Source organism: Semicossyphus pulcher, unplaced genomic scaffold, assembly GCF_022749685.1.
Source record: "Semicossyphus pulcher isolate SPU_LCO1_2020_fin unplaced genomic scaffold, fSemPul1.0.p SCAF_2, whole genome shotgun sequence".
Lineage (NCBI taxonomy): Eukaryota > Metazoa > Chordata > Actinopteri > Labriformes > Labridae > Semicossyphus > Semicossyphus pulcher.
In genome coordinates this window covers 27,611,184-27,846,263 of record NW_027211693.1, presented here as the reverse complement: position 1 = coordinate 27,846,263, position 235,080 = coordinate 27,611,184, and the positions used below count along the sequence as shown (strand labels likewise).

Genomic DNA, 235,080 nt, shown 5'->3' with positions numbered 1-235,080 from the left:
TGCAGGAGCACACAAATAAGGAGGGGATTCATGCAGTGCACGAGCCGTTGTCGTGTTAGATGAATGGCACTGTGCGTTATGGGATGCAATTAGGGCACAGTACCTGTATAGGTTACCATTCACACAACATAGGTGCATAATGTGTCCGGGGGGATGCACATATATTACAATGACAATGACACAGAGGCAGGAGATCATCTTAAAATACGTTTTTATTATTCCACAGCATAGAGAGAGTACAGGAAGAAACTGGAACGACCATTTTATTACATAAATACATAAAACATTATTGACTACCATAATGGAGTTTTATGTTACACTTCATTCCCTCAGTTTCAGTGGACAGTTATCTTACTTCCGCTGAGTTCCAAGGATTCCAATAAAATTGAAATGGTGCCACCTAGTGTTCAATCTACATATCAGAAACCAGAGACGCCAGCATTTGTTACCAGTCCTCTGATAAAACGAAGTCCTCAAAGCCACGTAATAGCACATGTACCGGAACAATTTCTCCCGGGTTTTTCACATTACAATCTAATAAAGATTTAGCTGCTCACAACATCTGGCGGATTGCAGATGGATACTGTGCAATTTCTTTCATTGAGTCAAGTATTGAAATTGTGAAGTCATCCACCTGAAAACAGCGAGACAAACAGCAAAGGGAAGGAAACTTGACGTTAAGATGCCTTAACATGAGTGCAACAGGGGAGAAAAACAACAGCTGCTCTGCTGCTCTCTTGTGCCTGCGGTGTATATGAGTTTTAGTCTTTCAAGTGTTCATCAAAGCTCGGAACAACAGAAAGCAAAAACCCTGATCTCTTCCTCTGGCTGCATGTCTGAGACACAGAGAGCTTTGCATGGATTTGCACAGCAGAAACTGGCAGAAGCTGAGAGCAAACCAACAAAACTCGCTGTGAACCCATCAGAGTTCCACCTTCAGGTGTAAACAGGCGGATGAAAGAGGGAAGGTGACCAGCAATACCTGAAGTGCACAAACTGCAGTAGATCAGTGTGTACTACCTGCACTGTGAGCACTTTGGAACTGCAGCGTCGTCATTTTCAGCTAAAGAGACAGAAAGCCACTAAAGATAAATGTGTGCATTCTTCACCTTCCTTAAAACTTAATACAGGTATTCTAATATTTAAGTCTCACCTGCAGCACCTTAACACATTGGTGTTTGAAAAAGAATGGCATGAGGCATTATCGCGGAGATAAAGTAGTTTTCTGGGCTAATGTAGCAATAAATCTTTTAGACCCTGAAAAAGACAAGCCCTCCAGCCAGAAGGAGCAACTAGGGCAGTAGATTCTGAACTACTTCACTAACTACACTAGATGCACCTTAGCTGGAGAGCCATGAGAGGCAGGGGACGTCAGGAGGGGTGATGTAAGGGAATAAATCCAAATCCACCAGGCAAGACACTTCCAGTCTGGGCCGTCTGAAACAGAACAAAATGGATCAATAGAAAGCAAATATTATCAATACAGCCATATGAAGGCGTTATTTTTATTATGCAGTGTGGGTTATTATTAAAAGCAGTACACTCAGGGATGTATTAGATAAACTAAGCTAACCTAACTACTTCCACATCTTCAAGGATGGAAAAACTTCAAAATTCAAGAGAAAAACATTTAAAGAAGCAGATGATCAAAATTGTTTCAGCAAAGTTAGACTGAATACATTAAGAAATACCTTTTTCTGGGCTGTACAGCCAAAAACAGCTGTACTGATTGTGATCAACGTACAGTGATCAACTGAAGGCTAATATTGGTGGAAGATGTTCTTTTTCATGAGTAAAAGAAGTCATACTACCAAGTAGAAATACTCCATCACAATGAGAAACCAGCACATTCAAATTGAGTCACTAAGGTATACGTACACAGGCATCATCTGCAAGGTATTTAAAATATGGAATGTTCTCATTATAAAAATTGCCCTTTAATATTGGATTATATTGTTGGATTATTATTCCAGATACTTTTAATACAATTTGTTTAAGTACAAGTACCTGATAATTTTTACTTACTTGGGTAAATTTATTTATTTACTTTCCATCATTTAAAGCTGTTGCATCTAGTATATCAGTTATATGGGCTAAAATGTTCACTTCTTATGTTGTGTTTGCGGCCTGTGGGAAATCTAAAAACAGGTTCATTTGCTGTCGAAGCAAAGCATACACGAGGGGGGAGTTAAACGTATGGGTACTATCATCAAAAGAGCACAAAAAGTTACAACAGCTACAAAATCACCTTTTCACCCATAAGACATTATTATTATTAACTTAAGACTATACAAGAGAGACATTATTCTGAGTTTAGAAATAGGCTATGCTCGGAGCACTTTCTGTGTGCAGCTCTAACAAAGTGGCGCCAACAGCGTCTTGTGAACATCACACGTCAACTCCCGTCAATTAAATAATGCATCTCAATGGAAATCACATCCGCTTTTATATAGTTACGTAATTTCTGGTATAAAAACAACAGCACCAGCTGGTGAGCAGTGGGTGGATGAATTTGTTACTCTTAGCGGATTATTAAAACAGAGCCTGGACGAACCAGAAGTGAAATACATCAAACAATGACTTCTACAAAAGGACCTTAAAGTAAACAAATAAAGTTACGGTGGCTCGTGATGCACAAAACAAGTAAGTTTGAACCCTCCAACTATCTTTAAAAAAGGGATAGCATTATAAAGATTTAGATTAGTTCACAAGACGTGTCGAATTTCCCGATTTACCTTTCACTAATCAACAGCTCTATGATGAGAAATAACCTTAATTAAAAGAGTTACCACATTATTAAAAGTTTTTGAGAAGAAAACAAAGTTCTTACGCGCTATGCCGACCACGTGCGTCACTCTGTAGTGGAATAAGGAGGAAAAGCTGCAGACAGCCTACCTTTGGATTGTGTTGAGGGTTACTCAACTGAATGAATTGCTAGCCATCATGCAGAAAACTCCAATATCTCTACGTACCTTCGCCCGCAGATGTTGTCCCCTCTGCAGTCCTCTTTGCCACCCTTTTGTACAAACAAAAAGTTCTGTCATGCATGAAATTGTGAGAGCATCTTTTTTGTTGTTTTTCTCTTTGTGGGGGTGGGGAGAGGAGTGCAGGCGACGCAGTCTTTGCGGATATGGTCCTTAAATCCTCTCACAAACACGCTGTTCCTCGCTTTGTGGAATCAGATGTAGACTTCTCTTTTGGTGATGCGTCCCAATGAAAACTTCTTCTGCAAACTCAGACTTTGCAGTCAGGAGTTGAAGATAGTTTTATTTAACCATCTCGCGCATCCATTCAGTGCTTTGCTGGTCAAAGAAACCCAGGAGGCTTGTGACCTTTAACCCCTGTAAACCCTGCCCCCACACAGTCTTCTGTTCTGTCTGCAGGAGCTCGTCACTCCGCCATCCCGCTTCGTATGCAGACAAATATCTCCTAGTAACGTTGTTGTTGCATTTGTGTAATTTACTGAGATCCTAACCAACAAAGCTGAAGCACCAGAGCCTTTCCACAGCATGGTGGTACGTTCTCCACTGTGGGAACGGGCTTCAGCGTTGCCTTACGTGCCTTATTCCCCGAGTGAACTTTAACCTACTTTCCCATACTGCGTTTTCTCTCCGCTTCTATAGGTTGTGGTTGGTGGAGTTTAAGCGACAGAACATTGCAGCTGCCCATTTTGACATGATTACTCACCCAGCATGTTTGATCTCATGAGGCCTGCCAGTGATAGAGGAGGAGAGTTAGTTATGGTCCCTAACATCTTGAACTTATTTGCAGAACATTAGCGTTACTTCATGATAGGAGGATCATTTTGCATTATGAATTTAGCTGTTAAATCAAAGCAAAAGAAAAAAGCTAGTGATGTTTTTTCTGGTTTTAATACATTTGCAGGAATTATAATTGATCTCCACACAGACAATAGACTGCCAGCCTATTGAACAGGCCTCTTGTTGGATACCTCCTGGTAGGCTGGAATGTGTCCCAGTGTTTTGAACTGGGCTGACATGACTGCTTTACTGGGAGGAGGGGCTATTTTTAGCTTTATTCATTCGCATCACCAGATAAATGAGTTTGACAAGATGTAAGCTGTTGTTGCTTTTGTCCACAACTTTATTCTCTAAATCACATAACATTTTAATTTTGGTTATAGGTTGTTTATAGTCAGATAAAAAAGGACTATATTGACAAATATGCTACGTCAATAACTATAGAACTTAATGGTTTATTGAATTCTCAACATTTTGCAGTTAAACAGGCTAGAAATGTATTTTAATTTAGTCGTTGACTTTAATTTGATTCATTTAAGTGTGTGAAATGTAAGGAAGAATTCAAGAAATGCCCAACAGAACCTCCCACTCATTATTTATTCTGTCCTCAAAGGTCAAGAATGACCATCAATATTTGGCTTCATTTAAATAACATGCTTACAAATGGAGAAAACTAAATTGCATAGGTTTGTCTATTCTGCTTGATAAATTAATATAAAAGTAAAACTTTTCCTAAACTCAACTCAACTGAGCGAAGGGAAATGTTGAGTTGAGTTGAGAATGTTGGAAATGCCAAACTATACTAGCAGTACGTACTGATTTGGCCAAAATATAGTATGCAGTATGCAGTATGCAAACGTAAGCCTACATGCGCAGTATGCCAAAAATACCCGGATGTCGTACTGATTCGGAGAAAATCTCCAATATGCATCGGACCAGTTTACCTCGCCTACTGTATCCCACAATGCCATGCGCTATAACGTCACAGCAGCAGTGGGCAGTTGTAATGACGGACAGCAGCAGCATTCCAGCAGAAGGGGGCGCTATAGCTGAAGAAGCGGCGGTTATTGTTTACTTCCGCCTGGCGTAGCATGCTGCAAAATGAATTTGAAAAGCTCCTCCATGCTACAGACTACCGCCGAACGCAGTACGCAGTATATAGCATGCAGTATATAGTACGGCGAACACAGCCTGTGCTTCCAACTATGATCTTAATTCCTCCGTTCACACCAAACACTAAACCAAAGTGGTGTTCTCTAAGAAACACAAAACAATGTTATAAATGTACAGCTATAGATACCATTTAGAATTACCAGGCTACTGAATGACCACACCCTTTTGTTGTTGATGTTTGGTGGAGACATGATTACTTGAGGACATTTAACCATCAGTGATTAAGGCGTTGTCCAGCCATAACAGAAGAACCCAAAGTAACAGGAGTATCAGGGAGTTGTCAGTCAATTTAACTACTGAAGCCACACAAAAGTACATTTCCATAAAGTTTTATTTTCATGAATGCTCTCACACTTTTATCCTTTTATAAAGTTATGTACACATAATTCGCTCCCATGGTAAATAAGGAAAATATCCATCAGTGGAAAGAGAAGGGGGGAAAAAAGGCAACAAAGTAAAAAAGTAAAGCACAACCAAGATTTAAACAGAGAACTCTAAATCATAAAATATATAGTATTGATCTTAAGGAATTTGTGTTTATGTCTACATAATATTGCCAGTGATTTATATACTCATAAGAGGTAGGGTTATAGAAACATGAAATGCTTTTGTTTGTACAACTTATACAAGGTGCCAATTGTTGCCAACAGCTCCCTCTGATGGGACGACGGTGTACAGCATGTCCTTCACAAAGTGCACGTCATGACTCGTGACTCACATTTCAAGAAAGTTTGTGTGTACATTTAGATACCAAATTGAAATATATTTTAGATTATTTATATAAAACAAACTAAAGTCATCTGTTACACAACAGTCCAGTAATCTTGGGTATTATTACAAGGGACAGCCTGTTATGTAACTTCAGTTTGTCAGCAAGCTGTACGTTTGTTTGTGGTCAGAGAGATATTGAAAATAACTTCTGTGTATGTGGGTTGAGTCCACTGCATTAGTACGGTTTTAGAAAAGTGTGTTTCACAATAAATTACCACACAGGATTTGAAATGTTAAATACCATCAGGATTTTTATAGAAAGACACTTTCAGGCAAACTTTCTTTCATAAACCGATGACATGACAGTGCACTGTGTGCAGGACTTCAGTCTATTTAAATGCATAATGTACCACATTCACAGCAGATTTTTCCTCAAATCATTTTATGGCTCGATAAAGGCCCGATGCTAACCTGTGACTACCTGGAGCAGAATACCAGGTAGTGATTTATCTAAAAGCCAATTAACCACCACTGAAAAACTACTGTTGATCTTGATTTAAAAATATATTTACACTCACAGGATCACATTGGAGCAGAATGTGGTGGATGATAGACCTACATTATACTACATGTCGACGTGAGAAATTAACTGATGATGCATTTTGGACTTGAAATGTATATTTTACCCTTTTAATATTGACTTTGGTTTAAAAACAAATTAAGAGGTCTGGAATTTTACATAATCATTACGATCCATTAAATGTCTTTAAATAAGGCAAAGTTCATTACAAGGTACCACACTGCAATTCATTATGAATTAACATTCATGTGGCACCTCCAAATGACATATTTCAGTTTAGAAATCTAGCTTTCCATTGTGAAAACCAGGTTGCAGTCCCTGTTTGAGTTTGAACTTATACATCAAGTTCAGGCATGCATACAAACCACTGTTTTGTGTTTTAAATCGTCAAATAAAATATCAAGGAAGGAAAGGAAAGAGAACACAGCTTTTGCAAACTCAAATCCCATGAGGTATATACTAGCAGACGTACAGACGACATATTCTTTGAAATCTCTAGTACGCCATTGAAGTGACAATGGCAGAAGTAAGGCAATTATTTCAATAGATTTCTTTTTAAGAAATGTAACTAATCAGTGATGCATGTGAGGAACTCAAATTCAGTGCTCATCATCCAGAACAAACTCTTAACAGTGCATGTGATTATGATCCGATAAGGTGTACTGACGCATCACAGGCATGTCACAGTGTATTCTATTACAATGGATCATTATCATTTTATCAGAAAAGAACATAAGGAAACGATGGTGGCAGATGCTTCAACACATACGCAGGAATTTCTCTTTTTTATTCTTTGCTGATAAAATAAACTGTGTAGATGGAAGTCAATGTTTACATGAGCTTCAAGTGACCCAGTTAGTCTCAGCAACAAACATCTCTAATACCTAATGCCTGGCTAATTCTTGATTCCAGTGTAACAACTGATGTTTAATATTTGTCAATGAAAAAATGAAATAAGTAAAATTCTCCCTAATGAAAGTTTGTGTAAAGTCTCTGACAGGTCAACCAATTCTATATAACACTCTTATGAATAGAGTAGATTAACAGTGTGACATACTTATGATGCATCCCCTGTGTGAACTGCAATATTATTTTTATCTTTATGAACTATCTGTTGGTTAAATCCTTGTTTTTCACAAGTCATTGCTCTTTGCTCAGTTTGTGAGGATGACATGGAGTGCTCACAGTGAGATCAATTGGTATATCCTGGCTGTCCATGTTAGCGGGGAATGGAAGGCTGGTACCCTGCAGCATTATCTGATGCCTTGTTTCTATTTCAGTCATGTAAGCCTCGCTGAGCGCAGCCTCAAAATCACAGCACAATTAATTGATTCCTCTATGGTTTTGATTTTCTCTTCCTGTGCCAGCTAATGCATCTGCAAGAACAGCACTGCAGGATCATTCCTGACCTCCGTCACCTCTCACACATGCAACCAAAGGATTCATGGCTACACATTAATCACCCAAACTTACTATGTGCTGACCTGGCCGAAATGACCCACCTGTCACTCTGCCAAAGCCGTATATCAGATCATTTAAAATCCCTGTACAACGCAACTGCTTACAATAAGGCAATAAACCAAAGCTATGCATTTAGTTAGACAAAACAATGTTAAGAGAGAAAACTGTATGTTTTAAACTGTTTATCATGAAACTGCATTAGAAAAATAATATATTTACTCAGCTCAGCTTTTCAATCACTAAAATATTGACATGTTTCTGAGAAAGGTTTTAAAGAGCACCTCAGAGCTCATGTTGGCTGTGAATGGGGGCCAGCGACAAAGTATGTGGAAGGGTAACAGGTCCGACATTTTAAGAACAGACTAAATGCATGTCATTATCACCTAAGAAGAAGTACTATTATGGTTTAATAACAGTTCTTGGCCCAATCAGGTTGCTGGATGGAAATCACCTCCATATCCACACTAAAAAAACAAAAAGTGAAGGAAGTTATCATTACTTTCTTTCCTATATTTTGTAGTTAATATTGACTCTTAATGAAGCATGTCTTTTAAGCTCTCTCTTAGCCCTCTGCAGCTCCTACCACCACCTGTACATCTACAACCTGATGAAGCGGTCCGCCCTGCCGCTTTAAGCTTCCTCCGGTGCAGTGGGCCTCTTCAGGTCCCGGATCTGCTTAATCAGATAGTTCTTCTCATCACAGAACTGCTCGTCCTCGGCTCTGTCGGTCTGGAAGTGGCTCAGGAATTCCACGAGTTTGGTCTGGTTCTTCAGCAGTATATCCAGCACGGGCTGAGTCTTCTGCGGGTTTGCAACAAATACCTGTTGAAAAGAGAGATTTTATGAGAAATTACAATTTGTTTATCCGAAAACATCCTGAAGTGTTGCACAGATTAAACATGTTTTGCGCATACCTTGAAGACATGGAACGCTTCAAACTGGATGTTTCGGCTGTTGTCTCTTAGCATGTTCATCATCAGCTTTAAGTTCTCTGCCCGACTGATGTATTTTGTCATGACAGTGAAGTTGTGTCTATCCAGGAGAAGTTCCCCAAGGAGCTAAAATGGAGAATTATTTAAAACCTAATTTACTTCACTGCACAAACAACTTGCGTAAATCTGTTGCAAAAATAAAACTGATTTTGATTTGACAGAGTAGTGGAGTTTTACCTTCAGAGACTGACGTTTGGTGACGTAGTTGTCAGAATGCAGGAGCTTCTCGTATTCTGTAAAAACCTAGTAAGACATTTGAGAAGTATATTAGACACAAAATGAGCAATATTTCAAATAAAGATCAAAATCAACACCAGAAAGCTTACCCTGTCATAATTATTTTCCAGGAAATCTGCACACATAATCTTGTGTCTTGTGAGTAGATCCTAAGATGAAGCAGAAGAAACCCAGGTATCAGACAAAAACTGTCATTTAGAAGATGCTGAAAAGGGCAGAAAATGTGGCATTGTACCTTGAATGAAGCGAAAGCATCCGAGGCGATGTCAAAGGTTGAGAGCTCCACGTAACGGAAGAAGCAGTAGAAGTCTTCAGAGAAGAGCACCGTCCGTGCCAAAGGCTCGTGCCGTAGGCACTCTCTCAGCATCATTCCACAGTTCAGAGCCACTTCTGCACTCTCGTATCTGCACAGGTTAACACATGCCAAGTCCAAGCTAAGTCATTGCCATCATCAGAATTCAACATGAACCAGTTATAAAACAAACACTGTTGATGTAATGCAAACAACAACAGCAAATAGTCAAAGCCACTTCAAGGTAAATATACCCTAAACTCTTTTTTGTTGATTAATCCGGCATTAAATTCATATTTGTAGAGAAGGACACTGGGACTTATTTTCACTGGGGAGGTATTGTTGCTGTTCCTGATGATAGCGGGCCAATTTTAGGCTAAATGTCTAAAACATCCATGTATAATGTTTCATGTTTTTTGTTATGTCTATCTCTGACAACCACACTGAATGGTCATCTTTACAGACATGAGAAGTTCAAAACTAAAGCAGGACACATCCATTCCAGAAGTGGCAGTTGGCAAAATATAACAATTGATTCACCAACTATTGACCCTCATGCAGTGCAGCCGTATATTGCTCTTTGAGTATACAGGATGACTAGTTTGTTTTTTCTGGAGCTGTGAAATCAGCATTTGACTATCACTCTCTTCATCTACATGTGTAGCCCACAGTTGAATGCAACAAGTTCATGCTCGTCCCTCTGGGAGTTGTTGAAACACATACCGTGTAATGTAGAAAATCACAAGGCATGTTGAGGGAACTGGATTTTAGCAAAAACAAAATTGTAAAAGTAACTACAAACAAGTAATTTGGACACAGTTTAAGAGATTCTTTGGATGGAATAACCGTTAACACATGGAACTATATATACACAACGCACTCAGTTCCTGTACCCTGAAAAGATTAACTTACCCTTTCAGAAGCATGAAGAGTATCTGTGGGTGCGTAGAGATGTATTCAACCGTGGGTGTACGGGTGCCAATCTGACGTCTGACGATATTGCTGAACAAATGAACCACATCCTTCTTCCCCTGTACAAAAAAAAAGACCAAAAAAAACAACCCTCAGAGATCACACAGACAACCGACAGGCTGCTTATGATATCCAAAGTAATTTTTGCTTTGTTTATAGATGTCCAAATCAGACAAGTGCAGTCCCACTAACCATTTAGTTTGGCAACAATTGATCAACACTTTTTAAATTGATAGGGTCAGTGTATGAACAAGATAATGTTCCTCACCTCAAAATCAATCTTCTGCAGGTTTGCGATGAGAGCGATTAGGAGGTTGGTGTTGTACAGCTCTTGTGCTAGCTGAGCCACTGCTTCGGTTTGAGGCTCCTTGTCACCTGTTCCACTAAGTATCTCCTTCAGTGAAGCCAGATTTTTGGACGCCTCCTCTGCAACCTAAGTTGATGAAAAATAGTCAAAGATTGAGACCATCAATCAGGGTTTAGCACAAGGACCAAATTATAAATCTCAGACATTCAGAAGGGAAACATTGCTGACCTTTTCACACTTTTTGCTGTCTGCAGCATCCAACTTTTCCATGTATGCCACATTCTCCTTCAAACTCCTGACTATTTCAGCTGGACTCTTCTGAGACTTCCCGAAAGGAAAAGGCATGGCTGCAAACTGTCAAAAATCCCAGATGAAATAAAACACTGTTTCAGTTTACTGTGGTTTGAAATAAAAGCAATTCAACTTCCTGTACCTCTTTGCATCAGGAAATGGCTGAAAAGCGTTCACCTAAGGAAATCGAGGATACGGCTAAGTCAGGTAAACTGTTTGACTCAAAATGGAGACTTTAAAGTTAAGTAATGACTTACAACTTTAAAGGCCACAATGGCACGAATAGCTAGCTACCGCTGCTAACATTAACGAACAAAAGTAAGTTTTCAAAGATAATGCGGGTGTATAAAAACCCAACGCTAAAGTAACCCTGTAGCGTTGTTTGCCCTGCTTTAATAGTTGCTCAAAGTGAACATTAGCTCAGCCGAATAAAACGCAAACTTTCAAACCAAAACGCATAAAACAAGGACTACAGCGTTACAGCAACATTCATCAGCAAAGTTGGGCTAGCTTGTGACCTAGTTAGCTGTAGCAAGAAACAAGCAAACCAGCGCCCGTACGTTGACAGCCAGTACCGGGGAAAACACACATAACAAACTGCTGAAATATTCAGTTCAGGTGTCAGGACTCACCGTGTGAACTCGAGTTTAGAGGCTGAAGGAGGCTCGGTAGCTAAAGGTTAGCTAGCAGGCTAACAAGTTGACTCCACTTTCTTTCCCCTGTAACGCTCGTTACTTTTAAATGTATGTAGCGCTCTCTGAGATCTGTGCTCGTAGCAATCTAACGTCTACCAACTGTAGCTACAAGTTGATCAAACGGACGACCTTCATAGCTGTGATATTTCATGTAAATCTCTCTACTCGTGACCGTCTGTCACCTAACTTGCTAGCTGCCTGGTTGTAAAGAGAGAGTTGCTGGGCTGGCCTGTCTGACAACTTCATTTCCCTGTTCTCGTCTGTTGAAACTCCCGTCCTCTCCTCATCCCGGGGACACTGGGCGGGTATGTTTTGCTTTACAAAATGACTGCCACTAATTTTAACCAATCACTTTGTCCAAGTAAAGCCGTGGAAACTCCTTCTCCACCGTAGGTGCGCATGTTTCAGGACTCATAGATTTAGTCTGCGGGTGGAGAGACTACACGGTAAGCCCCGCCGGCCGGTCTGCCCTACAAATGCAATCAAGTGCACCTCAATTCTAGCGAGAAGCTCCTGTGAGTAACTTTGGGTTTGTGTTGATTTTGGCGACCCCTGTGGACAAAGCTCTACTTGTTATCTCTTTGCTGATTTTGTCCTGTAAATGCTTAAGTGGTGTTTTTTAACAAAAAGTGTCATTCCCCTTTCTTTTAACATATATACATAATCATATGTATCACTCACTTTAAATTTTTGCCCTGGAAAATGTAAATGAAGGCAGCATGCAGTAAATCACTTCCTCTGACACCTACCCCCATGCTAGTGATTTCAGGTATTAAAAATAACTATAGAAATAATTAATCTCGTCGCTGATGGTCTGGCTTGCTTTTGTAGGTCATATAGAGTAACCAGAATTCATTTCAGTCTGTTTCATAACCAGCAGAAAACTCCTCACAGGAGCTTTAAGTTCAGTACATCATTCTTTCCTGTTTTACCTTTGAAAATAACAATGTTTTTATCAGTTCAATCTCCACCTAAAAAACCCTTTACACCGTCTCAGCATGGTGACTCATTTTGGTCAAGAAACTATAGAACTTTGCCAGATAATGTTATTGCTTTTGTGATCCAGCCTCTATAGTCATATATAATATGAACATAAAACATGCTAAATGGTCCTTACGGTTCCCATCGGATGCCTATATCATTACAGATGCAGCATCATTCTCCCAGCAACAGCTGATGACATACTTTGGGCTAAAAAACTCCCTTCAGTTTTTAACAAAAACGCAGTAAACTAAGCCAGATATATAAAAATAATCCTCCAAGCATCAGAAGGTCTGTGTCATTGGCAGTCTTTGTTTTGTGTTCATTGCATCACACTATGTATCTCAGGTTCCTGAATGGCAACCTTGCTCATAAATGCTATCTGTTTTTTGGAGCTCATCTTACAAGTTTTAAATGAAACTGTGGCAATCGGTGTTTAGATACTACCCTGCAGGTAGTTCCACACACACTGTTCCTTCCTGACCGTTGATCCTTTCTGTCTAAAATCCTCTACTGGCCAACTCCCAACTACCAGCCTTTCTGGAGGATAATAATCCTCACCTAGAGCAATCAAGCTGTAGACAGGGTCATGGCAAGATAAACTGTCACTGACATTCTCAATAGTTGTTGACTTGCTTGATACAAATAAAGGAAAAAAAACACTTGTTATAGTCATTGTTCATATTTTGACAACAGGAGGCATTTGATTGTAATCTATCTCAATATTTTATTTAATAACCTGTTTTTTATTGTTCTTTTAGAAATCTTAAAGCCGGTTCAAATCCTATCTTTCTGGCAGATTTCATTGTTGTTACCAAGAACTTGAACTTTAGTTTAACTTGAACCCACCATTTTAATGCGGGTGTTCCACAGGAAATATATTCTTTGATCAACTGCTAATAACTCTGTAAAACTACAATGATAAAACAAGATTTATTTTCCAACTTAGTACTGCAGGGTCTATTTTAATGATCCATATTTAACCCAATGACCTAAAGTTTGCTTCAACCCCTATTGATCACAAAGCATTGTCCATGTGCTTTCTAAGTACACAAGGAAGTGTAATTATACACCCCACAAAGACTACTTTTTTGTCAGAATGAGCATCATCTGATCGCGACAGAAATAAATAAGAGTCCCTCCTACACAGGGCCTCAAAACTACCTGATCTCGGAGCCCTTCATGACTTCATGTCTGATCAGGGGCGGACATCTTATAGCCTACTTCTTTGTTTGCTTTTTGGGCTTTATTCAATAGACATAAAATTACCTGCAACAGCTCGGTCCCACCCTAAAGTTTAATTTGCTTTTTGACACTTTTAGTCGTGAGTTATTTTTGTAAAGCACATTAATTCTCTCGGTACTCTGACCTCCTGGATACTTTCATGTTTGAAACATTGCAGCATACGGTCGTCAACAAAACCTTTATTTTGAAAGCCATACCCGGAAGTGTTGCTGCATTGTATAATGTAGCTAGCTTGATGCTGGTTTGAAAAGCCTACAATCACTTCTGAAGGACGGAAAGAAACAGCCACTGCTCGGAACACCTTTCCAGCTTTTTTACAGTCTTAGCGCGGAATATCACATTAGCAGGTAAGTTGTGAGCTGTTTATCAGTGGCTGGGTTACAGCCGTTGTGTTTTATGGCCTATTGTCGTTTCAGGCCGTATTGCTGGCGTTCAAGCCGAGCTGCTCTCTTTTCACAGGGATACATCACGTATGGCGCTCTTTACTTCGAAACGGTTTGCGAAGACCCGCGCCTGTCATGATAATTTCCCACATTTAAAGGGAAATATTCGCAGTTATTCGGGTTCCAGCAGAAACATAGTGTCGAAGTGTCATATTTTCCTTCCTTCGACCTTTATTTCCTCCATGAAAAGGCCTAGGTAAAGATTTCTGGGCGTTGAGATGTTCATAGTGAAAATTATTTTCTGTTATAGCCAGTTTGTTTGAGAAAGAGGCACACACCCCCTTTAATTCAAAACTTTGTAAGGGAGATTTGAGGTACCTTTTATATTTACCTTGTTCTCGTTAAAAATCGGCTAAACAGTTTATGAAAGTACAGGATTGTTACACGAGAGCTTTTAGGTGAAGAGCAGAGGTTGAAATAAAGGATATTTGGTGTTATTTACATGGAGAGTATTGTGTGTTTGCACGCTGGCTCTGCTGCTGTAGCCGCCGCAGTGAAATCCTGGCCTTGCTATCATGGCTGTAATGGCTCTATCAAGGCGTCGCAGCACACTGCTATTGTGATATTATAAAAACACCCACTTTCCTTTGTTGACTATTAGGAGTGAATAGATGTATTTAATCCTCATATTTGATTTATAAATATATAGCGGCGAGAGCGCTCTATGGGCAACATAAAATAGACTATCTCTGTTGATGATAGCACAATTTTTTAGGTTGTATCTACTCGACTCTAAAGAAAATAGTTGTTTGCAACCACTTTCGATTTCAAGAAAACATTTATATTGATACACATATATAACGTGTAGTTTATAGCAGCTGGAATTATGCAATAACAATACCAATATGTAAACATCCCAACTTCAGGTACTATGTAAGTCTTGAGTGCTTATCACCACTGGCAGTACAGTCCAAAGAATTTAAATGTATGCTTAATAGTATATATGTGTGTTTTTTTGTAGGCTGCAAGTTGTGCATTTCAGGAGTAGTACAATAGTGCAGCTGACTGTGTGCAAAATGGGAAACATGTTGCATCATATGCAAAATACAACCAAAAAACCTTCTCACAAGGGTTTTCTGTAACTAATAGTACCCTGTGAGTGTAAGTTAAACTGGGTTGCATCAGATCTTGTCCAGACGATTGAGAGTCCTGCTGCTGATTTCTTTTTCTCTTCCTACTTAATCTGATTTAGAAAAGGGATGACTGGTAAATATTGTGTATTGCCAGCCTGTGTTGTGCAAATGATGTCCGCAACTGCCACATTTAACAATAAAACATAAGGTACATTATTGATGACCCTCCTCAAACATGAGCAGGATCTCACATAATCCTGGCACTGTAGTCCTGCAACAAATATATGGGCCCCATGTGTGATCCATCAGAAAGCAGTGTTTTTTTTTAAACATGGAAATTTTCTTTTGAGACTTTCTTTGCTCCGTTTTGGAGTTACTTGCAGCAGTAGTTACATTATGGAAGTTTTGTTTTCAGCTATTTCTGGAAGAAAGAAATAGCTTCTCATGGCTCATGTCCAAAGGGCTATATTCATTATTTCACAATACTCAATTGTGAAATATTTAGTCTGTGAAAGAATTAGATTTCCAGAACACAGTTTGCACTTAAATAACTGAATCTTTAATGTTTGGTAACAAGTATTATGGACAGTAATGCAGATTTACAAATGTTCATGCCTAGTTTGTACACATTTATAAGTGAACAACTCAAAGCTCTATTATCGTATCACTGCTAATATGTTGGACCATCCTTTTCATCATTTATGTTACACACCCCAGGACTCTGAGCATCATGACTTTATGCATAAAAAGTCTTGTGGCTTCTCCTTTGAATCAGATATGAGCTGTGATTATGAGCTGCATGTGAGACAAATGCATCAATGTTTATGAATGCTATAATAAGAAAACTGTAAATAATGCACCAAGGCAGTGTTACTGGATGATTGAGTGAACAGGACATTGTTTTTATAACTGTTTTGATATCTGTTTAAACAGATCTACCACAATGTGTAATGCAAGTTATCTTGTCGTTCTTACCTAAATAGATTCTCTTTGTTTTTTTCATTAGAAACTTGACCACAAAAAGCCTGCGGTCATGTCAGGACAGAGGAAAGGAGCAGCAGCGAAGCTGCTCAAATGTGCCTTTTGCAGGACCAACCGGGATAAGGAGTGCGGGCAGCTGCTAATGTCTGACAGCCAGAAGGTGGCAGCCCACCATAAGTGCATGGTGAGGAGAGCATATTGTTCTCAACCCTTTTAGCCTGTGAGCCTGTTCAGCTTTCTAGACCAAGTCATGGTTACTTGGAACCCTTGTTATTGATGCAGAATGGTAAACAGTTCAGACAAAATAACATGAAAATGCAGATGTTGTACATTGCATCATCATCATATGAAAAGATTGCTCAACAGTTCTCTAATCTTTTTTTGTAAATGTCCTCTGCAGCTTTTCTCGTCAGCCTTGGTCACATCACATTCAGACAGTGAAAACATTGGAGGATTTTCCATTGAGGATGTGAAAAAGGAGATCAAGAGAGGAAATAAATTGGTAAGTACCCACTGTCCCTCTCAGTGTAGCACTGATCACAGAGGAGTAAAAGTGTTATAAGGCCATGAGGTGGAGCTTTTATTATGTGGAAACATAACATAATGCAACATACATCATAAAATTTAGATGTTCACAGTGCCACACATTCAGACACCGTGCTTCAATGAGAACGTGCAGAAGCTACTTTATATCACTTATATTAACTTCAGATATGCTGCATGCATGTACATACATGTAGCATATATCATGCATCTTGGACATTTGGCACCTTACTCATAGAGACTTACTTGTAAAGTTTCCTCTATGTCTTTAAGTCAGGGTTGTGTGATCATTCCCTAGCATTACATGAGATCAGGCTTGTGTTTTACCTCCTCTTTAAATAGGGAAGATCGGCGTTTGCCATGCAATTTCTCCTTTGGATGAATAAACATGTTGTGGCTCTTTGGTAGAAAACTATTAACTATTATTTAGAAGATTGTTTTTCCATGAGTTTATCAACTGTTCTAACCCTGGCAGTGTGTATGTGTCAGACATTAAATGCACTGCAGCTGTCTGTAGGTCTGTGCTTATCGCGTGTGTATCATGGAGTATTGCATTTAAATGCAATTAAATGTAATTACCAGCACTTCTAATTTATTTGCAAAACATGTATATACGTGTGAATTAGAATATATTTCACATATTGTATTTAAAGTTAGTTTTCTTCTTGCACTAGCACATGTCATATTATGAAGCTACTTCTCTCTTAAAGGTTAACCATATATTTACTGGTACAGTGTTTATTTATAAACGTATATATTTAATCTCATCGTATCCACTTTTCTCTGTTTTTAGTCAAAAACTATATCAAAGAGGTATTTTTAAATGTTAAATTTCTAAATACTGGAAATGTAACTGGTTTCATCTCATTGTACAGCTTATTCAAATAAAGTTTTCTCTGCTTATTTCTGCTTTCTTTTTAAACCTTGTGTGCGTCTTACTTGCAAGATATAATCTGTTTTCCTCTCTTAACACCAACATTTGCCCACAGGGATGATTGTTTCATGATGATTTGCATATGGTGGCCTTTCAGACCGAAAAGTTGTGACTGCCAGTGCCCCTTGTTCTCTGTGGAGAAATTATAATGCAGACCAACATTGTGAAATTACATGATTAAATATCAAAGGTTGTGCATGTGCTTGACCGTTTGATAAAAGGTAAAGGTCTGTTTATTTCCCTGTTAGATGTGCTCTTCGTGTCACAGACCGGGTGCTACAATCGGCTGTGACGTGAAGACCTGCCGGAGGACGTATCACTATTATTGTGCTGTGAAAGACAAAGCCCAGATCAAAGAGAATCCCTCACAGGGAATTTATCTGTAAGTCACTTTGCCTTTGTGTTCTTCAAAATGATAATCAACATCAAATACAAGTGTTTAGTTTGTTAGATTAAATTAAAATGCATTTCTTTTTTGCTTCCATACAAAGTGTTTACTGCCGCAAACACCGGGATGCTTCTCAAGATGCCCTTGAAGGTAAAGCAGGTTCTTTGTAATGTATTTAACCATAATATTCCAAATGAGATAATTGTCTGCTTATATATCATTGGGAAATGTGCTTTAATGACACAATCTAAATCCATAGATGAAGAGGAAGGTGTGGCAAATGATTCGGACTCATCGCCTCCACAAAGTAGGGGCCGAGGAAGGTTTGAGAAGGGAAGAGCCAAGGTTGGATCTCGTGGCCAGTCAGAAGACACCCGCTCCACCTCCTCACAGGCTGCAGACGAGGAGAGTTCCTCCCATGTAAGGCAATACGTTCGTTTACACAATGCAGGTTGAGAATTTATTTAAACGTTCTATTTGCTGTACGTAGCCTGAATTCTCTGTGCGTTGCAGCGGGACAGGTCACCTCTTCGGGCCAGCCCAGGAGATGGCGGCCAGCGTTGTGGCTTTTGTCACGCAGGTGACGAAGAGAATGAAACGCGGGGAATGCTTCATACCGATAACTCTAAAAAAGTGGCTGCACACTACAAGTGCATGGTAAGATTGTTGTATTTGGGCACGTTTACTGTACATGTGCTTTGACTGTAGTACTCCTTACATCTTTCTGTCATGTATGATCCCATCCAGCTTTTTTCATCGGGGACAGTGCAGCTGACGACAACATCACGGGCTGAATTTGGAAACTTTGATGTGAAAACGGTCATCCAGGAAATCAAGAGAGGGAAAAGAATGGTGGGAAGATTTGTTCTTAAGTTTAATGTTTTTTTAAAAGGAGTTTAAAAGACCTTATAATTCTCCAACTGAAATACTATTTGATCTGTTGTTTTTTCAGAAATGCACACTCTGCACTCAGTTGGGTGCCACCATTGGGTGTGAAATAAAAGCATGTGTGAAGACGTACCACTATCACTGCGGCCTGCATGACAAAGCCAAGTACATTGAAAACATGGCGCGTGGCATTTACAAGTGAGTGAAACTTCCAGATATAAACACACTTTAATCACAGATAGCCTCTTGTGTCCAAACCAGATCTAGATACCATCATTTTACCACATGGAGATTTTCCTTTTATAATTATTGATTGATGCAACAACATCATTTGCAATTTTAAATGTGATTTTCCAGGAAGTCAAAATGATTCATGAAGGCTATTATAATAAAGACGTGAAAGAAAGTTTATTCCACCACAGCTGACTCACTGCCTGGAACCTCTATAGGGGACCGTTAGCTCTTTACACCTTGACTGAACCACATTAGACTTTGAGAGTGATCCATGATTTGCTTTGGAGCTGTGCAGAAACACAAGATTACAGTGCTTATACTCTATTTGCTGCTTTCAAGCCCTTTTGTGTGTGTTTTGTTCTTAGACTATACTGTAAGAACCACAGTGGCAACGAGGAGAGGGATGAGGAAGATGAGGAACGAGAGAATCGCAGTAGACAGAGAGCAGCAATCGATCACGGAGGAACACCATCAATGCAAGTGAACGGCAACTAGGTACGTTTAGTGCTTTTGGTTGTTGCATAAAAACAACATTTGATGTGAGACCTGATGTTTCAGTGGTGTCCTGCTGTCAGTTACTCATGCTGTTCTTACAGGTTGGCCTGTTGGATGTGACGTGGAGTGAAAACAGAAGAACTCAAAGACGAGGGAGCGATATTTTTTTATACTAAAACTTATCCTACTCACAAAGTCGTGACTACAAGCTCCTATAATTTGTTTGCACGGCTTCTTCCAGTAAATGGACAGGATGCCCAAATGTTCACCAGATGTCTTCTTCAAGAAACCCAGTTGGCAAGAAGAGCTTTTCACAGACTGCTGGTTCTCTGCAGAGCACTGGACTGCTGCAGGATCATGAGGAGCCATGGCTAATCTCTCCAAAGGCTCATTTATGAGGTCAATTTCAAATACTTGTATTATTGCCATCAATTAGATCTGATGGACTGATCTTTTGATTGTCACTTACCGCACATGTCCCCACAGATTACATGACCCACACTTGCTAAAACCGATACATTCTTGCTCTTCCTTAGCTCCTAAAGGACTCCCTTTTAAGAGGGGTCTGTTTTGTTACTAGTGTCTTTATGAAGTTGTGCAGTTTGATTACTTTGTTTCTGTAATCATGTCTTAAGAATACTCTTTTGATGTTAGCCTTTTTTCTTGATATGTAATATTTTGCTACTGTATTATCATCATGAGTAATTTTGAATATCTGGATTTCAGACGGTCACAATTAAAAGTTCTGCCAGCATGCACTTGGATTTTCCACTGTTAAAGGTGGCTTTTTTTATTTAGATGCTAAAGGGCAAATTAGGGCTCTTGAGAACAGTTGGCTTGACTTTGTTTGATGTACTGTTACTTGTATCTCTAAAAATGTACCCATTGATGATTGGAAATAGAAAAGACTTTATTTTACACATTTAACGAGTGATTTGAGTCTTTTATTTGAAAGTCTGTTTATAGACTACTTAAAATACAAAGCAGTAGCCATGGCTGGTTACGGGGTGTTAAAGGTGATGATTTCTGCTGAGGTTTGAAGAGTGAGGAATGTAACACTATAGCTGCGATGTCATGAAGTCAGACCCTGCAGCTAGGCAAGATTACCATGGCTGTGCACACTACATCCACAGTAAGGCTTTACATACTCATCTGGAGCATTGCCTCTGCTGTGAAAGTGCTCTGTACATTTGGGTATTTAATTTATTTAAATGTCAAATGCACTTAACAAGTCATCACCTCCATGATATAGTACCTTTTATAGTAAAGCCTTAATAAAGAACGTGTAGAAGTCGAAAAGTGATAATAGCATAGCCTATTTGTTATTCTAGATTATGCCAGAAGTTGAATAATTGCCACTGTAGCAGTAAAACCTTGGCTGAACACGTACAGTAAACATGCAGATTTACCAGTGCTAATATCCACCCTTAGAATACATCAAGATAATGAATTGCCTTGATGCATAAAAGGAAAAACATGCAGGATTCAAACTCCTCTGTACAGATTTGTTGTTTTAATGTGTCATTCAGTGTCCCCATATTCGTACAATATACTAACTATACAACTGTTGTGCGTTACTGATTTTAAACTTAGTATCCGGTGAATGTGTGCACTGTTTTACTCTAAAGGGAAACGATACAGAGTGTCTGCCAGTGCAACTCAAAGAGAAAGGTAAATGTATTTTCAAAGATTACTGCAATTTGTTTTAATGTTTTGCAGCTGTGATTACGTCCTCTGTACCCGGTCTATTAAGTCTATTGTGAGGGAAATTCTCCTCCTGAAGATAATTTGTGAAGAACAAGCAAACTCAATGTTATGAATCACGTCTCTTTACTTACATTTTACATGCAGCATGGAGAGAAGTACAGCAGTTCTCTCCCTTTCAGTCAGAGTGTCCAAGCTTATACACAGTGTCAAAACCCCCTACCTCATCCCCACATGGTACTCTAATCAGCCACCTTGCCCTCGTGAACAAGATAAGATAAGCCTTATTTGCTCTCCACGGGGGAAAAGTTGAGGGTCACGAAATAAATGTCATAAAATAAATTGCCCCCCCATATAACTTTAAATTTAAACAAGTTACCCCCTTGAAGATCCCTGGAAAATTCCCACACTATCATCAGTTAAGATGTGAACACAGTACAGACTCAAACTGTACCTAGAACTATGTGTAGTATGGACCAGGGACATAGCTTAGGACTAATAACTTCACTTAGTAGTGGTGACACTAGATACTATAACAATACTTGTGGTACTCAGACGGACACATATTTCCTTCCTCAGTTTTTTAGTTAAAACTTCTGTTTATTTTAAAATGTCTGTTAGTCCATGGGATAGGTAACAAATTCAGTTTCAATGGACAAACAGCAATGTCACTTATGACATTATCTCCAGTTTAAAGAAGCATTCCTTTCTGACTGTAGGTCGTGGTTTTCAAAATCATTGGCATAGCACAGAAGGCTTTTAGGGTGGGATTGACCTCTAATGCTAAGGTAGGTGTCAGTGACTTACATTAATACATTATATGATGTAAGTAACTTATCATGACCCATAGAGCTGTAGCCAAGTCTTCAGGAATTAGGATAACATGATTTCCTGCTGCTTGCCCACATCACATCCTCACCAGACCAAAAACAATTGCTCATTCATAAACTGCAAATACCAGAACGTCCAAACCTGAAGGTATATGGTGCTTTAAAGCATTGTCTATAATGCACGGATTAAAATTGTGGTGGGCAAATCTTTCTTCCTCCTTTTTATCCTAAGTCATCAAATGTAAAAATACTGAATCAACGATGTAATCCTTTTAAATATACACTGTATGTTACCTTTTTTTATAACTCTAAAATATAAACACAGCTGCTTCAACAAACAAGGCTACACTGCTGCTAAACCACAACCCTGCCTACAGATCATAAAAAAGAAAGTCCTTAATCAAGTGCTCTCCCGCGCGATGCTTATGTTGTCCTTAAAAGGCAACCAGTAGTTCTGTTCAAAGGGTCACCGGCCGGCATGAAGTGCAGAGTATACATCAGCAGTGAGGCATGTTATATGTTTTTATATCAATATATGAGCCGAGAAAAGGGGATGAAGACAAACTGAACTATATGTTATTGAAGCATGTATTTATTTTTTATTAGCTTTGCAAGGCTGGTGGGAGCTGGCAGCGCGTCACAGAGCCCGCGCACCTTTGCCCCTAAAGCAAGGCGGGGTCTAACCCGCTCCGTCTGATTTGCCCGCTGCGCTCCGGCGTCAGCCTATCCACAACGGCAGAACTACAGCAGAGCCGTGGCCCGGAAAAAGACAAGAGACTCTTATAGCAACGAAGCTAACAGATTCCAAGTGTGTGCTGTCACAAGGCTGAAGAGTCTGCGAAACCAATCTGAGAATACATTGTGTCTTCTCTATCTGCAGACCAGTATAGACTGCATAAAACCAAACAGCAGGGACCATGACGGACATGGCGAAACCCAGCCCCTGTGTTGTGGTAAGTTCCCTCAAACAACCGGAATGAAATCTGAGAGGAGGTGGTCGTAGGTTACCTCTTTATGACAACTGGAATATAACGCTGGAGCTTAGACGGGCAAACTGCGTTTTCCGAAACCGTTACTCATACCACTGTTAGCTAGTTGACCTTGGTAACACGTTCCGGTGTAAATAACATTAATGCAGTGTATTTCTTCTGTAGCGTGGCCTGCGACTGGAGAGGCGGTCACAGACACGCGCTTGCCACGCTTGGCGTAAGTGACGCAATGGACGCTTTTCGATTGACAAATTATAACCGTGTGTGTGTGGGGTGTAATTATCTGTATAATTACGCGATCGTACACAATACACTCAACAGATTGAAACACGCGAGCGTCAAACGAGGCGGCGTGTAAAGGCACACGCTGCTGTACGTTAGTATGTGTTACAAACGGTGCAAGGCATCATGTTTATTTTTATAAATCGCATAAAGTATAGCTGATTGTCTTTAAACATATGTCCACATACTGTATGTCCAAACATCACCTAGCCAAATGGGCTTATTTTTTAATTCCTCCAAATACAACTAGGTAAATATGCAGGTAACGTTTTCCTGAAAGAGATGTAGATTCATATTTTAAGATTAGATATAGTTAGATCAGATAAGATTATATGATATACTGTATGTATGTGTTACAAAACAAACAAAACACAGTCTAGAGCTTCATTAGGAATAGAAATAGATTTGAAATCGATAGTGCTTATCCAGAAAATAGCCTTTTGGTTTTCACAGTGGTTGTTTTGTTTCTGGAAAGAAAATCTATCAAATGTTCCTCTTTGGCAAATCACTAAGATTTGGTTAAGTTAACAATCTGAGGATACAAAACATCAACAAGACTTCCTGCAGTGAATGCTAAATTTAGATATTCATGATTAAATTGACATGCAGCAAATTGAAAAGGCCTCTTGTCTATCTTTTGGTTTCATTTAACCTTTAGTCAAAGCTGTGGTAAACATTGATAACAATAATTTTCAACAGGACTTAAACATTCTTTATATGTATGCATTATATTATTACAATAGGTACCACTTCATGACTATGATGGCTTCTACACCAAAATTAGTAAATAATTAACAAATGTGCTGTCATTTTCAGGACATTTCAAGCACTTGTTAGCTTCTGTTTGATTGTGATGAAATCTGGCCAGCAGCCTGGTAGGCACATACTGTATGCTGACACTAAGGAGGCTAAATGCACATTTTGCTTAAATGGCATTACAAACAGTCACATTTCAAATTTAATTAGCTCGAGGTACAGTGTGCCAAACATTGACTCTGTAAGAAAAAACATTCAAGGCTGCCCTGCTCTTGACCCTGAATGACCTGTTTTTTGTTTTTACCATGCAGCTTTATTTTTTAAATAAAAGGCCGCAATCCTGTGAGTAACAGTGGAGAATACTCCCTCGGATCACGTTACCATGAAGACATCTGCCCGGTATCAGTCATTATCATTTGGAATTAAAGAGTGTAGCCCAAACAGATGGACATGTTTTCCATTTTAGAAGGCATCAGGGACAATGCTTTATCGTAGGTTAACCACAGATGTTGTGAGGATGGGCACTTTTCACTTCAGTGTTTAGTAAAGTAATACGATTTAGTGTACTTTGGAGGATTTAGATTCTGTTATAAATCCTGTGGGTTTGCTTATGGTCACATATCTTTCCCACAGCACCTCAAGGTCTGCACCAGCTACCCGGCTGTCACATGATACCAGTTATGTTGTCTGGGTTCATGTGGCAGGCAGTGTGAGTTCCAGCAGGAAATTTGATTTTACAAAGTTAAGAAATATTTACAACTATTTATACAATCAGGCATCGTATGAAACTTCTGAAAAGAAGTCTCAGTTGACAGCACTTTGCTATTTAGACAGATTTCCTTTAAAACTAACATGGTTAGATACTGTAAAATTATAAAAAAAGTTGTTGTTTACCACCATTGACAACTGCCTGATAAAGTGTAGAGAATTAGACATTGCCCCCGAGTTTGTGTGTTCTGACCTCCTCCCCTTCCCCTCGTACTGACCCTCTATCAGACGAGTGCACAGTGCCCCGTGTTGGGTAACACCCATGAGACTTTTCTCTGAGATTTTTAACCTCTCTTTGACGCTTTATTTCAGATCAGTGATGATGAGCAGGGGTATGAGCTGGACCTTTTCTGCATACCAAAGCACTATGCTGCTGATCTGGAGAAGGTCTACATCCCACATGGACTCATCTTGGACAGGTGGGTTACTTTAGTAAGAATATGAAAAAGTGATGAATTATCAGGGTCATATGAAAGGTGGTCGTAGATATTGTTAAGTAGTTTAAGTTTTCATGTGGACAACACTTATTAAATGTCTGTTGTGTATTTTATTCCTGCTTTTTTAAATCTCTTGTCATTTACAGATTCAGGAATGAATAATTAATAAGGATAACCGTTGGTTCTTTGGTAGTTTCTGTTAACTGTATCTCTGGGGTTATACTTTTGTGTGCTTTAGAAATGACAGCTGTGCCCACTGAACAAACAAAAAGGAAATGGAAACTAGTGCTGACTGCAGCAGAAAACTGAGCTGACCATCCTCTCCCTCTCTCTCTCTCTCTCTCTCTCTCTCTCTGTGTCTCCCACATGACCCCAGGACAGAGAGGCTGGCCAGAGAGATCATGAAGGAAATGGGGGGGCACCACATTGTGGCCCTCTGTGTGCTCAAAGGCGGTTATAAGTTCTTTGCAGACCTGCTGGACTACATTAAGGCCCTGAACAGAAACAGTGACCGTTCAATCCCCATGACAGTGGACTTCATTCGCCTCAAGAGCTACTGTGTAATTAATCCGTTTTTTCTTTGTGTTGTTTTTAGGGATAAATGGTACATGGACTGCACTTAGTCAGCGCTTTTCTCGTCACATGCACACATTCACACATCCATGGCAGATGCTGCTACATTAAGTGCCCAACTAGTACTAATCCCATTCACAAACCGATGGCTATGCCACCGGGATTTGGGGAATTTGTGGTTCAGTGTCTTGCCCAAGGACACTTCCACATGTAGACTGGATCAAACCACCAGCCATCTGATGACAGACACCCACTCTACCACTGAGCCACAGCCGGATGGGTTTGTTTCATCAGTATTCGTATACTCGCATTAGATTATAATTTTTTATTTGCTAAAAGCAGCAAGGTTTGCCGCTACAGTATTAGTAGCGTTGCCATGGACACAAACACTAACTGTCACCAACATGTGCCACTCCTCAGCATCTGCTCTGAGGTGGGCTGCTATTCAAACTGCGGTGTGCTGGTCATGAGAACTGCATGTCTGTAGGATAGCTGCTTTGCATGAAATGTCAGGTTACAGTCACATAACTCTATTAAGCACTCTCCATGTGTCTGTAGTAATAGCTACCTTTTCGGCAGATCAACCGTGAATGTCCCATGCTTTGTTCATCTTCTCCATTCTCGTAGTTGGTAGCTTGTGTCTGCCTGGTTTAACGGCCATAAATGTCATTGGTTCATGGAAGCCTTGTCCTTCAACTAAACTATTGAGAGCATATCTCACATTGCCATTTTCATGATGAGCTGGCTCATCTTATCTGACCTGCAGGCATAAGAGGAGAAGAAAACTTTTAAAATGCTCGTTTGTTGAACGGAGATCACATCGATCTGATGCATTGGAGGAAGTTGGGAAATCTGAACACTGAACGGCATTCGTGACACAGCGTCCTCTCAAGAACAGATTGTTAGCTGTTAGCTGTTAGCATGCAGATGTCTGTATATAGAGATTAATAAGAAGCGAATTACGTTCCGCCTGCTTCTCTCTTCACGGACTGTTTGTCTTGCATACGCTGCAGCCTGCTGATACGTGATTGGTCAATATAACTTAGACTAAAAGCGTAGCTCAAACGGAAACCAGAACACTTGTATTCCCAGAAATCCACGTCCCTGTCTACAGATTCTAATATGTAGACTATTCTACTATGTAGAATCGGTAAATAGAGATTACCTTCTGCTTAATGTGCGTCTGTCCTATTCCTGTGAGGGCACAATCTCAGGTAATTTGGGATTAATGTCCACAGAAAAAAATACAAGGTAGAGCAGGCAGAGGCTGAAGGAAAACTCATATACTTCCTGTACGTAATGATTTATTCTTCTTTTAACATGCTAACTGCTCATATCAGCATCAAAAGATGTTTTTGCCATCTCAACTTTTTTTTTGTGCAAAATTCTTGTTTTACCACTCTGGTTTTTTAGTGCACAAATTAAGAACGTGCACAAATTCAGGTGGATTGAAATGCGCTCAGTGATGAACAAATTGTGTTCAGTAATTGAATCAGAATCAGAGACACCATTCGTTCACTGGAACCAGTCCCCGTGTTGTTGAGTTTCTTGCTACACTTTATGTACCTGTAACCAACATGTCCTTTTTGACCTCACAGAATGACCAGTCGACAGGTGAAATCAAAGTCATTGGTGGAGATGACCTCTCTACATTGACAGGCAAGGTAAGAAGTCTGGATGGCGCCATGATTATGACTAAAGCAATCTTTGTTGACAATGTGGTCATCATAAATAAATATATCAACTTGAAATGAGAGACTTTAGCACATCATATCTTACATTGCCACTATTTTCAGCATAACGAGACATTTCAAATGAACCGAAGCATTCACTGATGAATCATTTTGGAAACGAGTTAGTTGGTTGAGACTATTTAAAGTTAGTGTTGTTAAATAATGATGCTGATCAAGCTACACTTTAGGAATGTTTGCAATGATTGTTTACCTGTTTAGCCGAGCGTTACTGTTGAGTCACATGTATTCCTTTTCATTTTAAATGCACACAAACAAAACCAGTTAGCTGTTTTTCACTAATACAATTGTTGTTTTCTTTTCACACAGAATGTCTTGATTGTGGAGGTATGTACTGTTTTCTTCTACATTAAGGCAGGTAAATTTTATTCTAACACATTTTATATGAGCTTCTCTATCTCTCTATTTCAAGGATATTATCGACACAGGGAAGACGATGAAGACATTACTGCAACTGCTCAAACAGTACAATCCCAAAATGGTTAAAGTAGCAAGGTAATGTCGACCCTTCACAGCTGTTTGAGTATTATCTATTCTAGCTTATAGAATCAAGTGATTATGTCTCCCTACAACATTGCTCTCTAAACGGCCGTCTCAAACGGCACTAAGTAGATTTCATTCGGCTTTAAAGGATTATGATTGATGATGAGCTTTTATTCTGTCTTCAGTTTGTTGGTGAAGAGAACACCAAGGAGTGTTGGCTACCGACCAGACTGTGAGTTCAACATAATGTTACAGTGCACAGTTTGTATAGTTTGTATTATACTGTATATAGTTATCATTATGTACTGTATGTTTATTACAACAAAGTTTGCTTTTAAAAGAAGCTTTTCATACCTTCATTTCAGTTGTGTTAGTTTACTTCTACAAACACGAGTGACTGATTTACGCAACCTTTCTTACAGTTGTAGGATTCGAGGTCCCTGACAAATTTGTGGTGGGATACGCACTAGACTACAATGAGTACTTCAGAGATCTAAATGTAAGTATTTGAGATGGATGGAGAAAGAAATTGAGTGAAGTAGCTTATGTTTTATGTATTTTCTTGTGACTACGTCAGAAACCTCTAAAAAATATGTACATCAAAGGTTATGGTGCATTACTCATAATCTTTTCTTTTTTCTCAGCACATCTGCGTCATTAGTGAAACGGGGAAGGAAAAGTACAAGGCATGAAGAGCAGTTTGTAACTATTTTTAATATATGATAATATGTTTTCCTTTTGCTGTTCTATGCTGTTCCCATTCTATGTTGTGTCACTTCATATTTCTTTCACAAAAGCACTCAGCCTGCTCAGGGTCCCTGATGGAGCCTGTTTTAGCCCCCACACACACTAGATTCAACTCCTGAAAATCCCCTCACAGAGAACCACGTCTGGGTTTAAAAGCATGAAGCCCAGTGACACCTGCATCTTTTCCTCTACACTGATTATTTTTTAAGCAACAGAGTAATTTATTGAGAGCAATGCTGCTAGCTTTTAGGACATAATCACACACATCGCATTTGTTGAGCTAAAGCAACAATTGAAAATTGAATTAGGAACTGTTTTTTATTGTAATTCTGCTTTTACCTCAGACTGTAAAAAGCTCTTTTAAGACGGGTGCTCTTAAAGAGGGTATCACATTTTCTTAATAACTGCATTTATTTTTTGGGACAGAACACTTTGTCATCATCATTATTGTGTTGTGTGATGAGATTTTCATAACATGATACACAAGTGATACAAATGTTGGTTGCTGTCCCTAATTAAACACATGGATATACTGCATCCATGATGGTTAGTGAAATATTTGTCAGAACAAAGCACTCATGTATTCCATTTATTTGTGTAACGTGAGACAGAGATCCTCTTTATGCTGGATGTATGAAAACTGTGGGGTTTACAGACATTTAAAAGTTAACTTGATTGTTGAACTGAAGCTTTTCATCAAATGTTTGAAATACTTAACCCATGATTCACATGATATTCAATCAGACAAAATTTGCCTTTATTTTTCCCCCTATTTTTATTGTATAAAATGCTCTCATTCGATTGTGCCATCTCTGACACCAGCGTAGTAAGTCTACGGGCAAACAGATCTCCCAGCTTTCAGAGTATCAAATGAGCTGAGTCAAGACTATGAATTATTTCTCAGTGAACATGACGATTATGACCTGATGATGTTGTTGTCATCGGACCTAGAACTCAAAGCTGCCTTTTTGTGGGTCACTGATTTCAGCCAAAGGACATGTTCTCTGCTGTATGACCAAATAACTGAGTCTGGAAAGGGTACACAGTTATTGACTGAATAAATATCTGCTAAAGTTTGTTTAATTTCTTTGAAGAGATAGAAATTGTAAAGCAATTTTGTGTCCAATTATTATATCTGCTTATTTGAAAATGCTCCTTGTGTTTCTTGGTTATTTTATTCTGATATAGCCTGCATCATATGTTATTCAAAAAAACTTGAATATAGGATTATATTTTTCAATTTCTATGTCATGATTTTCTCAGTTATTTAATTCATTTCATGAAAACACTTGTTGGTCAAAGCTTTAAAAATGCTTACTGTTGCTTGTAAAAATCAGATTCACATTAAATTAATACTTTGGGTTTACTGCTGTATTTCCACAAAGCTCTTGGTTTATCAGTCTTGAGTAGATTTACTAGGGACTAATACACTTCGAATACTACTAGAACTGGCATGATGATAACTAAGATGAGGTTATTTGCAGCCAGTATGACAACAGGAGCAGTGGAGCGCTTGTCTACAGTAAACGACTCATAAAAATAAAGAATCAACCAGAGCAATCGAACCTCCATCCTCCAGGAGTTTTTGGATTTGGGCCTCTTGGGGCAAAGGGTTCAGGCAAAAACTCCCGGTTTAGAGGTAAAATTTGGCGTTGTACTCAAGTTTGAAAAGAGATTTTACCACTCACATCACAGGTGATGTGAAGAGTTCTTGTTTTATTTTCGGTGCATTACCACCACCTACAACAGGTTAATAAAGCTCCTGTGAGGAGTTCCTCACAGTAGCTTTAACTATTTCAAATAAATAAAGCAAACAAACAAATACATACAAATAATTATATTTTCTCTTTCAAATTTGTCATTTTTAGATACTGTAAACAAAATCTATAACATTTATCACCAGAATTCCTATGTAAAATAACATGTAATTGCAATCTCATCATAATTTCCTTCAGTTTCATTACCAATAACCTTCTCTCAGCCTCATACAGTACTTTTGCCAATGTATCATGTGAAGAGTTTGTCTGGGGACCGGGGGATGTAGTTCGCCACATTCGGCCTGAGCACGCCGGCAAATGAAGCAATCTCATTGGACAGATCTGTTAACGTTAAAAGGGGCGTGAAGATTACTGCTAGCAGCTAGCTCCTGTGTGATCATCTTGGATCTGGTTCATTCTTGGCGGCACCCTGCAGGATCGAAATACGAAAGTTTAGAACGTATAATTTTTTATAGCTTAGTGTACTTCTGCTGGCAGTCGCAGCGACCAGGCTTATGGACAGGATGGTTTAGTGAAGTGGCGACCCGGCCTCTGTGGACATGGCATTGTGGCTACTGGCGTTAATGCTAACGTAGCTAGTTAGCCTATCGGGCCAGGTAGCCGCGCTGTTGGCTGTGTTTGGATCGACTAGCTAGCATTAACTACACTAGCTTACATTAGCTAGCCACACTTTTTGCTTGAATGCGTTTTCGCGCTTTGAGTATCCCTTAACAGCAGCGTCGTGAGCTTCACGCCACCCACGTTAGACCCGAGGCGAGCTCGAAGTAAGCAGCTGATATGTTTGGCTAATAGCTAATTTAAGGCGCTAACATGCAGTTACAGTCTAGCTAGTAGCGTCTCAGTCGTCACTCACAGCTGTCTCGCACCAGCAGACTAACGGGCCGGTAGCTAACAGTTACCGGGCATTGTGCGGTATGTAGCTATGGTGTGCTAACCATTCATCAAGAAAGTTGTTCATTGGTCATAACGTTACAAGCAACGTTAGCACAGGTCAGCTCTGGCCTACTAAACATGTTATTATGATGAAAAGCCAGCGTTAACAGGAGTTAAACAGACGCTGGGGCCTTGTAGGTTGCAGTTGGTTGAGTTAACCTCTTTGCGTTAGCTAGTTTGTTTCATGTCAGCTCAGTTATCGGCCTGATGATATTAATATAACGCATGTAAACTTGCCGAGTTGAGAGAGCAACAATGTAACATCACTGAGCTGGTTAGCCATTTTAAGTTCCTGACTTGGTGGTAGGCAGCGTTTGCTAGCAAAATGAACCATTCGGTAGTCTTGCCACAGGAAAAGATGGAGCTGGATCTGGAAATCCCATCTTTAGTTCAGACCGATGGACACTTGAGAAGATCCAACAGTGCACCCATGATAAATGGCTTAAGGTTCTACAATATAACATAGTTTCAATAATTACTGCATTATCTTTAAATAATGTTTGTCATTTTCCACACCTATTGAAGTTACTACATGAAACTGATTTCATGGGTAGACTCCTGACTTATGTTTGGTCTGTAAATTTGCCATTCTAGTGATAACTCCCAAGTGTTCCAGAGGGAGGTCCTGCGTAGCCGGAGAAATAGCACTACAGTTGTTAACAGACCCAACATGGTAAAAGACTATATTAAACACATGTAAACTTAAGTATAATGTATTTGCATGATGCAGTATTAAATGTTCTCTCTACACGCATCCTTCTTTACAGGTCCCTTCATCACCTATTCGAGTGCCCAGCACCAGACTCCATCAGATTAAACAAGTAAGAAGTGGCCTGTTATTTTCAACATGGTTAGAAGTGTTTAATGTCGAAAAGGGGCATGTCAGACCACTGTCTCCCTCTCAAGCCATAGGGAGTGACGGTGTCTAAAAACCATGCTACAATAACACTTTCTGGAGTTTACAGGGCCATCGATCTTACAGAGTTGATCAATTGGTAGTATCAGACTCCAACAAAGGAAATGGATACTTTGGTTTCATGTCATGGCTGTGTTTCATTTTCAGAAGTGAAATGAAAAACGGTTCAGTTATAGCTTCTTAGATAAGCTTGAGGCTGTACAGAAACGTGAGAATTGGGCTTGATAAGGTAGTACTTTATTGATGGAAATTCAGCAATTGTAATGGCGGGAAAATAGAAAGACTTTTTGGTACATTTGAAATCTATTTGAAGAATGTATGTGTTCAAAAAAGACACTAGATTAGACTTTTTTAACCATATAACCATGTGTGCTCTTGCAGGAGGAAGGCGTAGACGTGATGAACAGAGAAACTGCTCATGAGCGGTAAGGGGTGTATTTATGAATGTAGTTGGTGTATGAAGAGATTTGCTTGAGTTATTACTTTGATTTAGGTGAAGTGCTAATAAGAATCAACCCTTGCTTCCCTTTTTTGTGCGCAGGGAAGTTCAAGCTGCCATGCAAATGAGCCAGTCCTGGGAAGAAAGCCTGAGTCTGGTAAAGAATGACTCTTCATTACAGTTTGTCCAGCACACATCAGTGTGTTGATGTGTTTTGTTTCCCTGAATCCTTGATAGTCAGCTCTGTTGTACTTTCTCACAGCATGTTTTGGCCCTGGGCCACGGTTGGCCTCTCTCAATTTTCTTTGGAGAGGACAAGAACAAACATGCTAGATTAACACTTTAGGAGTTAACAGGGCCACCAGTCTCTCAAGGTCAGACTGAGTTGGTAGTATAATACTCCGACAAACCGTCAATGACTTAACTACCTCTGTACATAGTAGTGCATTAGAAGTATAATGTTAGATGAAATGGCAGACGGTGTTTGGTTGTGTGTTCTCAGAGTGACAATGATTTGGAGAAATCAGCATCTTCGTCTCCAAAGCGCATCGACTTCGTACCCGTGTCACCTGCTCCATCCCCGACCAGGGGGATAGGAAAAAAGGTATGTCTGACCTTAATGTGTTTACATGAACATAACCTGATTATACTGTGAGTAACCATTTAAAGGTAACACTTAAAACCGTTTCATGGTTTGTTGTAACCCATTTTTTAACCACTTAAAATCAGGTTAATAAGTCCAATAATAACTCTGCATCAGCCAGCAGGAAGCAATGTATTAGTGACAGAAAAAGACAACTCTTTGGGTACATTTATTTACGATTGCTGCAACTTCAGAAATGACTTTTGTATATTGAAAGCTGCATCATATTTCTTTTTTCTACTAATGTTTTTAAAGGCTGACACAGGCCACAGGTATCTAATAACTTACTGTCCCTGTTACTTATGTTTTGCCTACTGAAATATTCTTACCCAACAGGAGCAACAATATTATTGCCTTTATCCAGCACCAGTTAAATATTGAACATTTAATTCATTCACATTTTGATGTCTTCATGCTGATGTATCTTTGACCTCAATCCTACCCTCTGTGTCTGTTTCACTTTATTGCAAGCAGCAGTGCTTCTCTCCTTCACTACAAATCCTTGTGAGCAGCAATGGCCTAACGCCCAGTCCAATTCCCAGCCCAACACGCCGCTTCAGGTAGGAGTAACTGCTGTTAATGACCTATGACCTACCACTGTTACTTCTACTCTACCCCTAGTCAACAAACATCTTTGTACTAGACCGAAGTTTGCGATGAGACAAATGGCGCCAGGTGACTCCAGTTGGATTACCTTTTCTCCTTTGTGACGTAACTTTCTTTGTACTTAACCACCAAAGCATTTTAGATTTGTCTGAGTAAAGGATACTCATTTCAGTAATATGGCAAATCCTAAGGTGGAAGATTTGGTATATGTGCATATGTAAATGTAGCTGAAGGCTGCTGATTATGAATGCTCATGCTGTTTGACCACACGCGTGTTTTCTGTGCTCTTTAGCCGACGGAGTCAAAGCCCAATCAACTGCATCAGAGCCAGCATACTTGGGCCAATGAAACGCAAAGGTAAGTTAGCTAACAGGCCTGAAAGTCTGATACGCTTTTAGGGACCGCCTTCAAACATTTTAAAGTTGAGGTCAAAATGATTAGCCCCCTATGAAATTTTCCTTCCCAAGTGCTGTTAAACAGATCAATGATTTTTTTAATACAGCTTTTCCAAACATCCTGGTTTTATTTCGGATGCTTACATTAATTTGCTTTGCACACAGAAACAAAATTATTTCACAAAAACAAAAAACTACCACGGTCAAAATTATTAACCCCCTTAAGAACTGACCTTTCTATTGAGCCAAAGCACAAACCACTGTTGTGCAATCTTGTGCTTTAACTTTGTAATGCCCACAGCTTGTAATCTATCAATCAATCAAGTTGAAACTGAGGGTTGTCCTACACTTTACACAGTATAAAAACCTCATTAAGGGTTTGAGCTGTCACTTGAGAAAGCGTCATGCCAAAAACAAAAGAACTCAGCTTAGACTTGAGAAAAATAATTGTTGATGCTTACAAAGCAGGAGAAGGATATACGAAGTTATCACAGCGTTTCCGAGTGTTAAGAAGTGGAGTGAGAAGTATCATCAAGACATTCAAAGAGAGCCACACAGTACAGAACAAGTCTGGCAGAGGTAGGAAGCGAAAGATTTCAAAGACTCCGGAAAGAACTTGTGAGAGATGTGTCTAAAGACCCGAGAACAACTACCAAAACACTAGTTAATGACTGAGCCAAGTCAGGAATTATAGTGTCACTAGAGCCCTGCACAGAAATGGACTGTGAGGATGCAGGCCAAGAAAAACTCCACTTCTACAGAAGAGACAACTTCAAGCCAGACTGAAGTATGCTTAGGACAATCTGGAGAAAGATTATGCACACTGGAGGCGTGTTCTTTGGTCAGATGAGACCAAGCTAGAGCTCTTTGGCCATTGAGACGTTGCTTATGTTTGAAGAAAGAAGGGAGAGGCGTATAACCCAAAGAACACCGTCCCCACAGTTAAACACGGTGGTGGGAGTATCATGCTGTGGGGATGCTTCAGTGCATCCGGAACTGGGAAACTCGCCAAGGTCGAAAGAATCAGAAAGAAAGAAGGATATGTGAAGATTTTGAAAGAACCTCGAGCAGTCAGCAGCAAAACAGGGTCTGGGTCGTCGCTTTGTCTTCCAACATGACAACGACCAAAAACACACGTCGCTCCTGGTGAAGAACTACCTCCAGAAAACCAAAGTGAACGTGCACAAAGCCCCGACTTGAATCCCATTGAAAATCTGTGGGGTGAACTGAAGACCAGGGTCCATGCCTGAAGACCATCAAATCTGTAGGAGCTTGAAAGATTTGCCAAAGAAGAATGGGCTGGGATTCCTCAAGAGATGTGTCAGAGACCTGTTGCAAACTACAGCAAATGACTGCATGCTGTTATCCAGCAAAGAGGATACACAATTGACTATTAGCATCAGGGGGTTAATAATTTTGATCGTGGTAGTTTTTGGTTTTTGTTTTGAAATGATTTTGTTTCTGTGTGCAAAGTAAATTAATGTAAGCATCCAAAATAAAACTAGCATGTTTGGAAAAGCCGTGTTAAAAATTAATTGATCTGTTTCACAGCACTTGAAAAAAAACTTTTACTAATAATTTTGACCTCAACTGTATATGTAAACCTCCTTTACATATCTGTGGTTGAACAGATGGTACATAATGATTTTGTATTCTAATTAAGTGCCTTTTTTGTAGATTGCACTGTCCTCCTTTTGTAGTTTTTTAGACACAAATTGTGTCTTGTAAGAAATATTTCTAACGGTCCCTTTACTCTGCAGGGGAGATGGAGACTGAGAGTCAGCCTAAGAGGCTCTTCCAGGGTACAACAACCATGCTGTCCTCTGACGTCTCCAACCTGTCCGATCTCGGTTCCTGGTAAGACGCATGGATCAATACATTTCATCATTAATTTATTTGAGATCTTGTATTTGAGTCAAAATTTAACAGCTTAATCCAGTTTGTGTAAAAGCAATACTTTATGGACAGTTTATGAAAATCTGTTTAGATTACTAATGAGCATTAGGTCCTTGACTAAAATGGGAGACTGCAACTGTATCTTCACAAGCATGAGCTGGACTGTAGCCACACACTGAGATACTTCTAACTGTCGAGTATGTTAATTATTATATTCTTCTGTGCAAATTGATCTGGTGTTGAATATCAGACCACAGTGTCATATTCTACAGGCATTAATGAGTCTTGACCAAAAAAATCCCTTCATTTGAATTTATCATGGCAGGACTTTTGTCATCAGAGCTGTTGAATGTACTGTTGTTTTATTTGGTCCAACAGTTGGCTACCTGAGAATGTGTTAAGTTTTAAACATGAGCTCTCTGTCCAGGAGTGAAAGTAATGATTGATACATTAGGTGTTTGCCAAAGTCTCAATTATTACAGCCTCTAATCTTACTCAACTTGCCTTTTATCTTTCAGCCACTCTCCAGATTTGCTAGACGGCAGCCTAAGCAGCGTCGGCTCCTCCACTGACTCGCCAGGCAAAATGGAGGGAGTGTCGCCCTCCTCGTCCAGCAACTCTCCCTTTGCTTCCCTCCAGGATCTGTCCCCAAAGTGAGCGTGGGCTAACTAAAGACGCGATAAAGGGCTGGTGCCAAAAAGCCTCTTTCCATGGAACAACTGTCCTCCACCTGACCATTGCTAGATTTGGTCTAAGAGGAGTTTTCTCTGTTTGTTTCTGAGCAGATGTTTTCATGGCTGCATTCTGGAGGGTCAAGATTTTTGAATTCAGGAAATGAAAGCCATGGCTGAGTTTTTGCCTGATAGGGGTAAGCTACGTGACAGTAGGCACAACCGAAGATGCTTTGAGCACCACGAGGCTTTCATGGTGAAATTCGCTTCACTCTGGCCTACCAGTTCCTGACACTGGAGAGAGACATTGAGCACTGTACAAAAAAAAGACTATTGGATGTGTACTATCTTTTGTTTCGTGCTGGAAAACTTCTGTCCACAAGCCTCCGTGTGTACACACTGCAAATTTTGTAAGAAAAGATTTAACTTATTGTTTTCCTGCTTTGTTTGTAATTATGTACATATTAACCTCATCAAATGTCCTACATAGATTTAAGTTTATGGGCTGTGAGGTGAATGTGGGTAGAGGTCTTCCACAGCAAGAGGTTTTTTTTGTAAAGGAACATAAACTGCTTCTAGTGTACAACTATGGAGATGTCCTGTTATATTGTTTTCAGCAGATATTAATATTTTTATGATAGAGGCTGTGAACTGTGGTGACTTATTTTTTTTATTTGTAGTTTGGCTTTTATGCCCTCTTGTCCCATGACTTGCTGCGAATTTAACTGCTAAGTATGAGCAGTTAATGCACCTAGCAGTAGATTGTGGATGAAGTGAGTTGGTCATCACTGTTGGGCTTTTAACACTAAAGGTTCCTCTGTATCCTGTGTTCTTGTCAGGATGTTTGTAGATAAGCAGAGTATGGAAATGAATCTGTTTACTTTCCTGAGGCAAAATGTTATTTATAGAAAACAAATGTATATTATAAAAAAAAAGAATGGTGAGGAAAGAAAAAGTCAGCCATTAATGTGTTCATTTACACCAAATCAACTGACTGCTGGAAAGTTCTGCAAAAACAAAATGGCCATCACATTGTGAGTAAGGGATTGCTGTTCCTGCTGTGGATACATGTATTAAGAGCTTCTTGCACAGGACACTCAAACTTTGTTTCATCCACTGTGTGAGCAGAAGAAGTAAAACTTGACTTTCTCATGAAACATTCAAGAAATCCAGTATGTAGAAGTTTGGCCTGTACTGTGGTCTCTGCACCCTTTAACTGTCATGGCCCCAGTGTCCATACCTTGTGTAACATCTCGGCTCCTTCATGGTTCTGTAGCCTTTTATGAGTACGTACAAAAGGAAGTGATTGTAAATCATTTTCTGGAAGTGTGCCCTTTAATTTACATACTTGTGGTTGCAGTTCATTTACTGAATGTCTTTTCCTTTTGTACAAATAAGAGAATGGTCTCCTTGCCCGGCTGTTGACAAGATATTTTTTCAAGATTTTCTTTTTAAGTCCTCTTATGAAGTGTTCAGGGCATGATGCTAGCAAATATATTATACTATATGTCTGTGATGGAAAGCCTGTGATCTTCCAAGCTGGCTAACACCATGCCTATGCTTGTGTGGTTTGTGATTGCAATTGTAGCAGACATCAGGACTAAATAAATTATTTCTCTAATATGCGTGTGTTGCTGAATACTCCAGGAGGATTTTTACTTGTACGCAGCACTAAGATGCACAGTTGTTCGCACTGCAACCAGGGTCATGGAAGGACAGTGCCAGTTATGAACCAGCCCTGCTGTGGTACCCACTGGTAAACAAGCGTGGCAAATCGTGTTTAAAGTTGTGGAACCTCAGAACATATAGCCCTGGATGGAGACTCTGAGTATCTTCATCAGTAACCATCATAACAAAGCAGATAAAGGCCTTAATGTCGCATAAAGAGCTTTAGCACCCTCTTGACCCAAAGTGTACAAAATAACCTGATTTCATCTGTTAACATTATACCAGACATCCATTTGTAGACTTTATTAAATGTTTGATGGAGCATTGATATAATACGCCAAACAACGCATTGTTGTCAAAAGATTTGACCTTTGGTGACATGTAAAAGTTTCGTATACCTGGAAAAATAAAAACTCATTCAGATAAGGTTTCTCCAAACATGCAAATAACTGCATTTAGTCCTCAAAGCCTACACAAGAAATGCTTTAAAACATCAATATAATGATGGTTACAGGTGAATACCATAACAAAAGTTTAATGGCTTTATATACAAGTAACATGTTTGCATGTAGATTCCTTCACACTCAGGTTAACCATATTCTGTTACATAATGGCAACAAAAAAATACAGACACAGGGAATATGAGGCCAGACAGCACTTTGAATGGCCTCATGTTTCTTCACAGGCTCTGTTCAGGGACAACTCCTCTCACACTAACATTGGTATGTCCTACACCTGAGGTCTCTGCTGTTTGCATCAGGTCAGTTTTGTGTGTATGTATTAACACAAATATGAGGATTTGAAATAAAGTATACGAAAATGCAGTTTTCGGGGGATGGTGTGAATTCATAAGTACCCCGTCCCACTACTATCAGCTGTACTCTTTGAAGAGTAGTGAGAATGTTCTCTTCCTCTTTAGATCGTGACACCATCCTCCTCTTTGCTCACAGCACTTTAAGTGCGTAAGATGACCATCGTGAGAAGACCTGAAGTATAACAAGACAAGAGCAACAGGATGTTGAGAACTCCAGCACATACTCTCCCGTCTATGCGATTTCATAGATAATAGTGTATTCTGTGTGATTCTTTTTCCACTTACCGAGAACATAAGCAGCTACAAGTTTCTTGTTAACACTTAAGTGGAGGTAGACAGGCACAGTAGATTCTTGCTCCCCCAAGGTCGGGAGCATCAGGGCGGCCATACACACCAGGCCGAGCAGCACCGTCAGCAGACTGGGGCCTCCAGCAACAGGACGGCTCTCTGTCAGGCACAAAAATGCACACACAGCAATCAGATGAATGGTTTACAAGTTATTTACAGGATGTAAAAAAGTCCAAAACCAACAAAGTGTTGGTTTGTCTTTTAGTACTTTAAGATTTCCCAAGCTCATTAGTTACTATAAAACTCAACTGGTCTAGCCTCAGGACCCACCACCACCTCCTTAATGACAAATCACCACACAAATTTCTGAATTCTGAATTTTTTCAACCTGGTGCAGTTTGGACCTCAGATGGAACGAAACATCACAGCATCTCAGCGTCACAAAATACAACAGTATAATAGCCAACCAAAACGACCAGCAGGCAGCATTCTCTCTACTGTTCATTCAATTAGCCGCCTTTTTTCAACAGAAATCATCTAAAAGAGTGCAACATAAACACAACTACTGTAGGGCTCATCAAGTTTAAAGAATGTTAATCTAACTTTAGCTGGGGTTAACCAATCAGTGAATACATGGAGTGTGAATAAACTACTGCAAGCACGTCATAGGAAACCCATGTCCTTCAAAATAAAAGTGCAGCATCGACTTCTTGCCCCAACATTTTTTTTCAAACCATATGAAACCCACTGAAAACAGCTCAGCGACCCACTTTTGGGTCCCAACCCACCAGTTGAAAACCACTGCTATAAAAGACGTAAATCTGTAACAACGGCTAAGTAATATACTTTCATTAAAAAAAAAATACACAGATTCCAAAAAAGGCGAGGCACTGTTGTTTTAAGCAAATGTGTGTTGAATTTACCCTAAATAAACTACAGTGCCCATGTTCATGGTAATACAGGAAGCTGTTAACCAGTTAACCAAAGTCGTGGCTCCCAATTTTAAACAATGGAGGAGGCACCGAGGAATAATATAATCGCTTTTAATACACAGACAAAACTTTTTGATCAATACAATGTGGCCTTTTCTCACTGGATATGTTGGCATTACAAAGAATGTCTTTAAGCTACAGCTCAAAGAACGTTGTAGCTTAAAAACCCAAGATCAGACAGGGTGCGTAGTGCTGACGCTCAGGAAAAGACAACTGTGCAGTCAGAACAGAAAATGATCTCTGCAGGTGCTGACGTGAGTGAAGGGGGAATACCCAATCACTTCAGATTGGTGTATTTTTAAATGGAGTTACAGTATACACATGTACTGTATATTGTATGCAACGAGGCCTTTGCTTGTAAACCAACTTAATATGGCAGCCTGACGATGATTTACTGCACTTTTTTTCTACTGCTTTAAGTCCATTAAAATGTTATTCTGTTTTATACAAGAACATGAAAATATGTATGTGATAACCTATGGGAAGCAGGCACACATGGTATCCGCAAAATATTATACACACCTACCTATCTCGTTACAACATCAAGTCAATTACAACCTATGCATTTCATTGTAGTTATTGTCAACCTGTTTGGCAAAACATGCCTTGTTTTTTTATATTATAGCTAAGTTGTATAGGGTGATGGGTATGTTCACAGGCCACAAAAAGCAGCACAAACTACCATGTAAACAGTGGCCATAATTGAGTTTCTAAACATTTGGCTCCATCTAGTGGTAACACCACTCAATAGTCTTTAATCCTACCTGTCTGATAAGCAGTTTGTTCAAAAAACTCGCTCTCTGCAAACTGCTCTTTGATTCTGCGTTCTTCATCTTGGGGCCGAGGGCTGGGCGGCTCCTGTGAAGCAGAGGGACGGAGTGTGGCCGTCACCTCTTTGCGACCCAGAGCTTTCCTTTGACTCTGCTCCGACACCTGTAGGCGGAACTTGTCGTACACCCCATAATGGCATGCCCGCACATCTCTGTGTCTGATTACTCTGTGTGGACATATGAAAATATTATATGAATAATTTTTACTTTACCAGATAGCAAAGGAAGTCAGCTGTATAAAGAAACATCTAGCTCAAAACATACAGTCCACAATATAATATTTAGCAAAGTACACTATAAACAATGAAGACATGGATACGGACTAACAGGGAAATGGATGATACAAATGATTCCCTTAAGAGCAGCAACACTGCATGTAAAATCTGAATCTTATACAACCCAAAAAAACATAAACAAACTCACATGTCAACGCAACACTGTGGCTTGACAGCTCCGGTGGCATCAACCACGGTGTACTTGTTTGGCGCTGTGCACAGCACTGATAAAAAGAAAAGAAAGTATTATCAAGATAATCAAGCGTATAAAACAAGAGTACTATGGCATACTTGAACACCCAAAGGGGTGGTGTTTTACTCTGCCAACTGACCTTTGAACTTGAGGGCAAACTCATAGGGGTTGTAGAGGGTGAGCACCTGCTTGTGAGACGTCTGCTCATCTGCATAGAAGATGAGCTCAGTGGGGAACACAAACACGGGAAGGCTTCCTTCCACCAGCTCAGGCTGTCGATGCTGCTGCTGCATTGGCTCCAGCTGAGCTCTTCCCCTTCCCCGTCCACGGTCTGCCTGGGGCCCCCACCCCTCTCTCCACAAACTATCAGGCTGTGTAAACTCCCTTTAGGTAGAATTGGCACTTGTCCTCAATCATTGCCTCAGGGCTATGACAAGGAACTGTGAAAAGACATGTGTGATAAATAATAAAGGTTATTAATATAGAGGCACTGGTAGGGCACTTTCACTTTTCATTCCTCTACATTTAAAGAAAAGTATTGAATGAGGCTTATATGATGCACTTTCAATGTTTCAAACGACTGACAAATTATTACAGAATTTTAGAGGCTTATAAAATCGCTTTATTTATAGCTGAGAGTTTAATAAAAACTAAAAAATATTATCTTAACTAGCGATGATACCTGTAATTATCCACTATAAACTGAGTAAATCTTAGTCTAGCTCCGGTTTAAACTTTTCAGAAGCGAATTGAGCCACTACGCCTTGTGAATTGAAATAAATATAAAGGGGGTCATTCTTCGAATTGGGCACATAATTTGCTTACGTATATATAGGTTTTTGTTATTACTTTAAATGCAGTGTTGTCTTGAGGGTATTCCGTTTTAGGTTAAAGTATTTGAAAAGCTTTTCAGCCAAAAGGAGATACGCTCAAAAAGTTCTAAATTCAGAGCGGGGCAACAAGAGTAGGCCAGGGCACTTCATTTCATGCAACATCAACTTAATTTCAACAAATAGAGCAACATAAAGTGAACGCCATGTGGCTGGTCACGTGCCGCTTAATGTTTACATGGTTACGGTAGAGCTCGAGGAACCAGATTGGTGTCGCAACACTTTGTTCTCCGCGTAGAGATAAAAATCATGATAAATTCATTATATCTGCCATAATAAATCTTCATTCCAGTGATTATCAACTAACTGGCCTATATCATGCCAATGGTTTAGCAATCTAGCCACATTTTTAATCATATTTGCATTGTGTGTAAGCTTTTAATGCACATCGCCTGTAAACTGCAGTGTAATAGTAGGTAACAACGTCAACAAACTCAAGAAAATATTTCTTTGTGCTAAGTCAATTTAGCAACAGAATAGTTATATTATACATATAGTCCGCTCGAAATTAACCATACAGTTTGACAGTATGAGCTTGATTTTACACTGTAATAACACTTCGTTGTATTTAAATGCTAACGCTACATAAGGTAGACGTAGGCTAGCTTTAGCTGAGTAGGACAACCCCAGATGTTAGCAGATAGCAACCTAACGTTGATTTTACGAAGTGTCATTACAGAAAATAAAACACATAGTTGTTTCGTTTCACGAGAAAACTTGGAGTGAGACTTTACCTTGTTGACAATGCACGGGTTCGTGTAACGTTAGTGCTATCACCAGGGTTTGGGCTTCAGTTCCCACCCTGTTGTTGTTTCTCTTCTTCAGCCTTTTTTCTTTGTCAATAATATACTGCAGACCTCGCAGTGCATGCTGGGAAGGCAGAGGGCGCAAGAGAACGTGCAAGACGTCAACAAAGCAGACGTAAAGATGTCCCACACCACACAGCCAAGAAGTATTTAATACCGCTGTAACGTTTCTTCAGGAAGTATCGGAGCATATAAACGCCTAAAGCCAGGCAAATTATTTGCGGAAAACGTCGAGATATTAGCTGTACTAGATTGATAATTCCTGTTAATCATTCAATATTATATCAAATGTAGCTACTTTATATGATTAACTAGATAGGGGAAAATGTTGTATCTAACCGATAGATCCACGAGGATAACTGAAGGATATTATTTACCAGGCTATTTACCTTTGCACAGACAGAATGGAGTGAAAGCCTATCAGTGATGTTAATGTTGAATTTCTTCTTAATGATATTGATTTTCTCCTGATTCATACTGCCAAAAGGTGTTTTTCGTCCCCTCAGCTTGTGCAAGCAACCCTAAAAAACAGCACAATCGTTATACAGATTATAAAACATTCCGTAATGTGTAAAACTTGTCTCAGAAAGCGGAGGCCTTCATCCTTCTACAGGTAGGCATTCTGTCTGAAGTTGGCCACCATGACATTCCCCTGACCTTAAAACCTTTTTTTCCCCTCTAATCTCTTTTAATATAAAATCGGTTTGGTTAATTAATATAACTTGCTGTTCTATGTGATTTAATGGTGATTTAAGTGTTCGATTAACTGTGAAAAGGACAGACCAAAAATACCCAAATTTATCAACAATGATGCCTTCACGTGCTGTTGGATTTACTAATAATATGACAGTATATGCAAAACAGACAGAAACTCTAATGGTTTCAAATGCCTAGTGATACCTAAGTTTGCATTTTTCCTCGATTCGATTTTTTGTTGTCGTTGTTTTTCTAGGCTGTTATTACGCGTGTCCTTGCTGTACGTTTGAAAGTCTGAATGACGGAGCATTTTAGGTGTCTTGAACGCAGCAAGAGGGTGACAAGAGAGAGTTAAAGAAAGCGAGATAGTGTGTGTGTGTGTGTGTGTGTGTGTGTGTGTGTGTGTGTGTGTGTGTGTGTGTGTGTGAGAGAAAGAGAGAGAGAGAGATTGAGGGAGGCTAGATGTGAGTGAATTGGCAAGAAATTTCAGTTCTATGAATATTATCTATGAAACTACAAGTAGGCGATCAGTTATCTGATTTCAAGCAAGACAAATATGGTTCTTTATGGTAAAGATCATATATGTACACACGAAAGATATATTCTATATATGAATTTCCGCCCGTTGAGTATACAACTGAAACGCGCGGCGGATGTTCTACGTACACAGCCATCGCGACCTCTTTATATATTTATATATCGAGAAGGGCGTGGCCAATACAATGGGCTTAGCCAATGGCGTCGCAGTGGAGGGAGCGGGGCGTTCCATTCGGTTAGGAGCAGAAGTTGAACAGCGCGAGCTGAGACAGAGCTGTAGAAAGGCAGATAGAGAGAGAGCAAAAGCAACGGCCCTCTTCTGGAGGGGGGGCTTATTATAACAAATATATACACACATGTGTGAACTGTTTGGCCGGACGATAGGTCATATGTGGATAACAGTTATTTTAGAAAAGCATACAACCGCGGCTGTACATTTAAAATGCCTATTTTAGTTTTTCTTTTAGACACGTCCGCCTCTATGAATCAGCGCACTTATTTGGGTACGACGTATCTGGACGTTGCTAAAGGCGCGGTTGAGGTCTTTATGAAGGTAAAAAATTATTTTACCCCGAATTTTTCTGCAAGTATGCACCGTTGGAGAGCTTAGGATTCCTTGGACAAGACTGGTCGACATTAATATATGTTGTTTTGGTTTTCTTTTTTGACAGCTGCGAGCCCGAGACCCGGCTAGTAGAGGCGACAGGTACATGCTAGTTACATTCGATGATCCACCATACGGAGTGAAGGTAATTAGCAACTGATACATTTTTTTACATTTGACAAGGCGAACGTATTTTTCTGTCAGTAAGACTTTATTGTCCTTCTGGTTTGTAGTCAGTGTTGAGCGGCTTCCCGGTGGCGAAAACGGCAATTTTTTGCTCCAAATACCCGCAGACCCGGAGCTGCACTGCCTCCGACCATCCAGCGGACATTTTGCTTTTGTGTTGAGAAAAGTCTCGGGCGTTGAGATGGAGGCGGAGAGATTTATTATCGCTTATGACGTCGCTGTTTTTTTAAAAGTCGAGTGTTTAGATTGGTCAAGGAACCCGCCAGTCATACTCTACTCCCCCCCTTCTCTCATCCATGCATTACCATTGGCCGATCTGGGCTGAAAGTTGATAAACCCCTCTTCATCATGAGGTTTTTTTATATTTATGTGAGTTCGCTTGAAGAAAATTATCATTATTCATATAATAATTAATTGCCATACCGACACTATGAGCATAATGTCCTGCATTCAAACATTCTAGTTCTTATTCACAACCAAGCAAAAAAAGACAACCTGTGTATCACTGCAATAATTTCATGGTTTTCATGTCAGCAAAGCTACCCTCTACACTAACCTATTGACTTGTTTTATGACCTGGCACACATCTCTCACGGAGCTTTACATGCACAATAAAATACAATCTTTAGTACCAATATAAACCTCTGAAGTCCTTGATCTGCTTCAGTGGCTGGTCTGTATTAGAAGTCTAGGCTTGCTCAACTGTCTACAAACAACACTCTGCTACTCCCAACAAAATATGCTAGTACTTACTCTTTCTTTGGTCAGTAGTGCCTGGAGACATAGTTTGCTTTCCTTGTAGATTGTTGTTTTTTATGCCTCATGACCAAATAGAGCTGGAAACTAATTCATTAATAAATCTAAAAAAAAAAACAGCAGTTGCTGTTTGATGTTTGGAGGATAGTTATTAAGATGTGTAGAAAAGAACAGCAGAAGTCAAAGATACTTGTAAATCTTGTGTTTAGAACACTTGGTGTACTTTGCTGCACCACTTTATTCTGCTGTACAGCACCATATTAGAGGTGACTATATTTTATCTTGTGATAAGTGAATACAAACCTGAATAACTGAAACATATAGTATTTTACTTTTTTGTATGAGCAGGCATAAGAAATTGACTATAAATTAAAATACAAGCAACAAAGAAAATGGGAAATGTATGAATGATTGAACGTGCTATTGGAGAGGACATAGGACAAGAAAGCTGAAAAAATCTGGTTGTTAAATAGTCATTTAAGTTGGTTGTGTGGTTCACTATTAATTAAAATATTTGACTCAGTATGATATATGTATAAAATTATGCTTTTGACTAGTTTGTTATTAATACTCCAGAGCTTTTTATATGTAACTGACTTTATGTCGCTTAAATCAAACAACGTATATTAATATCAAGTGAGGTGAAAAAAGCTAACTACTTCCCTTTTAGGTCTAATCAAACAATATTTATCAAGATACTTTAATTTCAATCTATGTTGTGTATTTTCAGCACTCAATTCTTATAATAAGAAAGATTCATTTGAATTGTGAGTTTTTTATTTTACCAGTGAACTACTATAGTTGCATCGTGTTACTCAGGCTGTATCTGTCTCTGTTTTGAACAACAAAATTGACCACTTTGAGCTCACTGCTCCAACTCTTAAAGCATTATTGGGTGATATTTATTCTCTTCCTGTAGGACTAGGGTCATGACTAAATGTTCTGAGCGGATGCTGTCATTTTATGTGATGCAGTATTCACTGAAATAGCTCTGTGTAAAACATCATAGCCAAACAGTCATAATTCAACATGCTATTCTCCTTATATAGAAACATCAAGGTGCTGCTGTATGAAGTGCTTTTTCCCTCTTGTAAAGTCTGTCCTCACCTCCTCTTCCTCTCTTTGCCTGCTCCTTTGTTGTTTCTGCGTGCTTTGTGCATCGAGGATTATGATGAAAGGACAAGGATATACTGAATGGGGCTACTCTGATTGCACAGTTACAGACGCAATAAATTGTTGATGTAGAGGGAGAGGGAGGAGGTTGGATGAGAAGAAAATAGGAATGTTCTGAAGTCTGAATAATTGAGTACAAGCCAAGCCTTACTGGCCTACCCAAGTGTCTGGGTTATTACTATCCTGTTAGCCCTGCTAATGTGTTTCCACCTTCAGGTTTTCCTCAGCTGCTCAGTGATGTTGCTTCCGTAGAGTTATCATGATTATGTTACATAATTCATTCATAACGGTGTGCTTTTGTAGAAAATTACACCCAAATAATGACACCCCATGGTAATCTAAAAATCGACTAACTGGCCTGACTCAGAGCATACATGTTGAATCTGGCGCTGGAAGTTATTCTCTCCTTCCCTCATCTTTCTCTGTCTCTCTCGCTGTCTTTAGCCTCTCCCCTCCCTCTCCTGATAAAGGAAGTGGTAAGCTTGCAGGTCATCCTTAGATTAAGCATGAAGCTGCAGCAGTAAGGTACTTGACCCCGCTGGAGAAAAGTCCAAGAGCAGTTACGCGCCTACATCCTCTCCTGTGGGAGTATATCTCCGTCACAGAGGACATTCAGCAGTGGGAAATGTATTTTTGGATGCTTGTCATGGATGAAATTAGACTCTTTCTCAAACAGCAATATCCAGCTCAAATGTGGGCCTGCTTTTCAACAATATTATCTTCTATTTCCAGAGCTTCACATAACCTGATTTAATTCTGTGGTTACTATGATGTCGCGTTGCACAGAATCAGTGGGTTGCTAAGATTACAAACCAAAGGTGGCAGTTGTATGCCTGACATGAATCAGTATGTGGCTGTCAGAGAACAAAACAAGTTCTGTTTTTTTTACTAATTACATAGTATGGGTATCTGTGGGTGTGGATCTATTTTAGTTTGTGGCTGTTCTCAATGCACTCAATGACTTAAGGCCTCATCTGCTCCTGTGTTTTATACTGTTTGCTGTGCAATGCATTTACCACACTGTATGTGATGTATGTATTTTCAGGCAGGCTGGAAGGAGAACCATGCCACCTTCATGTGCGAGCTGAAGAACCTGCAGGCGTCGGGGCTGACTACATTAGGCCACGCTCTCCGTACAGCCTTTGACCTGCTTAACCTCAACCGCCTTGTCTCAGGCATCGACAACTATGGACAGGTATTCAATGCCTAAATCCAATTATGCATTTCTTTGGCAGCAGTCCTACCCTCATTTAAATATTTACTTTCTGCATTCACAGATCGAATACTATGTTTGTAAAAAAAAAAAAAAACACCAGATCATTTAATCATTTAAATAGTGGATAAGTTGTGTTAATACAAACTATTGATAATTACATCACACTAGTCAAATACAAACAAATCAAAATAGTCAATTAAAAATGTAATTTTGATAAGTAAAGGAATTTATTATTGCCTTGTGTTCGTCAAAGGGCTGGGTATCGATAAGGATTCCTTGATTTGATTTGATTGATTTTTGTTAGGGGTATTTCAGTTACAATATCACTGCACCTCTAACCTGGTGCATTATCAACATTTGTAATGTTTACAATAAGAATTGACCCTAAAGAAGTTACATCATGTACTTTTTATTTCACATGACAAACACACAGCAGTCAACACAATATTAACAATTTTATGAATTAGACAGCTTATGAACTCTTTCTCCAGTTTCAGATTTTCAGTCTGTACATCTGGCTCATGGTTTTGATTAAACGAACTGGGCTTCAACTTGCGCGAGATTTGGCCACGAGATCTCATAGCACGAAGAACAAAACCACACAAGAGTTATGGGGAAAGGCATACTGTATAACAACATGCCGAAAATACACTCGCGGCCAAAGCCGACGCTAACAGAGAGTAACATAAACATCAGTGCAAAACTAACTTACACATTCATGGACGCAGACATGATAAAAGGAGTCAGTCAGAGATCACTGATGTCTCTGTAGTAGGTGCAGTAAACAAGTCCGGGCATGTTTCCCTCACTACCATGTTTGGGGTGGGGGTGCGCTGAGTCGTGCTGCGCTCAGAAACGTAAGTGATCAGACACGTTTTTACGCATATTTTTACAGATTCATCTCTGGATTTATGAATCGATATCGGGTCATTGAAATGAGAATCGATTCGAATCGATTTTTTTAAACCCAGCCCTAGTTAGTCTGGTGAACTGCAACCTCAGTCTGAATGTCCTGTGACAGTCATGTTTCTCTTTAAGCAATAAGCATCTAAGGCTGTTTTTGAAATTCAATGTATTTTTAAAAATAAGTACAATAATATGTCAGTTGAACTCTAAAACTGAGAGGGGAGCTAAGAAAAAGAGAGACACTGATTGGGTTCCAAAAAGGAAGAACATGATATAAATGTCGTGCCTATGAGCAAAGCATAGTAAAGCTTTTTGCATAAGAAAAAATCGCTCTGATATACCAGCAAGTACTGCAGTGTGAAGCAAGATTTTCCTGATGTAGCCAACACACACACACAGTCTATGTGGACCTTCCCTGGATTATTAAAGGTTTTAATAAGGATTGTAACAAAGCTTTTAGCTAGCACTTCTTTATTCATTTAGCTGGAGACAAAGAGAGAATATTGACTTTTGGTCACAGCTTACTCCGGTCCGTCCTGCCTCAGTGAGCACAGTCAACCCTTTCTTGAAAGTAAAATCTACTTAGGTATTCTCTGAGTGTTTGAAAAAGACAAGGCTGACTGTGGTTCTGGTAGAGACCTCTGTCCTTAATCAGTAATGCAAGGACACTTTGATGCTGCGTAGAGCTACAAGATTACAGGTGTAGTACTAATACCATACTAATTAATGTGTTTGGACGGACCTGTTAAAAATGCTACACCTGTATTTTGCAATTACTGTAAAGTAGAGAGGGGAAACTATTGAAGACACAGAGTCTGTAACAGTGTTTTGGTCTGGAACGTCAAGAAAGAAAGCAGACCAGTGGGGGAAAAATGGGGTCACTGTTTGCCTGAACTTGGATTTAATTGCTGCGTGTTACATTTTCCCTCTCAGGGCCGCAACCCCTTCTTCCTCGAGCCATCTGTGATCATCACTATCACTGATGGGAACAAGCTAACACACAGCTCTGGGGTGCCAGATGAGGTGAGAGCAGATACACATTTAGTTGTGCTACTTTGTTCTATGTAGTGACTAACTATATGAACACTTTACACTTTGCATTAATAAAATGTTTTGTAAAACTGCAAAAGATGACATGCGACAGTTGTAACATATGAAACTCTTAACATGCTTGTGTTTTTGTGTCTGTTGTCTAGCTGCACCTGCCTCTGAACTCTCCCTTGGCAGGCAGTGAGCTGACCAAAGAGCCCTTTCGCTGGGACCAGCGTCTGTTTGCGTTGGTGCTGAGGCTGCCAGGAGCAGCCACGCCAGACACCGAGCAGCTCGGCAGTGTCCCAACGGACGAGTCCGCGATCACTCAGATGTGTGAAGTAACTGGAGGTTTGGCATTATCGTATTTTGGTGCATCACTGTTCGTCCTACACCATTCTGTCTTGGAACGTTTGTGTCCTCTTTTGCCTTGCACTCATTATTCATTCTCTGATATGTGATAGTCTGCCTCCTGTTTTCTCTCAGGGCGATCGTACTGTGTGCGGACACAAAGGATGTTGAACCAGTGTCTGGAGTCTCTAGTCCAAAAAGTTCAAAGTGGTGTTGTCCTTAATTTTGAGAAGACGGGGCCAGATCCGCCTCTTGTCGGGGAAGGTGAGTTTCTGGGTGACACTCACTGAGGCAACAACTTCACCTCTGTACAAATCGTGTCTTCAAAACGTAAAATTTATGAACAGCTGTAAAAAAAATGCAGTCGTACAATTTGGCATTGATAAAATGTTTGACTCTTCCAGGACAGACAGACATGCAATACATTTGGCTAAACAAATTATCTCATCAAATGTCTTCCAATAAGTTTGAACAAAGATACTGCTGGCTGTAGAAAAGGTAAACGCAGAGCATACATCAGACTCTAGTTCTCCTGGAGCACAACAGAGCAGTTTCAGGCTAAAAGGAGATCAAAGTCTTTTTCTAGATCTGCCAAACGTAGAGGAATTTTATAAAGAAATTAAGGGTACCAGTATGTGAGAGAGCTAAAAAACAGTTTTGTCTGACAATGGTTGCCCTCATATTCCCCTCACTGTAGCCTTTTCTACACTGTGGTTCCGCCTCAGCTCCGTAACGAAGCTTCGTCCTCAAACCACCTTTGTCATTCTACAATGGACCACGTAATGCCGGCGAAAAGCCGCCCCCAGTGTGTGCTTTTAAATAGCCTTCTGGCGTTGCGGAAGCAAAACGTGCGCGAGGTAAACAATAAAACAGTCTGTGTGTATTTGAAGCAACTCTGTAAACAAACAGCATGTGCTTCAAATACACACACTGCGCTGTTCCACTCTGCCGGCTCTGCAGTTTACACAGACGCCGTTTCACCTCTGTTACTACCTCCGATGCCGACTCAGAGACGGAACGACTTCGCCCCAACATTCAGCCTCTGTGTGTTTTACATAGAAGATGGAACATAACAGAGGCGTGATAATCCCGCCTTGAACTGGCAGTGTGAAAAGGCTAATTTTTGCCAGCATTTGGTTGAGAAAAGTTTTCTTCCCTTTATTGTAACATGTCTGTTTTACAGAGAACTCGGTGGAGTCAAGTCGTCCTGTGTCTTCCTTCAGCACACAGCCATGGCACAGTTGCCACAAACTCATCTATGTGCGACCGAACCCAAAAACAGGGGTCCCAGTCGGGCATTGGCCCATACCAGAGTCCTTCTGGCCGGACCAGAATTCTCCTACCCTGGTGAGCAGAGAGAAGCTTAAAGTTATCTCAGCAGCAGCTTCAGTCTGTCCTTCTGCAGTAGTAGGTTTTCTTGATGCCAATAAATCTGTGTACATACAAGATAAATTGACACTTTGGACTGTCTTAGACATTATAAAGTGTATTCCCTACTATGCATAGTTCCTATGTGTATATCCATATACATACATCTCAGAGACACAGCTCACCTTGTCTGTCACTTCCCTTTTATTGTTAGTCCAGTTTTTCTATGAGTCAGTAACTGACTTACAGCCAATATAATCAGGTGTCTAACTCTGCATTCAGTGATTTCCATCATCTGCCTTTTCTTCACATGTGCTAATGCAACTCATAAATATGTCTAATAACTTCTTCTTCTTCACATCTCTATTTTCTGCAGCCGCCTCGCTCAGCACATCCCGTGGTGCGTTTCTCTTGTGTGGACTGTGAACCCATGGTGATCGACAAGCTTCCCTTTGACAAGTATGAACTGGAGCCATCTCCACTCACCCAGTACATTTTGGAAAGGAAGTCCCCACACATGTGCTGGCAGGTATGGCAGACATTCACACACCCATCCGCTCTATTGGCATGTGTCCGCTGTCACTGGCTCTGCCTCAGGGACTCTGCTAGCTTTGATTTCTGGTAGTGGTAGTGAATTAGTAATGAGCCTTGCAAATGAAGCTTGATTACTAAGCACAGATCTACAAATGCTTTTTAAAATAGATGTTTGACTATAATTATTTTTTATCCTCAGGTTTTTATCAGCAGCAGCGCAAAGCAAAACGACCTTGGGCAGCCATTTGGCTACCTTAAAGCCAGCACCACTCTCACCTGTGTCAATCTGTTTGTCATGCCTTACAACTACCCAGTGCTTCTCCCACTCCTCGGTAAGACATAAAGCAGGAAACTGTTTCTTAAAAATGGCCTCAAAACTTTTGGGTCAGTAAGTCTTAACTGATATCAAATTTAAAAACCTTTGCTTTTCTGGGTCACTTCATATTCTGCAACCCCCCTTGTTGATTCTTGTACAGCAGCAGCCCCGCAGCAACATTTTTCTCCTTTCCTCCTTTCTTTGTCTCCATTCAGATGACTTGTTTAAAGTGCACAAACTAAAACCAAACCTCAAGTGGCGACAGGCTTTTGAGATGTACCTGAAGACGATGCCTCCATACTACCTCTTGGTAAACCTTGTTGCCTGTAGCACATGTTCTGTACACGGATTGATTTTGTTTTTGCATAAACTAACACCAACTGTGTTCTCTTGCTATCTTTTAACAGCCCTTAAAAAAGGCGTTGAGGATGATGGGGGCACCTAATCTTATTGCAGACACCATGGACTGTGGCCTGAGTTACAGTGTTATCTCTTATCTGAAGAAGCTCAGCCAGCAGGTAAAGACTTATTGAAAACAGGTTCAACATTTCCAAGCAATGCGTAAAAAATGACAAATGCGTTCGTCAAATACTTGCAATGACACTTGTGCTGGGCAGTGCACTATTTTCATCGGGTGTTAGATGTGCCCCTGGTGTCTCCCAATTTCTACCATAAGTAATGACTCTCCAGCCTGAGACTTATGTGTCTTATGTGTCCTCTCTCTAAAACATGCAAACATACCAACACATGCAACTAAAAGGGAAACTTATTATAGGCCTAAACCTGTGCCACTGACAGTCATGTCTTCAAATTTTCCTACTGACTGTCCAGTGGTGGAATCGCTGCAGCAGGTATAATTTAAGTGCATTACAATATTTCATACAGTGGCTTCTCTGTGTCTTGTGTGTACAGGTGTATATTGTAAGGAGCAGTTAAATGAGTTTGAGTCCAACTCCCGCCTAAGCTTTAATCTGCTGTATAAATAAGAATGCACCAGGTGTAGGCGCACCCAGCTGGGAAAAAGGGTGGGAAATGACTCTGTAGCCCTTTTTACACTGCGGTTCTGACTCAGCGCCGGAACGAAGCTCCGCCGTCATGCAGCCATTGTCATTTTACATTGGACCAAGCAATGCCGGCGTTGAGCCGCCCCAGTGTTTGTTTTTACACAGCAAAACATGCGTGAGGTGTAAACAAACACACACACACACACCGCACTTGTTACGCCCTGCCGGCTCCACTGTTTACACAGACGACGTTTTGCCTCTGTTACACCTCTGTTACTACCTCCAATGCTGGCTCAGAGGCGGAACAACTTCATCCCACCATTACGCCTCTGTGCGTTCTACATAGAAGATGGAATGTAACAGAGGCGTAATAATCCTTGAACTGGAACTGTAAAAAGCGCTAGAGATTGTTTTGATTTCAAAAAGAGTTTTAATAGAACCCTTTGCCCCTTAATTTGCACCCAGATTATCAATCAAACAATTTTATTTGTATAGTGCCAATTTATAATAAATGTTTTCTCAAGACACTTTACATAAAGATCAGGTCTAAACCATGCTCTTTGTTGTATTAATATTATTATTATTATTATAATAAATTATGCACGGTTTAACTGGCAAAAGTGGGCTGGACACACCCTGAACTCACTTGCGCAATGTACCTTACACTTTGAGCTATAGGTCATTTTATTCATGCACTGGGTCACAATGCCATAGCCAGTGTGTTCATCAGTCGTTTAAATGTCCTTTCACATGAGACACAGCCTCTATTGGTTTTCGTGCAAATACTAAGATTTGTTTCATCATACAAAATTAATTCTGTAACTCACGATTGAAACTATGTATCGAGTCGTGGTCAAGGAAACACCAAAACACGTAAGTCAACGACTCAACAATGATATGAAGAAATAACGAAACAAATTATATTCATGATAGGTAATACTTTTAAAGTTTGTTTTAATGTGTCATCTCAATCTCAACATGTCACATTCTGTTATATAAATAAGTATTCCTATAATTTAAAGGGACAATATATTGTAGATTAAGTATTGGGCTGAAACATGAATCATGTTTGCTGTATCTTTAAAGGTGATCAACGTCGACCCAGTTACTGAATGTTCATAAAACAAGAGAATCAGATGCAACTTATTTTGGACATTGTCACACACACACACGAGCATAACAAGTTCTTTCTCTTCTTATGTGGTGAAGAAGCTGTAGAATGTTTATATTTATAGTGATGTAAACAGCATTGTTTGACATTGTCTTCGAAATTGCTTTGATGTGTTTGTGCTATCGACGATGTTCTCAAGTCTCATATCTGTCTGAGCTGATGCACCTGCTCAGACAGTTATAAACGTAGTGTTTCTTTCCCTCTTTTGTTGGTACGAAGGCTAAAATGGAATCTGATCGTCTGATTGTGTCCGTGGGAAAGAAAGCTCCCCAAGAAACCGGCATCAAGGTGAAGAACCACTCCAGCTCTCTCTCTCTGGCCCACCGCCGGGACTTCAAGCAGTTGCTGCAAGGAATCACCGGGGAGGGGCCTCTTCGCCTGGTGGACATCAACTTCAAAGAGTTCGCTGGCTTTCAAATCGCATTGCTCAATAAGGTAGATTTTGGACAGAAATTCTATTTCTGAAAAATTTGACATACTTTGCGTGGTTGGCAAAGTTACAGGACATGTTTGATGAGTTTTCTCTGACTAGATGTTCTGATGTGTTCACAGGATGTCAAACCTCAAGCTTATCGAAATGCATATGACATCCCGAGACGGAATCTTCTGGATCAACTCACACGAATGCGCTCCAATTTGTTGCGGACGTCACAAAAGCTGATCCGAGGGCAAGACGAAGGTACAAACACGTCAGGGAAAATCTAAAGAAGAGTAGAATTTATTTTATTTTAGTTAGAGTTGTATAGTTAAGTTTTATGCAGAGAGGAAAAGCAGTTTTACAATTCCTTGCAGTCCTTAAGTATTGATAGGGGGCTATACTCTGAGACGTGCATGGTTGGAGGCAAGCATTTTATACTATTGTAAAAACTACTATATCATCGAATACGCCCCCAACACAAATGTTGTTTTGTTGATGCTGATAAAGTTTCCTGTGGTTGTCAGACTATCTGCACAGTATTCCAGTGGCTCAGATGGGAAATTATCAGGAGTACCTCAAAATGATGCCGTCTCCTCTGAGAGAGATTGACCCTGATCAACCTAAACGCCTGCACACATTCGGGAATCCTTTCAAGCAGGATAAGAAGGTAAAAGTATATCAACCCAAAATACTGGTGGACAACCTTTATAAATGCACAGTGTGCCTTTCTTTAACAACCTGTTTCATCTTGTTTACCTCAGGGGATGATGATTGATGAGGCTGATGAGTTTGTGGCGGGCCCTCAAAATAAGAAAAGAGGAAATTCTGGGGATTCCAACTCGGGGGTTACCATGAAGAGAAGGCGGAGTATGTCACCGTTACTACGGCGACCACAGACTCCACCAGGAAGCCCAAACAACATGGTGGGGAAGAGTCCAGTACCAGTTTCAGGGCAGCAGAACCTCCTAAAACCCACCCCACAGCACAAAGGTAGGATTATGATGTACCCAGAGCATGAGTTATACTGTGTGTGTGAAAACAGACACACAAACACAATCACTGGATATTGAACTGCATTTAAGTTTGAACTTGGTATTTGTTGGCCATAGGAGTGGATGGTAACAACAGTGTGATCATCGAGACGAATGGTGACAGAACTCTTGGGTCTGAGTCAGGGGAGATCTGGCCCTCCGAGATGGACACTGTCACAGATGACCCATCCTTGCTGAGCATAGAGGAGAAGGCTGATTTGGTTGTAGCAGAAGATGGAGAGGACAGCAAAATAATAGTGGCGAGACAAGAGGAAGATCAACTAGACGAGCAGCTGCCAGAGGAAAAACACAACTATGACAGACTGAGTCCACAGAGTCAGCAAGAGGACCCTGAAGCTGACCCTGCAGTGCTTGAGACCATATACATCGCCCCACTTGATGGCAGCCAAGCAGAGCTGAGGAGCCGGGTCATTAAAGAGGTCCGAAAACCTGGGCGAAGTGAGTATTACTGTCACATCACTTTGTTTTTATACTAACTTGTTGAATTAAGTGTCACATTAGGAACATCTGGCTGTCTATTCAATTCTGCCTGTGTTTTCCAACAGACTATGAGACAATACTCGGACTACTGCAGCAGGTGAACGGACCTGTTAATGTCCAGAAGTACTTCATCCAACATGCTATCAGAGAAGCTATCAGGTAAGAGACAGTAACTCTGTTTAGACCAAGTACGAGTTAAAGGGGCCGTATCTTTTAAATGGATATTCTTGCATGGGTTTCACATGTTTGGGTGTTTATTGTTCACAGTGAAAAAGTGAAAGCTGCATAATTCTTTTCCAGAATAAAATTTCTAAAAAGGTCGCCTCTGAAACGGGCCACTCAGAACAACTGCAGGTTTCTATGTAGAACCTTGCTTTAGCTGAAATCAACCAATCGTCATTCACCTCAGGCTGCCTTCTCGCACTAGCTTGCAGTCAAGTCGTTGTTAAGATTTCAACTTACCTTTCCGATACCTCCTGGTGATTCGGGCTCATACATATAAGGCTGAATAACCGATCCTAGAGCTGCCAACTTTGGAGTGACAGAGAAGTGCGGCCGCTCCCCCCCGTGGGACCACACAGGTGGGGGAGGAGCTATGCGGTCACTCCAAATACTGTCGGCCAATCGTGGCTAAGTTCTGACCTTTGAATGACAAAACGGCTTGCTCGCATCAGGAGGAAGGAGAGGCTCTAAAAAATAATTAAATTAAAATATGTCTACAATTTTTAAAACGAAAACAAACTTCACCAACGTGATTCAAAAACATCAGAATGATAGAAAATTGATTGCATAGCTAAAATATGTTCCCTTTAAGGGGAGGGATTTTTGATCCAGTCTCTGACACAGGCCGTGCCTCTCAAACATTTAGGCCTGTTTTTATGCAGCTACAATATATTGATTATATTTAGTGTCCTCGGAACACTGCAACTATTAACATTGAGTCATAACCAAACTGCACTTTACATCAGCCCTAAGAGGACATGCATCCATACTCTTTATTTACTCCGTTTTCTGGTTGCTTTCTGTTGTCTTGACTTATTTTTCTTGTTACCTGGAGATAATAATGCTGCACCACCGTAACTTCATTACTCATAACTCGTATCCCCAGAGGTGCAAAAGCACAAAACAAACATAGAAATAGCCTTAAGTTACCTCATTAGTGTGGCAGTGGCAGCATGGCATGTCCTGATCTGTTGTATCACAGTGACCAGCCTGTAGTTTCTAGATCGGCGCAAAGATTTTCCTGTTATCACCACAAAACAAGCTTTGTTATCTCAAAAAATGAGACAAATGAATCTATTGTAATAGGAAAACCAGCTTTGTCATCCCGAGATAACGAGAAAACTAGGTCAAGATCTCGAGAAAACAACCAGAGATCACTTGTTATCACAGGAAAACAAAGTTAATAAGATGTACTGATGTATGTCCGCTTCGGGCTTCCGTAGAAATTGTTTTTAAGCAGGTTCACTTTCAGGCTTGCCCCTTTCCCTGCTTCTTTCAAATGTCCTTTGCATCTCTTGCAGGTTCAAGAAGCGGGTACTGATCCAACAGCTCGAGAGAGCCCTGAATGAGGTGGAGGAGAAGCAAACAACACCATCACAGCTTCTCAATGACAACGGCAGTTAGTGACGAGGCCATCTGTGTTTAGTTTCTAGAAAAGCTAATGAAACTTCTCTTCTCTAAAGTTTATTTTGTTGACCGTTAGATTCACCACCGTAAAGGAGACCATTGCACTGAGAGCAGAAGCTCCCACTGTCCCTGTGCTGTTACATCACATCCTGTTAGAGGCAGAGAGTAAGGGGTTTAACTGGAGGAGGGGTCTTCAGGACAGATCCACTGAGGATTATTAAAGAGATTCTAAATCTATAATCCTCCTTATATTGACAGATGCCTTAAACATCCATAAGGCTTTTGTCTGTATCGGCACATTGTTCAGTAAACACACAAACACACACTCCGGTAGAGAGATACACAATGAGCTGTGAGATCCTCTGGTTTCACAGCAGTGGAGACCCAGTCAAGGGATGGACAGGGTCACTCCTGGTTCTTTCAAAGAAGACCTTTCTTCAGCTGGTCTGAAAAGAGTTTGTAAGACTGCAACAATTTTTTATGAGTACTAAAACGTTTGGGGTGGCAAATCTGGACAGAGTCTGGGCATAAATATAGAAGTTATTTTGCAGTAGGAAGATACTTTAATGTGATGTATCATCTGTTATCTAGAAATGTAATTGACAGACCATTGAAACTTTAAATGCATAGTTGAAATTGAGTTTTGACTAATCCGGTCAATAAATGCCCGACAAATTAAAAAACAACATCACATTAGTCTGTGAAGGTTCTCGGTCATCGAGGTCACTGTAATTCTAAGCTTAATCCAAAGGCGACTGGACTTGGTTGAAGTTCTTGAAGATGTTTCACCTCTCATCCAAAAGGCTTTTTCACTTCTAACTGACTGGTGGACGGAGTTAGAAATATAAGCGACTGTAGGTCATTAGTGTGCTAATAGATGTGTAATCAGGGGTGAGTCGTTAGCCTGAGCTGTGGTCTAGTATCACTGAGAGTCGTTAGTACCCTCCGGTGTTGATGGGTCGTTAGGCTCACATGATCCTGAGTGTGATCTCAGCTGTTTGGGCAGAGAATTCAACACTGCATTGTAAGTGGGTGATAGGTGGTGTCTTAGGCCAACACCTCTGTTAACGGATGGTTTCTCGGTCTTCTCTGGCCAGGATGTGAACCTTGCTGTCTTCAAAGGAGTGTCCTTTAGATGTAGGTGGACAGCTGAGTCCTGACCTGAGGAGCTGGCTCTGTCCACCAGTCATTTAGAACTGAAGAAGCCTTTCAGATGAGAGGCGAAGTCCAGTTGCCTTTTGGATTAAGCTTAGAACATCCCATTTATGCAAAAATCCTGTATATGCAATGTTTCCATATTATAAGACTGATGTAAACGGTGTGGCAACATCTCTAAAAGAAGATGGATTTCTGTAGCCTCATGCTATATGATTTCATATCTCCAAAACCTAATTAGAACTTTCTCAGTACAAAAAAGGCACATCTTCACAAATGTCAGTCTTAATCTAAGTGGCTATTAAATGGACTTATTGGTCCATAGTGTTTATGATTTGACAAACATAATAGTCCTTTTTGAATGACAGGCGCAAATAGTCACATACTCTATTACACTGTTAGACTGCAAATGGGGTCAAAATGCCCATGAAATACGCTCCCCAAAACAGTTGTGTTTATTGGATTCCTGACTGAGCATCAATATCCCCCTACCTGCCATTACAGCAGTACAACACAGGTTCAGTGAATGCAGCTGTTAGTTTCCAGTTAAAGTTTACTCCTCCATTGAACACACACACACACACACACACACACACACACACACGTAGGGACCTGGGAATCTCCCTCCACAGCTCGACAAACACTCCATTGATTTCCAGAATTATGACTTTATTGGGAGGAATTTCTTCATGGGCTCAGTTGACAGTCACCTGCTGGGAATCTGCCCTCTGCTGCTTTTTACATAAACCAGGTTTATGTAAAAAACATCTTTGTTGATCTTGTTTTTATGACAGATGTACACTACTTTTTAATGTTAATAAGGAATATAGAGTATTTTTGTGAATTTGTTTATTTCAGAGTATAAGACATATTTTGGATAAAACGTGTAAAGCCAATTTTGTAAAATGTGAAATACATATATAAAACGGAAGGTTTCATGAACCTCTTTGTTTTTTTTTACAAAAATAAACCTCATTTAGAATGGTTTCCCCTGTGTTGTGTTTCAGTTTGTCTATATTCCTGTAAGTGATGTTTAATTAAGCAATATCACATGGGAGGGAGTGATGTACTGAATATCATCACGGCTATGATTCGTCGCAAATAATCACAGTTATATGACAGTTTATACAACAGTTATACAAACAGCAAATAGTAGTAAAACGTCACAATCAACAACAGATCGTTTTGTTCCACCAACTCAACTAGTTCCACAACAAAACTGAAACTGGACTTTTGTTGCCGAGCAACACAAACATTCCCCTGCACTCTGTGTCTACAGGTTGCCACAGATCAGCTGCTTTTTATCATGTTCATTTATCTGTATGTCTTAATTTATCACCAAATAAGAGTCTGCTGTGTGATTCAGAGGTACCAGCTTGATTAATGTAGACATACACGCTCGGCTGTAATGTTAATTCACTGTATTCAGGACACCTGGCTGAGGCGGAGTAATACACAGTGAAAAGTTCCAGTGATGTTGTGCTGTATATCGCCAATCAAGGAATGCCTCTTGTCCAATCAGATTACTTGGTTGGAACTAACTGTTGTATAACAGACTTTAATGCCTAAGAAACTGAACATTTAGCAGTCAACAAACAGACAAACAGCCTTTTAAACAGATTGCAAAAAGAGATTCATCAATAAACAGATCTTTATGTTGTGATCCACAGATCAGTTCTCTGAAACTGAGCAGTAGTTCACAAACTGTGTTAAAGAACAGTTAGCTCGTTGACAAATCTGGGAATTAAATTATAGCTAAAGAAACCAGTTGCACCCTAACACAGTGCAGTAGGTAGAGTGTGGCATCAGCACTTACTGCAGCAGTCCCTCACCCTTATGGGCTGTCACCCCATGAAGCAAAGCAATGTTAACTTGTGACCCCTAAACTAGCGTATTGTTACTCTGGGTGTTAACAGTTCAACCTTTTACCCTCACTTTATCTGAATAATGGAGGCCAGAGGAGAGAAAACTACTCAGTCAGTCATAAGAAAAAAAGCAGCATTCTGTTGGGCAGTTTTTTTTTCCGCTTTTCAATTTTACTAATCATCTTGTGACATCAAAGATTTGTATTGCAATCTATACCGGCATCCTGGGGAACCTTGCGTTACAAAAAAAGAAAGGGTTGGGGGTTAAATGTGCTTAGCTTTGGAGCTATCTGGCACTAATTTCCTTCGTGATTAATTAAGTTTTATCTTATGTTAAATATTGTATTTTGTTTAAAACCAACCTCCTCCAAAATGTGTTACATGTAAATACAGGAACCATGTGCAGCTGAAGCTGGTAAAGAGGTGAATTAAACACTTCTTACTGAAGAAATGCTGAATGTGTTTTAACTTCTTCAGATGATACAGCTTCCTTTACATCCAGCTCACACTGCCACCTAGAGGCCTATATATGCTACTGATCAGGTGGAAATTTTTGTGATGCAGCAGCCCAGTAACAAGGTCACAGGTATACAGTATATCTGCTCTGTCATCATTTCCTTAGAAATATTCCCTCCCCCAGAGGGAGGACCTTAATTTGTTGTCACCATTTCTCTACATTGATTAAAACTGACACCTTCAACTTCTTTGTCTTCAAACGGCCTTGCAGTAGATATCTGATCCCATTTGCTGGCAAAAGCATGCACCAGCCTCTAAATAAAAGGTATGAGGCAAAAAACAGACAATGTAAAATCAGTACGCATTTTATTAAATTAAAAACATCTCTTTAATCTTAACAAAATGTAAAATGAAGGAAAAATAAACATCACCCAAATAAATGTACCAGCACTTTCTAGTTAGTCTTTGTGTTCACAGTATCATTAGAGCGGCTGCCTAATGTTTTCTGTCCTCACATCTCCCCTTGAGTTGATTTCCTGTGGCATACACCAGACCTCTTCAATGCATACAGGACGTACGGATGAGACTGTATGCTTCTAGGAAATAGTCAAAACAATAAAATGTCCTCATTCATCTTTCAAAACTCATTTTGTTTGAAAAAGTTTGCCCAGACAGTGGTTGAAGACTGATGTGTAGTTAAAATGAAACAGGAAACAGGCGTTTTTATGCCCCTCATACAAAGGATATACAAAGGACAGCAATATCCCGCTTCAGTTCAGAAGGGACCGAAAGGGTAGATGTCTCTGTATCTTAAGACTCCAAAGCGATAACATACTGTATATACAAACAAATCTGCTTGAAAAATTGAAGGGTTGGCACAGTCAGTGTTGAATATGGTGGTGACCACTTTTATGGACAGAGATGCATGTTTGGACAGAATATTAGTTTATGTACAAATACAAATTAAAGTAAGGGAAGATGAATTCTCTCTTTGCCCCTTCTGTCTAACAAAAACAAATCTTATCTGACGATGAAGTTACAGGCAGGAAAGGCCAGTCTCAGTGCAAATGCTCCAGCTTGCGTAGCCGTATGGGGTTGGGAAGGGCTTGCTGGTTGCGTACAGAGGAGGGCTCCTCCTCTGGCGTGCGGAATAGCACCCGGCCCCGGTGATTGAAAAGGTAAAAGGATGGGTGGTTCCTCAGTGTATCAAATGTTCTGAAATTTCAAAAAAAGAAAGAAAGAAATTATGTTTGAAAAGACATGTAATTCAGAGGAGAGAAGGAATGAAACCTTAATGCATGACCTTCTTTATACATGACTCATTTGTTGGAATGTTTCTTTAATGCACAACATTGATGTTTTAAGAACGTCAGGCTATTTGAAAAAAAAATAACCTTTCACCCTCTGATTACTAATGAATAATTTTCAAAATAAAAAGGTTCATCAAAGAGAGAAGACATTTTATAGAACTTCACTCATGGTGGGCCTGTGCATGTTGCAGAAGTCTAAACTAACATCACGCCATGTGGTGATGCAGTTTTCTCATATATCGCATATAAAAACAGCTTTAGGGAGCCAAAATAATTTTGTGATTTCAAATGTATTTTTCTTGAGATCATAAGGTTTCACATGGCCATTTAAAAAATGTTAATGTATGATGTCTTGGTGGACAGAAAAAGGAGAAGAAATCTGTAATCCAAATAAATTTGTCATTTAGAAGAGAACACTTAATGTGTAATTGATAGTTTCAGTATTAATGATGTACATAAACCACTCTTGTGCTACAGGTAAAGTTGCATCAGGCCATCCCAGCAAATTGGTCACAAAATAATGTATAAGCAACTCAGATGGGGTTTAATGCATTTCTGTGGGAATAGAACACAGTAATGTTACTATAACTGTGGTTGAGGTGGTGAGCATCCTTCCCCTGTGGCAGAGAACACAAACAACCACGTTATCAAGGGAGGATGATGCTCTAACTCAACTTACTTGTTTTTCAGCTCTGAGGAGGCGTCCATGTCTTTGAACTCTCCAGCAATGTGGACAATACCATAACAGGTCATCACAAACGACAATAATGTCTGTAATACAATCTGCCAGAGAAGAAGAAACGATGATGAATATAGCAGATAAAACGTTGGAGATTGTTATTTAAGGAATGAATAAGCTTGAAAGTCACTCACATCAATTGGTAGTGTCTCGTTTTCCTTCTCTGTGAGTCGCATGTATGACCGATCTGGTGGGAGAGATATTTTTAAGTTAGCAATTCAAATGGACACTGTTACATTGTCACATTGTGCCAGAGGCAGCTTAGCATCTCAGACGGATTTGTGTGCAACATTTTGTGTTCAAGTAATTCTATGCAGATGACACTATACGTTGTTGTCACCTTCAGCGATATTTTAGCATTAACATCAGATGATATTTCCACTCTTTTACATCTTAAGTGATTCTCAGCGGGTTTAAGCTGCGCTAGCATCTAATTAGCGCAGCTAGCTGTTGGACCGAAAGGCCCATCCTGCTGCGATATCACCGCACCCGGTGACTGCGGAGCCCTCAGGGGAAACACAAAGACACTGACACCCGTGATTTCATCACCTGTACTAAAACTTACGCTGTGCCGCTGAGAAAGCTGCATGAGCTAAGGCAAATAGTCCGACGCCGACGATCCCTTTCCAAAAAGACGAAGCCATCTTGAACCAGGTCTGTGAGGAACTGTGTGCAGTGTCGTAAAACGATGTCGTAAACAGCCGGAAGCATGACAGGTCAAAAACGTCACTAAATCTGGCATCCCTTTGTTTTTTCCTATAACTTATGTGTTTGTTTTATTTTGATATTCTTGTATATTTTTTTACCCGTATACTTGTGTTAAAACGATTGTCAATATATTTACAGCGTTGTGACTCACTGAAAGCAATACAACTTTAAAGAAAAAAAAAGTCACTAAATATATGAAAACGACAAAGACATATTAGATTAATAAAATATATATTTACACTATAAGACAGGTTGGTTTCATTTTTTAAATTCATTTATTGTTTATTTTTTCCATTTCGTCTGTTATGAGAACAACCCTTAAGTAACTAGGGCTCTTACTTTGAAAGGATCGGCTAACATCCCCTCGTGCCGCTGCCCTTTCCTGTTAGCTAACAGAGCTTTCATGTTAGACCACATTTAGCCATCCATACATTTGATATATTTTCAGTTTATAGAGCTTCCTCTATCAAACGTAAATATGGCAGAGGCAATTCAAAAGAAGTTAAAAGCGGAATTAGAAAAATATACGGCGATGCAAAAAGGTAGGTGCTAGCTAGCAATGCATGGTTTTTATATCGTGCCATGTTGTGGCGAGCTAGCTTACTGCCCATATTAGGACTGCTAGTCATACGTTAAATCAACTCGTTGTATATTTCCTGTACATTTAAACTATTAATTATGGTTGCAACAATACAGCCATTACATAATTAGCATTCTTTGTTTAAACCTCTTCTGAACTATAACGTTTGTCTCTCTGAAGATGTTAGCAAGAGCATGTCAGCCAGACAGAAGCTGGAGACGCAGCTGACAGATAACAATATTGTGAAAGAGGTAACTAACAGCCCGTTTTCATTTTCTCTACTGGTGTCATTGTTGTTACACTTTTTAATTTGTGTCCTGGATAGTTCTCTGTTTAAGATGTGATCTCCCTGTGTCTTTCAGGAGCTAGACCTGCTGGGCAGCACAAACACAGTATATAAACTCATTGGCCCAGTATTAGTGAAGCAAGACCTGGATGAGGCGAAAGCTACCGTCACTAAAAGGCTGGAATACATCAATGGAGAGATGTGAGTTACTAAAGCTTCCATAGTGGCCGTGCCTGTAGTCCTTCATTCTGCATAGCTATTAGCCTGAGAGAAATCCACATTGCACTGGGCTCAACTTTGGCCAGATTAATTGTATATAAATATAAGTCCATATTCCAAATATCCATCAATCCAGTGTGGTATTAAGATCTTTAGCCAGAAATCCTATCTCTGTGTATTGACAAAGTCTACCAGATATTCCCTGTAATACATTGCAGCACTATATTTGTGATCATAACTAGGGGACACATTATTTTAGTATTTAGGCATTTTAATCAGATGCTCAAACAACCTCAGCTGGCTCATTTTGATGAGCAGAGACTCTATTCTTAGCTCCCTTTAGATTTCAAGAGAAACCTTCCTTTGGCTGCTTGCACGGCCCAGGTGTAAGGCCTGCATAAGTGCTGACTCCCTCTGCACCAATCTGCCTGTGTCTTTATTTCAAGGCTGAGTCTCCCACATTTCAAGTCCACGTTTCTGGATTGAATACATCGTTTAAGGCCAACAACCCCTGTCCTCTCTTGAAGGCTCTTCAAAAATGTTTCCCATACATCCCTGAAATGGATATGTTTACCAATAACCTGATAGACCTTCTAAAAGTCATCTATCGTATCCTAAAGCATAACAAATCATTTATATCAGGTGGTATCTGCTGTGATTTTACACATATCAACATATCAGTCAAATTATTAGAATCATTTTTAGGGTTAAATTTAAAAAAATAACAATGTATTGTATATGATTTTAAGAAAAACATCCCTTCCCTTAAAAATTATATCACACAGAAACTTAAAATGGTATGTCAGGTTCTCTTCAATTTCCATTTTTTACAATAACTCCTTCAGGTAGATAACACCGTTCTGTTTTTTAACATATGTTACTTATTCCACACACGTTCAGCTTCAATCAACATCAGGGCAACAACGACACTGTGGGACATAATGTGGATATCTGGCTCAGCTGTGTAACCATGCTCACTTGCATGTAGAGGGCAGTAAAGAGTTAAGTTGCTGAACATATTCCACAGCACCCGTATCACAGTCCTCACTGTGTCCCTGTATTTACAGGATCATTGAGTATATACTGTATATATATTATATATAATTTATTTAGATTTATTTCTGTATTTATATGTATTTCCCAAAGTTGATGATATTGGAGAACATCAGACAGGAGGCTCAAAGAGGTGTAGTTTTTAGTAGTGTTGAATTGTATCATAATTTGTAAGTGTCGTATTCCCATTCGCTATACATGCATGTATATTTAATAAGAGAATATTCAAGTAGAGAATTCAATCCATTTTTATTGATACAATGCCAAATCATAACCAAACACTATGTAGACAGAATATACACAATAGACACAATCTAGACTAGCAGTTTGAGTCAAGCAGGTCCACAGCAGCAGGTGGTCTGAAGCAACGATCCCCAGAAACCTATGAGACATGTTTAAGTTTAAAAAAACTCCAGTGAAGATATATGGTTAGTAACATTAATGGGACAAGAAGATACATAGTTAATAAGATGCATTAATATAACATGAATGCATACAGATAGACAGAGAGAGGGGAAGAGAGAAAGGAGCCTGGTGTGTCAGATCCCCCGGCAGTCTGAGGCACTCAGAGCATTTCCTCAAAAACGCGAGGCGCACAGAGCGGAGAAACTCTCTTGAAAAAAAAACTACAAAAAAGCCCTATTATACATTTGCCTGGAGTGAAATTGTTTAGAAGGAAGGACAACATATCTTGTGTTAACACATCCAATGAACATAAATATGGTCAAACATTTGTAAAATTAACTTTGTGTTGTTTTTTTTTTCTCTTTTTCCTCTTGATACAGTCAAAGGTACGAGGCACTCCTGAAAGACATGGAAAAGAAATCTGAACAGCATCGAGAACTCCTGTCCAGTTTACAGCAAGAGTTTCAGAGAGCTCAGGGCCTGGCTGTTGGCAAAGTCTGACCAAGTGATTCAGCTGCATGCTCACAGACAGACACACTCACACACACTCATAGATAGAATATGGAGAGATTAAGTCATGATGTAATGTTAGCCTTAAACATCAGGCTGGGTAATTTCTCCTTGTATCCATGTCATTAATTTGCAGCTATTTCTGTGAATTTCTCTTGTTACGAATAAACATTTTTTTCATGAAGGTCCTACTTTTTATTTAAGTTTTAATTGCATGAGCAGAGTTTCTCTTCCCACGTCAGCTGTGTGCAGCACCTATATTGTGTGAACTCGTTTCAGTTGGACATTTGCCTTAATTGCTGGGGCAGGCATGCGGACACCAGAGCAGATGTTGTCCAGTCACGACCCGCCCCACACCTCGCAGCAGTGAAAAAAGGCTCAGCGGTGCAGCATTGTTCACATTAATGAATGTGTTTTCCCCCGCCGTCCACCACCAGCGGAGGATTTAGGCAACATGAATAATCTAAAACAAAGCCTTCAACGGGATTAAGAAACCAAACCTTCTTAATAACAAATGCAAAGTCAGGACAAACGGCTGACGCAGGTTATCCATGACTTTACGATTGCTGCATTTTAATATGCCTCATATATTCTGATTGACCAGGTTGTGTGGTTCTATTGTGGGGGGAAAAAGGTACAAACGGCAGTAGGCTGTAAAATATATTCGATGTAAACTACCGCATTTGAAATTTGGACAAAGTCTTCCTCAAAACATTTGGGCGTCTTTTGGATTCAAAATATGCAGACTACAACAACACCATGCTAGCAAAGAGGCTAACAACGGCCTGTAAACATGCCTGGTTAACGTTATCCAACCAATATGAAAAGTCTAAACATGGCTGCCTTGAATTTAAAGTTATTAGTTTTGGCCTACAAAACAACGAATAACTACATTTGTAGGCTTGTTGTGTTAAATCATTAAGCTCGGCGAAAGAAACTGAGCTACACAAATGCTTACACATTCTCAAATACCAGTTTTGAATTTAGTCTGCTAAAAGACCGAAAACTCACACAAGATGTGAAATACGCAGTGCGTCACAAAAAGCTGTTTTCGTGCACGAGTCTGTCACCTCCGGCGCGTGGGCAACAGCAGACCCATTAACACCCTAAGGTGTCCTGATTTTATTACTGCAGCTGTAAAGCTGTCCGACACGTGGCCACTGGCCTTCGCGTCTTCTAAAATAAATAAAAGTAACAATAATGTTTGAAGTTGCGTATAAGTTGAATAAGACCAAACTGTGTCGCTATTTGATATAGCCCGCAACACTGACGCTGTAACAAACGTAGGACGTCAACTTGGAGCTCAAGATTGATAATCTATAAAGTGACCAACTTTAAATATCTTCAAAATTTAATGGAAATAGGCTGCTATGAAAGTATTATAGTGAACTAAGTTTTTCTTATGTCAGTAGCGTTCATCAAATGGTTTGTTGATGAGGCCAAAAGGTGATTTATCACTTTGAGTTTATTGTGTTCGCGCTGACATGATAAAAACAACAGTTAGAGAAACAGCTGATTGAAATGTTAAGCAGTGTGATGGTTTCTCAGGCTACAATTTTGAGTTAAGTCCCTTTCAATAAACGTTAAATGTAATTCTACAATAAGCCTGGGAAACATGTCCGCGTGCTTTTCTTTTAAAGAGGCTAAACATCCGGGGACTAATCCCTGATACACTGACAACACATTTTATCACTGACCCCGTTTAATGTTCATTTAGGCTGCTGAAACACTAATCTGATTCCCAGCTTTAATTGATTTACTTAGTCCTGAGGGTTTTTTCTCCGGGAGGTTTAATCTTAAAGGCGCACAAAAGAGCATCCTGTCAGGGATCAGCCCAGCGGGACTAACACCTGCTTTGATGAAGGATGTTTCCAAACAGCCTTTGAAGGAATGCACGTATGTAGACCTAGAATATAGGCCTATGGTTTCGAAAGATATCCAAATGGATGTATGTAGAAGTACAATCTGTGTTTCATTTCGAGGCACTGAAAAATGTTTCATGCGTGACGCAGCCTCTTTGCTCCCTGCATGAAATAAATGCTGTCAAGGTTTTAATGCGTCCTCTGATTTGACCGATTAAGCTTTATCAACAAACTGAAGTTCCCAGTGACAAGCATCTTCCCAGCAAATCAAAGATATCACGTCGAGTTTTGGTCTTTGACTGCACTCCCTTGCCTACAGTAAAAGGACTTTTCTCTGGGATACTTAACCCAGGCGGCGTTTAAGTGTATTGATATGTTGATGAGTGGGGGCCTGTGCTCTTAGTGCAGTATTTCAAATGTAGAAAAGCGCAATTTAGTGCCCATCAACACTCTGTTCACAGTCAACATCCAGACTCTTTCATCCTATCTCATGAGCCCATGTCTTAGTTTCATGGACTGCATCCAACTCCACTCTCTGCTGATGCTGCCTCTGTCCTGCCTTTCTAACACAGACACTGTTTAACTCTTCACCTGGAAAGCACAGGTGTTAAAAACAGCGTCTCACATGGCCATCCAATCGGGAGTGTTGCCAGATGCAACTGTTGAAGTATATGCGTAAATGGAAATCTGCAAGTTATGTCTGTTATGTTTATGTGATGTAAATGGAAGTTTAATACGTCATATCTTACAACAGTTAATTGACGTGTTTCGCGCGCACCCGGCTTGGGTTGGGTTTGTAGATTGGATGCTACCCGAGACGGTCTGACGCTGCTAAGTGTGCGAATGACCTGCAGCTTACTTTTCTACATTTCTATCACTGCCCTTAAGACCTTACAAGCACCAGGCTCCCCGCCATCGGCATTTCAATAGACGGAATGTTTCATAACTGCTGTCCAGCCTGGATGAAGTATGTGTTAACTGTCCCGTGGATGTCCCACTTTCTACAGCTCCAAAGCCTCCTCAAGTACAACTATTCACACAGCAAATAGACCACTCGAATCATCTGGAGTAATCAGGAAATTGTACTTTTATTGTAAATAACAGAGAACAAGCAAGCAGAGGCATAGAATAGCCTCCAGTACAATGCCTCAATGTCTACATCACAAAGGAAAGGTATATCAAAAATAGAATCCACGTCAAAGCAGATTTATGGCGTTTTTACGCACGCGCTGCGGAAACACCAAATACACTAAGGTGTTTAAAAAAAATAACAGTAATCTGTGGACACCGCAGCCAAAAAATATATCACATATTTACAGCTGAAATCTTCAAAAAAATAAAAAATATAATGCGCGCAAAACACCACAAGGACGCGGAGAATGTAACCGTCCTTGTTTTGGATGTCAGGAAAATATCTCTACTGTACAAAAGGTTTCAGGCTGTACAACAAAAATACATATTTACACAGTCTGTCAGCATCTGTAAGACATATCTCATATAGAATCTGTGTCAAAGTGTCTGTCACTGCGGCCAGGGCCTCCACACAGGATCCGTGCTGTGAGTGCAGCCTGCTGTAGAGGAGAGCAGCTTACTGGTGCCACAGTGGAGGCCGGTCACCTCGGTGTGGTACGGATGAGAGAAGCCAGTCTCTCGGTGATGGAGGGGCAGATATTGGGGAGAAAGAGCCGCCGGGTCTCCGCATGGAGCGGGAGTGAGTGCTTTGTGGATGTGTCCGGGAGATGAAGGGTGTGTCCGGGGCTCAGGATGCGCAAAAGAGGCCTGAACTGCATCCCCGCCGGTTTCACCTGACTCCTGGCTCTTGCTGGTAATGAAGTTGCTGACCCTCAGCAGACAGGACCTCATGCCGTCCTGGTAGCTGTGCCGGCGGACACCGGTCGGTCTGTGCTCCCTGGACAGGACTCTCTTCATGACCCGGTGACCCCTGTGCACGCCCTTGTCTGTCTTCAGGAAATGGACTACACTCTCCAGAATCTCTGCCTTCTCCACCTTTGGATTCTTCAGTTTCTAAACAGGCAAAGTTACGAGTTAAAAGTATTCTCTATAAAGGTAGTTAATGGTAAATGAATTTTGAAATAGCCTAAAAACATAAACATGTTGTCATGAATCTTAAATTAGAACATGACGCGCAGCCGTGGGCCTACCTCATCGCTTGTGTTCTCCAGCATCAGCAGTCGCAGTGTCTCCAGACTGTGGTTGATCCGCTCCCGTCTGCGTTTCTCCATCACAGGTTTAGACACCTTGAGGTTGAGAAGTGAAAATATTAAAATGATAGCCTAAAACAGTAGTTTAGATGGTTTTTCTTTCGCCACAGGAGTCAGAGTGCAGCAGCTTACCCGTCTCATGGTCCTCTGAGGAGACTCTGGTGAAGATAAAGCCCTCATGATGAATTGGCTCGTGTCGGTTAGTGTGAATCTAAAATCCAGAATGACTCGCCTGTGCTGATTTTGTTGATGTCCCTGCAGGTAGCCCCGCCCCCGCGGGACACGCCTCTTATTCATTCTGCAGCACGCGCCTTGACCCAAAAATAACATTTACATTTATTTAAATCCGATCTTTTTACCCTTTAGTGCAGACCAAAAGAAAATGATTTTGCCAGGTGGTCTGTCGAGTATTAAAGCTTGGTTTCAGGCTAATCTCACACAAATTATAGATTTAAAAAAAAAAATCAGATTTCTTCAGTTCACGCAGGTACAACAGTTCAGACTTGCGCAGGTACATCATAGGCCTACATTAATCTTACTGGAACTTCTTCATGCTAAATAATACTGACAGCTGGTGATTTTACTGACTCAGTTTGTTTATATTATTTTAATTGTTTGTAGGGAGGTTCTAGAGCAGGACATATTTAAAGAGGCTCAAAATAATATCAATTGTATCATCACACTATCATTGCTTTTAAGGTAACATTTCACAGGACTCTTTCTCTCCTAACCCAACCATTGTCCTGTACAATGTCTATAATATGACAAAGAAAAATAGACAGATATAACTGGTGAATACATTTCTGCTTATTGATTTGAAATCGTCCCTGCCCCCAGACCTCACCATCCTATAACCTTTGGAGAGCCAAATTGGCCGATTCACACCTAAACGCCCGTGCTGTGTTTTTAAGGACCTGTTTGTTTTCAGAGGGTGTGGTAGGTCGTTCAGAAGGAATCTTAACTACGTGAAGACCCAGATGGTTAATGTTCATAATTTTCTGTATCTCACATGTTATCATCTCATTGATTGCTGCCTGCAGTTGGAGCTGACTGGGCTTTGACTTCTTTCCTCGCACTGCATTTCTGCTCCCCCTGATCCCCGTAATAGGCTCAAGTGTGGAGATAACACTGGGATGATCGGATCACGGGGATCCCGAAGATTAAGTAGCTTTTCAGAGGCAATGATACTTCCGTTTTCAATCAAAGAGAGGGCGATTAGTGGAGGCTCAGAGATCACTGTTGGTCACTATGGAAACTTAGGCTACTTTATATGATAGATTTTAACATAGCCTTGGATTTTCAATTATATACTTCTTCATTACGCATTGTAGTCAAAGGTCAAATATGGCCAATTAAATTCGTTTTTAAAAAATGGATAAAAGTAGCCTACTTTAATGCGTTATTCTCTCTCTCTCTCTCTGGGATCTAAGCCACGTGGACCCGCCCCATAAATAAGTCCTATAATGTGCTCGCCTGAGCCGGTGATGGAAACTAATTAGCGTAAATGTGTCCTTTGATGGCGAAGAAATGGACCGTTTACTTCCAATATCGTGACCCGTGGGGTGTATCGGCCACACGGACAAAAGAGTTCAAATGAAACGGACCTGACCGGCTGGGAACGGGCAGTGAAAGCAACACCTGGTGAGATTTTGAAATGGATCTCGTGTGAAGTCCAAACACGAGGCGGCTGACCTGATGCAGCGCACACTTTGCACTCAGGTGTAAACAAAACAACCTCGCACTTCATCACATCAACAGACACACGTGACCTGCTCGCGTTTGCTACACACGGCCTGTTTGGATCTGTTACTTTGTTTATCAGATAGCCAACTGTGTTTTTTTATTTGGACGTACTTAACTCCAAATGCATGAATGAGAGTCTTATATTCGCATTAAAGCTTCGTTTGCAGCAACACTTCTCTCATTTGGTCTTTTTATCACTTAATGCAAAGTGCTGATGTCTCACACGTCGTAAAACGTCTCGTAGCTGCTCACTTTCTCACTTCATTTCTGTTCCCACGAGAAAAAAAAAAGTTTCCCATAGTCTCACCCCACGGGTGCTTCATGTGGGAGGCGTTAGCAGTAAGCTGCTCATCATTAGGACTAATGAAATTAATAAATGTATTAAAAGACTCGTCCCACAAAGTTACAATAATTTAACTTAAACGATTTTATTACAAAATAAAGAAACAGAAATTCTGAGCTCAACCTTTCATGAGAGTAGAACTTAAACTACAAAACAAACCATAAGGCAGCCTGATGATGTCATCATTAGTAAATATATAGGCTATATTGTTAATATTATTGCCTATTAATAATAAGGCCTTAGACTTATTTTAAATAGACTCCTCACTACATGATTACTTTTTAAAGTCTCAAAGTTAGTTGAGACCAGTCTCCGTGAAGTGTCGTCACTCACACCTGTCAGCCAATCAGATGCAGCATGAGGTTACTTATAATCGCCCACAGGCAACAGGAGGCTGTTTTAACTGCTGCAGCCTCCGCTCAGGACGTCTGGACCAAACACGGCGACATGACCAGGAAACTACAGAATCCAAGCCTGGAAGATGGCAAGAGTCGGAAAAGGGTAAGGACTTAAGATTTATTTTTTAGGTGCTTTTATAAGTTGTAACTAAAGCTTTATTAATGTTGACACATAATCTAATAATTCATTTATACACCAGCCCAAATCTAATGATTGGAAAATGTTTCATCAGTGTAATTGATTTATCCAGCATTAGTCACTAGCTTTTAATCCTCTTTACAATGTGTCCAAACAGGAAGTAGAACCCTTTTTAGTGTTGTATTTTTACAGATTGATGTAGCTGGTGACACATACATTTTGGGCAGGTGGGATATTTTATTGAGTGACAATATCCTAACGCTTCTCATATAATGAATGAACCTCTTTCCAGGCTCTGAAACCAGTTGTGGAAAAGAAGAGAAGAGACCGGATAAACCAAAGTCTCGCTGACCTCAGAAGTCTGCTGCTGAATCATTCATCCGATCCAGTAAGTCATGTCGAGAAAATCACATGCAGCTGCTTGTCACATTTAAGGGAATAAAACCTCTTAATGATGAAATGTTTTTCTCCCCCTGTTTCACTGTTTTCACCCACAGCGGCTGCAGAATCCAAAAATAGAGAAAGCAGAGATTCTGGACTTGGCTGTGGAGTATCTTCAGAAGTGGACAGATGGGAGGAATCCGAGCAACGGTTAGTCAAACAAAGTTGTTCATTAAATTTTCAAGATGATCTGAAAATCTTAGAAATTGTTTCTCTGTTGCCACAAATCAATGTTTTAATCTTACACCCTGTTCTGTGCCATCCCTCACCCTGCTTCAGGTGTCACAGACTCTACTAACAGCCAGATGAAGACTCACGCTCCCGTGGCAGACCTTCATCACTCAGACTCCAAAGCTCCTGCCCTCTTTACCATAGAGAGTGCAGGTTTTCAGCAGTGTGTGGCCCAGCTCACCAGCTACATGCACAGAATCTCACCGGCGCAGAGAACCAGCCTGATCGAGGGGCTGAAGCATCACACAGAGAACCAGCAGACAAACGGCACAAGATCAGACTCTAGCAAGAGATCGACGGAGACGGCCAAAGGGCCGGATGCATCTGTTGATTCCATTTGCACATCTGAGAGGAAAGACGACTCCAAGTTGTTGTTTCCATCTCACTCCCCATTTCAGCCTCACTCATGCTCGACGCCGTGCCACGACTATCTCTCCCCTCCTCCCTCTCCCTGGCTCTCTCCGTCTTTCTCCTCGTACGCCACCTCTCCTCCGTTCCCGTCGTTTGCCTCTCACTTCTCCTTCCCCCCCAGCCTGTCACCTCTGTCCTCCAACACCTCTTTCTTTAGTTTCTCGCCCACAGTCCCTCACACTGGCCCACCTGCCATCCACTGCCCCCCTCTCATCACACTCAGACCCCCCCCACACTCGGCCCCGAGGGAGGGGTCACCACCCAGCTCTTCGTCACACATGTGGAGACCTTGGTTTTAATGAAGTGGAGCAGAGACTGAGAACAGCAGACAACACATATTGGGACTGAAATCATTGGCTGTGGAGAGGATGAAAAACCTCCACAACCAGAGTGTAAAGTGTACATATAATTTAAATCGTCTATATTTTGTATTTGTCTTAAATAAAACTTTACTTAAACCTTATGAGTCTCAGTTTGTACATTTATCTACTGTCATGCCATTATACTCTCACCATGAAAGAACTGCAGCTTGTAGGTTCACTCAAAGACCTTGAGGTCACTCACACCCAGAGCTTTAAAATATATTGAGTTTTATAAAAAAAAATGAAGGACATTAAATCAAAAAACTTTCTGTTGTCACCTCCTCATCACTTCCTGCATCCATCCTTCTTTCACCACCACCATCAGAGTCTACACTCCATCTGGGGTATTCTGCTCTCGGCCTCACTACCCCCTTTTTCATATATGAAGATGTCACCTGCCCTCCATTCAGGACTTATACTGGTCCCGGGTCAGGAAGCGGGCAGGTAACATCACTGCCGACCCCTCACACCCTGGACATGAACTGTTTAAACTTCTCCCCTTCAGTAGGCGTTACAGAACGCCAAAACAAGTTGACACAGAAACAGCTTCTTCTCCTGTCACTCTGATGAACACGTAACAGAGCGTCAGAACAAACACTGTGAAACCAACAGCCACTGTATACCTGTACGTAAGATAGTTCATCTCATTGTGCATGGACACACCTTTAATCATGTAGATATCATCCCTCTTCTGATATCTCTACGCACACTGATTTTACTCTAAATACTAAATCTCTCTAAACTCTAAATATCATGTCATCTGTGACATAATTATATAGCTATATATATTTCTCATATTATTTCAGCATCTCTTGCACTCTTCATCATTGCACTATTGTCTCTTGTAGCTTATCCATATTACTTTAATATCTAATGTTTAATGTAGGCTTGTAGTTATTTGTTTAATGTCTAATGTTTAATGTAGGCTTGTAGTTATTTGTTTAATATCTAATGTTTAATGTAGGCTTGTAGTTATTTGTTTAATATCTAATGTTTAATGTAGGCTTGTAGATTAATATCTAATGTTTAATGTAGGCTTGTAGTTATTTGTTTAATATCTAATGTTTAATGTAGGCTTGTAGATTAATATCTAATGTTTAATGTAGGCTTGTACTTTAATATCTAATGTTTAATGTAGGCTTGTAGTTATTAGTTTAATATCTAATGTTTAATGTAGGCTTGTAGTTTAATATCTAATGTTTAATGTAGGCTTGTACTTTAATATCTAATGTTTAATGTAGGCTTGTACTTTAATATCTAATGTTTAATGTAGGCTTGTAGATTAATATCTAATGTTTAATGTAGGCTTGTAGTTATTAGTTTAATATCTAATGTTTAATGTAGGCTTGTAGTTATTCGTTTAATATCTAATGTTTAATGTAGGCTTGTAGTTATTAGTTTAATATCTAATGTTTAATGTAGGCTTGTAGTTATTCGTTTAATATCTAATGTTTAATGTAGGCTTGTAGTTTAATATCTAATGTTTAATGTAGGCTTGTAGTTTAATATCTAATGTTTAATGTAGGCTTGTACTTTAATATCTAATGTTTAATGTAGGCTTGTAGTTATTAGTTTAATATCTAATGTTTAATGTAGGCTTGTAGTTATTCGTTTAATATCTAATGTTTAATGTAGGCTTGAAGTTATTCATTTAATATCTAATGTTTAATGTAGGCTTGTAGTTTGTTTAATATCTAATGTTTAACGCTAGTACATAGAGAGCGAAGTTAAACTGGAATCATGTATGTATGTTTACATACCTGGCCGATAAAGCTGATTGTGATTCTGATGATGGAGTCTGATCACCAAAGACATTACACATTTGTCATTCTTTTCTAAATTTGTAAGATAAAGATTGTTCATTAGTGAAGTCTCTCTTGATGTAAAATGTAAACAAATCAATATTTATGTAAGGAACCGGCTTCAGTCACTTCACTTACAAGATTAGACTACAATGAGTCTCGGGATGTGGAGTAAGACAGAAATATGTCTACTTCTCCTCACCTCTGCTTGAGGCTAAAGACTCAAGGTAACATTAGACTGTACTCTTTTAACTCCAATCTCCAACTGAACTGTTTTTACGTTTCATTGTGGGCAATGTAGCCTCCAGGTTTCAACAAGGAGGAAGAATATCCATGATATACAGTAAATCTGATAGAATGATAAATCTGTGGAGTGCTTTTTAAAACACCAACACAGGGTTTCTGACTGAGCTGCAGCTGCATCTGCACTGGGTACTTAATTGAGATTGAGGCCTTTATTAAAGGATATATAAGGATTTATATAAAGGATATATAGCGCTTCTCTAGTCTTCACGCTTTTACACTACATGTCACATTCACCCATTCACACACACACGTTCATACATTGATGGCAAAGGCCTGAGTGCCAGCCTCCAATCAGATCTATATGCATTGATACCTGATGGCTATGCCAGCGGGAGCAATCTGGGGTTCAGTGTCTCGCCCAAGGACACCTCGACATGTGAGCTTAGCAGTCAGGGATCGAACCCTCTACCACCGATCCACAGCCGCGGCAGCATTTCTCATGATCTCACTTCATGTGTAATGTTCGAGGGCTAACTAAAACATTAGAAACTTATGGTGCAGAGAACAGAAATGAGAATCCGTCAGTCGTGTTTTAACACAGGAAATCACCTCAGTCTGCTCACCTTAGCTGTGCAGACATGATCATGTCTGCACAGCAACATATCACCTGAAGTGTCCTTCTGCCACCCAGCAGAGGGGTATAGGGCAGCTCATCAGACTGTTTATATCTTCTGCTGTGGTGCAACAGACTCCAGAAGTGCAGCAGTGTGTTTGTAAACTTAAAATGTAACAGTCAAGTCTCATATCAGACCTTACTGAGTCCTCTGTGCACATGATTATCCTGTGTGAAGATTTACACTTCAAGCTCTGTATCAGTTGTACTAGCACATCCCAACCCCAACATATGGTAGGACCACTCATGAGCTCATTCCCACAGTGGGGGTCTGTGGTGAATAGGAGATCAATGAATGAATGAAGAGTGTCACCAATACACACGCCTTTGATATTTGGAGTTTCCTGCGTCATCATGTGCCTAACAAACATTATAAAATACATTTGTATCCTCTCAGCCTCACAGGTAGCCAGAAATAACAATCATCTTTAGCAGGCCACTGGAGAACATGATCTATGTTTCTGCTTGCACGTTGTTTCTTTGTCTTTAGCATGTTAACAAATAATTAACCCATGATGTATCTTGTACTCACAAGCGTGTTCATTGTTTATTTCAACATAATACAGCCGGACAGTGCATGCAGACTGTTCTATTATTAATCATTCTCCAGTTGCCAGTTTATACAGGGCCAGTTTACATGTCTGTTCTTTGGCCCTTTGTGTTTGATTTGCAGTCGTGGAACGTGACTGTTCTTTTACTCCAGAGCTGTGCTACATCCAGGAAGTACTTTTTATTTACTTAGCAACATTTCTGAAGGAAATATTGTATTATGTACTCTTCTCCATGTGTTTGATTACTTTACTCCAGAGCTACTTTATAGATTCAGTTCAATAACAAATAACATAATCAACAAACAAACTATGATGTTACACTATACATCACATTAAAACTTGACTGATCCAAGGGGGGATTTCACAAGCTACTCATCAGATGGTTAATATAATCAACCCCTACTTCATTTATCATCATCGCAATTTCGAACACAGGGTCTTCTTTAGGTTTTTAGAGGGCTTACGTGTCTGTGTTAAAATTATTTGATGGAAATTTAATTTTAAGTTTGTCTCTCTCTCTCTCTCTCTGTGTGTCTGTGTGTGTGTGTGTGTGTGTGTGTGGTCGAAAACAATGTGAGAAAAAAACAAAGACGTACTCACACTTCTTAGCGTCAGTATGAATTTGATGTGCACATTATGCATCAATTATTACAATACAATAATAAAACGTGTTATATTGAAATGGATGATTCTGCACAATGGGTACTTCGCTTTTAAATTGTACTTTTACTTAGGTACACGTTCTTCTTCTATGATTAATACAAATCAGTTAATGTGTGTAAGAGGTGCTAAAGTGTTCTGTATGAGTTCCAGCTGTTTTATTCTGGATTTCATTCATAAAGTCAGTGGCAAACTTTACACATTTGCAACTTTGCAAGGATCAAACAAATGAAGTGTGACGCAGCCAAAGAGGCAGGAAGTGAGTGAGAAAATATCAGAGAGGAAGTTTATCGTCTGGCCAGCAGAGGGCAGCATTGACACAGAGTAGTTGTGTATCTGATCCCCCTCCTGACCTCTCACAGCGAGGAAAAGATTTAGTCCTAAATAGAGGATGTTGTTGAACCGTCCCATCAGAGATAATCCCAAGATGCATCATCATCACTCCTCTCTTCGCTCTTCTTCTGTTTCTTTATTCACTCTTTGTCTGATCATCAAATCATTATCACAAGCTCTGAATATTTTCAGCAGGTAGGTACTGAGGGATCTGGCTCCAGAAAACAGAATTTATCACTAATAGAACACGTCTCTGGATAATGTTTATTTTTCCCCTTCTTTGCTCCTCTTCGCGCTGCAGAAGCTCTCTCTGTGTGAGCGCCATTAGTTATGAGGTGGCCATTGTTCTTTGTCAGAGAAATGAGAGGGCAGGGACATCACCGGGCGCTTGATTCTCCACACTGTCTGTCTGTGGTGTTTTGATCATTCTGCACAGACATATGAAAGCAGAGAAGGTCGCTCATGCTGGAGAGGACGGCTGCTGCTGCGGCACGGCACATAATTAATAGGGAGAGAGATCACCTCTTGGGGTGACCTGACAATGGTTGAAACCTGCTTGGCATTTTCTCAGGACATGCTGATTAGAGCTGATCCTGTTACGCTCTTTAATCACTGTTTTTGTTTGCTGTGAATGCGCCCTTGCATTCCTGATTTGGAGAAAAACTGGAGACGTTGTGTTGAAGGAGATGTCCCGGCCTGCTGAGGATCTTTGAACGCCAGCGTGTTTGTGCACTTTAAAGAATCAAATGCTGACACGGGAGTGGCCTCAAACACTTTTATCACGCATTTACAGCTTAAAGGCACGCACAAACAGCAAAAGTGCCAACTGTACTGCGCTGGCATGCAGCTCCACAGGACAGGTGCTTATCATAGTAACAGTAAATCTACAGCGCAGCTCCTCTGGTCTTTCTGATTCCCCCTGATTCCATGCATCTTTTTAGGTCAGGTTTTGCAAGTCTCACTTCCTCATTCCTCAGGTCTTGACCAGCTTGTGTTTAAGTCCAATAGCAAAGTTTTATCTAACACGGAGGTCAGAACTTACTTTGTTTTATAAGAGCAGCAATCTAAGACTGATTCAGACACTTCCAGATTAAGAAACTGTTTACAGTCAGTGTCAGCCCTTATATTTAGGGAAACATTCAGATGTATGTGCGGTGGGATGAGTTAAACTGTTTAATACCATGTTGCACATTAACCTTTATGTCTTCTCATGTGTCTCATATGAATAACCAGATGATAAACTCCTCAACAGAGTGATTTTCTAGAACTGGAGACAATAGAAAGAGCTGTTCGTCCCATGCTGTCTATTTGTATAGGAGTGACTGTGAATTCTTTTGGAGTTTAGTCAATTTGTTTAACTAAGCTGTATTTTGGAAGACAGTGCAGCACAGGAAGCTTTTATCAGTCACATTTAAGGACGGCTGCAGACTCACAGCAGCAGGAGGACTCCTCTCTCAGATCGCATGTCAATACTAAAGAATGTAGATCTGTCACTACCCACAACTAAATATCATTTTTCCTCCCTTTCATTTCTCTCTCTTTCCCTCTCTTTGCGAGGCTCTTTGAAGTAATAGTGAAAGGATCCCAGACTGTAGCAAATTACCTGCGGACTGAAACATTTTTGACATAAGTCCTGAGAGACGGGGCGAGCCACTTTTCCTGGCGGCCTCTTTGGCGTTTTTAATCTGGGGCTGAAGGAGACAGCAGCGCTGACAGAATGATGGGACAGCTGGACATGCTTCCAGGCCAGCAGCAAAGAGGAAAAGAAAAGCCAGGGGAAGGGTCGCTGCCGACGTCTCAGCGCGGGCCAACAGCTCAGGACAGCAGACCAAAGCAGGATGGAGAATGACAAGCGTCTGTGGGAGACATCCACCTCCTCCAGCCTGATCAACAGTTTGCATCTTCAGTCATATTTTCTGGCCAGGCTAGAACCATGACTGTATGGATAGTTTGTTCAGTGCACCGCTTTGTTCAAAAGTAAAATGCCTCAAATACTCTTGGATGAATTGCCATTAAATGTTGGTCTGACATTCTTGCTCCCCCGAGGATGAACCGCCTCATGTTGGTGATCCCCTGATGTTTCCTCTGGCACCAAGTCATCAAACTTTTGTTTATCCAGTACTGTGGTTACACTAATCAAAATCCCATCAGCCTCAGCTTGATCATAAAGTGCCAGTTAGCAAATGTTAGCATGCTAACATTCTAAGATAAGATGGTGGACATGGCAATCACTATACCTGTTAACATCAGCATGCTACCTGGTGACGGTGGTGATGTTAGCATTTAGCTCAAAGCACCGCTGTGCCTGAGTACATGTTACAGTGTTACAGTGTTACAGTTTCATTCTGCAGACGCTTTTGTCCAAAGAGACGTACATCTGAGAGTTAATACAACACAAGCAACGATCAAGACAGGAGGGGACGAAATCAGAAAGAGCCAACAAACCAAATCAACCTCAACAACATCCTCTAAGTCATCATCATCAATAGCATCAATATCATTAAGGTCAGAGGTGTTCATAAAGAGCTGGGTCTTTAGCTTCTTCTTAAAGGTGGAAAGGGACTCTGTGGACTGAATGGAGTTTGGTAGCTCGTGCCACCACCGGGGGACTACTGAGGAGAAGAGTCTAGTTAGCGACTTAGGGCCCTGTTGTGATGGGAGCACCCGGCGCCTTTCATTGGCAGAGTGTAGTGGGCAGGACGGAGTGAAGACCTGGATGAGGGCGTTCAGGTAGGCAGGAGACTTTTTGTTGCTGTTTTGTAAGCGAGCAACAGGGTTTGAATTTGATGTGAGAGGCAGCTGGGAGCCGGTGGAGGGATACGAACAATGGAGTGACATGTTCACAGAGTTGCTCTCATGTCTGACTCTCAGTCCTGTTTCCAAAACTTTCAATCAATCAATAAATCTACCAATCAAATCTAATTTCTTTTTTTTCTTTTTTCACAATTTTGTTTATTGAAAATTTTGACATACGATAAAGTGTAGTATGGTTGTACAGGAATATGAATGTAATGTAAGGTATAGCCTAAACTAAGGCAACAACAACATAACATATAGCTTGGCTGCCTGTCAAATGAAAAGGAAATAATACAAAGAAGTAAAATACATTTAAAAAAAGGGACAGTGTATACAGTATCCCAGTCAACAGAAATAAGTAAAAAGATATCATTCATTATGAGACATCAAGTAGATGCAGCCCCTTGACATAGTCCAAAAAGAGATGCTGTGTTTTGTAAAATCTTTTTGTTGATCCTCTTATAACACATCTTAGTTTTTCCATCTTAATAAAATACAAAATATCCCTGATCCACGTACAGTGAGAAGGAGGAGTGGGTGATTTCCAGTGCAGCAAAATCAGGCGTCTTGCCAGAAGAGTTACAAAGGCCACCAGATCTGCTTTATATTGTGATAATTGCAAGTTAGTAGGAGGAACACTCAAATCTAATTTGTACAGTGCCGAGATACAGAAGTGATCTCATGACACTTAGATAGAGCAGGTCTACATCGCATACTGTATAATATTATTTACAGAGACCAATCATAAAGTCAACATGAACAAGCCATCTGGCAACAACAAGCAGGACTTTAAACAGGCTTATAGGTGGAGAGCCATCTGCCTCGACTGGTTTTGCATTGATTGTTGCTTAGTTGAAAATATCATTTATCAAAAAAGATGAAACTACCAACCGTTTCCTGCTAGCTTAGCACAAAAACTGAAATAAGGGAAACTCAGTGAGTTGCTTAATCTGTAAAATAACCAACAATTCAGTCACTGTCACTGCTCACAGCTTGCAGCACATGGAACCCCTGGTTTCAGCTTTTTAACGCAATAATAAGATTAACAAAATAAGTTGTTAATTAATGAGCTGTGGAGATAAGACTAGGGGAATTCTGTAACCTTCACACAGAACAAGAGCTAGCTAATTCCCTAATTCCCACAGTGGTGGCTTCTTGTTTAGTGTGCAGATACGACTTTGAATTGATCTTCTCGTGTAACTTCCAGCAGGAAAGTGAAAGCTCTTCTCTAAAAATTTCAGACGATTGCTTTTAGGTTTGAAACCAACTTTAAGAATCTTTAAATAAAACATTTTACGTGGTGGACAAAGACATCAGCACATCCCAGAATCTCTGCAGGAGTTGATTGTCTCTGAACACGAGTTTAAAGCAGACAGGAAGTAACTTGAGCCAAACAGGAGGGAATCACATCAGACATGGCTAGCCTGCTTTTCAGGGCTGGACAATTATATTTGACATAAGGCACTTTTCACTCATCCATCAGTGCTCTCCACTTTCATGGGCTGCTATCACATTGGTCCAGTGGTTCGTCCCTTTTTGTTCTCTGAATTTTTACGAAGTCATTTTGCTGGAGATGATGAACAATGGCCGCCTTCTCAGAGATCCTATAACCCTCCTTCCTAAGGGACGTGGCTGTAATCAAGTAAGCAAGAATGTGTTGTCCTTCGATTTGCTTTGGATATTCAAATTGTAATCTGTCCTGCACTGATTAAAAATATCTTTAGATTTAAAGTGCAATTAATTGTCAGCAGTGATCCTGCATTGAACTGGGTATCAATTGTCTTCACGACCTTGCCACATTAGCTGCACTAATCTTCTCACCAAATAAAGCCAGTTCTTTTAACTCGGTGTAGTATCAAGAATAAAGCCTTTCTGCCTGTCTGCCAGTGCTTTCCTGTGTTTTGTGTTTGGGCTCTGGAGCTGTCTACTTTGTGTCTGGGAACATGCATCCTCCTCAGCCTTTGTGACCCTGTCTTCCCTCCCCCTTGGGTGGGCTGTGACCCTGCTAGCCCGCAGCTACTGCGGGTTGCAAACTCTCACCCTGGACCGCTTGTAATCCAGGGGATGTACTTCAGTACACTTTATGCTCTTTGCCCCTTTCTAAAATTCAGTAAGAACCTTCCAGGTCACAGGTCGCCGTACCAAACAGAGGCTGTGGATAAAAATAGCGACTGATACATAGGTCATCTAAAAATACTAGCTCCTGTCCATTCCCATTTGGAGAATACTTTGTTTTGCTGCCAATCTTTGGGGAACTTTTGACTTTTAGTCCTGATGTCACCAGACACAGGAGTGAGAGGCCGTTTTGTTCACAGAAAAGGAGGCTTAATGATGTAGATGTCTTTTTCCTCGTATGTAACCTCATACTGCTGAGAAAATGTCAGAGTGCAGGAAAGAGTGTGTGTGGACATCAGATTCTCCGGGCCCTTAAGGGGCCCCTTGCTCTGACAAATAGAGCAGTCTGTCCTTATCTCTGCCATGTAAAAATTCCACCGCTGCTGCTGCTGGGGACTGAAGCGTCTGAAGCCAAGACTATGAACAATGTAGAGCACACTTAAGAAAGATCTAAAATTAGGCCTGTTTGCAGTTTTGTTTGATTTTGTACGATTTAAGTTGCAATATATTTAACAGTGGGGTGGATAAAGGGTGTGATAAAAGATGACAAATTGTTCCAAATTTATCGCCCGAGTGAATCTATAATCAGACGTTCTTTTAGAAGACAGTGTAAACTAAGAAAGAACACAAATCAAGACAGCAGTCAAGTTATTTATTGACTTCTCACTCATACATTACCAGCATGGAAAAATTGCTTTTTTATTATGCAGTCACAAGCTGACACCTGGAAGCAGCGCTGCAGGTGAGCAGAGTGTTCCCTGTCTGTGGACGACGGGGTTTCCCGCTGCAGCTCTGTGCAGGAACAAGCAATGAACAAGAGCTACAGTAAAAGAGGAAATTACATACCGTGACTGCCAAATACCTGCAGCCTTACTGTGCTAGTAAACATTATTAGCAGCAATGTGAGGGGTTTAGTGGTATTGCACTGATCAGTGACTGACTAGTACTGATGCTAGTTAGCCACGCTAGCAGTGACAATAACATTCCCCCACAATTTTTGCTTTTGTTTTGTGCTAATTTGCAGATAGTAGCATGCTAGCAGACATCACTACACTGGTGAACATGGTGTACATTATATCTGCTTAATATTTGCATATTAGCATTGTCTTTGCTAGCTGGTTAGCCTGCTGGTATTAGTATTTAGCTCACAGTCCTACTACCTACTGTCTCACAGAGCAGCTAGCATGGCTGCAGAATCTTGTTTTCTTTCATGTCTGTCTTGGAAAATGAGCATAGCAGGTGTCTGTGGAGATTTATTTTGGACGTATAAAGATTTGCAGATTTTCTTTATCACTCTTACTGGCTCCTTGCGTTTTACACCACACTCTTAATGACTCTTGAGGCCTGTGAGATGTTAATGTCCCCCTGGCTGGGTGAGATACACACATAGTGACGTCTGCACGCATCATCAGCACATGCTGACTGGCTCTGCAGGTCAATGACACAACACAATGTCAATTTCTTCTCAGCTTGTTCCACATCGCAGTCAGAGACACAGTGGAATGGATAAGGCAACCATAGTGTATGATTGTGTCTACATTATTTTGGTGGTGGTGTTTTATTTGTTTTTGTCTTCGTCTTTTTTTAACATCAGAAGATGTTTGCAGAAGTCTTCCTGAACACTGTCGTACCTGTCCTCATATTCTCCCTCTTAAAGCCTTAGGGACATTTAAGAGATGAGCCCACTATCTCCCTCTGCGAAGTGTTGCGTGAGACGATGTGTGTGTAGTTTATCAGAGCTTTTGTCTCTCTCTTTTCATCCAGCTCCAAATTTGTAAGTTCTTTTAAAAACACAGATGCCTCCTCTTGAATAAGACTTGACTTATCTGCCATTCAGACTCCCCCTCTTTTTCACTGTGGTCTCCATGCGAGGACCACCAACCTCCCATCTCCCCCGAGGACTAAAGGCAGGGAGATATGATGAAACAGATGAGATTCTGCTCAAAGCTACGGGACCTGGTGGTACTTTGTCTGGCCCATCTAGATCGCTGTGATACGGTGTCACGATAAGTAACATGAAAGTACCCTGTCATCAGCTTTTTTCTTCCCCTCTCTTCTGTCCTACAACATCAGAGCAGGGTGGATCCTCCATGATGCAGAGAATAGACAATGCTTCTGCATGTTGTTGCTGTTCAGAGGCTCAATAGAAAGACATTGGCTTTAAATGAGCAAAAAAAAGGTCATGTGCAGTCGTCTACTCCCATGATTTATCTACCTCACCGGCTCTTCTGTTGTCATATCCATCAAAGCCATGTACGTGTGAATATCCTCCATTACACGGTCTGTAGACAGCTCAAAGCTTGAGGCTATCAGTAATGTTTTATTATTGATCTGATGCTCCGTCAGATTACAGCTGATTCCAGGAGGCCCCGAGTTGCAGTGCCAGACAGGAACTCCGGGCTTCCCAGGCTGTGATTTGTGTGTTGCAGTGAGATCCTGAGCGGCAGTGCCAGGAGAGCAGCCAGCAGAATACTCTCCACATCTTCACACATGAAACAACATTTCAAAGGTGGCTTATCACACTTTATCTGTTGAAATCAATGATGGCCTCTCTGTCAGACTGAGGGGCGCTTTTGATGTTATTTTTTAACATGAGTGCTGCTGTTGCAACTGTATATCCCTCAGAGGTTCTGTCTTGGGCAAATAAATCTATTAATAAAAAGATGTTTTCTTAATTACCTCTACCTGACAAGAGAATACCTGTCTCTGAGAATATGGAATATGTGCTTACCACATTGAAACAAATCAGTATTCGCTGAAACCACTTTGTACTACATCAGTACACAAAGGTTACTGTGGCTTTTTTTCTGGAAAGATGTTTTTTGTTACTAAATTTACCAAACAGTTTTCATAGCTGTGAGCAGCACAAATGAAACTGTGTAAACCTCCACAGTAATGTGGTGGAGATGGAAATCTCCCAACATGGGTCAGTGGTGGAAAGAGATTAACCAAGTTTAAGTGCTAAACTGAAAGCTGCATTAATCATTATTTTCATATTACCAATGGCCAGAGTGACTTTGTGTGCGTCTTTCAGCTTATTGTCTGTATTTTGATACAGCCCAAAGCAACAGTTAGCAATAATGTTGTGTCGTGTCATATCGTATCGCATCGCATCGCATCGTATGGCATCTTGTCGTATTGTATCACATCGTATCGCATCATATCGCATCGTATCGCATCGTATCGCATCATATCGCATCGTATCGAAATGCAAAAAAAATGTAAATTTTTTTTTTTTTTTTTTAAATTTTTTTTTAATAACCATTTGTCCTGAACCTAACAACACGTAAACTGCCATAATGTCGGATTCTCAAATTCAGCAATACAGAAAAATGGCCATGATTGCCCTAAATGCGTCCTCTGTCTGGAGACCCTCTCAAACGAGTGTTTAAAGCCTTCGAAACTTCAGCGTCACTTGATGCAAAACATCCGGCAGAGGCCGATAAAACAGTAGACTTCTTCAGACGTAAAGAAGAGCATTTGGTCAGGCAATCTGCTGCATTCACACAGCAAGCTACCGTGCCGAGCGGGCCCTGAAGGCATCATTTTTAGCCTCATACCACATTGCTCGTGCTAAAAAACCTCACACAATTGGAGAGGATTTGATTCTACCAGCTACCAAAGACATTGTCCGAGAATTGCTTGGTGAGGATGCTGCCAAACAAATCTACGCTGTCCCACTCTCTGTTGTCTGTGGGTTTGGGGGTCCCCGGCCAGAAGCTAATGCTGTTTGGGGGGCCTTGGCATGGAAAAGTTTGGGAACCCCTGTCGTATTGCATCGCGTCACGTCACATCGTATCGTATCGTATCGTTTCTTGTCGTATCGTATTGTATCGCATCGCATCATATTATATTGTATTAAATCGTATCATATTGCACTGTATCATATTGGACAAGACCGTGTCTGCTGGGCGTGTAAATAAGCAACTGTTTTTTAAAATGTTACAGCATAAGAGCCACATAGGGTAATGTCAGTGTCAAGCCTACCACCTGTAGCTACTTGTACCTTACTGGGGCATTTCATTTTACAGAATGCTACTTTATACTTTTACTCCATGGTATTTTAGAGAGAAATATTTCTCCACTGCATCCATCTTAGTAGATAATCATAAATGTTTTCCTTCTGCACCTTCAGTATCCTTGTCTATTATAAAATTCTGTTAAATGTCAGGATCAAGAGAATGTACTATTAAAATAAGGACAAGAACTGTAAAATCTAGCTCTATTTGTGTTTTACTTCATTATTTGCATGTGCATATGCTGCCTAAATCCAAATAACATTTCCAGTTCACAGGATGACAGGTTGCTTGTTGACACAGCAGAAGCTGAATGAATGTGTAACGTCTGCCGCTCAGCAGACATTCAAACACGCTGCTATCACTCCTGTTATGATTATACACTGCATCCCTCTGGGTCAGACCAAAGGAATGAAGCGGTCCCTCTAAAAATAAACATTAACTGTGAGATGTATTACACCTGATTGTAAAACATCCACCAATGACAACATAAACCCTCACCTTTCTTCCTTCAGGGCTGGGGATTGTAGCTGCTATTGTGATTGGTCACCACAGGTGAGGCCTGTTGAGGAAACGGCATGCCTTTCTCCTCCCAGAAAACTGTCTTTGTTTGCCTCTGACAGGGGGAATGTGTGGCTAAGCATCTATGTGGCACTTTGAGCGCTTGAAATGAGTCCCCTGTATTTTCCTAATGTGCACAGAAAAGCACTTTGATCTTCCCGAGCAGGAGGTTGTCAACCATCTATGTAAAGGAACTTGCCCTGGCTCATTCCTCTTTTTGGTGACTTCAATTAATTTTCCAACTTTCCTCTCTGCCCACATAAGTCAGGAGTAAGGCTGAAGGATCCAGCCATGCAATGTCTTTCTTTTTCCCGACAAATGTTTCTCGTTTCATTACACAGAGAGGTCGACCGGCCTACTTGGCAGCAGGTTCCTGATCACCTCTCTGATAACTTTGAATCCAATAAAAACACCTGGGCTAGTGAAGGACCGGAGCCAAACAGAGAATAATGTGAGCTTGACCAGCCTGTTAGAGTAAACAATATTGTGGGAATATAAATGGTCCTCCGCCCAAACACTGGAACATTTGAAGCACTCCCCAAACTGCTCTCCCGGGCCTCGAGGCTTTGAAGTCTATTTTCTGCCTACTGGAGCAAACAATACTGACATCTTCCAGGTTGAAGCATGGGAAATGAATTTGGGAAGCACAGGTGAAACTCTAGAAAGCTTGAATATGATATTTCCTGTTCGTTCAGCTTCTCTATTCTTGGCCAGATCTGTATGATGATTAGTTACTGAGTCGTGGAGAGGTATGCATGCCTTATGAGCAGAAGGAAGAGAAATGTCATCAAATCCGCCGTGTGTCCAACATCTGCTAAGCTATGTTTTCTTCTTGTAGCGGGTACTCGACTATGAAGGCTTCGCTTTAGTGACCACTTTAGCCTTTATATAGACTGCACTATAGTATATCCCCATTGTTATTATTATTAAAAATACATCACCCCTCAATTGACGATCTGTTCTGACATTCATGATCCCCAGAGGATCAATCCTTGTGACTTTGGTGATTCCCTGATATTTCCTCTTGCACAGCCATGCAGTGTTGAGTGTAATACCTCAATAATTTTTATTACAAAGGTTGTTTAAAGACATTCAGTCCCCCTACTATTACTCTATGAATGAACATTCATTCAGACTGAGTGTCCAAAAGTCTCCCTTGAAGGTTGACTCTTCTTCCTGTCTTGTATAACTCTTGTAGCTTATCACCAGCTGCAGCTTCTCGCTGTGTTTTTTCACGTTGCCTTTGATACTTGGGGGAAAATGCAGGCTCTGGCAAAATAAAGGCCTGTTGGAGGCGCGACTGATTAACCTCTGAATCTGTGATAAGACGGGTGAAACCATGAGTCGTAAGCAGCATGCAGGGATGGATTTGGAAGTCCTCGACAGAATCCATTAGTGAGTTTGCAGTTTTTATGTGGGCCAGGAACTAATCATGTCATTACTTGATTGTTGAGTTTTTAATTGAATTTTCACAGGTCTAGTTTTACCTTGTCTAAATATTATAGGGCAATATTGTGTCTTATTTTTCTAACTCTGTTGCTCCTGCTGATTTTCCCCCGATCAGTCTTTCTGTTCTATTTTCCTCCTCTTTTAATTTCCAAGCTTTTACTGATCTGCATTAATAAATATACACATAGATATTATTGCATTGTATTGTACACACTGTAAAGCTCCCTGAGACAAACTTAGGTCTTCTGGCTGTATAAAGAAGCTTCACCTTCCTGACTTGGATCAGGCATAATGCTCTTTTCTTCAGCAAACATGAAGGCGATTCTAACAATAAACCTTATTAACCTTAAGTCGTGGTGTTTCAATGCCTGTGGTGTCTGAGTTTACACAGACTGTTACTGTAGTACTGATTTGTGCTGCCCAGTAGTTGTGTGTTGTTATTTCAAGGTGGAGTCTGTGGATTGGCTGTGCTAAACCTCCCGGCTGGCTGCCTCTGTAGTGGAGTGATGTGTCTTTCCTGGCCAGGGGATTTCCTTCTTCCAGAAGCACTCAAGGTTATTACTGTGGAGGAGGATCTGAGCTCTGCTGCTACGCCTGTTTGAAGTTCCCCACAGCGCTTTGCCCGGCTAACACTCCCAGAGGTCACGGGCAGAACAGGCCGCAGCAGTGAGCTCACACACTGAAAAGTCAATCATATCTCATTTAATGAAAAGGCCTTTTTACATGTGATCAGAGGTTACAATCACTATGAAGGCTGTGTAAACTGTTAAACCATCCACCTTGTACTTTCCAACACATACTTCAGTATTAGTGATGTAATTACAGATGGAATGTGGAGCAAATTACAGGTCAATAGATCCACATTGATTCCTCTGGTTGTCTGTGTTGGCTCAGTTTTCTGTTCTTGAAAACAAACTGGGACTGGAGCTGCTCTTGGATCCCTTGTGCCTCTTAACTCGCCGGGGCTTGTTCATGTTTAGCCCTGTGATTAATTCAATGTTACTATGTGAGAAGTAAAGATTAATGCACTGTATGGCAAAGCCCTGTCTAAACTCTATCTGTGCAGCAATCATGTCAAAGGAGATATCCTGTTCACAGGTATTAAAGACATTCCTCTGAAACGTAAAGGAGAATTAGTTTTGTCTGTTCAATTAAAGATTGCTTGACAGGAGTTTATCTAAGCACTGTGCAAAGGAACATGAATACATAAAGCAACACTGTGACTCAGAACAGGTCGACACAGTCTGAACATAACTAAGGGAGAGTTGAACTCATTAGCAAGAAGCATATTTAACTCAACACACTCAGGGGTTTGCTACTACAGCTGCATGATTGCTAGCTATAACAGAGTTAAAATGAGCAACTACACTACACTACACTACTACATTAAACTTTATTTAACAATAGTTAGATAAGAAGTAACCTTTTTGTAGATCACTATTCAATGTTGTATTTAACGTTTGAGGCTCATTAAATGTTCTACCAGAGATGTGGACTTGAGACTTGCTGAGTCGACTCGAGTCACTGTTTTGAAGACTTGCGACTTGACTTGACAAAAAAAAATGACTTGGGACTCGACTCGAGGCATGATGACTCGGATGACTTGCGTGTGTTTGAATGTTAGCTGTTAAATATAAAATAATAAAATTCAATGTTGTCAAGTTTCTGTCTAACTATCAAGTACTTACGCAGCACAAACTGGGAGTCATATTTGGACGACTCAAAAAGCTCCCCGTATGTGATTGTCAGGATTGATGACTGGCTGTCAGTCAAACTCCTCGCTATGGCAACACGCAATATCAACGCCCCCAAAGAGAAGCTTCATCAGTCGTACTCGTTACTACTCAATACGGTCTCAGAGCAGACCATCATAATGGCTGTGTCTGTGCCAAGATAATACAGATACAATTCATTGTCACACTTTTTGAACAGGTTTTATAAATTGGCCAATAATATCATTATTAGACGAGCTGCTAACACCTTGTCTTTTCTCTTTATAAAGACCGGATACTACAGGTAAGAGTGCTGGATCTTAGGTGGAAAAAAGTGGCTTGACGCGGGACTTGACTTGCATTAACTAAGGACTCAACTTGACATTGCCTGTGACCTGACTTGACTTGACTTGACTTGCCCAAGAAAAAATGACTCGAGACTTGTTTGAGACTTGGACCAAATGACTTGAGACTTTCTTGGGACTTGAGCAAAGATGACTTGGTCACAACACTGTGTTCTACCACCTGCTGTGTCTCTTCCTTCCCGAACTGCTCTGCAGACAGGCTTTGAGATACATTACACTCATTTTTCAGTTTTTTCTCAGCTCTATGATAAAACTTCATGGTTTAAAATATTACAACACAACAATTATCTTCTTTACAAAGCATGTTGTCCTGTTTTACAGAATGGCAGTCTTTAGAGAGCTGAAGTCCTGACATCACTTTAAAATACCAAACTCAAGGCTTTAAAATCCATGAGCCAGTAGGTGACGTCTCGGAGTCTACGTCAACTTCTTTTATAGTCTATGGGTTCATCCCGCTCTCAGCCAAAATTCAAAGTGATGGTTTACCTCAGGGCCGAGGCACATCAGGCTGGCAGTCAGACATCAGACAACATCAAGAAGACAAATGGAAGTGAGGAGGGCAAACAACCAGTCCCATATAAACCTTTTATGAGACATTTGATTAGAAGTAGCTACATCACAAAAGTAAAAGTGATGTCAACATTTTAGGCAAACACTACTTTATCATATTAGCCATCTAAATATACCTTAAATATATATACGTTTCTTTTTTGACTACTGCCACCTGCTGGTATGGAGAGTTATTTCCTCTCCCACAAGAACAGAACGTGCATGCTTGCTGGCCGACAGCTGCAACAAATGGGATAAGGCAATGCATCAGTTGTCCTGTGTTGCCACCCTGTAATAACCGCATGTGGCCACAGTTCCACAAAAAGTTACAGTCTTGCTTTAAACCCCTAAAAATCATAAATTAATTGTATGATGAAATTGCGTCAGTAATCTGCTTACAGTCTTATAGAGCAGAAAAAAAAAATTTGTTTGGTGCGCTCACTGACACACACTGAGATGATCAAACTGATTTGAAAGCTGAATCAGTTTCTGTGTCTTTGATGTCCCACACGCGTCAGATCTGTGGGAAACACCGCTGCAGCCTCGGAGCCTCTCTGGATTAAGCAGTCACTCAAGCTGTGGAAAAGTTTTGTTAAGTGTTTCTGTTATTACCTCAAACCAAGCAGTTGCTGTTTTTACCCAGAGGATAACAAACAACATCCTTCAGAGCCTGTAAGAGCGCTCTGTGGTCACAGACAGGAATAATTAGTGGTATTCTCCAGGCTTGGACGTCAGCCAAAACCTGGTATCTCATCTGCCACTGTGAGCTAAATGTATATTGGGTTCAAATGAGCTGAAATGGGCAATAGACGTGCAAAGTTTCACGGTAAATTCTTCTTGCGGATCGTTTTTCTTTAAGTCGCTCGCTCTAAGCCCTCTTTTCTCCCTTTCTCCCCCTGTTTTGTTATTTTACCTGAAGGTGCAGGTGTGAAAGGGTGAGGCCGTGGAAAAACATTCGACTCCGTAAGCTTGTCATGAAGGAATCCAGTGACTGACCTCTGCATCTTGGCACACAATGACAAATGGGTTTGCAATTTTCCGCCTGACTGGGGGGCAACAAAGCACATTTCCACTTTCACCGGTAGCCAGTGAGAGTACAGTCTTCCTCTATCAGGCTGTCTAACCAGGCAGTGAGTATTACACATGGCTGGACTCCTCACTCTGTGATTGCAGCTCTTATGGTCAAAGTAGACAGTAACACTTGGGGTGATCCATCGAGAAAAAAGCCTGACTTCATACAGTGAGGTGATCTGTTAATGAACAGATGTGTTTTTCTTACAGCGTTACAAGCTGTAATGTTTTACTTTTAACTTTTACATCCTGTTTGGTGATTGTACAGATCTCAAAAGTATGTAACCTTTTTTCGAAAAGCTGTGAAATGTAAAAATGAAGCGTCGCGTTTGCTTGTTCTGTGTGATATTGGTGCTTTTACATCAATTCTTCAGTCTTCTTATTGTTGTTTTATTAGTTGTATGCACTTTTTTTTGGTTTATAAAATAGCTTTCCTCTTGATTGAAGAGACAAATAAACCATTACATATTAATAAGAGTCTTTGTGTGTGTGTTAGTGTTCACAGTAGTTGCAGTACGTCTTTCTTCTGCTGTAACAGACCTGCTCTTTTCTGTTTGTTTTTTTCCACAGGGCATGATCAGTCTCATTTTGGGGCGGCTGTGCCTCAGTGGTAGAGTCGGCCATCTTTTAACTGAAAGGTTGGCGGTTCGATCTCGGGCTGCTGCTGTCCACGAGTGGAAGTGTCCTTTGGCAAGATACTGTACCCCAAATTGCTCATGTAGACATAGCTACTGGTATGTGGCTGTGCGTGAATGGTTACATCCTGATTGGAGCCATCAGTGTGTGAATCAGTCCATTTACCATTCTTAATATTAAATAATCACGTCTAATCTAAATTGAGTCATGTTAATGTGATGCTTTGTCCGTGTAAATGTGCGTAGTGTACGAGTTTGTGACCACAGGTAGAATGTCCTCTTACCTGAAGACGCTATTTGGATTATCATCAACGGTAAAGTAAATGGTTAATGGGTATCATTTTCATAACACATCTTCTTTTTGTTTGGCACATCTATTTCTCTTTTCTGCAGCCCTTGATTGAAATAGTATGTGTGAAAAGTTCTGTCATCTATCATCACAACAAGAAACATCAAATATATAATTGTTATTCCTCATCACATCGCACATAATATTTAAATGTTCGAAACCTTTTTTCATGTATGCACAATGTGAAGTTAATCCTAAGTCTAACAGGTTTCAGCGCTCATGTTGCCGTTTCTTGCAGATCTGCTCACAGTTTATGTTGCATGTCTCTGTGGGACACATCCATCTTGTTTATGAGTGTGCTGCATCGCTAACGACGGCTGCTAATTCCACGCTGCTAACCAGTGTTTTCGCTGCTGATTGAATTGCTTCCAAAGCCTACAAGAATGTTTAAAGTAGAAGCGATGGAAATGAACCAATTGACCTTTTTTCTGACCCTAAAGATCTCCACGCCCCGTGGGAGCAGGAACTGTCAGGCGGCACCACAGTCTGGAAATCAAAGGGGACTATGCTGTTATTAGTGCAGCAGCACCCTGAGACCTACTGCCACTCCTCCAACATGGCCTATACACACACAATCACACACACACACACACACACACACACACGATAACACACAGCCATCATTTAGTGTTAAATGAGAATCTCAATCTATTTATATAACACAATGGCACATTTCACCATCTCATTTGGTTTGATGGCTACGAAAATTAAGCAGCGAACAACAAACTCTTCTCTTGTGTGTCTTTGTGTGTGTGTGTGTGTGTGTGTGTGTGTGTGTGTGTGTGTGTTTAGTTTGGCCTATCAGGGCAGTCGAGCCGAGCGGTCCAGCAGGGCGATTATGTCCTGTAGGGATAACCTGTCATGGCGCTGAGAGCCTAATTGATGCCTCATGCTTTTCGGGGGGCAATTATAGCGCCCAAATGTCAAGACCTAATTTGTGACTTTGTAATGTGGACACATGGGCCAGAGGAAGGGGTGACACGGCGTCTCCAGAGGGAGTCCCACGCTGGTTTGGTCAGCAGATGTGGGGGGCTGAGGGGGTTAACTGGATTCCCTTCATCAGTGGTTTAAGAAGGTTTCAGCTTTTATACATGTGTGTACAACATGAAAATACTTGATGAGAAGGAATATGGTCCTGTAACTATTAAAGTCACTATGCATTTTGTATTAATATTATTGTTATTTGATTATTAGAGAAGCCGGCACTAACAAACGTATCAATAATGGATCAGTTATGTGTAATATGAAAAGTTTGTGAAGCGACACATACATAAAGAATGGTCACCTGCCTCTGCAGTTCTCCTCAGCTCTCTGGGACATTTTAGCATCTTTCAGCTTGTTGTTTTAGTTTTACATTTACTGTTGTAGCTCACTCTCACCACTCTTATCATGCTTCATATCCAGCAGCAGCGGTATTAGGCTGTAAGCTACATTTCAATGGTCATATGTTTTGTATAGGTAGCTAGCAAGATCTGCTATTGTTGTTGATGTAACAAGGGCAATGGCTCAGTGTTAGAGTCGGCTCGGTTTTCTGTCGGAAGTTTGTTCTACATGTCGAAGTGTCCTCGGGCACTGAACCCCAAATTGCTGAATGTGATGACTGATAGCTGGGCACTTCATGTGTATGTTTACCTCTGCCATCAGTGTATGAATGTGTGTGTGTGAAAGGGTGAATGTGACATGTGATGTAAAATATAAGTGCAGTCCATTTACAAGAACATAAAGTGTGTTGTTGTTGCTCTCTTTGTTTGTCTCTCTCCTTCTGTCCCACTTGTCGGCCCGTCCGGTCGAGGCAGACGTCTGGTCAACATGAGGCTGGTTCTGCTCGAGGTTTCTGCCTGTTAAAAGTTTTTCCTTCTGCTGCCAAAAGTGCTGCTCGTGGTGGATTCATGTTGGGTCTCTCTCTAAATAATATAAAAAAGAGTACGGCCTTGACCTGCTCTTTTGTGTTTAATTGAGTAATTTATTGTGAGTACCTGTTCCTGATTAACTCATTGAGTCAATAAGTGTCTCTGGTGTAGGATTATGTAGCGCAAACAGAAAAAAAACTAAAATCTTCACTTTGATTTATTTCTAACTTCAAGTGCTTCATGTTTTAATACATCTAAAATTTCAAAGAGTACTAAATGTAAAGTTTTTATCCTTTCATCAACCAAGAAAGTCACAACTGGAGCATTAAACTCACACATTTTGAGCAGAGCCCTGTGAGTCTCCATATGAGTTATATAACTACAACAGTATCCCATTTACCTCCTGACAACCTGTCTCTGTACCTGCGTGCTGTAAGATGCTACACATGGCAGCTGTGTGTTTGTTCCTTCTCAGCCTCCTCCAGGTACGGTGTGTTCACATCCCTTTAGTAAAACAAAACACTGTCAGTCACTGACGGGGGCCTCCGAACGCATCACAGTGTTGTTTGCTATGTGTGCCATGTTAGAACTCAGAGATAGCCCTGACAGCACATTGGCTCCTTCTTCTTCTTCTTCTTCTTCTTCTTCTTATTCCTCCAACACCTAAACAGTGATGTTTTCTACTCGTGTCTCCACGGTGATGCAAACAGACGAGCATATTTTCCACTGCAGCTGACAGCTCAAGATGTGGGATGTCAGTAAATCAGGTATGCTGGACTAATTGCTGCTTGTGCAAGGCCGACCGCAAAATCCTCTGAGCTACAGGGCACTAAAAATGATTGAACTCAAACGCAGTTAAATTCAGCAGGTGTCCAAAAAGATTTTTTAATGCTGCAAAACATGAACAAAAGCAGGATGGAAGGATGGATTGGTGAGATTTGAGACCTGCAGATTATTTTGTTCCAGAATGCCTCTCTCTCTCTCTCTCTCTGGACTCAGATGAAAGCCCCAAAGTATCAAGTGGATAACGCTATACTTACACTTCTGCTGTAATCCCTATAAACACACATGTAGCTCATAATTTGTGCGCACGGCAATTTACTAAGGAATAAACAAACAACAAAGAGCCTGAAATCAATAGTTGCAGGATTGAAATGACACAAAGCTGCAGACACCATTCCTGCGAAAACACACTCTTAGAAGTGGCCACGGCTTTAGAGCAACAGGTGAGCTTCTCGGCACCTCCCCTGTCTTCCCCAACGCAGCCTACTAAATATAGAAATTACACTCTCTGATAATTGGGGGCAGACAACAAAGCCGGCTGTATTTCCACCCTTCTCCACCTCCTCCTCCTGCTGCTGCTGCTAAGTCATATCCCCAGCTGACAAACAGCAGGCCTGAGATCAGAGTGTGAGAGCCTGAGCGCTGAGGGAACACCTGCGCTGTCTGACTGCCCTGTGAAGATAGACACAGAAGATCACTGACTTCCACACCTGCCCGTGGACCCATGCCATACACACACACACACCCACACACACTTGATTGGGTTTCCTCAAGAGCCCTTTAAGGCCGCTGCTGAGGAGGTGATGAAAGTCAGGGAGCGTCCATTAAGCGTGTGAGACGGCCCTCCAGAGTGGCTGCGGATGAGGGGTTTAAGTGTTTTCAGCGAGGAGCCGCGGACCACCTGGAGGAGGCGGAGTAGGGGGAACAAAAGCATCTGTCTGAGGGCAGGTAGACTCCGAAAACATCGGTTAAACAAGTGCCAAAGAGCACTTCTGGGCATCAGGTATCACAAGTCAGGATTTCCAGCGTGTTCAGAGGGTTGACCTTTAATGTCACAAGGGGGGAGGAGGGGCAGTCTGCTTTTAATGGCCACAAAGGAAACTTCCCTGTAATGAGACTTTTTGTGGCGGTATTTCATCTGCAGGTCAAAGTCATGGACAAACTATTGTGGAAACACACCCCTTAGCTTGGAATGATGGGATGGCACAGGAATGAAGCACGCCCTGTCCATCATTTTCACGCTTGTTAACTTTTCTTTGGAGCTACAGAAAGACAAGCAGCGACAGTTTCTTTCCAGAAACACGCACCACAATCCTTTTTCATGTTCCAATAGGCTCGCGTGTGTTTACCCGGTGGACAGGGGATGTCCACACGCAACGCAGGTTATAATACACTCTGGGATGCTGTCATTAATCGACGACAGAAGTGTGTTGATGTTCAAGGTGTGCAGGTGGGAAAGTCCCACAATATCACGCTGTAGACAGGAGAGAGTTGGCAGCAGCAGCGTCGACTCCCTGCATCGAGACACCCCCACTGGCTCGCCATCACACACACACGCTGAGATCACAGGCGGAGCTTTCATGCTGCAACACAGATCTTCCCCCAACCAGGGAGGAAGCTGTGCACAGGTATGAGATATAATCTAGAGCATGCTCTTAGTTTGTTTGGAACAAACTTTTCAATAAACATTTTTAAGAGAAATAAAAAAAAGAAAGACATCTACCTCTCGCGTTAAATGAGACATTTCAACAAGTGTACCATCCTTAAACTCCCCGCAGAGGTTACCTGATCCTTATCGCTCTGACCTCCACTTTTATACAGCTGCTTAAGTTGGCGGGCCCGAGCAAAAGGTCAGGTTGTATTTGGCCCTGATCTTGTTGTTGCGCGGCTTCTACATTCAGGGGACTCAGGTCGGAGCCTTTGAAGTTTTATGCGTGCATCAGGTCTACGACTTGTCCCTCAGCATAATGGTGTCCATAAAGAAAGACAACATTGGTCTCGTAAGCAGGTTTATATGTTTAAACTGTGATAAACAAAACGAGCAGAGTATTCTTCCTTTAAAAATATGGCTCTGGTAAAAGTTAAAATGTGTGTTCTTTAACGTAACATTGGCTGTAAGCTGACACATCTGAAGCGTTAACAAAAGGAATTTGATCACATTATAAGCAATTTATTGTTTGTATTTAGAGTTTGCTGACTGATCCGTCTTGTAGCACAAGTAAGAGTTTGGATAACATGAATATGTCAACATTAAAGGCATCTTTATAAAAATTGGTTCACAGTTGCCACATTGTGACAAAATGAGTTTCAGATGTGGGGATGTTTTCCACATGTTGCGGATATGTTTCATATTGTTGGTCAGTTTACAGTTTATCATTAGCTGAGCTTCTTCTCATAATAAAAGACATCATGGTACAGTGTGTCAGTCTTTATATAATTGATACACGTTCTAGTGGTTTTCTCTATATTGCATGTATCTAACTGTAAAAAATATATTCTCAAATAAATAAATATAAAACATAAATATATATGTATCTAAAATGAATAAATAAATCGTTACATGTTGCTCTTCTTACACAGGTCTACACAGGTAAAGAAAAAAAACAGAATTCCTTCAAAGTCCTTCTGAAAAAACGTCTCGCTGACACAGCACCCACATCCAAAGTACGGCTTCTTGCAGACCCCAAATCAGTTGACGTCTCTGTCCCACCAGAGAAGATGCTCCCTGACCACTCTGCATGGCTTCCAATTCGTCTCCTATTCCACGCAGGTACTTCTTAGGGTCGCCCGGCCTCTGAAACAAACGAGCCCCTCATCTCACGACGAGTGTGCAGACATTCTAGCCTGTCTTCCCGGCTGCTGAGAGATGCCCCGTGCATTCCTACAAGAGGCCCCGGTGCCTTTATCCCTGCTGCTGCAGGCTGCTGTCCACCAGCCTGCACCGGCAACATCCCCACGCCTGCATCCCTCTCCTCTTCTCTGCTACCTGCCCGCCAGGGCTTTAGCAGCTATTCCTGAACTGGACCAGTCCCCCATGTCTCAGCTGTGTCCCAGGATATCCCTGTACAGCTCTGGCACACGGTCGGGGTCCACAGGCCTGGGTAAAAAGTGTGTAAATTTCTGGTGCCGCCTGGATTTAGTCCCGTCCCTTGGTGTCCCATCTTTATTCAATGCCACAAAGTAACGCGTCCCTTTGTCTCCGTGTTTATAAAGGTTGGAGGAGTACGTGTTGTACCAGTTCTCCTCAAACTGCTCCCTGAAGACACATTCAGCTGTGAGCTTCTCCTGAAAACAAAGAGTACAACATCAGAAAAGCCCTATCTTATGATGCAGACATTAAAAAAACACATAAATCAATCTTAAAATAAAACTCTACAAATATGAGAAGAGAAAAAAGGGAACTTGTGGTCATCACATGGTCCTAAATGAGGACTTTGACGAACATGAATGAGCAAATATTGTACTCACAGAGCCATACAGCTCTCCTTTGTCGTTCATCCCCAGATACAGTCCACTGTCCACTCCTCGTATGCTTATCAACCCAACTGCAAGGCTTATAAATTCCAAGATACCTGGAGAAGAATAACACAGTTGTTCTGTTCAGACTTTGAAAAAGATGAAAGAACATTATCAAAGTAACTCTGAATTTCAAATTCAACCCTGAGAGCAGCCTCCTGACACAATTAATACATGTTCATAGACCATATCATAGCACTCATTGTTTAACAGACTCACTTTTATTTTGGTTTTGAATTGTTTGAAATTAGAATTTTTAAAGATATCTTTAAACCTACACATTTGCTTTATATTTGTTGGCTGTCAAAACATATATTTATTTACCAAAGCGACTGTGATCCTTCCTCGTCCCTTGCACTGTGCCGTCCGGAAGTATTTCCAGGTGAAAGCCAGTTCTGCAGTATAACTGTCTCCTCCTGAGAATCCCTTTCAGGTGCGTTAAATCCGCCGTGGTGCTCCGGGAGAGCCTGTCCCCTGGAATAAGGTGCTCCCCCAGCAGCGTGGGACTGTCCCCAAGTGGGGTCAGGAGGAAATGGGACCCGACCTGAGCGACACCATCGATGCCGTGCAAGACGCCTCCAACTTCCCCCAGAGCAGCAGCAGCAGCCATCGCGTCAAAGCTCAGCGGGTAAAGTTCAGTGAGGAGGTCCGGTGGGAGCGCTGCGCTCTTGCGTAGTAGACTACCTGGTTGCCACTGTCACTTATTGCATGTTTACGTCCACCTCCTCCGTTAGTTAGCGCATGTAAAAAGACATGCGCGGATTTATCCCCCCTGAGATTAAACACTCACCAAATATCCGCTTCTAGCTGCACCGATTTCTCCTTCTTTTTTCTTTCTTTCTTTTTTACCGCTGCGTCTTCATCAGTTGGGGGTGGGCTGCAGTCGTTGATCAGATAGCCCTCATGTTGCATACCTGTTCGCAGCGGACGGTGATGCCTCAGCGAAGACGTAGAGGGGACCCAGCAGAAGAGGATTCAGTGGTGAAGGCTGAATAAACGCTGCAGTGCAGGTACAGGAGCTCCAGGAGGTTTTGCGCTCTAAGTGGCAGGGGTGGTGAGGCAGGTGCAAAACCACAGGACTAGTAATGGGCGGGGCTGTCACAGTTCAGACGTGCCCTGGCAGGGATTTTTTTTTCCTTCTCCCAAGGCATAACACACGAGAGACACAGGGGAAGAGAGGGTTGATAGTGGGCTGTGGGCTTAAAGTAAGCACTTAAAATCCATATTCAATTTGTAAACCCTAAATGTATTTAACTTTTAACTAACCCAGATGAGATAACACATAATTAGGTGTTTTTTTTCTATGTTTATCCACAGATTCCAACATTTCCTTTACTCTCATGAAACGGATGCCCTTTAATCCCAGAGCGCCTTGAAATACCCACGGCATGTCTCGCGAGCACGGAGCAGCAGGCGGCTCGCGCTGCTCTGCTCTGCTCTGCTCTGCTCTACGCTGTGTATTCTTGGTTACGACAGCTCAGTGTAAACAGCCATGGCGGCCCTGCGTAGACTTATCCCTTCACTCGCAAAAAGCTCCAAAACAGGGAAGTTCACGGCTTCCTCGAAGGGGACAAAAGCGCTGAAAGTTATCGCAACCGGAGCGTGCCTCACAGCCGCGGCCAGTGCCGCTTATTACTGCTGCTCGTTTGACGGTAGACGCTCCGGGTTGAAGAGCCATGTCGAGGCTCGACTCTTTCATCTTGCGTTGCCATCAGTTTCTGCCACTGATAAGGTACAGTGCAACGTTTTGGCTCTACTGACAATATTTGCAACCTCGGTCTAATAAAAACACATTAAACATGTTCGTCTCTTTCGGACGTACAGTAATGTAACAAGAGCATCTGCATGTACCGAGATAATTAGCTAACACAGTGCACTTAAACGTTAATGTGTCGTCACCATTAGGAGCTATCCCCGACCTTTGGTGCTGAAATGGCAAGATGGTCAAAGGCATTTCACGTGACCTAATTGCTGCTTGCGTTTCTTTTCTGCGTATGTTAGAATAAACAGTTCTCCAAAAACAGAAAGTCAGATACTTGTGTATACAGTATACTGTAATTAGATGTATTAGGCGATTGGCTAAATAACAAGAACAGCTAACTGTGTTATGTAATCCTGAACAATTGCCCGATAATGACTTGTAGCAATAACAAGCTAATAGGGTGTCATTTGTTTCATACTTTATCTGAGAGGTTTAATGACATCAGTTGTAATCATGTGTGGCCATACATGGTGTTGTTAATGCTGAATTCAGTACGTTGCCTTTACTGTACCTACAGAGGTGGAAGATAGCCACAAAAATTGTCATTGTTGAGTATTATAAAGCTCCAACTAAGGAGTATTTTCATACATAGTAATGTAGTGATTAATTATTTAAATAATCAATTAAATGTGTAGTCCAGAAAACATCTGAAACCAACAACATCACAACTTTCCAGAGCCAGAGTGACATCTTCTGTTAGCCTGTTTTGTTTACGCAGCAGAATCAGACCCAAAGTGATAAAGTGAAAAGCTCAATCCAGTAGACAGCAGGCTATATCCAGTTATATCAGATAATAAATCTGTCATTTTACAGAAAATTAATCAGCAACTAACTAACTAACTAACTAACTATCACATGTCAGGTTCTTTTTCTCTGTTTTGATGTCACTGTAGATACAAACTTTCTGCCTCAATGTCTCTGACTTTCAAGGAGCAGGATGAAGGAAAATAATGTTAAAAGGTGAAAACTAACTCTTGTTTTAAACAAATAACTTATTATTAAGTTATTAAAATAATAATTTGTTGCAGCCCTTGAGAATACTTTCTTAAGAAATGTGTTTAAATAAGTTTTAAAGCAAGAAATGTTGACCAACTTGACCAATCATTCCAGATCTATCTATTACACAGGTTTGTGCAGCACTGTTGTGTTTTCTATCCCGATGTTATTTTGTCCCTGCACTGTACGGCCATATTAGCCAGAATACCAGCACTTCAACAGAAAGTCTCTTTAGCTCAGACGTGTGTCAACATTGTTGACAAGATTTTCACGGATCACAGGGGATGTAAACAAACACGTAAACCATGTAAACGAGGTTTGGTTTGCCCACCTCTAGCTACAGAAGACTCCTTGTTCCTTATTCGCGGGTAGGAGAGAAGAAACCTTGACTGGTGTCCACAGGCTGCAGGAATCCAGGGACACAGGAAACTGGACACTGGGACTTGGCCGAGGGGCTGACACTTGATGAGAGGCGGGGGTGGTTAGAGGGGGTTTAATGGTTAAGCAGAGGGGGGCACGCATTCCCTGGGTGTTTGCTCTGTGCCCAGTAGACCTGGCACTTTGCCACCTGACAGAGAGATCCACTCTGTCTTCACCAATCCGGCCTTCTGATCTGGCTTGGTTTGAACAGTTGTAGGGACATTATCTGGTGCACAAGATGAAAAATAAGGCTGACATAACATGCGGCTCATTACTGAATTAAAGCACGGCCTCTTTGTTGTTCCATGTGAGTGCGGCATTTTGTGACAAGAAAATCCTCAGTGGATAAAAAGCATCTTTCAGAAAGTATTATCATGTTGATATGATAAACCAGGTTTGTCTTATTATGTGTGTGTGTGTGTGTGTGTGTGTGTGTGTGTGTGTGTGTGTGTTTACAGGCAAAGAGCTACGGTCTGGATGATGGAGATGTGTACATGTCCTCCTATGAAAACAGATTTCGCCTGTTCAGTTCGGTGGAGTACGAGGGCCAGCTCTACATGACGCCACTCAACTTTATCGAGTCCATTACGTTGAATGAACCTAAGAGTGAGTGCTCTCCTGTTACTCAGCTCCTCCTCAGAACCGTATTTCTCAACATCCTCTGCAGGAAGAAGAGAGTAGTTATTGATCACTGATGTTCCTGTAACAGAGAAAAAATAATACACACCGATTTAATCACTGATTAATTGTTTCTTTCATGTTTTAGATTGATTGTTTCTGTGATTTTGGACTGCTGACAAAAACAGCCTGAAGATATCACTGTGGACTTTTTTCTGTCATTATTTAAATCAAACAATTAATCAATTAATCATGAAAATAATTAGTGGATTAATTAAAGACGAAAATAATTACTTGTTGCAGCCCTTCTGATGTTTTTGCATCAACACAGACACATCGTATGTAGTGGCAGCTTTAAATAAAAACCTTCTTTGCCACTCTTGCAGGATGTGAGGTTTCTGACGCGTGTTCCTTAAAAGGCAAACGTCGACTTGTTCCAAAAGATGAAGGAGACCGAAGAGAATTGAAACAATTAGACGCTTTAATAAACAAAAGTCTTTTCTCTTGACTTTAAATCTTTTATATCGTATTGGCAACGGTCAGAAAAACTGGTGCTCCTCGTCCTGCTTACCTGAATGCCTCATGCATGGAGCACGTGCCCACAGGTGCCACACGCAGCACTTTGCTACACTCACTGTTCTTTACGACACCGGCAACCGTTTACGACAGCAGGATTAAACAATTAAGGGAGCACAAATATCCTCATAAATCTGCTGTTATCAATAAAAAATAAGAGAACATATATATAAGTAAATACTAAATTATATAACTTACAACTATACTCAAATGAGGCACAATGTTAATATAAACCTAATCGTCTGTATGGCTCTAACAGCGTAACTTTCTGTGTATTAACTTCTGTGTAACTGAGTTTGAATGTTACTTATTGATGAATACTGACAGAGCTAACCTGTGTTATTCCTTTATTCTGCATTGTATCAAATATCAAATGATAATTTGTTTCTCTTTTTCACTTGCTTTTTGCCTCTTTGTGTAGTTAAGAAGTCAACTATACACATTTCTTTTTAAGAATGTAATTGTCTTAGCAAGAACTTTTCCTTATTGATCATATTGATACTCACTGTACATAAGTGTTAGCAGCTTTAACAGTTTGTGTTTAACTAGTGAGCTACGGTACATTCAGCCCTGCAAACTCTGCCCAATTGTCCCCGGGCCATCAGAGAGTATTATCCGCAGAGAGAGGATTGTTTTGGTCTCAGAACCAAGAGAGGAACTATATTTTAAGCGAAGGTTTCAGCCTATTTTCCCTCATGAAGCTCGCAGTGTGCTGCACTGCAGGTGCTACACTGCCCATATAGTCTTTGCAGCCCTCTGGAGAAATCAGCTTCATTTGTCAGCAGCCATTTGCTTAATTACACTTCCATCAGCTTATCAGATAAATCCCTGCTCCTTCATCCTCCAATTACTTGAGATTGAAAAAAAGTCCCGGTGTTATTTCCTGGAACATGACTTGTTGCTGAGGGCCTGCGAAGTGTCATAGGACAATAAGCTGCAGCCTGAACAGCTTCAGTCATAACACCTGCATAAAGATAGACATCTTTACCAGCAACCCCACTTTTATGGCTCATTTATGTGGCAACAAGCTTGCAGAGACCCAGGGAGACCAAACAACCTGGCATGTTAGTCATAAATGTAATGATAAGAGCGTCTGATTATTGGTGTTGATTATGATTATGATGTGTGACCTTTTGAAATGTTTTGGACCTGGCTTCATTGGCATCTAATGAGGAGTGTAAATGAGAAGCACAACACATGACAGAGGTCTCTGGAGGATAATAGCTAATGTGTTGCAAAATGGTAATCACGGTGTTTTATGGCTTTATGGTGGCTGTAAAAAGAGGATTGTTTTTTCCATTCCTGTGGACATTTAGAGCGCCTTGGACTATTATGCATCACTGATAGTAATATTTCAGAGACAACATGGAGCTGTTGATGTCATGGCTGTTTAGATGTGGACCATTGGAGTCAAAACTTAGAGTGCTGTCATGTAAATTATTCATATCAGATCCATAAGCTTTGCTGGCTATGAAACATTCATAGCACCAAACACCAGCCTGCTTTGAGGGCGATACTTTTATCTTCACGTGCTTCGACACCTCACAAGCCATCAAATGCCAATTACAGACACGGGCTTTACAATGTGTCAGTGGAGGGTTATTGCCACTGTCATCGATGTGCTTCTCCGGCAACCTCTTTAATTTATTTCTTTACAACACCTTCACCTTATCTTCTGATTTATTGACGGATGGAATGCGTCCAGAGACGTAGCTGGTGTTTCCACATAAACACCTGTTTTCACTTTTGTTTCCTGCTTTTATATTCCTTTAAAGAACGTACCACTGAAATATAAGTCAGTCAGTAACTGTTACTCTTGTGTTGTTCAGGTAGGAGAGGATGGAAGACCCTCACGAAAAGGGTGAGTAGTTCTGTCATCAAAGTCTCTGTTTAACATGATCTCTTTATCTGTATAAAAGCTGTGTAACGACTGTAAAGCCAACAAACATTGCATTAGCTTGTGATCACAGGGTTTAGAAATGAATAAGTGATTTGGGCTTTTCTCCTGTTCTCTCAGGAGTTAGAAAAGATGCTGGCTGATACCCCGCCTGTTTGGAAAGGATCATCTAATTTGTTTAGAAATCTCCGTGAACGAGGTAAGTTACTCACCTGACAGTGTCAGAGCTCTACACGCAAAGCCCCAGAATCTAAGTCATTCCCTTTTATGCTTTTATTTTGTTAAAGGCCCTCCACGTCTCGCTCAGAGCTCGCTCTGTTGTGCATATAAACCTCCCTAACCCATATTGAGTGTGTTGTAAATGCTATCTTATCTTTCCATCAGTCTGGTAACTTTAGTAGATTTATTCTCAAGTAACCTCTGCAAGAGGGAACAGGCCATTGATAATAAACACAATGATCCTGAAGGATTTTAGGTATAGAAGGAGTTCCCCTAAAATAGAAGCACCTTTTAATCAAAGTCAAATAATAATTAATTTCTTTTTGGAAACTTTATGGTCCATATCTGTTGAAACGTTTGCTCTTGTGAAGACAAATTGAACACGTTTTCATGTTTAGCTGAGCTATTAAAAGACTTTTAGGTTACATTTTATTATTTTTGAAGCTGCAAACATAAGTTACCAATCAATAATCAATTTATTAATATTATTATGATTAATTCTCCAGCTGCTAAAGGTTGATTTGATTGGTGATTGATGATTAGAGGATGATTAGAGGATTTGTGGATGTTCTTTTTTGTACATTATAGTTAACTGAATGTTTTCTCTTGAGGAAATCATCCCTGATATGAACTACTGTTTGACATTTGATAAACAAAAATATAACTGATTAATCAAGCAAACCATCATCAGTTGTTTTGATCATTAAGATGATGGTGAGTAATCACCCTTGGCCCGTATGCTGCCCTGGAACGGACACAGTAGCACTCTGCTCGGGGACTCTACAGTCCGTCTCTATGTGAACAGACGCTCACTGCACAAACCTCTCGAGCTTGTAAACATGTCGAGCAGTATACAGGAGCAGTGCACTCCATCATCTATCTAAATGTAGCTTGTGAAATGACTTCATTCTTCACTTGAAAATTTGATGCAGAAATGAAGTCAGCGAAGACTTTTTGGAGAGATTTTCCCACCTGGGCCTGCACACTCCCGCTCAGTAGGTCATACGAGCCAGTGGAGCATCAGATCTCGCTGTTCTGCTCTCTCCTCTGTTGCTTTAGCTAAGTGCCAATGCTGGGATTTGGGGCTTTTAATCCTGCTGTTAAACGTTGCGGCTTTGTCAGGGAAAAAAGGGCTGGATTGATCTGTGAACAAAGCATTGCTTTAGAGAATGAGGGAGCTGTTTGAACCCAGCTATGTTGAGACATGTCCCACTGGCCACCCCCTGATCACCGCGGACATTATGAAGCCTAAGAATGGCATTGGATTACATCTCCGGGACTGCCACTCTGTATGAAGTGTTTCTGAGGAATTCTTTGTATTGTCTAACAACATCTACTTGAGCTCAGAGGCTCAGAGGGAGGAGGGGGAGGCTCCCTTCAGGAGTGAAGGTGTGTGGTATTGGTGAAACATGGCTGGAATCTTAAAAGTTTTTTCCCCTTCAACCCATTTAAGCTTTAAAGGCTTTGAAGCCAAAGATCTGTTGTCATTATAGGGCCGTACCTGCCAAACACAGACAGCTGGGGAGAGGAGATAGAGCTTCTTGTCGAGGGGGTTTTTACATGAATGTTGTGTGATGGCATGCATCAATAATTCTGTTTTTACACCTCAGTTTGTACATTATTCAGTTTATACCTGCATCATTTTCCATCCTCAGGAGGCAATGTCGTAGCAGAGTAAATATGGCATCTTTTTTGTAAGCTCTGTTCTGGAAATATCTCCCTGAAGCAAACCCAGTACCTGAATTCTTTTCCCATAACACCAAGAGCAGTCACCCAGAACTATCTGCGCTGGATTCTCTATCTTCCCGAACAAACAAAAGCTTGGGAATGCTTTCAGAGTCAGAGGGGAGAAGCCTCCTGAGTCGGCTGAGATGCCTCCTGACACTTACTCTTCCCTTCTCCGTGTCACACAACAAAGGGAGCTGAAGGACGCAACACAAAACCTGAATCGGCCATTCTCAATCAGTGACAGATCACTTGAGAATGTATTACACCTTGTTACCCAAACACGATCAGAAGCCGTAGGCCTTAAATTTGTTTGGGTTTGTGTCCAGATAGGTCAGCTCCGCCGTAAAGCCTTTGTTTGTGTGAGGGGAACACCAAGCATGAAGTAAAAGGCACCTTTTAAGATGTTATCAGCGAGCGCGAGAAGATTACTCTTGGCGTGCACTGTTTCTGTGGAAGGCTTCTTCATCTAGGATGCATGACTTTGAACATCTGTAAACACCTTCAGCTAACTGGTTAATGCTGTTTGATGCCATCTTGTCTGGAAGAGGGAACATTTTGGCTTTTGTTCCTCAGCGTGACAAATCTGTCTCTTTATTACAGGCGTGCTTAGTTACACAGAGTATCTCTTCCTGCTCTGCATTTTAACAAGTAAGTACACAGCTTCTCTCACTAAAGAACTGACAGTATAAATAGAAATAATAATTTAGGGATTAAAAAAGTCTGATGTGATTTACTTTGTTTTATTTCAGAGCCCCACGCAGGCTTCAGGATTGCTTTCAACATGTTTGATGCAGATGGGAACGAAATGGTGGACAAAAGAGAGTTCCTGGTGGTACGAAAGAATCTTGATAATCAGATATAAAATATAATAGATATAATAAGACGCATTTGTTCCTATTTGATACAATCTGCTTTATAACTTATCATCTTCTCCCTCAGCTGGAAGAAATTTTCCGCAAGAAAAAGGACAAAAAAGAAGTCGCTGAAGATGCGCAAAGATTTGACCAGCAGGTAGAGACGAATGCTTTGCTGTAATTGTATTTTAAGACCAATGAAATCTGGTTGCAGTCCACAAATATGAATGTTACACATACGTGGCCCCAATAAAACAGGTCATAATTACACACATGGCACACAAAATCTTAAAAATCTAATATCTTGGGGCGCTGGTTTAGCTCAGTTGGTAGCGCAGGCACCCCATGTACAGAGGCTGTAGTCCTCGTCGCACCGATCGCAGGCTCGACTCCCAGTCTGCCGATCATTTGGTGCACGTCATCCCCCACTCTCTACTCCCAACATTTCCTGGCTATCTTCAGCTGTCCTATAATTAAAGACAAAAACAAAAATCTTTAAAATCTAATATTTTAAGTCAGGGGTCTCCAACCCTGCTCCTGGAGAGCTACCGTCCTGCATGTTTTAGGTTTCTCTGTACTCTAACACACCTGATTTGAATGATCTGTTCGTTATCAACAAACTGAAGCATCTCAGGGGATTAATAATGAGCAAAACATTTGAGTCAGGTGTGTTAGAGTGCGGAGAAACCTAAAACATGCAGGAAGGTAGCTCTCCAGGAGCAGGGTTGGAGACACCTCGTCTTAAGTGGACATCAGGATTGACAGCACTAAAACCAGCAGCAGGTGGGTATTGCAGCAGGGGGACAGTCGGCACAGTCTAAGCTGCTGTTTACTGCTGTTAAAGCTGCTATAATTAACTTTTTTTTTAACCTTAATAATGGACCAAATGACGTACATGATGTAAAAGTGGTTGCTGGTCATAATGAACCCACAGAAGGTTCTCAAGTTCCCCTCAATGTTTTGTTCTTCAGCCTCTTCTGCTCACTGTGTAATTGAGGGCAAAGTATAAAGTGGCCAAGTGTCTGGCTTTGTAGCTCAATTATTTGCCATGTTCACAGAGTAGTCACCAACTTTAAGTGTAGTTAGGCGTCAGGTAATGTAGAAGCAAGAGAAGTTTCAGGACATGAACCAAAACAATGACCTAAAAGACGCTAAACAAGCAACAAGTGTTCCTCGAGAGAACCCAGGTTGCATAGAGGTGAGTGTGGCCTTACAGGGTAAGACATGTCTGAGTCTTTCATCTTTTTAGTGCTGCCCTGTGCCGCATGCAGGTGGATGTAAACAGGCAGAGCTGAATAGAGCGATAAGAGCAACTCTTTGAGGTCTTATCGCACAAACACAACATGGAGGAGCTTATTTCACTGGGACCAACGTTAGCATCAGGACGGTCTTAAATGAATCTGAGGCCCGTATAACCATCAAAAAGATCATTAGAATGAGCACTCCAGATTTGGGAATATAATGACGCTTTGCAAGAAGACGGAGTTAACGATGAAGACTGTGCGTGCGTTCACAGTGCCTATGATAATTCTTATTATAATAGACTTTCAGAGAGCTGGGAAAGTCACACCATACAAACTTAAGGCGATTAGTTATTTGAGATAACTTAAAAACTAATTTGTGACCATCTTCCTGTTCTAAAATCCTCGTGAGTTAGAAACTAATCTTTGCTCTCTTTTGTGTTTCAGAGCCTGCAGCTGTACGGCAGTCACAAATCCCAGCCGCACAGTGTATGTATTGTTCTCTCCCCTGCAGGAAAATGAACTGTTCTGCTTGCTGCATGTATTTTTGGCATGCTCTCCTCCTAACCTGACATATTTTTTCATAGTGTGTTAGAACAGAAAACACACATGTGTCTGAGGGGCCGACACCACCCATATGTGTGTCTGTTAACACAAGATAACCTCATTCACACTCTCTCAGATTGAAATACATCAGCTTGTGCTTCAGCATTATCAGATATTGTCTTTGTGTGTGTATGTGTGTGTGTGTGTGTGTGTGTGGTAGTGCAGGGGCTGCACCCCAGGTGATTTATGTACATGCCTTGTGTTAGCGTTGGGCGAGAGATTCCACTTGAAGAAGCTCTTACCTGCAGACTGACAACATTTCACCCAGACCCCCATGTTTTATTTTTACAGTTTCTTGACGAGTGGTATTTGGGCTCAGGTTACCTTTTGTGATGGGTTTGACCATGAAGACGTCCTTCAGGGAGGAGAAGCAGCGCCGTGAAAGGCTCTTAGCACACACGTAGAAGAGCCTACAGCTAACAGAGGAGCAGCAGTGCTGTTTGTGCCGTTCTTGTTTTGATTCCTCCCGCCGCACTGTCGGTGTCTCTCCTGCAAAAAGTTCAAAAGTCCAGCTTTTCAAAAACATGTAACAGGCATGTCTTCAGCGCTGCGGTCGGGCTTTCCCCAGCATATACCTAATTACAAGTGTATCAGGATGGGACAAGATGGGAGCAGCGCGGTGCATTAAAGAGTTGTTCCGTAATTAGCTGTGGGTTCATGTCGTAAATCTCTCTACGGTGAAGAGCTACGAGGCACAGAGGAAGAGCTGTCTGCCTCACATTCCCCCTCAGGCTGGAGAGATGAAACACTGAATAAGATAAATAAATATTATGAAATAGAGCAAGTCACACTTCAGACGGCATCAGGTTGGTTGTGTCCTGATGTTGCTTCTGGTGGTGTTTTTTCAGCACTCAAAAGATCTTTTTGTTGTACACGACACCAATTACAAGAACATTGTTGTTGACAGTTTCAGTGTAGCTGCAGTTATTGTCCTACATCAGCGTGTAGAGTAAAGCAAGCAGTGTAAACTGTAATAATAGTTGTGATTGGCTAACCCAAGGTCAAGAGCACGACGTCATCGGGAAAAATAGCATTGAGTGGCTTCTTTGTTCCAGAGCAGGAGATTTCTGTCTGCACCATCATGTTTTATATTTAGATCTCAGACAAAAGACCCAAATTGTTCCTAAAATGTATCTGAATCTATCTCACCACAGTAGATGAAAGGTGTCTGATAACCTGCATTTCCCGCACAGCGCAGCATCAAATGATGATGTATTGGGTGGGTTGAGTTACATAGCTAACCTGGCATGAATCACCCTCAGGTCTCACGCCCTGCATGCTTTGGACATGTGTTCGCTGCGTTGGCTCAATGTTCTGCCAACAGGCTGCATGCATCGCTGCAGAGCACGCTCGCGTCAGGGCTGATGGGCCTCTCAGATACACCGTGTTAGTCCCAGTATGTTTCTGCCTGTTAGACTGTCAGTCCATCTGTCCCTCTGTATCTGAGTCTGCAGCTATATATGCCTGAATCTTCACCTCTCTGCCCTTCTGCCTCCAATGTGCATTGTCTCTCTTATCTCACTAACATGTGCCAGATGCATTGTGTCTTCTAACTGCTGTACTTCAACTGCTGCCACAGGTTCTTAAAAAAGACAGTCAGCATGTGGAGGCCCGGGGCATGTGGGATGTTCTCAGACGGGGCTCAAGTCAAGTTCTGTTTTCTGATCTCACTGAGGTAGCCATGTCCTCATTACGATGCTTTCTTCTTTACTTCTTTACTTTGTTCATACAGTTTTATAAATGTTCTTGAAGTTTTAAACATTGTGCAACATGTTCTCAAAGAGAGCTCCTTTAATATTTCCCCTGCAGCATGTGTAATGGATCTTTTGCATTGCATGTGTTTGTATCATGCAGGGCAGAGAAATGCTGTTGGGTTTCAGGCACAGTGAAGAATTAACCATTAACTCCAAGTAATTATTCAATAGCAGAATCTGGGTATGGCTATTAACTCACATCAGCGTGGTTAAACATATGTCATTGTTAATGTTTACCCGGTGTAACCATGATACACTCCTGTGGAACAAAACAGCTCAAAGTCAGATCGTGCAGGTTTACTCTTTGGCTGAATCTTTGCTGTAAGTCGTGCAGTCTGTGTTATTTGACCGTACAGGCTGTATCACACCTGAGGTGGCTATTTAATACTGTGAGGATAATGCGGTCACTTTTCTTCCTCTGATAGCATGTGAATGAGAAAACAGAGACGACGCTGCTGGTGCATTTCTTCGGGAAAAAAGGCAAAGCCGAGTTGAAATTTGAAGATTTCTACCAGTGAGTTGATCACCGTTTGTCTGCTCTTTGACGAGTGTAAAATATCCATTAATCATTTTCATACCGCTCTGACCCTTCAACGGCTAAACCTGTAGTGGTTTTGTTTGTGACTATGCTAAGTGTTCCTTTGTGGATGTGAATTTCTGGTGGTGGCATTTCCTGTCAGCAGCTGACGCCCGTCTCGCTCCTCCAGGTTCATGGACAACCTGCAGACAGAGGTGCTTGAGATAGAGTTCCTCTCCTACTCCAAAGGCCTGCCCACCATCAGCGAGGAAGACTTCGCTCGGATCCTGCTTCGCTACACCAATGTGGACGACGTCAGCGGGTATTTGGAGAACGTGCGGCACAGCATGCCAGATGAAAAGGTGCGTTGGTGTTTCTCCTGTCTTTACATTTTACCTCCACAGCTCCCATTCCTCATCTTAAAGAACAAGGGGTGGACAATTTAACAGTGAAGCCTGCCATGATGATGTAATCCATGAAAACATCAATAACTTGAGAGTTGTAAGATTCACAAACTTTGAAGGACTATTACATTTAACATTATGATTTTGGTGTTTAGGGTAATTTGTCCAACCCCTGTCATTTAAAGTGGCAGTAAGCAACATCAACACCCCAATGTGAAAAACATTATCTGTATCACTCCGCTACACCAAACATGCACGGCATTTTGCAACTGGTGTGTGCTGCGCAGCCGTTGTGCGGTCTGTCTCTCTGCAGCACGAGGCCACGAGAGAGAGGAGAGATGCTGTTCATTCCAAAACTACGACTAAAAGTTACAATTATAGTTATAGTTGATTATTAGTGTGGACCACCTTTTTACCTGTAGGTGTTGGAGTTTAGTGCTACCGTTAGCTGTTACCGTAAGAGCTACCGTTAGCTGTCAAGGAGGAACAGAGCAACCTCTGCATCTCTCTTCAGCCCCTTACACTCGTCTGATCCCTCTTTTTATTTCGGGCTCTCTTCTGCAGCAGTATGTGTCGTTGTCGGCAAAGGAGGTACATGCCATTGCTCCTGAGTTACACAACGTCTGCATGCGCGCTGCTGACACAAGTCATCTAGAAGCCGGATGATGGTAGTTTGGACAGAGTCACTGTGATTGGCTAGTTACTTGGAGGGCTAATTCTGATTGGTTGTTTGATTCAGGACGGACAATTTTTTTAACAAACTAAATACCAAAGGGACGGGCGCTTCCAGTCACAGTCACAACATCATTTCAATTTAACACGATAAAAATGTGTTATTTTAACCAGATTCTTATGAAATATTGTCGCCTCCTGTAGCTTTAACTTCCACACGCCAGCTAACATGCTTAAACAGACATTATTTTGTTCTTCTTTATTGAACACACATTGAAAGATTAAGCGGTTCCACACCTGAAATCCCTCATTTTGAACAGACCGATTCCCGTAACTTACAGCTCTGCACTAGAGGTGCTACCTTTCAGGGTACAGCATCATATATAACACAAAGACTTGAGTGTGTCAACCTGCCTCATCACTCTCTCAGAGAGGAAGCCTTTTTCAGATGTTGAACTCTTCCTTTTGATTGTACAAAGTTTAGAAATAAGAGAAAGTTTGTTGTTTGTCTCTCATACAGACATTTAATTACATGTATTCAAGCACACATCTTCAGACAGTCTCTCCTAGTCTCAGTAATCAGTGCTAGAATGGAAGCAACCTCTGTTTCTATTGATGCTGCTCTGTGAATAAGCTGCTGAGTGAAGCATCCTCAGTTTAGCTTTACTATGTTTTTTCCTCTTTGCACGCTGACCTGCTGCTCCGCCACCTCGAGTAGCCTGTTGCTAGATCTCCATTGATTATCAAGTGGGTCTCGTCGTTAGGCGTAGAGATATTTTATGGCCCTCACCCTGTTAAAACAGCAAAGCGTCACAGATTAGTCATTACTCCATTTGTTCGGCTGTGTGTGTTGCCTGTTTTGCGGGGCCCCTGGCGAAAGACGGAGCTAGTAGCTGCGAGATGGTTGAGTGGAGATCAATAGGCTCAGTGTTTGAGTCATCAGCCAAGGCTGAGATGTTTGGGGATTCATCACTTTTGTTGTTTTTGTTTATTTAAGTATCAGGTTAATCTGCCTTAGAAAAGTCTGCAAACGGCCTGACCTCTTCCCAAAAGCTGCTGTCCTCCCCCCGCCGCTGACAGCTCAGCGTGTCCATACTGCGCAGGGAAAATCCAGCAATGTATGCTTTGTCTGTTTGGGTGTGTTATCTATCTGATGGCTTCAAGGTCCCACACACACTAAAGGATTCCCCACAGGATGAAAGGAGGCAGATTATGTGCTGTGTGAATTGTAGCACTATCCTTTGCTGGAGTGTTGACACATGTAGCCGTTTGCTTTATGTGGCACTTTATAATTTCTCATGTTGCATTTCACAAGATTTATCTTTCATACATAGAAGGCTTTACTGTTGTTATCTCTGTGCAGGGGATCACCTTTGAGGAGTTCAGGTCTTTCTTCCAGTTCCTAAACAACCTGGAGGACTTCGCCATCGCCATGCAGATGTACAACTTCGCCAACCGCTCCATTGGTCAAGGTGAAGTCACACAGACTGAAGTCACATACTGGTTTTAAAACACTTTGACTGGATAGTTTCCCATCTCAACCCCTTTTTTGTGATGTCTCTGCTTGTGGTGAAGTTAGTTAATTTCATGGTTATCTTTGTGAGTAACATAAAGGGTCTTGTTGGACCAACCAGTTAACCCTAAAGTTGCTTATTTTATAATTTCACTTAATATACACTAGCAGTCAAAAGTTTGGACACATTTTCTCAAACAAGTGAATGGGAAAGTGTGTCCAAACTTTTGACTGCTAGTGTATATTTTTATTAAGCTTTTAGAAAATGTCATTTCAACTGAATTGTATTTGATAGAATTTTGATCTTGAGAATAGAATCTCAAGCTCAGCTGATTTGTTTCGTTTCGTTTGTACGCCCGATATTTAGAGACAAAAAGTCAATTCCAACCCTTCCCCTTTGCTGCGTTTCATCCCCTCTCTCTCTCCCACTTTGCTCTTCAGCTTTGCAGCATTGTCACATTGAAACTGGACAGGCTTTACAGAAACAATCTGAAGCACATTGTTGTCCAAATTTTCATTGTATGCTGTGAAGATTTCCCATCATTGAAACTTAAAAGTTTGACTCAGAACATAAAAAAGCTCCAACATGAAAGTGCTATGTAGAGGTGTAAAGGTCTCTGCTGTCGTTTCTTCACTATTTCACACCGCTATAAGTAGTTTGTTGAACACTGTTTCTTGTCATGATATTCTACTAAAGAAACTTGTAAACAAGATTGTTTTCCAAAAAATAATTTATCACCTTTAAAGATACAGTCTCAAATATTTCAAGTTTGTGCCCTTGAGCGCCACCCACTGGCGATAAACAGCAATTATGGGAGCACACTTCCTGGTTTAACCAGACGTCTATGGCTGGCTCCCTTTGTCGTAGTTCTAACGCTTGATTTTCCTCGCTTTGTTTATTTTTCTTTGGATTTTCACTTATTGTTGAAGTTGTATCTGTAGTCATCAATCTTTTCTTTGTTTGTTCAGCCATAGTAGATTACTGTTTACTCTCAACACTCGCAGAGAGCAGAAAAGCAGCCGCTTAGCTCCGCCTACCTCTCTGGCAGACCAATCACTGCTGGGTGATGGAAAACGCGTCACTAACTGGGCGCAGCTTGTGATTTTTTCCACGAATGTCGCCACAGACAGCCAGTCTGTAATACTGCAAATGCAAAGGCTTTCATCAGTGGGCCATAGGCTCAATCACCATTGTGTTACCTGATTCAGAGATAGATAGTGACTTAACAGACATTTATTTAAATGAAAAAGTTTGAGATTATCACTTTAAACACCATTTTGTTACAAAGCTGAAGTGAAGACTCTTAATGCTCGTGTCTCTGCTCACTACACTTCTCACCTGATCACCTGTCTTTCTTCCCTCTCAGAGGAGTTTACCCGGGCGGTCTATGTGGCTACAGGCATCAAGTTAACCAAACACTTGGTCAACACAGTCTTCAAGATCTTCGACGAGGATCATGATGATAAACTGAGCCACAAAGAGTTCATCGGCGTCATGAAAGACCGGCTGCACCGCGGCGGCGGGGTGAGGCAGCAGTGATCATTCACATGCCATCTATCTGTTTTTTATGACGCTGAAGGTGACACAGGAGTCGTGCCCACTCGGCCTACTCTCCTCTCAGTGTGGGAGAACAGTGTCAGCTCTCCCCGGCTGAAGTGAATGAGCTGCTTCTTTATGTGTAGTCTGTTGTGGTGGATAAATGTCACATGGGTGTAGAGGCGAGTCAGAGAATGCAGGATGGGTTAAAGCTGAGCGCAGAGATACATGTTTATTGTCAAACTGAGAACTCATAAACAATTATCCCTCCTTCAGCAGCCAGCAGCACACTTTCCTGTTTAATTACAACTTCTTGCTAGCACTAATTGTGTCTTTTTAAATGAAGCTGTGCACTTAATTACCTCTGAACCATTATGTCTAAATTATACTTCTGCCACTTTTTATTACTGAAACACATCTCACCTCTGAGGTGGATTAGTGATTGTGCAATAATACTGCCATCTAGTGGGACATCATGAAAGTGTCTTTCTCACAGTATTCCTCCCTCTCTCTCTCTCTCTCTCTCTCTCTCCCCCACACTTACAGGGCGTCAGAGTTGAGGAGAAGTTCACCTCCTTTAAAACCTGCTTGAAGAAGGAGCTTTCATCCAAATAGGTAAAGTGTTTTCTCACACTGTCAGCATTCTCTGTTAAATGGGACAAAGATAATACATTTCTGAAAGTGTTTAATTAGATTAAGTTAGATTAACCAGATCAACATTATACCCTTAAACTGCTCCCTGACAGCCTTCCCCAGGTTCACTATCCCCGTCTACAGTCGGTCTTTTCACGTGTGTTTCGAGGCCCACACTCTGCTCGCCTGCAGCATTGAGTTACACTGTAATATTAACGCCTGATCAACTGCCACCTGATACCAGCTTTAGTCTGCACTCATGAGCAGTGAGCGGTGCAGTTTAAAGCCGTATAAATGTTTCAAAAGCAATGCACCTCTTGGGAGAGGGCTTGATAATCTTCTGTGATAAATCCAAAGGAAGGACTTGCTCTGTCTGTTTTTGCAAAAAGTCAAGCAGAAGGAAAAGGTTTTTTTTTTAGAGACAAATAAAAATGTAGTGTCTGTAATATTTCATTCAGCATTTGATTTTTCGTTCAGCATTTTAGGAAACATGCTTATTTGCTTTCCTGCCAAGTGTAAGATGTGGAGATAAATACCACTCTTAAATCTGTCGGTTCAATAAGCTGCCTGTTAGCTTAGCTATCCAGGCTCTGTCCAAAGGTAACCCAATTCACCTGCATAAATTCACATTCACCTCTTAAGATAATTCACATCTCATATCTTGTCTCTTAAATCCATCCAAAAACCAAAGTGTAGAAGCAGAAAGTGGTGGTTTAACTGTGGGTTATGTGACGGCTATTATAATTATTTCTTAGTTAATGTTGCGCTAGCTAACAGGCTTTAGCTTCATGTTGACAGTACAGATATGAAACTAGTAACAATCATGTCAGTGCATTTACTTAATGTTGAAATGTTGATGTAACTTTCAGCATTAGCTGCCTCATTTTTGATGATTGTTTAACCCTCTGCCTCTTTTTAACATGTAAATGCTGCAAACTCCTTTTTTCCCCACATTATAGTAAATGTGCAAAATCTGGATATTTGGAAACATTTTGCTGGTTGCTGCTTGCGTGCTGTAAATCCACATCCATTGCAGTTTTTCTGCATACTTGCACAACTAGTGCCGAGCTCGTGCTGCACGACTATAAAAAGGTGTTGGAGTTTTTTGAAGTGTTCTTATTTCTCAGCATTTACTGTCGGCCCTGTAATGAAATGACTAATGTTGAAATGTAAGAACTATACAGATTATTCATCCCGGTCTTGGTTCATACTGGCAGCGCAGTGTGTTGGTTTATATTTCCAAAGTGTCACACTGTACTTGTATTCAAAATTTTCTCTCTTTTTGTCAACAGGTGAAATCCCGTCCTCAGTGCATGTCTGACAAACTGGACGAGCTGTGCCTCTCTGTGCTCTCTACCAGGACAGTAGCAGAAATCGTGTGTTAGAAGTTTTGAAGTAAACAGGATGTGGCACAAACAGGATGTGGTCAGTCTAATGGGAAGCTGTTGCAAATGGTCAAATAAACAAATCCTGACCCATTATGAACCTTACGGGGAAATCCACTGAACTCAGTGGTGCAGGGCTCTAAGTAGGAAATATTAGTTTGTGTTACTGCTTTTGCCTGCTCAGAAGATATTCAACTATTTATTTATTCATCTACTTGTAAATATATGTATTTATATTAGATTGTAAACAGTCTTTACTTATTTATCTGAAAGTCCAACATTGTCTTAATACTGCTCTGCCAGTGTGTATTGTTCAATTTGAATCTCCTTTTGTCCGGAGCCTGATTGTGTAAGGCGGCAGCATTGCTCACATATTTTGTCCTTCTGGCGGCTCTGCAGCCCCCTGCACAGATCAGCTCAGGACACCACCTCCCCTCCTTCCTCTCCTCCTCCTCTCTCCCAAAGCGCTGCAGCTGAAATCCTCCAGGATCCTTCGGAGCCAGCGGGCCTGAACAAACTCAGTCTGTGGCTTTTTTCACTGTTTAACTACAGGCAGCTAACACTGTTAATCATTTCTTGGCTGGTAAAGACAAGTGCTATTTTCATGCCACTGGCAGAGACGCCCTCTTTATAAATAAATATGCAGAATATTGAAGCCATATGTTTGTTCCACTCTTGGGACGCTCAGCTTAAGTTAGTGTTGGTTTTAAGGGAGCGCACATTAACATGACCTTCCCTTTAGGCTCTGTAAGGAAGAGTTTACACTAAATCTGCTCCTGTAGAGAAACCCTCACTTGCACTGCTGTGCAGCATGCTACTGCTGACTGCTGTTTCCTGGTACAATGTTTGCTTTGGGTGCAGTTCTGAGAAAAGACTGGGTGAAGGTATCAACATGTTATATGCTGTGATATAAAGCAGATTAATGGATTTATTTCACTTCTTACAGCTGTTACTTTGGATGTTTGTGTTAGTCTACCTCTCGAAGAGTTTTGGAAACTTCTCACTGTTTGTCTTTCTTTCATATCAGGCTTTGACTGTTACACTGATGTAAGAGCGCAGATGCATTCACAATCATATTATTCAATAAATATAATATGAAATATTTGAGTTTGTGTCTATTTTTGTTGTTTTCCTCTTTCTCACACAAAAACACAACACAACAATGTATTGCACTGTTGCAGTCCTGCTCACTGTTAAACTCACAAACAAGTCAGCTGATAACTTTGACCCTCTCACAAGACAAACTGCTGTTCCTCTCTTTTCCTGTGTAACTACAGCGGACTGATGGCAGGAGCACAGAGGGATAAATGAGCTCTTTTATTCTCAACCTGAAGGCAAATCATTACCAGTATTAATTATCAGGAACCCGAGGCTGTGTGGGTGTACCACACTCTAATCAGACGTTTTATCTTTAAATGATTAATTAAATGGGTAATTATTTACAGTTTCCCGCTCTAATCCTGCACTTCTCGAGGTAAGATCAAGGAGGTCCTTCATAAAGATCTTTGAAATATGAAGAAAAGTTTCCGTTACAACTTTTCCTGTTAGCTGAGTGAAAGGAAAATGAATGGATGCACTTCCTGATCCATCATATCAACACATGGCTAATGATTTGCCCACAGACATGACACCAGCCAGCCCTGTGCTGTGTGTAGTGGTGAAGTGCGGCCAGTTTTACACACTGTAAAATAATCCTGGATATTAATGAAGGACGCTTAATTGCTCATAGTTTTATAAATAACAGATAAACATGCTCTTTGTGCGTAGATGGAAATAAAACCATGTTATAGAAAGTACTGTGATTTGGGTCCAGCTGCAACATATTGTCTGTTTTAGAAACCTTATGCTCAGTATAGAGTTTAACAGCATGGAAACTATGAGTGTTTACATGTGACTGAGCCATCTGTCCTTACTCTAGGAATTAGTTTTATTGTTACGGTGCATATTGTTGGCTGCAGAATGCCACCCACCCACGAGACATGGCAACAGGTCTGATATCTAAATCTGAATCTAACTCGTGTTCAAACTGCATTTATTTCAAGGTTTTAAGAGCAAGTGTCAGCTAATCAGTGAAATGTGGTGGTAAATAAAGTACAGCTTAGCTTTGTTACACTGTATTGTACTGCAGGGTTGCAAAATCCTCTGCAGGTGCAGTTGGGCGTGAGGTAGCAGAAGCAGGTGGATCTTGCAGACATCCACCTGCATTGTCAGGTAATGATAAAACACAGTATGCTAGAAAACAACACCTCTGACGCAAGCGAGCTATAATACAGCCTGGTAAACACACAGACGCAAGATTCATATTGTCACACACACAAATAATTCTTATTAAACCATGCAACAGGGCATGATGGGGACGACTGTGTGTGTGTGTGTGTGTGTGTGTGTGTGTGTGTCTGAACAGACCTCGTTTCAACACTCGCGAGGATGAACTTATTGAACCCATCTGCTCGCGGTGAAAAATGTGCCAGGCTTGCAGCATCCCGTGGACGCCATGGCAACCTGTGGGGAGGCAGCAGGGGCGGTCCTGACTGTGCGTGTGTGTGTGTGAGTGAGTGAGTGTGTGAGTTGTCTGATATTTTGTTGTAGTCTGTGCTAGTGGCGGAGCAGGACGATCAGAGGGGAGCAGCACACAGCAGCACAGCAGCAGCGGCGGCGGCGGCAGCTTCAGAGGCGGGAGGATGTTGCGTCTGTGCTGCCGATTAGGCTGATCAGAGCCGGAGCAACGATGCAGTGACAGTCTACAGGAAGGCACCCGCACATACACACACTCACACACTCACACACACAGAAAGAGGGAGAGTTACACACGACTGCGCACGAGAGATGATCCGCTCCTAGACTATGGCACCGTCGGGCTCGCGTAGTATCAAGAAGGGCTGTCAGAGAGTTTTGTACTGGATCCCGGTCCTCTTCATCGCCCTCATAGTGGCATGGTCATACTACGCCTATGTTCTGCAGCTTTGCATAGGTAAGGAACCAGCTGTCTGGGTAGTGTGAGGAGGAGGTGTGTGTGTGTCTGTGTGTGAGAGAGAGAGAGAGAGAGAGAAGGAGAGTGGGGGAATGCCTGTGAGTGGTGTGTGTGTGTGTGTGTGTGTATTTGTAGTGATTGGGTGGGGAGACATTTCGGTTTCAGCAGTTTCTTGTCCTGGCTGATTTTTTTTGGACCGGCTTGTTGTGTATGCAGTGAGTGGACGGTGTCAGTCACATGACAATAACAGTTCAACCAGGGATTGTCAGCATATTGTCACACCAGCATTGATGTGCTTCTGCATGCAAAACACAAGCTTGTATTTTTAAATCACAATATTTTACAGCCTGCTTTTATTGTGAAAGAGCTTTTAGGACATTTACATTATCACAGGATGTATATAACAGGATTAGGGCCATTCATTATCCGACTCCAGCACTACCACTCTATCAGCACTATCTTAAAGACTTACTGTAATAGCTTCAGGCTCATGTAGTCACCGAGCTTCATTATCTGAATCTATACCCTCCGCCACAACACCAAGCAGCATTATCTTCTGGCAAGAAGTCTGTCTGTAAATGGCTTTTGAGTCAGACCGGCCTCCTTCCTTCTCGCTCCCTCCGGCTGCTGAGCGTTGGATGGTGCGGTTTCAGACAGCGAGCCTCCTCAGTGAACGCTGAACACAGGGTTGACCTGGATAGTGAGTAATGGTTTCTAGGATGTCTCAGAGGAGTCTCAACAGCCTACTCCTGTGCTCCATTTGGCAGCTTGTCAGACCACGAGGAAAGCAGATCTCCACTGTCAAAAGGGAGGATGAAACAGAGACAATTTAATGAGACCAAACAGAGGAAAACACAGGGAGGGAGAGTGTGTGGTTCAGGCTGTTTGTTACAAAATCGGATCTTCTCAGAATTTAGCCATGCAGCTTTAACTGCATGCGTACTCCTTTATGTGTCCTTAAGTATGTTTGAGGAGTCATAGGGCCATATCAGCAGGGACAGGGCTAGAGGGGACAACCAGGGAAGGCACGGGACTTATTGACCCCTCTTGGAGGGGATTTTCGTGTTGTCTAACCACTGCAAACAGACAAAAACAACTGCAAAGAGACAAATAATAACAAGACATGACCACAAAAAGACACAAAATAAACACACAGATATGAAAAGGAGTGCGGTGGGCCAGAGGCCTGATGTCTCATATTCTGTGCATGGCTGTAGTCTATTTGAGTCACTGAATTGTTAATATTATTTTACATTAGAATTCTTGAACTTCTGTATCTACAATTAACTCATGTCTTAACATCCGAATGTGTCCACCGCCCCTGTTTGCGAGCCAGCTTCTGTCCCAGGATGAACCTCTTCTAGAGTTACAGGACGCCATGTCCCTGCTGCCTACCACAAGACACTGAGTCACCCTTCATCCCTGCGGGGTGGCAGAAAAGCTAAATCCCTGTTTGATCACATTCTTTTTTTATAAACAATCTTGTTTTGCCTCCTGGAGAACAAAAGTTAAATTGTGATGTGTTTGAGTCACACGGGACAGACAGAGGAGGACAGCAGCAGGGCAGGTCAGCGGTCGCTCAGGGCCTGCGTGTGCTCTGCAGGCACACACACAGAGAGTTGTGTGAAAGTATCGTCAGCTGATACCTCTCGTTCAGCAGCTTGGTTAATCCCATTGTCTGGTTTACATAATTCACCCCCAGCAATCTGCGTTTGACCCACTTTCTTTTTAAAGCACTGACTGTCAGCCTTTGAACAGTTGGGCCTTTCCCAAGATTGTTAAAAATGTGGAATCAGGTGTTTGGATTTGTTGTCGCAGGAGGGCAGAGGAAAGTGAAAGAGAGGGCGATAGAGATTTCATACACATGATAATATACATCCTTGCACATGACCTTAATCACACACTCATACTTGTGCCTCCCTGTCAGACTCTGGGGCTTTTATGCTGGCAGCGCAGCACGCACACGATTTCTGGCTACTTGCCTCAATTCAGCTCTTTGGCATACCTTTCCTCAGTTCCTACTGTGTGCATATGTGTGTGCGTGCTGCACTTTACAGGCTAATTGCTGTAGATGGATGTTTGCTGCATGCTCAGCTAATTATTGCTTAGACATTGGGACAGACATAAAACTGTGTCAGCTAATCTCCAACAGGTCTCCACTTATCTCTTTGTATGTCTGAGTTCAGATCTTTGATGTGTGTGTTTGTGAAGGTTTTTTTGGGTGGGTGCTGATGTTGGCCTGTGAATGGCAGCTTCACCCTGCCCCGTCTCTGGGAGTTGTTGCAGCTGTCAGCATTCACACACAGAGAGGATTGCAGGATGCTCCTGTTGTTTTCAATGCAGTTTGTCAATGCACAGTAATGCATGTCTATATGTGTGGTATTTTACGCTTAGATCAAGGGTTAAAGAGACAGTATTTTTTAGCTTTGCAAATTTGCAATCAGACACTGACTGTCAGTCAAACATATTCATGTTACCTCAAAGATGTGTGTGAAGGATTTAAAAGTAAAATAAAACTTGAATCTTCCCCATGTTGACCTACATTTTTGGAATATCACAAGATGCTTCCTGGGGTGTTATGTGTTTTACCTGCCTTATTCAACTCATTCAACCTATTCACTGTGTTTTTGTTTTGACTTTCCCAGAGTCCATTGAAGACACGGGAGAAAAGGGTAAGTTTAACCTGAAGGGGAGCTGCAGGTGTCCTCAGCTGCTCTGTGTCTGCTAGCTGTTGAGTTGAGTCAGATGAGGTTCAGCATCCTTCAGTCTGTGCAGAGGCTCCTTGCATCAAAATGCTAGAATCAGCACAGATCTGCTGGAAGTGTTTTATGTGATTTTCCCTCCCCATGAACTCACTTGTGTTTAAATGCAGGCTTTTATTCAGTTCACACTTCTTAGCCACAGAGTCAAGAGATGAATTGAAGCGGTCCAAAACATGCTAACAGACGGCTGTTTCAAGGGACAATTTTGGTCAGTCAGTCCACCACTTAAGAGCAGACTGAAATATATTAACTATTGATATCAGATTTAGTTTATGACCAAAAACAAATGAAATGTTCATCAGCTGTTTAGTGCCCAGTAAATTTCTGTTTACAGGGACGTGGATATCCGGGAAGGCAAATGTTCTGTTTTAACTACGCTTGTAGTCCGAGTAATATTGACCAATCATGTATCAGCAGGCTGCGGTGTGTGCAGGAAAAATAGTCCGTGAGAAGAGCAAAAGCAGGCGGAACGTAATCCGCAATAATGACATCCCGGCTCCTATTAACGTCACCTGACGACGATTTTGCTTCTTATTAATCTCTAAAAACAAGCATCTGCAGCAAGTTCAGCTAACAATCTGTTCTAGATCTAAATTTTAGCTTGAGATGAATTGTGTGTTACGAAAGCCATTCAAAATTCAGATTTCCCGACTTCCTCGAATGCATCAGATCGATCCGACCTCCGTTCAACAAACGAGCATTTTAAAGTTTTTTAAAAATGTTCTTCTCCTCTTGAGGACAGACCTGACAAAGCTTTAATTTTTACTTCTTACATACCGCATCATGATGTTGAAATTTCGGCAGAGGTAAGACCCGTTAATAACAAGTAAACCACAAGTACACGGTTTCTCTGTCTGTAGCAATGCAGCACGCGGGACAGGAAGTCTTGACGGGAAGTCATTTATCGCTTACCGCCCTGTCCCCAGAGGCTATATCAGCTCAGACTATAGCCGATGGGATCCGAGATTGAGTGCTCGGCTGTGTTTAGTTCTAGCAAATAGTGGCCCGTTAACACGCAAAACTTAGATAGTGAACATGATGAACATTCTACGTACTCAACATCCATGTTAGCATTTGCCTGAAAGCACCACTTAGTCTATGCACAACCTTAAAGAGGTGCAGCTACACAAAACTGTCTTCAAATCAGCACTAGTGTGAGATATATAATTACTACGTTGTTTATGTTTAATTAATATTCAGTATATAAATTAATACGATCCTGAATCAAGTTGTGGAGTTATTAGAGCCAATTTTGTGCATTTGGTCCCATTCCTTTTTTACATTTTCACACTGACATATTGTGCAAAGCTTTTTTATGTGCCAGTGGGAGCAAAAGAAATGACATTGAGTCACACTGATTTTAAAAATATACACTGAAGCTGCTCACTGAGTGTAAATGCTTAAATGCACACCACTGATTAAAGATGATGACGATGACTTGTTTATGCTTTTCTGCTTTCAGTTGTGTACTTACTGGTGTACCATGTCATCTTCATCATGTTTGCGTGGGCGTACTGGCAAACCATCTTCACCAAGCCCGTGAACCCCCTGAAGGAGGTGAGTGAGACGCAGCGATTTTGTCGGCTGGGATGATGAGGCATGTTGGGAAGTGCAGATGTAGGTTACAGCCTCCCCGTGTGATTGAACGTTGCATTTAGACTAATAATACTTTCCTGTGGAAGTGCCTGGAGCTGCACTGTAATGGCTCTGATCCTGAACACAGCACTTCAGCTCTGCTGGGTGAACGTACACATGCATACATCTCAGAGAGGACTCTTAGAGAAAGGCCACCGTTGCATTTTGAATATAACCGAGGCGGGGCACACACGCACCAATAATCACCTCATATGAAAGCTTTTCTTTATGAGATCTGATCGCTGGATCACTTGAGGTTTTCAGATTGTAATAAAAGTCAATTTTCATGTGTGCTGTGCTGTTTGTTATCATCAAAGTTATTTGTTTCCAGTGTTCAATCACAAATCGCCTGAGTGGCTGAAAGTAATATCGCAGCTCTGTGCTGCTTTGCTCCCATTTGCCTGTCGGGGCAGAAAGAACCAAAACAAATGGAAGATGGAGAAATACCCTTCACTGCCTACTGAGCTGCAGCTTCACAGTAACAGACATTACTGCATTACTGACACTCACACAGCTTCTGACAAATACTTGAAATCACGTCTTGCAGATACAGGTATTGATAAATCACAGGTGTTGTTTGTCTTTCCCTCTGTGTCCTGCCCTACATAGTTTCACCTGTCCTACTCTGACAAAGAGCTGCTGGAGCGTGAAGATCGTGGAGAGTCTCAGCAGGAGATCCTGAGGAGGATAGCGAAGGATCTGCCCATCTACACACGCACCAACTCTGGAGGTACAGTACGGCTCACATGGCTGCTTATGTGGAACGAGAGGAGAGGTCTGAATGACGTGCAGCTCTCAGAGCTCGTTCACCTCCGTCACCGTGTTAGTCTGTGGTCAAGTGTTAGGAGAGGCTGCTGCTGACGGCTGTGTGATTGAATTGGCTGTGTCTCCTCAGCAATCCGTTTCTGTGACCGCTGCCAGCTGCTGAAGCCTGATCGATGTCACCATTGTTCAGTCTGTGATAAGTATGGCTCTCTGTTCATGCACCTATAGAGAAAAGACCACACCGTATATTGCATTCTGGCAGGCAGAGAAAGATTCAATTACACTGACGTCTGACCCTGCTGTGTTACAGATGCATCCTGAAGATGGATCACCACTGCCCCTGGTATGTAGCGGCACTGAGAAGGCAATACGAGCACTTTTAGTATATCTTTGTAATCATATCATTTTCTTTTCATTAAAGGCCTCATGTTATTCAGGTTTCAGGAAAGCAGTATTTTTTTATTGAGCACAAATAGCTTGTTTACTGGACAGCATTCGACACAGTGGCCTCTTTTCCTGCCAGATGACAGATTTTGGCAGAACAAATTTGATTTTACTCTTTTTCTTCGCTCTTTTCAATTACCAGTCCAGGTGTTCAGACCAGAGGGAAATTCATTTAAAATAGCTGAGTATAATGTTAGGTGATCATAAGGCACAAATTTGTTGTGTGAACAAACCTGCTGATTGAAGCTTTGCTGTATAATTCCACTGTATGTTACATCTCCCCACCAACCCATCATCATAAATATTTACTGCACTTCTAATCGACTGTTTTAAAAACGTTCTTTTAAGTTATAATCTCGAGGATTTTCTTGTAAATAAATGTCTGTTACGTCACTATCTATCGCTGAATAAGGTAACACAATGGTGATTGAGCCTAGGGCCCACTGATGAAAGCCTTTGCATTTGCAGTTTATAGTATTATCATGGACCAGGTGTCTTTGGTGAAATCTGCGGAAAAAATCACAAGTGGCGCCCAGTTAGTAACGCATTTTTCATCAGCGAGCAGTGGTTGGTCTGCCAGAGAGGGTAGGCGGAGCTAAGCGGCTGCTTTTCCGGTCTCTGCAAGTGTTGCGAGTAAACAGTAATCTACTATGGCTGAACAAACAAAGAAAAGATGGATGACTACAGATACAACTTTAAAAATAAGTGAAAATCCAAAGAAAAAGGAACAAATTCGACTCTCAGATGAAGCAAACAGGCTGAAAAGGAAAGTGACCGTCAGCCAGGAAAATCAAGAGTTACAACCGGAGCCAACTGCATACCTGCCAACATTAGGATCGGGTATCAGACAATCGGCCTATACCCAGCAACCCTGTCAACATATAACCCTAAACCACAGATTAATACATGAAATAAACGGATACACAATAAGCAAACCAATGATTCAGGATCCTCCCTGTGCCTCAATGTTTTGCTTGTGTTTGGCACCGTTACCATGCTTGCTAAAATCGTATTTCCCACAATGTTCTACGCTAAAGTCCGTTCTACACACTTTACAAAATGCATGGTATGTATCAGTGCAGCTAACAGGCACAAAGGGGAATTTCTCACACCAAGTGGGGTTAAATTTGGAGGCAAATTTTTCCTTCTTTGGGCCCGTTTCAGCCATTTTCAGCAGCAAGCTAAGCGGTAGAGAGGTAGCGAGCCGCTGCAGTGAGTGACGCATACGCACGGCAGGTAGAGCGGTTTGCGCATGCTTGCCGCTGCCTCCAGTTGGGTTGCCAGGTTCTATGACACATATCCCACATAGAGGTTGAGGAACACCCATTTGATTGGTATCAATTTGAAAGAGGGAGATAATCAGGAGAAATTACAAATCTGGAGTAAAGCCGGAGAGTGGGTTAAAATCAGAGACTCATGCAACACTGTCTGGATATCTGGGAAGTGTGCTCCCGCAATTACCAACACAACGAAACTGAGATCTTCGAGATTATCACTTTAAGCATTGTATCTCTGCATTTGAGAAATATTTAACGTTCATGTCTGATGCCACCATGATCCTTTAATTTCTTGTTGCAGGGTGAACAACTGTGTGGGATTCTCCAACTACAAGTTTTTCATGCTCTTCTTGGCGTACTCACTACTCTACTGCCTTTTTATAACTGCTACAGATCTTCAGTACTTCATTAAGTTTTGGATGGTAAGGATGGTCACCACAACTGAGTGATACTTTTCTTTTTAGAAGCTGTCGGGTTAGCACAAAATCATCTCTACTCAAATCTGAACATGTGGTGTTTGATTTCTTTCTCACAAGGCTGGAGGTAGAGCACATTTCCGTCTGAAAGAATACCTGGTATGAGCCAACAGACTAGTTAGTGGCAGTGAAGTAGAAACAGTTTCCCTAGTAGCAGTCTGTCAGGTCAGACTCAGAGTCTCCGTGTTGTCCTTTCTGTTCTGTTTACTTGCAGTTGTGTTGATTCTTTTGTTGTTTTCCTTTCAGAACGGCCTCCCAGACACGCAGGCCAAGTTCCACATCCTGTTCCTCTTCTTCTCTGCCTCCATGTTTTCAGTCAGCCTGGCCTCACTGTTCACCTATCACTGCTGGCTCGTCTGCAAGAACAGATCCACGCTCGGTAGGTGGCGTTCTTCAGGCCTGCGTGTGTGTGTGTGTGTGTGTTTGTTCTGTTCGAGGACGCAGTAATTATACAGCCTCTGTTGGACAGCAGCGTGCTCCTCTTTGTGTTTGAGTATTTGCTCTCAGTCTGCTTACAGTTTGCACAGTGTCGTCTTTGCAGTAATGATGAAGGATGTTTCATTGCATTTTTCCCACCGTCAGTCACCGTCCCCATCAGTGCAGCGGTTTGATGAGACTCTCTGGGCCGCTATCAGACGGAGCCGTTTCTCATTATGTGTGCACAGTGGCACACTTTGTCTGTGTGTAGAGGAGAGTGGATTATCCCGAGGAGTATGTTACAGTGAAATGCAAAGACACAAGGCTCAGAGCAGTAAGAAGCTTAGTAACAGACACTGCGAGGAGGAGAAGTCACACATGGTGGCGCAGTGAGATCTGCTTCTCCTGTTCAACAAAGACACTTTCATTCAGCTTTTCCACTGACGCAGCCATTCAGCAGGAAGCGTCCATGTGTTGTCTGAATGAGCCTCTCTGAATAGCAGATTACATAAAGACTGAGAGGGAGTGCTGTATTGATTTATGTTTTCCTCCATGTGTTTCCTCCAGAGGCCGTGCGTGCTCCAGTGTTTCGCCACGGCACAGATAAGAACGGCTTCAGTCTGGGCCTCAGTAAGAACTTCCGCCAGGTCTTTGGTGATGAAGTCAAATACTGGCCGATTCCAGTTTTCTCCAGGTAAACAATTATTTTAAATAAAATTACATTGAAAAAAGAAACATGAGACTGAAGGAGGGTGATGACCTAGTTTTGAGTTTTAAGTTTTGAGACTGACGCACGATCAGGTCAGAGACAAAGCTGCAGTGTGGCTGGGACTAAATATGATATCAGAAGAATCAAATGTAGTCTCACGATGGCAGGACTGTCTCTGCAGCACTGCTGCCTGAAACCTCATGTGTCCAAACATGTCGGTGGCATCCTTTCATCTCTCTGTTCGAACAATTTCAACATTTATGTTTAAAAGAGTATGTGAGACAAACCTGAGGTGAAGAACGTTTAAAAGATGATCAATAACATTAGCATATTCTGTAAATACATACACATTATGAGTTTTTATATTTTGCCTTGATATTCATAGAGGACATACACAGTTAAAACTGTGCACTCTCACAGACTGTGCCTTCTCCCATTGCATCTGTAACTTTAAATTCTAACTAAATAAGGTCAATGAGTTTTCATATTAATTATAAAGTCATACAGAAGTCATGCCACTCAGTGTCAGCATGCACAGCAGGGGAATATATTTTCTTATATATGGATATGTTTCTGTTTCTGTAATAATCTCACTCAGGATGTCAGAAGTCTTGAATGACTGACGCTTCTGTTCAGCTCGGGGATTAGCGTCACTAAGTTTGAAACAAAATGTTTGAGTAGAAGGAAGCAACAACATCAGCTTTGTGAATGAATGTAGTGACAGTGTGAAAATGACACAGCTGCTTGGTCACACCCTGACCCCCAAACTTGTAACACTCAAACAAAGTGAATATTTTTTTTTGTTGTTTTTAATTACACTAAATAAAAAGTATGTGACGTTTAAAAGATGAAATAAAACAATCCCTCTCTTAATTCATCTGAGCACACAGAGCGGTTTAGCTGCTTAGGACTCACTTAGATACTGCTGTGTATATTATGTCACATTACTGAGTCCGTGCAACGACTTTATGACACTTCTCTACTCGTGCTACTATGTTTTTGTATTCTGCATTATTCTAATGTATTAAAAGTTACATATACTTTATTAAGTCTTTTTTTCAAATCACTAACATAAGATAAATAACATTTAATTTATTATCACCTACATGAGCAGATGTATTACTAGCTACTTATCTGTACATCAAGCGATTTATCTTTACTGTGTTTGTTGGTGGCTTTCCAGTTTAGGCGACGGCTGCTCGTTCCCGGCCTGTCTGGTGAATGTGGACCCCGAACAGCCCTCATCACCCACCGGCTCCAACCCCACTAACAAGGCGTGAGTGAAAAATGAATTAAAGATCAAACCCAAGCAGAGCTCGGTAACAAAAGAGTCTGCATAACTGCAAGTCAGCCCCTCGTGGTTTATTAACCCTGTAGGTTTAATGATGCAGGTAGATCACCTTGCTGCAGTTAAATGAACGATTCAGATCAGAGGATTTAAGGATTTAGAGGGTTTTTTATTTTAAGAAGGATGTGGGCCAAGAGACTCCTCAGTGAGCTCGTCACGTCTGGTTTCATTCCTGCTTGTATTTATTTGTGTGTTTCCAGTGCAGCAGAGGGACGCCAGTTCCCCTCGAAGCCTCTGAGGGAGTCTCAGAGTCGACTGCTCACCAGCACCCCCTCCTGGTCAGAGAGTGACACTGCAGCAGACAAAGACAGGAAGGGTGAGATGATGTTAGACTCCTTTTAATGACTTTTGCATTATTACCCCAACAAAACGAATTATTGAATGATGGATTTTTATTCCAACTGTGTGTTTGTTCAGGTTCAAGCAACCCAGTTATGACGATAGAAAATGAGGCGTAACCAGAGATGGAGCAAGAGGTGACACCTTCAACCCTGACAAGTAAGTTTACAATCATATAACAACTGTTCACACATCATGATTAAAACCAACATCTGTTCCAATGTGTTTCACCCCACAGGTCTATGCTGCCCCCTCCTCTGTGTTTGTGCCTATCAGAACGTGACGTGGTGGTGACATCATCAGTATTTATGGTTTTCAATACTGCACCCTGATTCTGAGAGGTTTACTGATACATTTAAAACAGGAAAAAAAAAAAAGAAATACAATCACCAGTTTGACTCTGATTGTAATAAACAACTCTTTCTGCTGCTATCTGAAAGGATCTGGGCTTCAGGACAAAAGGATTGAGAGTAAAATGCATTCCAACTAACACATTTCTTTTGTTCTTTGAATAAGCACAGAGCAGCAGTGGAAGAGGGTCTGTTTTATTTCCACTTTGTATAGTAGGAGATCAATCCGAGATCGTTTTTGTATGTAACAGTAGAGTTTGATTTATGTGCCAAATGTTTGCACAGCAAGTTAGATTAGTAGTGGTGTTAATGTGACTGATATTCCTTTAGCCATTCTTTGTTTTAGTGGAGTTTTCCGTTTATTCTGGACGGTGAAGAAGAAGAAGGTTTTCCACCCAACACGTTGATTGTCGTTGAAGTTCAAATGATGCATGCTCTTGTCTCAGGATGTCAAAACAAACACACTTTGTTGTAGTGAATTGTACCACAAGATGTTCTCCCCTTTGCTTGGAAACAAAAAAAAAAAAAAAAAGTGTATCAAATTAGTAATCTGAATAAGGGCTCTTCTGACTCGTTATAGCATGAGTGAGGATGCTGCTGTCACACTGGAACACCTAAGAGCCGAAGCTTCTCTGTGCTGCGACAGCGTGTGTCCCCCTGCCAAATATCTAAACTGCTGTCTGGCAGTCTGCGGTACACGCACGTCCAACTGCCGGCCAAAAGCTTCCCGACTGTCTGTGGAGGATCCGGCACACAGGCCGCCAGCAAAGCCTCTGTGTAATGCTGCAGATCTGCTCACCATCAAAACGCAGATTCTGTTGAGTGTTTTTCTAAATCACAACATAATATTGTGGATGCACTGAAGAGCAAAAAAAAAAAAAGACTAAAGAATAAAAAGCTCCAGCTGCTTTGTACAGTATATTTTCACCCTTTGTTCTCGTCTCCGGCTGGAAACTATTACACCATCACTAAACATGATTTGGACGAATGTATGCTTGTTACAAAAAAGCTCCATGGTGACAGTTTCAATCTATATTTTTCTATTCTCCTGTCTGTATGACTCTAAGACAATATGGATGTGTGAGTAAAGTACTGTACAGTTGTGATGCCTTATATGAATAAAAAAGCTCATCTTCAGCCTCCTCAGTCTTTTCTCTGTCGCACATCGGAAAGTATGGACTCATTAAAGAGATCTTATGGCAACGAGTGTTTTATGGTAGAAAAGTTTCAAGCCTTTATTTACAAAATAATCTAAAAACAATCCTCCAGTATATTGCATATTTTTCTTTAACTCTTGTTACAGTGTGAAAGATGTCTGCAGAAAGAAAGAAAAGTGTCTCACTTTAACGCAGCAGCGCGAGCTTCGTAAGTCATGGACCTACACTTTAACACACACCTATGGAAGTTCAGAATACTATTACACAACACAGCATTTATTCAAACGTTTTAGTACATGCGGCTGTTCTACGCAGCATGAATGAACTGGAAAGCAATACAAAAATAAATGTCATTCAAAAGATCAGAACTACAAGTGAACTGAACTCCACTGGAACAGAAAGTTGCATGATAAAAAGCAACGTCGTTTTTTTCTCTAATGCATAAAGGTTTGTTTTTTTTAACACTAAAACTCTACAAAACCTTCATTTCCATTAAACATGAAAATGCACTCTCAGAGTAGTTCAGGGCAACCTCAGCATGTCCGACAGCAGTTTAATTCTGTTTATAAGGTCTGGTGAATTTGGTTGAAATAAGCACAGGACCATGTAGAGCGGCGTTCCTCTGTCTTAATGTGTGCTTGTGTCAATGAGGGTGTTTACGTGCACAAATAATCTGCATTCTTCCAAGAAAAACTCTGTATGCTTCTGGTACATACTGTTTGTATCTTTGTATGCGATTTCTCAAAGCATATCAGGAAGACAAAGCGAGGATCAGCAACTAATCGTAAAGAGGAAATCGTTTTCTAGGATCTTTGTATACGCAGAATACACCAGCTTGTTTATTAAAGGCTTTCCACAGCGGGATTAGAGCTTATTTGGTCATAATAAATATTATATTTATATGTAAAAAGGAAAATAAACGTCAATGAGATACTCATGCGCAGGTAAACACACTCACTGAGAGCTCCCGTTCTCATCATCATACAAAAAAAGTCACAGAGGGCGAGCGCACTGCCGTGTGGGGTCTTAGTGTTGATCAGGGTGTCTATTAAATGTCAGATAAGCAGCGCAATAAATTAAAGTTTAAAACATAAGAATGCAGCTTATATTAAGGCTGAGAGTGGTGAGAGCGGTTGTTGTGATGGTGAAGATTCACATGTTCACGATGTCAAATGGGAACGTAGAGAAGGCAACAAAGAGGAGAGACACCAGAAACGTTTTCAGCTTTCCATATAAAATCAGGTTAGAGCTTTAAAGTGCAAAACATGTCTACAGAACATTTTAGGAAAACTAAAATCCCATCTTTTCAAGCATGTTAAATTGAACTGATCCAACCAGGCTGCCTACACTGCTTCATAGGATTAAAAGACTAAACTCACACACACACACACACACACACACTCACACACACACACACACACACACACACACACACACGCAGCCAGCAGGGGCGTGTGTGAGGACAGCTGGGATATTTTTTAGACCATCATATTCAGTCGTCTAAGGTGAGCAGAGGCTATGAGAAGCAGCTTGCTAAATGATGTGTGTTTGTCTTTTTTTCTTCCATTATTATCATCCCGTTGCTTAAAGCCCGCTTCAGTGTCGCACTGATCGTGCATGTGAACCGCAGGATGGGAGGATTCAGAGTGATGTCACGACTGCTGCTTGTTAGCCTCCTCTTCGTAAGCGTTCCCTGTCCCGTTCTGGACGTAGGCCGAGCCGGAGCTGAGCCCGTACAAGTGCCCACAGTACTTTGCATCGTCGATATGATCCTCAAAGAACATCTGAGGGGAAAAAAAAACACAGGACAGACACTGGCATGTCATTTAAGATCATGTTGTTCACTGTATCAAAGTTCAAGTAGGTATCATATCTTTATAACCCTCACTTTTATCATCTGGATCCCAACTTTATGCTCATGATAGCTTTATCGTGTGAGCACAAGTGACTGCTCCGCTATACAAGTCCATTTAGAAACAAGCAGAGTTCTGGGCCAGGAAAGTTTTTCCTATCACTTGAAAAGGGGAGTTACCCTAAAAAATTATGAAAGAAAAAGTCTAATAAAACAATGTTCAAACAGTTAGCTAAACTTAAAGTAATAATCGTGAAGATTTTCATGTAAATAAATGTCTCTTAAGTCCCTATCTATCGCTGAATGAGGTAACACAAGGTGATTGAGCCTATGGCCCACTGATGAAAAAGCAATTTCACTTTGCATTTGCAGTATTACAGACTGGGTGTCTGGTGCGACTTTCACAGAAAATAATCACAAGCAGCGCCCAGTTAGTGACGCGTTTTCCATCAGCCAGCAGTGGTTGGTCTGCCAGAGAGGGTAGGCGGAGCTAAGTGAAAATCCAAAGAAAAAGAAACAAACTCGACGCTCAGATGGAGCAAACAGTCTAAAAAGGAAAGCGACCGTCAGCGAGGAAAATCAAGAGTTACAACCGGAGCCAATGGTGGACGCCACACGTGTCTGTCTGGAACTCTGGAAATCTTTGATATTAGCACTTTAAATGACTTATTTTGCAGGTATTTGATTGTTGGTTGGACAAAACAAGATGCCATCTTAAAAATAATCCACTGATCAATCAATGATGAAATATTTTGCCATTGAAGCCATATTTAACGACGGCTGGAGCGCTGGTTGAAATGATTACTGGGCTTTTACAAGGTTTTTTCTTAACTTCTTTCCACTCTCTGAACCAGAAGAGAAAAATACTTTTTATAGACTGACCTCATATATGAAGAAATAAAATCGGCTCAGCGTCTATAGCCTTGATCATTGAAATAATTGTTGGAAAGTAATTGTGGAAGATGGTACACAAGTGCACATCCCTCTCTTTAACCTTTACTGCTGTTTATTTCATACTCTAAGACAATCTGACAGCATATAATTCAGACTTGTTCTTGCTGAAAGTGTAATGTCACTCAGCCTGAACTCCTAAGACTGCTGTTTTGACGTTTACATGGTCGTGTACAGCGTGATTATTCAGAAGTGAGACTTCCATATTAAACTGCCAGCGGATTATTGTGAGGAGGTGCAGGTCTGAAAGGAGCTTAAGTAATACAGTGCTGGCAGTGTAAGGTTTGTGTTTCATCACAATCATGCACTACATAACTAGTGTCTCTGGCTTGAGGATCCTACCTCTCTCATCTTGAAGAAAGCCATGCCTGTGAGTAATGAGTCCGAGCCGGCCTGATGCTGTGGTCCAATCCTCTCCAGCTCCAGCTGCTCAGCTACTTCCTGCAGCCCACCCTGAAAACAAAACTCTGTCAGTTCATTTCAGTCAAAGAAAAAACACACTCACAAGACATCACAACAAATCTATGGGTGTGAAGTTTTAAATTAATAAAACAGGAGATATGTGTCCGCTACCTGCTGAAATATTAAAGTACCTTCAGGTTTTTACAACTCTTCATGAGGTACTTGACATCATAAATGACTGGAAAGTACAAGCGAAGAATCTCAAAGAAGTCCACCTCCTCCTCGGGCAGGTTAGCGTTGGACAGAATCTTGATCAGGTATCCAAAGTCATAGCCACTATAAGACACATATGCACAGACACATGCGCACCTTTAAACTTTGTTTTAACAAAGAGCACACAGCAGCAGGCTTCAAGAGAGTTTTCTAATCTGCCATGAGACAAAGACAACTACGGACACAATGATTGCTTGCCCTCATGTCAGGGTACAAGAGCTGCTATACATGCAAGGATATAAATCACATTCACAAGACTCTGTGGGATCCCAGTAGATTTGAGATATTGATATAACAAGATCAATGGCTGATCGGGAAAAAACATGAATAAGACGCTCGGCTATTTTAAAAAAGAACAACCATCCGATTAGATTAAAGACTAATCCACAAGAAAACAGTGAAAATGGAATAAATTAAAGGTATACGATGGTGTAAACAGAATCAACAAAAATAGAAAACAAAGAATATAAATGAAAGCAAGATTAAAGCCTGTTGGTAAAGGAGTGTTCTAAATACCTGAAAGAGATGACAGTGACGTTTCAAACCTAAGCTTTGTTTACTTTCCAAAGCCTGGTTATCTTTAGCCTCAGTTTGCCATGGAGACACAGTGGGAAACTGAGTACGAAACGAAGATGTTAAGCAGCAGAGTGTAGAAAATACTGGGAAATAGTTGCTCTTACATTACAGACCAATTTTTAACAATGCAAGTGTTTAATACACTTGAGAAGCAATTTTTAATTGCAAATGTAACAGGACAATTTTTGTTTTAACAAGTTTGTAACAAAACCCTTATTATTCTGCGTAACATCTTACTTCTCACTAAAAGACAATTAAAATAACAAACATAAAAAAACTAATCTGTTTAAATTCAATTAGAAAGTAATATAAATAATAAGCTTTCAAACAAATAACGGATAAGGAGTTTTAATCAAAGGTACTGCGCAATATTTATACGGTGGTGATCTACACAGTCAACTGGCACCAGTATTTTGTCTAACTGACGAGCAAGGAGTGACAAAACCAAAGGAGATGTTGCGCTTTGTAATTTGTGATCACTGAAAATGTTCATTATTTTCTGAATATTTTTGGCACAAGAATATGAACCCTGCTGCTATAGAGGCATCTACATACACTCACCGGCCACTTCATTACTGTACAATCTAATGCAGTTTAATACAACAGCACTGCCATGGATTCTGCTTTTATGAAGTTTAGTTTTTGTTGACGTTTGTTTTGTTGGGAGTCTGAAGTGTGTAAATTCAATTATGTTTATTACCGAGGCCGTAGATAAAGGTGCTGTTGTACTGAACTAAATTATATTGAGATGTGTCTCTAACTTGTTGTCCTCCCTATTAACATACATGAGGGGGCCAGAGTATTAGGAAAACCTCTAAATATAATGCAGCTTTGTACATCCACACCACCAATTATGACTGTGACGCTGAAATGTCATTGAATCAACACCTCTGTGACAGCTTAGGACATAAAAGCAAATATGGCTGAGCTGGTGTATTGGATTAAATTAGACTTTTCAGGTGTACCTAATGAAGTGGCCGGTGAGTGTATAAGTTGCTACAATTCAATTATAACTGAGTTAATATACAAATAGCTACATAATAGGATACCTGTGAAAAGACAGCCACTTGACCCCATCACAGAGCACCACTCCTGATGTCATCAGCAGCTCTGCAAAGTACAGCGTCTCAATTCCTTCGTCCTCGTGCTTCTTGAACTGAATCCCTGAAGTGGTCAGGAGCTCAATAGAGTCCTGTGCATACATATCTTCTCTGGTGGAAAAGACAGAAACATGTCACACTGTTATTATTGAAACCACAAAAACCAGTAGTTATGACAGTGTTTGCAGCCTAAAGTGTTCGAAACTCAAATCAACTTCAAGCAGGTGATATGGATGTAGACAGACAGAAAGAATGGCAGAAAGGCTTCATGTTTGACTTACTCTATTGCCTCATCTGTGTGTGCTGTTGGGACAATATGGGACACTCTTCCCATCACTAGTAACCATAAAGGTCTACGAATCATGCTAATTTTAATTTGACACAAATATCAGAATCTATGTCGCAACAACTTTTTGATTTCTGCAAACTGTAAATTCCACTGATTAAGAAACTCAAATAAGTGTCATGGAAGCATATATTTGCCACACAAGAAGTAAAAAGCGAGATAAGCACATCATCTTACGTGAGGTTAAACTTAAAGTTGAACTGCCATGTTGATGTCCCTGGAGGATATTCCCCTTGTTCGTTCATAAATGTGAGGCCCAGCTGGATTATCTTGAGCAGATCCACATTGCAGCGCAGTAACTGGTACTGATAGTCAGCGTTGCTTCTAAACTCTCCAATTGGTCTGGCTACTACACCTGGAAACTCGGTGTCCTGTAAGACAAAGGACAACTCATGATGCACAACAGAAATCTGGTTGAGTCAGAGACTTTTTTGCCCTCTATCGAGATGAGTAGCACCACTCACCATAGCAATGTAGTTGTACTTTCGAATAACATTTCGGATCCTCTTCAGCTCCTCCTCCAGGTTGTTGGCCCATACCTCACATATTCTTTGGCTGTGATCCACAGTAGCTGCGGGCATAGTGCCACTTCACCATGAAAAGACAAAGGTCCCCAAGAAAGAGACAGGAGCCTTAAGATAATAGGTGGTATCTAGACCTAGCCCAATATGCAGGTCTGTGGTAGACCAAATAAGAGGAGGAAAGCAAGGCCATTGAACACATCATCACCAGATAACCCAGAAATTCTGACAATAAGGCTAACAATATCTTAGGTCATAATATTAAATGCAGGTAATATAACCTGCTCAGTGTGATAAATCACATATATCTAAATGTCAGTTTCGACATTGGCGAGGCTAATTCAATCTTACTGTGCTTCTTTTCAACTGGGATATTTGCGTAAAAAGCTTCATTAGCAATTTACATGAACACACATGGGAGCAGCAGCAGGACGTGCCTGTCTGGCTCTGTTAACATTAGCCTGTCGCAGGCAGCTTTCAGCAGCACTTTGGGCTAGCTAGGTTACCTGTAGCAGTTAGCAGCCTATAGACTTCTCGTTAGCTAACATGAGCAGGACAGTGGAGTCTGTCAGGTGGGAGGCTGTGGACAGTCTCAGCATACTTATCAGGCAAATAGCTATCACAACAGATATGTAACAGTGGGCGCGAGACATGAAAGAGATGAGTTAAAAGCCGCAAACACACACACACACTCACTCAGCGTCACTTTGATACTGCAAAGCTCACTGTAGCCTCGTGAACTTACCGTTCCCCAAACCGGGCGGGTGTGTGTTTTAAGTGTGTACTATCTGAAAACTGTTAATTTTCTCTACGTTATTGTGTCGGGGTTTTTTCGCTAACTTTTAAATAGTTTATATTCAGTAATGTATCGATGTCAGCCTACGGCTGCCATCACAGCTGTGCCTACAACACGACGTCATCACGTATAAAAGGAGCGTCATGAGCGTGTGCATGGCTTGGCTCACGTCTGGTTGATAAAACTGACCCTTTAAAAGGCTGACAAGAACACAACCAAGAACAATCACAACATCATCATTTCAATAAAGCATCTATTTATTTGAAAAGAAAATTGACACAGATAACACTTATTTGATATTTGATCCGTTTGACAAATATGGCTGTTGTTCAACCAGCACAAACAAACACAGTGATATACATCTCTCTTATTGGGTCAGAAGTCCTTTTGACCTGACGATTTAGACTCTGATACAAATAAAAACAACATGCATTAAAGAACGATTACAGTAGTCAAAAAAATAAGTCATAGTACAAAAATATTTTAACATGCTTTGCTTGATAATCTCAGTTTTGTTCATCTGCAGTATTGATGTGCACCTAATGCTTATTACCCTACTAAAGTCAACAATATTTCTGCCTATTTTATTGTTGAGGTGGCACTCAAAATGTTGGCAATCTGCTGCCTATAGCAGCATCATTTCTGTGTTCATATGCTCCAGTCTGCTGGTTCATTAAAGTGTATATACATTTATTCCGTGCACTGCTGATACCAGACAGTCGATTCCCTTTGGTAAGAATTTTGGTTGGATCATAAAAAAAATCTGGTGTTGAAATACTGTGGATAGACATGTGCAAAGATTCACTGAAAGCATACTTTCACATCTTGTGTTGGAATCATCATGTTAATGAGTGACATGTTAAAATACCCAGTTTGTGGACCACAAGGTGCCATAAACCCAAACCAGCCACTAGTTATTAAAGTGTGACCAGTTGAGACCCCGGTGGTGTGCAGAGTTTAGTCATAACACGTGCTATGGGATGATAACCACTGCTACATTGTGATTTAAACTACATTTTGGGCTGAACAGGATACGTTATGATATGAGTCCGCTGTATATCTACTTGTTGTTCGATCACGTCATTGTTTGATCTGTTTAATTCTATTCTAATTTCTGCAATTATTAAATGTACCTAGTTGTATATATCTTTTTTGTTCTTCAAGATCAATGAACACAAAATAATGATTTGGAATTTTGACAAAAACTTTCCGTTTGCTTTGCAGCTGACTTCTTCCTATCCTTTTTCTTAAGGTGTTTACATATTAAAAACAAATGCCTGATGAATAGATACGTTTGTGGAAGACCATAGCAAAAACCAAGCACCCAGCTAAATGGCCACCAAAAACACACATGAAAATCTTAATTTCTCTCACCGAGGTAAGAAGCAAGGAGAGCTACAGTCAACTACTACCTAGAATGTACATGGAAACAAAAAGTCCACCACCCCACATGCAAACAAAAGTGCAAATCAATTGTGTAGCCCGACAAAGCCCACAGCCGGGTTACTTGGTAAACGCAAGGTAGTGTTTGTTCGGTGGTCCTGATGATGGCTGGTTGGTGCTGCACCTTCCACCAAATGCTACATTTGCTCAGGCAGCTGAGTAGGCAGCCTCATCAGAGTCTGGATCCCTGGTGCTGTCCTCGCTGAGTGGTGAGCGACAGCTCAGGTCTGCAATCCCTGACTCCTGGTCGCTGCCGTTGGAGAGGTTGAATTCAGATGTCTGCTTCAAGTCCTGGTTCAGGAGAATCAGGCTGCCTTCAGGTGCTTTAGGCTGACTGGGGCTGCTGGTGATGAAGCCCCCAGTGTAGTCTTGAGGGGTGTTAGCCAGATCAAGGTCGTCACCACGAGCCCACGCTGTGGGGCTCTTATCAAAGGTGGTGTTTTTTTGGGTTACACTCTTCCACTCCTGCTCCTTCTCCAGTTGAGCGATTTTCTAATGTAAGGAAATGAAAACTTCAGTATTCTATAACCAGGAAAACACTGCAGTAGATGATTTTTTCAGGATAAATAACAAGCAGCATGAATGTATAGCCCTGTCTTACCTGTTTGTGTGAAGCCAGCTGCTCCTCCAGCTGCTGTGTCTCCTCTTGGATTGCACTCAGATAATCCTCCACAGACTGTCGAGGATGCATCCCTCTGTCAAAGCGGTTGTACAGCCCTCTCCAAAACCTATAAAAAATTATTTTCAAGTTTCTTATTTTAAAATATCACCAAATCGTATTCCTCCATTTGTTTAATTTACCAATTAAATGGAACAAACAGTGTTATGGCGGAATTGTATGAAACCTACAGAAAATACTTATCCTTATTAAGTATCCTGATTATAGGTTATATGTGTTGTTATGTTGTTACTGTTTGTGAGGACTTACTTAAAGCAGTAGGGGGCAGTAGATGGCCGAAGGAGCCCCTGCGTCTGGCTGTGGTCTGGTCGGTACAGAGGGTTGATGTAGTCTGCTCGGTTCGTCCATAGATAACTCCACAAAGAGTGAGTCCTCTCATTCAGTCTGTATGAATGTCAAATGGCAGTGAAAATAAAAACAGGAAACGACAACATGAGGACATGATTAACAGGCTTCTGATAAAAGAAAGAACCCTATTTAGAATAATCTATGTTTTTGTTTTGTATCTAGAATGGAGCACTCTATATTTGAATAAGCCCTGTGATGTAAATTACTACTACTGGCTGTCGCGTCTCTTCAGTAGCTCTCAGTGCTGGGGCTCTGACCAGATGTCTGTGCTGTGAAAAGAAAAAGAAACTGATGGTGGCCAGAGGTGTAAATCTCACCGCAGCTCTGTCCTCTCCCGCTGGTTGTTGCCAATGAAATTGCCAAACTGGCAGGAGTAGATGTGGCTTTGAATGGTGATGAGGAACCTCTCATTGAACTCAAAGGCACAGGGGAACTGCTCCATGAGCTGCCACACGCACTCCAGGAACTGATCTATGATGGGAGATACCTCTTTAGGGTCTCCCACCAAGTGGTTGCACCTAGAAATGAGAAAAGGGTAGTAAGTAAAAAAAAAAAGCACCTGCATTATAAATGCTGTTACAGCAATATTCTGAAGTCCAACCTGTGAGTGAACTTGTGTCCAAATGAGATCCAGTCTTTCTCGATGAGAACCTAAGAGCAGAAAAAAGCATGTGCTAAGACATGAGGAGCACCAGCGTTTCTGTGCTTGTTGAGTATGCCATGATTAAAGGTACAGTCCCTGCAGAATGACTGAACCTCTTCACCCTCTGTGTGGGGTCACATCACCTCAGGGCAAACTTTTCTACTATATTTATTTTCCACAGTGGCTTTAGTGGATTCCAAGTTAGGCTGCTGAAAATCCTTCTGATCAAAGAAACAAGCCTCTGATAGAAATAATAACAGCTACAGTCACAATGTTACTAAAATAATAGAGTGTAGCAGGGAGGTATATGACATTCACTTAAACTAACTTAAATACAAAAAGGTTTAGTGTCTACCATGAGTCCTCTGAGGGTCCTGTAGTAAGGATCCAGCAGCACACTGGCCACTGAACACACCTGGGCAGTGCGGTCCCAACCGTCTGAACAGTGAACCAGGACACTGACACCCTCCTCTGCAACAGCCTGCACACACAGACACACGCACACACACACACACACACACACACACACACAGACACACACACAAACATAAATGCAAAGTCTGTGCAGTGTCTCAGCACAACCATGTAAACATAATTGATATATTTAAATGTGTACTGAAGTGTGCAAAGTGCAATCATCAGCAATAACATGTGCTAGAATAGTAGCCAGAGAAGTTCTACATGTGGAGCTCACATTGTTAAAGCTAGTTACTTTTGGTTAACCTGGTAAATCCCTCTGATAACGGCCTTGTGATAACTAGTGGTTTCAAGGCTTCGATTTAAGATTTATCTGAGAAATAGACACATTGTACAGTGCCTATGTGTGATTACTGACTTTACATCTGCTTTGATAAGTCCGACGATTTTACATCTGCTTTGACAAGTCCGACGCTCTCAGGTAAATGTCAGTGATGCCAAGGGAAATTTATTTTCCAGGATTTGCCTCTTAGGCACTCACTACCTCCTTTTAGGCTGAACACAAACTTAGCGTCTGTTATATTAAATTGATTGACTATCATCATAGATGTTTCTGCACTCAACCAGGTGGAACCTTTAGTATTCCCTGGTGGAGCAAGAGAGCAAGTACTGCAACAGTTTACTTCTTGCAAGTGGGAGGAAACAGAAAATATATATGCATCACATATAAACACACACAGAATAGCACGCCACCTAAGCCAATATTGAGTGCAGTGGAGGGGCAGACAGCAGGGATTAACCTCCAGACTGACCTTGGCGATGAAGATGCCTGCATCCAAAACAGCTTTGATGTGCCTCAGCCAGCCTGAGTTCTCCAGACCTTCCAGGAAGTCAGACATGGAGGGGGAGCGCAGCTCACACACTGTAACCACAACACAGCTGTCTCACTGGCAGGAAACACGGAGCATACCTGATCACTGGACTTGACTAAACCTCACATTAAACTACATTCATAACAATAAGTCCATGAGGAATCCTAGCGTGGCATGAGTAAATATGGGTCATACCGCCTTATTGATTTTTCATAACAGATTTCCTTCAGGTGCTCGCACAATGCTTTACTTGGACCCCAGTCAAAGCTTTCAGTCACGTTAGCAGCGTGTGTCTAGGGCTGGTAATGTCAGTCTGTCAGTTGGTCTGTCTAATACGTCGGGTCAGACTGAAATATCTCGACAACTGTTAGACGGATTGCCATTTAATTTTGAAAAGGTATTCATGGTCCACAGAGGACTGCTTTTATTGATCTGCTGACTTTCCTCCAGCGCCCCCAGCAGGTCAAAGTTTGCACTTTCTTTGTAAATATCTCAACCTGTTCTGCAAACAACAATTCATGGTTCCCAGATCAGTTCTCCTCCTGACTTTGGTGATATCCGTCTTTTCCTCAGGCACCGCAAGGAGGTTCATTTGTGGTTTTGAGATCCTTGAATTTTTGTCTAGCATGTCATAATATAATTCTGATTGATTACTTTGATTTATGATCAAATATCTATAAAAGTAATAACATTTCCATCTGTATCAGCTATGCTTTGTGTTTAGCTAGAATTACTACATACTCACATGCTAAACTTAGATAAACATGGTAAACATTATATCTGCATAACATCTACCTCAAAAGTCGTTTACATTGTGAACATATCATTATGCCAGATAATATGTAGCATGTGTTAGCATTTAGCTAAATGTTACCACTGTGCATAGCTATAGAGATTAAGTCTATGTGTTTTTGTATCTATAAATAAGTGTCATGCCGATGATTAATAACACAGGCCAGACGGACAACTCAACACATATCCATCTCTGTACCATAAGTCTGTGTTTATTTATTTTGAAAACTGAATCAGAAATGTCTTTTTCCATCTTCAGAGTTCAACATAAATATTTTAAAGTTCACTGAGGTGCAGAGTGACATGAACCAGTTTCTCTGCAGCTGACTTTTCATTTGCTCAGGACAATTTGTCACATTAATGTTCAGAATTTAAACTGCATGAAAACATGTGCCCTCTATGCACTGAATAGGGTGTTGACAGAGGCGAGAGAGAGAGTGTTTTCGCTGACACTTCATCAGTGTGCTGACCCGTGATAGCGCTCTGTGGCCACTGATAGTAGGCTGAGCAGGTGAATGGGTTCAGTCAACCTTTTATAACACCGAGCAGAGCAGACTTCCACGAGCTGGGCGGGGGGGGGGCGGTGTCTTCAAATCTTATTCAAGTGTGCTATCGGGTAGAGAGAGTGAGCCAGGCTCTGAAGGGCAGGGGCTGTCTCCTGCATTTAAAGACTTTCCTTGTGCTGCCAGGGGGGCAAAGAGTTATCACAACTAAGAACAGCTATAACTTTTCAGACTTAAATTCACTTCATTCTCACGCCCTCGGCCTCTCTTTGGGGGATAAGATCCTAGATTGTCCACTCCGGGAAACCAAAATAGCTCAGAAATAAAATCCAGATGGATTGAAAGTCTTCCTAGGAGCACCCCTGCACAATACCCAGAAATTCTCCTGTGGGCTCATTTGAGGCCCGATTGCGGCACAGTTCGGTCTGCATGAGTGCATATGAAAGCCACAGGTTCAGCATGGGGTCTTGCTCTGCTTTAGTAATGTGAAGAAGCAACGGATTATAAACAGACAATGCAGGACAAGATACATTTCATTCCACAAACACTTATGTGGTGAAACATTTCTGACATGGTGGTGAACGCACTGCTGTGGCTAATTCACAGTGTCTACAGTAAATCTAAAACCAGTATGAGAACTCGTCTCAGTCAGACTTGTTAATTACCTTCGAGCATTTTCTGTTGGCTGTTTCTCATTACATGGATGTTCTCGATGCCGATGAATTGGAATTTAATGTTGGAGTAGTTGTCTTCATTTTCGTAGCCTTTTCCTGCAGCTCGGTTTGCGATTGCGTTCAGCTAAAAGACATTTAATCATTGTCAGAAAATGCTTTTATAAAAAGCGTCAGAATAAAGCAGCATGGCTCCACACAAACGTCTGTAACATAATATTGATTATGCTCCAACCAGCACATACCCAGGATGTTTGTAAGGCTTTTGCTGTGAGCACATCCAGCTGGCAAAATGCAGTTTGGAAAATAAAGCCCACCTGAACACACAGCATTGTACTGTAACACTTGTATTTTCGCCTAAGCACAGAGGGCTCACCTTAGGCCTGGTGTCCACCACATACATGAAGTCGCTGCGGGGATTGGACCTCAAGATGGCCTCCAGCATCTGTTCATCCTCCAGGCAGCGAGCGCTGAAACCCGACAGGGGCTGGCTGCTACGGCAGATGGCAGCCTGGGAGGAGGCAAGAGGCACTCAGGCTTCAAACAGGAATGTTTGCTTGTTTGAGAGACGATTTTAGGTGAACTATTGCTTATTGCAACATTTAGAACAAAACTAACGTGATTTGTGGGAATCAGAGTGAAAAAGTATTCACAGAACTTTTTATTTCCTTGCATGTTCAATTCAAATCTATCAACCACACAATTTCTCATATCTCCATTTAGTGGCCACGAGGGAAAGGACCAGAGACCTTTATGTGATCCCCCCTCTGGCCCATGAACCAGAATGGAGCCCTTTGTACGAACTGCGCTCCACACACTGGGCCCTCAGCCCTGGGAAGCTGACCTCAAACACATAAAGCACTCCCAACTGTCCAGGCAAGGATTGATGGAAGGGATTATGAATGTTTGGGCTTTTTCCTGATTCAGCTTCAGAGGATGATTGTGCTTTGATTTAATAACAGATTCATTTAAATCCCTTATGGGACATTTTTGAAACAGACTTAATGCCTGTTCAGATTTCAGGCCAAAAAGGCTCCTGGTAATGTCAAAGGTTTCTCCCCATTTTGTTTCATGGTCAGAAGAGTCTCCTACTGTTTTGGCGTTCCTTCTAATAATTTATTTTCTTTTTTGTCACATACTAAACCAGTTTTTGTAAATCAAAAACTGAAATGGCAAAAAATAATGATCTGTTATCCTCCCTTATTGCCTTGAAGCTTAGCTGTAAACCAGGCGTTGTCGCGTTGCCTGATCAGCTTGTCAATCTCAGCAAATTATACCAAACCAAATAAAATATCTCGTGCTACTTTGGTGACATCAATTCATTTATGCCGTTTTGTTCCAGGCTCACAGTGTTTGTTAGGATTTGAGATTATATTCAAATATACACAAAGTGTTTTGCAGCTTATTTTTCAGATGCTGTACACGTGTTGCTATATTGGTGATTTGAATTGGCTTGTTTGCTTGGCATGTTGAGCTCTCAGAGCAACAGTAAAAGTGAAAACAATAAATCAGATATTCTGAAACTTGTGGAAGAGGGATTTGATACGTTATTTTGTCTAGGGATGCACGATATTATCGGCACGTTTATCTGCAGATTATGGCTTGAAAATGACGCATCAGCAGATATGTCATTTTTCGGACAATATTTTTTCCGCCGATAAAACAACGTTTTAATTATGTTTAAATGCTCGATGATTCCCTAAAAAAGCTTGACGTAATGCAGCATCAGTCATGCGAGGAGCGGCCAAATCTCATCATCCAAGCCCGTCTAAATTGTATGAATATTACAGATTTATTTGAAAGAAAATGTTACATACAAATAAATATGACATTTTGTACATAACCTAGATTTAATTACTTTTCTTATATTGCCCAGTGAATGTGTAAAAAGCACTGTATTATGTTGGCCATTACAATAAGAGTAAGCATGATATTAATTCCACTGCAGGGGAGACTTGATGTTCTCTGCAATTAGGTGGAAAAAAACATGTGTCTAATATATCGGTATCCAAATCGGCAAAAAGGGTTGGCAGATATCGGATATCGGCAAAAAAACAACAATATCACGCATCCCTAATTTTTTCATTTAACATCTTAATATATGATTGTCTTCACCTTAAACTGCACTGCTTTGATTGGCTGTCCTTTAGCCAGAATAATACCACTGCTGTGCAAGTTCTGAGTAATAGAGATTGGTTCTGTCACTGTTGCCACGGCCCTACTTATCGTACAGTCTAAGAAACATCAGATACTTTATGCTTCTTAAATTAAAATAAGGTGTCATGCAAACACATGGAAAATAAGAACAGAATATATTTGCAGTCAACTTACATGATTTTCTTTGGAGTAGTAGGACAGAGTTGGAAATCTGCCTCTGCTTCTGAACTTGGAGCTTCCGACTATGACCGGAGGAGTCGCGGACTCAGGTACAAACAGGTCAGCGGGGTATGTGTCACTCACCTTTGAAAAAACAACACGACACAAGTCTAAGCTACCGTCACGTCTATATTAGGATAAAATACTACAACTGCTCATAGATGTTGGTTGGCTGACCTTGTAGCGTTGGTTGACAGGAGAGAGTTTCCACAGGGAGTTTGGGAGTCCCAATCTGCTGTAATCAGCCTTGAGGTCCAAGAAGTCCCATTCCCGTCGTCTCTCATCCTCATCAACATTAGGCTTATATGAGAAGCAATACAGCTCCTCGTAACTCTCTGCAAGGCAAAATACTGGCTGATAGCTGATGTTTGATGTACAAAACCTCAAATTTGTATGAGTTAGATAGACCAAGAAAATACAAAAGCAGACGAATGAAAACAACAGCCTAACCAGCACTAGATACTCTTTCTATGGGATCGTTCGCCAGCGCCACCACACTATAACATATGTCCTTGGTAAAAACACATTTTCAACAAGGACCCCTCAGATTGAGTTAACCCCGAGACTTGTACATCAATCTATCATTGCAATAAAAAGACGAGGATCATGATGATTCATTCAAGATCATCATAAGTCGGTGCGACGTAGGGTGCTGTCTGGGCAGACAATAATATTGAGCTTTTAAAATATACTGGGCTGGTTCTAAGTCACATTTTATCCCAAAATAAATGTATATAATAACACCGTTTACCTGGCTGGGAGAGACGCTGTAGGGACTGGAGGACATCATGGCATTCCTGCTCTCGAGGTATGACAAAATGAAGAACCTGGAAGTTCTTGCAGTGAATGAGCAGAGGACATCCCGAGGCTGTGACACCTTGTTTCTCCACACTGCACACCAAACTGTGAAACACCTGGTACCGATGAAAGGCAAACATAGACAATTTGTTGTTGTTCATTGTTTTCTATGGAAAACACATTACACAGCAGTAAATAGCCTACAAATCATGTATTGTCAAATGGTTACCACTTATGTACTACATTCTGACTTGTCCTGTAATTGAGGGCTTTTAAAAACATATTACCAAGATTAATTCCCTCTAAAAAAGAGTCCATACTGTCTGGTTTCCGGTGCTGTTGCTTACCCATGTTTCATTGCGCACCCCTTCCTCGTTCTCTACAAAGATGGTGTGAGTGGCCGTCAGGTAGAGGGTGCCCACCCTACTTCTCCTGGGGGAGACTCTGTCAAGCAGCCTGACATTCTCCACCTTAAGGAGGAAACACAACATCCAAAATCATTCTCATACTCAGGGCATGAGCGGAGACATAGCCTTCCTTTATGTTAGTTGCTGTAATACACATCACTTGTCGTCGAAACAGGCTGATAGCTGTAGGTAGGACTCTGACTGCCTACGTGGCCCACACAGCAGCAAACGCCCTTTCATTAGGCCTTGTATTTTAACTCTGCATTATGTTGAGCGCAAATGACAGTTGGTGTAAAAGTGACACTGGAGGCACAGTGCGGAAATGGTAGCTAATCACTGCAATCAGATCCGCGGTTACCTTTGGTAGTCGGATGTGCTCCATCCAGCTGAAACATAAACCGCAGCCTCCTGCAATCACTGAACTTGTCCCAATATAACTACCAACAGTATCACATGTGTACAATTGTGTTAAAATATGCTGTAGATTAGCTTAAAAGGTAAGGGTTGATCCTCGGTAGCGCGCAGGTAAACGCTGCCATAATATTGCTCCAGCTGTATCCATAGGAGCTGCACCGATGGGTCCTAAAGCCCGCCAGATACCAAGCTATGGCCTTTGCCATGTTAAAGTGCATTTCAGGCCGCCGCTGACCAAAGTTAACTACTTATTACACTTTCTTTTAAGAAATCCCCGCGAAAGGTAAGTCAAAAATATTTACTGACCGCAAGTCATTCAAGCCAAAAAGGTGTTTTGTATTTCTTAGATGAAATTTCAAATTAGATTTATTGGTTAATTACGTGCTTTATTAATGAATAGGCTACCGTGTGCATACCATACAGCTGAACTAAGGCTAATGAGAGTAGTATTAGAAAAGGACAACAACGTTAGTTCCTATACCAGCAAAATAACTGTAATTCGAGCTATCAAATCCAAAGACAATTTCAATGATGTAAAGTAAATTAATGTTTCATCTCAGAACCTTATGTAGGCTAAGTCAGTCCATACTAGATCTGCTTCCAAGAAACGTGATTAATTTCATCATTTTGCATTGGAGTAAAACAATTGTGACTTGTTTATGCTGAAGTTTCTGTGCTCTGTAAACATTTAATAGCCAGTCATGGGCCCTAGATACTGCACAAAGGTTTCTTTAAACCCTGCACTGTCACACAGGTGTTTTCATTTAGCCTGGCTGATTAGGCCTGTTGACGTCATGTTTGAGGTCACTAAAATGTTATAATAGAAAGGCAGTATTCCTACAATAAAAGGGGGCTTTGGGCAGTCAGGAGAAGACGTTTTATCAGGCAACACGAAGAAGCCATTTTTATTGATTTAACACTGTTTCAGCAAGAGTTTCAGTTACATTGAAATTTACTGCCAAAAAATCAATAGTTACAAATTCAAAAGCACACTGAAAGCTAGTTGCTGTTTTAAGCTCCCCCTTTCCCTTGGTCCTATGAGAGTTCATTTGTTCTTTTAAAAATGTTTCTAAGAGCAAAGTCATAACTACTATCATCTGTGTAACGAGCCCAGATGTAAAGGGGTGCGCCACAAAGTAGGCCAACAGACAGTCTAAAATGTTTTTGCTAGATTTATAGTACACAGTTCTGGCAGAGAACATAAAATATCTAGTGTTTGCTTAACTGATTGTTGCACTCTTTAACAGAGCATGAAGTTATTTTGAGGAAGCTCCCCAGTGCAAACACAGATGGATCCCGTAGGATTTAAACTGGATGTACAGTATATAGGCCTACACATTTTATCTGCACGCCCACACTGGACTGTGTTATTTTATCAAGTTCTTCTGACAGCTTCGTGGTTTTGCAGGCCAAATTTCTTCTGTGCCTTTTGCACATCAGTGAGCAGAGGAGCCATCTGTTGCAGGACAGTAGACAGAGAAAAACAATAAAAGTAGTTAGTTAAACTAAGCAGAAGTGATTGACTTACTGACGCCTGGCAGCCCTGCTGCACACTCTTTCTTACTGAGCTGCATTCATGCATGAGGAACCAAAAAAAGCTTGATTGTCCAATGATTATAAAAAGCCATACAGCTCTTACAGTATCACACTGATCTGAAAACTTGCCTCTGTCTAGATAAGCCATCATATTATGTGCAAAGACTGATTTAGACAACCCAGCCTTGTTGTCTGAATCGATGATCGTTCAGGTCTGATGTCTGTTTATTCAGCGACATGACGAGTAGGAGTAATTGCTTCGCATAAAAGGCCCAAAAATGTGCAATGTAATGATCATGACACTGCAGAGGGTTGGTTTGAAATCAACCATTTATTCATGCTGTAAACCTGTGAAATCCTGCAGCCTGCTCAGTGAGGAATTCATTTTGGAAGTCATCCTGACGGTCTTGGAGTGAAGTCAGCTCTAGGCCTCAATTAACCACAGAAGATTTTTTTGACATCAGTGATCATATTCAAACAAATCTGTTTGTGTGTTGACACAAACGATTAATGGCATTTAATTTACTGAGATTTTACCTTGAATAGTAGCATATCCAAACATTTAGCGAGTGTAGTTTCCTAAACCATGACTGGTCATGGTAGTACATTAAGATTTAAACAAATGTAGTATTAAGGACTGTAATGTACGAGGTTTGTACACTGACCTAGACAGAGCCAGGAAATCACTTTAAGCAGAGTAGGGAGAGTGAGTCTTCAGTGAGGATGAATACATCCATACATAATACTCCCTCCTCCTACCTAATAAAAAGAGTATTAAGTCAAACTAAGAACAGGTAATGTCTTCAGGCTTCAGTCCCCAGACTGTTCTTAAAATGTAATATGAAGAGGCTTTGTGCCATTACGTTAAATTCAACATCCAAACCATGGCTAACACTGGCCTCCCTAAACACATTTTTAACCTATTTCTAGACTGAACATTTTTCCTGTGAGCTTATTGAGAGGGATGAATTAGCTACCGTTTACACAGGTGCATCAAATCTGACAGTTCCTTAATTGAATTTGATTTATTTATTGACTTTTTGATATTATTTAGCCTTAAATGTCTGAGGTTATAGTTCACAAAAGGCATCTGTCAACATGTCTTTTATTAAATAGTCTTCTTGGCCCAGAGACTCTTGTTCTTAAAGGAGAAGTTCTGTGTTTTTGTAAACTTGGGCCATATTTTTAATTTGTTTTTACAAATCTTTGTGTTGAAATGACTCATACTAACAAAAACTTTTGGAATCGGTCCAATAGATGTCCCCTGCCGTAGCCGCGATACGGCTGCAATAGCTGCAACATAATCCCTCGGGCAATTGCACTTGATCAAAGTGCGTCCACTAAAAGTGCTTGTTTTTGCCGCTGACAGGCTCAGATTGTTATTCCAAGTGTCCGACAACATTAATTCTCCTCTTGAAGATAATTTGTTGAAGATCTGACAAACCCAATGTTATGAATCAAGTCTCTTTACTTACATTTTACATGCAGCATGGAGAGAAGTACAGAAGTTGTCTGCCTATCCCTCAGAATGTCCAGGCTTATATATAGTTTCAGCCCCCTAACCCCATGACCTCTAAAACATGACCCCGGCCGTCCTCTGCACGAGAGTTTTGGCCCTCATAAAACATATGCACTCATAAATTAAACTGCCCTCCCGATATAAGTTACAAATTTAAGCAAGTTACCCCCCTATAAAGAGCCCTGGAAAATTCCCACAGTTGATCTCTCTGCCTTAGCGGTAGCCTAATTGTTCACTCTAACATTTCCTGGCGACACCAGGGTTAACTGGAGCGAGCAGTCCCGGTGTCTGCAAGGCAAACACCACTCAATCTGTTGACCATATCCACCTTTTTGAAGCTAGGTCACTCAGCCATTGGTTGGCAAATGCATTCAATTGGCTTCACAGAATTAGCGCATGTCAACAGGGCGATATGGTGAGCCACTGCTTCCTTTCCATCCTTTCCATGGTTACAATGACTGAATCTGAATGTGAAAAAAACATGTCACTCATTTCAAAAGCAAGTATTTTTATGTGATTGTGTTTATTAAACGATGATTAGCAGAAGTCAGCTAGATGGTACAGGACATTTTAGAAAATTCTTCCCTCTAGGAAGGAGAGACTTAATTCCTTGTATGTGCAAACCCACTTGGCAATAGACTTGATTCTGATTCTGATTGAAGACAAGCTCTCGGAAGAAGTGTCTCCAGGCTGCCCACCACCAAGGAAAACACTGGCTTTCCCATCAGCATGCATTTAGTGGGCCATGGGCCATGATATTTGGCTGCTTGGCTGGATGGACAATCTAAGAGAGAGCTAGCTGTTGTAATGCCATGGAGTCTCTGGTCCGTTGGTTGGCCGGTGTTTCCAGCTGCCACCTTCCCACTGAGGTCTCAAGCTGGTTTGAGCTGGTCTTGGCACTTTCTTGCCTCCACTGCACACTCACCCTTAGTTGTAAGGAAGTGTTTGGCAGTGTTTTATGGAAAAATGTGGCTTTTCTTTTTTCCAGCAAACAAGCTCAAACATATTACTTAAGTTGCTGTGGAGGTGCCATTCTTTTGGTGGTGTAACACAGTGAGCTGTGCTATTGATTTTGTAATGTGCATGGGTCTAATAGCTCAGGGAACATTGAGCAATACTTCTCTTCCATTAGGAGGACTTAACCCCCCGGTACTGTAGCTTGTCCACCCTTCATTGACCAATCAGCACCCATGCTTTTAGCAGCACTCCTCTGGGCTGCACTAGGTAAACACAAGTGTCTGCCTCAATGTTTGTCAATGCTAGTTGCCTAACCATTTATCAGTAGTCAGTGCGCATGTGGGCAGCTGGGATCTATTTGGCCTGAGTGTTCATTAGAAATCACTAATTCTACCAACAAGATTCCTTATTCTTCTCTCTCGTGCTGTTTGATTCCAAGATTAGAGCTCATTGTGCAATGGTGTCTCCAGAGTTTTACCCTCCAAAGTCTAAAGCAAGGAGATGACCCCCCTCCCCAATTCCCCGTGGTCGCCTCCTCCCCTCTTGCCTCCCTTCTCAAGGGACGTCACTCCCCTGGCTGTGGCGGGACTGGGAGGCCTAGGGGTGAGGCAGGGGCAGACAGAGGGAGGCGTAAAAGTACTGCTCTGCACAGTACATGCCAGCATATGATTTAGTGTTGAGCCCAGTTCTGCAGCAGAGTATTGAGGCAGCACTTCATGGGATCGGTGGATGTAATTTGACTTTAACCTGTGCTTCTTTTGCAGCTGATCTGCTGTGGCTCCCAGCTGTCGGAATCTGGAAGAAACACAGCAACGCTTCAAACTGCATTTTTTCCCTGTCTAAACTTAGACCTGTCAAATCCACACCGTGTCAACAGGTAGGTGCATGGCTTTTATAAGAAGGAAAGAATGTCTGCTACATGTGGTTGTGCATATTTTTTAAATAATGATGCAGGAATTTAAGGGTTACACTTTTGTAATAGCTGTGAGTTGTTTGTAAAGTGGCAGCCTTTGCTCAAATTCAGTTGATAATGTGACATTCTGACTGTACAATGTAAAGTGCACTAACATATATGTAACAATTATACAGATCTGCATAAAAGTCAGTTTCAAAAATCTCTATTTTCCCTTTCAGAATCTGATTTTGTTCACTACAATCTTCACTTTTCATCCTCTGTGTGCCTGAGATGCTGTAATACAGTCTGCATTGTAATGCTAATGAGCTGTCACATCCCAAACTAATTCCTCTTGGTCTAAAGAAACACTTAAATAGAGATCAATGGATATGTGAATGGTCGTCAGTGTTAATTTACAGTCAAGATAATCAAAGTGCTGGTTCAAAGAAGAGGGCTTAACTTCAAAAGCAAGCTAAGAAACTATTCATCCCAGAGCACGCATGTTTCATCCCTCTTTTATCATTATGTATCCATGCAAATATTTTAGGCAGGGTCCTCAGCGGTCCTGCTAATGGAAAGAGACGTTTTTAGGTAAAAGACAATGAAAACAAAGGAGACTGTGCAGTTTGTCTCTTTATGTCCTTTTTTATGTAATCAGTTAAGAGTGTGTGGAATGTCTGTATTGTGTTATGGCGGTGCATTCATGGACTGCTTATGAATGCATCCCTTTGAGTACTTAGATCTGCACCGTAACCCCAAACAATAAATGTTAATGGGACACTACTGTATGAACCACACGATGGCTCTTGGCAGGATTCCTAGAATGGACTCTATAGATTGTTGGGTTAACATCAGTCTTAACCCACTTTTGTGTCATCCTCACATGTTATGCAACTGACATTTCAACTTTTTTTTCACAAGAACGATTTTCGATAAAATGTGAAACGTGTGCAGTAAAATCAAACTTTGCTCACTGACACAGTGTTTGGTTTCCCAACCCTCACACCTTCTAATGTTAAAGTTGTGCAAATATTCATTCTACGATCAATAATTAAAGGGGTAAACATTTTCCTCTTTCTTGTTCTGTGACTTTTTTCAAACAATGTTTCTTTTTTAGCAGTGTTTCTGCATCTTAGAGGCAGACAGTTACAGCTGCATGAACACATTCACTGTATTAATCAAATTACCCACCCACAGGGCTGTGTGTCAAAGTCATCGAAAAAATCTGCTAGTTTATACAGCGTTAAGTAGGTCAGACCTAAGCTTCACAGGTATGTTCAGTCTTTTCTTCTCTTTTTCCCTCTGTCAGCAGGTGTCAACATGTTGGAGCAGGTTCTGTCATTCGGCCGCTCCCTGGTGCGCAGGAAAGTGGTTGACCTGGGCAGCCTGGAGGACTCAAAGCTGTGCCGCTGCCTGGGAACCGTGGACCTCATTGCCCTTGGGGTGGGCAGCACTCTGGGTGCCGGTGTGTACGTCTTAGCTGGTGAGGTAGCCAAAGGTGACTCAGGCCCCAGCATTGTGATCTCCTTCCTAATTGCTGCCCTAGCCTCAGTCATGGCAGGTCTGTGTTATGCTGAGTTTGGCGCACGCGTCCCGAAGACCGGCTCTGCATACCTCTATAGTTACGTGACTGTAGGAGAGATCTGGGCCTTCATCACTGGCTGGAACCTCATCCTCTCCTATGTGATTGGTGAGTTAGCAACAATCTTTAAAGCACATCATATGATACTGAAGATACTGGTTGTTCACAGTGTCTGTTTCTTTTTTTCTCCCAGGTACGTCATCAGTTGCCAGAGCTTGGAGTGGCACATTTGATGAAATGATAGGAGGACACATAGAGGTATTCTGTAAGACCTACTTCAGCATGAACTCTCCTGGCCTGGCTCAGTACCCGGACTTCTTTGCCGTCTGCCTGATACTGCTGCTCTCTGGTAAGGCCCAAATACAGGCCAGGAATCTTAAACTTCAAGCTGATGCGATGAGTACAGGAGGAACAGAGAAAGAACAGAAATTAGGACTTTCATGTAGCCACAGCTGGTATGTTCCAGTTAAGATAGGGTCATCGTGTGAGAAGTGCCTAATAGAGAAGGGCAATGTGAGTCCATTGGGAGCCCACAGTCACTCCCTGGTCGCCCAGCTAGTTTCCAGCAGCACCCTTCTCCTCTTTCCCACAGTCACACAATCACATCAGGGAACTGTACAGTACAAGCACAGTCTCTTTACAACCCCAGGCCACTGTAGCAGCTGAGAGTTTAATCAACAAGTTGTTGAGGACTTGGAGAGAAGTCAATAATATTTTTCCCGTGGTCTTATTGACCACAGTCCAGGAATCCAAAACTGGACATGTTTTATTTAAATTCCACCTTTATGACCCTCAGGCTAAAACATAACTGTTATCATGTGTTTTATCCACTGGCCTGCCAACGCAATGATGAGATTAAGCCAATGTGACCCACAAACAATCCAGTAGTGTGTGGTTGTTGTTTAAGGCCACAGATGTTGGAATTAGTCAATGGTTTATAACTCAACAATTTTGGAGACATTTTTAAACGATGAAAATTAAATGAATAAATATATTTTAGATATTTATACACATCATTTAACCAGATTTCAACACTTCACATTGAAAAGGCTCAAACAAACTTTACCTGTTATTTTCCAAGTTATTCTGTGTATTCAGACATTCATGTACAGGATAAGTAAGGTATAATGTATAGTGAGCAGGTTGTTATCGCAGAATGGAACAGGGTGAGCAGAACTCCGCGATAACAACCTGCTCATTATACATTATCCCGCTTATTACTCAGCTTTACTAAAATATTGATTTGGAAATTATTTTATTAAGTTAAAAATGATAATCTTTACGTTTTCCGTAAAAGAATAGTCCATTACACTCACAGTGAGAGCTGCGTCCAGAGCGACGGTTAACTCTGTAGCCGAATAACCGAGCTGTTATCACTCAGATTAAAATGAGCTAAACTAGCTGTTTTTACCCACATTAGAATGAGCTAAGCTAGCTGTTTTTACTCACATTAAAATGAGCTAAGCTAGCTGTTTTTACTCACATTAAAATGAGCTAAGCTAGCTGTTTTTACTCACATTAAAATGAGTGAAGCTAGCTGTTTTTACTCACATTAACATGAGCTAAGCTAGCTGTTTTTACTCACATTAAAATGAGTGAAGCTAGCTGTTTTTACTCACATTAAAATGAGCTAAGCTAGCTGTTTTTACTCACATTAACATGAGCTAAGCTAGCTGTTTTTACTCACATTAAAATGAGTGAAGCTAGCTGTTTTTACTCACATTAACATGAGCTAAGCTAGCTGTTTTTACTCACATTAAAATGAGCTAAGCTAGCTGTTTTTACTCACATTAAAATGAGTGAAGCTAGCTGTTTTTACTCACATTAAAATGAGCTAAGCTAGCTGTTTTTACTCACATTAAAATGAGTGAAGCTAGCTGTTTTTACTCACATTAAAATGAGCTAAGCTAGCTGTTTTTACTCACATTAAAATGAGCTAAGCTAGCTGTTTTTACTCACATTAAAATGAGCTAAGCTAGCTGTTTTTACTCAAATTAAAATGAGTGAAGCTAGCCTTTTTTACTCACATTAAAATGAGCTAAGCTAGCTGTTTTTACTCACATTAAATGGAAACATTTCCACTGATGGTGAAATTAGACACGGTGAGCGTGTTTTCTCTTCCGTGTCGGAGTCTGTTGACATTTTGTTTTCCATGCACCGTCTTTAAACACAGCAGTTTTGTAGATCTTTCTGTCGTAGCCTTCAGTTTTTGCATCGTTTAACCTTTATTGCTTTCTCTCTGCTGTTTTGTCTCCTTTTTCCCTTCTGTAAACCAGCCAAAGTCAAATTTGCAGGACTTCATTCAGCTGATTGATATGATTACAGTTTCTTACTGGATTGTGTATTTAGAGCTGATTCCCTAGCAACGGTCTGTTATCAAGAAATAACGGACCTCGGAATGCCCTAATTAACCAGTCAGAATCAAGTATTTAACACAGCCGTGTAATAAATTGTAATAACTTTGGTGATTCTCCTTCTGGACTTTTCATCCAGCACATTCATCATGTGAAATTACTGATTTGTGCTGTACTTTGGTTGATGAGCAATCATATATTGCAAATGTTGGCATGCTAACATGCTAAACTAAGATGGTGACAGTGAAGTTATACCTGCTTACTGCTGACCACTGGGCATTAACATTTAAAACATTTATCGAAGCAGTGGTAACATTTTAACCTAACGGTACTGAGCATCTTTTCTGCTCAACCCAGGACTGCTGTCGTTTGGAGTGAAGGAGTCCGCCTGGGTCAATAAAGTCTTCACTTCAATCAACGTGCTGGTACTCTTGTTTGTCATCATCTCCGGCTTTGTCAAAGGAGACACGCACAACTGGCAGATTACTGAAGAATCCCTTATAAATGTCACCATAGTCACAAGGTAATTTATCCATGTGTTCACCATCACTGATGTTTTTCTGGATAACTCAATAATGCAAAGCTGCTCCCTACACTTGCTATCAGTATCGTCATTTGTCTGTTTTGTTTGTTTTAATGCAGTGCTCCCGGTCAAACATACATTGCAGCGGTGGCCAAACTTTACCTCATGTCACCTTCTTTTCTAGGTAAAGTGCTGTTTTCAGCCAGCAGTGTTTATGTTTCAGGAACCTGTCAGTGACGGCGAATGTGAGCAGTGATTATGGAGCAGGAGGATTTATGCCCTATGGCTTCAGTGGAACCTTAGCTGGGGCTGCCACCTGCTTTTACGCCTTTGTTGGGTTTGACTGCATTGCAACTACAGGTAAGCCACTCAAAGGGTGTGATTTAGCTTGGTGTCATATCATCATAGCTAAATGTGAAGGTGTTTGTGTGTATGTTCGTGTGCACAACAGGTGAGGAGGTGAAGAACCCTCAGAGAGCGATTCCAATAGGCATCGTGGTGTCTCTGACCGTGTGTTTCCTGGCCTACTTTGGAGTGTCCGCTGCGCTGACATTAATGATGCCTTACTACCTGCTGGATGAGAAGAGCCCTCTGCCCATGGCCTTTGAATATGTGGGCTGGGGCCCTGCAAAATATGTGGTCGCTGCAGGTTCACTATGTGCCCTCTCTACCAGGTAACCATTCTCTTTTAGAATAAGTTAAGATTAAAACATTTATAGTAGACAAAAGCTTTGAGATGTTAGATTAACTGTATTTGAGTATTTCTAATTGCTCATTGGTGTGCTTACTATAAAGGGTGATAATGGTGAATGAGATCTGGCCAAAAGTTCTGACCACACATCTCTGTCTACGTCTTGCTATTGGATTGATTCCTATTGCTTTATGGGATGTAGTGGGCGCGGTGGTTAATTCTCTCTGTTTTCAGATACCTGCATGCTTTAAAATATACTATCTATAATTAAAGTATTCTTTAAAAGGTGGCCAAGCTTTTCTCAAGTCAAGATGTGACTTTATTCTGTCTTTCTCTCCTGAAGGTTCTCCGTCACTTTTCTATCAACAAGCTTTGTGCGATGTCAGTCAACAACTTATCCCATCATCAGCAGTAATATGCATATTATCTCATTTGACTGGAACCAATTACATGTTGATTACTATGGGGTCCGCCCTTTGGCAGATTTGGCAAATTCCTACCAGTTGTGAAAACCCGTTCACACACTTTGCTGCTTTTATATGTTTGGATTAAATGTCTATACTTGTGGAAAATGTGATTCCTCATGGGCCCATAAACAACTCCAAGCTAAGCCAAACCAAACTAAAACAACTATAATGTACTTTCACACGTACAGTTTTGAGTAATTTGACCTTAAAAGCAGCCTACTGCCTATTGTATTTCATTAATTTCATTAGGTTAAAGATTAATAAAAGTAACGGATGAGCACCATCAGGAAAGAAAGACACTAAATCTTTAAAGATGCTATTGTAATTGTAATTGTGTGTGTGTTTGTGTTTGTGGCTTTTGACTAACGTGTTGGTCTTGCATGTCTCTGCTGTCTCATGCAGTCTGCTGGGTTCCATTTTCCCCATGCCTCGTATAATCTATGCTATGGCAGAGGATGGGGTGCTTTTCAAAGCCTTAGCCCGAATCAATCCTAAGACGAAGACCCCACTTATTGCCACTATGACCTCCGGTGTAGTAGCAGGTGAGAGCCGGGGGAGAGTCCAGTGAGATCACTGCTGCTAATCTTTCTCCACCAATCAACTGTGAAAGAAACACTCAAAGATGCACATAATCATTGGGCTCCTTCTTGTTTAAACTGACCCACACTTCTACGCTGTTCACGTTTACATTTTCCAGATTTACGAGGTTTTCCCTCCATTCACACAAGTTGTTCTTTCACAGTTGTGCAGGTGTCATGTTTTCTGTTCCAGAATGCCCTCAACTTAACCATGAACCCTCTTCTTCCTAGCCTGTTGGGCTCCATGTTCCCTCTGCCGCGTATTCTCTTTGCCATGGCACGAGACGGTATTCTGTTCAAATTTATGTCCAAAGTGAGTAAGCGTCAGTCGCCTGTGGCTGCCACCATGGCGGCAGGTACCACTGCGGGTAAGCTCCCGAGACCAGGACTCGCCTATTGTAGGGTTGCATCGTGGACTTGTTTGGGGTTTTTAATCTATGCACATGGTGTGGTGGTGGTGGTGGTGGTGACTGCATGTTAACATGGTGATGGTGTTTCCTAAAGCATGTGAGACAATATTGCACACATCATTAAAGCTGATAAGTTTAAGAACATGTTATCTTTTTTTCACCAACATATCACCCCGTCAGCCCATCTGGCTTTGAGTCACTTTTTCTTAAATAAGAAAAGACTTGCTTTTTATACATGCATTTCAAAAATACTCAGGAGAATTGGAGAAATTGTCCGGCACATAATCCACAGTCAAACCACTGTGATTTTTTTTTACCGAGCGTTTTTTTAAAATAAAGTAATATCATGTAACTTAAGAGGTGGTTAGCTTAGCTTAGAGCAAAGACTGAAAACAAGGAAAAACAGTTAGCCAGACTTTTTCAAAATATAAAACATCAGCCCACCAGCATCTTTAAACGTCGCTAACTTAAACTTTACATTTAGTTTAATTTGTACAAAGCTGTAATGTATCACCAACTTGTGGTTTTCCGAGGCGTATGTGCTACTGCATCATATGTAAAGAGGCTGATTTCTACTGTGGAGAGTACCACTCAATCAGAGAGATGTAGGTTAGTGGTTGTATTTATACTGAAATGATCACATCCCGTGATACATTTGCCTTTATATGACTGCCAGGTGGAAGGCAGGAAAGTTTCTTAAAAAGTCTAAAAAATATTTTGTTTATACCCAAATACTGAAGATTCAACAAAAGTCATGAGCATGTTCTTGCTGCAGTGACATCACTGTTTACAGTTGCAGCACAACAATTCTGACCACGACTGCTGGTTTGCATTAAAACAGGATTTGAGCTATCAACCTGAGACGGCAACACTTCTTCAGACTGCTGTTAAGTTAGTGTTAGATTCTTACCAAAGCGATGTTTTTCTTATTTGATTGTCAACTTAAAGATAAAGTTAAGAACACATTCAAACAGTTGGCTTTCATGGGACTGGTGTGGTGCTCATTCTATATTAAAATATCTACTTCTAAAGCTGTCCTGCTCGGTTTGATCCAGGTTCAGTACGTGGTTGGATTCTGCTTACTGTGCGTAGGTGTAGGCAAAGTGAATGACCTGGTGACGCGACAGATGTAAACCCTGGGGGGGATTCATCACATCAGACCCAGAACAAAGGCCTTGTACTGAGCATCTTGTAGAACTGGGCAGGGAAGCTTTCTTTGTTATTCTTGTTTTAAAGTAATGTTGTGAGGAGCAGCGGACGTGCTGCCGCTCTGTGTTTGAACTTTGCTGCAGAGATCAGCTCCGTACTGGAGTCTGGTGCTGAGATACAAGACAGGAAACACTGCAGTGTATCTCACATCAAACGAGACTTAGTATGGAGACGATCACAGCTGTCAGCCCGGGGAGCATTTCACTCTGTCACTTTGTTTTTATTGTGAAAACGTGTCTGCATGAAAGTTAATTTGCATCTGTTGATGTTCATGTGAATATGTTGGATGGTGAATCTGAGCAGCTTCTCTTTTTATAATTGTAAGAATATGAATGTGCACTTCTGTATGTGGGTGTTAATGCATTTTTAAGTATTTAAGTATTATCCTATTTCTTCTAAATATCCCTTTAATGTGTTTGTGTTAATTGTGTTCTTTTTGCTCACTTTAGCCATCATGGCTTTCCTGTTTGACCTCAAAGCGCTGGTTGACATGATGTCCATCGGGACTCTGCTGGCCTACTCTCTGGTTGCTGTGTGTGTCCTGATTCTCAGGTGAGTACATTTATAAATAACAAAACAAATATGAGTTGAGAAAAATCTTATTTGTGCAACATTGTGAAACTGCTCAACTTACACTTTCCCAAAATCCCACAGGTGTGATTAACATACGCCTCATGTCATTGCATCACACTGGTGATGTAAGAGCTGTGAATGCTCCCATTGTGTGAATGTGAAGTGGCTGCTGGAGTGAAAGAAGATGTTTACTCAAGTTTTCTGTTCTTGCTAAACTCTGTACACGTCTGCTGTTTACACCACGGCTGCAGTACACACAGACAGTTTTGTTGCCTGGTTTAAACAGAGTTTATAACGTAATAACAAACACTTCAGATATTTCACGATGAAGGTTGTTTGTATTTCTGTAAGGCATAGAATATATAAACAGATAGTACTTTGAGCACTGAAACACGCACCATTCTGATTACTTTGCTTTGAACTTTAAAGTCGAGCTGAAACAGCATTTCGAGAGTATCTAGCTTCCGTCTCATGACGTGTTTCCGAGTGAAACAGGACGTGCAGGCGGGACATATCACTAGAGGGATTTGATTTGATCGTTGAGAAGTGGGCGTAGACAGACGTTCTCCACAGCGCAGTAGCTAGCTAACTGACCAGCGTTCTTGGTGCTCTGCGGCTAAATGTTGCAGAGTGATTGGTTGAAATTGTTTGGTGCTAACTTCATAAGCACGCGTGAAATTGAGTTTTAGAAGAAAAAAATGATCGGATTTTGATATAAGAATACGAAGAAATGGATTTTCTGTATTTTTTGTGGCCTATATTGTCAAATAGATGCACAATATTTCAGAGGATGTGATCTAAAAGGATTAAAATGACATTTTTCATTTCACCTCGACTTTAAAGCTCCTGTGAGGAACTTTAGGTTTGTGTTGATTTTGGCGCCCCCTGTGGACAAAGCCGTACCTTTTATCTCTTTGCTGATTTTGTCTGGTACATGCTTAAGTGGTGTTTTTAATAAACAAATCTCATCCTCCAGATATCAGCCTGATGGAACTATGGAGAGGCGGGCAGGCACCGGGGAGAAGGACTATCTCTCCTCTGAGGAGGGCGAGTCTGACCTGACGGAGTCCGAGTCTCACCTTAACATGCTGAAGGGTGGCAGCTCCACCCTTCAGACTATCCTGCACCCCCCTGTCTCACCCTCTGAGCATTCCTCCAGTGTGGTCAACATGTTTATCTGTGTTCTCGGTAAATTGGCCGTGTTAAAATCATTGTTTGTCATGTGACTTTAGATGGGGGGATTAAATGTGTGTTTTCCAATCACAGTGCTGCTGGTGTGTGTGATGAGCTATCTCACCACGTACCACATCGGCTCCATTATTGCTATCGAGGTGTGGATCCTGGCATCGCTGTCTCTGTGTCTCATCATCTTCAGCGGCTGCGTGTTCATGATCTGCAGGCAGCCTCAGACTAGCAAGAAAGTCTCCTTCATGGTGCGTAGCACTTCAGTGTTTTGTCTGTGTCACACCAGGTACTGTGTAATTGAATGAGACCAAGTACATTGATGGTAAATTAGTGATTTTTGTCCTCTCAGGTACCCCTTCTGCCTTATCTGCCCATTCTGAGCATATTCGTCAATATTTACCTGATGGTGCAGCTGAGTGGAGATACATGGATACGTTTCTCTGTGTGGATGGCTGTGGGTGAGTTTCTTGTAACCACCACTCAACATTTACAAACAGCCATGTTAAACAGTGACTTTTTAAAGGAATAGTTTGACATTTTGTGGAGCACGCTTGTTCACTTTTTTTGCCTGCCATAAAAGCAGAATACACTTTTATGTAAAATGTGAAATGTGAAGCTAGACCAGAGACGCTTAGCTTAGCTTAGCATAAAGACTGGGAAAAGGGGGAAAGATTAAACAAACACCTAATAATGTTTTAATAAGTAAGCCTCATAGATGCACGTTGGTAGATGCTGGAAAAAGATGGCAAAAGCCAAACCAGCTATTATCCCATGCTTCCAGTCTTTATGCTAAGCTAACAGTCTCTTTGATGTATTTTCATATTAAGCAGACAGATATGAGATTGGTATCAATCCTCTGGTCTCATCCTCAGCAAGAAAGCACATTTTTTCTTTAACATCAAACTTTACCCTCAAAGATGTTCTGCCTTTGGCCATGTTTTGTTGTTGTTGTTGTTTACGTGGAATCTCATATCTCGTTTTCTCAGGCTTCCTGATCTACTTTGGCTACGGCATGTGGCACAGTTTGGAGCGTCAGAGACAACTCCAGGGTCCGTTAAAGAGCGGCAGTAAAAAGGAAAACAAAACGGCCAGCGGCGAGAAGCAGGCTGGTGTGGATGCAGTTGAAAAGGACCAGGAGCATTTCATCTGCCCGGAAAAGACCAGCCAGTGTTGAAGTTTACGAGCTCGTTCACTGACTCTGTGAGGAGGCCGATGCATACAAGCACACAGCAGCTCTGCCTTGATGCGCATGTTTATACAGCGTTCCCTACGTGCGCCTCACTCACAAGCACAATCAGTCTGCAAAGGCAGCGTTAGTATTCAGTATCGGCAGCCACATGACTGGGAGCCGCTCTGTCACTTTGATGGAACCACATCCTGTATTGCGCTTTATGGACAGCATGGAGGCAGAATTGAAAGGACAGGTAACACACTGGAGAGAGAAGATCATTTCCTTTAACACTGAAGCAGTTAAAGCAAGACTGCATCAAGTTTTCTGTCTCGCTATAGACTGGATTTGTTAGTGCATGACACACGTTCTGTCTTTCTGTTATTTTCTACATTTTAAGCAGACTTGTACAGGTGATTTTTTAAATGCAAGAAAAGCTCTTTAGAAATCTGTGTTATCCATAAAATGAAAGGATATTTTAGATTTGGATCCACCAGTATTAAAAGTTATGTTACTTTGTGGTACTCACTAACCTTTGACAGAAGTGTATAAGACGCTGAGAGACCAACATTAGGTTAAAGATTTGTTGTCAATCATGACGTTGAGTTTTGTTTTAGAACTATATTGTGCATAATTGTTTTATATGTGTACTGTGAAATTGTGATATTTGTATAAAAGGATCATGAAGATGCTGCCACATTTAGACCAATGTACAATATATCAAATAGTTTTGTAGGCACTTCATAACGTAATAACTCAGCTCAGCTACGTTAGAGCCCTGAGAGTAGGCCAAGTGCTGTTTGTATGTTTCAGCTTCTGTAGTTATTATGTACCAGGTCATATCCGTCTTTACTGAGGGACCAGAGACTGTTGTGAAGGTCGTATTCAGCACAGGTTTATTTTTCTATTCTTTCCTTTGTGTGTCTAATCTCTGAACTGTTACACCTGAAATTTGAAGGTTATTTGATACAGAACTCAACTCAAACTGTATTTGCATTCCCTTTTTATTTCAATCTATCAGCTGTATTTACCCGTTTGTCTGATGTTTTGTGCTGTTTTGTTGCAGTTGTAAACTTGCTGTTAATATAACCCTCATGAGATAATCTCTCTTAGCCAGAGCATTTGATACCTAACTAGGAACACAAAAATAATTTGCAAAAATTATATATTATGTAAAAAAAAAAAAAAAAGTCTTACTTGCCACATAGTTTAGGTTTTTGGAGGGAGTTTTAGGGCTGAACTACATGAAGAGACAGTGGTTGCACTCTTCCCTCCGGGCTTTTAGGGGCCACCTCTTCTTGTCTTTTACTATGAATTGTTAGGCTCAGTGAGCTGTAGTTAGCAGTAGAAACCTGTTTCCTGTCTGTCAGCCCCAGGTCAGAGGCTGAGGCTGTAGGACTTTGGTGATTGATAGTTGAGGTTGACTGACGGGTGCAGTGCAGGGGTTTAAATGAAAGTGGAACAAATTCAGAGGGTGGCCTCAGCAGGAGTCAGGTGGCTATTCTACTAAACTGAACCTCTACATTTATGCTGTAGAGTCTCCCTGGTTACAGGATACAGTACAAAGAAGTAAGCTTGACGTCATGTTCTTTAACTTCTTTTCACTAACTACCCACACAGAAACAATAAATGTATTTTCAGTAAGACAGTCTTTGTTTGCTTTTTAATATTATTGTTATTCTCTTTATTTGGCACAATATCTGAAAACACCAAATAACTAATTTTGATAGAATCTGTTTAAGAGTTAGGAACTGGTTTATTTTCCGTGTATATGACGCCATCATGTGGCCAAACTAAATGACCTGTTTTACCCTGAACTGCACAAACATCCAATTTGTTTCTCTGCAAACTGTTTGTTCCTGTCGAACATGTTCATACAGTGTTTGAAGAACTGCAAAAGGACCAGTACCACAATGTGAAAATACTGAAAGTCCTGCATTCAAAATTCTTTCTATGTCAAATTTATACTTTTAGGTGGTTAAGTTCAGTGATTCCCAATATAAGGTTTGGGACCCTTCCAAGGGTCACAAGATAGATATGAGGGGGTGCAAAGAAACAAAAACAGTACTGGCGCTGTGCTTTGTGATATATATTCTCTTGGTGTCTCTTTGGGCCTCAATTAACTATTTAAATTGAACCATTAGGAAAGTTCAGACATCTGAAAGATATGAAACCTTAAAGGGGCCGTATCTTTTGAATGGATATTCTCATATTTTCATGGGTTTCTCTTTTTTGGGTGTTTATTGTTCACAGTGAAAAAGTGAAAACTGCATGATTCCGTGTTTTTCCAGAATGACGTGTTTAAAAAGGTCGCCTCTGAAATGGGCCGTTCAGAACAGCTGCAGGTTTCTACATAGAACCTTGCTTTTGCTGAAATCGACCAATCATCATTCACCGTCATTCACCTCAGGCTGCCTTCTTGCACAAGGATCTCACTCTCTAAAAAAAGGACGATCTTTGTAGGGATCATTTCTGTAATGTTGTCGGACACTTGGAGTAACAATGTGAGCCTGTCAGTGGTCAAAAACAAGCAATTTTAGTGGACGTACTTTGATTGGGCGCAGTTGCCCCAGGGGATAATGTTACAGCCATTGCGGCCATATCGCGGGTACGGCGGAGGCTACTGGACTGATTCCAAAAGCTCCTATGAATCATTTCAACACCCAAATTTGTAAAAAAAAAAACTCATTACAGTCATGAAGCTGATGAGATGAGTTGATTTGCAGTGTTATTCACACAACTTTATAAATGTGAGCTAAAGTAAAAAGAGAATCACATCAGAGATATATATATTATGACTCCTACTGTATGAGAGGGTGAATTACAGATGCCTAAATCCTGCTGCTTACCTGCACGCTACGCGTTGGAAATTTGACATGTGATGCAAAGCTGGCCACACCCCATTTAGTGATGTCACAGGAACTTTTAACCATGAGCAAACTATGAATCCCCCACACACAGCCCAGAAGTGTTTTTTTGTTTCGTCGACAACACTTTAAAAGGAGTGTTTCCCATTTTTCAAGTAAGCATACTCACATGACCTTTTTGGTCAGGAGCATCAGGGACAGAGGCCACAAAGTGTTTCAGTGTGCATGTAGGCATGCACTGTAAGTTGAGGACCCTCTACAATGCACTATGATTCACACACAGGTCCAGCAGAGGGCTCTAGAGTCCATGTTTCTGCTCTCCAGCCCAGATGAGGGAGTAAACAGAGGGGTTCTGAAGTTATTTTCCTTTTTCCTCTCCGTCTGTGAGGAGGATGAGGCGAGAAATCTGAGCAGGGTATCTGGACCCTGTGGTTCCAACGAAGCTCCAAGCCGGACCTAGTCTTCTACTGAACCCCTCACCAATCCTCCCTGACCTCTCCAGCCCTCTGACTGTCCCGGCACAACAATATGAAGCTCTGGGTTGTGCTTTGCCTGGCGTTGCTCTGGGTGGAGCTCCAAAATGGTGAGTAGAATCTACGTCTCCACATCTGTCTTGTGGATTTATGAGTGAAGGAAAATCATCATCGTTTCATCTCGAGAACTTGGAGTGTAATTTAGGAGTAGTGGGACGATGAAATAATCTGAGGTTGCTGTAAATCTTTTTCAGATAAACACTTCATTCATTTGTCATTTTGTCTTTCCTCAGACACACACTGCAAAGGATCTATATTTTAATTTCACCTATTGCATCTAATGTGTAAATGCTTGCACAAGAGTTGCATGAAGTTTCTGCTAAGTGTTTCTGCAGACCAACTCAAACCAGCTGCATCAGAGGCACGCAACAGGCGTTTCTAATTAAACGGCTTTTACTGCTGACCTTTGCTTGGAGTTCTCATTAATGCTGTGCTGAAGAATTAAAAAACAAACCCTGAAAGATTCGTCCGACTCATTTTGTTCTGGTCTTTGGAGTTTGATGTGTTCTGTGTGAGGAATCCAGAGCGTGCAGCTGAAAGAGGGGCAGGGCTCTGGACATTTTGTGCCTGTAATAAGGCCTTTACACTTCCTGTGAAACTGTTGTCACAGCTGTGGGAAACAAACTGAACACAGTTTCTCTAAAGAAACAGTATCAGGTTATTTCATGACTGTTTTCTGTTATCTTTATTATTTTTGCTCCCCTTTCTTCTCCCCTCCTCACACACGCTCCGTCCTCTGTGTCTCTGTGTGTCCAGGGGACTGCCAACAAGTCAAGCGGAGGAAAGATGTAGGAGAGAACCGCATCCGGCCAGGGGGGAAACGAGTGAAGATGCGATACCCCAAACTGAAAGAAGGAGGAGGGAAAGGTCAGTCCCTGTTGACCCAGGTTTTAGATAAAGGTCGCTTCTTACGCCTGGGCCAGACCACAACTCTGACTCCTGGGAGGAACATGGAGCTGCGCTGCAAAGGAAACTCAATTGGATGGTCGTACCCAACCTACCTGGACACCTTCAACGACTCACGCCTCAGGTGCTGGCAGCAGACATCGGCTGTTTGTCATGCTATAAGTTGATGTGGATGTGAAAGTGTCATGTTTTTGTTTCCCGTCTCCAGCATCAAGCAGAGCGACAAATACAGTCAGCTGATCCTGACGTCGCCCTCTGCTGCTGACACAGGGCCTTACAGCTGCTGGGTGATCGTGTGTGATGGCACAGAGTGTGAGAAGGACCACGATCGCGCTCATGTCTCCTACATCTATTTCACAGGTGAGTCAAAAGCGTACAGAGCGCACTGGACTACATCTGCATTAAAAAATAAATAAATAAATAAGGGATATTTACCAAGAGTACATGCTGTTACTTATGACTTAAATTGCTGGTTATAATGAAATATAAAAACATTGATATGATCAATAAAGAGGCATTATCATGCAGAAATACAAAAAACATTTATATTCCAGGTTGAGAGTCCACCTTTAAATGTAGCAGAACTTTGTTTTAGCCTGAATGCTGCACTAATAACTGTTTCATACTAACCTTTAAAGGTATAATAAGTAGGATTTTTCATTGCATTTTGTCAACAACACATTCAAACTGGGGCCCTCCTCCTGGGCTCTTCGTCACCAGAAGCTCTCTCTCACACGCCCACCCTGCCGAGCTAACACTGACAGCATCACGGTTAGCTTTGCGCTAGCATACTAACCGCCGGTTAGCTTGTCCTACCCGGTTTGAGGCACCTACCTGTCCAACAGAAAGAAGGCCAAATCTGCATCACTCTTTCGCCATGTTTTTTTTTTGTTTTTTTTGTTTTTATAAACTTTATTTAACAGATATACTCAATACAGACGACAAGTGCTCATAAAGTGCTAAGAGAGTAATACATTTTCAGTTTTAAATTAAAGAAAGAAAGAAAGGATAATCAAAATTCAGATCAGATAAGATATAAAATACATAAGGAAAAAAAACCAAATGAAATCTCTTTCACCATGTTCGCCGGTCTGAATGGGGCCCAGTTGCTAATCTGAACCACTCCCACACTCACCTACACGCTGTGATTGGCTCAGGGAACCAATACAGTGCCCCTCCTGAAAACGTCCTGTGCAGAGCAAAACAACAGAATAGATGCAGAGGGAAGGGTCTCACAAGGGTCTGCACACACACTCACTAACACACATGTATAGAGGCCCATAAGTGATGATTTAGATTATATTTGTAAAAGTCTATATTTTATTTTTTTAGGACAATCCTACTTATTATACCTTAAAAGTTCCCAAGGAATCAAAAAGATATTTTTTATGCCTACTGTTACCATTATGCCTGCATTTGGCCCCCAAAGAAGACATATTGTAGGTAGGTAAGATTGTGTTAAAGACTTATCTGCACTTGGGGGCGTGTCCTAATTTTACATCCAGTGAAACGCTTTCTTGTATATTCATGTCCCTCCCTCATGACACACAGGAGCTATGAGATAGTGAGTGGTTTTGGGTCATCACTGTGATTGTGTTTAAATGTTCTCACCTTTGACACTATTAGCTTCTGTAACCACCAATCAATGTTCGTGACAAGTCCCTCCCTAGCTTGTTTGTACACATGTAGATATGCTAAATCAAATAGCACTCTGTTAGCCATTTTTAAGGAACACTTAGACACTTTGACACTTGTTGAAACTGTACTTAGGGACACATTAAAAATCTCATTGTGTGAGAAGCAAAGCTTTGATTCCTGATGAATGAGCTGGTTAATTATACGACTGTTTGATGCCACACATCTGTCCCTCAGACAAAGACAACCTCTTCGTCCCCTCGGCCATCCACTTTGAGATCGTGTACCTGCGCCCGGACAGGCCTGCTGTGGTGCCCTGTCGTGTGACCGATCCACAGGCCAATGTGTCCCTGCACAGAGAAGTCCCTCCAGAGGAGATTGCATCCAATGGGACCCTGGTGACCTATGACCCCACCAAGGGATTTGTCCTGCAGACCCCCAGCCTGGAGCATCAGGGGGTCTTCTACTGCAAGGCTGTGACCAAGGGCACTCCTCAGATCTCCACGAAGTACCAGCTGCTCTATGTAGAAGGTAGGGATCACTTTACTGCTACACAAAAAAACGTTCTTAACATCCTTTTGATTAAAAGTGCACCAGCCACCAAGAGAGGCATTTTCACTCAGTCATGAATCCAGTGCTGGTTACTTTGCTTTCATCAGCCTCCAGGAAAGGGTTGGATTTCAGAGTTGGAAATGTGGAGCACTGTCCGGATTTAGGAAATGGAAATTGTTTGTGCTTTAGTTGAAATGAAGCTGCAATGGCAACACAGGCAGATGGAAATATATAGTTTGGACTGGTGATGGGGGCTGTTTAAACACCATGAGGCTTTCATTTTTAAATGTCAAGTACATTTTAACGGTTAAGTTACTTCATCTAGAGTTTGTTTGAATCGACAGACATAACTGCATATTTGGTAACCTAGCAGTAGGCCACTTAGCCAGGTAGCTAGTTTCTAACAGTGAGTTCACACGGTTTCTAGTTCAACATGATACGCAGATGTTTAGCATGACAGGACTCAGTAGCCAACATTTACGACTTAGAAGGTGATCTACCAACCAGTTTGTTTGATACTGACCTTATAGCACATTCAAAACGTGTCAAATCAGTGGCAGCCATCTTGCCTGTTTCCATAAATAACTCGAGGACGCTTAAACCTGAGCTATATTAGCTAAACAGTTGCTAATTGATTGGCCTGCCCTGGCCATCTGAATGGGAGGGGGTCAGTCACATCTGTCAGCCGATAAAACTTGAGTGCGCAGATTTGTCTGGCTCCCAGGCTAGTTAACTGTCTCTTGTTAACAGTTCCCAGTGGGCCACCATTTGTGAGCCTCGAAGCTTTTCCGGAGTCTGTGAGAGGAGGCGACAACGTCAATGTAACGTGCACCGTGCTGGGGGAGCCAGAGGTGGACGTGAGCTTCACTTGGTCTTATCCTGGTCAGGTAAGAGGAACACTCAGCCTAAAACCAAAAGTCAAAACTGATTCAAGATAACAAACAGCCAGCAACTCGTGTTTTCTTTATTTTAATGTAATCTTTATCAGATATGTTGTCATTGGGGCGCAGGGTCTCATTCACAAGAAAAAACAACAGCGGAAAGAAAACTCAAAGTTACAGAGAGACAGGACAATCAAAACACTGACAATGCAGAACATAAATCATCAAATCAAAGAGAGCAGAACTGGCATGTGGTAGCCAGACTTTAAAATAAGACTAACAGGAACAAAACCCTACAGATTCTCTCTCCAGCTTTGGTAAAGGTACGTTAAAATCCCAGAGGTGAATCAAGCTAGACAGCTTCAGTTCCTGCTGTAAGGTGTTCCAGGTTAGAGCACAGTAGAGGAGACCTTTCTTTTTTTTTTTACCAAATTCTAAACAGACTGAGGGGATGGAAAGAGTAATGAAGCCTGAAAGTGTGGGCCATAGCAGCAGCAGCAGCAGCACCACTGTTTATGTTAGTGGATAAGTAGGTAGGCAGCAGTCCGAGGATGAATTTATAAATGAAGTTTTACATGTAACCTCAGTTTAATTATGCTGTCCCAACAGATAAATGTCTTTTTTATTAGAAGTATTTGATCAAAACCATACACTATAGAACAAGAGGTAGAACTCTGTTACTCACAGCAACATTTAAAATATAGAAGATATCACACACACGGTATTCTGACAGATCTATGGAGTATGAAGCGTGACAAGTTTGTATCATAATACTTGTGAATGCATTTTAAAACTATTTTTACTGTGCGCAATGTTCAGTTATGCGGTTAAGGATCTTTTAGAATTTCTCTTTTCATTTTATCATTCTCTTTTTTAATGGAGAGGGAAATTAACATAATGCACACAGTACAGTTGAGAGATGAGAGCAGCTTTGTCCTCAGGGGGTGCCAACATCAACACAAACCTAAAGTTCCTCACAGGAGCTTTAATGTTTTGCTATTCCATGAACTTATTTTCTGTAATACTGTTTTCATTCAGAAGATAAATAATGTGAGATAGAATAAAGTAGGTACAAACATTATAATGTACTTTGCAAATGTGCACAACGCAGAAAAGGTGCACAAACAGCATTCTGCACAGTGAAGCTCAAACAATAAGCAAAACATAATCTTAACTTAGGGGAAGACTCCAAGCTCTTGTTGATATTTCATCATCATCAACATCATTGTGAATGATCAATCCTTTCACTGCTCCAGTTGATACAACATCATGTTTTTTGTATTTCATAGGGCCGCCGTCCCGTCCACATCCAGACTTCCTGGCGGCTGGTTGACAGAGGTATGAGCCACACCACCCGGGTGTCCCAGAGCGTCATGACTGTAGAAGACATGGAGACCATTGACTTTGGAAACTACATCTGTAAAGCCAAGAACCAGCATGGTGAGACATTTGTGACAACCAACATCATCGCCTAATAGCTCCAGAAATGTAACCTATGTTGTGGTTATGTTCCATGTAAGTGTGGTGTTGAGATCTAAGTGTAACCAGATAAAATCAGAATGTATATACCTAAAGCGTTTGTGTATTTTTAGATTGTAGATTGTGTTACCTAATAAAGATTTGAGGTTTTCATTTTCAGAGCTTGAATCATGTTTGCAGCTGGAAAGCTTCCATCTCCTTACATGGAAAGGTGAATGCAACAATGCATAATGCCACTTGACACAGAAAAACAGTGACCAAAGAGATGCTTGAACAGCACAGATACCACACTTCCCTCTCCTTCTTTTGAAGTTGTGAGGAGAGGGTTAATTTTGCAGCACAACAATGAGCCCAAACATGAATCTAAATTCCAGGGAGGAGCAAGGCATACCTGCAGGGCTTTCTTATCCACAGTCACCGGACCTCCAATCTGCTGAACATCGCTGGATAAATCTGATAAGAAAAGACAAAATGGTTTCATAACATGCTTCACAAGATGCTCAGCAGGGTTTAAAATAAAGTCTTCAAAATAAGGGAAAGCTGTAATCACAGCACACGCTAATTTTATCAAATAGACATGTTCGTTTTGAAATTAGACGAACGAATGAAGAGTTTTACATTGTGAAGTCAGAGTTTCCGGGCTCTCTATGGCAAGGACAACACCCACACACTTTAAACCCTGGCACTGTTTAACTGGACACCTAATCAAACATCACTGAGTTATCGTGGTTAGCCTTAACGCTACATTTAAATGAAATAGTGACACTGGAAGTGAGAGTGTCAGCCGTCAGCGACTGCTCTGGCCTCGTAGGTCGTTGTGAAGAGGAGAGTAGAGTTTAAAGCTGAGCTGTGTGCCAGCCTGACATCCTAATGCTCTCCGTATGTGGAATGTGATCTGCAGGCCCAGAACTTATTTTGGTCCAATGAAACACTTGCTGCAGTTTCCATTCTGTTGAATAGTTGCTTGTTATGATTTTGCAGTACACTTTCACTTTGGATAGGAATTTTAGTAGTTTAGAAATCATTTCAGGATAATTTCCTCAAACACAACAGTCACCAGGTTGGACTGATTTTCCAGTCCCAGAGAAAACTGCAGTCCTAGAGTTTCCCTCTCAGTGTGCACCATGAGGGTTTCATCTGCTGTGATCAAGTCAAAATGTATAGAGCACAATTATGAAGCTTGACTGGATTAACACGTTTAATACAATACTTTATTAATTGCATATTTCAAAACAGGGTCAACACAGCAATAATTTCAATTCCACACAAATACTCTTTTTGAGACATTTTCAAGAGGCAGTGTCTCTGAAATGTAAAGTACAGTAAAGCTTCTTGTGGCCACCTCGTTGCCCCTTCTTAAAGCTGCATTCAGAGGGTTCAGTAAGGGCTGATTACAAACTCAAACACATGCACAAAGACGTGGATTGGTCCCATGGTCAAACAAAACAAACACATGTGTTTGTGACCTTTAAAAAAATCCTCCTTCAAATAAATTGTTAACAGATTGAGATTTCCACAGTGAAATGGGACTAATGAGCATTCTGGCTAATTTAACATTTTGCCTTTGCACAGATAGCTGTGACAAATAGCGCAGATTTCCATATTTCACATGTGTTTTAAACAATTGCATCCTTAGGAGTATCATCTGTTTTCATTGTTTGCATGTGTTTAATTTGTACTGCATGTAGTATATGTGTGTGCGTTAAGCTTCAGGAAACTCAAGCCTCTGCTAACAAGAACAAGTAACAAAAATAGTGTCAACATTTCATACAAGTCCTGAGAATTCCTTTTCCCCATCCGTAGTAGGAGATGTGAAAGGCAAAAAAACAAGGTCACCTTGCTTTTTAAGTGCTTTTGTGCAACTTTTTTTTTTTTTACAGTCTGTAGCGTCTCTCTACACAGAGTTTCAGAGTTCATCCAATCCTGAAGGAGCCAAGGTCAGGCTGCTGCGATGCTAAGCTAAGGAAAGGAAACAAACATGGCTCGAAATTCCAGAGGGATAACTCTAGAGAGAGGGTCTGCTTCCAGGAAGCAGGGGCCCATCGTTATCTGGGAGACACAGGAGGGCTGGAGAACAGGCCAGAGCTGCGAGGGGATTGGAGGCTGAAGGAGTGGGATGGCGAGGAGGAGGTGGGGGACACTTTGCGGGGGCTACTCAGGTCTCCGTTATGTAGTTTCCAAAGCAGCTCCTCGTTTTCCATCGACAAACGCTTGTTCACCTTGGACTCCTTCTGAAGAGTCTCCTGCAGCGCTGCCTGCTCTGTCGACAGTTGTCTGTAACACACACACAGAGATGGTTTGGAAAGCATAAAGGATAGATCCTGCATTTTATTATTCAACAAATCCTTACACACATTAAGCTTTCTGTACTTAGCAACAGCTGAACACTGTTTTGTTGTGCATCATAACTCAAACTGGACTAAAAGAATGAAGGAGCGTGTCACCCAGTGCAAGGGTGTGGCCTACTGATTAACAGTTTTTGGAACATTTTTCAGGTCTCAGGCACAGAGGAGAATTCTTAATCGAATACAGTTGTTCTAAAGTTCAGTGAAGCATAAATAGTCTGAACTGAGCTGCTGGTTTGATGCTTTATAGTGTGGTTTCCATCACTACATAATGAGTTTATATGGCGAGCTCTTACCTTGACAGTGCAGCGTGTCTATCCATGCGGGCCTTCAGGTCCTCATTCTCCTGCTGGACCTTCTGCAGGCCCTCATCCAACTTCACATTTTTGTCTTTCTGGAAAAGAGAAAAAGAATCGACAGAATGATTTAGTGATTCTGGTGCTTTTTAATGTCAGAAATGTTCCTTGTCTTGATGCTCAGCAATCATCTCCATGCATCTCACCAGTTTGTCGACCTCCATCAGCTTCTTCTCCTGCTGGTGGAGCTGCTTGTTTTTGATGTCCAACACCACTTTGAGGCTCTCTAGCTCCTGCTCCAGGTACAGGGTGTGGGAGTCCTTCTGCAGGCACAAAGAAGATGTGCCAAGACGTTCAGGGACTGTTGCAGACTTCAAAATAATTACAGCCAGTCTTGAAAAAGTTATGTGGCTACAACCGCAGGAACACAACAGAGGGCGCCATAGAGCACTTACAAAATACTCATAAAGACATGTTACATTGATCTGATGCTATTTAAAATATTATTAATTATAATAGAAGCACTTTTGCTTTAACAGTCTAACTTGTGATGTGGAGTTGTAGGTGACAGTGATGTTAACTTGTGTATCATTGTGCCAGGGCAGAATAATGGGTAAATGTCGCAGCCACTTTACACTGATGAGGAGTGGCAGCCTCACTGTACAACTGCACTCTGGGAAATAAAACTGTCCATTCTGAGAGGGGGCAGTGTTGCAGCTAACAGACAGTTAGCAGAGTTTAAACTCCTGTTGAAATGTTTAACATGTTAAAGATTAGTTAATGGTTAATCTGATTGGCAACTATTAAAAAATGAGGTAATTTAGGAAAACATATTGATTCATTGTCTGTGGCTTACGTATCTGTAAATCATTGCCTTTAATACTTAGAGCAAGAAGCCCTAGTGTCATGAGGTGTGTAAAGAGGAGCTCTGCTATAATAAGCACACAGATAAGAGTACCTGACACTTATCGGCCAGCTCTTTCCTCCTGTTCTCCTCTGCAGTAAGCTTCTCAATGAGCGCATTGTTCTCCACAGTCAGCTCCTCAATCTTTTCCTGGTGGTACACAGCACAACAAAGTCTCTGAGTAAAGTTTTGACACACTGGTTCATCAATCCTTAAGTTATCTTTGTGTCACAGCATTCTTTTGTGTTTCATTTAAAACAAAAAGGAACATGAAAACATCAAGCTTACAGATAAAGCAGCTTCTGCATCTTTCAAAGACTTGTCCAAAGACTGCAGCTCCAGACTATGGACTTTGCTGAGCTCTGAAAAGTTGACAGGTATAATGGCATCAGAAATATTGTAGACTAAAACTCAGACTGCAAAACAAAAGGTCAAGATGAATCAAAATTAATTTTAAAAAAGAGATAGGACGCAGTTTCAATAATTTGGTCCAGTAATGTTCACTCACCCTCCAGTGACACTTCGTACTGCTGTTTCACACACTGCAGCTGTTCTGTATGGCTGCTCTCTAGTTCCAGCGTCATGGCTTCATGATTGGCTTTAAGATCTCCCATCTTTAAAAAGAACATACAGACTTATTTAATTCAACAATGTAGGAGCATATAATCACAGCAAAAAGGTGTTGTAGGCACAAACCTGCTGTTGCATGAGAGTCTTGCACTTCTCAGCCTCCTCCTGGTAAGTGAGGTGGACTTTGTCCCACTCAGCCTGGTAGAAGTTCTGGAGTCTCTGCTCCAGCTCAGCCAGGTCCGTCTGGTGCTGCTCCTGCAGTTTCTGCAGTGCATCCTCCAGAGCAAGACCAAGCTCATCTCTTTCCTTCTGCAGAAGTTCAGATGAATGGACGGAGCAAACTAGAAATAAAACAGAAAGATACTCCTTTATTTTGATTAAAGGGGACGTTTGCATGATGTTCAGTGACTGAATGCAGCTGTGTAGACTGATATATCCATTAAAATAGGACAGAGGAAAATTTGTGTTAGTAACAGCTGATGTCATAAATATGATATGTCCACTGAGAATCTCAGTTACGCCAAGTTCTCCCTTTATGTCAATGTGTCGCACTAAATGTGCTCCAACAGGGAATGGAAAAACTGACTTTGGAGGAGAGGTTCCTCTTTCATTTGACTGCACATGCCAGCTACACTACAGTTATTTATAGGCAGATGAAGATACAGTAACAAGCCTCTCCATTCTTCCACAATATCTTGAAATCAGTAACACAGGCAATGGATTTCTTAATCAGGCTCGTCTCTGCCTCCTTCCCCAGCTGGGAATTTGCCATTTTTAAGTTTGCGTAATTGGTGGCTTTTGTTTTTGAGAACTGGTCGTACTGTTTCACAACTGTTTCCATCACCAAGTGTTATATGTGCGCAAGTGGGTGACAGTGACCAACTCCATGACCTGTCTCCAGCTTAAGTGCTTGTGCACGAACACTGTTGATATCCAGCAGCTGGTGTTGCAATGTGAAGTGAAACTGAACGTCTGCTGTCATGTTTGGCAGGTGATTTTGTTTTAAAGGCTGATCTCAAATACAGAAACTCTACTTAGAACTTGAAACTGTGTGTAACTTCAGTGGTGGGCGTAAAATAATACTGAACCCAGATGTTGCTCTGTTACGGCATCTACAGTTTTCCATCCACTGATCTCACAAACTACCATTAAGAACATGCACTATTCCCTAATAAAAAGTCAACCTAATAAAAATAATAATTTGATAAACAGAAACAATGACCACAGTATAATGCTGTTATGAATAACAAAGGAGCACACAGGGGGGTATTTTTGCATCTTTTGCTTGAATGAAGTTTCCCCTTGTTAGCCATGTGGGCAGCATGCTGCATTTGATGTGTAATAGGGTTGCAATTTAAGTCCTATTAGATAACTTCGTCACAGCCAGAATGTCTTTATGCAAGTCATTGTGTTTTCCTGTTGCTGTCTTGTTGAAAATGCAGCACTGCAACAGTATAGTGAATAACCCTGCAGAGCACGAGCGCGGAGATTCACCTTAATAAGAGTTGCAGCAGCAGATGCAGGAACAGTGGCCAAACTAACATAGGGACAATCTATCAGGCTTTGGCATGTCGGGCTCAACAAACGGAGGCCAGCACTCCACAACCATGTGAAACAGAGATCTGGTCATATGAGCCTTTCTGGGCCAAATCCATCCGACAAAAACATCTCAGGGCTCAAACAGGGGGGATAATCTAAAGTTAGTTGCATTTTGGCCCACAGTCAACAGGATGACGAGGTCAGGAGGCGTCAGAGATAATGCAGATGCTCAAAAAGACAAATCCCTCTTTGATGTAATTTAATGTGTGAAGAATGATAACAAGAGGGGCGTGGCTGCATTACAAATGTGGCTGTGGCCCGAGACTGTACTTTACTACTGTGTGAGGATCTCTGTGGAAGCAGGCAGTGTAATGAGGAGATATGCTAAAAGTAGACTCTTTTACTACACAAAACACAAAGGCCCATCTGATGTCAGTGTGGGTCTCAGCCTCACTCAAGCAAAGAATGTGTTAAGCACAGATATCACAGCGCTCAGCATTTAAGAGCAGTCATGTGGAAGTCCCGAGGCTGCGAGGGCGCTGGTGTGGGAGTGTGCGTGTGTCTGTACGCGCAAGGCTACTCTGTGTGAAAACACTTAAGCTGGACATAAAACACAAGTCCTTGTCCCCAAGCCTTCACAAGGCCTCAGGTGGTGTGGCATTCCTCTACTGAGAGCCCCTCCTGTGTGGGGTCAGAGGTCAGCCTGCTACTCTCAGGGGAAAAGGCTGACGGCACTCTACTCAGCAACACTTAAACACACACATGCCCCAACAAATAGGTTTCTGATCTTTAGCGCAGGACTGAAGCAATTACCAAGTGGAGGAAGCCCCCTCGGGGGGCTATTCTATGAGGGGGGCAAAAGCAAACATACAGGAATGGTAATGTTGAACTTATGAAACAATTTTGACACAGCAGCTTCATCAGAGAAGAAAGGTAAACGTATCAAAGCACAAATCCATCCAAGGCCCAGCACAAAGCTTTCTGTTATCAAATAAACATAACATATCTGATTAACTGAATTACATTACTCTCAGTCCAGAGGTAATTGTGCCTCTGGACTGAGCAAGCAACTGACATATGCCAATGATTCAGAATTAAAGCGCTAATAGCTCAGATGAATGACTTAACTAAACAGCAACATAAATAAACCATTAAACAAAGTAATACCCATGTAAAAAAAAAAGAAAAGAAAAAGGAGAACCATGTTTGTGTCTTTATCTTTACCAACATGACGCTGCCAACATGTCATGTTAAAAGGCCAAAAACACATCAGAAAAGGTATTCAAACCAGACCCTAGAAGAGGAGTGTGTTATTCTGTGATAACAGCTCTAAACACAGCCAGTGTGTGACCAAGGTGACCTCACTTACCCAGCTCTCCTCTGATGTTGACCAGCTCCTGGGAAAGCTCCCTGCAGTGCCTCGTGGCTTCTTCACGCTGCAGAAAAAAAATGTAAACAGTCATGCACATGTTCACGATGATGTCAGTAAACTGTGATGATTTAAATCAGTCGTCAAATCAAAAACAGTCAGGATCATAAATGTTCAATTGCAGAATTTTGAATTTTGAAACGTTACTCAATATGCAAGGGAAGGCTACGTCAGGGCAACACCCAGACAAATAACTATCTTATGAATACAGTCTTTCCCTCCAGGATACTGTGCTTGACTGCCGTATGTTAGTACATTACAAAGCAGCTTACAAAGAAAGAAACATTGTTAAGGATAAGGTTAAAGGGATTAGGAAAACTTGACATTCAACTCATGTTTTCAGCCTTAGCACATGCCTTCTGTCAGACTAATTCCTTTACTTTCCCCTTCTGACTCAGTTTTGCAGTGGAGAGGGGCTGCGCTGCAGCTGCAGGGCTCCTCCAGACTTCAAACTGACGCATTAATGATCCAAAAACTGGATAACTCTGAGCTACCTTTCTCTACAATGCTGTTTCAACCTGACACAGTAAACAGGACACCACACAGCCTGCATAATGTAATGATAAACCTAAGACAAAAGTAACACAAGCTAAACACATTCAGTAATCAGCTAACAAAAGCAAATACATCCTTTCCTGGTATTGAAAGACTGAATTTAAAATCTATTCCTCACTGCAGAGTAGAATCATGTAGAAGCCAGTTACCCTCTCTGCAGTGCAGGGAGCACTAAGGCACGCTTTGCTGCCAGAACAGCCCATGATCCAGCCTCAGCCTGAGGCTTGTGTGCTGGAGTGTCCCCCTCCAGCTACGGAGACCCAGTACTCCAGGACAAACAGTGGTCCAGGTGGACGCACCACCTCCACACACCTCCTCCCAGACTGCTCTGACTACATCTGGGGCAGGACTGAAAAAGCCGCTTCACTGGCTGTGGTGAATGCCTGCAGAGTGCATTACCGTATTACACCTACAAAGAGCCCAAAAGGGGCAGGCTACAGAGTGCGTAAGAACAGCCTCCTCACCACTGAGGCAAGGTCACTTTAAGACAGCCCGAGTGGTGCAAACAGATAAATTGTACAGAGCTGTCTGACATCAGGCTGATGGAGCAGGACTTGTGCGGTGCAGTGACCTTCCCAGGGGATACATGGAGAGGCTTCATTACCACCATCCCCCACCACTCATCCAAACCTGCATTAAATCATCCCCTCACCCCTCTGAACCATTACTACCTTACAATCTGTGTGTGGCTACAGACTCCATTACAAGATGAAATAATGCTGAGACAGATCACATTTCCAGCCTCTGTGTGAGCACACGTCTTTACAGTCAATGTTGAGATGTTAAGAAAATGATGTCACTTAACTAACCAGGAAAAGCCTCAGTTGATATTCCCCAGACTGCCCTTTGTTTAGCTGGGCTCACTTTAACATTATTTTTTATTATTCAGTTTCTCAGTATGCAAAGCCTGTGTAACTCTAAGGGACATCTAGCCAGGTGCAGACATGTCCCCAGTGGATATCATTATGATACCATGTCAGGTGTAGAATAACACTTGATAAGATCAGTGACTAATTGCTTCAGGTCAAGTTACAGTTTCCTGGAAATATCAGGAATTTCAGAGAGAAAGCTGAGTAATGCAACATTATTAATCATTTTTCTGGTTAATGGGGGAATGCCCTTCTAAAAAAGCAAAAGCATTTTCTCCTTGACAGAAGGTTTGTCAATCCAGGTCATGTGCTAACACACTTCCTTTAAACCAATGATAAGCAACAGTGCTCAGTGCCTGGCTGCTCTTCCTAACCATATCAAGTCAACAGCTGGGACATTCTCACACTGTGATGGTATAACCTGCCTCCTATTCTGGGGCTGATGATTCTAATGTACACGATGTACAACACTGACTTGTTCATTAATACACCTGATACATAAATCTTTTGTGAATTGTGCTTCCATAGAGAATTGATTTGTGTGTTTTAGATCGTGTAGGGGTATTAGTGTCGACTGGGAGGTTAGACACCAGTGTGACATGCTGTCTGAAGAGTTGAGTCAGGGGAGCTGAGACAGCTGCTTTTTTATCAGAGAGGAACAAACTGTTTGTGTTTTTCAGACTTGTTGATGTAATCAGTTTCACAACCTCGTCACTTTAACAGAGGGATATGAGTCGGTGGCTAGAGATCACAAACTGTGCCTTAAATACCAGCTGTCATATTACAAGAACCAGCATCTAAAATATTTAAACACATTAAACTCCAGCCTTGTTCTGAGTGTTTGCATTAATCCATCAGTCAAAACGTAAAGTTAGTAATGCCTAGAATGTGCATTCAAATTTCAACGTGCATTAACGTTACAAAGATAGCTCAGGAACAAATGTCATTATAACTTGACTGCATTATCAAAGTTCTTTTCACCGTATGGATCAGTGGGAAAGGGCACCGACAGCACGTATTAACAAAAAAACTGCCCACTAAAGCTCCAAAAGCTGAAGTTGATGCTAAGCTGGACTTACATGAACTCTGTCACGACAGCAACTATCTAAAGCGCTGCCACAAGAGATCTGTCTGCTGTCAGACTCCAGGGTGAAGCTGAAGTAAATTGAGTTGCTGTAATCTGGGCCGAAGGAAACACAAGCAGGACTGCCTTCTGAAGTATTTTTGAGAGAAGCAGCCGTTTCATTTTATTATCCCAATTCGTATTTGCTGAGACCTCATGTGCACAATAATTCGGGAGCTAGCCACCTTTGAATTGCCCTCTCACTGCGTATGTTTGTGTGTGTGAGAGACACTGAAAATTTCCCAGCAGCCTCTGGAGGAAAATCCCAGACCTACTTAGTCAAAGCTAATCTAACAAAAACATGAAACAAACATTAAGTAAGAGAGAAAAAAGGCGAAAACTCAATGAATTAGTATATAATTCACAATATTAATGAGAAGACTAGCAGGCATAGTTTACCGAAAGGAGAATATTTGTGTAAACAATTATTGCCTCAACTCTCATTGAATGCAATTCATGTTGGACAATCGTCAACGCAACAGGCATTTATAGCCGGACAATAATGCAAATGGAAAACAAGTTAAAATCTCACAATGTTCTCACATGTCATGAATCCACTCTGGACTTCAGACTAGCCTTTACCGTTTTTAATCACCAGCACTGAACCACAAGATTCAGTATTTATTATGTACATGTAAACAGTGTTTTGTGGTTACTCACTTAAATCTTTGAATCAAAAAGAGAAAAGTAACTTAAATCGAATACAGAAGACAATGTGGTCACTTGAAAGAGACATTAACACTGAAAAATAGGCACTATATTAAATCTGAACGAGTTGAAGGCAAGACAGTTTTAGCAATTTTATGGGAGCAAATTAATATTTTATGTCTTAAATCTGTTTATTTTGGGATGGTACATTGCATTTGTTTCATTAAATAAGCGTATGTGCAAAAATATTTGGCAAGGACACTTGTTAAGTTAACCGGCAGGATTGACTTTACATTGTGACATTTTATGCACTCAGACAGGCTATTTTTTTCACTCTAAGTTTACAGAAAAAGAGATTTCAGTATTTCTACATAACGTCTATTAAACTGAATATGATGACTGTCTCTCATATTTGATTGTAGTGCTTCAGTTCAGATGTAAATGTATTAAATAGAGTCCAAGCACCACTTGATAGTTTTGGTTGGGGTCAGGTGGAGGGTAGCTGATAGGACGAGCTTGTTTGTTCTGCTTTGTGGGAAGAATAATCCCTCGGGACATCCAGTTTCTAGAAGCCAATCACATGGCACTGCTATAAAAACAGACCCAAAACAAATATCAAGCTTAAACATTCATATTTTAAAAGGCTTTCAGGGTCATGCTTGCCGACCTGAATAACCATGTTACCATGTGAATGTTGTTACAACTGTAGCCACAGGTAAGGTTAAACTTAAAAGATCTTCTCAAGAACATGCAGAAAGAAAAATTAATTCTTAAATGGAGCAAAATGTCTCTTTTGACAGCTTAAAACTATGTCTGTGTACCAGCCTTGTACACTCTCCCATGCTGTTGCTGTAAATAGAAATTTAATTTGGTTTGCCTTGTATCAACACAGGATTTCATGTTTCAACATGTTTGATAACAAGGTGATCAATCATACCATTAATTCAGACTTTGTGTCAGCTTAACCACAAATTGTAAGAGGTAATATTCTAAAATAATCTGAAAACACATGTATGATTCTTTTAGCTATTTCTATGCTTCACAAGTACCTGGCTGCTTTTAATCTGTAAAAGATATGATGATGTTTCATCTCAGTTTTCTATAAATCTGTGAGGTTTTCATGATGCATTAAAACCAAAATAATATTTAAATGTTAAATGTATTACAAGCTTGGTTTCCACTGGTTGAACATATATTGCCAATCTTCACAGGTAACAGATAGGTATCACCTGAATTGTAATTTAAAAAGGACTGCCTTTATTGTGAAATGTTGTTCTTAAAAGTGTGGTTACATGGTAAAGTGTATCTTACACTGACTCCAGCCATATTATCAATTGCACTGCAACAATCACAAACCAAATAAGGCCAGTCATCTTCAGAATTGTCATGATTATCAAAAGAATTTTATATTTCAGTTATTTTAAGTAAAAAGGTGAGTGGAGCTGCAAACCACAGTGCTTTTGCCTTTATGCTAGATTTTTTCTTCTTTAAAAGATATAATCTCGTAGAGCTCAGTTTCGTTTTCTTTGGCGGCACCTAATAGCGATAAACGGTAATTACAGGAGCACACTTTCCAATTTAACCAGACATCTATTGTTTGGCTCTCTTTGTTACAGTTGATTTTCCTTGCTGACGGTAACTTTCCTTTTCAGACTGTTTGCTTCATCTGAGCGTCGAATTTGTTTCTTTTTCTTTGGATTTTGACTTCTTTTTCAAGTTGTATCTGTAGTCATCCATCTTTTCTTTGTTTGTTCAGCCATAGTAGATTACTGTTTACTCGCAACACTTGCAGAGACTGGAAAAGGAGCCGCTTAGCTCCGTCTACCCTCTCTGGCAGACCAACCACTGCTGGGTGATGGAAAACACGTCACTAACTGGGCGCCGCTTGTGATTTTTTCCACGAATGTTGCCACAGAAACCCAGTCTGTAATAATACTATATATTGCAAATGCAAAGGCTTTCATCAGTGGGCCATAGGCTCAATCACCATTTTGTTACCTTAATTTGCCAATGGATAGTGACTTAACAGCCATTTATTTAGATGAAAATCTTTGACATTATACCTTTACATTCGCTTTTCCTAAACTTAAAACAATAATAATAAAAAATGTTCTTACCTCTGCCAAAGTTTGCTGCAAGACGATGGCGACTGCCTCAAATCTGCGTTCACTAGCTGCCAGGAGTCCTCTGAGCTGCTGGGTGCTCTGGTCCTTTGTCCCACCCTTGGCCACGCTCGCTGGTACCACATCCGGAGGACCATTACTCTGGTTAGGTTGGGATGCCTGCTGCTGAGGGTGTTGCGGGCGGGAGCTGGCCTTGGGTTTGCTCTTGTCCACTGTGAAAGAACATGTGTTGAGTGTCGTGACAACATTGATCATCATCATACCCCCCTCCATAACCACTGCGGCTGGTCTGACAGCAGCACCATCTAACCTAAACACTGTTGTCAGGGTCACAGATGCAGCAAGCTCCAGTGTCAAAGCCCTGGATCTGTCTTTGTCCTAGAACTATTCTGTCCAATCAGACAGTCTGATGTTTCCCAGTGCTGCTCCTTTGACAGCCCGGACATATAAATGGGTCCTCTGGATGCAATTAGTTTTCCATATCCTAATTTAATCTACTGCTCTGCAGACACTGGTCTCCAAGGACAACTTGTTTTAGCACAGCCGTGCTACTGTAGTTTACATCAGCTTTCTAAATACACCACCAACATACAATAGCTAGCATCAATCCTACCCCTAAAGAACACTTGTTTACTCTGCTACAACAGAGTTTGAATCTAAAAACTCAGCACCACTGCATGTTATAGTGGGGAAGAGGTGAAAAAAGACCTCTCTTTGATATAGACACATGCTTAAAAACTGTTTCACTGAGAGCAGTCTGTTATTAGGAGGCTATAGAGAGCGTACAACACAGCAGAGTGTAGCCTTAGAAATATCAGGAATACCAGTGAATGGAATATACTGAACCACCAGTGGCCTGTGAGAAAACTCACTCAGCTCTGTCTGCTGTTTTAGATGACAGCTGTTAGAGCCAAACACTCTGTAACTTTTGATATAGTTACAAGAGAATATGGTACTATAAAATAAATAATGCATCTACTTTAAATCTACTGTAAGTGATTCCACCCTGTAGGCAAAACCTCGACTCATTAAGTATTTATATGTGTGTTATAAACGTGAAAACTGCAGCAATCTAAATTTAGATGCACTTAGCAGGTTTCATTTAGGAACATCTTAACATACAAGAATAACACCAGCATACAGACATAGACTTGGATGCCTTTCAAAATAATACCCTGCAGCTTCTTTTGACAGAGAATAGAGGGCATTCAATCCAACAGGAGAAAGTTGTTGACAGCTGATCCTGAAGCAGCAGAGTGGACAGCTCTCTGGACCCTGATTGGGCCAGGGGGAATAACACTCCAGGAAGGCCAGGCAAACAGAGCACAGGGTTCATAACAACATACCCCCTTAGTCTATCACAACACTGGTGTGAGGAAGTAAAACGACAACTAGAGCAGGGTAAAAAATAGGTAGATTAATCTCATCTGAATTTTTACATGCTGAATTTATGCCGCAAACTGTTTGAGTTTACACAGCTCTGTATCCGGGAGTGCAGTTCACCTTAAACAGAGAGGCCTGTGAGAAACTAGTTTTCACAGCCAGAGTAAACAGCTCAGCAAAAAGACAGGCAGCGCCTTTAAGACAAACAAAATATTACTATTACACTGTAGCTGAGTGGATGTTAGAACAGACAGAACAAGGCTCCTTACTATTCCACTTAAAGTCATTAATGTTGATCATAAAGCTTCAGTTATGTAATAACATTTGATGAGCCTTTACTTTAGAACAACTATATGTAGATTATCTTTGAAATAATTTTGAATTATGTTCCATTACTAGACGATGAGAAATGTCCAAATAGAAAGCCTTTTCTGACTTAAACAGTTAAACTCTGACGCTCAGCTTTTAATCATTTTGATGATGTTGCAGTTTGATAAATCCAAAAGGATTTCCTTTAAATTAGGATGCCCTCTGCTGGCTGTGCGAGGAGCACAAGGAGACATCATCTCAAGTCTTACTACATGTAAGCACAAACAGGACTGTATGAGGAGTAAAGTTCAGCTCAATCATAAGCTCAGGTTGTTAAGTTATACTGCAAACAATCCCATGCCATCATATTGTGGAAATATCACATTTGTCTACGTGATGATGGACAAAGTAAGTTAAAATAAGATACTGTATCAGCAGGTATTATGCGAATGTCCTATCCTTTTGTAATGTACAACTATGTCATCATTATCGCCGGTTCAAAAAATGATTATATCAAACGTGCGTACTCTCCCTGTAACATTACAAAAAATATATATATATAAAAAATAGTGGGATCAAAGCCATGTTCGCTGATGTCACTTTAAAAAAAAGGTCCATATATAGAAGGAGTCCTCTCTGATCTGATTTATCTTCCCTGGTTTGTACTTCCTGGACCAGAAGTGGACATTATGAAACAGATTTTTGCTGAGTTTTAAAAAATTCATGCCCTGTACTTTTAAATAATTCAAACCTCTCAGGAGACATCGACATTTCAGATCTCGAGAATATCAGAGGTGTGGACAACAACTCAGAACTTCAAATGGTGAATAAAATAAACTGCAAAGCTAATTTTGAAGCTAATAAAGAGAATCGTGTATTTGCTGTATATATACACACACATTGATTTATTTCTCTCCCTAAATTAGTCTGACCATATAAGCACATAGGCCTTCTGCATTTGACTGCAGTTCCATGTCAACAGAGAATCTGCTGCTACTTCAATCCAAGTGTCTGAACACTAACACATGTTGCCCTCTCCATTTCATACTTCCTACCAGGCAAAAACTATTATTTTGCATGAAATAGTGAAGGATTTAGTGACTCCACAGCATGCTTTGCAGCAAAGCACTCTGCTCTGTTAGGAGATATCACTGCAACACAAAGCCTGATGGATGATGAGACCACTCACAATCACACGCTTGTTACAGAGATTGGATGACACTATACCAGACAATAATTCTCAGTGTGACCCTCAGTAGGCTCGTCTAAAATACATGAACGAATTAATACGAAATAATCCTTTACCTTAATAAACCCTAGAGATTGTAAAAATAAGTTGTCCTAATTGTTCATAAAATATTAAAATCCTGAGAATAATGCTTTAAATGATGTGGGAACCACAAGAAGCTGGTTTGTTCAAGAGAAATAACCACAACAAGGTTGCTACAGTTCAACTTAGAGACCAAGAACCAAAATAACCTTGGTACACCTCCTGGTGAAACAGGAGCACTGGCTGTCTTAGAGAGTAAGAGAGGAAGAAAAAAGCATTCTGACATACAAGTTAGCCACAAAAATAATACAAGGCATCCTGAACTGACTAAACTATTTTTAAACGAGACAATTATGGTGTTTTTTAAACGCAATTGTACCCTCAATTCATACGCTGAAACACTTCTGCCCAGGGTCACATGTTTTGGTGACCAAGGTAGGTAAATGAAAGATGAACCTCCTGCTTTGCAGCTAGTAAACAGCCATACTAAAAATAGATTTCAGAAACAGCTAAATGCACAGGTCTTAGCATGGGGCACACACAAATAGGTTTGGCTGAAATATTATAGAACAGAGACTCAAAAAACATGTCTGCAGAAATATTTATCACTGAAACAACCGACAGACCTGCTCGGAAAACCACAGTGTTCTTCTTGCATCCTGACAGCAGCTGAAGGTTTCGGAGTAAACCCTTGGCTGTCAGACGCACGTGGATGTTGGACAGGGAAAGCTTCGGAGACCATAACATCTCAAAAGCAGGACGACGACTGATTTCAGCAAACAAGTATTAAAAAAAACAGTGTCCAAATGCAGAAGCTTGATGCTGGCTATGAACCACATGTCATGGTGTCCCTTAGTGTATCATATCTCAGGTTGTAGCAGCACTGACGGGCAGAATTTAAATAAATCAATAAAAAACAATAGTAAGAGTTAGACCGCAGAAACAGCTTTGGAAAAAGTGAAAGCGCCCAGTTCAGCATGGCAGGTCTCCCACTCAAAATCCAATTCCAGGCTGTGTGGCTGAAAGATGCAGAGAAGGTTAAAGGCTGGCCAATGACTTGTGGCACAGCTTAATAAATGTGATAGGGGCGGTGGGAAAAAAAAAAGTTAAAATCCCTTAATCCTCTCGGTAAAGCAATTCACCAAAACACATAAATCTCTCACAGCAAAGCAAAGCTTCATCTCCAAGCTTGATGATGGCGGTGCTGTAGCGCAGCCAGGATGCTGGGAAGAGAGCAGGGGGGGTGGGGTGGGACAGAAAGCAGTGGGAGGAGCAAACAGCATAACTGTAGCCAATGGAAATTTAATCTAACCCCCCGCTCTTCCTCTCGTTTACTCTCTTTCACTGTGTCACCAGCAGTGGGATGGCATGAGATGACAGCCTTGGCTTGGCATGGTTTTTGTCTGATGATCTGTAAACAGCTTGGCTGGCACAGCTCCTTATAAAAATGTGTTCTAAGCTATGACTGTGAAACAAAACTAATTCCAACACTCAAATGAATGTGCAGACTAATTGCTTGTTGTATAATGCGGGATGTTTTGGATCTATTTTCTGCTAAACTTAAAGTAATAATCTTAGCATTTCATGTAAATAAATGTCTGTTAAGTCTCTTTAAGCATATGGCCCACTGGGTGTCTGCGGTGTCATTCGCAGAAGAAAATCACAAGCGGCACCCAGTTAGTGACGCGTTTTCCATCCCCCAGCAGTGGTTGGTCTGCCAGAGAGGGTAGGTGGAGCTAAGTGACTGCATTTCTAGTCTCTGCAAGTGTTGCGAGTAAACAGTAATCTACTCTGGTTGAACAAACAAAGAAAAGGTCGATGACTACAGATACAACTAGAAAAATAATTGAAAATCCAAAGAAAAAGAAACAAACTCGACGTTCAGATGAAGGCAAACAGTCTAAAAAGGAAAGCGACCGTCAGCAAGGAAAATTTAAGAGTTACAACCGTAACAAAGGGCCCAAGAGAGTGAAACTGAAATCTTCGAGACTGTCAGAGTAAAGCTAGACTGGACTGTAACAAGAGTTTAAAAGACTCACAAAGGGCTAAAATGTGCATCAGGCATAATGTGTCAACAGAAGAGACTAAAAATACCAATACAACAGAAAGCACACATTTCAGCTTTAGTGTGATAATGTTCACAGAGAAGATGTGAATGACTGAGGCTGAACTTAAGGCTGATCACAAGTTCCTCATAGCACTGAAAGCATGACGGTTCTAGTTCATTAATAGAATTTGCAGAAAATTGAAGTAATAACAGTTAATACTAATAAAATTGATGCTTGACTTGAACATCAATTAAAGATAAAGCGATACAGGACGATGCTCTTTTGCTAATGGATTATGACAATGTGGTATTTGTATGAAATCTATTATGGAAAGTAATCACACAATTATATGTAGGGCACGTGCATTAACAAAGCAGTAAATCTGTAAACAGCATTTAGTTTAACATTGAGTTAAAAAGGAGAAAGACACATTATACATCAAAGGGATGCACTGTCCATGTGGATTACGAGCTGTGTTAAAATAACAACGAGAGAAAGAGAAAACTCCTACCAGGTCCATTTGAAGTCAGACGAAGTCTTGCAGACGCGGTCCTTTTAAGTGGACTAACTGTGGCATTTGAAGGTCCTTTGCTGGAGGGAGCGGCAGGTTTGCATGCTGTGGCCAATGCTGCAAAAGGCAGGAGATCCAGGTGAGACACCAGGCATGAATTAATCTGACCCATAATGTAGCAGGAACACTGGCAACTGACCACAACCGCAGGCGGCTTTTATGTTACAACCAGACCACGAGGTTTGATCAAATATACTGTTCAAGTAAAAAACAAGTAACTTAACTCAATCAAGATCAAACAGCCCTTATCAAATGTGTTTACCATACAGTATAAATGAGATTAGGAAGTAACAGGAGCTTTTGTTTGCAGTTGAGTGTTAGTGAGGGTCAGGAGGGTTTAATCACTTTCACCAAAGACAGATATAACACAGGCGTTTCCTTATCAGTGAGAGTATTTGATGGAAAATGTAAAAACCAATGTGGTCTCACATTTACTCTCAAATGGAGTTCAGAAAGAGGGATTTAAGATCAATGGCTTTAAACAAAAATGTTATCCTTGTACAGGCAAACAATATACAGCAAAGATCAAGTTTACAATGTACACATGTGTGTGTTGAGATGTGAACTAGCCTGGTCTTGTGCTCTTCCCAGGACTTGTGATGAGTCTAGCTTTCAGCACGGCACTTCTGAATGGTGTTTGTTTTTGAGCAGCTCCTCCAGGAACTGTTGAACAAGTAAAGAAGTGCTGGTTATTTGTCAGGCATTTAAATACCCTTCTGCTATCAATACATTACAACTGATCCTATGGGAGTCTAAACTAAGGTTTTGTAACATAGTCAATCTACTCAGAAGGAAGTGAACTGACAATTTTTTGTGTAAACAAGCACAACCTCAGATGCAACAAGGCGAACGCAATTCTATTTAAATTTCTCATGAGATTAAATTAAATCAAGGGAGCAGAAAATTAATCACATCAAAAAGGTGATAATCTGACCATTACTGAATCACAACAACAAGATGTAGCATAAATGCACAAAACACTATGACTACAGGCATACCTAGAATGTCTTATGAGCTACACTTATCTTTTAATTTAACACATCATCATAGATTCTGCAATAATTATTCAACTTCCAGTCTTACTTACTTCTCCAAAGCTTTCTATCTTTCCCATTAAATACAGCTATCAAAGGGACGATACAAAAGCGATAGGATCCAATGAGCAGACATGTCAAGAGGGTGAGATCACAGTTGGATGCTGCACTGCTCTGTGCCATTAAAGATGAGTTGTTGAGAATGGGAGCAGGATATTCAGTCCAGGTGCAGCTTCGAGGTCCCGTGTAACCAGCCATTGGATTTTAATTTTTAAAAAAGCAAAAAGCAAAACTGCTCCTTTTTTGCACCTCAGACATCAGTAGTGTATGTCTGCTCATTTTCCTCCAGGCAACGCTGTGTGTGAACTAGAGTGGAATAGAACCCGTTGCCATAACAACCACACAAGGGGGGTCCCCGGTTTGAAAAACAGGTCCTCTCAGCCAATCATGGACCTGCATGCTGTCGAAGATGCTGGGTGGAAAAGAGCCCACTGTCCAACAGTGCTCAGTTTCTCAATACAATACACCACGAGGAGAATATACCACGACAAAGCTCACACTAGAACCATTCACAGCCCAGCAGCAAAACAAATAGATTAGCTGCTGATCTACTGGACTTCATCTCATAACGATTTTTTAACAGCTTGGAAATATGATGTTTTTTTTTTTTTGATTAAATAAGAAATCAAAACAATGTCACCATGGTTTTAAGATGCCAAGCTGCATGGATCTTGGCAGATGTAGAGGTATTCAATCAGAGAAAGATTTTCCCCAGGGGAGATTAACATCCAAGCCCAGCACTGAAGTGGGTCACTATTTCTAACAGAAGCCCCTCCCCGCCATGTCCAGATGTGTCCTTAAAAATCACAGACAACACCACGAGTTGACCCTGGAAAACTGTTTGTATTAAACTATTTATATACCTTCATTTTTAGCCGGTATGGACAGAACATGCTATTTCAAAAAACAATGTAAATCTTTGTTGGGCTCACCTTGTGTACACCCGGCTCCGTCACTCAGCTCAGGGTGAACGCTGGCCTCAGCAAGGCTTCTGGATGGCCCCAGGGTCTTGCGTGGAAGTCTAGAAGCCGGAGTGGATGGAGTACCCATACGAGAGGGGCGAGAGGGAGTCTGAGGAGTTTGGGATCCATTCAGTGGGGGCTTAATACTCGCTGTTGAGGCAGCTCCTGTTGCCAGTACTCTTTGACTGCCTGGGAAGCAATGGAGAATAAATAAATATTGGAGGAGCACTGACATCTTTATTAGGACAAGTACACACTAAGCTCACTGTTGTGCTGCTAATGAATACAAGCACAGGCAGTACAAAATGACCAGGCTAAGAGAGGCCAATAAACCAGTCTTTTTCTCCCAACAGGTAGTCAAAAGTCATTTGAATCATGATATTTTAGAGATGTTTCTGAAAACAAAACCAGTGAAAGTTTAAAAAGCACAATCAAAAGGCAAAGAAAACAATGTATCCTACAGTATGTAATAATTCATGTAAAAATGATCAACAGCTTTTCTACTTCTTAATTTAAAACCAAAACTTACCCATAGTTACAACAGCAAAAATTGACATTTTAATCAACTACAAACTAACTAAAAAATGTAGAATCTTAAGCAGACTATGCATCCCCGTACAGTGTCCCCGTAACCAGTGCATGAGAAGGTTTCTGCTTTTTTACTGTACTCTGGGTGCTTGGTTGGCTTTTTTTCACATTAACACTACTGGTGAGCTCAAAACCTCCCTTTCCTTCCTCTCCTTTTTCCACTTGTGCAGATGGCTTCCCATCAGAGGAAGAGCCCCCCTCCTTTCCCAGGACTGCCCTTATTATGAGGAGCAATAGGGAAGAGACCGGAGGTGACATCTGTATGTAACACTGTCCCTGTGGAACATGCCTGAGCTCTTCTCAGGAAGACAGTCCATTATAACTGCTCAATGTCACCCTCTGATGGGGGGACTGCTTTACTACAGCAGTATGTCTAAGTGGAGAAGAGCAATGCAAATGCAGTAAGGTACAATCCGACGGGGATGCAGGACCCCTGCCAGAGAACAATAATTTGACACAAAATAAAGGATTTTATTTATTCTGTTAAAAAATGTCGTTAGGATTTAACGGTTGGGACTGCATCCATAAACTGTCAACTCTGTAGCATTCACTTATTATTTTACCCATCTTAAACTTAGAAAATGTAAATTTTTTCCCCATTAATTCATAGTAACAATAGTCTTTGAGTACTGCTGTACTTCATACAATTTCTCTGTCGAAGAGCTTTTCTTTTTACTTTTAATCCTTCGTGGTTTTGCGTCTTTCTGCTTCTCTCTTTTTCAGTCACAGTACAGAGGGTGATGATATATGTAACATGCACTTGATGACAAATGTAGCCTCCAGATTCTTTGCACAGAGCTGCCCCCATAGTAACAGTCTGTTATTCATAGCAAGGGTCTGCTATATGGACATAGCAGATAGCTCACAATTTGGTATTCAACAAAGCCATGTAATAAAAAAAACATAAAAACGCTAATTATAATTTGTATCTGAAATGTTAAGTACTTATTAAGGGATAGCATAAAGCTCAGTCAAAAAGTTTGTAATCTGAAAAGTTTCTTATAATATTATAACCCCACACAACCTATGGTGCTGCACTTGTTTCTTTATGGCATGTCAAGTACAGTTCCAAGATAACTTCTCTACTGTGGCTGTTTTAGTTACACACCATGTCAAACAGGCCTATTACATAATACCCTCTGTTTACACAACACAGGAAATTATTTGGAAATCTTTAGCTCTCTGCCTTGTTAGAAGCAGATCATCATTTTGAATAGTATAAAAGAAAAAGCAAGAATAGGTGGGAGGAGGGCCCATGTGGGCGGTGGTCATAAGAATTATGAGGGTGGTGAGGGGGTTGACTTACTGTCTATGTTTATTGAATGACATTGTCAGTCCAGCTCTCTCCTTTGTGAAACAATTAAAAGAAAAATTGAAACCTTTCTCAAAACTCCCCGCTGTGTGTTGAGTATTAGGCATTGCCCAGCTAATATGAGTCTTACCTGTACTGCTCTTCTGCTTGATTTGTGCTGTCTCTACAGCTTTGGAGGTCTTGCATTCATCCCTGCCCAGAGTTCCCTGCTTCTGCCTGGTTGACAGTACTGATGGTCTTGGACTGGCAGCTGGAGGTTGGGAGAGTGGTGCTCCTCTTGATTGTCTAGGAGATGGCCTTCCTCGAAATCTGTTTTTACTATCATCCAATGAAGCTCCTGGCGATTTGCTGGACTCCACCTGCAAAATGAACCATTTCTCACTCAATTTTTCCATCTCCATGAAAGTAATAGTAATTGGATGTAATGTGGCTTACGGAAAAAGTGAAAGAACATGAATACTACTTGAAAATAAGTATTTTTTTAAGATGCTGAGCTTGTAATTGTTCACATGTAAGACCAAACTCACCACCAGGCTGATCTTCTTAACCTCTCTTGTAGAGTTTTCAGCAGCTCTGCTTGTGGCCTCAGCTTGTACGACTCGTTTATTCTGGGAAGAGCAGTTCAGGTTCCTAGTTTTGGTGTGGCCGGGGTGGTTGTCAGCTTTGGGAATGGTTAAGCTAGTTGAGAATCTAAGTTGAGTTGTTCTTTTTTCCCTAGATGGCCAAGATGCCAATGATGAACTCTCTGATGAGCAACGAGGCCGTGTCTTGAGGCCAGGAGGATTGCCCTGACCTATTGCTGAGCCCGACCTGACCTCAATTTTTTTCAAGACGCCTTTCTTTGGAGTTGGTTTGGGAACTGTTTGGCCACTTCTGTCTGGGGATTTTTCCAAGGATGAGAAGCAGAATGTCTGGTTGCCAACATGCTCTGCTGTAGTGTCTGCCAATTGGCTTGAAGCTGCATGTTCAGAGCAGGCATCACTGCATTCGACTGCTGGAGGAAGTGTTTTTGTAGATGGGAGGTTGTAAGATGGTGATGCTCTGCTCTTGCCCCGTCCATCCACAGCACAATGCCCACTTAACTGTATCACTGCCGCGCCCAAATTAGCAGACCTTGTATTAACTTGTCGTACAGCATCATGGGCCAATTTGGCAGTGGTAGAGACAACTGCAGTTCTACTTCTTCCCTTGGCAGGACTGATCCTGATAGCTGCTCCTCTATGAGACTCGTTGGGTTTACTGTTCACATTTACTTGGGATTGTTGCTGCTGTGATGCATTACCTGGTATTGACATTTGATGCACATTTCTTGTTACAACTTTTGATTTTATGTTGCTGAAGTCTGACTTGGGAAACTTCCTTATTTCCCTTATCTTGACTTTGTTGGCTGAATTCAGTCCTGCAACCAAAGGTTGTTTAGGAGTTCCAGAGATTTTCTGCCGTTTCAGAGGGTGGAGGCCCGGGGTGACTGCTTTTCCAGTGCAGGGAGACTCTGAAAACGAAGGGAGGCTAGGTATCTTATTCCCAATGGTTTGTACTGGAGTAGAAGTTTGAATGTCCTTATCAATGTCTGGCATAGCTGAAAGAGTGGACACACAGGCCTTGCCATGTCCAGGTGTAAATGCTCCAGGTATAAGAAGCATCTCTGCTTCAGCACCTGGAAGCTGAGCCTCTTTTTTACAAACTGAAGGAGATGTTTCACAGACAAAGGTCATAAAAAACCCTCCTTCATTTTCACCTGGCAGGGCAATAGTAGAGTTGGATGTTGAAATATCATTTTCCTCAGCAGGGAGCTCTGCCTGAGTGAAAGTCATACCAAGACACGGGTGTCCTGTGTCCTTTACAACACTTTCTGTGAATTTTTCGCAAACATCTGGCAGAGTGGTTGACAGCAGGTTAGATTCAGCGGGCAATGTTGAATGGCCGGCAACTTGAGAGATTGATGACTCATCCAGGGAAGAGAGTATTGAGAGAGATTGGTCCTCTAGACAGAAACTGTTGCTCCTTATCACCATTTCACCAGAACTAAGGGAGCAGCAGTCATTCTCTGTGGATCCTCTACGGGAAGTCTCACATGAACCCAGTTGGCTTTCCCTCCCAGCAGAGTCTGGAGACATCACAGTTCTATCACTTCCATCCACTGTGTTCTTGTACGTCTCTAAACCCATCTCAAGGTTACTCATTCGACTCAAGTTTTCATTCCAGAAAGTCACACTGCCATTGACGGGGGTGGCAACAAAAGTTTGGTTCAGATTTGTGCAGAATGCCTTAGCTTGTGGTACGGTGGTGTCATAGGGGTTATCCATAGTGGGACCATCGCTAAGGCAGCTCTCCAGCATGTTGATGTCAGGGGAGCTATCGGCGTCTCTGTCACTCAAGTTGAAATTACTGCTGTTTGAGTCAGGTGACGGTGACAGTGACAAGATGCTGTAATGACTCTCAGGGGAGAGGTCCACTAGCAGGTCTCTGTGGGCCAAAGGAAAAGTGCACTCAACTTGGTCAGTGGACATGTTGAATGTCTTATTAGACATTTTGGAGTTCTCGTGGTATTTTGCCTAGTTGTCCCACATTCAGTTAGCATCCAGTTTGTTTAACGGGCACTGACATCTGTAAAGAGAATTACAAGGTCAAACATATTAACAACTTTGTAATTTCTCAGAATGGTAATTGTGACCTTTCAAAATGAGCACAGACTCGTGGCTAGGGAAGTAAATAGTAAGTATTAGCCAGTTTTAGCCATTGGCCATTGTAGCTGTAACAGTAGCTGGATACTTATGACTTATTCATGACATAGTTCAATGAAAAATGCAAAAGTCATCAGGATCATGTTTTGTGAACACTATAATGCAAGTCTGTCGTAATCATCTCACAGTTGTCTATACTCTTCTTAAGATGACATTTCAAGGCACAAAGATTAAAAAGGCTACTTTTACCATATTTTTTAAATATGGTAAAATAATAATGTGAGAAAGGACCCACAAATATGAGCCATGGTGAGAAGTACAGCAGTCGTAACTTTGTTGTGTTCTATTCATTGAAGCTGACTGGACTGCTAAACTTGCCATCCACTACTACAACAAAAGCAGCATTGTGGTATCCACCAGGGAGTAGCATATCAAGTCACCAACAGCCTGAAAATGTTGCCGTATGCCGACATTGTTGTGCTTATAAGAAAATTGAACACCTGAGGTAAACTTGGGATGAAAAATGACCAGTGTATACTAAAGTCTCAAAAAGTTAACATTGTACTGTTTCATCTGCCCCAGTTGTGACCACCCAAATATATCTCCTGATTGTTAGGAGAAAACTGTATGTAGCATGCTACATATAAGTTTAATAAGACAGAGGCTAGTTGAGGAGGGAGGGGCAGGATCAGCGAGGCTGAGTGACTCTCCCCAAGATACACGCAACAAAATGTAGTAAACAGGTTGGTTAAAAAAACAGAGCTCAGAGTTTTGCTGACTTACAGAGCATTGGACTTTAAAATTACTCAATCTAATGATAATCTAATTAAATTTAGCAAGACTGAAATGTAAAAAAATACAGCTATTAAAATGGTAATAATCTGTATCTGACTTTTGTTAAACAGCCATAGAAACAACACACCTTACTGCACACAATCTGAGCAATCAAATTAAATAACCTGCCTTAGCTAAATACTGTGCACATTGAACCTTGATAAGAACTACTCCTACAGAGCCACCGCCCACACAAAACACAATGCAGAACAGTGATTTTGCTGGTTTAAATGTGACAGGGCATTATATTGTTATGTAAAGTACAACTGCACCTAAAACAAACCATGATCCGACAATGCTTTTGTAATACTATAACCATAAAAACCAAGCCACAAGACAATAAACCATCATAAAAGAAAGATCACAGCAGAACATATACATGTTTACACAAGTCAATAACACTTACCTTTCACTTATAAAACAATCAACTATAATCTGAACAAACGATTCAATAATACTCCATTCAGTGGTAATGGTGAGGACGAAAATGCCACCACAGTCAGCTGTGTTGCCCACTGTATCAAGTCAGAGATCACTATGTTTTTGCATGTGCAGTTAGCTCATTTAACCCTCTAAGAGAGAATCCCATTACTGCTCTCCTTCAACAGCTAAATCCAGCCAACTGGGCAGGCAGAGGTGTGCAAGCCTTCTTCAGCCAGTCATGGCCACCGTCCAACAACTCCTCCCTCCCAGAGTTAAGAGTCAGCCAGACATCAGTAACATCACAGCCTGACTGAGGGTGTCCCATGTGCAGCCTGCGTTCTGTTTTTTCCTCCCCTCCCCGAGGTAACGTGACTAAGTCCAGCAGGCCGACTGCAGCAGTGGATCAGCAATCTCTCCAACCGGCCATTGTATCAGACACCATGAGTGACTTGGCTGCACACTGCCTCCAAGTGCAGGCATATCAAAGTCCAGCTAAGGACAGTACCCAGTGTTGATCTCCACTGCAAAGTTTGCAGAGGGAGCAAGTGAGATAGAAAGCAACATGTTACCTTATCCGTGCCGAGCCCTGTGCGGGGGAGTGGCCATGGCCTGCCAGGCTGAGTTGGCATTCACTGTTGCTTAGCAGCCAAAGTCCCTCTTTTATGAGGGAATGGATCAGGCGGTTTTTTAGTAAGGGATAAGTGAAAAGGGGAGCAGGGTGGCAGGAGGCCTACGTGCAGGAGAATGTTGCACTCTCAATTTTAAAGTGTACACCTGAAACAGAATTAACAGAAAAACTCACTTACTCTTAGACGGCAAAATACGTTACAATGTTGGTGGTAGATGATAACTTCTCCACAGTTGCAGTGTTACTGTCTGATGACATGGCCTCATATTTACTACAAAAAGCAAACAACAAACTGACACCTGATCCTGACTCTACAGTAGTGGTGTGACACCAGAGTCTAAGACCCCTAAGTCACATGCTATTTCTGCTTAATCTATACAAGGCCCCTGACCCTGGGAAGTAAAGTCTAAACTTAACTAGAGACAAGATGTAAATCATGCCACAGAGGCTTATTATATCCTCAGAGGTCTAAAAATTAGTCTTGAATCCTGTAAAATCTTATTTACTGGATATAGTTATGCAGTCAAAACATGTCAACATGCAGGAACACATATGTCCATTTTTAGCAGAATTTAGAAAAGCAGCTTTGAGCCTGCAGTTCAAGATTAAGACCACAGCGATTCACGTTGCAACTTGCACTGTTTACACTCTGGAAGTATAAACAATGATATTAATTACTGATGAGGCCATACGTAATACTCGATTGATCTTTAGAAAAAAATCCAAGACACAGCCTTCATATTGAGTCCATTATTTAAAACTGAAAGTGGTATCAACAGAACAATGCTTCTCTATTTCTTTAGCCCCTCAGGCACAGTGTTGAAATCCTCAAATGGCCTTTCCTTGCCTGTGTGGTGGCTGGACATATCAGTATCATCTAATGAGCAGTTATGAGTAGCAGGGACAGTCATCAAAAGCCCTGGCACAGAGCTGCCCCACACTGCAGCAGGGCAGCAGGTCAAGCTGGGGGGGATCCCACCCAGCATACCACAGGGACAACGCTGTCCTCTGTAAAGCACAAGGGAAGAAAACCACACCAACAGGCCTAGTTAGACGAATAGCAGGGCACTGTCTTTCAACAGACAGAATATTTAACAGTTTGTCCCAGCAAGACACAAATGAAAAGGCTTTCAAGACAAAGCAGCAGGCCAATGCCATCTTGTGAAAAACGATAGAGACTGAAGCATACGTCTCTGTGCAAATGTGAAATTGCTAGCTTTCCCTTCAGTTCACCTCACCTCATTTGTGATGCTTACACTGCATCACAAAAACTACATTAACGGGCATTACCAGATTGAGGATGACAACAACAAACAATCTCAGTATAAAGTTGTTTTAACTGTTTTTTTTTTAGACCAAAAGACTTTTTCCAAGACAAAGAATGAACCTTAAATCCCATCCTGAAATACTATGGCAGATATTCAACTATATTCTATAGTAACATTAGAGAACAGTATTTATCCAGTCACTATAGTCAGAGGTACTGAATACCTAAAGCCAAAATAACATGAATCAGCCCTGCTTCATGTATTTACAGGACCTCATTCCTCCCTGGCTCCTCTAACACACGAGGTCATTGGTATAACCTTTGTGATGAAAACAAATGGCAGGCCCCTTGCACCTGATTGACAGATTATCCCAGTGTGAGGCCTCCTCTAGCCAGTTAGCTCTATAATTAGATCAGGAGTAAACATAGTATGCAGCTAAATGGTTTAAGACGCGGACCTCTGAACCGCTTGAAGAGATTGAAGAATAAGCTAACATACTACTATGAGATAGTGAAAAATTGTACAGTTAAAACACAGTGAAGTTACTTAACTATTATTATTATTATTATTATTATGATTAGGGTTTGGTTGTAAACATTTATTTTAAAGGATGAAAAACAAATACGAAACCAACAGTGGTGGACATAAAACAAATCAACTTGTTGAGCTAATGCAAACTAGCTATTCGGCAAACGGACAGCAGTGCTAGGCGTAAACGTTAATTTCAGTTGACAGCCGTTTAGCTGGAACTTTCTGTTAATTCAAGTTTAAAATATATAAGTATAAGTGAGGTGACAGAAAACATCCACACCACCTGCCCAACAGTTACGACATAAAGTCGTTAATAAGAAGCACACGGTTAAATTTAATATCAAAAAGGTCAGCACAAGTTGGATTGATAGCTTGTACCTGTCACGGGAGCGAGCGCCGGCGGGAGCACGGGTCTGAGAAAGTACTAATGAGCAATTAGTTTCACCTGGTGTTGTGACGTTCGCGAACGATCCGATTCTTGTGAACGGCTCTTTGGTGCGAACGACGGGAACCGAGCATGGACGACATGACAGTTCCCTAAAAGTGAAGCCAAAACATTTCGAGCGCCCCCTGCTGACTGGCTGCAGTATGGGTCATAAAGCCCGCCTCCACCATGTTATCAGATGGGACATGAGTCTATAAAATAAATATAAAAATACATGCCAAATATATTTTTCTCAAACATGGTTTCTGTCATTAGAGTTAATTCTTATGCTGATTTAAATCCAAGTGTTCATTCTTCTGACAAGTTAATTTTTAATTAGTAATTTGATGCTATAAAAAGGATGATTGACAGCTCTGCTGACAAATCGGGCTCCTGAAGGTGATCTGTTCCGGATTAGCAGCGTAGACGAGGATAGTTGAGAGGAAATGTAACTAAAACAATCACTACAGTCATTGAAGTTCCCATACCTGTGAACGTCTGCTTCAGACCAAGACAAAGAAGCTGTTCTTCTGTTAAATACGCCGGCGTGCAGGATATTTGTCAGGTTTTTTTGGTACTTTAAGTTTGTGTTTTGGTTAGCGGAAGTGGCTACGGCCGCTCCACCCACCAATCTCTACTGCGCAACTCTGGCTCCAAATGAGGTCACCATCGCAAGATGCCAGCGCCTATCATGGCCGCTATTTTGGTGTCAATTTCATACAATGAGAGCAGATGGAGACATGTCGTCCATCTTTATATACAGTCATTGGAACCGAGTCGTAGGTGAGAGCCGTTCTTTTTATAGTTGTGCCCAAATTTCACTGCCTGCCCTAGATCCACTCCCCTTTATGCCGGATTACCAAAGGCAGCGTTTTTGAACTGCAACTCTGCTATACTAGGTCACAAGCAGCAGTAACATGTCACCACAACACAGTGAGCAACATCATTACCCTCCGCCAAGTTTGTTGCTTTTTTGTTGACATCTCTGTAATCATACAGAGTTGTATAAAAAATTCTTGGCAAATCAATGATGTTGATTAATTGTTCCTACATTATTCTGCTGTTTCCTTTAAAATTTTTAAAGTGCGGAATTTTAAATGTGCGTGTTGACACGGGAGAATATATTTCAGGCACATTCGCGAGTCCTACCACTCTTTTAACTCAGATAGTATGGCTCCGTTCCCTTCCGAGAGCCGAACGGAGCCATAAGATCCAACTCCCTTCAATGAGCCGAAACTCCCAGCACTATTAGTTTCTTCTGGCCTTTTTTCTTATTCAGGACAACCTGAACAAACCAATTTCCCACGGTGGGCAAAAAAACACAAGACAAAACTGACTGGTCATTCCGGAGGTCAGCTCATATTGTCCTGCTTCAGTGATGCAGAAGTGTTTGCATGAACTTTGACACAATGTGGTGAGTTGGAATCCCCTTGCAGCTTGCTTTCCATTTGAGAGACCAACCATTTCATACTATCAGATTTTATTATTTCAAATCTTAATGTACAATAATTAAATAATTACATGATTGTAATTCTTATGATGCCAGGAAGCAAATGTATGTACATTGTAAAAAGTGCATGGTGTTAACAGAAAGAACATATGAGCACACTTGGCAGACGTGTCACACATCGCAGAAGAGGAAAAAGGTGAAAGACTGCCTCCTCCTCACAAGTCAACAGGCGGGAGAGAGATCATTTCTTAATAATCAGGCTTCATTTAAAGGACCATTACATCTTTTGAATCAGTAATATCAATCAGATTTACAACATTTATTTGTATGATCATATCTGGTATTTTACAACATCCATTTTTATATACCTCTGTGCTTGGTGATAAAACATAATGATCATTTCTGTTTCTGAGCAAAAAGGGCCTATCTCATTCATAAGACACCATCAACACATACTGTATACTGCATCAGCTTAGTAAATCATTAGTTTGTTAAATATCAGAACCCAGAAACTGCATGGTAAGTCATTCTTGATGAATCTGTAACACACGGCCAACGCTTCCAAACTTACAGATCCCATGTGTCTCAGTTGACATCAAATCAAAAGCAAGACCAACAAATCACTCTTTGACCTCTTTGTGGTTAATTCCAGGTATCAGACTTAATGGATCAATTACATAGATAGGACAGTATCACAAACTGATACATCAGGCCGCTAAGTGCATGAGACAGGATGAATGTACCAGACTAATTTAGACAGGTTTATTGTTCCACATCAGTTTTAGGCCACATGGCTGCTGTCCATTAGTATGGGTATGAGGTGGGGCTCCCTTTTCAGAAGGCAAGTCATTGTGCACACTATGAAAGAAGGGGCTAGGAGGGAGGCAGGAGGAGGAGCAGCATGTGTCTTCTGGGGATGTAGAAGCTGGAAAAAAAGTTGTGTTTCCTTTTGGATCCATTGGCAAGCAGTTATACATGCGCTTCTCCCCCTCTTCCATTAATCCTTTAACTCTTTTATCCCCACTCTGCTCTTATTACTTGACACAAGAGGGCCAGCTGAGGCCTCCACAAGCAGCTGAGACGATAATGTAAAGGACCACCTGGAAAGAGCACAGAAACAAAGTTCACTTACTGCAGCACTGTTAGAAAATCACACAGTGAGGCACATCGTTTTAACACACACAAGAAATTCCTTCAGTCAATGTCTAACGATGCTGAAGAGGCCTTTTAGGAAAGATTTATGCAGCAATATGTTATAATATGTCAAGTAAACTACTGGAGTTTCACAGGACTGATGTTCCTCTTCATAGCTGAAACTCAAAGCATTAGTGGCGAAGTGATTTTAAACAAAGAAAAGCAGTCTTTGCGACAAAGGGCATAATCTAATCACAGATACAGCCAAAGTAATGGCTCACAAAATTAGCTAAAGAACAATTACAAGGCATCCTCCTATTTACCAACACTTCACCAATTACCATTTTCATCCATACTTACCAGGCACACCAGCACAATGAGGAAAGTCAGCTTGAGGTTCTTCATACACATGGCTCGTGCCAGGTTACGACTTGTGGTCTTAAATGTGACAGACTAAACGGAGGTAGAGATAAATCAGTAGCTTGCCAGATTACTGTTAATTATACATTTCTATACTGCTAAATACCAAGCATCAAATAACAAGCAGAGTGAATGGTTGAATGATCTCACCGAATCAACTAGATTTTCTGTCTTGTCAATCAGTAACTCCAGCTTCTCTCCTCTCTGAGCAACCAAGTCTGTCAAGACACAAAGAGAGTGAAAGTGACCTTCTGAGATGCAAAAAGGACATACAGAACAAGATTCCCACATGGCATTAAAGACAGCTATCCTCCAGTTTTTTTTTGAAGTTTATGTTACATTTACAGCCAACAAATACCACAGCTTCATTGGCACAACGTAATGAAAAGGTCACTGATGGAACCCCAACACGCTGCATTCATTTAATTCCACTACATTTCTGATCACATTGATATTTATTTGCGTTAATATCTTCACATCAAAAAGAGAAACGTGGAAACTTATGACGAGCTCACCTATGTTGCGGACCATAATGCCCTTCAGGTCATCCACTTGCATCTGAGTCTCAGTAACACGATCAGATCCTCGAGGGTCTGAGTGGTGTTTCTACAAAAAGACATGAAAAACGAGAAAGATTGGGGGGAAAAGGGAAATGAAAATACCGATTTTAAGTGTATAGTGTGATAACGTGTGTGTGTATATGTGTTACATTTTATAAATAGGTTAAAAAAAAAGTCACAGAGCCCTTAAATGCAAATCTGCTTAGTATGCTCGGGCTCTTATCATACTCACCATCTGAGCTGCCAGTGTGGAGGAGAACTCACTGTTCATGGCGTAAGGCAGGGCTGTTTGTGCTCGGGACCCGTACGTTGTCTGGAAGCGTTTCTTGACTTCACTGAGGAAGCTGAATGCACGAGACCTCTCAAAGTCCTTTAGTACAAAAAAAAGTGAAATATAAAAGTTATCAAAAGGTACCTTAAATGTCTATCACTCAACCTTCAACACAAATCAATAAAATATATTGTAGCAATTTGTTTACTTACATCATCAGTAATACACAGGTATATGATTCTGTCATGGCAGATGTAATGAAAGAGATAGCTTAAAAAGAAAAAGAAAAAAAATGTTGTAATAACAAATATACAGTTGAAAGCAAACAGGTTTATAGAGCACACTACATGCACTGTAAATGTCTAAGGAAACATTAACTAAAAGTAGAAAGTAGTAAATGGGCTGTAACTTTAAATAACACTGGTATTCTCCTCTCACTTCTATACTGCCAAGATGTTTGTGCCTTTGTGGCATGTGACACCATTTACGGTTTATGGTTACAGTTTTATGGTTGCAGTGTCCGCTTAAAAATCCTCTCGAAGGTTTCACAACTGTGTGAACGTACATGAAAAAGACCCTACTGAAAGTAGTATCAAGTAGAGGTATAGAGGGTGTTTATTGGATCAATTCCTATCTGCCTAAATAAATTGCCTAACTCAAGTAGCTGTTGAAGCTGTATTTTTCAAGTAAACTTGACCTAAACTGATTTCTATTATGGCTAAAATTATGTCACCTCATTTGGGAGATGTAATTGGAAATCAGAAGATCTCACCAACATGCATTTAAGGTGGTAATTTTTCTGAATCACACATATGCATTTGAACACATTTCAATTTCCTGCCTTTATTTGATGACAAGTTTATACAAGTTTAGGCATTTGTTTAGTTATTTTTGTATGCCAACACATCCTCAATTGTTTATATTAGTAGAAAGTTAACTTTCCTGAACTTGGAGGTTCATGTAGTTATAGCATGATTCTGTTTGTGTGTGTGTGTGTGTGTGTGTGTGTGTGTGTGTGTGTGTGTGTGTGTGTGCAAGTCTTACCTGCCGTGGCTGTAGGTCAATTTGTTATTTTCTGATGGGATTTTGGCTAATATCTGTTCAGTCACTTCCAGAAAGTTGCCGCCACACCATGCATGCTTCGCCAGGATGGTGGTTCCACGAGCCACCACAGCAAACAGAATTGCCATAGCAACGGCAGAGGTTTCAGCTCTTTTACTCGCTGAGAACACACGAACAAAAACAGCGAGATGTTACTGCCAGAGCAAGACACAAGCACAATGGGCTGGGGGAAAGAGGAAACTGCTTGACAGAGAATGATTCTGAAGAAACATTTGAGAGAGGCGTTACACTCAGGGCGACATGAACCAGAGGAAACTGTGTGTTTAAATGTCTTTAACTAGTACTTGGACAAAGTGTAAGCATAGTAGCTCCTAAGCTAATCAGTAAATTGACCTCATGATCCAGTTGTCACGAGACATGAAAAGAAAGCCAGATTAACGATGGCTGTAAAACAACAGGCTAGCTAGGTTGGCTAATATTGTTATTAACCAATGTTCACAACAACGATGGATAACGTTAACGCTAACATTTTATCGCAATAACGTCTATCATCTATAGATACAAAGGTAACACAATTTACAATGATAAATAATTACTTTTCAAATACCTCGATGTGTCAGCGCTGTTCAAAGTAGCTCATTTGGCACAAATTCCAACATCTAAATAGATTCCCTCTGCTAGCAAGCTAGCTAATCCTTTTCGAGTGACTTCTGCTTTGCATATCATACAGACCGGAAGGGAATTCACTTTCCTGCTAGGTAATGTAGTTTATATAACATTCCCTGGCATACGTTACTCTTGTGTTATGTTATTATTGAACTACATTTTTTAAACTTCCTGTTATGCAGTGTTATCGTCACATGTTTTCATACCTACGTCATGATATGGCGACGGATCTAACACAGGGTTTGTTTCGCCCCTGTGATAGTCTTACAGGCAATTAAAGTGACGTTGAAAGGGATGCTGAAGACTCCATAGACTATTATTAGAAGGTTTTTAATAAAAAAAAATAGAGCAACTGAAGCGTGTCAGTCAGTAAGTTTATGGAAATCATTCAGATGCTAGACTGGACCTCATAACTGGTCTATCTGCCAAATAGTTATTCTGTTACACCATTGAACATACAACCAACATAGTGTTTTGTAACTAAAAGAAAATGCTGCGAGTACTATAGCGATCAGAAATGTCCAGCACTGAAAGTCAGAGCCTGAAGTATTAATTATTGTCAAACAGGCTTTATTTTTTTTGACAGGGCAAAGGGCTGATCCTCCTCGCCTGTCAGGCATGACTCAAGAAAAAATCCTCCATTCCACTTCTGAATGACAGAAGCGGAATGTGAAGCATGGCCGGGGAAGGCGAAAAGAAACCAGTGCTGGAAATGGTTAGTATCAAAATGCTTTGCGTTTTTATACGGTATAGAGCTGTATAGCTATGCCATTGATAACGTCTATTTGTTAGGAAAATATTCAACTAAAGAAGGAAATGGCAACATTTCGACAGTTTCTTAACTCCTCACGTGGGTAACTTAGCTGCAGAAGCTAACAAAATATTAACTTATAGTGAAACCCAGTCTTCATGAAAAGGTGTTGTCTTTATTGCAGCTTCAGTCATAGACTTATTATACGTGGTTTTATGTAAAGCTAGGGTACCTAAAACGATATTCACTTTACCGACTTTTAAGTTGCTTTGTTCAAAAGCTACTGTACAAACCTGACTCGGGGTTTGTCCACTGGGAGGCAGCATCATGAAACAGAACCGATTAACCTCAGTGCTGTTCAATATGCAACACCGTACACACACACACACACACACACACACACACTCATACGCTCATTTACTTATCTTTAGTAAGGGAGGGAAAGTCTCTGTGAAGAGTAGATTGCATGTGCGATGTCTTAATCAGTTCTTGTATTGTGTTTTAGGTCCAGGCTGATGGTGCTGATGAAGGCTGTGTGACATTTGTGCTGCATGATGAAGATCATACGCTGGGCAACTCCCTCAGATATATGATTATGAAGACGTCAGTGTTATGTTTTTCTTTTTATTAATGACATTATTCTTACTATTTTAATGACCATGTGCAATAAGGCCTCTAAGTCCTAAGTTAATTCAGTTCAGTGTTTTTCTTCTTAGTCGCTCAATGTCCGCTGTGATGAGTTGAGATTGGAAACATTTTAATAATACTAAAACATCTCCACCCATTTTAAGCAAAACATTGATGATAATCTCAAATGTTTTTCCTCAGTGTGGATGTGGAGTTTTGTGGCTACACCATCACCCATCCTTCTGAGAGCAAGATCAACTTTCGCATTCAGACACGAGGTGAGAGATGCCCTTTAACTCCCATCAGTTCATCTTTTTTTTCTTCTTGCATTCCAGGTTCATTTATTCATGCGTTCATGCAGTGGACAGATAGAGAGTAAATATATTTGGGCTACATTTCAGAGTAAACATGTTGATGGAAGTCTGGTGCATTCAATTTGCCCACTAAGCCAAACAAGTAAAGCTGGTGACTTTAAGTGACCCACTTGCACATGCATCCTCTCTTGTTGTGTTCACGGAGAACTCTGACCCCTTGCCAAGTCACATAAAAATAATGTCATCAGCTCTGCACAACTTGCCGTCCTACAACTGCAGCTCCATCACATCAAAGACGGCGAAAACAACTTGTCTTTTGTTGTTTAAACTACATTTTGGAACGCCTGAAGGTTTTTGTTGTAGATTTATTTCAGCAAGTCACAATTACCTTTGAGGCAGTATGAAAAACCATCGTGTTCTCAGATAGTCAGCTGTATTTGTTTGTAGTTTGTATTTGTGCCATGACCACAGTAACAACTCTTCTCAGTTTTTTAACTATGAGAAATGTCACATCTCTCCAAGGCTGAGGACAAAATATTCTGGGAAAGATTTCAGCTTAGCTTTCTCTTAGCACAAAGCAAATTGCATACTAGAGCTTAAACTTGAATGTGTATTCGTGGCGGTTCAATGTTGTTTATAAATGAAGATAAAATTTACTGTCCTTTGGGGCATTGCACGCTCATGTGTGATTTGCAGATGTCATTTGTTTTGATTAGTGAGTGAGAGAAAATGATCCCATGATATAAATTAAATGTACGCGAGACGTTTGATTTAAACGGATCAGAATTCTGAACAGCATTGCGCTCTTACTTGGTCTCTAGTAACTCTGGCTTTCATTACTTGATAATGTGCATCAGTGAATGAAAAAAAAAGTGTGTTCATCGTTGGCCTAGTCGGCCGTTTTGGGAGCAGAATGGAAACTAATAACTCTGAAGTGTAACTACAGAGGTACATGTCTGTTTCAGGGGGACTTCCCGCCACAGAGCCGCTGCGAAGGGGCCTGAATGAGCTCAATGATGTTTGTCAACATGTTCTCAACACCTTTCAGGTAAGCATGTGTGACGGCTTGTTTCACTCATCTCAAAAATTGGCCAGTAGTGGTTCAATATTGATCTCTGTCTTAGCTTTTCCTTCAGTTAAAATCATCAACTTTTAAAATCCACTTGCTGCTGACAGGAGCTTTAAATTGTGTATGTAGTTTACCATGTATGTACCCCATGCCTCTATTTTAAAGGGATAGATCAGTTCTTTTGAAGTGGGGTTGTATGAGGTACTTGTCAGTGGTGAGTGTACCACTTACAGTAGTTAACAGTCAGCACAGCCTAAGCTAAGCACTGCTGCAGACAGGGCCAAGAGTACCACATACTTTAGCCACTTAAAAGAGTCCTACATATAAAAAAAACACCCAGTTTAAGTGTACGCTGTATTATGTTTTTTTGTCACCACTTCCACTTGGAAGTCGTCAGACAGCCACTTTCCCTCTGCACTATCTACCTACGCATGCAGTGCACCAGATCAGCGTTTAGTAGACGAGACAACAAACAAAAGAAAATACAACATTATTGAAACGAAATGCTGTTAACGGTGGGGAGTATTTTAAGTATTTTGTATTAAAATCCCCCCCCCCAAAAAATCTTCAAGTAATGTAGTCCAATGTGGTTTTTGCCATTTTTATATCATAAGTATTACCATTCTTTAGTGTTTTATCTCTGGACAAATATTGAGTCAATATGACCACCTGGAAATCAACAGTTTTCATTTATTTAAAGTGTTTCAGTAATAAAAGTGCTCCAGTATGTTTTCCAGTGTAGAACTGTTAAGAAACAATTGTTGTAATTTGGCCTCATGAAGACGCATGGAGAGACTGAAGGACCAGTGACACCACAAACTAAAACATTCTTAGCTCCCACAAGGTTAGGTGTGGAAGTCTGGAATCTTCTACAGATGTGGCTGACGACATGTAGAAAGCATGTGGTGATTTACATAAAAGCATGTCCTCGTCCTGTTCATTAAATAGGACTTATTACATACTACGCCAGACCAACATTGAGCTGATATACTTAAGGTTGTGTTTAAGCCACCTGCTAAGAAAGCATTTAGAAACTGGTTGTAACCCTTAAAATGAAGCCTTATAAGAGCATTTTTGCCTCACAGTTCTTTTATAAGCTTTGCCATTTGCGAATGCCTAGAGGATGATTATTCTAAAATGAGGTTTGGTGTTAAATCAGAACATGTGTGAACAAGTTAGTCTCAGTGTTCCATTTATGTTCATTGAATAAGGTTCAAGTGGAACGCATTCAAACCCAAATTTGACAGAAAATTCACAAGCTCACATTTTCTGTTGACTCACCAACAGTAGAAGGGCGGAAAGCTCGAGCAGTGAGCAGTGAGTGTCATCTGTCATGCTCCTTTGTCAGCTGTTAGCACCTTCTGCCTTACTGAAGGGTCGCATATCTCCTGACTTAGAAAAGCAAGCAACCATAATTTCCTCACATGGGAGGAAATTATTTTCATGTGTGATACAGGAAGAACCTCATATTCTCTGCTTGGCTCAGTGTATAAGCACCATGCTGAAAGGTAAATCACTCCTCACGCTGTTACAGCTCAACTTCTGACTGTATTCTTTTATTTTGTTCCAGGCCAGAGTTAGTGAATTCAAAGACGGGCAGGAGCAACCCATGGAATAAAGACGTGTGTGAGAAGAAGCTGTCAAGACGCAGTTTCTGAAAACAAACTGTAAAATATGTTACATGGAGTTTCCCCTTTTTATATATCTACTAGTTCGAGTAAGGTTTGATCATGTCCCATTCAGATGTTTGTACAGTTTCTTTTTTGTATCATGTTGAATCGATGTATCATAAATGTGTATGGCGAACGCGTATCAGTCCTGCGTTGATCATTCCCAAATTTTTGGAATGATAAATAAAAGACATTTAACTTGGCCAACAAGACTTTAATTTTCTTTCCTTCTTTTTAATTTAATGGAAAGGCTTCTGGAGAATACATAAAGACATTATTACCATCACAACTCGTATAATATTCTTTGAAGGATGTCCAAATCTAAAGACTCTCAGACAGCAAATTGCTCTCATCTGCGTTTTGAAGCCGTGTTTGGAGAGTGAAGGAAGAAGTGTAATCTAGAAAGTCCTTATTAGCGGAGGAATGTGGTGTGAGGGACTTCATACAGTGCCGGGAAGACGGAGAGAGAAGATGAGGGGAGTGAAGTGTAAATAATGAGGTTCAAGTTATTTGAGGTCAATCGTCTCCCTCTGTCAGTCACATGGTCATGCTTGGCTGCGCTGGAGGGTACGGAACAATTTGGGGAAAAACAGCCTCGTACAATCACTCGACTGTACTTTGACGAACAATTTATATAATCTATTCAGGATCGATTCAGGAATAAAAGAGGAGGCCAATATTTTTAACTTGTTGATTAACATTTCAGAAACTTATAGTTTGATTTTTATTTAGGGAGGTTAGAAGAAAAAGTAATCGCCAAATCTTTTGATCTGACGAATAAGCAAGAGCTTCTGTTGTTTCCCAAAATGTCGAATGAAACAGACTGAAATTAATTCTGGTTACTCTATGTGACCTACAAAAGCAAACCAGACCATCAGTGACAAGATTGATTATTTCTAGAGTTATTTTTAATGCCTGAAACCGCTGGCGGGGGGGTAGGTGTCAGATGAAGCGATTAACTGCACGCTGCATTTGTTTAGATTTTCCAGGGCAAAAATTTAAAGTGAGTGATACATGTGAGTGTTAAAGAAAGCAGGATGACATTTGTTGTAAAAAACCACCACTTACGTTTGTAAAGGGCAAAATCAGCAAAGAGTTAAGAGGTGCGGCTTTGTCCACAGGGGGCGCCAAAATCAACACAAACCTAAAGTTCCTCACAGCAGCTTTAGGCTTCAAATCCTGAGAGTGCACACTGTGTGTCACGCTGCCTTGAAGCTCAGAGTTTAGTCTGTGAGTGATGGAGTCCTTGCTCATAACAAGTTTGATTTGAAACATATGATGGCGCTTAAATGTAAATTTGGTTCACCAGTTCAAAGGAACAATCCTCCAAACCAAATTTATATTCGTTTTTTTTTTTTTCAGAAATGTTAAACACAGTACTTGTCAAATTTTCATCCATAAAATTGTTGCTTGAATGATTTATATCTTGTAATTTCTGTTTCAGCTGGCTATGAAACTGAAGACTGAAATGACCTTCAAAAGCAAACAAAATATTCAGCGACTACATTTCTATAAAGTTATTTTTCATGCCTGTAAATGGACCGTGCTTGAAAAGTGTTTAAGTTTTCTAGTCTTCAGACCTCGAAGCAATTTAAACTACATGTCACCCTTTTAGACACCCATTCAGGTGCTGATGGCAGAGGCTGCTAAATAAAGTGCCCAACTGACAACCAGTCATCACATTCACACACTGATGGCTATGCCTACGGGAGCAATGTAGGGTTCAGTGTCTTCCCCAAGAACATGCCGACTGAGGGAGCTCGGGATCGAACCACCAACCTTCTGATTGGAAGAAAACCAACTCCACCGCTGAGCCACAGCTGCCCCATAAACATTACCAGGAGATTAACAGCACTGCTGAAACCGCCTTTCTCACCCACAGCAAAGATTCACAGTGAGCGATATGTTTGTGGCTTAAAAGATTTGTCCACAGAAAACACTTCTTGTACAGGACAAGATCAGCCAAGAGAAGAGGTATAGCTGTGTGTCCTCACAGTAGCTTTAAATTACATTGAAGAAGCTATGAGGAGCTTTTATATAGAGCTGATTTTTGCAGCCCCTGTGGACAAAGTGGTACCTCTTCCAGGACCTGTCCTGTTCATGTGTGTGTAGCATTCTGTAAAGACTTCTCCTGCTTCCTTTACTGTGAAACTTTGTGGTCTGTGTGCTGTAAATCCCTTCGTCTGAGTTAGGCCCAGTAACCGCGGTGACAGGCATTAAAAATAACCAGACAGAAATAATCCCTATTCTTGCTGTTGTTTCATTCACTGTTTAAAACTCCTCACGGCAGGTTTAATGCTGCATGAATTTGACCTCCGGCTCAACTATGTGGCTTACCGACTGCAGCCAGTTCTGTGTAGTTCGGGAGATGCCAAGAAAAAACCACAACAAAATCCTCTTATCCAGCAGTGCTAATGTTCTGTAACGTTGACATTGAACCTCAGAATCAAAGCTCTGAGTTACTCTGAAGCAGGATAAGAAAATAAAGCAGCCACTAATTATAAGGTTCTCTGCCCTGTGAAACTCGTGGCTGCTTCTAGGAAACAGCTTTGCTGAGTAAAAAAAAACCAGAGCTCCTAAATCTGTCACATGAACTGATATAAAAGATCTTTTCTGAAAGCTGATCAGCTGTTATCTCCACAAAACTGCTTCTTGGAACTGAACCGTGAAACTAATGTCTAAAGAAATCATTGCAAACAGGGGAACACGTGTAAAAAAGGCATATGACATGATTTCTTTTGACAATCTTTCCATGAAATGAGATGCAAACCAAAAGTAACCTTTCCTCTAAATATGTAGTCAAGACATGACGCATGTGTCATAATGTTTAACATCTGTAAAAACCACCACCAGAAAATTGTTTTGTTCACCTTGTCAGGAGTGTCCGTCTGTCACGGCTGTTTTCTGATTTAAAGGGGCAGTCGAGGGATTTTTTAACATTTGTAAAAGTAATCATACTCTGCAAATTATTCTAAACATTTAAAGGAAAAGTGCACAAACTTCATTAAAACAATCACTACAGGTGCTCCGTAGAGTTTTCCAAAATGTGGCTCCCTTAAACCAATGAGTGAGCTCTAACACTAATGTGTTGGTTGTTTCCTTCCTATAAAAATCATTAGTGGTCACTGTTTGGTTTTGTATTTAGTTCATTGTGTTCCTGTCTTGATTTAGTCTGGTTTAGTTGTGCATTTCATTTAGGGCCGGTTTCACAGACAAGGCTTAAGCCTAGTCCCAGACTAAAATGCCTGTTTGAGCTGTCTTAACTAAAAGCGACTTGCACAGACCTATTTTAAAATAGTCATAGACTTAGCCTGTTCGGGATTAAACTAAGCTGATTGCAAGAGGGAAGGTTAGAGCTACTCTAGGCCTAAATTGAAGCTTAAATTAATCCCTCAAAGAGGCAGGTTTAACTTCAGCTTAGTCCTGTTTGTGAAGATGTGGACTATTGAAATGGACTATTTGGAACATCTAAATGAAGACCAACATGCACTACAGAAGCCAGCCAGACGAGTACTTGTGGATAAGTGTAATCGGAGTGCTGCACAACTACCTGAAGCAGCGCTGCTGTCCTGATCCTCCAATGGAAAATCAGGATCAAGCAGTTGTGCCCATGGCTCAGGCCAGAAATGACAAACAAGGACTTGCATACAGAGATGCTTTTACATTGAAGCACAACCAGATGAGACGCATTTAAATATGTAGTGTATTTATTATGGCTTTTTTTATTTTATTTTTTTATTTAAGAAGTGTGCACGGAAAATTAAATGAGAAAATCAAGGCCGTCTTAAGATATTGTTTGCGGTGATTAAAATACTCCATTAGAAGCAATAAACTCATTTGGTCCTTAGTATGAAAAAAGAATAAAGATTGACGCAGACAGTGGAATATATTGAACAAAAACACTGACCAATTTACTTTCGGTCATCATGTGGTGTACAATTCACCTGTATTAATTCGCTCTCTTCCAATCTCTGCATTCTCTATTTGTTTACACCAGTTTAAGGTTCTTCCACAGAGTCTATAAAGGCAGATATCATTCTAAAGTGTATGTCACAAAAAAAGAAATATGAGAAAAGTAAAACACTGAAAACAATAAAGATATCTCACAAGAAGTTAAACTTTTCTTGTTATATTTTAATTGGTGTTGAATTTACTGCAAATTGCAGCCCAACCACTCTTCTTCTCTTGCTCAGTGAAAGCAGTCTGGCTTTTACTTTCAGTTACTGGATTGTTTGACAGTTTTGTTTTAGTTTTTTCAGACTTTTTTCAGACTCACTAAAGTATTTTGAACAAATTCTCTTTGCTTCAGCTGTTGTTTTATCTCCAGGTTCACACCAGTCACTGTGTTTTTCAATTCCATTCCGGGTTTTTATGAGCACCATTAGACCAACAGCATGTGCTCATACTTAACCTAATGAGGCTTAACCCTGGTGTTCTCTTTTAGGCTTACTTACCTTACTCCAGGACTCCATAGTCACCGACTAACTAAGCTAAACTTAGGCCACGTCCATGAAAGCCACTTAAATTTCCTGGTTTAACTAGTACACATTAAGGCCTACTCCTGGCTTAATTAAAGCCTTGTCTGTGAAACCGGCCCTTAGAGAATTTCCTGCTTTACTTTGCAGCCCTGTCAGTCCTGAGTTTGGTTTCTTGTGTTTCCTGTTTTATTTTGTAGTTCTTGCCCCTTGTATGTCATGTCTTGTTTTTACTTCCTTCCTTTGTTCCGTTTCCCGCCTTTTAGATTGTGTTACCTGCCCTCATTGTGTTCACCTGTGTTGATTAGTCTCACCTGATTACCCTGTGTGTATTTAGTCTCTGCGTTCCTACTCTTCTGTGCGAGTTCATTGAGTCTGTCGTCCTTCATCCAGTTACCTTGTTCCTCGTGTTTCCTGTGTGGATTTTCATCTTGGCTCTTTGTGTTTCTCCCTCGATTGTGTTATCTGGACTCTTACTGAGTAAGCCTTTTGTTTTGCTTTGTTTTATTTAAATATCATCATTGGCTGCATCTGGGTCCTCTCAACCTTCTTGTTTGAACTGAAACCGTGACAAAAAATCCCAAAGCTGATTTTTCTTTTAAATCCAGCAGTTTGCAACCACGTTCAGCAGCTTGCAGTGTTCTTCCTCTGCGCTGGTGCATGACTGCCACCTGTCACTGAGTGCAATAGTGTGAAATTATTTGCAGGAATGTGTATCACGTCACCTACGCATGTGTGTGAAATGACTTAGTCTTTTCCCATGTTTCCTGAGCCCTGATTCTCAGTGGTTATTTCTGAGTGTGTATGTCCACGCATAGATAACTTAAACAGACTTGTATAAATAACCCTGCTCTGTAGCAATATTAGAAACTCAACAAGGAACCTGCAAGAGTCATTGTACAAAATGCATTGTGTCTATGCAATCACATTACATACATGCACTACACATAAATAACTCAAACAAATGCTATAAAATAATATGTATTAATGCTTTCTCTCAGCAAATCACTACAATATAAATGTCACTGAAAACACCGGGTTCAATATTCACAATACTCGGCTGGGTGGCCCGTCCCTTCACACAGGCACAAAGCTGCTCACAACTTCCAGTACAGTTTCTATAAGATGTAGTTAAAAGCAGACTGATGCTGAATAAAGAGTTCATAAGTTACATACTGAATAATCTGTATAAACATATGTCAGCTTAGAAATGCAGCATGTGGAGGTGCAACATAATATTTTGGTATCAGGAGTGTTTTGGTTTCCATGTGAAGTCTGTGTGTCAGCAGCATTGACTAATCACGCTTTAGTTGCATGTAGGGGAGTAGTGTGAGCGGGGCGCAGAAGAGGCAATGTCCGAAATCCAATCATGTAACGCATCAGCCATCATCTAACGACACATGTGCATATCCACATGGACCAGATCTCCCTTTTCCAGTATTTAGATATTAGCTGACTAAAAATGTAGTCATTCAATATCGCCCATTTCCCCAAGAGGCCTAACTGTCGTCAGCAGCAGCCGATGGGTTCTGATATGGCATACCGCATGATCAACTGATTTAAGTGTTGCAAACTCTGAGACAGTGGAAAATACTTAATTTGAACATTTACATAAATCAAGTCTATTTCCAAATGCTTCAGAGTTAACACAAAACACACATTTGTTTGGCTTTTAAGGATGAAACACTGACCCGTTAGATCAGCTATGTGTGAGTTCTACAACAAATAAAGCATCTATGATCTCAGAGCAAAAAAAGTGTCCAATAAATGGATTTATCTTGTGTTTGTATCATCAGTATAAACTCTCACAACTGGCAGTGTTTCATATTTGGATTCATTCAGGTTCAAAGTTTGCTTACACTGATGGACTTACTTTGAAAACCTGCAGTCTGTTCCAAAGCCGGATTGTTTATGGAGCCTGAAACCGTGTGTTGGTATCACAAGGTTTGTCACAAGTACGTGACTACCGAGCACTTGCAGCCAGCTCCAACTCCTTAACCCTAAAGTTATCAAGACCAAGATCAAGATACTAGGAACACTTTTCCCCCTGTGTTTTGCTCCTCACATGTTTCATTTTTCCTTACGAGATCCGTCGCTCCTTCACAAATGCTGGTGAAACACATCATCAGTTAGATATCCTTTATTTTACCTGGATTATATTTAATGGAAACAACAAATATATCTAAATAATCTCTATGATCATTTTGTAGTAAAAGGAATTTCTCATCCAAAAATATTCACTCCTTGAAAACAAGCAGCTGCACAGGGTTTCTTTTTCTTTCCTCAAGCCTTTAAATGCATCATTTTTAGAATTCCTTAAGCCGCTCTTAGAAGTAATTTCCTGCCACAGGAACATCTTTGTAACGCGGCCTCCGAGGGACGGAGGTGAAATGTTTGGAAATCATGAACGGACACCTCCTGTTGGAGGAGGAAATTAGCTTTGAGTGTTTTGTGAAATTTTCTTAGAAAAATAGAAGCTTCATTGTCACAGACACAGAGTGGAAACTGAGACCATTCATAACAGCATGAATACTGCAATAATAAAAGCACTATAATGACCTCTTCGGTGGAGCATGATGGGAATCATCTGGTATCTTTCAGCTTTTTTTCGGACAGCAGCCGCCTCCATGTGACGACTCGGAGACCTCCAGATAACAGATGTTCGATGTTTGACTCTCCGCATGACTGTTAGACACAGTGAGGCCCATTTTACTCTGGTATGATGTCACCGGGGCACGAGGAGGGGTCCAGTGACATGCACCCATTCCACTTATCTTTCCTTGTCATGTGTTTAAAAACGGGAAGCTGATATTCATACATGAAACACTAAGGTTTGATATGATCATACGTCTATATGATAATAATCCTGTACATACATTTACATGTGGCTTTAATAAACATTCCTCATAAATGTATTTACCATGAGAGACTCTCGGTTCTCTCCCTAAGACTCAGTGCTGGAATATGAACACATTTATGTAGCTTTGGTTTGTTTGCGGTTAGTATTACAGCCTGAACAGGTACACGCCTGCTATTTCATTCATCAGTTTGGATTGATCGTTTTTTTTATCAGTCTGCTGTGAGTCCTGTAGAAGAGGCGTCTACGTCGCTCCATTTTCAGCTCCTCATCGGGATCTGTTTGGCAGTGTCAGAGCTGTTTCTCCATGTAGGAAACTGCTAGCAACATGGTTTTGGCAGAAGAGGATCGTGATGTGTGTGTGTGTTTATGAAGAGCTTGTGTATTTCTGACTGGAGCGGGAGCTGGAGCGGTCAAGTCCGTTCCCATGACAAGAGCCCTTCCAGCGTCCCCCTGAACCCCGCCCATCCAGGGGAGATGTTCTGTAGCACCAGCAGCAAAGGCAAGACTGCGAGACAAGGAAACACACATAATTAATTGCTCTCTGTTGACTTTTGCTTCGGACAATGCTATATTTTTATTGTCAGTTTGTGCCCTCTTACCTGGAAACAGTTTTTAAACTTCTGGCTGACAAAGTAGAGGGCGATCGGGTTAATGCAGGAGTTAAGGGAGGCCATGTTGATGCCGATGTAATCCATCACTAACAGGAAGCTGGTGGGAAAGAGGGCAAAGTTTACAGTTAAGACTACAGGAAGTCGCAGAGAACAATGGGTTCTCATGAAGTTTGCAGTGTATGTACGTCGCATACTCTATCTGCGTGCCTACCTGAGCAGTTCACAGCGGTTGGGGTCATTCTGGTTGTAGATTGTTTTCTTTAGAATACGGCTGAGATGAAGCGGCAGCCAGCAGAGAGCAAAAATCAACACCAGGCAGAACACTGTCTTCGCTACTTCCCTCCGCTGCACACACAAAGACAAATATTAATGCTGCTGAGTGCCTCCAGTGTTACGGTTACAAGTTGCTCTGCAGTCATGCGCATGTGTACCTGTTTCATGTGGTCGTTGAGTGCGATGCGCATGCCTTTTTTGCGACTGAGCATCTCACAGGACATGAGTGTGTAGAAGATTCCTGTGCAGGCCAGAGGGAAGCAGAAATAGAAGCCAAACAGCCACCAGTCTTTCACATCCTGGTAGAACTGGAAAAAGAAAACAAACACAGTTATAGTGAAGATTCCTACAATCGATCTATCGAATGTATCCTGTCAGAACATTTATTCTACAAGTTGAAACTGATGCTGTTGCTTTCTGTAAGTCTTGCCCCTAAACACATTTAGGGGGAATTCACTAAGGATGAATTGTGGCCGCTGATAGCTCCATAAATTGCGCATCATTTTCCCCCACTATCTGCTTCGTCTCAAGGTCCGATTCACAAATTGCACTGATGATATATAAGCGCAAACATGCCCATAAAGTCTAGCAGATCCGTGCAGTTTGCTCTTGTTTTGTGTCTGATTGTGGAGAGAAGCTCCACCTCCACTCTCTGCTGCGCTGTGCTGCGCTCTCAGGCATCAGCCGAGCGCACACTGACGGATCTCAACTCCATCCACAGATCGATGATGAGCAGGGAGAGGAGGGGGCAAGTCCAGACTCGACAGGTGTTTACTAGTTTAACTATTCGAATGGAGCTTTATTTTTTATACGAGCGAAGTGTGCGCGTGTGCCGGTGTTGAGCCTCGCACAGCCCCAGACTGATTGGTCTCCCAATTATAATAATAATGACAATATATTATTGCCAGGTTGTTTTTCTACAGATAAACACATTTTTTGATCACTCAAAAGGTGGAATTGTCAACATGATCACTGGAAACTCAGAGTGTTAACAGCCCTAATAATACTGCGCTGCAGTTACCACCAGCTCTCTGCAGACGGTGTATTTTCTCTCCAACTGTGCAGTGCTGTTAGTGCTGGCGTTTGTGAATTAGGTGCTTTTTGCCACGAGGCTCATGTGCATAGAAAGGGACCAAATTTGCCCCGAATGTTTGTATAATGACTCATTTACGGGCAAACGGCACCGGAGCACAGAGACGCCGTTTGCTTTGCAACGCACTGTGGGGTGCATTCAACCCTCTGCGTGTGCTTGGAGTCTTTTTGTGTCATCTGCACAGGTTTTGTGGGCTAAAAAAGCCACGCAATCCTTTAGTGAATTCAGCTTTTTGTCAGAACAAATGAGTGTAATGAGTGAAATATGTTTCATTATCAGTGTGATCTATGTCAGACAGAATTTGACTCATAACACTAAATTGAAGTAAACCTGGTGTTTATATTTTGGGGGTCTGGATTGGATCAAGGGAGACTTTATCACATCCTTAACTTAATTGGTTGGAAATGCATTCAATTAGGTTCAGACTTGTTTTGGTTTGGCGTGAGTAAAACTTTTTGCCGTGTGCTAAATTTGGTTTTGGGTGAATTAAGGACATTTTCTAAATTAATTCAAGATGCCGGTTCTTTTCAAAACTTCCATCTCAGGCTTATCTCTTTGACATCAGTCCACAAATCCTGCACACTGCTCTGATTCAAATACTATATTGGAAGAGCCTTTTAGAATTTCTGCCTTGCAGTGCATGCTGGGTGATTTAAAATCACTAATTGCGCCTTGGATCAGCTTGACAAGGAAAAAAGGGAACAACAAATATTGTCGTTGTATTGTTGTTGTTGAGAAGCACTGCTTTTAAGTGAAACATCCTGTTGAGGTTTGTAGTTTAACGTAACATCAGGTGCAGGTTTAACAACATCCATGAGTCGGTCCTAACTTGGCCGTCACACAGATCTGAATTAGTGTGCAGGATATTTTCACCACATGAGAAGAGAACAACATGACGTGCAATCACAATCAAACATGTTGAATTGATACATGACTGCAGTCTATGCCAAGCTAAGTTAGTTGATTTACTCCCACGTATTTCCTGGGGAAGATTTCTTTTGATTTGTTTTAGATCGTCACTCTATAGATGTACATTCTGGTGTAGGAATGGTGATGTAATTCAGGGACTCCAACACGTCTGCTAAGACTACTGACGTGTTGGTCATAATTCATACAGACGTGGTGCTCAGCGGATGAAGCCTACTGATTAAGATGTTTCCATGACTTTCCCTCGATCACCAGCATCTGGTCTGTTGTAACAGCTGCAGTTTCAAAACAAAATGTTTAATCACATTCCCATCCGCCTCAGCTGCACACCGCGTGTTAAGTGCTAAAGATCAAATGAAATTATATTGCACTAAAGTAGGACAATTGTCACACAAAATGATCTCCACTAGACATAAACATGTTGACATTATCATTGTTAGCAGGTTAGCTTGTTAACTGCTAACTGCTTTCCATTAAATGTTTTCAACAGAACAAGCTAGCTAAGAAGGTGAACATGGTAAATGGTACACCTGCTAATATAAACACACAACAACAGTGCTGTCTTTGTAAGCATATTAGCATGCTAGCATTAGCATTTAGCTCAAAACAGTGTTGAGCTTTAGTACGAACCTCACCGGGGCCACATTTTTATTTAAGTTTGACACACAAATTAAATATGGATTTTGCAAATTAGAAATATAGTTTCATGTAATATTTCTACATTTATTTACACAGGGGATTTATCTGAATGCACAAATTAAGTAGTCAGAGAGCACGTGTTTCTAAAATAATCTGTGTTCCTCTTCCCGCCATGACACCTGCTGACCCTGCTGCTCTTTCACTGAAAGAAGACATTACAGCAAATAATTCTATGCATGTGCTGAACAGGTGGTGCTGGATATAAGTTTTTCCATACATAATATTATTTATGCTTGTGTACTTTAAAAGATTACTTCCATTGGATGCTAGCTTAGGTTTCTACATTATTCAGAGGAACGCCGTTTGTTTTACGCTGGCAGCACCTATTTTCTATAATCCAATGCAGATGCAAAACCGCTCTCAGCATCAGCTGTTTTTTGTCGCTGCACTCTCAGCACTCTCAGTTGAAAATTGTTCAACTTTTTGGAACTTGCTCGTCAATGTCACTTCTCCCACACCGACCAATCAATATTAAGAAGGGGCGGGACTTCAGATATCAATTTTGTCAACGACGATGGCGGAGGAGAAGCTAATCCTTTTGTTTTTTCTTGGGTACAATTTCCTTGTCTAGAGCTGCTGCTAACGCCAGGGCACGATTCCTTTCTATCGCTGTTACATTTCTGTGAATAGAAGCAGATAACCTCACAACAGTAAGCGCCGGTGAGAAGCACTCTGAAATTGAGGTTATGGGCGCTGCAAGCGCAAAAAAATGCCATTAGTGGACACAGGCCCTTTCTTTGCAGCTATAACTGAGGTAATAAAATATAGTATTAGAAGATTGAACCATGCAGTGGTAAACAAGGGCTCTCAGATTAACCATCTCAAACAGCTACGACACTTCACAAATTGCTGCTTCCACATCAATGATTCAAATGATATTAAACAATAAAATTGTTGCCATTGTGCTGCATAATGGGTTCTTTTGATGCCCTCTGAATATTTGGCTGAAAATACATTTTTACTTTTTAAAAGACTAACCTCTAATGAATATTATTCAATACACTGATTTTTTATTTGTACTCAGATACCTTTGCTCTCCCTAAATGTTTTCTTTTCAACGCTAACACTTAAAACATCGAATCAAGCTTGTACCTTCATAAAGCTGGTGGTCTGTTCTGGATGCAGCATGCACACACGCAGCTTGTTGCCTCTATAGGGCATCTCCAACATGTCGAACGCCAGCGCCTCAGGGACTGCGAGCGCCACAGCAATCAGCCAGATCAGAGTCACCTCCACTGCTTTCCACAGAGGGATCCCCATGCCCTTCACCCTGCTCCATGACGTCACCGCATGGTACCTACAAAACGTGAGATGCGTTAGCAGCTTTTTGCACTTATATTTGTCGTGTGTGTAGAGTAGAAGTTGCTTACCGGTCAACACTGAGGGCGCACAGGCTGAGGACAGTGATTCCCACTGAAGCTTTCTGGATGAACGGAAACAACTTGCAGATGTAAACGCCAAACGGCCAGTCCTCTGCTATCAGCTGCAGGGGAAAATTAGCAAGGCAGATTGAGAGGAAAGTTATTTGCAATATGAAAATTTAAGACGTGTCACTTTCAAGCCACATGGACAGAGCTCTGTGAGATTCATGGGGTTCCTTTGTTCCTCTTGTCTTTTGTTATTACAGTCGCAACTTTAGCCAAAATCAACAGCCCTGTGTTCTTCCGCACAGCTCGACTCCTTCTCCCAGGGGTTCTAAAATCAGTTAATCATCAGGACAGAGTCTTCAACAACAGAACCCGCCACACTTTTCATTACTTTTCAGTAGATATCTAGTTCTGCTGCTCTCAAGGCTTTGTTGTATCACCAAGCCTGTTATCAATCAGCTCATGCTGTTTATCATTATATTTTATTATTATCCGTTAAATCACAATGTCTCATCATGTTTTCAATTATAGTTTGGGGGTTTTCACAAATATCTGAAATGCCCAACCTTAAAGGCAATAAAAATAGGAATCTGAGTATTACTCAAAGTGGACTCTATCAGATTTGGAAGAAAGGGCAGCTTTACATATTGTTTTCTACTTCGTTTTCAGACGCACAGTTGCAATTACAGTTTGGGTTGCATATTTGGCAGTGTCTATATTAAAACCCAAGTCTGCTGGATGTTTTCATCGCACACTCACAAGGCAAGTTTGGAAAACAAAGACAAAGTTATTCCTCGAAACCCAAAGCTCAAGCTTTGTCCCTTACTTTTGGCTCCCCTTGTAATACATGTGAAAACGCCCAAACTGCCCATACTCAAAAAAGAAATGAAGAAAACCACAGAGAACACACTGAAGGAAGGGAAAACAGGCAGCAATAAACTTGTTAAAATAACAGCTGAGCCGGAAGCGCCAGGACGGGCGTAGAGAACAGCTCACTCATAACTGTGACAGTACGTTGCAGGCAAGTTGGGGTGATAAACTGAGACCATGTGCGATACATTATTTGTATGAAATTAATTTAATGTTATAGCTCGATTAAAGTATTATAATCAGTTCCAAACAGTTGATTGTTTTTGACCTGCAGACGTGGCAGACATCATCAGTCACATTCACAGCTGTAAGAAAGACCAGAAACAAACACAAAGGCTGCATGTGCTCACCTTGAACACATTGATGGGGATGGCGATGATTATATAAAGCAGGTCCCCCAGTGCCAGGCTGCCAATCAGGACATTGGGTCCATTCCTCATACACTTGTTCTTATATATGATCCTGAGCAGCGACGAGTTGCCGATGATCCCCACCACAAATATCAGGCAGGACACGATGGTGTTCACATACTTGAAGGCGTGCTTGATCTCTGTGCGCTTGATGCACATGGGAGGAAAGGAGCCTCGAGGCCGGGACGGCTGCAGGGGCGGAAGCAGGATGGAGGCGTTGTTCTTGGAGGGTTCTGAAGCCTCGGGGATGCCCTGGGAGTCGCGGACGAACCGAGAGGCTCCGACCTCCACGACCACGAGGAGACACAGCAGAGCGACGGCCCTCATCCTCGCACTCGCACAGCAGGACGTTCAATAACACAAAGGCACGCAGCGGTCTAAAAACACACACACTTCAAGGCACTCACACACACATAATCACACACATCCACACACAGGGCCTTGCTCCTGGCCTGGTTTGTGTCCAAGCTGGTTTGCCCTGCAGAGAGAGAGAAGGCCACACATCACATAACAAACTAACACAAAACACATAAAGTGCATTTCACAAACTACTGGATGATTGAGCATGCATTTCATCCAGACACTCCAGAGGAGGAATCCTCCAGACTTTGGTGATCGCTGGACTTTTTTTATAGCGTAACCACTAGGTTAAAGTTCTTAAATATCCTGTGTACAAACTCAACATCTCCTACAGACTAGCACAAGATTGATCTACTGATTTACTGTGATTTAGATTGAAATGTCTCCACCACATTTGGATGAGTCACAGATTAATTTTGTTCATTTGGCGATCCCTTACGTTTCATCAGACAGCATCATGAGGTCACATTTAGATTTTGTCGAGTAGTTTGGTTTATGACCAAACACATACTTTGTCAGGAAGCTGACACATAAGGGAGACGTGTTCAGAATTGATCACACACAGATTTGAAATCATTTTGATTTTCTAAAAAGAAAAAAATCCTTTCAACAGCAAATAACATTTGACAGAATATAAAATTGTTTTCAATTAAAGGAGAGGAGGCGAAATGAACTTAGTGGAACATAAATCGGACAAATGGTGATAACTGAGGTTAGATAAGGAAAAGCGTGTGTGTGTGTGTGTGTGTGTGTGTGTGTGTGTGTGAGACACAGAATACTTTATGGCTCACAGAGGACCATTGCTAGTCTCTGGGCCTCTCAAGAGTCATGTGTACTCCCAAGAATGCCCTGGGGCATCTCTAGGGATAAATGGGCTAATTGATGAGGGCAGTAACATCTGTAGAGACATGGTATCAGGGCACACAATTACACACACACACACGCAACCTCCTAATCTCTGAGTGGACATGCAAACCGTCTCGACAACATGGTTTAGAAGGGCAAAGTACTTTTTTATCACATCTAAAAATGTGCGTACGCTAACACAACATAAAAACGGACGCACATCTCCACATGCACACAAAGTCTCTTAATAGCTGCTTCTAAATCAGAAGACAGAGGCTTGTTCTGTTCACACACAAAGAAACTAAACCACATGGATGAACTCACAGGCATGTCACATGAATCCATTTGGAGAAGTTTGGCTATGGTCCGTACATGCTCTGCCCGTCATATGAATCATGTCTTTGTGTTGCATAACATGGTAGGTACCTCATTAGTCCATGTTAGAGCAGGATTGTCTGATCTGATTGGAAAGCTGACTTTTAATTGGGTTGATCCTCTTAATCAAATTTTTTTTTTTTTTTTGGAAAGCACCTCCGACCTTGAGGCTCTGCTGGCTTCACATCTTACAAAGAAGGATGTGGAAAGTTGGCAACAGGCACAGTAACAATAAGAGAGATACTAACAGTAACAAAATCAGTGTTTGCCTGTAAGACGAGAGGGCAGGAAGCAGAGAGAAGGGTGCTAAAAGTAAAAGTAAAATGTCCCAGAGTTCAGGAAAAGGATAGTAAAGAAAGAGAGAAAGTTTGCTTTTCTGATTCGGGAAACAAAAGGAGAAGGAATGAAAGTAAACGCAAAGGGAGGAAGGGAGGAAAGAGCGAGAGCTGAGGTACAATACCAGAGAGGGCAGGAGTCATGAGAGTGACCTGCAGCCAGAAGAGAGGCGGTAAAACACAGAGATAACAGGAAGTAGTGGGGAGGGTGGAGGAATTTCAATGCAAAACAGATTCTATTAAATGTTACAATTTCATTCAGCAGATGCTTATGCATACATCTGAGAGTTAGCACAGCACAAGCAAGGATCTACAACGTGAGAACGAGCCAACAAACAGCTTCAAGTTTGATCGGTCACATTTGCTGACAGGCAGTGCACAGACACAATGCACAGGGTGTATACTGCCTGTGCATATATGATGTGTTCGAATCACAATGTGAATCAATTTAACACCAAAGAAGTGAAATGAGAAAACAAGCTGTGAGTTTGCACAATGGAATAGCTTAATATTAATATTATTAGTGTTTAGGTGGCTTGATAACAAAAAAGATATATAGATATATTTCTGTGGAACATTTTCTTCCTAGTTGCAGTGATGGTCATATTCAGATATTGTTAGTTGGTAATAATGATGCATTCGTGTTTAAGACTTTAGTCGCTGCTCTGGGCAGACCTTCTTTCAACTGCTTCATACAGTTTCCTTGTTTTGTCCAGATGTTTCCAACCTTGGGGTCGGGTGCATCCAATTTATCACTAGATAAATTTGAGGGGTCGTGAGATCACTAATGGGAGCAGAAAAAAGAACAAGGACTTTTCTTTTTTTAATCGTGAAATGTGGTGGACGGATGATTTAAAGGAGCATAAAATCAAACTCCTCAAGTAAAGTACAACCTCACGACTGTGCCAACTATTAAGTAGTATGAAAACTCTACATTGATACCACTGATATATTGCAGGATTATAGACCCAACCAGCTGTGAGATCTAAAGCAGTATTCTCCTGCAACCCAGCCTCTATGAGAAGTTTGCAATGTGTTTGGTGAAGCAGCATCACAGAGGTGTTGATTTGTGCTCATTTTGAGGCGTGCGGTTTTGCACATTGCAAGGTGTTCCTGTTATTTTGTTTCCCCATGAGGAAAGGAGAATGACTCAAAATGGAAAAATTTTAACTGCGTTTCAGCTCCACTGCACCTACTAAATAGACAAATGTGACGATTAAACTTTATAGACTCAGTTTCGATTCTTTGCTAAGGTGTAACAAAGAGTTTCTCTGCCAGTTCCTTGGGGTTTAGTAGTCTCCTCGCTGAAAAGAACCAATAAATCCTGGACATAAGGAGTGAGACAGCCCATGATTTAAATGTTTTTGTGAGGTCAGCGATACAAATCCATTATGTGCCAGATTTTATAGAGCCTCCAGGGCCCCCGCAAGAGGCCTACACAATTCCTGCAATTATATGCAGGTTGTCAAATCGAAGAGTACAAATTCTTTGATTGATTATATAAATTAACCACCACAGTCAGACTGTGATGACTGGGGCTGCAATAAAGCAGGCCTTTCCCCCCCAACTGCATAACCCCATAAAGACGGATTATCATGGTATTGGCCATTAAACCTTCAACAAGGTCAGAATATATGACTCTAAAGGGATATTATAGTGTGTGTGAACAAAACAACTTCACATATTTTACATGCACACTTCTGCAAATGCTGAAACAGAGAAAGAAAATGTAGACAGACAGACAGACAGACAGATAGATAGATAGATAGATAGATAGATAGATCAGAAGTTGCAGTGGGGTAACTAAAGACACGTGTTTATGGTTAGGTTACCGGTTATTGTTTACTTGCCTAAACACAATTAAACTCGTTATCACAGTCGGTAAAGTAAAAAAAAAAAAACTTACCCGACCGCGCTGCGTGATGTGTTCAGGGCCAAAGTTTTCTGATCAATATTCCTGTAGAGTTCCACTGTTCGGTCTGTTGCTTTCTGAATAATCACGATTTCTTCGGTGTGTTGCAGCAGAGAAAGTTCACGGTATCTACAGTGTCCCGCTGTGATCCTCCGCTCCCTCCTCTGGCCGCGCTCTGACGCACAGAGGGGACGGTGCGAGCTTTTATAGGCACGAGCCTGGAGGCTGCACAGGCAGCCAATCACATTACTGGCACCAGCATCCTTCCCTCTGGCTGTCAGGACGCGAATAACCTGCGAGCACGAACTTTTTAAAACACATTTCCTGAAGATGTGCAATGATCCTCAAATCTCAG

The 235,080-nt window shown here is 41.1% G+C and overlaps 21 protein-coding genes and 2 non-coding genes across 28 annotated transcripts; 13 read left to right on the top strand and 10 right to left on the bottom strand.

Moving 5' to 3' along the window:
• Positions 1-5,247: 5,247 nt before the first annotated feature.
• Positions 5,248-11,718, bottom strand: cab39l1 (calcium binding protein 39, like 1). Its single transcript, XM_069670261.1, has 9 exons — positions 11,410-11,718; positions 10,715-10,840; positions 10,448-10,612; positions 10,120-10,238; positions 9,151-9,319; positions 9,005-9,064; positions 8,856-8,921; positions 8,601-8,744; positions 5,248-8,508 (listed from the first exon to the last, which is right to left on the bottom strand). The coding sequence occupies exons 2-9, from the start codon at positions 10,829-10,831 to the stop codon at positions 8,317-8,319; spliced, it is 1,032 nt and encodes a 343-aa protein (XP_069526362.1). The 5' UTR covers positions 10,832-10,840; positions 11,410-11,718; the 3' UTR covers positions 5,248-8,316.
• Positions 11,719-13,956: 2,238 nt separating this feature from the next.
• phf6 (PHD finger protein 6) lies at positions 13,957-20,678 on the top strand. The gene is made up of 11 exons (XM_069669691.1): positions 13,957-14,045; positions 16,221-16,379; positions 16,596-16,697; positions 17,921-18,054; positions 18,164-18,210; positions 18,320-18,480; positions 18,574-18,717; positions 18,808-18,912; positions 19,013-19,146; positions 19,548-19,677; positions 19,779-20,678. The coding sequence occupies exons 2-10, from the start codon at positions 16,248-16,250 to the stop codon at positions 19,675-19,677; spliced, it is 1,089 nt and encodes a 362-aa protein (XP_069525792.1). The 5' UTR covers positions 13,957-14,045; positions 16,221-16,247; the 3' UTR covers positions 19,779-20,678.
• Positions 20,679-22,976: 2,298 nt separating this feature from the next.
• Positions 22,977-30,198, top strand: hprt1 (hypoxanthine phosphoribosyltransferase 1). Its single transcript, XM_069669692.1, has 9 exons — positions 22,977-23,164; positions 25,319-25,425; positions 25,820-26,003; positions 27,615-27,680; positions 28,077-28,094; positions 28,180-28,262; positions 28,436-28,482; positions 28,673-28,749; positions 28,895-30,198. The coding sequence occupies exons 1-9, from the start codon at positions 23,129-23,131 to the stop codon at positions 28,940-28,942; spliced, it is 666 nt and encodes a 221-aa protein (XP_069525793.1). The 5' UTR covers positions 22,977-23,128; the 3' UTR covers positions 28,943-30,198.
• A 958-nt stretch (positions 30,199-31,156) lies between these two features.
• pabir2 (PABIR family member 2) lies at positions 31,157-38,895 on the top strand. 2 transcript variants are annotated; one of them, XM_069669934.1, is made up of 10 exons: positions 31,157-31,539; positions 32,303-32,381; positions 32,476-32,529; positions 33,006-33,049; positions 33,166-33,220; positions 33,566-33,667; positions 34,181-34,266; positions 34,605-34,669; positions 36,468-36,564; positions 37,122-38,895. In XM_069669934.1, the coding sequence occupies exons 2-10, from the start codon at positions 32,379-32,381 to the stop codon at positions 37,258-37,260; spliced, it is 645 nt and encodes a 214-aa protein (XP_069526035.1). In that variant the 5' UTR covers positions 31,157-31,539; positions 32,303-32,378; the 3' UTR covers positions 37,261-38,895. The 2 variants fall into 2 exon arrangements, with proteins under 2 accessions (XP_069526035.1, XP_069526034.1); XM_069669933.1 differs by having other exon boundaries at positions 31,157-32,155.
• Positions 32,584-32,725, top strand: LOC138598791 (small nucleolar RNA U109). The gene has a single exon (XR_011308663.1). It is a non-coding gene; the product is annotated as a small nucleolar RNA U109 (small nucleolar RNA).
• On the top strand, positions 33,323-33,473 carry LOC138598790 (small nucleolar RNA U109). The gene has a single exon (XR_011308662.1). It is a non-coding gene; the product is annotated as a small nucleolar RNA U109 (small nucleolar RNA).
• Positions 38,896-39,212: 317 nt separating the features above from the next.
• mospd1 (motile sperm domain containing 1) lies at positions 39,213-44,052 on the bottom strand. Its single transcript, XM_069669935.1, has 6 exons — positions 43,959-44,052; positions 42,474-42,774; positions 42,290-42,365; positions 41,801-42,033; positions 40,042-40,203; positions 39,213-39,928 (listed from the first exon to the last, which is right to left on the bottom strand). The coding sequence occupies exons 2-6, from the start codon at positions 42,625-42,627 to the stop codon at positions 39,897-39,899; spliced, it is 657 nt and encodes a 218-aa protein (XP_069526036.1). The 5' UTR covers positions 42,628-42,774; positions 43,959-44,052; the 3' UTR covers positions 39,213-39,896.
• Positions 44,053-45,552: 1,500 nt separating this feature from the next.
• ints6l (integrator complex subunit 6 like) lies at positions 45,553-61,499 on the top strand. Its single transcript, XM_069669695.1, has 18 exons — positions 45,553-45,816; positions 45,935-46,012; positions 49,028-49,177; positions 51,038-51,127; positions 51,301-51,484; positions 51,620-51,748; positions 52,668-52,831; positions 53,229-53,381; positions 53,586-53,718; positions 53,918-54,012; positions 54,110-54,220; positions 56,097-56,312; positions 56,430-56,556; positions 56,820-56,962; positions 57,057-57,285; positions 57,405-57,785; positions 57,893-57,986; positions 59,351-61,499. The coding sequence occupies exons 1-18, from the start codon at positions 45,706-45,708 to the stop codon at positions 59,451-59,453; spliced, it is 2,691 nt and encodes an 896-aa protein (XP_069525796.1). The 5' UTR covers positions 45,553-45,705; the 3' UTR covers positions 59,454-61,499.
• Positions 61,500-63,281: 1,782 nt separating this feature from the next.
• Positions 63,282-65,638, bottom strand: mmgt1 (membrane magnesium transporter 1). The gene is made up of 4 exons (XM_069670137.1): positions 65,547-65,638; positions 65,116-65,168; positions 64,922-65,025; positions 63,282-64,147 (listed from the first exon to the last, which is right to left on the bottom strand). Exons 1-4 carry the CDS (start codon positions 65,623-65,625, stop codon positions 63,991-63,993), a joined length of 393 nt encoding a protein of 130 aa, XP_069526238.1. The 5' UTR covers positions 65,626-65,638; the 3' UTR covers positions 63,282-63,990.
• Positions 65,639-66,047: 409 nt separating this feature from the next.
• On the top strand, positions 66,048-68,926 carry pfdn6 (prefoldin subunit 6). Its single transcript, XM_069670264.1, has 4 exons — positions 66,048-66,231; positions 66,450-66,520; positions 66,632-66,756; positions 68,613-68,926. The coding sequence occupies exons 1-4, from the start codon at positions 66,168-66,170 to the stop codon at positions 68,731-68,733; spliced, it is 381 nt and encodes a 126-aa protein (XP_069526365.1). The 5' UTR covers positions 66,048-66,167; the 3' UTR covers positions 68,734-68,926.
• A 3,199-nt stretch (positions 68,927-72,125) lies between these two features.
• Positions 72,126-73,006, bottom strand: her5 (hairy-related 5). The gene is made up of 3 exons (XM_069670622.1): positions 72,959-73,006; positions 72,767-72,862; positions 72,126-72,629 (listed from the first exon to the last, which is right to left on the bottom strand). The coding sequence occupies exons 1-3, from the start codon at positions 73,004-73,006 to the stop codon at positions 72,126-72,128; spliced, it is 648 nt and encodes a 215-aa protein (XP_069526723.1).
• Positions 73,007-75,359: 2,353 nt separating this feature from the next.
• LOC138597757 (transcription factor HES-7-like) lies at positions 75,360-76,831 on the top strand. Its single transcript, XM_069669237.1, has 4 exons — positions 75,360-75,413; positions 75,742-75,837; positions 75,947-76,040; positions 76,236-76,831. Exons 1-4 carry the CDS (start codon positions 75,360-75,362, stop codon positions 76,829-76,831), a joined length of 840 nt encoding a protein of 279 aa, XP_069525338.1.
• Positions 76,832-102,449: 25,618 nt separating this feature from the next.
• On the bottom strand, positions 102,450-103,536 carry fgf20b (fibroblast growth factor 20b). The gene is made up of 3 exons (XM_069670297.1): positions 103,251-103,536; positions 102,879-102,982; positions 102,450-102,695 (listed from the first exon to the last, which is right to left on the bottom strand). The coding sequence occupies exons 1-3, from the start codon at positions 103,534-103,536 to the stop codon at positions 102,450-102,452; spliced, it is 636 nt and encodes a 211-aa protein (XP_069526398.1).
• An 878-nt stretch (positions 103,537-104,414) lies between these two features.
• Positions 104,415-123,317, top strand: micu3b (mitochondrial calcium uptake family, member 3b). The gene is made up of 15 exons (XM_069669773.1): positions 104,415-104,658; positions 106,563-106,710; positions 109,128-109,159; positions 109,316-109,394; positions 111,743-111,790; positions 111,892-111,974; positions 112,082-112,153; positions 113,685-113,726; positions 115,423-115,518; positions 116,023-116,111; positions 116,305-116,476; positions 118,554-118,662; positions 120,071-120,228; positions 120,787-120,855; positions 122,166-123,317. The coding sequence occupies exons 1-14, from the start codon at positions 104,419-104,421 to the stop codon at positions 120,853-120,855; spliced, it is 1,437 nt and encodes a 478-aa protein (XP_069525874.1). The 5' UTR covers positions 104,415-104,418; the 3' UTR covers positions 122,166-123,317.
• Positions 123,318-124,870: 1,553 nt separating this feature from the next.
• On the top strand, positions 124,871-136,888 carry zdhhc2 (zinc finger DHHC-type palmitoyltransferase 2). Of its 2 annotated transcripts, XM_069669470.1 has the most exons (13): positions 124,871-125,229; positions 127,875-127,901; positions 129,454-129,548; positions 130,236-130,356; positions 130,522-130,591; positions 130,702-130,734; positions 132,414-132,534; positions 132,835-132,967; positions 133,573-133,699; positions 134,898-134,990; positions 135,263-135,378; positions 135,480-135,560; positions 135,640-136,888. In XM_069669470.1, exons 1-12 carry the CDS (start codon positions 125,103-125,105, stop codon positions 135,518-135,520), a joined length of 1,104 nt encoding a protein of 367 aa, XP_069525571.1. In that variant the 5' UTR covers positions 124,871-125,102; the 3' UTR covers positions 135,521-135,560; positions 135,640-136,888. The 2 variants fall into 2 exon arrangements, with proteins under 2 accessions (XP_069525571.1, XP_069525572.1); XM_069669471.1 differs by lacking the exons at positions 124,871-125,229; positions 127,875-127,901 and adding an exon at positions 128,324-128,797.
• Positions 136,889-136,941: 53 nt separating this feature from the next.
• Positions 136,942-143,835, bottom strand: cnot7 (CCR4-NOT transcription complex, subunit 7). 2 transcript variants are annotated; one of them, XM_069669472.1, is made up of 7 exons: positions 143,675-143,835; positions 142,873-142,996; positions 142,586-142,779; positions 142,012-142,173; positions 140,305-140,449; positions 140,054-140,164; positions 136,942-138,692 (listed from the first exon to the last, which is right to left on the bottom strand). In XM_069669472.1, the coding sequence occupies exons 2-7, from the start codon at positions 142,987-142,989 to the stop codon at positions 138,561-138,563; spliced, it is 861 nt and encodes a 286-aa protein (XP_069525573.1). In that variant the 5' UTR covers positions 142,990-142,996; positions 143,675-143,835; the 3' UTR covers positions 136,942-138,560. The 2 variants fall into 2 exon arrangements, with proteins under 2 accessions (XP_069525573.1, XP_069525574.1); XM_069669473.1 differs by having other exon boundaries at positions 136,943-138,692; positions 142,873-142,979.
• A 129-nt stretch (positions 143,836-143,964) lies between these two features.
• On the bottom strand, positions 143,965-154,217 carry mtmr7a (myotubularin related protein 7a). The gene is made up of 14 exons (XM_069669559.1): positions 154,033-154,217; positions 153,615-153,737; positions 153,221-153,383; positions 152,647-152,804; positions 152,425-152,553; positions 150,470-150,604; positions 150,088-150,220; positions 148,068-148,177; positions 147,194-147,319; positions 146,797-146,846; positions 146,513-146,713; positions 146,097-146,231; positions 145,770-145,896; positions 143,965-145,660 (listed from the first exon to the last, which is right to left on the bottom strand). Exons 1-14 carry the CDS (start codon positions 154,054-154,056, stop codon positions 145,316-145,318), a joined length of 1,959 nt encoding a protein of 652 aa, XP_069525660.1. The 5' UTR covers positions 154,057-154,217; the 3' UTR covers positions 143,965-145,315.
• Positions 154,218-160,315: 6,098 nt separating this feature from the next.
• On the top strand, positions 160,316-171,353 carry slc7a2 (solute carrier family 7 member 2). Its single transcript, XM_069669585.1, has 11 exons — positions 160,316-160,685; positions 160,771-160,926; positions 163,289-163,454; positions 163,678-163,814; positions 163,906-164,128; positions 165,422-165,558; positions 167,259-167,361; positions 168,359-168,570; positions 168,649-168,815; positions 168,917-169,025; positions 169,554-171,353. Exons 1-11 carry the CDS (start codon positions 160,316-160,318, stop codon positions 169,739-169,741), a joined length of 1,968 nt encoding a protein of 655 aa, XP_069525686.1. The 3' UTR covers positions 169,742-171,353.
• A 1,591-nt stretch (positions 171,354-172,944) lies between these two features.
• On the top strand, positions 172,945-178,747 carry pdgfrl (platelet-derived growth factor receptor-like). The gene is made up of 6 exons (XM_069670127.1): positions 172,945-173,185; positions 173,892-174,165; positions 174,250-174,401; positions 175,914-176,207; positions 176,979-177,115; positions 178,399-178,747. Exons 1-6 carry the CDS (start codon positions 173,131-173,133, stop codon positions 178,582-178,584), a joined length of 1,098 nt encoding a protein of 365 aa, XP_069526228.1. The 5' UTR covers positions 172,945-173,130; the 3' UTR covers positions 178,585-178,747.
• A 1,034-nt stretch (positions 178,748-179,781) lies between these two features.
• On the bottom strand, positions 179,782-198,743 carry mtus1a (microtubule associated tumor suppressor 1a). Of its 2 annotated transcripts, XM_069670046.1 has the most exons (12): positions 198,597-198,743; positions 197,141-197,233; positions 196,511-196,627; positions 190,984-191,201; positions 185,612-185,678; positions 182,830-183,044; positions 182,642-182,747; positions 182,422-182,495; positions 182,188-182,283; positions 181,436-181,552; positions 181,230-181,327; positions 179,782-180,862 (listed from the first exon to the last, which is right to left on the bottom strand). In XM_069670046.1, exons 1-12 carry the CDS (start codon positions 198,712-198,714, stop codon positions 180,634-180,636), a joined length of 1,548 nt encoding a protein of 515 aa, XP_069526147.1. In that variant the 5' UTR covers positions 198,715-198,743; the 3' UTR covers positions 179,782-180,633. The 2 variants fall into 2 exon arrangements, with proteins under 2 accessions (XP_069526147.1, XP_069526146.1); XM_069670045.1 differs by lacking the exons at positions 196,511-196,627; positions 197,141-197,233; positions 198,597-198,743 and adding an exon at positions 194,578-194,762.
• A 10,331-nt stretch (positions 198,744-209,074) lies between these two features.
• sybl1 (synaptobrevin-like 1) lies at positions 209,075-212,910 on the bottom strand. 2 transcript variants are annotated; one of them, XM_069670033.1, is made up of 8 exons: positions 212,812-212,910; positions 212,198-212,375; positions 211,366-211,423; positions 211,115-211,252; positions 210,838-210,928; positions 210,473-210,540; positions 210,263-210,355; positions 209,075-209,868 (listed from the first exon to the last, which is right to left on the bottom strand). In XM_069670033.1, the coding sequence occupies exons 2-8, from the start codon at positions 212,341-212,343 to the stop codon at positions 209,803-209,805; spliced, it is 660 nt and encodes a 219-aa protein (XP_069526134.1). In that variant the 5' UTR covers positions 212,344-212,375; positions 212,812-212,910; the 3' UTR covers positions 209,075-209,802. The 2 variants fall into 2 exon arrangements, with proteins under 2 accessions (XP_069526134.1, XP_069526133.1); XM_069670032.1 differs by having other exon boundaries at positions 212,823-212,910.
• Positions 212,911-213,487: 577 nt separating this feature from the next.
• Positions 213,488-217,524, top strand: polr1d (RNA polymerase I and III subunit D). The gene is made up of 5 exons (XM_069670461.1): positions 213,488-213,596; positions 214,138-214,235; positions 214,461-214,537; positions 215,539-215,621; positions 217,213-217,524. The coding sequence occupies exons 1-5, from the start codon at positions 213,558-213,560 to the stop codon at positions 217,258-217,260; spliced, it is 345 nt and encodes a 114-aa protein (XP_069526562.1). The 5' UTR covers positions 213,488-213,557; the 3' UTR covers positions 217,261-217,524.
• Positions 217,525-223,911: 6,387 nt separating this feature from the next.
• LOC138597971 (endothelin receptor type B-like) lies at positions 223,912-234,879 on the bottom strand. The gene is made up of 8 exons (XM_069669588.1): positions 234,720-234,879; positions 230,838-231,375; positions 229,621-229,733; positions 229,343-229,547; positions 225,690-225,839; positions 225,470-225,603; positions 225,247-225,355; positions 223,912-225,152 (listed from the first exon to the last, which is right to left on the bottom strand). Exons 2-8 carry the CDS (start codon positions 231,222-231,224, stop codon positions 225,012-225,014), a joined length of 1,239 nt encoding a protein of 412 aa, XP_069525689.1. The 5' UTR covers positions 231,225-231,375; positions 234,720-234,879; the 3' UTR covers positions 223,912-225,011.
• Between the last annotated feature and the right edge of the window lie 201 nt (positions 234,880-235,080).

Excerpts from the sequence above, each read along its gene's own strand:
- mtmr7a (XM_069669559.1), bottom strand. The coding sequence starts at position 154,056 with ATGGAGCACATCCGACTACCAAAG. Across the intron at positions 150,605-152,424 it reads ACTACTCCAAAGAAAATCAT|GCTGCCATCTGCCGTAGCAG; the intron begins GTAAGTTGACTG and ends GCCTCCTCCCAG. Across the intron at positions 147,320-148,067 it reads CAGGCATCTTCATCGCCAAG|GCTGTTGCAGAGGAGGGTGT; the intron begins GTCAGTCTGGAG and ends CTGTGTGTGCAG.
- phf6 (XM_069669691.1), top strand. The coding sequence starts at position 16,248 with ATGTCAGGACAGAGGAAAGGAGCAGCAGCGAAGCTGCTCAAATGTGCC. Across the intron at positions 18,481-18,573 it reads ACGAGGAGAGTTCCTCCCAT|CGGGACAGGTCACCTCTTCG; the intron begins GTAAGGCAATAC and ends TGTGCGTTGCAG. Across the intron at positions 18,718-18,807 it reads CTGCACACTACAAGTGCATG|CTTTTTTCATCGGGGACAGT; the intron begins GTAAGATTGTTG and ends GATCCCATCCAG.
- slc7a2 (XM_069669585.1), top strand. The coding sequence starts at position 160,316 with ATGTTGGAGCAGGTTCTGTCATTCGGCCGCTCCCTGGTGCGCAGGAAA. Across the intron at positions 160,686-160,770 it reads CATCCTCTCCTATGTGATTG|GTACGTCATCAGTTGCCAGA; the intron begins GTGAGTTAGCAA and ends TTTTTCTCCCAG. Across the intron at positions 163,815-163,905 it reads TGACTGCATTGCAACTACAG|GTGAGGAGGTGAAGAACCCT; the intron begins GTAAGCCACTCA and ends TGTGCACAACAG.
- mmgt1 (XM_069670137.1), bottom strand. The coding sequence starts at position 65,625 with ATGGCTTCGTCTTTTTGGAAAGGGATCGTCGGCGTCGGACTATTTGCC. Across the intron at positions 65,026-65,115 it reads ACGAGACACTACCAATTGAT|ATTGTATTACAGACATTATT; the intron begins GTGAGTGACTTT and ends CTTCTCTGGCAG. Across the intron at positions 64,148-64,921 it reads TCCTCAGAGCTGAAAAACAA|AACATTTGATACACTGAGGA; the intron begins GTAAGTTGAGTT and ends TTGAAATTTCAG.
- ints6l (XM_069669695.1), top strand. The coding sequence starts at position 45,706 with ATGCCTATTTTAGTTTTTCTTTTAGACACGTCCGCCTCTATGAATCAG. Across the intron at positions 51,128-51,300 it reads GCTCTGGGGTGCCAGATGAG|CTGCACCTGCCTCTGAACTC; the intron begins GTGAGAGCAGAT and ends TCTGTTGTCTAG. Across the intron at positions 51,749-52,667 it reads TCCGCCTCTTGTCGGGGAAG|AGAACTCGGTGGAGTCAAGT; the intron begins GTGAGTTTCTGG and ends TCTGTTTTACAG.
- pfdn6 (XM_069670264.1), top strand. The coding sequence starts at position 66,168 with ATGGCAGAGGCAATTCAAAAGAAGTTAAAAGCGGAATTAGAAAAATAT. Across the intron at positions 66,232-66,449 it reads ATATACGGCGATGCAAAAAG|ATGTTAGCAAGAGCATGTCA; the intron begins GTAGGTGCTAGC and ends GTCTCTCTGAAG. Across the intron at positions 66,521-66,631 it reads ATAACAATATTGTGAAAGAG|GAGCTAGACCTGCTGGGCAG; the intron begins GTAACTAACAGC and ends TGTGTCTTTCAG.
- LOC138597971 (XM_069669588.1), bottom strand. The coding sequence starts at position 231,224 with ATGAGGGCCGTCGCTCTGCTGTGTCTCCTCGTGGTCGTGGAGGTCGGA. Across the intron at positions 229,548-229,620 it reads TGCGCCCTCAGTGTTGACCG|GTACCATGCGGTGACGTCAT; the intron begins GTAAGCAACTTC and ends CACGTTTTGTAG. Across the intron at positions 225,604-225,689 it reads TCAACGACCACATGAAACAG|CGGAGGGAAGTAGCGAAGAC; the intron begins GTACACATGCGC and ends TTGTGTGTGCAG.
- pabir2 (XM_069669933.1), top strand. The coding sequence starts at position 32,034 with ATGAACCATTCGGTAGTCTTGCCACAGGAAAAGATGGAGCTGGATCTG. Across the intron at positions 32,156-32,302 it reads CCCATGATAAATGGCTTAAG|TGATAACTCCCAAGTGTTCC; the intron begins GTTCTACAATAT and ends TTGCCATTCTAG. Across the intron at positions 34,267-34,604 it reads AGCCCAACACGCCGCTTCAG|CCGACGGAGTCAAAGCCCAA; the intron begins GTAGGAGTAACT and ends TGTGCTCTTTAG.
- mospd1 (XM_069669935.1), bottom strand. The coding sequence starts at position 42,627 with ATGCAGCAGCAGCATCGACAGCCTGAGCTGGTGGAAGGAAGCCTTCCC. Across the intron at positions 42,034-42,289 it reads CCACAGTGTTGCGTTGACAT|AGTAATCAGACACAGAGATG; the intron begins GTGAGTTTGTTT and ends ATGTCCACACAG. Across the intron at positions 39,929-40,041 it reads TGTAGCTGCTTATGTTCTCG|GTCTTCTCACGATGGTCATC; the intron begins GTAAGTGGAAAA and ends GTTATACTTCAG.
- LOC138597757 (XM_069669237.1), top strand. The coding sequence starts at position 75,360 with ATGACCAGGAAACTACAGAATCCAAGCCTGGAAGATGGCAAGAGTCGG. Across the intron at positions 75,838-75,946 it reads TGAATCATTCATCCGATCCA|CGGCTGCAGAATCCAAAAAT; the intron begins GTAAGTCATGTC and ends TTTCACCCACAG. Across the intron at positions 76,041-76,235 it reads TGGGAGGAATCCGAGCAACG|ACTCCAAAGCTCCTGCCCTC; the intron begins GTTAGTCAAACA and ends TTCATCACTCAG.
- pdgfrl (XM_069670127.1), top strand. The coding sequence starts at position 173,131 with ATGAAGCTCTGGGTTGTGCTTTGCCTGGCGTTGCTCTGGGTGGAGCTC. Across the intron at positions 174,402-175,913 it reads CTCCTACATCTATTTCACAG|ACAAAGACAACCTCTTCGTC; the intron begins GTGAGTCAAAAG and ends TCTGTCCCTCAG. Across the intron at positions 177,116-178,398 it reads CTTGGTCTTATCCTGGTCAG|GGCCGCCGTCCCGTCCACAT; the intron begins GTAAGAGGAACA and ends TGTATTTCATAG.
- polr1d (XM_069670461.1), top strand. The coding sequence starts at position 213,558 with ATGGCCGGGGAAGGCGAAAAGAAACCAGTGCTGGAAATG. Across the intron at positions 214,538-215,538 it reads CTTTCGCATTCAGACACGAG|GGGGACTTCCCGCCACAGAG; the intron begins GTGAGAGATGCC and ends TGTCTGTTTCAG. Across the intron at positions 215,622-217,212 it reads ATGTTCTCAACACCTTTCAG|GCCAGAGTTAGTGAATTCAA; the intron begins GTAAGCATGTGT and ends ATTTTGTTCCAG.
- sybl1 (XM_069670033.1), bottom strand. The coding sequence starts at position 212,343 with ATGGCAATTCTGTTTGCTGTGGTGGCTCGTGGAACCACCATCCTGGCG. Across the intron at positions 211,424-212,197 it reads TTGACCTACAGCCACGGCAG|CTATCTCTTTCATTACATCT; the intron begins GTAAGACTTGCA and ends TTTCTTTTTAAG. Across the intron at positions 210,356-210,472 it reads CAGAAAATCTAGTTGATTCG|TCTGTCACATTTAAGACCAC; the intron begins GTGAGATCATTC and ends ACCTCCGTTTAG.
- zdhhc2 (XM_069669470.1), top strand. The coding sequence starts at position 125,103 with ATGGCACCGTCGGGCTCGCGTAGTATCAAGAAGGGCTGTCAGAGAGTT. Across the intron at positions 130,592-130,701 it reads CATTGTTCAGTCTGTGATAA|ATGCATCCTGAAGATGGATC; the intron begins GTATGGCTCTCT and ends GCTGTGTTACAG. Across the intron at positions 132,968-133,572 it reads CAAGAACAGATCCACGCTCG|AGGCCGTGCGTGCTCCAGTG; the intron begins GTAGGTGGCGTT and ends TGTTTCCTCCAG.
- her5 (XM_069670622.1), bottom strand. The coding sequence starts at position 73,006 with ATGAGGGCTTTATCTTCACCAGAGTCTCCTCAGAGGACCATGAGACGG. Across the intron at positions 72,863-72,958 it reads CTCAGAGGACCATGAGACGG|GTGTCTAAACCTGTGATGGA; the intron begins GTAAGCTGCTGC and ends CTCAACCTCAAG. Across the intron at positions 72,630-72,766 it reads TGGAGAACACAAGCGATGAG|AAACTGAAGAATCCAAAGGT; the intron begins GTAGGCCCACGG and ends TTGCCTGTTTAG.
- cab39l1 (XM_069670261.1), bottom strand. The coding sequence starts at position 10,831 with ATGCCTTTTCCTTTCGGGAAGTCTCAGAAGAGTCCAGCTGAAATAGTC. Across the intron at positions 9,320-10,119 it reads CTCTTCATGCTTCTGAAAGG|ATACGAGAGTGCAGAAGTGG; the intron begins GTAAGTTAATCT and ends TAACCTGTGCAG. Across the intron at positions 8,922-9,004 it reads TGGAAAATAATTATGACAGG|GTTTTTACAGAATACGAGAA; the intron begins GTAAGCTTTCTG and ends ATGTCTTACTAG.
- micu3b (XM_069669773.1), top strand. The coding sequence starts at position 104,419 with ATGGCGGCCCTGCGTAGACTTATCCCTTCACTCGCAAAAAGCTCCAAA. Across the intron at positions 109,160-109,315 it reads GGAAGACCCTCACGAAAAGG|GAGTTAGAAAAGATGCTGGC; the intron begins GTGAGTAGTTCT and ends CTGTTCTCTCAG. Across the intron at positions 111,975-112,081 it reads ACAAAAGAGAGTTCCTGGTG|CTGGAAGAAATTTTCCGCAA; the intron begins GTACGAAAGAAT and ends CTTCTCCCTCAG.
- fgf20b (XM_069670297.1), bottom strand. The coding sequence starts at position 103,536 with ATGGCTGCTGCTGCTGCTCTGGGGGAAGTTGGAGGCGTCTTGCACGGC. Across the intron at positions 102,983-103,250 it reads GAAGGATCACAGTCGCTTTG|GTATCTTGGAATTTATAAGC; the intron begins GTAAATAAATAT and ends ATTCTTCTCCAG. Across the intron at positions 102,696-102,878 it reads AAGGAGAGCTGTATGGCTCT|GAGAAGCTCACAGCTGAATG; the intron begins GTGAGTACAATA and ends CTTTGTTTTCAG.
- hprt1 (XM_069669692.1), top strand. The coding sequence starts at position 23,129 with ATGACGGACATGGCGAAACCCAGCCCCTGTGTTGTG. Across the intron at positions 25,426-25,819 it reads CATGGACTCATCTTGGACAG|GACAGAGAGGCTGGCCAGAG; the intron begins GTGGGTTACTTT and ends ACATGACCCCAG. Across the intron at positions 28,483-28,672 it reads TGTTGGCTACCGACCAGACT|TTGTAGGATTCGAGGTCCCT; the intron begins GTGAGTTCAACA and ends CCTTTCTTACAG.
- mtus1a (XM_069670046.1), bottom strand. The coding sequence starts at position 198,714 with ATGGGTACTCCATCCACTCCGGCTTCTAGACTTCCACGCAAGACCCTG. Across the intron at positions 197,234-198,596 it reads CGGAGCCGGGTGTACACAAG|TTCCTGGAGGAGCTGCTCAA; the intron begins GTGAGCCCAACA and ends CTTGTTCAACAG. Across the intron at positions 181,328-181,435 it reads TGATGGAGGTCGACAAACTG|AAAGACAAAAATGTGAAGTT; the intron begins GTGAGATGCATG and ends TCTCTTTTCCAG.
- cnot7 (XM_069669472.1), bottom strand. The coding sequence starts at position 142,989 with ATGCCCGCAGCTACTGTGGATCACAGCCAAAGAATATGTGAGGTATGG. Across the intron at positions 142,780-142,872 it reads AGTACAACTACATTGCTATG|GACACCGAGTTTCCAGGTGT; the intron begins GTGAGTGGTGCT and ends TTTGTCTTACAG. Across the intron at positions 142,174-142,585 it reads AACTTTAAGTTTAACCTCAC|AGAAGATATGTATGCACAGG; the intron begins GTAAGATGATGT and ends CTTTTCCACCAG.